Here is a 288,358-nt window from a genome sequence, read left to right as displayed (position 1 = left end):
ATAATTGCTAAGTCATGGAAAAAGCCCAAGCCGAATAGATTAATAGATTGCAGTATATGTACATCATGGAATATTATGCAGCCTTAAAGAAAGATGGAGACTTCACCTCTTTCATGTTTACATGGATGGAGCTGGAACATATTCTTCTTAGTAAAATATCTCAAGAATGGAAGAAAAAGTATCCAATGTACTCAGCCCTACTATGAAACTAAATTTATGGCTTTCACATGAAAGCAATAACCCAGTTATAACCTAAGAATAGGGGGAAGGGGGAAAGGGTGGGGAGGGATGGGGGAGGGGGGCAGAGGGAGGGTGATTGGTGGGATTACACCTGCGGTGCATCTTACAAGGGTACTTGTGAAACTTAGTAAATGTAGAATCTAAATGTCTTAACACAATAACTAAGAAAATGCCAGGAAGGCTATGTTAACCAGTGTGATGAAAATGTGTCAAACGGTCTATAAAACCAGTGTATGGTGCCCCATGATTGCATTAATGTACACAGCTATGATTTAATAATAAAAAAAAAATCAGGAGGGGGGAGGTGGGTAGAGGGAAGGGGATTGGTGGGATTACACTAGCGGTGCATCTTACAAGGGTATATGTGAAACTTGGTAAACAGTCTGTGAAGCTAGTGAATGATGCCCCTTGATTATATCAATGTACACAGCTATGATTTAATAAAAAAAAAAAAATCAATAGTCCCTGCAAATGAGGTCTTTAAATGACAGTGTTTTAAAGACCTTTTTAAAAACTGGGATTCATTCCTATTGGAGATAACATTGGAGGATAAATGAGCGAGTAGGAAAGAAGAAAGGAAGGTAAGAGAATTGTCTTCATTCGTCTAAAAAGTCAATTACCATTTGAAAATGCTAATCTGAATCTATGAAGACTCCCTTCTATGCCACTGAACACACACAAATGCTTGCTTGATAGTTATCATCAACCATGTAGGAGTCAACACTGAGAGCAAACAAGAGCATTTGTCTTCCTACATCAAATATGTATGCACGGGTTTTTGGTTATCAGAACTTATTAGGAGGAGCACGCTGTGATGCATCTCATTGCACAGAGAGGAAAATGCACAGTGACTGCCCTCCTGACTCTGGGGCCAATGTCAATGTCCTTGAATGTGTCTGACCTTGAGCAGATCCCACACCCTTTCTAAGCTGTAATTTATTCTGAATATGGGAAATGACCACGGCAGCAATCACAACTCACAGAGATATTGCACATGGATTTAAAATAGTACAATCTTAAACAAAGGCAATAAATTCTAGAGATTCCAAAAGCCACATCTTCACATCTTTGAGGAAATCCTATCTAGTCCCCCAGTCACTGTCAGTAAGGGACGGTGCTATGGTTGGAGTGTATGTGCACCTCCAAAGTGCGCAGTGGAACTTGAACCCCAAGGTGATTGTTAAGAGGGAGGCCTTTGACAGGTGAGTAGGCCATGCGGGTTCCACGCTCATGGATGGGATTAAAGCCCTCATAAAAGAGGCTTTCAAGAGCAGCCCAACCCTTCCAGCTCCCCTGCTACAGAACACAGAGCACCTGCCCCTTTCTGCGCTATCTCCAGGCAGGACTCAGAAAGAGGCGACATTTGTGAATCAGAGTGAGCCTTTACGAGATTCTGCGTCTGCTAGTGTCTTGATCTTCAACCTTCTAGGCTCCAGAACTGCAAGAAATAAACTTCTATTATTTGGAAATTACCATGTCTAAGGTAAAACAGATGGTCACACATGGTTGCTGTTGGGGTTTTGTGTGTGTAACGTCCTTCTTCGCTGCTCAACCTATATTCACGTCCACTAAGCAGGGTGCATAGTGCTATTTAAAATGTCTTCAAAAGATGACAGATGAATGGCCAGCAAACACATGAAAAAATGTTCATCGTCTCTAATCATCAGAGAAATGCACAGCAAAACCACTCTGAGATATCACCTAACTCCAGTAAGATAAGCCCATGTCACAAAGTCACAAATCTGCAGATGCTGGCATGGATGCGGAAAGAAGGGAACATCTCAACATTGCTGATGGGATTGCAAACCGATACATCCTCTATGGAAAGAGGCATGTAGAATTCTTAAAGAACTAGAAGTTGACCTTCCATTTGATCTGACAATCCTTTACTAGGTACCCCAAAGAACAAGAATCATTTGACCACAAACACATTTGCACTAGAATGTTTACTGCAGCTCAATTCACAATTGCCAAGTCATGGAATCAACCCAAATGCCCATCAACCCAGAAAAGGATTAACAAACTGTGGCATATGTACACCATGAAGCACTATTCAGCCACAAGAAAAGATGGAGACTTTACATCATTTGTGTTCACCTGAATGGAGTTGAAACATATTCTCCTTAGTAAAGTATCACAAGAATGGAAAAAAATATCCAACGTACTCAATACTAATATGAAATCAATACATGTATGAACAACTACACACCCACACAAATGATAAAACACAAATATATGCTAGCAAGGGGGAGAGAAGAGGCAGAAAGACCATACTTTCATCTCAGAGTTTCCTTTAAACTCTCTGGCTTTCAGTGATTTCAGATTGCAGATTTATTTTTTTCTATTTCTATGAATCTTCTTTGTTTTTCCAGTCAGCCTATAAATTTTCTTGAAGCATCTGGCCCTGAGTGGGCAGGCCCCAGTGGAGAATCTCCGTCCCGGCCATGTGCCTTCGCCGCCAGCACTGCCCCACATCCCACCTCGTATTTCACAGCTGCTGGCCAGTTTAATCATCCCTTCTGTCGGGGAAGTTTGGCTTTCAGATAAATCAAAGCAGTTTTGCAACAAAAGTCAGGGACAAACTAACATCCTGGGAAGGACTTGCTTTGCAGATATATTGCTTTCTTGATCATAAACAAGGTCACCAACATACCTTTCACCTTGATGAGAAATTCAAGATTTCAAAAGGAAAAATTGCCCCACAGGCAGAGGAAACCTTCGCTCATCTCACAGAGTCTTTTTTTTTTAAACATAATTTCTCCATCATAAATTTGTCCTGGTTAACCCAAGAAGACCTGTGGTTTATGATTTGTGCGACCAAACATCTTAAATCTCACTGCTAACTACAAGTCGCTAAATCTAACTGGTTTTGCTGACAAGAGTGGAAAATCTGGAAGGCCCAGGCTTCGTGGGCATTTTTCCTGGCTCTGGTATTCCCCCCAGTGATGCTGAGTTGATGTTGTCACCTTTGATCACTTTGTTTTTGTGTATGTGAGAATGGAATAAAGTACAGTTTGTGTCTGGTCCACCCCGGAGTCAGAGCCAGGAAGGAGCCAGGAGAGGTGAAACAGCCGGCCGTGCACAGGTGCAGGGAATCCTCGGGACCGTAAGTACGCATGGGGCAGAAAGCACTTCCCAAAAATGTCCACAGAATAAAAATCTCCCACAAGCTCTTCCAGAATCTTGTCCCTCCCTGTCAGAGGACCTTGAACCCAGAAAGGATTTTGCCTGGCTGGAAGGGTAAGATCTGGGGAAGTGATGTTGTGTGTCTTCCAGAGCCCAGCAATAAAGGCAATGTTCTCTCCCTTTTCAGCACAATTTGTATGTGCCCTTAGACCCCAATCTCCATATCATCCTAAAGGCCAGACCACATGGATAGTCTACTTGGAGTGTGTCCCATCCAGGAATCCCTGCCAAGGTTTCAGCCAACATCCTGCATCAACTACCAGATGGAACTAGCAAGGGAGCAGGTGAGGGAGCAAGTGAGGGGGCAGATGAAGGAGGGAGGGGGCAGATGAAGGAGGGAGGGAGCAAGGAAGGGTGGGAGAGAGGAAGCAAGGGAGTAAGGGAGTGTTGTGCGAGGGACCGCGGAGAGACTGGCGTCACAGGTGTAAAGCCTGCTCCTAAAATGGTATGAAAGCAAGAAACAGCTACAAGTCCATGATGGCAAGTAGCGATATTCTTTATTTCCAGCCAGCTTAAATAGCCAGCCGGTCATGTACACTGTTGATCTATAATCACACAATAGCTTTACAAAACATATGGTAAAATCTGATTAACTTTTTCTTGGTACCTGCTGATTAACTAATATACATTTTTCTAACCCAAAACAACTATCACATGAGTCATACAATAAGCCATGAGCCGATAAGCCACGAGACCACAATAAAGAAAGAGTAGATTGTTCCTTAAAATCTCTGGAAACCCATAACAACCTGAGGGGCAGAAACTTAGCAACTGGCTTACCCATGGTCCAGAGGCCCTACAGCGTATTGCTTACACGACTTGCATGCATCAGCCTCTGGGAGGTATCTCTGGGAGTGGAGTTTTGGCTCCAACGCCCCCAGGCTTACCAGCCACATTCTGAGGTCGCCAGGCCTACAAGGAAACCTAGGGCAGCGAGAAATCTAAACTGCTTTTCTTAGGCCGCTTGGGCACAGAGCATATAGGCTTTTATCCTATAGGGAGGAAGCAAGGAAGGGAGTGAGGGGGTGAGGGAGGAGAGGAGGGAGGAGGGAGGGAGGGAGGGAGCAAGGGAGGGGAGGAGGGAGGGAGGGAGGCTCTAGCCCTTTGACCTGAAGCTGCCCCAGCTGATGCAGAATAGAGTAAACACAACTACCCCCACCTAGTCCTGCACAAATTGTAGATTCATGAACAATGTAAGTGATCATGTTTTAAGCCACTAGGTTTTGGGGTGATCTGGTACATGACCACACTAAACAGAAACATGTGGAGGCTGCAGACCACGGCAGCTCAAAGGAAGGCAGTGGCTGGAACCCAGGGGCCACGCAGAGCACGCTGGCAGGCGAAGCCAGTTAGCGACAGGGCCGTGAGCCACCACTGATTTGGAAAGATCATGGGGCCAATAATCTTCCACTTCTCCAACTTCAGGAAAAGTCATTTTCACCCTGAAAACCTGTTTTCATAATCAATAATTATTTATACTGTGGGTTAAGAATGTAAGTGTCTAAAGTTAAATGATTAGATAGCCAAGTTATTACAGAGGCCAGGAGTATGTTACTGGTCCGTCACCATAACCCAGGTCTCTCTCCTGGGCTCCACATGACACCTGCATCTACTTGACCCATAGGAAGCTCAAATTTCACATAGAGCTCATCTTCTTACCTCTCCTGCAAACACTCCTCCTCCCAACTCCCTGTTCCAGTGAATGGCACCACCACATTCCTCCATGTCTTAAGCCAAAAACTAAGTGGCACCCTAATAACTTCCTTTCTCTCTGTTATCTCCAGTGTAGCCAGGGTTAAGTCCCCTGCATCTCTCTGGTCTGCACCCCCTCCCTGTCCACAGTGCCAGGATGGGGTTCGGGCATTCACTTCCCCCTGAGAGCTCTCATCCCCCTGGTCTTCCTGCCTCTACTCTTTCATCTTTTCAACCGTCTTTCATATGGGCAGTGTGAGCTCATTCTACATCAATCAGATAGTTCATTTTTTCAAAACTCCCTACAGATGCCCCATCAGCATCAGTGTAAGGCAGAAGGGTACCATGCACGACCTTGGACCTTGCTGAAGTGGGTCCCAGCTCCTTCCCGAGTCCTGCCTCTCACCTCTCCCAGCTCAGGCTGCACCCTCCAGAGGCAGAGCTGCGTGCCTCCCTCCAGCTCTGTCCTTTCCTGCCTCTGTGTTCAGGCTGTTCCCTGCAGGTGTCCTCCAGACAAACTTGGCCTCACACAGAGTCCCCTCCCAAATGCACCCTCTCCTCAGGCCCACCCTGACTCCCTTAGTTGAACTCAAGTGAGTTTTCCTTCCCACAATCCCACTGTAATTTGCACTTGCTTTTGTGACAGCCTGGGTACAGTTGTGTTTCGACTGTCTCCCTGCCCGCCTGTCTTCCTGCAAGGCTGAGAGCTTCTTGAGTTCAGGGATCCTATACGTGTTTTTATCTCTAGTACTTAACATATGATAAGTCCTTAAAAATACTTGATGCTTGAATGAAATAAAAAGAGAAAAATAAATCGTTGATGAAAATGGTGAATAAATGAATGAACAAATGACTTAAAAATAAATGATGCTCAAAAAACTCTTCTGCACACTGGATCTGCCTCAGGGTCACTTGACAATGCGGACAACTTGTTTCCTTCCCTAAGCCTCAAGTCCTTCATCTTACAGTGAGAAACTCGGGGTCCATTGTCCTCAACTTCCTTTCTAGTCCCCACTTCTTAGGAGCCAGCGAGAACAGCCTCAATTGGCCAGAAAGTGCAGTCTACCAAAGTGGTCCCCAAACTTAGCCAATCAGCAGAATCACCTGGGAGAGATTTTGAACCCTGGAGACCCCTGCACCCAGCTCAGACCCGCTGAATAGGGGGGTCTGGAAACAGAATGTGTGCATGTTGGAAAAGTTCCATGCTGGTTCTGAGAAGCTCCAGGCAGACAGAGCCATTGTTCAGACTTGGTCACTTGCAGATCCCAGAGAACAGACTTAATAAACACTGCCTTAAAAGATAAACACTTTCTGGTAAAATAACAAACAGGCCAACGGGACAGAAGAGAGAGTCTAGAAAAAGACCCACACATATCCTAATTTGTGAGCTAGCTTACAGCAAAGGTGCTCCGGGAAGCCCAGTCAACTGGACACCACACCTGGGGGGGGGACAATTAGCCTCACCTTCTGACTCAATACTGTATATAAACCTTAATTCAAGATGCATCATAGCCCTAACTGTGACAGGGAAAGCAGGAAAGTTTCTAGGAGAAAACACAGCAGAATATCCCCACGAGGGTGTCCAAGTCACTTCCATACACAACAAAACCTCTGAACATAAAATCCTGATGAATTGGACTGCACAGTAATTGAGAACATTTATTCACTAAAAGACACCACCGAGAGATGGCAAAGGTAAGCCACAGACTGGGAGAGACATAGACATTTGTTGTATATGACAAAGGACTTGCGCACAGAATATATGAAACTCCCGCAGATTATGAAGAAAAAAGCAGACAACTTATTTTGTAAGTGTGCGATGGATTTAAGCAGGCAGTTCACCAAAGAGGATATTCGAGTAGCCAAAAGCATATAAAAACTTGTCAGCATCGTCACTCATCAGAGAAATGCAGATTAAAACCACACTAAGGTGTCACACACACATACACTTGCGGCAATGGCTAAAACTCAAGGCTGACAAATCCAAGGGCTGACAAGGGCTTGGAGGGACTGCAGACACTCAACAGAAATGAGCACATATGCCTACCAGGCGATGTGTTCAAGAATGTGTTACAGCTGTACGTGTAATATCCCAAAACTAAAAACAATACAACGTACATTAAGAGCAGGCTCACACACCTGTAATCCCAGCACTTTGGGAGGCCAAGGTGGGAGCATCACTTGAGACTAGGAGTTCAAGACCAGCCTGAGAAACATAACAAGATTCAGCCTCTACAAAAACACAAAAACCAGCCGGGCGTGGAAGCACATACCTGTAGTCCAGCTAGTCAGGACGCTGAAGCAGGAGGATTTCCTGAGCCTGGAAGTCCAAGGCTGCAGTCGGCTGTGATGATGCCAGTGCATTCAGGCCTGGGTGACAGAGCAAGACCCTGTTTTAAGAAAAAGGGGAGTAGAATGGATTTACATTATAGAGGTAGACTTATGCAGTAGAACAGGAGACAGCAATGAAAAACGGACTATCCTCCACGTACAACGTGGTTGAATCTCCCAGACATAGTGACAAGAAAAAGATGGCGACACAAAATGTTACAATTTTTAGGACGCCAACAACAGGTAAAACTAACCAACGGTGGTGAGTGTGAGCAAGCTGTTTATCCACGGCTGGGTGCAGGGCGGGAAGATGTGTGCCAACCCCGGCGAAGAGCACTCGGGAGCTGTGGGTCTCTCTGTCGGGATGTCGGCATGGCCGCTACACGTGTGTGTGCACATATACACACGCGTGTCTCTGCTGGCTCCTGCTCACCAGGAGCACCTATTAGCAAATCCATGAGTCAGAGTCACCTTTGCACTCACTGTGGCATCAAAGCGTCTGCTGCTTACCTGAGAACTCCTAGGTCACCTCCTGTGTTCATTGAATTTACAAGAACATTTTTATGTTTTTCCAGATTTGTCGAAGTATGATTGACGAGTAAAAACTGCACATACGTATAGTGTACAACATGATGTTTTTTTTTGTTTGTTTGTTTGTTTTTATTGTTGGGGATTCATTGAGGGTACAATAAGCCAGTTACACTGATTACAATTGTTAGGTAAAGTCCCTCTTGCAATCGTGTCTTGCCCCCATAAAGTGTGACACACACTAAGGCCCCACCCCCCTCCCTCCATCCCTCTTTCTGCTTCCCCCCCCCCATAACCCTAATTGTCATTAATTGTCCTCATATAAAGATTGAGTACATAGGATTCATGCTTCTCCATTCTCGTGATGCTTTACTAAGAATAATGTCTTCCACTTCCATCCAGGTTAATACGAAGGATGTAAAGTCTCCATTTTTTTTAATGGCTGAATAGTATTCCATGGTATACATATACCACAGCTTGTTAATCCATTCCTGGGTTGGTGGGCATTTAGGCTCTTTCCACATTTTGGCGATTGTAAATTGAGCTGCAATAAACAGTCTAGTACAAGTGTCCTTATGATAAAAGGATTTCTTTCCTTCTGGGTAGATGCCCAGTAATGGGATTGCAGGATCGAATGGGAGGTCTAGGTTGAGTGCTTTGAGGTTTCTCCATACTTCCTTCCAGAAGGGTTGTACTAGTTTGCAGTCCCACCAGCAGTGTAAAAGTGTTCCCTTCTCTCCACATCCATGCCAGCATCTGCAGTTTTGAGATTTTGTGATGTGGGCCATTCTCACTGGGGTTAGATGATATCTCAGGGATGTTTTGATTTGCATTTCTCTAATATATAGAGATGATGAACATTTTTTCATGTGTTTGTTAGCCATTCGTCTGTCGTCTTTAGAGAAAGTTCTATTCATGTCTCTTGCCCAGAAAAAATGATTCTGCGTTTTGTATGCAACCAGAAAAAACCCCGTATAGCTAAGGCAGTTCTTAGTAACAAAAATAAAGCTGGGGGCATCAGCATACCAGATTTTAGTCTGTACTACAAAGCCATAGTGCTCAAGACAGCATGGTACTGGCACAAAAACAGAGACATAGACACTTGGAATTGAATTGAACACCAAGAAATGAAACTAACATCTTACAACCACCTAATCTTCGATAAACCAAACAAGAACTTACCTTGGGGGAAAGACTCCCTATTCAATAAATGGTGTTGGGAGAACTGGATGTCTACATGTAAAAGACTGAAACTGGACCCACACCTTTCCCCACTCACAAAAATTGACTCAAAATGGATAAAGGACTTAAATTTAAGGCATGAAACAATAAAAATCCTCCAAGAAAGCATAGGAAAAACACTGGAAGATATTGGCCTGGGGGGAGACTTCATGAAGAAGACTGCCATGGCAATGGCAACAACAACAAAAATAAACAAATGGGACTTCATTAAACTGAAAAGCTTCTGTACAGCTAAGGAGACAATAACCAAAGCAAAGAGACAACCCACACAATGGGAAAGGATATTTGCATATTTTCAATCAGACAAAAGCTTGATAACCATGATCTATAGAGAACTCAAATTAATCCACATGAAAAAAGCCAACAACATGATGTTTTGATACACGTATACATTGTGGGATGGGTGTCACAACCAAGCTAATTAGCATACCCAGCGCCTCACACGGTCACCTTCTGTATGTGTGTAATGAGCATAGCTAAGCTCTCTCCTCTTAGCAAATTTCAAGTACACAGTACAGTAGTTTTAACTACAGTCACCAGGCTGGACCTAGGTCCCAGAACTTGTTCTTCACATAGCAGAACCTGCACAGCAGCCTCTCCCCATTTCCTACAGGAGCTTTAAGAGACAAATCTCCTTGAGGAACTCAGCCATATACACTTTCACAAATTGACAGTCCAGGATATTCCTTAACACTTTGTGAAATGATCACAACTTGATAAGAAAGCTCTAAACAGAATGGATCGGTGCCACGCTGGGGCAGCTCTTACTCAAGAGCTAACTGGGCGGCATTTCTCCAGGCCACGAACAAATCAGCAGAGCAGGCGGCCACTCCCAGAAACTTCCCTGGTCTTCCCTGAGGCGACCACTCCCAGAAACCTCCCTGGCCTTCCCTGAGGCGGCAGTGAGCCAGGTTCTAGAACCCCACAGTCAAAGCACGAGGGGGTCTTTCTCTTCAGTCTTAGCTTAGGGACCCAAGGGTCTACAGTAGAGATTTTCAACCGATGTGCCATGAAAGAATCTTAAGTGTGATCCTTTAAAGACCGTTAATTAAATTATTTTCAAAAGAAGTTCAAAGCACAGTAAGTATATTCCTTTTTTGACTCTTTTTTTGGATCAACGTAATTTAAATGTGCCATGGAAGTTTAGCAATAGGTGACTGTGCTTTGAACTTCTTTTGAAAATAATTTAATTAACGGTCTTTAAAAGATCACACCTAAGATTCTTTCATGGCACATCGGTTCCATTGTTTCCCTCTAAGACAATGATTTTCAACTGGTATGCCATGAGAGGATCTTACTGAGCTGCAAAAATTTTTAAAGATCAGTAATTAAATTATTTTCTAAAAAAGTTCAAAGCATAGTAAGTATATTCTTTTTTTGACTCTTTTTTTGGATCAACATAATTTAAGTGTGCCATGGAAGTTTAGCAATAGGTGACTGTGCTTCGAACTTTTTTAGAAAATAATTTAATTACTGATCTTTAAAAACTTTTGCAGCTCAGTAAGATCCTCTCATGGCATACCAGTTGAAAATCATTGTCTTAGAGGGAAACAATGGAATATTTAGGAATAAGTAACTTCAGACGGCCTTAAATGCTTCTTCCTACTTTAGAAAATACACCAACCATCAGGAAACGCTGCCCAGTCTCTGAAAGAAAGAACTGTTCTCAGAGGCTTGATGGGAAGTAGGTTTGCTGGCTACATCAAGCACAAATTCAGGGACACCTGGCTTAGATTGCAGACTTCAGAAAGAAACAACCAAATGCTTATTTCTCAAGTTTATAGGCATCTGACCTCTGTGGTGGACACTTTTGCACATGTGGCGGGTCCCACTAATGAGAAGATGCCACAGAGCAGACAATTGTCACCCCTCTCTGCCTGCAACCACAGACCCTAGGCCACAGCTCACACTCAGCCAGGCTGACTGAGTACTTACTTACTGAGTAAAGGAACAAACAAATGTTCCATGAGTACTCTGCCTACGCTGCTGTCTTCTCACAGATTAAACTGGTATTCCAATAAGGACAATTTCATCCCCTTTTTTGCAATTTTCTTAATAAAACCTAAGAAGACTGACAACTTGAAGAGCAAGTCAGGTTAGAGTGTGAGTTTGGGAACACTTTTTTAGTTTTCTTCCACAACAGATCGTTGGTTGTTGACCATACGAAAGAACCAGTTGGAGATGATTATGAACAGCAAATTCATTGTGCCTGTAACCTTGGGAGATTCACTTAGGCCCCTTGCGTCTCAGTTCCCTCAGCTGCACAGAGTGATGGTGGCACCTTCCTCAATGGGCTGCGGCAGGGACAAAGGAGGTTGGCACAGGGGAGGTGCTCAGTGACGTCACCGGCCCCGGAGAACCTCAGTGCATGTCTGTTATGTTGTTATTATCAAAGAGCGCTGAGTTACTAAGCCACTCTTCTGCCTTCTGTACTTGCAGTTTTTACAAAATTCTTTCACTATTTCCTAGACCCTTCCACTGTTTCCCAGGAAAAAAATAACATGTTCAAAATTGCTATTATTATGCTTACAGTGTATCCGGATATTATTCTGAGTTACAAATCTTATTTTTAATCTTCACAGCAACCCTACAAGATAAGTCTCATTTCTATCCTTATTTTGCAGGGAAGGACACCTGAGTACAGAGAGATTAAGAAATTTGCCCAAGGTCACATAGCCCCAAGGTCACATAGCTGATAAGGAGCGAGACTCAAAACCAGGCCGTCTGGCCCCAGAGTCTGGGCTCTAGACCTCAGTCTGTCTTACCTCCTCAGTGACTCGAGGTGATTGATTATCCCACACATTGAAAATGTGGAGATTTTATTTTTATTACACAGGAGAAAAAGAAAGGGCATATTATTTCCAGACCACAGTCAGACCATTAGAAAAACCTCCAACTGTCTGTGCTTCAATCAGTCAGAAAATAACAGAAACAAATTCAAGAAAGGGGAGAAAAGCACTTAAAGCATTTGATTGCTAAGAATTCTACATGCCTTGAGAAGGCCTCCAGCTAAAAATAATCTTTGGCTCTAATCTTCAATTACAAAGAGATAAATTAATTCCCTCTAGACTGCAGTAAAACTTAAAAGTATCATCACTTCTCTCATTATTTTTCAATCTATTCAACTGAAACCAAACTAAAAACCAATAAGAAAATAATTTTAAATGTCTTACTGTTATGAAATCTATCTGTATCAAGGGAGAGGAGCAGGTCGCCAGACTCCTGGGGTCCAGGTCAGGCCTTGTGCAGCCCTGGGCATGGAGCAAGGCCAGGCATTGGGTGAGGAAGCTCACGCCCAGAAATTCTGAGGATGGGGACATCGGCCCAGAGTCATGGGGCACACTCAGCACAAGACCAGGTGGAAGAGCAGGCAGGAACCAAGTGTCCTTAGCCCAAGCCCTAAGTGCAGTGTTCAGAGATTCTATAAAAGTCAGGTTGGAACACGCAGTCAGGAGAATTTCACTCAGTACATTGAAAATTATTCTTGTAAAATAACCTCTATGTTCTAGGCATAGAGCTAGAATATGGTTCACGTCAACAAGGAAAATTGAAATCCCAGAAAGTAATTTAAAAATCAGTCATCAAGAGAAACAGGTTTCTTGAAACACTGGAGTATGAGGCAAGACAGGCAGTTACTGGGAAGTGGAGGTGCACAAGCTTGTGCTAGTCTGCCGTTGTCACACCCCTAGGTGGTTATCCTGACACCTTCTCCCCCTAGACTACATCCCTTTGCTCATAAGGAGGAGAGAAGAGAAGCCCCCGATCGTGAAACTGCAGAGAGCAGGGAACTGGTCCACGCTCACAGGGCTGAGCCAAAGCCAGGCGCTTGGTGTTCTGTGCCTGTCAGGTATTGGGATCATCATCACCACCATCTTACCAGTAAAGCTACCCAGAGAGATGATTGGCACGAGCATTCCGTACATAACCGATGAGCAATCCAATGCAGGATGACTAAATGATGTCCCCCAAATGACCCGAAAAGTAAGTGGCAGTGTCGGCAGGAAATCGAGCTGTCCCGCTCCCTGCCCAGGGCTCTTCCTGCTCACATTTTGCCTTGTGCCGTCTCTAACTGTTGACATGGCTCCCAAGACTCTACCTGGATGACGGACCCAGCTGGTCAGCTTGCTGTCGCTGTTTGGGAATGTAGAATACTGTGATCAGATTACCTGATTCCAAGAAAACCCAGACACACAAAATGTTACGATAGCCTCTGACATTTAAATGTTGGAACTAATTTCTTTTATAAGTCTTAGACACTTTAAAATGTGTATGCCAAACAGACAGAGTTGGCTGGAAGAGTTTTCCAATAATTACATCTACTTAACTAACCAGACTTCACTCCAGCATGCGTCCCTTTTTACTTGATTTGTGAGATTCAAATGATACCCCATCAATAATCAATAAATATACCATAAATACCATTTTTATCGTTTCTATTGTGTTTTCTTTTCACATTCCCCCACTCATTCCACCATTTTGCTTTCCAAATCTAAACCAGAAAAGAAGGCTTAGTAACTCAGAAATGTCCCCCAACTACCAAAGCACAGAGACATTACCTTGTGTGGGCAACCGTTACCCTACTAGAAAGGCCACGTTTGCCTTAAAGAAAGAGCATGTCTAGCAAATACAATAATCAGCTACCAATGTCTGTGTTTTTAAAGCATAATCATTCTCGCCCTAAGGAAATAAAAAAGTATCAAACTCCTGGGGACAAGGCAATCTTGTCTGGACGTTCATCCTCATTCACTAATGAACTGGGTGCCTGATGGTGCCTATAACACTGATAGACTGGAGGGGCAAAAAAAAAAATCCTAGGCTCATGTCAAGCCCCAACAGAAACTATTTTTTGAAGTAAAAAGGGAATGTATTAGATAGGATGCTAAGAGGTTATTATACACACGGGGGGAAATTTTCTTATAAATGGATTATATACATATGACACCACAAAGACCATTGAAACTCAGGGGAAAAAAAGCTTAGTCACTTTGTTGGAGAGCTGAGTTGAATCTTTGACTTCAGATTCAGATCAAAGCCAAATCATCTGGTTCTCAAGTGAAATTTCCCTGCATCAGTAACCAGGCTCCTACATGCTCAGCTCTGAAACTTTCCTTACCCAGAACTGAGTAGGAAAATCTAGCTCCTTGCTACAAATGGAGTACAGAAAATCTAGTGACATGAAATGCCAGGGTCATGAGACGTCGGGAGAAGCCGTACAGCCAGCACAAGCCATCCAGGAGATGGAGATGTAGCTTCAAAATCCAAAGGGGTCTTCCTCTGAGCTACAATTTGGTGTCCTAATAGGCAGTGTTCTGTTGAGATGAAATATTAATAACAGTTTTGGTTCCCATGGCTGGCTAAGCCTTCCAGGAACCGTACCCTCCCCATTTTATCTGCCAAATCCATAGAAAATAGGTCCAAGAAATAGTAGGGACGTTAAGGACTCACCCTTCATCTCTCCACTTCCCAATAATAATATTCTGTATCACCCCCTCGATCAAAGCAAAAATTGCTCCTGACCAGCCGGGCACGGTGGCTCACACCTGTAATCCACTCTGGGAGGCCCACTCTGGGAGGTCAAAGCAGGTGGATTGCCTGAGCTCACAAATTTGAGACCAGCCTGAGCCAGAGCAAGACTTTGTCTCTAAAAAAAGTAGCTGGGCATTGTGGAGAGCACCTGTAGTCCCAGCTACTTGGGAGGCTGAGGCAAGAGAATTGCTTGAGTTTGAGGTTGCTATGATTGCCAAAGCACTCTACTGAGGGCAACAAAATGAGATTCTGTCTCAAAAAAAAAAAAAAAAAATTGCACCTGACAAAGTCAGACAGGCAAGGAAGACTTCATTCAAGACCATTGCAAGAAGGGAGAGAAGTCGGTGCTAAGCCTGAACCCAACTCTGGTGAAACTAAGGGCATGAGCATTTCTAAGAGTTGGGGCAAGAGATAGATCATGTGTTTGCTAGTTGCCTTTACCCAGAGGGAAAGGAAATTTCTTGTGTCTTCATGACAAGTGACAGTTTACAACTTAGAGCAAGGTACTTATGGAAGTTAGGCTCCCACCTTCCCAGGTAAACCAAAAAGAGGAATGTCATCTTCTCTGATGATTTCAAAGGGGTGGCTCCTAAGTCATTAAGAAAGGTATTTCTGGGTTGTAAATTGGCAAGAGGCTTGTTAATAAATTTGCATCTCAAAGGACAGAGAAAAGATGTGTATGTACAAGTTTTCTAAAATAAGTTCTCTAAAAAAAGAAAGTCAGGGGCAAAAGTAGTAAACAGCCTGTCCAAAGTTCAGCCCAGCTGTGGTTACCTCTGCTCTTCCAAACTTTAGTCCACCCATGGAGAGAAGGAGGGCAGGGCAGAGGATGAGAGTGACCTCCAGTATATCCCAATGTGTGCCACCGTGAGGACATCTGATATTTGTCAGCAGAGCTGATCTAATGAGAAAAGGTTTGGAGGCAACGATTCTCCCCAGGTATTTTTTCTCTGAGGTACTGACCTGCATCAGGCCTGGTGGGTGAGACTATCACCCATTCATGACAGTGCCTCGGTGCCTCCAGGAGGACCTGAGTCCTTCCTCCCAGGGAATACTCCAATTGCAATTTCTATGCCACTTTATTTTTCTCTGAATTTAAGCAACTGTGATATGGAGGGTCTTTTAATCACTTTCCCATGGTTATTTCCCTGTACCTTTGTTTGTCATATGCCCACCCATTCCCCAACCAACCCTTCCCTAAAATGCTTCTCCCCTGTTTGCTTTAGCTGATGCTCCAAGACCCACTCCAGGTCTGCCACACTCTGGGAGCCTTCCACGATACTATCCATCCATAATCAGGTCCAGTCTCTCTTGCAAAATGAACCCAACCTCCACCTCTGTACCTCTGGAAATGGGTGTTCTATAGGTAAGAGGAGGGAGACAGGCTGAGGTAAAGGATAGAAACAAAATTGTGAAAAGAAACAAGCAGGCGAAAGCACTGAGGCAGGAAAAAGAGATGAGGTCAGATGGGCAGAGAGCAGTGATGGTAACAGCCCGTTTTGGAGCCCCATGTCAGGCTGTGCAACCGGGGGACAGGTCTACCTTCCCCCTGAGCCACACTCATCAGGGCTTGTCCAGCCCCAGATTTAGTCCTTCCTATTTCATGATCAGACACCCAAACTTTGCTCCTTGCAGCAGGAATGAAGGAAGGGCCTCAGAGTGCCAGGACATCTCCCCAGAGCTCCCTGCAGGGCAGCTCAAGAGGATCCTGAAACAAAACCAGAGGGAGAAAATTCTCAGGGCACAGTTTGAGCACAGCATGCCTGAGAAGGGGGTCGGAGCAAGAGCCAGCAAGCCAAGGGGAGTGTATGTGCATGTGTGTGCATGTGCGTGTCCTTTGGTAGGATGTGTACATGGCCATGGGTGTAATCATATGACTGTGTATGTGAGGGAGCTGGTTATAGGCATGTGTGTGCATGTCTGCCTATGAGAGGTATGTGCACACTTGCAGGCATGCTTGGGTGTGGGCTTATGTGTGTGTGCTTACACACGCATGTTTGTGGTAAGAAAAAAAGAAGAGGCCGACATTTAAGAGCACTTAGTTTGACTGGAAAGCAATTGTCTGAAAACAATTTGACTAAAAGAAAATTGGTCAACATGATAATTTTTTTCAAAAATTAGTATTCCCAGTCTCAGTTTTTCTAAGAGCCTTTGCCTTCATTCTTCCAAAAAGAGACCAAGATAAAACTTGCACGCTGTCAGTTTATTTATGAAGTGACCTCAAGGTGCAGGCATGGAGATTTAGGAAAGAGGGCAGTACTGGGGCTGCTGTGGAGCTGAGCGACACTGTGACTCCTGCTACCCCATCCTGCCGTGGGCCCCACCCTGCTGTGGACCCATCCTGCTGTGAGCCCCACCCTGCTGTGGACCCATCCTGCTGTGAGCCCCACCCTGCCGTGGACCCACCCTGCCGTGGGCCCCACCCTGCCGTGGGCCCCATCCTGCCGTGGGCCCCACCCTGCCGTGGGCCCCATCCTGCCGTGGGCCCCATCCTCCCGTGGGCCCCATCCTGCCGTGGGCCCCATCCTGCCGTGGGCCCCACCCTGCCGTGGGCCCCATCCTGCCGTGGGCCCCATCCTCCCGTGGGCCCCATCCTGCCGTGGGCCCCATCCTCCCGTGGGCCCCATCCTGCCGTGGGCCCCACCCTGCCGTGGGCCCCATCCTGCCGTGGGCCCCACCCTGCTGTGGACCCATCCTGCTGTGAGCCCCACCCTGCCGTGGGCCCCATCCTGCCGTGGGCCCCACCCTGCCGTGGGCCCCATCCTGCCGTGGGCCCCACCCTCCCGTGGGCCCCATCCTGCTGTGAGCCCCACCCTGCCGTGGACCCATCCTGCCGTGGGCCCCACCCTGCCATGGGCCCCATCCTGCCATGGGCCCCACCCTGCCGTGGGCCCCATCCTGCCGTGGGCCCCATCCTCCCGTGGGCCCCATCCTCCCGTGGGCCCCATCCTGCCGTGGGCTTCTCAGGAGGCAACATGAAGTTGCCCACCTAAGAGGCAAGGATGAAAACTAAAATAAAATTCTAAGCCCCTCTGCTGACTAAACAGATCCCCCCTTGGTCAAGGGAACCCCAGAGAAACCTTAATTGAGTTCCCACGCGTGGTGGGACAGCAGGTCAGACACGCCTCCTTATACCCCCTCCTTTGCTAACAGCCATCAGATTTTCCCCCTTAAGGATTAACAAAAACCAACCTGTGATCACTCCCTGCTTTCTGCGATTTCTGTATGATAACCAGCCTTCTTTTCTAATAAAAGAACAGCAACCACAGAGTGGTTCTAACTAGACTGCAGAGGCTGCACAGAAAGGGTTTTCAGGTCCTCTTCACCTTTTGACATCACATGACCTATGATTCCCCCCACAGATCATGCTAAGGCCACCATCGTCTGAACATGGGTCCCATGAAGGAGCATGAAACTCAGCTGTGTGTAGCAGGTTTCTCCTTTCATAAATATTCACGTCTCCTCCCGTACCTTACTACATACCTATATTCAGTCACCCTGTTTAGCATAAATTCCTGTTCCCTGTACCGTTTCCTTGAAGTATGTGTTTCTGGCTTCTGACTGGAGGCTCTGCTTCCCAGCCTATCAGAATAGCCACCTCCAGGCTGCAACCCTTGATGAGAAGCAAAGGTCTCTTTTCTAAATGCATAAACCTCATGGTTTCTTCAGTTGATAGAAGAAGCACTTACCCCTGAGCTCCCATTTTCCATGGCGAGGATTGGATTTCTATGGCCACAGGGTGTGAACTCCCCTCTCCCAGTTGCACAGATAGGAGTGGTAAGGGATAGGGGCAGGAAGCCAGGGCCGCAGAGGTCAGGCACTGTCAGGACAAGGCAGGAAAACCTGTTTGCGGCGGCCACTTGCCATAGCCAGGTGTGAGCTCAGAGGTCAGGCCTGGGGGACGTAAGGTGGACGGGCAGATGTCTGATACAGCAGATGATGAATCTTGCAATCCTTCACATGCAAGGAAGGGCCAGATGAAGCAAAGCTGAACATAGCAAATCGAATGGGAGCTTAGGCAGATTCGGGGAGTGTCTGGAGACAGTGCAGGAAGAGGAAGCGTGTGTCTTGCCCTGAGCCGAGTCTTGCTAGCGCAAGATGCTACCATGCCTCCCCGGACGGTTTGGCGCATTTCCCTGGGTTGTGGGGGAGGGGAGGCTTTGTGGAGCTGGCTCTGAGGGCTTCACTCCCTCGTCTATCTGAATAGATAGCCTGTAAGTAGGGGACACACTAGGGAAATGGAAATTACCCTAGAAAATGGCACAGGGTGGGGTAGGAAGACACAACACACACACATATTTTGCCCAAGAAATCGTATGAAGGACAAGATCAGGATGCTTTGCAAGTTAGACAAACGTTGGCCTCTTCGTGCTTGGGAAGAGGAAATGGCTATTACGAGCGTTTTTTTCTATTAATTCTTCTACATGAAATAATTGATAGCATGTCAAGCTTTTCCTTTAAAGCATTCATCTTACCCATGTGCTTAACAGTAAGATATTCTCAGCCTGTACAACTGCTGCCCACAGCAAAGTGATTATTTATTTTAACATTTGCATTTAAACCAAACGGTATTAAAATTCATCAAGGCGAGATCACTAATATCGCAGAAGTGAGGGCAATGCTATCTCAGCCTCGCTCTCTGAAGCAATCTGTCCTCCAAATAACGAGACAGTCCATGGTCAACACAAATTAGAGCTGACTTCATTGTATTTTCCATTAGATATGATTGTAAGCCCATTAATGAGAAAAATATCCAGTCATTTTTTTGATGGACTTCATTTGCTGATGCTTTCTATCAGCAATGAAGTCAACCTCAAGCAACTGTGAGCCGAGAAAATTCCTTTTGCTATAAGGACACTGTGTCCATTTTATCAGATCAAATGGTCTGCTGGAATTCTAAATCAAGCAGCAATGTGCAATTTTGACAATGTTGCTTACAAAACACAACGTGTGCAGGGCCTGTAGTGCCGGACAGCTCCAGCTGCAAGAGGTCCTCCTCACTTCTAGCAAAGCAACTGTTTCTTGAATCTGCCAGAGTCCAAGAGCTCTTTATATTCAAGGGAACATTCCCTGGGTGAACTTTAATTAGTGGTAAAATATAATCCCAGATAAGTCAAAGAGGATGACAATTTATTCTTGTAGGACTTGAATCAATACCCCTGGAGCTCCCAAAGAGCCAGTAATTCGTATTTATTGTTTAATTGCTTCTATTTCATTTCAACCCCTGAAGCGCCCTTGGGAGGAGGGGAGGCAACCACAGCCCCTGCTGTGCAGAAGCGGTTGGAAAATCACTAAGTGGGTGTGTTACTTTGTCAGATAATTGTCCCCCTGGCCCTGCTTCTACCAGAGCCACTTGGGCTGTGAGTGCAGAAAGTGTCGGTAGCTGGAGCTCATTATTGCCTTTAGGCTACATGCTAGCTTCAACAACTTTTGCTTGTGCTCCAGCACACTTGGAATAGACCAGGGAGAGCAAGATAAAGGTATTTCATTAAGACCACTAATGTTTTTAATCGGGGGGTGGGGGGAACACACCCAAAATGAGGACTTGCACTTGGGCAAATCACGCCCCTAGATCAGGCTCAGACTGGGCTTAGCCAATCTGGGGGAGCAGGTGCTTTGCACTCCTGCTTAATGGAAGATCCCTTCTGACCCATTCCCACATAAACTCAGACCCACAAAATAGTTCAGTGATCATCAGACCACCTCCACGTAGAATTAGAAAACTGCCCAGATCCAGACACAACTAGCAGAAGCCAAATGTTCTGAGTTCCCATCCTGGGCTCCTTTTCCTCAGGCCAGAGTTGGAAAATTAAGCCCTCATTTCTTAGACCCTAATCATTCCAAATGGGTATCCATTGACATAAGGTCTGGGCTGCCCACATCCTAAAATTAAATTTTAAATTCAATATAAAACTTAGGTCTGAGTTTTATGAGAGTTATAAATACAGTAGAAATGTTTGCTAATAAATTGTTTGAACAAGATTTGCAGGATGCATGTTTAACTGAATTTAATAGAACAAATTATTTTTGAATAAATAGAAGGGTGTATTAACATTTCATAAGCCAAAATCAAATGCAAATCATTGCTAATGATCCATTCATTCATTAAAGCAAAGCCTTGGAGTTTGCATGAAGAATACACAACACCCTGCTGATCTCACACTGTTCTTGGTAAACTTGGAGGTGCTCCAGCTGCTCAGATGGACACCGTGCCACAGACTCTGCACAGATGCCTCTGGCCTCACCCCAGTTTGTGTGAGTAATGAGTCTCAGCTGCATGTCACACCCATCTATCTGTAATCACCGTCCAGGATGGTGACACGTCCTCCAGGAATTCATGTTAGCTCAGAAACGTGTACACTTTGAAAAGCTGAACACAGCAGCAAAGCCTGTACCAAGTTCAAGAAACCAAAGCTATCTCATAACCGTAAGTGCCGTGGGATCAATGACCAGGGCGGAGAGGAAGGGTTTTAGGGCTGAGAGGCAGGGACAAGTTGCTCAGGCATGGTAGCAGGGGAAATCTCCACAGGGCATGGAGAATTTAGGAAAATGGGAGAGCTTTAACATCACAGAAGAAAGAAGAGAGGAGGCCAGACAGGGGTGAAGAGATTTGCCTATTTGGGCAATGACAGAGCAATTTGGCTGGATCAGAACCTTCATGTTAACATCTACACCAAAAAGAGTTTGTGGTGCCTTTTAACAAAAGACATGAGCATGATGACAATCATTAAAATAAGGATGAAAAGGCCAATCTACCCAACGAAGGAGGAAGAAAAAGAAATGTACCAGGAAACTAGGCTTAAGAACGCTAGTAAAATTGTGATGATAATAACGTGAGTGTATACGTGTGGTAAACCCACCAAACTGTATACACTAATTATACCTCAATAAAGCTGAGAGCAGAGGGAAAACACCTATAGAAACTCAGATTTATCAAGATAAATTAGAGAGAAAGTAGCAACTTTACAAAAGGTTTAATTCCTTTTCAGCTGACAAATTAAAATTGTAGACACTGTGGGTCTACTCTACAATAACACTCTTTGATCCATGGAGGGATGGGTAAATCCAGCTACCACATGCAAGACTTCACGTACGTATCATCTTTTTGTGGTGAGAACAATTTAAAATCTATTCTTTTAGCAATTTTCAAGTACATGATATATTATGATTAACTAGAGTTACCATGTTGTACAATGAATCTCCTGAGCTGTTATTCTTCCTAATGGAAATGTTGTGTCCTTACAAGAGGTTTAAATGTAAAAGCCCTTCAAACACACACAAAAAAAATTAAAATTAAAAACAAAAATCATATGTAGATGTCTAATTAATTGACATAAAATATGCAACAGTATCTGCAAAGAGCAGTTTACAAATCATTCCAACAGTGTAATCTGTGTGCTTTAACGATTATCAGAAAAAAATTGCTCAACTCTGCAGAGTGAAATGTCAAGAACTTTTCACTTTCTTTAAATCACTTGTGTAAGAGTTCAGAAATTCTGTGCAACTATTAGTTCCCTAATCAGCAAAAATAAACCTAATTTTATTTTTTTAATTAAATAACAATGAAATGCAAAGCTTAGCTCTGAGTTTCTTGACACACCACAAGCCGGGCAGGTAGTTTGAGGCCTTGCCAAGCCTGAGCTCCCTGATTTGGGTGCCACCTGCCCTGTTTCCCACTTCCCAGTTGAAGGTCATCAGGGAAGATGACCAACTCGGTTGACATCTGGTCAACATGTCTGTAATCTGACAAGCTAAACGTCAAGCTGCAGAGTATGAACTGGACGGGTATGACTGTCCTCCCTCTGCCCAGAGGAAGTCCACTTTCCTCTGGCTTTCACTTCAATTTGGGGGCTCTGGTACCACCACATGTGACCAGAAAGTTACTACTGTCTCCCCCAAGTTCTACTCCCTGAGCCCAGGGTTAGCACCCGAGAAGCAGAAGGGGGGCCCTTCCAAGGAAGACCCCGATGCCCTGCTCAGCCTTCCATAGGAAGCAGCTGCTGCCCAGGGGGTTGAGAGGGCAGCTCCCAAGCCCTGTGTTGAAGACCACAGAATTACCACTCTGGTGATGTCACAAACCAGAGCTGTTTGTTACAGGGCATTGCTTGGGAATTGTTGCAATATATATTTTGCTGCTTTAGTCTTCAAAAACTCATGTAGGTTGTCTATCAATTAAAATAATTTTCTCCGTGGGTTGGTCTCATCTGAGACTGTGCAGCGAGCCTTCAGCATTCTGGAATTCCTCCTACTGGGCACGCATTCAGGACTCCACGATTCTGGTCCTGGGGAGCAGATCTTTCTCCCTGACTGCCTCTGACTTCTTGACTAAGCTTTAAGGGGAGTTGGAAATGTACAAAAAGATACACACGCGTGCACATGTGTGCGTACACACACAGTGTGCAGGCCTGGCAGTGCCATCCCGTCAGGGCACCGTGGATGAGTTGCTGTGGTGAATTATTACCCTGCGTCTCTCCCATGAGGCTCCTCCCAGTCATCGACCATAGGGAAGGAGCCAGATGACAAAGGGGTACTAGGATTCCTCATCCCCTGCGTGCCCACGACTGGGAAGGGTAAAAATTCAAAATAACCCCAGCATGAAAGGCCAGCACACAGCCCCGGCTCCGCAGGAGAGGAAGCCCAGACAGCAAAACTCCTGCCCACAGTCAGACAGCAGAGCGGAAGCCTGAGGCCCTGGGGCTGGCGGCCCAGGAGTGGCTGCCCAGGCTGCTTTGTGGGATTCGGGCTCTCAGTGTCCATGAATGTGTAGACCTGGCCAAGGCCATTTGTGAAAGGCAGGTACCCACCCAGGTGACATGCTGGCAGACACCAGAACAGGTTCCATGCTACTTCCCCCAGAGCACTGGAACATAAAGTACTCTCTGGAAAACCTTAGCATCTGCCTGACTCTGTACAGGGAGCAGCAGTCTTCCCACATCCCTGTGGTTTACTCTACTAAGAGCTATTCTGCTCCAAACTTAATAGTCCCAAAGCTCTAAAACCAGAGTCTCTAACAGTGCCCAGAGCAGCACTTCAGTTTAGTACCCTTCTCCCGTGCCAGTGACAGCCATGAAACAGGAGGTCAACTTGGGGGTTGCCAGATGGTGATTTACAAGCCCATGACTTGAGGGTGGGGAGATAGGCAGGTGGCAGCCCTATGAGACCTTTGTAGACATTGCTGCCCCAGGAGCACCGGGTGTGGCAGCAAGGGGAGGATGGCAGGCAATAGCCTGAGTCCTAGCTCCCAGCTGTCACCTCCTGTCCATCTCCTCGGTAAAATACATCTGATTCACATTGAGTCACTCGTGGCTTCCTTGAATCCATTTCCCGAGACAGATGCAGGGAAGGCTGGTGTCAGCCGAGGAGAGAATATACTGGATCAATAATGCAGGACTCACTGCGTGTAAGGAACGGCTCTAATTTATACCCTCTGTGCAGGGGGGAGGCAGCCGGTCACAGTGCCCCATGAGGGAACTTTCAGCCACCATTCTCCCCGGGTGACCTGATTATTTGAAATTGCATGGAGCAGAGAGAGGAGTAGGGTTTGCTAAATTGTGCTTTCTGGAAATTCATTTTGCAGAATGTCGATAGTAACGGGGTGGGGAGAGTTTCATGATTTGAGACATTGAGACATGCTGGGTCAAACCAAACGTGGGGGGAGGGGGTTTCGCATGTGAATGAGGAAAGGCATTCCTAACACCCCTCCCAGCTCTGCAGCTGCTGTGTCTCCCACCTGCACTGAGGGTGGCCTCTCCCTCCAGCAGCCTGTGGCCTGCCCCCTGCAGGCTCGGCCCCAGCCCATCAGAAGTGTGGTAAGCTCACTCCTCTGTTCAAAACCCTCCAGGAGCTTCTTGAGCCACTGGAAATAAAACTAAAACCTTTTGCTTGGCCTGATACCTGCTCCCTCTGCCCTCCCTTTTCTTCCTGCTGTTTCTCACATTCCCAGGCCAAGTCTCCCGCCAGGCCCTCGGTCACACCGTGCCCCTCGCCCTGGATCCTGATGCTCAGCCCTCGCCTGCACGGGGCATCCCTGACACCTCCCTGTGCGAGTCTCCCCACACTCTCTCCCACCAGCCTTTGTTTTTTTTTCCCAACGCTTACTCCTAATTCACATCTCTCTCCACGAGGTGAGCCCAACCAGGGCAAGGCCTTTGTCTTCTCCACAGCTGTATTTCCAGCACCTAACAGCGTGTGCATTAAGGACTCAAAGATACATGTTTTAATCTGTACCACAGACTCTTTTGCAAGACTCGCATTCTGTTTCTCTACTCTTCCTAGAAGTCAAGAAAATCTTCATTCTGGCCCCTGCCATGATAATGCCTGTGTGGCCAGGGGTAAGTCACTTCACCTCCCCATAAAGCTGGAGGGTTGGGCTCAGTGAGAAGCCACAAGCTGTCCACAGGGGCCAGACAGGAATTACACTGGGTGGAGTGGGCAAGGTGCAAAGCGGAAGGGATATCCCAGAGGGGGCTGGGATAAACTGGAAAGCCCCCACTCCACCCCCGAGCCCCTAAGAACATTTAAAACCATTAGAATGTGGCCTACGGGAAATGCTCTGTCGGGCCCCAGGCCAGCAATGCAGGGGCTGAATGGTCTCTAACACCCACCTCACACAAGCTTCTCAGTTCCAAGTTCTCGACGAGTTGGGGCAGATCAATGCTCCAAGAAGCCTGTTTTCATCAAGATATATTTGGTTGTCTGGGATATAATTTATTTTCAATCATTTCAAGGGTCCCCAAAATAGCTGAAGAAATGGGGACAAGAAAACTTTGAGAGACCTCAGCCAGTGACCACCTGCCAATGCCAAGAAGGACCCGGTCAGGGGTCCAGGGGGTGAGCACACTTCCTCACTAGATAGTGGATGGGGGTGAGCCACAGAATTTCCCAGCACAAGATCAAAATGAAAAGTATCCATTTTCCCAATTGTGTTTTCTCCTGAACATTTCCCATATTTCCAACCATCTGATGGCAGTCTCGGAGCTGTGGGGGCCACCTTCCTCCTCCTCCTAGCTCATGGATGAAACCTGCCCTGGTCTCTTCCTGTGAGCTGTGTTTTCCTGCAGCACTCCAGGAGGCTGGGTGCCCTGACCTGCCCCGGCATCTGTCTGCTGGGAGGGAAAGGTGCTTTCACAGGTGAGCGCATAACTGTGGTGTTCTCCTGTGACCGCCAGCTCGTCCTCCTTGTCATTCATTCTCAGCACATATGAGGTGTCATGCAACTTGATGAGTGCTAAATCAGTTTTATTGGCCATATTATTTGATTGATCTTGTTAGACCTGACAAGAAATCAATTGGAAAAATATATATGTACCTTCCCGGAATGTGCTCTCCACCTTAAGGTAAAAGAACAATCTAACAAGCACTGAGGAAGGTCCAAGAAGTAGCCTTGATAAAATATCACCAAGCCCATGTCCCTGGGAAAAGGCTACTTTCTGACCTCCAAAAGCCAGAAGGAAATGGGGAGGGAGACAAAAGAAGGGACCCCATAAATTCAGGGGTATCACCAACAGAGGCTCCTCGGAGATTCAGGAAAGACAAGCTGAGTGTGCCCAGGTGTTCTCTTGTCTCCTACCACAAACTCCGTGGAGACAATGGCATAACCACGGAAGTCACAGGAGAGGCAGCATCAGTGGCTCATGAGGATACCGGGGAAGGTTGGTGATGGCAGTGTCCCCTGGCTGCCCTGTGTAACCAAAGAGGGAGGTTGTCCCGGCCATGAGCCACCTTGACTCTGCCGTTCTTTAACTGCAATTTCAAGGCAGTAATTTCCTTCTCTGGCTCTCCATGTGCTCACTGAACACACTGTCCAACAGGAACACACAGCCCACTGCACCAGACAACATGAAGGACCGCGTGAGGCTGATGGTGCAGAGCGCCCACACACCTGAGGCACACCCAGGCATCGTGTGCACGCCTCACTCCCTTGGATTGCCACCTACAAAGGCAAGGCCAGGGGTCACTTCAACAGAAGGGCAGAATGACCTGGTGGAAGGAACCATGGTATGGAACCAAACAGACCAAGGTACAAATACTGATTGTGACTGTTAGCTGTGACTCCTTAGGCACTTTATTTTATCTTTCTTTGTCCATAATGACCTGCATCAGAATCACCCATGTCGCTTGTTAAAAGTACAGATCCCTGCTGCCCAGCTCTGACCCACCCAACCAGAGTCTGTGGGAGTGATGCCTATCAGCTAAATTAACGGGCCTCCTTTCACCACATCCACTGCAGGTGGCTTGTTGCAGGTGGGTTTTGAGAACAACAGGGCATGTTGTAGGCAGGCAGGCCACCCTGTCACATGCTCTTCAGAGGAACTTCTCATAAGAGGGACTGAATTACCAGCCACATATACATGCAGGGGCTGCAGTTGCTCCCACCCTCTTACCAATCATCTACCAATCTGCCAGGGAAACCTCTGTGTGCTTGAAAAGGAAGTCCAGCAGCTTAGAAGAGAAAGACTGAAAGAACCTGAAAAGCGAGAGGGGACAGACGCCTTCCACCCCCACCACTGCCAAGATTCCGCTCTCTGTGTTCCATTTTTTCTCTCTTTTAATCATTTTGTCAGATGAGACTTTAGAAATTCATCCTCAGAGTCCAATAAGAGCATTTTACAAATGTGGAAACAGAGATTACAAGATCTGGAATTCTGGTTTGAACTTAATTTCGGTCATTCAGCTCTAGAAAGAAATGAGCTATCACAATTCACAAAAAAACTTAAATGCATATTGCCAAGTGAAAGAAGCCAAATTTAAAAGGTTACCTACTGTATGATTCCAACTATACAGCAGTCTGGAAAAGACAAAACTATGGAAACAGTGAAAAGATCAGTGACTACCAAGGGTCAGTGAGGAGGGAACAATCCAGGGAAGAAATGGAGCACCTGGGATTTATAGGGTGAAAATATTTCATGTGAGACTCTCGTGGTGGACCCATGTCATTACACATTCATCCAAACCTGTAGAATGTACGTCGAGTGAATCAAATGTAAACTGCAGACTTTAGTTAATAATAGTGGATCAACGCTGGCCCACCAATTATAACAATGCACCTCACTAATGCAAGATGTTAATAGGAGATGGTGATGACGATGATAATGGTGTTGACAGTGCTGGTGATAGTAACAATGATGATTGTCACAGCACAGGAGGGAGCCACAATTTGGGGGACTGAGAATTCCCCAAGCTGGGACTTTCCTGACCACCTGGGGTCCAGAGAGGAAAGTAGAAAAAGAGAAATTCACACACAGAGTTTCCATGAGAAAATATGCTGAGACCCAGAAAGACAGACACCGTATCAGCCTGTAGCCAGGTAGACAAGTGCCACCCTGAACTAAATTCTCAAGAGTTTTTATTGAGATTTTAGAGGCAGGGTGCAGTGGGTCACACCTGTAATCCCACCACTTGGGAGGTCCAGGCAGGTGGATTGCCTGAGCTCACAAGATCAAGACCAGCCTGATTAGGAGTAAGACCCTGTCTCTAAAAAATAGCTGGGTGTTGTGATGGGTGCCTATAATGTCAGCTACTTGGGAGGCTGAGGCAAGAGGATCACCTGAACCTAAGAGTTTGAGGTTGATGTGAACTAACTCCATGGCAGTCTACCAAGGGTGACCAAATGAGACTCTGTCTCAAAAAAAAAAAAAAAAAATTAGGGTGTGGGTCTACAGAATGAAGAAGAGTTAATCTCATGACTCAATCATGCAGGTTGTCTTTTGATTAGGAAAAAGGTCATCAAGGTAGAGGCACTAAATCATAAAATAATTCTCAAGGGCAGAACTAAGTAACAAAGTTGCCTTAGGGGATGGGAGAGGACTGGTTATGGTTATACCCTTCAGGCTACATTGTCTCCACTGCAGGATAATTTTTAATCCCTTTCTAACTCTGCTGATATCCTATCTCTGCTAAGCCACTGAATTTTATTCAGATGTCCCCAAATTAGTTTTCTGTCTATGCAGGTGAACATTCTGAACTCCCTTACCACTGTAGACGTGCTGAGAAGCTGGAGACTGGGGCCATTCCCAGTGTGAGTCCTCTGGGATGTCCACCTGCATTATCTATCTAGCCATGGATGCTGATGATGGAGATGACAGTGATGGTGATAATGATGGTGGTGATAATGGTGATGATGGTGGTGATGATGGTGGTGATGGTGATAATGGTGGTGGTGATGGTGGTGATGGTGATAATGATGGTGATGATGGTGATGATGATGATGGTGATGGTGATAATGATAGTAATGAAAGTGATGATGGTGATAGTGATGGTGGTAATGATGGTGATATGGTGGTGGTGATGGTGATAATGATGGTGGTGATGGTGGTGATGGTGGTGATGGTGATGATAGTAATGGTGATAATGATGATAATGATAGTAATGAAAGTGATGATGGTGATAGTGATGGTGGTAATGATGGTGATGGTGATAATGAAGGTAATGAAGGTGATGATGGTGATAATGATTGTGATGATGGTGATGGTGGCAACGATGGCAATGGTGGTGATGATGATGACGGTGGTGGGGTTGATGGTGATGATGATGTGATGGTGATAAAGGTGATAATGATGGTGATGGTGATGATAGTGATGGTGGTAATGGGGCTGATGGTGATGATGGTGATTATAGTGTTGAGAGTGATAGTGGTGGTGATGAAGGTGATGGTGCTAAAATCTAAAAGCTGTTTCCACTCCCCAGTTCTCTGCATATTGCTCTCTTTTTGCTACTATAAGACATAACCTTCTCACATAGCTCTCTCTTCATTTGGAGCAGTCTCATTTCCTTTTATTTGCTCACTCCTGATCTTGAGTATTCTCCAGAAGCACCTCACGGTGTGTTGTCCTCCACCCCCCCCCACTTTGGATGCAGTCATCAGCCTCCTTGTCTCCTGTCATCCGTGAGTAACTGTAGACTGGCACTACCGGGTCAGGAAGCGGTCTTTGTGTGTGGAGTTACTCCTGCTGCCTCCTTGGCCCACAGAAGTGCTTCTCTGATGCTTCCCAACTTGGCTCCAAGTGCTACCCATTATTTATCCTCAACTCCCCACAACCAAAGGCAGAGTTCCTGGATGTGGGTGCTCAAGTCTAATAACGGTGGGAGTGGTGGGAGCAGAAAGTACCAGAAACCACAGATCTCCTCCCCCTTTCTGTACATAATGGTAACGACACACAGTGCTATACAAAAACTGTGAAAATAACTTTGAAGTTTGCATTCCTCAATGACCTCCTTTCATCAGTCACATCTCAAATTCCAAGTGACAAAGCCTGGAATTAAATACAGCTCTCGGCTCAGGTGTCTGCTGTCCAGCACCCACTGCTGCAGCTGCGAGGCTCACTGTCTCCTCCCTCCCAAAGGCTCCAGTGATATCCCCTGGAGATCGTCTCTCCACTGGGTGAGAATCAGGACAGCTTGCTCCTCCACATATGAGCAGGACCATGGCCAAGTCACTGCTCTCTTTAGAACGCAGTAAGGTAAGCTGTCAAACAAGAGGCCCCTTAACTCCAATCTCTAGCTCCATCATCTCTGCATCCCACAACTCCTAGCTCAGGTTCAGTGGTCTGTGCAGACCTGCAGCCACTCTCACACACACACACACCAGACACGTATACACTACTACCATCACCCACACACTGACCACACACTAACTGCACGCACACACACAGACCACATACACACTGACCACACACAAACCGCACACTAACTACACACACTAACCACATACACACACTGACCACACACTAACTGCACACACAGACCACATACACACTGACCACACACACAAACCGTACACTAACTACACACACTAACCACATACACACACTGACCACACACTAACTGCACACAGACCACACACACACTGACCACACACACACTGACCACACACACAAACCATACACTAACTACACACACTAACCACATACACACACTGACCACACACAAACCGCACACTAACTACACACACTAACCACATACACACACTGACCACACACTAACTGCACACAGACCACACACACACTGACCACACACACACTGACCACACACACAAACCATACACTAACTACACACACTAACCACATACACACACTGACCACACACACAAACCGTACACTAACTACACACACTAACCACATACACACACTGACCACACACTAACTGCACACACAGACCACACACACACTGACCACACACACAAACCGCACACTAACTACACACACTAACCACATACACACACTGACCACACACTAACTGCACACACAGACCACATACACACTGACCACACACAAACCGCACACTAACTACACACACTAACCACATACACACACTGACCACACACACAAACCGTACACTAACTACACACACTAACCACATACACACACTGACCACACACTAACTGCACACACAGACCACACACACACTGACCACACACACAAACCGCACACTAACTACACACACTAACCACATACACACACTGACCACACACTAACTGCACACACAGACCACATACACACTGACCACACACAAACCGCACACTAACTACACACACTAACCACATACACACACTGACCACACACACAAACCGTACACTAACTACACACACTAACCACATACACACACTGACCACACACTAACTGCACACACACACAACCACACACACAAACTGTACACTAACTACACACTAACCACATACACACACTGACCACACACTAACTGCACACACACACAACCACACACACAAACTGTACACTAACTACACACTAACCACATACACACACTGACCACACACTAACTGCACACACACACAGACCACACACACCCTGACCACACACACAAACCGTACACTAACTACACACACTAACCACATACACACACTGACCACACACAGACCACACACACACACTGACCACACACAAACCGTACACTAACTACACACACTAACCACATACACACACTGACCACACGCTAACTGCACACACACAACCACACACACACATTGACCACACACAAACCGTACACTAACTACACACACTAACCACATACGCACACAGACCACACACACCACACACACACTAACACAATTCCCACTCTAGGAGGTGAGGGGTGGCCCAGGGTGGTCTGGGGGGAGGACGACTTTGAAGGATCCTTGAGAAGCGCAGGGAAAGGCACAGAAAGCGGTGTCTGGAGATTAAAGAGAAGGGACAACAGAGGCTGGGTGGCACACAGGATAGGAGGCAACACCTGCTCCCTGCTGCAGCGGCCTCCAGCCTCGCCCATGCCCAGCAGGTGGGCAGCCTCTGGGGTCTCACCCAGCTCCCAGGAGACGCTTCTGCAGGGAGCTGTGCTCAGTTCACACTGGGCCACCAGGCTGCCCGGACTACCACCTGGGGGCTGCCTCCCCTCACCACGGCCACAGCCTCGGCTCTTCCAGGCAGCCTCACTAGGCTGGACGCCCTGGGCAGAAGAGCCTGTTTTCAGTCGGGGTCTCTGTCACAAAAGTATTTTTCACCATGTGACAACATATTTCGGTCAAGGTGGCCGCTGATTGAGCGCATTAGTGCCCTTGATGTGAATCAGCTGTCGGTGTGCGGCGAGGCCCAGCGCTCTCCGGTTGGGTCAGGTGCGTGGTGGACGAGCCGGGTTGGTGGATCCCCTGTAGCAGGTCATCCATTTCTGTGTCTCCAGTAATTACGCTTTAATGCTGATTTATCCTTGGGGGGACGCGTGTTAAACCCCTGGTAAGCGCCTATTTACTGTGCGTGGCCATTAATACAGATCCCGCGCGTCCAGCATCCCTTAACGCGCCATGTATCCTGACGCTTTCTCCAGTTCAGCACCGGACGGCACCTCATAAAATGCCACTTCATTAAGAATCTACAGGAATAACCCAACCAGAAAAATTTTTTATCGATTAAGGTTGAATAGAGAAATCTCAAGTTCCCTTCCCTCTTCTCACAGCCGAAGGAGCGGATGAAATCTTCCCTGGGAAATTCCGCGCTGTGGGAGCGTGCTTGGTCATGTCCAGGCAGCGCAGCCAGGGAGGTGCGGCCTGAGCGGGTCGCGCAGGCTCTGCACTGTCCAGGGCTCTGCGCCACGTAGCCTCGGGTTCTCGTTCCTCAGGGGCTCTTTATTCAGTCCCTCTGGACCCTGCGAGTTCTGCTCTGCTGCCCACGTGGGCCAGAGTCTAGGTGAGGGGTGGCTGCTGGGCACAGCATGGGGGGAGGGAGGGAATGGCAGGTGGGAACGTGGCCCCACAAGGGGTGCAAGCCAGCCACCCAGAAGGGCCGTCAGCAAGTTGCCCTTAACGCAGGAGGAGGCGCCTGTTGAAGCCTGAGGGTCCATCCCTGCCCCTCTGAAGACTCAGGGCGGCCCATCTCCACACACCCCCATCCCTGCCCCTGTGGGGACTCAGGGCAGCCCATCTCCACACACCCCCTATAAAATACAGGTCATTGCCACCACTCGCTCTAACAAGGCTCTTGCCAGTTTTCCAACAATTCCCACTGTGCTTGACCTCCATAATTTGCACAAAGAACACTGTGGATACACTCCCAGGGTGGGGATTAGGCTGAGGTCAACAATGAGGTAGGCTGCCTGCACCCCAATTTTCCCTTTCTGTGCTTTCTGTCCCCCCAGTCCCATGCACCCCTGGTCCTGCCTGTTGCCAAGGAAAGATGTAACAGTCAGCCCCCTGGGGGAGTGAAAGGCTGGCCCCTGTAAGGGCGAGCACGGTCCCTGCGAATAGATGGGAGGACTCTGGGGCTGGGAGGAGCAGGCCACTCAAGTGGGTCACCTGGGCCTTGGTGTTTCCTCGGAGTTCTTGGATTTTAATGTTCCAAGGTGGCCAGCTACCTGGGCAGAAATACCCTGCTGGTCTTACAAAGCCATAACTCCAGAAGAAACCAAAACTAAAACCCTTTCTTCTCATCCGTTGGGCCAGGGCACCTCCACAGCGCCCGTTGGAGGTCCAGCCTGTCTGGCCTCTACCCACCAGATGCCCTAGCACAGTCAAAACTGTCCCCAGACATGGGCAAATGTCCCTGGTTGAGACCATTGCCTTAGTTAGACTAATTATATCCTTATAGAACATAACTAAAAACTGATGAAAAATAAAAATGGTTAATTATGGAAACTGTGAACATAGAAATCCTTGATCTTAAAGTCCAAGTTTACTTTCTAAGAACCTCTTTCAAATCCTCACAGAATGTGATGACCACAAACACCTCATGTGAGCCAGCTGGGCTGGCACAAACTGACCAGCCTCCTCCCGGCATCTCTTCCGACAGGTGCGGCCTCCCCATCCCCAGTTTCTTCAAAGGAAATTTTTTTTTAAAAGATAAGAAGAAAAAAAGAGGAGGAGAAAAAGAAACAGGTAGAGGAAATGATTATAATTATTTCCAAGATACCAAAGACATTTCAAAGGCAAAACTGTTTTCCTTTTAATAACTCCAAATTCTCATCACATTAACCCAAGTATTATCATTTGTATATTTTCCTATCCAGCTTGGATCCAAGTGCATGGTATTTTTATATAACTATAAATCAACTCCAAGTGATTTTAGAACCTGATTTTTTTTTCACTTTACTCTGTATTATAAGCATTTTCCCATGATGATATGTAATTCTTAGGATTATAATTTATAATATTTGAGCAATATCTTAACAATAGCAAACCAATTAGGCAAAGCTGGGTTTTGCTGTGATAACATATCATGAATGGTCCCGAGGCGTTCACTCTGTGCTGCTCACAGCTGTCTGGGCATCTGGGAGAGCAGAGGGCAGCACCCTCACATGAGGGCACCTGGGGCAAACTGAGTCTCAAAAACCCTCAGAGTGTCCCTTGGGGGTCGCTGCAGTGGGGAAGGGAACATAAAGGATCGCACATTAGGTCTGCCTGCTCCCCTGGGAAACACAGGTCACTTCCACTTCCAACACATAGGCCAGGATTTGTCACCTCCGTGGAACCGGGAAATAGTCCTCCACATATCCAGGAAAAGGGACAATGGCCTGGAGATGCCGTGACCCTGATGGTGTCTGAAGTATTTGGGCTTTACCATGATTGAATTGTTCGCTCCTGATGCTACCCTTTGTTTTAAAAGCCAAATTTGTATGACTCAAACTTTCAGTCCCCATAGGGCACGCTGGGTTACTTAATTCATTGATCTCAAACATGGTTGAGCCCCAGAAGCCACTGTGGTGAAACAGAAGATACAGGGTGAGTTATCACTTTTAAAGGGCTCAGAAGCTTCTGTTAACCAGCCAGGTTGGGGACCATGACTTAAGTCCTAAGTATTGATAATCTCCAGGGCAATGGCAGTTGGTTCTGCTTCACCCTGATCCCTAGTGACCTATGACATGGTCCCCGGCTGAGGGCATATCCTACGATACGCAGCCTTCATCCTCAGAGAATTTATCCTCAACCTTAAGTCTACATTAAGTCAAGACCCCTGCCATGTCTGTGATAGGAAATTGTATGTATTGGGATGTGTCTGTTACAGAACATTGTTCTCTTAGGGTTATGAATGTTTGCCACAGAAAACCGAATTTATTGGTTAACCTTGTTATACTTAACTCAGTAACTTTGGCCTAACTGAGCTCTTATGAATGAAATTTCCTTTATATAACTGAATAAATACTCCTACAAGATATCTTAGATGATGGATCTAGATATTTCTTTTTGTCAGCTAAGCAAGTAGTTTAAATGGAAGTTTCAGTATTTATTTCAGAAAACATGAGATCTCATGCTCTCACAGTACAAACCTCGCAAATAGGAACACACGAAGAGCCCTGATCCCAGGGCAACCTCAGACCTCTCTCTGGGAGGTCCTCCCTGAAGCTGTGGAACGTTCTGAGCCCCCAGCATGCGGGTGGCCCACAGGACGGTGCAGTGAGAGGCAGCCACCCGGCCGCTGGGGACACGTCCTCTTCTTTCAGTCTCCCGGGCACCACGGGCTCTGTCTGTACTGTGTGGTAGCGCTGGCTTCTTCCTGTCACAGTGTTGGCCTCAGAAGTCAGAAATCTTCAAGAAGCTCTGGTGCCAAGGAACCATCAAAGTTCCTGCCCTTTGCCATTAGGTTTGATGTCATAAAGAGATGAGCAAGGAGACAGGCGAGGAGATGGGGCAGGCTTCACTAGCCTGGGAGGGCAAGGGAGCTGCCTGAGGAGAAGGCCTGTCCCCACTGTCATTCTGGGGACATCAGATCTGAGCTTCGGGAAGTGGCAGCACCGCCTGCTTCTCCAGCACTGTTGCCTTGACGATGTCATCGTAGGCTATCGTGATGTCATGCTGACGTCGTGAGGGCCCTTCTGCTTCTATTCCTCCTTCCTCTCTCTGCACCTTTTTCCTTCATCCACAACCAGTCAGCACCCCCTTTTCACCCTGGCCATTTATGTCTTTCCAGCAAGACTGACAGGCCTATAAAGCGAAAGGAAGCTGCGGGCTTGTTTTTTCACACCTTTCATTTTGGAGGGAACATCTTAAACTAAAAGTTACTGAGCAGTTCACTTCTTTGGGAGTAGGCCGATAGTTTCAAGGTCTGTCACAAATGCTATGAGCATCTCCACTGACGCCAGGACCTCCCAGAGCCCCGAGACAGCAGCATGCTGTGTGGAGTGGCAGCCAGGTCATGTGTGAGGACGAACCTGCCCCAGGGGCCACAGCTCGTCCTCACAGATCCGCTTCTAAATAAACCGCCATGAGCGACGGCTTGAAATCAAAACACCATGTGCAGCTCTGAACTAGAAAGTGTAGACAGGTAATTTAATGTGTAAAAACAGTCCACATAGCACTGCCAGATGGTTTCCAGACTACAGAAAGAAAATTTGCAAACACATCCCTAAAGCCACACAGCCTCTGCCCCGTTCACCCCAGAAGTCCGTCCCCACAGGGAGAACTGTCTGGAAAGAAGCTGAGACCTCACGCGGCTCCTGTAGGGGCCCACCTGGCCAGCACTTGGGGCGACGTGGTCTGACTGAATCTCACCCCGTGAGGGTTAGAATTGCAAAGGTCAGCTGTGTTTTACATTCACCTCCACCCCCCGCCCGGAAGGGAAGTTATTAACTCCAAGCCTGACTGAGAAGGTTTTCAGTTTAGGAACAGACCTGGGGGCCCTGAGGGTTCTAACTGAGAGCCTGGAGGTCCGCGGCTGGGCACGGCTTTCCCACTCTGGCCATCTACGAGCCAAGGAAAGGAAGCTCAGAAGGAAGCAACACTGTGGGCACGGGGCTATCTCCCTTCTGACGGTGACAAGGCTGAGGCAGGCAGGTGTTTGTGGGTCAGAGCCACACGTCACATAGAGGTGCCAGCTCACACCCTGCTCCATCCCCTCTCCCAGGCATGTCGTTTCACAACACTGAGCTGCTTATGTGAGTGAAATCCAGTCACTCGCGTGGGCTCGGGGAATGTGCTGTCGCTCGTTACAGATTACATGGATATAGACATAAATATAAACACGGACATAAATACACACAGATAGATATATAGACACACAGATATAAAAAGAGGCACTGCGCGTGCACACACACACACACACACACACACACACACACACACACACAGAAAGGGGACAGGACTTCGGCCCTTGCCATTGTGGCAGGTTGAATCATGTCCCTCAAAATTCACATTTTGAAAGCCTAACCTCCAATATCTCAGAACATGGCCTTCTTTGGAGACAGGGTCTTTGTAGAGGTGATCAGGTTGAGATGGGGTCAGCAGCGTGGGCCTTGTCCACTATGACCAGTGGCTTGATAACGGGGGATTCTGGATGCTGACATGCACAGAGGGAGGTGCCTCACAAAGATGACGACGGCCATCTCCAAGTCAAACAGGGACCTTAGAGGGAACCAGCCTTGTAAGACCACAGAGCAGGGCTATGTACAGGGCTGCGCCTACTGAATGCACAGAGCCTGGAAGAGCTAAGGGAGGAAAAACATGCCAGCAAGGAGATGGGGGCGAGGTTTACCTGAAAGGCCCACTTAAACAGGCAGAGAGGGGAAACTGAGGCTTCCATCCCCTAGCTCATGGACTGCACCGGCCAGATAGTCTTTCTCATGTAAAATGATGCTCATCTTCCTCCTCTGCTTAAAGTCCTCCATGTCCCCCACTGGCTACAGGACAAAACCGCCACTCCAGAGCAATGCTATGGCTGCCGATAACCTCTCCCCAAAGCCCACCTCCTGCCCTCTGCCCTTCCCCCACCACCATCCCTCTCTGGCCACAGTGCTCAGCTGCCTCTGCCTTTGCCTCTTCATAGGAGGCCATCTGGGGATCACTTGCTCCTTAGAAGTCCTTAAAGCTTCCACGCAGCCATGACTCCAGACTGGAGCCTTCAGTGCCCCTGGAAGCTCCTCTATTCCCCTGGACTGCAGGTACACACCCCTCTGGGCTCTCAGCCATGCCGCCATCACATGGCCACATGTCTGCCCCCCCCCCATGTCAGCAAAGTTCTAGGGAGCTGACTTTGAGACGGCCATGAGCTTGCAGGGGGTGGGATTGGGGCTGCTCGGACGATCTGCACCCACCTGTGGAAGGGTAGAGAAGGGTAGAGAAGGAGGTGACTCTGGGCAAGGGAGAAGTTGTGCTGTGATGCTATGATGTAGTCCAAATGGAGAGCCAGCTGACCATGGGGCATCCTGGGCAGGGGCGACCCTCTAGAATTGTCCCAAGTTGAGGCAAGAGGGTGGTGACTTAGTTCTTCCTTCTCCCCACACTTCTTTGACTCTGTGGTGGGGAAGACAGAGAGGACCAAGGAGGTGGGTGTGGCCCTGGGAGGCTCTCTGCAGCCCAGGCTGGCCCAGAGGGGACGGGCAGCTGAGAGCTGTCTGCTTGGGGGAACATCTGGACGGTACCTGGCAGCACCCATCATTCTCTCTAAGGGCAGAGTCTTACTTAGACAAAATATCTTTAAAAATAGAATATAACAAATTTTTGTGGGTTTTTTTCTTATTTCTTTTTTTAGTTTGGGGTTAATATGAGGGTACATATATTTAGGTTACATAATTTACATTTGCAAAGTAAAGTCCCAAGTCCAAGTTGTAATCGAGTCCTTCAGCCAGGAAGTGTGCTATGAACCTCTACGTTGTACCCCAGAGGTGGGAACTTACCGAGCCCTCAAGCCCCCCTTCTTGAATTTAATTGTGTCTTTCGCTCATGTGAGCCTATACTTATTGATCAACTAGTTTCAGATGGGCCAAAGGGCTAATAGCCAGAATCTACACAGAACTCAAGCAAATCAAGAAAAGAGCAGCGACCCCATCAATCACTGGGCAAGCAACATGAACAGAAACTTTTTGTTGTCTTGAATTAAACACCCTACAAGGAAGGAAACAGGACTTTCCTCTGCCAGCTCAGGTGTCCTCTGTGACAACAGACCAGCTCCCCAGACCTCTAACCGCCAAGTGCAGAGACTCAAAGGAAGAGCAGGGTCCACCACCACCCACTGGAGAACCGGCTGGTGATGAAGAACATTCGAATTTCCAGATCTCCAAGGAAGAGATCACAAATCCCAGAGGCAGGAGGCAGGAAGTCACGTATATTTCAGAGAGTCACAGCTCTGTGCCTAAGACATGCAAGTGACATAAAAGTAAAAAGGACGTGCCCCATCAAATATTTTGGCGTTAGTGTTTAAAACCAGACTGATGCCGATTATATGCTATGTTGAAAAGAACTTCAGTTAAATCTCCTGGTCAATTTTACCCTCCTGTGGAGGTGAAGTAAAAAAGATGTCCACTCTCTACAGATGCTAGATGCACTAACCCTGGGGTTGCAAAGCTCTGAATCACTTTCAGGAAGTGACAAGTTAGTGCTGGGGGCAGTGCTGGCCCAGGGACAGGATACAGCCAGCCTGAAGGACAGCAGTATCTAAACATGACTGTGCTCCACCAGTGACGCTCTGCTCCTGTCATGCTGGGCCTTAATGTGACCTGCAGTGACCCCTCAGCAAGAGCCCCACAGTCCCCAGAGCAGCTGTCTCCTCAGAGCCCCAACCTCCTCTCCCCCATAACACATGCTCGTGCAGGTGCGTGCACCTGTCCACCTCCAGAAGGAAGGGCCTAGTTTTCTTCTGGGCTCTCCCACAGGATGAAAAGTAGCCTTATGTCAAATGGGTCCTTCCTCTGCATCATCACAGCAGTGATGCACCACCCCTTCCTCCCCAGCCCCTTAAACTGAGAACCATGCTGGGTGGGCTTAGTGCCAGGTAAAGCCTCCAAAAACTTTTCCCAGATACTCCAGGCCCAGCAACACACCCCCTTTTCACTCTCATTTCTCTGAAATTCTACAGCATTTACAGCTAGACCTGATCCTTTAACCTTGATTACATATTTTGGAGTTTCCTTTTCATAAGCGATTTCCTTAAGACTAGAAAACTTCCAGAAGAGAGAACCTCAGACTCGCACAATGCTGGCACAACTGGGCATTTGGACACTCGCAAAGCGGCCATCAGCTTCCATTGTCTGGTCAGCAGGTGGGAAACTGCGCGGCAGATCCACCCCATTGCGGAGTGGTGGAGCACCTTGCATAGCACCTGGCGAAGCACAGAGTTCCCATAATCGAGGTTTGCACATCCCAATGGAAAACCAGTGTTAGAAACAAGGGCGGGGAAGGGACTCCCCGGATGTGCACAGCTGAGCCTTCCGCAGTCCTCCCCCAGCCTCCCCTGCTGCAGCCCCTGGGGCAACCCCAGAGACCCACTCAGCTGGGAAGAGTCAGGGGCCCCCCACCTCCTCTCAGACCCTTCCTCAGCTGCTCGGATGGGCTGCGCCGCAGAACAGTCCATCCCTCACCTCACACCCGTGGGCAGAGCTTCCCGCAGGGGCGCTGGGTGGTCCTGAACTCCGTCGTCTGCTCCGTCAGCCCCTAAGCCTGGGCCCCTCCTCCCCTGCTGCTGGGAACCTGGGCGTGGACACAGCCCCCACCGCCTGGCAACCAGGGTCACTGCTGTCCCCACCCACAGCGCACGCGCACGTGCCCCTCACCAATAACCAGAAGGCGTTGGGGAAATAGTTTCCAAAGTCTTTACCACTCCATTTGCTCTGCCACCCGCATGGGAAATCGTTAGGAGAACCCAACTGTTACAAATCAACACGCACGTTCCCTCTCCTGAGGGCACCGTCTGTAAATATCACCCTAACTAGCATCTCCAGGGGGCTAAATTAGCGCCATGTGTTCATTCGCCACAACCTCACTCTAAGGTGAAATCTTCCCAAGATGCACGACGCGCCTTGGTTCAGTCTTAACCAGCGAGTGCGGACGCACTTCCTCTCCGCACAGCGTCCCTGTGATACTCACGGCCCAGCAACACAGCCCCTTGCAACACACCGTCGCGACGTCCTGTGGGAGGTGGCAGCCGCGCGCCCCCTCGTGAGCTGGCTCTGACGCTCTGGACGTGTGTGTGAGCAAGAGCTCGCAGGCGCTGAGCAGGGCGGCCAGCAGGGACGTGTCTCCGATAGCTGTGAACGGTACCCGCCCGCGCCTGCGTTTGGCTCTGAGCTCCTTTCCAACCAGCGGGGAGGGTTGGTTCATGGGCACATTCACTCATGGTTTGCTCGCTCTCACCCAGTCACAGGTGGTTCGTCACTACTCTGCGCAATGAAGATTTTAACATACCCCGAGAGGGCTCGTGCCGGTCGTTTTTCCTCCATTCCTTCCAATTGCAACTCAAACCGACGTCTGGGAGCTGTGAGGGGCTGGGGCCCTCCAGCCGCGAAGCGCGCGCTCTGCAGGTGGAGCGGCAGCCTGGGCGCCGCGGGAGGCGGTGGCGCGCGCCCTCTGGTGGCCGGCTGGGGGACGGCGGGGTCACCCGACACCTGGCAGGGCAGGGAGGACGCACCCTGGAGGTGCAGCTCAGCTCGCGTCTCTTCCTTTCCCCGCCACCAGCCTGTAGAGACAGGGAAACTGGGTTAAGAAATGTGCCGAGGTTCACATGACGGTCCCGGGCTCTGGTTCTCCTGGCAGGGTTTTTAACACAGTTAGAAACCATCAACAATTAATGGAGGACCGCAGGTGGAGGGGCCGAGGGGGCGCGGCCAGAGGGAAGCTGCCCGGGGCTAAGGGGCGGATCTCGGGACGCGCCTTGGGTCTTGTACGCTCTTTCATGGAAGGGAGAGGCGTGCTCACACTCACGGCACTGCAAACAGTGGTGTCACCATTTATATTTTCCTTACTACTAATAAGATAAGTGATTGCATTGTTAAATTACAAACCTAAGATTGACTCGCTCAACTCATACAATTCCACAACACACACACACACACCTTTCTTCCAAGAAATTACTTAAAACTACCAAAATGGTCTACCCTTTGCAAGTAAGTTTGCCAGATTTGGCAAATAAGAAGGACACCCACATAAATTTAAACTTCAGATAAACAACAAATAATTTTTTAGCTTAAGTATGTCCTGTAAATACTGCATGAGACGTTTTTTATACTAAAATATTTTGCAGTTCATCAGATAACTAATTGAGTGTCCTACTTGGGAGCTGACTGGGACAATCGTCAGGATCTCACAAACGGCTGAAGGGGGCTGGGTATGTGAGATAGGGTTGAGGACACTGGGTATGAGTGGGAAGTGTCCAGGTAGGTGCCAGGGAACACCCACAAACAGGCCAGGGAGATGAGAGCCCTCCAGGAGTTAATAACACGGTGCCCTTGAGTCTTTAAATATTTGTGTGAATTTAGGGAGGCTGGGAAGAAATGACTTTTCCATTAATACACATTGAATACCTTTTTATATGCAAAATAAAACATTCATTAAATTCCATGAATGTAATATAACATTTTACTATAGTTGGAATTGCTGGTGATGAATTATGTTACAGACATGCTCTGGCCTGAATGGGGCTATTGTTTTGTTCATTACGTACAAATGTGAGCAAATCAGAGTTAACTGGGACTGTGTTTCTGGGTTATTCAAATATTGTCTAAATACATATTAGTATTTACCTATCAAATATTGTCTAGTGTTTACCTACAAGTAAATTTCTGGCAAGCTCATCCCTTAATCCAACCATGAATAATAGCTCATTACATACTAAGTACCTTGTACCTCTGCTGGGATAAGGTATTGAAGAATATAAACATGGTGGACCACTTGAGTTGGCTCGACCAAGTTCCTCACTGATTGGTCTTCAGCCAGCTCACTTCTAGCCCCATCACTAATTTAAAAATAAATAAGTCAGATGGTTTCATGCTTTACATGCATCTTCTGTTGGGTCCCCAGAGGAGCCTTTGTGTTCATGGGGACCTGGTGTATTTAAATCCTGCCTCCTGCACTCGCTTGCAGCTTGGCAATGTTTCAGTCAACCTCATTGTTTCCTCACTTATAAAAGGAGATGAAGAATACTACACTCTCAAGTAGATCTGAGGATTATACAATCAAACCTCCACAAAGCAACCAGTTCAGTGCCTGGCACACAACAAACATACAAGGGATGCAAGGTCAGTGATCTGGGCAATTGAAGAACTGCACTTCTGCCCATGGGTGATGAATAACTGAGAATCTGCCTGCCATGTACTGAGTGCCTCTCCCCATGATTCATATCTGGAACTTCCAACCCCCAATTTGATGGTATTTGAAGGTGGAGCCTTTGGGAGGTGATAGGGTTAGATGAAGTCATGAGGGTGGGCCCCTCCTGATGTGATTAGTGTCCTTCTAGAACAAAAAGAAACATAAGAGATCAATCTCCCTCCAACTCCCTGTGTACATCCCCCCAAGGAAAGGCTACATTAGGACATAAGGAGAAGACAGCCTTCTGCAGCCCAGGAAGAGGACCCTCGCCAACCACCAAGTGTGCCCAATCTGTGCCACTCTGCCCCACAGCCTAAGCCAAGACACAACCTTTATAATGCAGTTTCCATAACTTGGTGGTTCTCAACTTTGATTCACATTAGAATCACTCCAGTAGTTTTCTTAGAAGTCAGTGCCCAAGCCTCAAAAAAAGACATATAGACCAATACAAGAAACCAGAAATAAATCTACACATTCACTGATAGCTGGTCTTTGGCAAGGATATCAAGAACACGCAATGGGGAGAGAACAGACTGTTCAATAAATGGTGTTGAGAAAACCGATGTCCATGTGCAAAAGTATGAACCGGGCCTTTATCTCATGCCATACATAGAAATCAACTCAAAAGGGATTGAAAACTTAAATGTAAGACCCAAAACTATTTATACACTAGAGTGAAACATAGGGGTAAATCCCCATGACATTGGTGTAGGCCAGGATTTATTGACTATGACTCCAAAAGCAATGCAACAAAAGCAAAAATACACAAATGGCACTTCATCAAACTAAAAAGCCTCTGCCCAGCAAAGGGAAACTACAAAATGAAAAGACAAGCTAGAGATTGGGAGAAACTATTTGGAGACCATACATCTGATAAGGGGTTAACATTCAAAACACATAAGGAATTCAAACAACCCAATAGCAAGAAAATAAATAACCTGATTAAAATATGTGCAAAATACCCGGAGACATTTCTCAAAAGAAATACGAATGGCCAACAGGTATATGAAGAAATGCCCAACATCACTAATCATTGTAGAAACACAAATCAAAACCACCATGAAATATCACCTCGCTCCAGTAAGAAGGGCTATTGTCAGAAATGCCAAAGGTACATGTTGGCGAGGATGTGGAGAAAAGGGAACCCGTCCACTACTGGCGGGAATGTAAATTCATATAGAATTTTAGGAAATAATATAGAGGGTCCTCCAAAATTAAAAGTGGAACTACCACATGATCCAAAGGGGATATAGCTAAAGGAAATAAAATCAGTATGTCAAAGAGACGTCTGCACTCCTATGTTTACTGCAGCGCTATTCACAGTGGCAAGACTAAACTCAACTTAAACATCCATCAGTGGATAAATGGATACGAAAATGTGGTGTATACGCAATGGGTTCATCCTTAAAAAGGGAGGAAATACTGTCATTTGCAACAACATGGATGAACCCAGAGGACAATGTGCCAAATGAAATAAGCCAGAAACAGAAAGACGAATACTGTATGATCTTTACTTATGTGTAGAATCTAAAAAAGTCAAACTCTTGGAAGCAGAGGGTGGAAGGAACAGTGGTTGCCAGAGGTAAAGGAGTAGGGGAGTGGGGGGGGAGACGTTGGTCAAAAAAAACAAGTTTAAGTTACAAGAGATAAGTTCAAGAGATCTACTGTACATCATGGTGACTGTAGTATATAATAACTATTGTATACTTGAAAACTGCTAAGAAAGTATATTTTAAATATTCTCACCACAAAAAATAATAAATAGGTTTGGTAACAGATATATTAATTAGTCCGAGTTAATTATCACATGATGTATATACAAAGGGTGCCAAAATATGTATACACATGTCAAGAAAGGAAAAGCTGTATTAAAATTATGATACTCAATATATGCTAATAACAAAAGATGAATACCTTTGACTTCTGCAATTACGACAGGTGCTCAAAGTGGTCACTATCAGCGTCCAGACACTTCTGATTATGGGGAACAACTGCTTGAGCAGCGTTGACCGAGGTGTCCACTTGTTTCGCTGCGTGTGCTGTTCAGTTTCTTCCCAAAGTTCCACCAGAGTAGCTGGTTTTCTATGGTGCTTCACATCCTGTTAGGTCCCCTGTGGGTAGAAGTCGAGGACGTGAAGTCAGGAGAGTGTGTTTGTCCTGTCACATCCCGTCTCAAGTGCACGCTGCTTGGTAGACGTGTGGCGAGCCTGTCAACTGTTCCCACACCACAGCAGAAGCCACAGACTTGCCGCACTGGGCCTCCCAGACCTTCCCTGTGCACATCACACAGAGCACCACGCGTCTCACACTTACCACGCACGTGAGAAACTGTTAGGTGTGGTGGGGCTTCTGGCGCACACTGATTCCTCCATTGTCATTGCACTTCCAGAACATTCTCAGATTTCAGATACCTCTTCAAAATGGTCTTGTGCTCCTCCAAACAACCAGGTTTCTGCCGTTTTGACTGTCCTGCCTTGCCTGGGGACACTAGCGTTCATTTGATTCACACCATCTTTCCAGTGAATGTCCTACTACACGTTGCTACCGCAATTCCATTCAACTTCAAGAAGTGGTATGTAGATAACATCTCTTAAAATACGTACACGTTTTTGGCACCCCCAGTATATTTCAAAACATCTTTTTCTATACCATATATACAATTTTTATTTCTCAATTAAAAATTAATTATTTTTAAAAAATAAAATATCTGGTCCCCAGATCTTTACCCTTCTGGCTCTACCCTGGGCCTCGCCTTTACATATTTCAACTAAATTATGTGGGAGTGCAGGGGTCCAACATTCTTAATAGCTCTGTAGGAGATTCTTACATAGAGACACGGCTAAGACCCACTGGAGGGACAATACTTGTATAAGGTTTGCCATCCTGTTCTGAGTACCTCAACTAAGACAAATGAAGAGTAAAAATCACCCTCATGGACTCAACCCCAGGCAAATGAAGCCAGAGGCAATAAAACTTGGCAAGCAAGAATACTTAACTCAGTAGGAATACTTGATAGCTTGAAAACCATTCTGCACAGCCCTTCATTCATTCAACAGGTATTGAGGAGCTATGATGCAGCAGGCCCTGACCTTGGAACTGGAAACATAATAAGTGAAACAGAATCACCTGCACAGAATTTATAGGCTGAAGGGCCCATCCCTCTATGTCTCCAGCAAATAAGGACTATGGGGAGATGTTGGGAATCAGAACACAAAACAAAATTCATTCTTCTGATCCATTGGTAGTTTTTAATCTCTGCATTCTATATTTATTTACTGAGCCCTTTGCTATGTGACATTTCATGCTGCTCTTAAAGCAGGAAGGCAGCATCTGCTGTGGCCTATGGGAGCCAGCCCATGTCCCGCACATTCTGCTCAGTCCCGTCCATGCTGTGTGACCATGCATAAATCTCTTAACCACTCTGTGCTTCTATTTCCTCATCTGGAAAATGGGAATGCTGGCTTGTAGCGAGGATTAAATGGATTCACGTATGTACCTGGTACGTGGTAAATGCTGTATAAATGTTACCTACAATGATAACTACTATCATTACTGGATTTTGAAAAATAAAATACAGGACAATTGCAACCCTCAAAGCATTTAATATGGCTGGGGAGTCAGGCAATAAACACACAAAAAGGTAAATCAGGATTTGGTGGCAGGTGGCATGAGGCAGTGTACGGTGTCATAGTCAGCGTCTGTGTTCAGAAGCTGATGTGGGATTGGGCTGAGGAGGAAGGGATTTGGGCTGACGGCCTCAGGAAGCTGAGACCACAGTCAATGGCCCATGCGCAGTGGCCTGTGTGTTTAAACAAATAGAGAAAAGCAGGAATGTTCGTGGGTGGCGCTCTAGCCCACACGAGCTACTGACCAACAACCGCAAAGTCCCTGATGCATGAGGTGTGTGCACCCGAGGCCGCTGGCCACTCTTTCCAACTTCCAGGCCCCTCAGTCCTCTGCTGCAGACCGCTTCCTTTGCTGCTCTCCTGCTTCCCCACAGTCACAGGCCACTGTCCACGCGGACAGGCACATCCCAGGAGCACTGGATTCCATGCAGCCCCAGACCTGACCACACACCCCGACACCCCACCAGAGCAGGTGGCAGGGTGAACAGGGGTGGAGGTGGAGTGGACAGACCGGGGACCCGACCAGCAGTGCCCACCTCGGCCGCGAAGGCCACAGACAGTGCTGCCACCTTGCCTTTCCCAGCTCGTTCTCTGAGGTATTTCAAAGAGACGACTAGGGTTCAGCAGGCAGACCTGCCAAGTCCCTTAACGTCGCAGGCACGGCTGAGCCTGCTGATGTACATTCGCTGCAGCCCTGCCAAGAATTCTCTCATCTGCCCTTGGCAATAGCTGCGCGCGAGGTCTTCATTACTTCCTAATTGTCGGAATTTATTTGCTTCATTTTTCTTGTTAAGAAACATTTTAAAAATTAATCTCCAGTCTTGGGTTGCTGTTAATTTTAAAGCTCTTCCTCATTTATTAATGTCAGTGGGTGTTATTTCAATCACACCCACAACCACCACATGGCCGGTGTGCGCACGTGTGACACAGATTTCAAAGGCCTTACTTTGCTCTCTGGTTAAAAATTCAATTCTTTCATCCATCCAATGACCACTGTCACTGTAATATCAACTTGACTTTAAAACTCATTTTATGAGTCCTAACACTAAAAACTGGACGATGGCCGTGCCCCCTTGTCCCCAGAACTCCAGGCTACTCCAGATCAAGTTCACAGGGGGACTGCGTGATCCCCGCCCCAAGGGAGCGAGACCTGTCCTCACCCCTGCCTATCTCCACAGTTTATCACATGCAGGAAATGACGGCGAGGTCGTGGGAGAAGGGGTGGGGCCCCGGCCCTGCCCTCCGTGGGCTCCGGTGAGGGCACAGGGAGCAAACGCTCAGCCCTGATCTCTTTGCTGCTGTGTCTCACCTCCCATCATTACAGCCCCGTAATGCTAAACGCAGCACTTTGGGATCAGAAGCCCACAAATATTTGTAGAAAAATTAATTAGATGGTACTTAATATGAGAACATCGATTCGTTTTATTAGCTAACATCCACAAAGAATATCCCCTAGAATTAGAACAGCAAACAGGTTTCCTCCCAAGTGCTGACTCCAAATAATCACGGTCGCTGACTCTTCCAGATGATTCTGAAGCTGCATCTGGGCTCAGAAGGAAAGAGCATCAGCAGCAGCCGTAATTGGTCTGGGCCTGAGAGGGAGGTTTGGGGTCACGGCGGTGCCCCAGTCACAGCTCCCCAGAGAAACAGCATCGACAGGAAAGAGAGATGGAGGATGGATGGATGGATGGACAGATGAGAGGGATGATAGGCAGGAAGATATAGATAGATAGAGAATGGGTGGACAGATGGATACATGAGAGAGATGATCTATAAGAAGATATAGGCAGAGCATGGATGGATGGATGGAGGATGGATGAGGATGGATGGATGGAGGATGGATGAGGATGGATGGATGGAGGATGGATGGATGGATGGATGGATGGATGGATGGATGGATGGATGGAGGATGGATGGATGGATGGAGGATGGATGGAGAATGGATGGAGGATGGATGGAGGATGGATGAGGATGGATGGATGGAGGATGGATGGATGGATGGATGGAGGATGGATGGATGGATGGATGGAGGATGGATGGAGGATGGATGGATGGATGGATGGAGGATGGATGAGGATGGATGGATGGAGGATGGATGGATGGATGGATGGAGGATGGATGGATGGATGGATGGATGGAGGATGGATGGAGGATGGATGGATGGATGGATGGAGGATGGATGAGGATGGATGGATGGAGGATGGATGGAGGATGGATGGATGGAGGATGGATGGATGGAGGATGGATGGATGGATGGAGGATGGATGAAGGATGGATGGATGATGGATGGATGGATGGATGATAGATGGATGGATGGATGGATGGATGGAGGATGGATGGAGGATGGATGAGGATGGATGGATGGATGGAGGATGGATGGAGGATGGATGGATGGAGGATGGATGGAGGATGGATGGAGGATGGATGGATGGATGGATGGATGGATGGAGGATGGATGGATGGATGGGAAAAAGATAGGAAGATATAAATAGAAGATGGATGAATACATAGATGGATAGATAGGTAGATGGATAGATAAATATAGAGATGGGGAGAGAGAGACTTTAAGGAATTGGGTCATGGCATAAAGGGGGCTGGCAAGTCCAGACACTCACAGGACAGGCCGGTGTCTGGAAACTCAGCTAAGAGGGGAGTCCTGAGTCCAAACTTTGTGGGGCGGTGGGCAAGCAGGCAACTCTGCAGACTGCTATGTCACACATGAGAAGCAGCAGGCTTTCTCCAGAAGCCCCCAGCTTCGGCTCATGCAGCCTTCTGCTGCCTGGGTGAGGTCCCCCTGCATCATGGAGGGGGCCCTACTTTACTTAAAGTCAGCTGAATGTGAGTGTTAATCACATCTACGCAGTACCTCCTCAGCAACTTCAACATTTGACCAAATTACCGCTCAAGCTAGCCCAGCCAGGGTGACACCTGAAATTAGTCGCCACCAGTACCAGGAATCTCCCTACTTTGGAAGTGCTACTCACCCAGAAGGCCATACCTTACGTGACCCTTGAAACAATGTTTATGACACTTGGCCAGCAGGTTCTCAATGGGATATGGAATTAACAAAGTTGATGCTTGGTCAGAGACTTTAAAGACTTGAAGAATTTCCTAATTTAATCAGAAATTTCCTGGAGAACCAAGGAAACATCCAGTGAATTTAGTCCCCTGAGCCCTGGGAGGGAACTCACAGCTTTTAAAATCAAGAATTTCCTCCCCAGCCACAGAGAAAGGGGAAGTGGGAGAGAAACCTAAAGAAAAAGTAGAAGTTAATATCCAATGGGCATTAATGGTTTAATATGCTGAAATAAATTGATTTTCCATTAGAAGCCAAAAGGCAACAGTTAGACTAAATACACCTCCTCTTGTTAAGGCCTGAGTAAGCGGTAATGTATAGATGCAGTAAGAGTTAATTGGTTTTGTTGGGACTGTGCAGAAGAAAAAAATTACAGAATTCGATAGCTACCACTAATTAGAATTTCTGAGAACACCATTGTAAAAACCGATTACCCACTTCCTCAGTCATTTTCCAATCTCCTTGATCAAATTTACGCACCCAGCCTCTTTAGTTAGTCCCCTAATATGCCCTCCCATCAAATCGGTATAATTAGTTCACCCTGTAGCTATCCGAAAATTTTCGGCCCCAGCTGACTACCAGTTGGGAGTCAGGGAGTGTGGGGCACCTCTGATGCACCTTTTCCAACCTAGAAAAGTTGCCTCAAGTCTCTGATTTCCCGACCACTGGAGACCACACGGTCTCACGGCATTTGGGCTCTTGGGCCCCATCTACGGCATCAGTCAGCATGTATATGTCACGTTATTTAGCATGCTGTGACACATGTCTTGTCTCTGCATCAGACTGCCCATTTTTAGAAAAGCGACCGTATCTTGTATCCCATTTATTTTGGTCAAAAAGTGCTCGGAGAACGATGCTCCTTCCTAGGGACGTCTGCCAAATTCTGAAACTCACCAACACAATAGTAATTCTGCAGACACCTGCAAAGCACTTTTATGTATTCAAATGTCTCAACAGCATTATAAGGGGAATAAGTAGATTTCTCATCTTCTCAATGGGAAAAATGAGGGCCCAGCATCTGCTTACACAAACACTTGACCTTCAGCTCTAACCTTCAGATCCAAACCCACACCCTTTCACATGCTGTGGGGAGGACTCTGGTCCCCTCCAAGCTCTGTGTGTGTTGAGGGGGGCTGTCAGCCTCAAGCCTCCCAAGACGCAGCTTTTATTACATTTTGTAGAATCAGAAGTAACCAGACATTGGCCAAGAGGTGCCCTGGCGTCCTCAGACTCTCCGTTCTCCGCCTTTCTGAGGCCCACGTGGGGCACCTGTGCCCTGTCTGGCCCCCCTTACCCTTCTAGAGAAGGGACATTGTCGTTTGTCACTTTACTACACTACTTCAGTCAGCTTATTGCCTCAACTAGACATTTGCATTCTAAATAAATTATTTGTAATTATAAATTTTGAAACTTTGATCTATTAAAAATTCAGTCACTCTAAAGGAAGTAGGAAAATTTTGAGGGGGTGTCAGGTGGAGAGCAGGGGACAGAGAATAGGAAATCAGTGCCCAGCACTCCTCCAGGGCTTCTCCTGGGCCTCCCAGGGCCTCACACATTGTCCACAAATGTCCCCTGCCCTGCTCCTCCCAGCTGGAAGTGGACTCAGAGGTGAAGGTGTTCCTACAGTGACATCGGCCTCTCTCTGCAGATCTTTAAACCACCACGTCTGCTCAGACCAGGGGAGCACACAGCTCTGTCCCTCACCCCCACCCCAGTCAGCCCTTCTGCCAGTGTGTTCCCAGTGACAGCACCTCAGACATTAGACGGACAGCCTCTCTGGATCTAACTAGGGATCAGATTCTGCTAGAATTATCAAAGTGTTTTGTATCAAGCCCAGGGGACCCAGGCACTCTCTCGTCCTTCCTCTAGCCCAGTGTTTGTAGAGACAGAGTTTCACTTTATCGCCCTCGGTAGAGTGCCGTGGCGTCACACAGCTCACAGCAACCTCCAACTCCTGGGCCTAGGCGATTCTCCTGCCTCAGCCTCCCGAGCAGCTGGGACTACAGGTGCCCGCCACAACGCCCGGCTATTTTTTTGTTGCAGTTTGGCCGGGGCTGGGTCCGAACCCGCCACCCTCGGTATATGGGGCCGGCGCCCTACTCACTGAGCCACAGGCGCCGCCCGTTTCTCAAGTCTTGATAGTCACACAAATCACCCTGGAGGCTGTCACAGTAAGGGCTTCAGTTCAGCAGGACTGAGGACATGAGATTTCCTCATTTCCAGCAAGGTATCAGGTGATGTGGAAGTTGCAGTCTGCAAAGTGCACCCTGAGCAGCAAGGATCCAGTCTTCCACAGACAACCGTGTTGAGCTCTGGGAAAACTTGGGTCTTTTTCTTTCTTTTCCACCAATATTTCAAGCTCCTGTGCTTCTGGAACCAGTAGAAAAGTTAACAAATCAAGCACGTGTGCGGTGACACCAACATGACACAGACACGCGTCGAACAGAGCAGGTGCCATCTGAAGCCAGTGACACCGACAGTGGAGGACGGCGTGACACCAGCCTCAGCACTGGTTTGTGCTGGTGGGGGGCGAATTGGGTCCCTGAAAAGAGTATGTTGAAGTCCTAACCCCTGTCCCTGAGGATGTGACCTTACTAGGAAATAAGGCCTTTGCAGATGTAATTAATGTACAAATTAAGAAGAAGTTGTACTGAGTAACGCGGGTGTTAATCCAATGTGACAGGTGTCCTTAGATGAAGGGAAGAATCGCAGAGGGAGGACAGCCAGCCATGTGACCATAGAGGCAGGGGAGGGGCAGTGTACAGCTGCCACCAAGGGACTGAGGACGTGGAGGGAATGCAGCCCTGTCAGCACCTTGACCTTGGACTTCGGGCCTCCAGGCCTGTGAGGGGATAAATTTCCAGTGTTTTGAGCCCCCTTCCCTCCCCCGCCTATGGCAGTTTATTACAACAACTGCTCTAGGATCTGAGGACTAACCTAAAGTCCTAACCCCTCCAACCAACTAACAGAGCAAACTTCTCTAAATCTTAGAGCTCCCGGCCTCAGCAGGTTGGGAAGACAGTCATGTCTCCTTACTGATCACTGCTAGGCTTATCACAGGCCAGCCTGAGAGGACAAACGGCGGGAGACCCCTTCCTGACGTCATATGACCACCAGGGGCCTCCTCCTGAGCTTATGGTTCCAACAGGCCGACCTCTCTGAGCCACCAGGACATGTTGGTGGATGACCACAGCTGGCTTTGGCCACGCTCCTGAGAAGGTGCAGTTAATGGACTCACACCCTACATGTCATCTTTTTGCACAAAGGACCTTAGAATGAATTTAACTGTTAAAGCTCCTCCCCAACGTGAATGTGGGTTGTATGTTTCTGCGTGTTACACACATGTACATGTGATGAGCATGCATGCAGGATTCCTCTGTTCATGAACTTCTCCTGTACCCCATGGGAGGGGATGTCCTGCCACCCCGTCTGGCTTACACACCCCTGCAAACCTGGCACTGGCGTCTGATCCCCAGCGTTGGAGGTGGGGCCTGGAGAGAGGTGTCGGCAGTGGGGATGTGAATCCCTCAAGAATGGCTGTGGTGCCCTCCTCACTTTGTTGGTTCACACAAGAGCTGGTTCTTTAAAGGAGCCTGTGGTATATGTACACCATGGAATACCGTGCAGCCATAAAAAAAGATGGAGACTTTACATCTTTTATGTTTACCTGGATGGAGCTGGAACATATTCTTCTTTGTAAAGTATCTCAAGAATGGAAGAAAAAGTATCCAATATGCTCACTACTACTATGAAACCAATATATCATCACCTACACATTCATAGGAATGATAAAACACAACTATAGTCCTTAAACAAGGAGGGAAGAGGGGGGAGAGAGGAAGAGAGGGGGGAGGAGGGAGGGCCTTCGGTGGGACCCCAACTAATGGGTACAATGCCATGGCACATTTCAAAACTATTAAGAGTAGAGTATAAATGTCTTAACACAACAAATAAGTGAGGTGATGGTTATGTTAACCAGTTTGATGTAAGCATTCTCCATTGTATATGAAAACAGTACATTGTACCCCATAAATGCATAAATGTACACAGTTGTGATTTAATAAAAATAAATAAATAACCACTGCAGTCCATAAAAACCTAAAAGGACATGGTTCGGCAAGCTTCCGCATGGCAGATCCTGTTCCTAAAAAAGTAAATAAATGAGGTTGAGATAAATAAATAAATAAATAAAAGCACCTGGCCCCACCTCCTCCCTCTGGGTCCTGCCCCGCCAGGTGACACACCTGCCTCCCCTTTACCGTCTGCCTTGACTGGAAGATCCCTAAAGCTCTCACCAGGAGCAGGAGCTGGCGCCACACTCCTTGTACAGTCTGCAGGACCACATGCTGAATAAACCTCTTTTCTTTATAAATCACTCAGCGTCAGGTATTTTTTTTATAGCAACACAAAACGGACAGACACTTACCTCCTTCTTTCCTTTGAAGTGTGGCTTTGCGGTTTGGGCTGGAGGCTCTCTTCCCACGGGCAAGACATACTATTCCCTTAGAAACCAAGGGCATCTTTTGTTAAGCCCACTAACTTGGTGACTCATTTTCAGTTGGCAAAACTAATACAGGTGCTTTGTTTTTTTGTTGTTGTTGTTTGCTTTTTGTTTTTATTAAGTCATTTGTACATAGATCATAAATACATTTATGTCATTATGGGATTCAATGTGTTGATTATTTGTACAAATTGGAGTGCTTACATCCTACTAATCAACATAGCTCTGTTTTGTTTTAAATAGTGGCCATAGGAAGAGCAGTGGGGAAGGAGACCAGTGCTGCGCACATCATCTGGGAAGTGTTCTGTTTCCTTTGGTTAAGATCAAAGAAAAGAAACACAGAAGCTGCCCGAGGGGCAGTCCCAGGAAAAGGAGTTTGGGGACGGTGTGTGAGAAGTCCAGGAGGGGAGGTCCAGCCCTCCAGCACATATTTGGATTCTTCAGTTCAGTTGGGCTGTGGCAGAGGCTGCTTTATTCTGCCCAACAGCCACTGTTCTCTTCTTTACTAAACACCGGTTCTCAGCTAGACTCACTGCCACCCAGCTCAGCGACTCCCTTTACCACTGTCCCTTGCAGCCCGTTGTTGCCAGGTGACCAGGTTCCAGAAAGGGTTGGGTGGCGCTTCAGTCAAGTATCTGAAAGAAGAGGAGGCGGAGGACAACCTTTTGTCACTTCTTCATCCTGCTGGATGGAAAGCAGACATGTGGCCGGAGCTCCAACTGCTACCTGGGGCTACAAAGAGTAGGGCCACAGTCCAAGGCTGGTGGGCCAAAGGAACACAGGAAGGAACATGGAAGGAACAAGCGTCTCTGAGGTTTCACAGGAACTGCGATGCCTTCCCTTGGTAGCCCACTGATGAGACAAAAATTAAACCTATATCTTGAAACTACTACTGATACAGCCTCGTCCTGACCGACAGTCTACGGTCAGTGCACAGGTCAGTCCACACGACAAAGCCCTGCGTTCTTCTGGGGAAAATGCTCAGAGGGGCGCTGACAAGAAGCAGAAGAGAAGATGTTCTGAAGACCAGACGGCCCCAGACGTGCCTCCCAAGGGAACTCAAGTTTGGGCACGCTGACTGGTAACCCTCCCGGCCCTGTTCCACACTGTCTGGTTTCAAATGCCTGTGCGGCCTCCTGCTGTTTGTGTAACTCTGAATAGACATTAACTTCTCTGAGCCTTGGTCCCCTCTGTTGTAAAATGGGGTGCAGCAGTTGTGAGAATTAGGGGTTCTTCATGTATACCACCTATGTGTGCTTGCTTATGATCATCCAGCCTGTGTTAGGACTTCCTGGAGTTGCGCTGTTCTCCTAGATAAGGGAGAGAATGGTCAGAGGCAAAAACGGAAAAGTGGACAAGCAGTTGGACCTTGCAGCAGGGTTGCCTTGAACTGCCTATTCCTCCGTTTCCCTAAGGTGAAATGCCATAGAGTAAATTACATAGCATGTGTCTGACATATAATAAGTGTAATTTTTTTTAAAGTATTTGCTGTGATTTTTAGAGTTTGCTCTGGGCCTAACCATCCTGCATCTGATGCTTTAGGAAATTGGGGTCATAGGTATTGGGAAAGCAACCTGATAAAGGGTAAGAGGGATTTAGGAAAAGGACAAATAGTGAAGCCCCGGTCAGAGAAAACTGTGTGAACTCAGGTGGGAGCTGGACAGGTAGAGGGGAGGAGTTAGGTGACAGCCCAGACCCAGGCCAGTCGGCAGGGCCAGTGTGGTGGAGGCCAGGGGCTCCCGGTCCTTCTCCCTCTCCAGGCCCACCTACCACCTCAGCCCCCAACTGTCTCAATTATGCAGGGTTGATGACAGCAGCCTCTGAACCTCCTCAAGCACATCGCTGAGATCACTGCCGTTGCTAATGTGAATGCAAAGACAGTCAAAACAAATTCTTTTATTCACGTACAAAACTGTACTCTTACATCAGCCCAATAAATATGTGGGGGGGAGGGAATTAGGCCTCTATGCCCAGTATTTCTAACAAACCTCTTCTAGCTCTGAAAAACTTGTTTATAGATAATTAGATTCATGAAATGGGAATATTTTCTTACTTGTTTGGCAGAAATCATTACTCATCCTTAAGGAGAGGTTACAGAGCTACTGTAACAAGGGCAATTTATTTCTTTTTGGTTTTTCACTGCCTAAATCCTTGGATACATCTCACATTTTAATCCAATAGTAAAGTTGAGCTTCTGTATTTAGTTGACCTGAATAGTTTCAGCTGCTGATTCTTAGTCACTGAATCACATTTTGATCTCTAAAACTGTTAAAAGAATTTGATCCTATAACGAATACAATTTAACCAAATCGGAACTAGAGTTTATATCTCCGTTTATCTCCTGACAAAGGAGACAGGTGGGCCCAGCTATTTTCTTCCCACACAACCCTTTTTCCTTTCCTTTCAGTTCTCCTGTCTCTTTACACATTATTCAGACTTTCCTTGCGTTCAGCCTCCTTCCTGCCTGTTCTTCTTCCTGGAGGAGCCTGATTTGTTTTTAACTGCTTTAAAGACATGTTCAAGTCTTTAAAATGAACATAGGAAACAAAGCAGCATATTTAGAATCAGAGCAGTGACATAGGAAGAAAAAGAGCTCCAGTCTAAGGCATCCTAAAGTGAGTTGGGCATTTCAATTGCCCTCTCCAAGAGGCAGCAGCAAGGGCCACCTACCAAGAGGACATCAGCTACCCAAGAGAACACCATCTACCCAAGAGGACAACAGCTACCCAAGAGAACACCAGCTACCCAAGAGGGCACCATCTACCCAAGAGAACACCAGCTACCCAAGAGGGCACCATCTACCCAAGAGAACACCAGCTACCCAAGAGGGCACCATCTAACAAGAGGACATCAGCTACCCAAGAGGACACCATCTAACCGAGAGGACACCATATACCCAAGAGGACACCATCTAACCGAGAGGACATCAGCTACCCAAGAGGACAACAGCTACCCAAGAGGATACCACCTACCCAAGAGGGCACCATCTACCCAAGAGAACACCAGCTACCCAAGAGGGCACCATCTACCCAAGAGAACACCAGCTACCCAAGAGGGCACCATCTACCCAAGAGAACACCAGCTACCCAAGAGGGCACCATCTAACAAGAGGACATCAGCTACCCAAGAGAGCACCATCTACCCAAGAGGACAACAGCTACCCAAGAGGACACCAGCTACCCAAGAGAACACCAGCTACCCAAGAGGGCACCATCTACCCAAGAGGGCACCATCTACCCAAGAGAACACCAGCTACCCAAGAGGGCACCATCTACCCAAGAGGACATCAGCTACCCAAGAGGACACCATCTACCCAAGAGGGCACCATCTACCCAAGAGAACACCAGCTACCCAAGAGGGCACCATCTACCCAAGAGGACAACAGCTACCCAAGAGAACACCATCTACCCAAGAGGGCACCATCTACCCAAGAGAACACCAGCTACCCAAGAGGGCACCATCTACCCAAGAGAACACCAGCTACCCAAGAGGGCACCATCTAACAAGAGGACATCAGCTACCCAAGAGGACACCATCTAACTGAGAGGACACCATATACCCAAGAGGACACCATCTAACCGAGAGGACATCAGCTACCCAAGAGGGCACCATCTACCCAAGAGAACATCAGCTACCCAAGAGGGCACCATCTACCCAAGAGAACACCAGCTACCCAAGAGGGCACCATCTACCCAAGAGAACACCAGCTACCCAAGAGGGCACCATCTAACAAGAGGACATCAGCTACCCAAGAGGGCACCATCTACCCAAGAGAACACCACCTACCCAAGAGGGCACCATCTACCCAAGAGAACACCACCTACCCAAGAGGGCACCATCTACCCAAGAGAACATCAGCTACCCAAGAGGGCACCATCTACCCAAGAGAACACCAGCTACCCAAGAGGGCACCATCTACCCAAGAGAACACCAGCTACCCAAGAGGGCACCATCTACCCAAGAGGACATCAGCTACCCAAGAGGCCACCATCTACCCAAGAGGGCACCATCTACCCAAGAGAACACCAGCTACCCAAGAGGGCACCATCTACCCAAGAGGACAACAGCTACCCAAGAGAACACCATCTACCCAAGAGGGCACCATCTACCCAAGAGAACACCAGCTACCCAAGAGGGCACCATCTACCCAAGAGAACACCAGCTACCCAAGAGGGCACCATCTAACAAGAGGACATCAGCTACCCAAGAGGACACCATCTAACCGAGAGGACACCATATACCCAAGAGGACACCATCTAACCGAGAGGACATCAGCTACCCAAGAGGACACCATCTACCCAAGAGGACAACAGCTACCCAAGAGGACACCACCTACCCAAGAGGGCACCATCTACCCAAGAGAACATCAGCTACCCAAGAGGGCACCATCTACCCAAGAGAACACCAGCTACCCAAGAGGGCACCATCTACCCAAGAGAACACCAGCTACCCAAGAGGGCACCATCTAACAAGAGGACATCAGCTACCCAAGAGGGCACCATCTACCCAAGAGGACAACAGCTACCCAAGAGGACACCAGCTACCCAAGAGAACACCAGCTACCCAAGAGGGCACCATCTACCCAAGAGGACACCATCTACCCAAGAGGGCACCATCTACCCAAGAGAACACCAGCTACCCAAGAGGGCACCATCTACCCAAGAGGACATCAGCTACCCAAGAGGACACCATCTAACCAAGAGGACACCATCTACCCAAGAGGACACCATCTAACCGAGAGGACACCATCTACCCAAGAGGACACTATCTAACCGAGAGGACATCAGCTACCCAAGAGGACACCATCTAACCGAGAGGGCACCATCTACCCAAGAGGGCACCATCTAACAAGAGGACATCAGCTACCCAAGAGGGCACCATCTACCCAAGAGGACAACAGCTACCCAAGAGGACACCAGCTACCCAAGAGGGCACCATCTACCCAAGAGAACACCAGCTACCCAAGAGGGCACCATCTACCCAAGAGGGCACCATCTACCCAAGAGAACACCAGCTACCCAAGAGGGCACCATCTACCCAAGAGAACACCAGCTACCCAAGAGGGCACCATCTAACAAGAGGACATCAGCTACCCAAGAGGACACCATCTAACCGAGAGGACATCAGCTACCCAAGAGGACACCATCTACCCAAGAGGGCACCATCTACCTAAGAAGACATCATCTATGCATGTGGACACCACCTACTCAAGAGGACACATCTACCCCAAAGGGCACCATTTACCTAGGAAGGCAGCACCTACTGAGAAGGGGAGGTGGAGGAAGCATCTTCCTGACATGTTCATAACCTCTGGCTGACACTAAAGATCAGCTCCAAACCACAACTAAAAACTCTTAACATTATTACAACAGAATTATAAGGAGATTGAAAATTGTCTTTACCAGAATTCTAATAAGCATTTACTCACAAGAGAATTATTTGGGTATAAGATTGCCCTTCCCAGGGGCTGCGTGCTGAGCAGGGAGCCCCACGTCTCTGCAGTGGAAGGAGGTGGGGGTGGAAGTTGTTGCGTGTGGCATGCTCAACTCCCAGCCCAAGCACATCCCTGTGGTTCCTGTACAACACAATGGGAAAGCCAAAGATCCACTTCCCATATGGCTAGCACTCCACATGTGACCAGGGTCCACCAGGGAGAAGTCAGCAGCAGGAAGCGGCAGCCTCACAGTGGGAAGTAGAGTCTCCTGGCAGGCACAGGTGGAAGGAGCTCCTCTCAGGAGCTGTGTGTCCTTCCCATCCTGGCTCTGGCAGCAGGAGGTGGGAAGCACCATCAGGGGTGAGCCAATGGCTCTGAGTTTCCAGCAGGATATTTCTCTCGACGATTTTGCTCCTGGGTGGGCAGCATATGTGCACTGTTTCTGGCCCTTCCAGGTATTCTAAAGCTTTCTACCACTATTCTTCCTTAAAAACTGACTTGTAGGCTCGGTGCCCATAGCACAGTGGTTACAGTGCTGACCACATGCACTGAGGCTGGCAGGTTCGAACCCAGCCCAGGCCTGCTAAACAACAATGACAACTGCAACAAAAAATAGGCAGGCATTGTGGCGGGCACCTGTATTCCCAGCTACATGGGAGGCTGAGGCAAGAGAATCACTTAAGCCCAAGAGTTTGAGGTTGCTGTGAGCTGTGACACCACAGCACTCTACTGAGGGTGACATAATGAGACTCTGTCTCAAAAAAAAAAAAAGAAAAGAAAAACTGACTTGTATTACGCAGTCTGTAACTAAGCCCCTAATACAACAGGGAAGTGAGACATTTATGATGCTATATTCTGTATGCAAACCCCTGCCTTAGTCATTCAGGAATTATATACTAAAATCTCTGTATTCAGCATTTCTGGAGTTGGATTTATTTAAACTTAGAAGATCAAGGACAGAAACAAGACTCAATGCAGGTGTTTCATAAAATAGCCTTCCACTCTAACTCTGCTGAATTAACATATTGTGTCTTTGATGTATTCTGTCTGCAGGAAAGACGAAATAGATTACAAATGGAAAATGAGAGTGCTGATAAATCCTGTAGGACAACCTCAGTCTTTGCCATAGCACTGGTGAAACTCTAAGTTATTAATAGAAGAATCTTTGGAGAAAATAACAGAACCTATAAAAGTAGATAAATGTTGTTTGAATTTATGAATAGTTTTAAAAAATCAGGCTAATGCAGCTGCAGCTGCCACCAGCTGAGGAGGGACAGGGGAGCCCAAGGTCCTCCACACAGCTGCACACACCCAGGACAGCTCCCACCACTCAGCTGCAGGCTGCTGTGAGTTGACAGTGAGGCCAACCACAGCCCCCACAGTCCCACAAATTTTTGCGCAAGACACTCACCTGAGAGAGGCCCCACCTACTCTGACTGCAGACCCACAGCCAGTGCCATTTTGAGAGTTTAGCATCGGGCCACGCCCTACCCTCAGGCCAAGTTGGAAGTGACCTGGCTGCAGCTACCACCCAGCTGGGGAGGAATAAGGACACCAAGCTCTCTTAAGCACATGTAGGATGACGCCCACTGCTTTGTTATGGGGTGTGGAAAAGGGGATGGGCCTGCCCAATCCATTGCAGCTACTGGTAACACCCACACAGACCACTTGGATCCCCTTCCATGGCTCCTCCACCATGACTGCCACCTCCCACATCATACCAGCCACTGAGGGGACCAAGAACCCACACACACGTGGCCCACTGCTCACACTACTAACTTCTGAGCAAGCCAGCTGGAGGCCCCCAAATTGCCCCTACAGGACACTAGCACCGCTGTCATCATAAGCTGCTCTGGGACCAAAACTCTGGCATACTCAGCCTACTGCTTCCAGCACTAGGGCCCAAAGACTGGATCAGCTGGCGTTCAAGTTCCTGGCAAAACTTCACCAAAGCCTCAACTAATAACTATTCCCTAAGCCAGCACAGAAATTGTACCTGTCACTAACCCTGTGTACTGTCCAAGAAAATCATGCTACTGCAAGCACCCAAAATCAAAGCCCAAGAGTCCTACTCAACTAACAACATACATACATCTTCAAGAAAAAATTTTCCCCTATGAAGGCAATTTCAAAAACTGGAACAAGTGACAGCTAGAGTGGACATGCAGGTATCAACAGAAAGACACAGGAAACACAAAAAAGTAAGGAAATATGACACCAAAAGGACCACAATAGTCTAGCAAATGATCCCAATCAAAAAGAATTCCTTGAAATGCCAAGTAAAGAATTCAAAATATTGGCCGAGGGCAGTGGCTCATGCAGGTAATCCTAGCACTCTGGGAGGCTAAGGAGGGAGGGTCCCTTGAGCTCAGGAGTTGGAGACCAGCCTAAGCAAGAGTGAGATCCCATCTCTACCAAAAATAGAAAAATTAGTAGAGTGTTGTGGCAGGCACCTTTAGTCCCAGCTATTTGGGAAGCTGAGGCAGGAGGATCGCTTGAACCCAGGAGTTTGAGGTTACTGTGAGCTAGGCTGATGCCATAGCATTCCAGCTGGATCGACAGAGTGAGACTCTGTCTCAGAAAAGAGAGAGAGAGAGAGAATTCAAAATATTGATTTTAAAGAAGCTCAATAAAACACAAGAGAGATAACTAATACAAAGAAATTAGAAAATCAATTCAAGATATACATAAAATTTACCAAAAAGATATCTTTAAAAGAAAACCAAGCTAGAACTGTAAAGTTCAGTAAAGGAAATACACCATACATTTGAAAGCTTCAATAAGAGACTAGACCAAGCTAAAGAAAGAGTCTCAGAACTTGTTGAAAAAAGGTCTTTGGCAATAATCCAGTCAGACAAAAATTAGGGAAAAAAGAATGGACAAAGCCTTCATGATAGCTGGACCACAAAAAGCAAGCAAACCTATGAATTACCAGGATCCCCAAGGCAGGAGACAGATCAAAGTTTAGAAAACTTATTTAAGGAAGTAATGAAAACTTCCCAAGTATGACAAAATTAGACAACCAATTACAAGAGGCCCCGCAACCCTCAGGCAAATACATTGCAAAAAGAACCTTGCCATGTTATATTATAATCAAAATGTCTAAAGTCAGAGTGAAAGAAAGAATTTTAAAATTAGCAAAAGAAAAGTATCTAGTCACCTATAGTGGAAATCCCATCACACAAACAGCATACTTCTCAGCAGAAACCTTATAGGCCAGAAGAGAATGGAATGGCATTTTCAAAGTGCTGAAAGAAAAAAACTGTCAGCCAAGAATTTTATAACCTACCAGAATAAGCTTCATAAATTAAGGAGAACTAAAATCTTTCCTAAACAATAAAATGCTGAGAGAATTCATCACCACTAGACCAGCCCTACAAGGAATGTTTAACATGGTCTTAACATGAAAAGGAAAGGTTGATATTCACTATCACAAAAACACATGAAATTTCAAAACTTATAGATTTTAAGGGTACATTTCCAAACAACTAAGAGTAAATCTATCATAAATGTCTTACCACAAAAATAAGTAAGTGAGGTGATGGTTATGTTAATTAGTTTGATTTAAGCATTACACATTGTATATCAAATCATCATATTGTACTCCACAAATGTATACAGTTATGATTTAATAAAAATTAAGTAAAGAAAAACTCACAGATGTTATAAAACAATCACACAAATTAGTAAGAAAAAAGAATTAAATGTCAATATGACAATTTCATCCAACTACAAAGCCAAAAAGATAGAAAAAAAAGAAAGAATTTTTTCAAAGAAAAACAGAAACAAAGCCTTGCATATCAGTATTAACTGTCAAAGTAAATGGATTAAATGCTGCACTTAAAAATATAGGGATTTTTTGTTGCTATTTTTTGATTTAAAGTCTGTTTTGTTTGTTTTTGTTTGTTTTGTCATCTCAGCTCACTGCAACCTCACACCCCTGGACTCAAGTGATCCTCCTGCCTCAGCCTCAGGATGTTTTTTTAAATATAAGGATTTTTAAAAAAATAAACATGAACCAACTCCAAGTGCTTACACAGAAGCTCACCTTACCGGTAAAGACACATACAACTTGAAAGTAAAAGGGTGAGAAGAGATATTCCATGCAAACAGAAACCAAAGCCAGCAGATAAAAACAGACTTTATGGGCAGGTGCAGTGGCTCATACCTGTAATTCTAGCACTTTGGGAATATTGCTTGAGGACAATAGTTCAAGACCAGCCTGAGTAAAATCAAGACCTCATCTTTACAAAAAAAATAGACAGATGATAGATAGATAATACCTGTAGTCCCACTACTTGGGAGGCTGAGGCAGGAGGATCATTTGAGTCCAGGAGTGTGAGGTTGCAGTGAGCTGAGATGATGCCACTGCACTCTAGACTGGGTAACAGAACAAGACCTTGTCTCAAAACACAAAACAAACAAAAACAAAACAGAGTTTAAATCAAAAACAAAGAAGGTCATTATATAATGATTAAGGGATCAATTCAGCAAGAGAATATTATGATCCTTAAAATATATACATATATGTACATCCAACATTGAAGCAACCAGATTTATAAAACAAATATTACTAGACCTAAAGAAAGAGGCAGGCAATACAATCATAGTGGGGGACTTTTAACACCCCACTCACAGTACTGGACAGATCATTGAGATAGAAAATCAACAATAACAACAAATATATATATGTATATATATATTGGATTTGAACTGGACTTTAGCCCAAATGGACTTAACAGACGTTTACAGAACATTCTACCCAACAACATACAATCTTTTCATCAGCACATGGAACATTCTCCAAGATAAATCACATTGGGCCACAAAAAAAAAAAACAAAAATCTTAATAATTTTTTAAAAGTTAAAATTATATCAAGTATCTTCTCAGCCCACAATGAAATAAAACTAGAAACCAAAGCAAAGAACTTCAAAAACAATACAAGTACATGTGAATAAAACAACGTATTCCTAAATCATCACTGTCAAAAAGAAATTAAGATAGAAATTAAAAAATATTTTGAAATGAATTAAAATGAAAACAAAACATATGGGATACAGCAATGCTATAAGGGGAATTTATAGTATTAAATGCTTACATCAAAAAGTAGGAAGAGCACATTGTACCCCTTGATTGTACTAATGTACACAGCTATGACTTAACAATAAATAAATAAATAAAATGTAAGCATGCTATGAAAAAAAAGTAGGAAGACCATAAATTAAAATATTGACATCACGCTTCAAGAAACTGGAAAAATAAGAACAAACCAGAGCTAAAGTTAGCAAAAGAAACAACAAAGATCAGATCAGAACTAAATGAAATAGAAACAAACAACAACAAAGGATCAATGAAGCAAAATGTTGTTTCTTCAAAAAAGTAAACAAAATTGATAAACCACTAGCTCTAGACTAACCAGTAAAAGAAGAGAAAAAACAAACAAACAAACTTTGATGTAAAGGAGGAGACATTACAACTGATAGCACCGAAGTACAAAAGGTCACCAGAGACTCACAAACTGGAAAACCCAGAGGAAATGGGCACATTCCGGGAAACAGACAACCTCCCAGGACTGAATAAAGAAGAAATAGAACTCCTGATCAGATTAATAACAAGCAGTGAGATTGAGTCAGTAATAAAAAAAAAAAAACCTCCAAACAGATAAAAACACAGGACCAGATGGATTCACAGCTGACTTCTACCAAACACACAAAGAAAAACCAATTTCAATCTTCTTAAAACTATTCCATGTTCTCACTCATAAGTGGGAGCCAAATAACATTATACATGGAAGCCGAGTGGGAAGGAGCGTGGGGGACAGAGTGGGGGACAGGGACAACATAGACTCAGAGTGTGGGGGACGGGAGGCCGCCTAGTGGCACAATGTGCATAGCTCCGGCAACATGTGCGCTTAAGGTGCAGACTTCAACACAGTGCAGCATATCAAAGCAATAAAATTAGATTTGTGCTCCATGAATGCGTACAAATAAAACAAATTAAAAAAGAAGAAGGGAGCATTAAAATATTTTGCACAATGAAATCTTTCTAAAAAGATTTTTTAAAAGTAATCGTAGCACTCTGGAAGACTGAGGCAGGCAGATTGCTTGATCTCAGGAGATCAAGACCAACCTGAGCAAGAGTGAGACCCCGCCTTACTAGAAACAGAAAAACTAGCCAGGCATTACGGTCAGTGCCTGAAAGTCCCAGCTACTCAGGAGGCCTAGGCAAGAGGAGTGATTGCTCAAGCCCCAGAGTATGAGGCTGTTGTGAGCTAGGCTGACTCCAGGACACTCTAGCCAGGGAACAGAGTGAGAGTCTGTCTCAAAAAGAAAAAGAAAAAAACATTCTTGCCTAAAATCTGCAGCCACAGTTCTTGAAATCCCTTTCTTCATTTCGTGGGGACACTGCACGGCCACTGGGTACGCTGCCAATAACACTGTCATACAGACTCACTTAAGGTGTGGCTCCACAAATTTTTTAATTCTTTGCTCTTTCTTACTTTTCTGACACAACCACAAGTTGAAACTGGATAATGGATTTAGCCAGAAGGCAAATGAAATTAAGTGAAGTACCAGACTGGGCCCCTCAGCAGGAGGTGACTCTGCTCCAGGGGCACAGCCTCTGTCCTGGGGTTTGACACAATCAGTGGGTCATGAGCCTCATGCATAGTCAGCCTGCACTCCAGGCTCCACCTGGGTTAAGAATTCTGATTCTGAGATTAGAGACTGTGCATTACATCTCTCACAGCCCACAGTGATTTGTACGTCCAGCACATACTGAAAACCTTTTAATAAATGAATGAATGACTCCAGGGAAAAAAGAGCCCTGCTGGTAACTGTCATTTTCATTTAAAAAAAAAAAAAAGAACAGGTTCTTGACATGTCTCATGGTCTGCCTAGAACCATGAGGAAATTATGACAAAAGTCACTTCAGTGCTTAGGTTTGACACATGTACCAGTGTATGAGCCTAGGTAGGGCCTACAGGGAACCCTGCCTAAGTGTGGTAAGTCAAAGAGAAACTTCTTACCAGTTAAACGTACACACAAAGCCTCTTTATAAGTAGCAGCTTCATTTAGTTGAAAATAAAACTGAGCCCCTAGTTCCCAGCATGAACAGTGTGAAGCCTCAATGGACTTTAGAGGAAACAGGCCAACACCACAGCCACAGGGGCAGGGCCTACAGGGCTCAGACCCTGGCTCTGGTAACTGGTTCAGTGCTGGTCCTTTTAGAACACAGGTAATTTCTGGGGCATCTGGGAAGAAGCCTGGCTGTGCTTCTACACCAATGAGAAGATGGCCACCCTCCCAAATGATGCAATGTAAGGCCTAGAGTTGTGGCAGCCACTTTGTGCCTTGAGGGAGTCTGGGCTAATTCTTAGAAAGCAGAGCCCGGAGGCCCAGTGCTGGCCACGGTATAGAAAGTTTGGAGAGGCTGCTGGTTGTTCTTCTCCCTCCCTCCTTCTGCTTGGGTCAGAAGTGGCAACAGCAGCAGTGGAAATTACAGAGCTGGCATTATACTGGGCTCTACTCAGTGACATGCCTGAACTCTAGCGGCTCACAGGACTCCTTCACCAGGGAGGGGGCAGGTAGGCTGTGTGTAAGCCAAAGGGGACAACACCCCTAGGGTCAGGGGCTGAAGTGAGCCTACCCAGAGTGGGAGAGTCACACACGACACCTATCCCATCTGCTTCCTCTGTCCCATCCGAGAAGCTCAGCGTAGAAAGTGTATGCTGAGTCTGTGCCCCCCACCACTTGAGTAGCTGCACATTAACCTGGGGAAATCAGGGTGAGAGCTGGAAAGCAAGGCCGGGATGAAGGGTCTGGGCAGAGCTGGTGTCCTCGGGTCTCAGGGGCCTGTCATCACAGAAGGATGACAGAGTCTGGCCTTCCCCAGAACGCATAGAGCACAGGCTTTCCTCCCTCCTGCTGCAAAGCGACTCTGGCTGAGTCACTCTCCTCTGCTTGGGCTTTGCTCCACAAGAGATTTTCATTACTTCTTCCTCCACCCACTACTCCCAGAGCACATCCAGCCTGGCTGTGGACGGAAGCTAAGGAAGAAGTCGTTCTCCAATAGCACCACCAGAAAAGCAGGGGTGCCCAAGACCCTCTCGCCTCTGACACCAGTTACAAGTTCAGGGGTCTCCAAGACCACTCTCAGGTTTGAAAAATTTCTAGGACTCAAGGAACTCATAGAAAGCTGTTAAAGTCACAGTTATAGTTTGTTAATTGGAGGACACTGATTAGAATGGGCAGGGAAAGGGCCAGGTAGGCAGCTCCAGGAGGGCTCTAAGTGTACAATTTCCAAGTGTCCCTCCCGGTGGTCTCGGAAAGCACTGACACATGACAGTACACATAGACTATAGCCCACCAAGGACGCTGACCCCACCTGCATGTCCAGAGTCTTTACTGGGCTCTGGTTTGGCGGACACCTCCCGTCTCCAGCCCTGGCATTGTTAGCATGGACTATTTGGAGTGGCCCCTAGCCCCTGGTAACAAAGACACTCCTATCAGACACTCCTAGAGGTCACCCCTGGGAGCCCAGAGTAAGGCCAGACTACTCTTTGGGCAGGAGAAACGAGTGACCCTGGTGCAGACTGCTAACTGCTACATTAGAAGAGGGGAAGAGCACTCCTCACCCCGAACTTGAGGGCCCTGAGCAGGGCAGCAGGAGATGCAAAAGGCCGTTCCAGGCAGCCCCACCTCGCTGTAATCTACTGTTCAAGTGCAGAAGTTTAATGGAGCCACTTAAAAAATTAAAATGTGTTTTTCAGTACATAATTGTTTCTCTGTCCTCCCTTGCTTTATAGGAAGACTCGAGAATCAACAAATACCACGGCCCAGACTCGTGGCTTATTTTTCTACAAGCCTTTTGTCTCCTTGGCTACTCTGAGAGGAACATGGCACTTTAATAATAGGCGTCATTAAGAAAGGAACGGAGGAGGGCGGCGCCTGTGGCTCAGTGAGTAGGGCGCCAGCCCCATATACCAAGGGTGGAGGGTTCAAACCCAACCCCAGCCAAACTGCAACAACAACAATAAAAAGAAAGGAACAGAGGGGCTTTGCAGCAAAGTCATCTTCCTCTGGGCCAGAAGCCCCTGCAGGGTGGGAGGTCTGGGCAGGCAGCTCCACCAGGCGTCTTCTTACTGCAGCAGTTTGCCTGCATCCGGGGATGGCAGTACCATTTGAAACAATGTTTGCTTCAGGGAGACTCTGGCCTTGGTGACATAGCCAGGGGCAGCATCACAGCTGTCCAACCTGGGCAAACACATGGGGTTCCACACTCATGTTGAACAGCCTGTTCTGACACCTTGAAATTCTGAATAATAAGGGCCCCATGTTTCCATTTTGCACACTAAGTAAGTGCCCGTCCTGCCACCCGTCAGCAAAGAGTGGCTGAGAGGCCTTGCCACAGAGCGCAGGGTGCTGAGTGTAGGGGAGACGTTCACTACAAGGCCCAGTCTCCTGGGTGGGCGGGGAGGCAAGAACTTGGGTGTGGGGGACAGAAGCAGGAAGATGACAGCGCATGCCCATGTCCTGACCACTGCTGCCACTAGGCGGGACCCCTGGGGAGGAGGGGCCCCAGCCGCACCTTCCACACCTGCAAACTTCCCAGAGGCCAAGAGGAATAGGCTGGCTCTCCCTAGAGACCAGTGGGAAAGGACATTTTCCTCAGAACCAAGATGCCCAAATCCCGAGTGAGAGTAAGAGAAATGCCTGAGAGTTCCGCTTCCCCACGTTCTTCCACCAAGCCCTGCAGATGACGGCATTCTGGGCACACGGCTAAGGCCACCAACAAGGGCCACAATGCTCCAGAACAGGGCCAGGTCCGTTCCACACGTTTCCTTTTTTAATCCTCCCAACCACAATAGTGCCCATCGTCCCTTGGCTCTGCCAGATGAGGAAGCAGAGTCAGAGAGATGATTTGCCCGGAATGGCCAGTAGAGGTCTGAGTCTACCCCTGGAGCACTACAGCCATCGGTCCCAAGGACCCCAAGGGGACTTGTGTGGTTGACATCGACAGCGTGTCTTCAAGGCCTTGTTAGGGGTTGACACGTATCCCCCAGAATTCAGATACTGAAGCCCTCATCCCAGGACCTTACTTAGAAATAGGAGCATTGCAGGTGGAATTAGTGAAGATGAAGCCGCACTGGAGTAGCGTGGGCCCCGATCCCACGTGGCCCCTATTCTTACAAAAGGGAAATTTGGGCACCGAGACAGGCACACAGAGGATGCCACATACAGATGAAAGTGGAGCTGCCACAAGCCCAGGACTAGCAGAAGCTGGCCGGGAGGCCTGGGGCAGACCCTCCCTCACACCCCGGTGAGCGTGTCCTGCTAACACCTTCACTCAGACTTTCCGCCTCCAACTGTGGGAAAATAAGTCTGTTCTTTCAGCCTCCTTGTGTGTGTAGTTTGTATTGACAGACCCAGCAAACTAATATAGGTCTCCTCAACTATTTTCAACATTTGTGTTGTATCATCACGACGTTCCAGAGAGGGTTACGGGAGCAGACCTCCTCCCATCCATTTAAAAGTGACCTTAGGCCCGGAAGGAACAGAGGGGCTTTGCAGCAAAGTCATCTTCCTCTGGGCCAGAAGCCCCTGCAGGGTGGGAGGTCTGGGCAGGCAACTCCACCAGGCTGGGCTCTGGTTTGGCGGACACCAAGACCGCCAAACAAGCAGCGGCTCACCCAGACCATGCACGTGAGGGGCAGTCAGAACCGCCTGGCTCAGCCAGAAGCCCTTCGATCCCGTAAGGCAGAGTTGAGAACATAAAATATTTCAAAGGAAAAATGTGTGATGTAGGAGAAATGTTTTTAAGGCTTTATTTAAATAAACTAGAATAAAGTAACAGCAGTTAAGTAACAGCAGTACACAGCATGGATTCAGGATTGGCACAGTTGACTGCTGGATGAGGAACAGTCAACTTTTGCATTTCAAGTAATGGAAAAATGTAGAGTGGACCATTCACAAATCATTCAAAATTTCATTTTTCCAGTTGAGAAACTAAATATACAAATGCCCCACAGCAGACCATGTGGAAAAATAGAATTCGGACCCCGATCTGCAGCCCCAGAGGCAGGACAATGCCCTCCACAGTGATCTGCCCAGATGACCTCCACTTGGTCACATATTCTTTCTTCTCCGCTCTTTGCCTTCACAGCCAATTTTTCCAATTTGGGGCCAATGAGAGGAAGCCAAATGTGCTCTCCTGGCCAAGGCACAGGCATCTGACTCTAGTTCACGCATCCCCATGTCCCCTGTGCCAGGGCCTCCCTTGGGGTGCCTGGAGCCCCCTTCTCCCCATGTGGGGCTCTCCCACTCCTCCACCAGCCGCGGAGTCTCCGCCAAGCCCTCGGGCTGGGGGCCTGTCAGGATTGGGAGCGCACTAGAAAGAGAAAGAATTCTCACTCAAAGATTAAGATAGAAGTAAAAGGTTCTACTCCATTTTACGAGAGAGAGAGGAAAAGGAGGGGAAAGATGCACGGCCCCAAAGAAAGAAGGGAAGTTCTGGCCGAGCAGAAAAGGCTCGGGTATTCACGGGGAATTATTGCAGGTGAATGAAGGGTCAATGCTGCAAGTTGATAGCAGAAGTCACTTAGGGCTCCTCAAGGCTTGAAACAAACTGTGAGACACCAGTTGAGCTTACAGACAAGTTGAGCCCAGGTGTTTGATCAAACAAAAGGGCAGTTGTGCAGTGAGTTTTCTCTGTAAAGGGACATTAGTGCTGCCCGGCTGTCCCTCTGACTTTCTGTGTGACAGCTTATGTTTCTCTGCCGGGAGTCCTACCAGGGCCCACTTGCTGGCCAGAATGAGCTCTGACTCCATCGCCTCTGCCTGCTCTAGGTGGGTTGGCTTTCCTTTAGTTCCACACAGCTCTATTGCAAATTACTTATCCCAAAACTAAAAGGAAAACAGTTTTATTTTTGCTCCTCCTCTGCGTTCTCCATTAGAGGTGCAGCCGTGTAGTGAGAGTGCCGGGCAGCAGCAAGGCCCTCTAAAGGCCAGGAATCCGGAGCCCTGGTAACCCGGAGCCAGCCAAGAACACGTCTAGATGTCGATGACATTAGAAACTTTTCATCTAAACCACAAACACAATGCCCGCTAAAACCGCTAAAACGAACAGAAGTTATTTTCCTTGTTTAGAATATTCCCCATAGCATACAACACTAACTGAACATTAAAATAAAGAAATCGAGGGTTCTCCCTCGAGAACAAGAGGTGAGTCAGGACAGCTCTCCTATTTATATTGTACACGTGAAAGGAGTTTGTTTTCCCAAAGAAATTGAAATCTGATGTCACAATGGTCACCACTGCCACACTCACCAACTCCCCACAGTTAACACCGTGAAGTCAGCGTCTGTAACTCCTCTCCCTTCAGTTTTGTTTATATTTGAAATAGAACCTCAAAAGATGGAAATTATATCCCTTTTTTAAAGAGAGTAATAGACTGAATTTTCCACTATCTTAGATGAGTATGAACATAAAAAAGAAATGAAAAATAGCAAAGAAATGCCAAATAGTACATTTTGTTAATTATGATCTTTCTGCAAAGTACCAAAACACCCTCTGTAACTTTAATTTTCCTTAATTATTTATCACTAATGACTATCAAAAGCACCATTATCATTTCTCTTCAGTTCATAGTAAGATAAAATATTTTAAGTAAAAAAAAGAATCCTTATTTAGAAAACATAACTTCTCTCTCACATAATAGTCTACCGAGAGCAATAACGCAGAATTTCCTCTGCAGACAACCTCCTCTGGGGGTAGCTTTTCAAGGGGGAATCCCACGAAGATGGGTTCCCAGTCTCTGACGGCTGGTTTGAAGGGTGGGGTGCACAAACACCCTGGGGCAGAGCACTTGGGAAAGGCTGCAGGCCACACTACTGTGGCTTTGGCTCAAGACACAATGTGCCCAGTGTACTGAAAGCTCTCAGCCCCTGAGTGTTTCCTAAACACATTTGACCTTGGAACTTGCTTTCCATATCTCTGCTGTACCAAGTACACTCAGGAACAGTTGCTTAGTAGGAAGCCACAGTTCACTTGGGCTGTTCCTCCCTGGGGATCCCTGGCCTGACTCCTGTGTAATCCTGCGAATTTGACTCTGTCCCAGGGACTGATCACATCAGTCATTCCTCAATCAATGTCATTGATTTTCTCCCTGAGAAGTGGGGTGGGCAGGATTGTTGAATGGGTCAATCTCACAGTCTATAACTTGGTCATCCCCACAATTCATCTCTAATATTGGGGAACAGATACCACATCCACTTCCTGATCTATTCAAACTGGCCACAGGCATCGCCTGGCGTAGGAACCTAACAGGTGTAATTCCAGTGTTCACAGCCCAAGGCTTCCCAGAACAATCCACTGTGGTGGTGGAGTTTAAATTAAATATATACACAAAATCTCATGAATGTATACCCCTTCACGTGAATATATCAACCATTTCATTGTTAAGAGAAGAAAAGAGAAAAAAACCTGAAAACTTGTCCCAGGTATGGTTACTGAGCCCGATCAACATAATTGTTATTCCATTTCCACATGAAATTAAGTACCTACTTTATATGTCATGAAAATAACTTCTCAGAGCACTGACATGATGAACTTGGTGCACACATCATTATGACTGGATTAATGATTGGCACTAAATTACACAGGACACGCCCCCCGGAAACAGCACTGTGCACACAGTCTCAGCACAACGGCCGGCAGCTCTTTAAAAGTTACCCAACTGCAAATCAGCCCGGACGTGAACTGCACATTACCAGAAAGTTTATAATGGTATTAATCTTTGTCATTAGGGGACATTTAAGTTACGTAGAGTATAGCAATAACGTTCTTAAACTCTAATTCAGAGAGCTGTAATTATATTGTGTAATAATGTTTTGATTACCTATAAAGTTTAATTTATCATGGACATAAGTCCTAATGAATAAATATGCTAAAACATGCTAATTCAGCTCAAGAAAATGATTGCATAATCAGAAATGCAAGTTTAGTATACCATCCTAATTAAGACAAAAGATGATGGGTGAAAAACACCAATTAGTCATTTGTGCCTTTATAGCTCACAAACCTACTTCTCTAGCCAGCTCCTTTCTAATTATTATTTACGTGTCTAGCTCCTTTTCTACACTGTGCTATATCATACATTCTTTTTTAATTGTTCTTAAATACCACTGATCCTGGACAAATCCCAGTAGCTTTTTTCCTACAAAGGAAAGCACAGTGGGAGGAAAAAAAAAACCACTTCTAAATTTAGAAGAGAAATTATCTTATTAGTACTCAACTTTAAAAACTAGCTGCATTCATTAGCTATATAATTTATTACAGTAAACTTCAAAAAGTCCAATCCCTTCCTTCAGCTAAAGGTAGCAGTTTCTGGCTGGGCTGACGTCCATCCCTTCCCCCCAGGTATTCCTCTGCCCACTGACTTACAGCCAGTTTCTGCACCTGCCAAGCGAGTCTGACTTGCACTGTTCTTGTTTCCAGCTCCCATCCGAGGCAGCGCCCACCCCCAGCCAGGTTCACCTCCACTTCCAGGTCTGCTTCGGGCCTCTGAAGAAAGATCCCTCCTCCCGGGGTCACAACTTGTAGGTGTGTCTGCTTTTGCTGTAGCACAAACCTGGACACCCACCCTTCTGTTTAGAAACCTTCTGCGTCTCTAAGGACTTTGTGGTCAAGATGGAGACCGAAGTTCCCAGCCCTGCCTCAGGACTGCGCGGCTCTCCTGAACCCCCACAGCCCCACACTTCCTCCTGCCCCAGGCAGTGTATCAGTGAATCACTTGACGTTACTGACATCGGGCTAGTTTGACCCACAGAACAGTCATTTTGACCCAACATGTGCTTTATCTACCTCCCGAGCGGCTCCCCGCACTGGTGCCTCAGGGCGCTCACAGTGCCCAGCCGCTGGACTCTGCATCCAGCCGCACTCCTTCCTCCTGTGGCCCCTCACCCAACGTGACTACTTGGGGTGGCTGAGATCCACGCCCATGTCTTCTGCCTGGACAGTACTTAATAAATAAGCACCCAGCTTAAATAAGAGCCCAGCAAGCATTCAAAACAACAAAACAAAACTTCGGGCAGGAAGGACTGCGGTGCAAGCCCACTGCCCTGAGGGGCAGGCCCAGGGCTGGCAGGGCGCACAGTTCCACATGCTGGCGCACAGGGCCGGGGTTCCTCAGCCGCCCTGTGTACCTCCTCTCTCTACCAAACTTATCCTCCAAGTTGTTCGGTAGCTCGGGGTCCTGTGGCCCCCAACTCCAGTGGGGGAAGGAAAGCAGGCACCAAGGACAAGAGAAGAGCCACAACGAAGTCTAAACTCAGGGTCCGGATGGCCAGCTCTCAACTCCACGCCACACCCGGGGCCCCGTTAGGACAGGACAGGAAGCACCTCAGCAGAAACCCTTCATGAGATGGGCACTATGGCCCATCACAAAGGAGAAGCACAAGAAAGTCTGCTCAAGGCCAGAGTCCATCTGACCCCTAAATACTGGACATGAGATGGACACTATGGCCTACCACAAGGGAGAAGCACAAGAAAGTCTGCTCAACGGCCAGAGTCCGTCTGACCCCTAAATACTGGACATGAGATGGACACTACGGCCCACTACAAGGGAGAAGCAGAAGGAAGTCTGCTCAAGGCCAGAGTCCGTCTGACCCCTAAATATTGGAAAGACAGCCAGTGGTGTACCACTCACATTTTACTTGACATCATAAACTCTTAATGTTTATAATTAATTTTTTTAATAATTTAAAGTCATATTCCTCTCTTACCAACTAAAAACTCCTGAAATTATTCATAAAAATATACTATTAACAAATATATGTATATATACATATGATTATACATGCATATAATGTATGATGACGCACACAGAAATCATCTATGGCACCCCAAAACACACAAAAAATAAGACCTAGGGTCAACATAAGATGATAAACAGCTGCCCACTGTTGAGAAATACAGGGTAAAAAGAGCTAATATCTAACACTAAAAGACTTTCCATAAAGATGCCAAGATCAAGCTATAGTATCTTTTCCTCTTTTTGAAAGGATTTTTTCCATATAAGTAAAATTGATGTAATTGCCGATTAGAGCCTCACACAATTATTTTGCCAATTTATATTTCTATCTAAAAAGGCTGACAGTTACTTTTAAAAGAAATATTATGAAATATTCTTCAATTAAGTAAAGAATTATTTAACAGATAAAGATTCTTAATGGGACTCTTGCAATTTTACATAAGTGGTGCACTTGATTAACCTCATAAGCTTGTTTGGCACAATCATAATTTTCACAGATGAGACAGAAAGGACAGATCTCAGTGAATTGATCATTAACAGCCTGTACTTCAGTCACACGGGGCTCATCACTCACCTCAGTAAAGCTGTAGGATGAACTGCCAACGACCACACCTGTCCTCAAGGTCTCCGTGGGGTAACCTCCCCAGTGGCAGGCGCTCGCCAGAATGGAGGGAGGGCCAGAGCACAGGCTTGAGCACCTGCCCAGATGCATGAAACACCTACTGAACTCCAGACTCAAGAGGCAGAATTGATGGTAGCATTAAAACTTTTTTTTTTTTTTTTTGCAGAGACAGAGTCTCACTTTATGGCCCTCGGTAGAGTGCCATGGCATCACACAGCTCACAGCAACCTCCAACTCCTGGGCTTAAGCGATCCTCTTGCCTCAGCCTCCCGAGTAGCTGGGACTACAGGCGCCCGCCACAATGCCCGACTATTTTTTGGTTGCAGTTTGGCCGGGGCCGGGTTTGAACCCGTCACCCTCGGTATATGGGGCCGGCGCCCTGCTCACTGAGCCACAGGCGCCGCCCGCATTAAAACTCTTAACATCCCAGACACTCACCATCAGCTGCTAAAGTTATCCAGACGTGTGCTGCTTCTCTGTATCAGAGTACCCGCAGCCTAGAAAAACCAGTGAGGGTTCCTTTTCAGTAGGGATTTCACTGGGTAAGTATTTACTGGGCACCTACCATGTGCCAAGGCCCCAGGGGATAAAGATAAGCCACATATGGCCCCTGTTTTCCAGGAAGTCATCTGAGGAGAGATGCGAGGGACTGCTACACGCACAGATTGACTCTCTCCACTGACAAGAGATGTGAGTGAACACTCCAGGCAGGTGGGGACCCTCAGGGAAGGGGGATGTCTCTGGGGACACTTACTTCAGGATGCAGTCCACCATGTTGCCACCTAAGAACGTGTCCATGGAACAGGGATAACCAAAAACAAAGACATCCTCGAGTGGCTATCAAAGGAAGACTCCCAGCATGAGGCTGGGTACGGTGGTCCATGCCTGTAATACCAGCACTTGGGAGGCCCAGGTGGGTGGATTGCTTGAGCTCACAAGTTTGAGATCAGCCTGAGCAAGAGTGACACCCGGTCTCTAAAGAATAGCCAGCTGTTGTGGCAGGCAACTGTAGTCCCAGCTACTTGGGAGGCTAAGGCAAAAGAATCGCTTAAGCCCAAGAGTTTGAGGTTTCTGTGAGCTGTGACGCCACAGCACTTTACCAAGGGAAACAAAGTGAGACTCTGTCTCAAAAAAAAAAAAAAGAAAAACAGAAAACTCCCAGCATGAAGCTGTGTGGGGGACAGCCACTGCTCCAGCACCTTACTTTTTATTAAATGAAGAGTGGTTCGGGTGGCGCCTGTGGCTCAGTGAGTAGGGTGCCGGCCCCATATGCTGAGGGTGGCGGGTTCAAGCCCAGCCCCTGCCAAACTGCAACAAAAAAACAGCCGGGCGTTGTGGCGGGCGCCTGTAGTCCCAGCTGCTCGGGAGGCTGAGGCAAGAGAATTGCGTAAGCCCAAGAGTTAGAGGTTGCTGTCAGCTGTGTGACGCCACGGCACTCTACCAAGGGCGGTACAGTGAGACTCTGTCTCTACCAAAAAAAAAAATGAAGAGTGATTCGATTATGTCAGCGGCAGTGATAAGGAAAGGCCCAGTGATGTTTAGACACTACAACTGTATACTACTAGCTTTCTTCGAACCCTTTCTTACTGAAATTGTCCAAGGCAATATAGTTCACAAATGTAAAGTTCCCTTTTCCTCCACTGAAAGGGTTTCTTTAACCCTGTTTTTATGATCAGAGCTCTGAAGACACAACTGCTTTGTTACAGAAAACTATTAACAGCTGAAAGGTATTGAACACTTATTGGGGATAATTATGGTTCTTTTTTTTTTTTTATTGTTGGGGATTCATTGAGGGTACAATGAACCAGGTTACACTGATTGCATTTGGTAGGTAAAGTCCCTCTTGCAATCATGTCTTGCCCCCAGAAGGTGTGGCACACATCAAGGCCCCACCCCCGCCCTCCTTCCCTCTCTCTGCTTTTCCTTCCCCCCCATGACCTTAATTGTCACTAATTGTCCTCATATCAAAATTGAGTACATAGGATTCATGCTTCTCCATTCTTGTGATGCTTTACTAAGAATAATGTAAACCACTTCCATCCAGGTTAATACGAAGGATGTAAAGTCTCCATTTTTTTTAATGGCTGAATAGTATTCCATGGTGTACATATACCACAGCTTGTTAATCCATTCCTGGGTTGGTGGGCATTTAGGCTGTTTCCACATTTTGGCGATTGTAAATTGAGCTGCAATAAACAGTCTAGTACAAGTGTCCTTATGATAAAAGGATTTTTTCCTTCTGGGTAGATGCCCAGTAATGGGATTGCAGGATCAAATGGGAGGTCTAGCTTGAGTGCTTTGAGGTTTCTCCATACTTCCTTCCAGAAAGGTTGTACTAGTTTGCAGTCCCACCAGCAGTCTAAAAGTGTTCCCTTCTCTCCACATCCACGCCAGCATCTGCAGTTTTGAGATTTTGTGATGTGGGCCATTCTCACTGAGGTTAGATGGTATCTCAGGGTGGTTTTGATTTGCATTTCTCTAATATATAGGGATGATGAACATTTTTTCATATGTTTGTTAGCCATTCGTCTGTCTTCTTTAGAGAAGGTTCTATTCATGTCTCTTGCCCATTGATATATGGGATTGTTGGCTTTCTTCATGTGGATTAACTTCAGTTCTCTATAGATTCTAGTTATCAAGCTTTTGTCTGATTGAAAATATGCAAATATCCTTTCCCATTGCGTAGGTTGTCTCTTTGCTTTGGTTATTGTCTCCTTAGCTGTACAGAAGCTTTTCAGTTTAATGAAGTCCCATTTGTTTATTTTTGTTGCTGTTGCAATTGCCCTGGCAGTCTTCTTCATGAAGTCTTTCCCCAGGCCAATATCTTCCAGTGTTTTTCCTATGCTTTCCTTGAGGATTTTTATTGTTTCATGCCTTAAAGTCCTTTATCCATCTTGAATCAATTTTTGTGAGTGGGGAAAGGTGTGGGTCCAGTTTCAGTCTTTTACATGTAGACATCCAGTTCTCCCAACACCATTTATTGAATAGGGAGTCTTTCCCCCAAGGTATGTTCTTGTTCGGTTTATCGAAGATTAGGTGGTTGTAAGATGTTAGTTTCATTTCTTGGTTTTCTATTCTATTCCAGGTGTCTATGTCTCTATTTTTGTGCCAGTACCATGCTGTCTTGACCACTATGGCTTTGTAGAACAGACTAAAATCTAGTATGCTGATGCCCCCAGCTTTATTTTTATTACTAAGAACTGCCTTAGCTATATGGGGTTTTTTCTGGTTCCATACAAAACGCAGAATCATTTTTCCAAATCTTGAAAGTACGATGTTGGTATTTTGATAGGAATGGCATTGAATAGGTAGATTGCTTTGGGAAGTATAGACATTTTAACAATGTTGATTCCGCCCATCCATGAGCATGGTGTGTTTTTCCATTTCTTAAAATCCTCCGCTATTTCCTTTCTGAGGATTTCATAATTTTCTTTATAGAGGTCCTTCACCTCCTTCGTTAGGTATATTCCTAGGTATTTCCTCTTCTTTGAAACTATGGTGAAGGGAGTTGTGTCCTTAATTAGCTTCTCATCTTCACTGTTATTGGCTACTGACTGGTGGATATTGATTTTATATCCTGAAACATTACTGTATTTTTTGATGACTTCCAGGAGTCTTGTGGTTGAGTCTTTGGGATTCTCTAAGTATAAGATCATGTCATCAGCAAAGAGGGAGAGTTTGACCTCTTTTGCTCCCACTTGGGATTCCCTTTATTTCCTTGTTTTGCCTAATTGTACTGGCTAGAACTTCCAACACTATGTTGAATAGTAAAGGTGACAGAGGACGACCTTGTCTGGTTCCAGTTATAAGAGGAAAAGCTTTCAGTTTTACTCCATTCAGTAAAATATTAGCTGTGCGTTTGTCATAGATAGCTTCAATCAGTTTTATAAATGTGCCACCTATGCCTATACTCTTCAGTGTTCTAATTGGAAAAGGATGCTGGATTTTATCAAATGCTTTTTCTTCATCTATTGAGAGGATCATATGATCTTTATTTTTGCCTCTGTTAATATGGTGGATAACGGTAATGGATTTGCGTATGTTAAACCAGCCTTGCATCCCTGGGATGAAGCCTACTTGATCATGATGTTGACTTTTTGATGATAAGCTGTAATCTATTGGCTAGGATTTTGGTTGAGAATTTCTGCATCTATATTCATGAGTGAGATTGGTCTGAAATTCTCCTTTTTGTTTGGGTCTTTTCCTGGTTTTGGTATCAGGGTGATGTTTGCTTCATAGAATCTGTTGGGGAAGATTCCTTCTTCCTCAATTTTTTGGAATAATTTCTGCAGTACAGGAATAAGCTCTTCCTTGAAGGTTTGATAGAATTCTGGTGTGAAACCATCTGGACCAGGGTATTTTTAGGTTGGAAGATTTTTTTATTTTTTTTAATCTCAATGCTTGAAATTGGTCTGTTCAGGAGCTCTATTTCTTCCTGGCTAAGTCTAGGGAGAGGGTGTGATTCCAAATATTGATCCATTTCCTTCACATTGTCAAATTTCTGGGCATAGAGTTTCTGGTAGTATTCAGAGATGATCTCTTGTATCTCTGCGGGATCAGTTGTTATTTCCCCTTTATCATTTCTGATTGAGGTTACTAGAGATTTTACTTTTCTATTTCTAGTTAGTCTGGCCAATGGTTTATCTATTTTATTAATTTTTTCAAAAAACCAACTCCTTGTTTCATAAATTTTCTGAATGATTCTTTTGTTTTCAATTTCATTGATCTCTGATATGATTTTGGAGATTTCTTTTCTTCTACTGACATTAGGCTTAGATTGTTCTTCTTTTTCCAACTCCATAAGATGGCTTGTGAGTTTGTTGATGCGCTCTCTGCTTTTCGAATGTAGGCATCTAAAGCAATAAATTTTCCTCTCAAAACTGCTTTTGCAGTATCCCACAGGTTTTGGTAGCTTGTGTCTTCATTGTTGTTATGCTCAAAGAAGTTAATAATTTCCCATTTTATTTCTTCCTGCACCCATCTGTTATTCAACAGAAGATTGTTTAATTTCCATGTCTTTGTGTGGGGTCGAACGTTTTTGTTAGAGTTGAGTTCCACCCTTAGTGACTTATGGTCTGAGAAGATACAAGGTAAATTTTCAATTCTTTTGATTCTGTTGATATTTGTTTTGTGTCCCAGGATATGATTAATTTTGGAGAATGTTCCATGAGGTGATGAGAAGTATGTGTATTCTTTATCTTTGGGATGGAGTGTTCTATATGTGTCTATCAAGCACAGTTGTTCTAGGGTCTCATTTAAATCTCTTATATCTTTGTTTAATTTCTGTTTAGAGGATCTGTCCAGCTCTCTAAGAGGAGTGCTGAAGTCCCCTGTTATTATAGTATTATCAGATATCATATTGCTCAGACTGAGTAAGGTCTGTTTCAAGAATCTGGGAGCATTTAAATTGGGTGCATAAATATTTACAATTGAAACGTCTTCTTGTTGTATTTTTCCCTTGACCAATATAAAGTGACCATCTTTGTCTTTTTTGACTTTAGTTGCTTTAAATCCACAAGTATCTGAAAATAAGATTGCAACTCCTCTTTTCTTCTGAATTCCATTTGCCTGAAAAATTGTCTTCCCTTGACTCGGAGCTTTAATTTGTCTTTTGAAGCCAGGTGTGTTTTCTTTCAGAGAGCAAATGGACGGCTTGTGTTTTTTAATCCAGTCAGCCAATCTATGTCTCTTCAGTGGGGAATTCAAGCCATTAACATTTATTGAGATAATTGATAAGTGTGGTAGTGTTCTATTCATCTTATTTTGTGAGAGTCCATTGCTTAGTTTTATCTTTTGCATCAGTGTGGAGGTTAGGTTCTGTCCTTTAATTTCTGAGTTCTTACTTTGCTGCTGATCCATTGTGATGGTCAGTGTGTAGAACAGGTTGCAGTATTTCCTATACAGCTGGTCTTGTTGTGGCGAACTTCCTCAATGTTTATATATCCGTAAATTTGATTTCTCCATCAATTTTAAAGCTTAGCTTAGCAGGGTACAAAATTCTGGGCTGGAAATTGTTCTGTTTAAGTAGATTAAAGGTAGATGACCATTGTCTTCTTGGCAAGTTTCATTAGAGAAGTCTGTGGTCACTCTGATGGATTTGGCCCTGTAGGTCAACTGGCGCTTACTTCTGGCAGTTTGCAGAATCTTTTCTTTTGTCTTGACTTTGGACAGGTTCATCACAATGTGTCTTGAAGAAGCTCAATTAGAGTTGAGGCGACCTGGGGTCCGATATCCCTCTGAAAGCAGTGTGTCAGAATCTTTGGTGATATTTGGGAAATTTTCTTTTATAATATGCTCTAGTATGGCTTCCATTCCTCTGGAGCATTCTTCTTCCCCTTCTGGGATTCCTATAACTCGTATGTTGGAACGCTTCATAAGGTCCCATAATTCTGACAGTGAACCTTCTGCTTTCTCTCTCTTCTTTTCTGCCTCTTTTACGATCTGAGTTATCTCAAGAACTTTATCTTCTACCTCTGAAATTCTTTCCTCTGCATGGTCTAACCTGTTGCTGATACTTTCCATTGCATCTTTAAGTTCCCTAATTGACTGCTTCAGTTCCTTCAGCTCTGCTATATCCTTTCTATATTCTTCATATCGTTCATCTCGTTTGATTCTGTTTTTGGATTTCCTTTTGGTTATTTTCCACTTTATTAGCAGTTTCCTTCATTGTTTCCATCATTTCCTTCATTGTTTTCATCATGTGTATTCTAAATTCCCTTTCTGTCATTCCTAACATTTCTTTATTGGTGGAATCCTCTGCAGTAGCTACCTCATGGTCCCTTGGAGGGGTTGTTCTGGACTGGTTCTTCTTGTTGCCTGGAGTTTTCTGCTGATTCTTCCTCATGAGTGATTTCTTTCATATGTTTCCTTGCCCTAATTTTCCTTTCACTTCCTCTTGCTCTTTAAGTTCCCGTGCCTGTGGACTAAGGTTTCAATGAGTCCTTTTAGTATAGGACCAGAAGGATGAGAAGGTTGAAAAGCAAGAAGGGATGAAAGAAAGAAGGAAAGAACGAAAAGAAAATAGAGAAAGGAGAGGGAGTGGGTAAAAGGAATATTGACAAAAAGAAGAGAGGCACAGAAAGAGGGAGACAGAGCAATATAGGTGTACATTAGGGTACTTTGACACAATCTTAAAAAAACCCCAACCTCTGGGGTTGCCCGGTTGGGTGGTTCCCTTGAGGTCAGCAACTCTTTGCTAACCTGATCAGATACAGTACCCCACCTCCACCAAGTAGAGAGGAAAGACAAAGATGCTATAAATCAAACCAAAACAGGCAAACAGAAAACTTTACGGGATAAAACTGGGTGAAAAACCAAATAATAGGTTTGGTTTTTAATAATAGAAACACTAGCAAAAATGAAGTTCTAGTTATTGAAAAAGCAGCAATGGGAAATTGTATTTATACTAGAAAACTGGAGAAAGAAAAGGAAAAATCTGTATGGAAAAGGTTGAAATTAAAAAACAAAACAACATCAAAATAAACAAAAAAACAAACAAAACAAACAAAAAAGACAAAGCAGTATATATATCTTGTTGAATATTGTCTGGGCAACAGGTGGTCTTCTGAGGTATGAGATGTTAATTACAATACTGATACAACAGGAGGCCTCCGCTGATTTCTCAAACCCCACAGGGTAGACACCCTAAGTCTCTCTTCAGCCCTCTTTTTTTTTTTTTTTATAGAGACAGAGTCTCACTGTACTGCCCTCAGGTAGAGTGCCGTGGTGTCACACGGCTCACAGCAACCTCTAACTCTTGGGTTTTCGCGATTCTCTTGCCTCAGCCTCCCAAGCAGCCGGGACTACAGGCGCCCGCCACAACGCCCGGCTATTTTTTTGTTGCAGTTTGGCCGGGGCTGGGTTTGAACCCACCACCCTCGGCATATGGGGCCGGCGCCCTACTCACTGAGCCACAGGTGCCGCCCTCTTCAGCCCTCTTAAAAGGCACTTTTAGCTTCTAAACTTGCTAAGCAGAAGCTTTCCCAGGAAAGTGCTTGTCGCTGGAATCACTGGTGAAGTGGCTATACACTTACCCAGTGTGCCAAAACGGGTCTCACTCTGCCCCAAGGGTTAGGGCTGTAAGGCGGCTCAGACCCCGCCTTTAGGCTGCTCAATCACTAGGTTACTAGGTCCCGCCCGATCCTTGCTCTGCAACCCCTAGTGCAGACCTTGTTGGGTCAGTTCTCTCGCAATGGCTCCCTGCAGCCCACAGCCAAACACTATTAGCTCCGTCCATCCGGCTCAGCGGCTCAGTCTGGGGTCCCAGACAATGCCCAAAGTTCTCCACACTCCCGCTCAAGCTCTCCCCAAGGCAGTGCCAAGTCCAAAAACACCAAAACAGTTCACAGGTAAGGCCTTTCCAGTTTGCAGTCCACTGCTACTGCACTTACAGCTGTCGGCAGGATTAGACCAATCAAACACACGCGATTACTTGCCAGTTTTCCACTGTTTTTTGTCCTCCTCTTGGAGTCCAGAAGTCTCTCGCTGACTCCCTGTATCCTCAAAGGGATGATTATAGGCAGATCCCACCAGCCAGAGATGCCTGAAGTCTTATCTCCCCAGACTCACGGTGCCCAGATGCAAGGAAGCTGTTACTCGGCTGCCATCTTGCTCTCCACCCTTGATAATTATGGTTCTAAGTGCTCAGATGAACAACTGTCTTTTAATTGCTTTATGACACAGAAAAAGTCAATGCACATAACAAAACATGCAACAAAACATTGTGAACAAAAATGAAAATAATCCTTCCTCTAAACATCCTGCATCAGCAGCTTCCTTTTTACCAGCTCCCCATGCCATTTCCAAACTCTTCCTACTCTCTGTCTTATGAAATCATTCCCCGTTAGTACGGTAAGCCAAAAATAAATACCAAACAAGAAATGTCACTGGGTTTTACCATCCGCTTTCCCACTTGGCTGCTGTTACCAACCTACGTCTATAGGAATGGCTACAACAGTGACCAGGAGCACTCTGCTTCTCAGCTGCATGGTCCAGGCATGTTAGTGGACTTCATCCAGCACAGCTTTCTGTGGAAAATGGAGGTAACAATACCCACTTCACAGGGTGCTGAGACTCAGTAAGACTGTGCAGAGTCGACCCTCACCTTCTGGCCATTTCCCAGACCCACAGGACAGGTCCTGCTCTCCTTTCCAACTCCCCACACCCACAAGTATGATGCTAGCACCCACTGGACAACCCATTCAATGCTCTTCTCTCAAAATTCACTAAATTCGGAGGGAGACAAGATGGCGGACTGAAGCCAGCTTTCAACAGAGGCTCCCGTCCAGAAGGAGAGTTAAGGGACAGGAATTTAGTAGGTGTCCTGGTGGACTTGAGCCTCACCAAGAGAGAAGGTTGAAGAACGTACATCAACACCGCTGAGGCAAGCTGTGATCACAAGGACGCAAACAAAAGGTACAAAATCCACCACCAGGCGGACGGGAGTCCCCCTCCCCCATGAGACCAGCTCAAGAGCCCCACAATTGAACAAGCGGGCAGAAATTAAAGGCCCTCCCACTACACTCCAGGGAGAGACCTTCTAAAAACTGGACCTACCTCCCCTACTGGGGTGCCGTGGCGTTCTCCTGCCGGACATAGGGCTGAATAAAACTTTGGGAATCCTTTGCCGGCAACCCTGAATCCCCGGCGCTCCCCTCCCGCCCACTGAGGTCTAGAGGCCTGTCCCCCAGGAATTCGGATCCTTGGGTGATTTCTCAAGGGGAGTGGACAGTCCCCGAGTTGCGACTGGTCAGCATTGACTCTGAGGCACGCGAGTGAGGAGAGGGCACCGGGCTGAAGGGGAGTCACGCCTTGGCGGCACTTCCCTGCAGTGCAGTGCAGCAACCCTCCCCGGGCAACATTACGGGGCCCAAGACTGAATAAGACTAGCTTCCCCACTGAGAGCTGAGAGCCCCTACTCTCACTCGGGGTCTGAGGGCCTATCCCCCCGGAGTTCGGATCCTTGGGTGATTTCTCAAGGGGAGTGCACAGTACCTGAGCTGCGTCAGGTCAGCGCTGACTCTGGGACACGTGAGTGAGGAGAGGGCACTCTGCTGAGGGGAAATCAAGCCTTGGCGGCACTTCCCTGCGGTGCAGTGCAGGAGCCCTCCCCGGCCGTAGTGTTGCGTAAAACTGAATGAAACGCTAGCTTCCCCCCCCCACACTCCAAATCGGGGTCTGGGGGCCCATCCCCCAACAGTTCTGATTCTTGGGGGATCTCTTGAGGGGTGTGGACCCAGCACAAACTGCGGCCGCTCAGTGCTGACTCTGGGGCACGGGACAGAGGAGGAAAGGGTCGCCTGAGTGCCCACACCAGAGCAGCAGTTCCCTGGAGGTAGATCAACAGCCGTTTTTTCTTTAACGGCAGAACGCTCACTTCTGGATATTCTGAGGCCACACCCCCTGTCTCCCTGGGCAACCAGAGGAGGCCACTGGTGAGCGGGGGATTTCCTGACACGGCTCACAAACCCGGGAAACATCCAGGGCGGGGCCGACCCAGAGAGGTGTTCGAACGCAAATCTCCAGCAGCAAAGACGTTTGAACTCAAAACAGCCCGTCTTCTGTAGGCGATTTCGACAGGAACAGAGACAGAACCCCGCAAAGTTGTCTGTTCTGTTCTGTTCTGTTAGCAGCATCCATCAGGGACGGGGCTAAGCCTGAGTGAACACCTCCTTCCCATCACCTGCATCAAACACTCAAAGATGTCAGGCCCCATCTCCTCCTGCTAGATAGCGGCAGTCTGCGGGGGCCTGGCAGACTTCCTTGTGATTCAGGCAGGTGCAAACCCCTGGAGTGTCTGTTCACTGCAGGCAACTGGGTTAGCCATCTGCAGAGATACCAGTGACTGGGTCCGACGGAGGGGCAAAGTGGGGAAGGAGACGTCAACCTTCCTAGACTGCTCTGTTTGCTGGGTGGCTCCTCCTGACTCCACGCTGCACTGGGGTGAGCCGTGTCAGAGGAGTCACCAGGCCCCTGTGATCCAGTTCCCAGAGACCTCTTGAACTCTCCCACCCGAGACAAGTGCCGATTGAGACAGCGGATTTGGACCTTTTGAACTGGGCTAATAGACTGAGGACTTTTCAGGTGGTGCCCTGGGTGTGCGATTGTAGGAAGGTTTGATTCTCCTTTTCCAACTGGGGCCAGAGGTGGGCAGGCGGGGTGACTTAATTGCTGATTTTTCCACACAGCTGAGACTTCAAGCCAGAGTAGAAGTTGCAATAGGCTCGAACAGAAACCAGCTGAAAGCAAGACAGAACCACTTTGCTCCACCACACCAGACAGGGCCCCAGTTTCTCAGGCCACAACACTGTACAGGCCCTCGATAAAACCCCAGGGGAAAAACCAAAGGGAGTAAACCATGGGGCGGAATCAGCGGAAAAACTCTGGTAACATGAATAACCATAATAGATCAACCCCCCCAAGAAAAGATACGGCAGATGTGATTGAAGATCCCATTCATAAACAACTGGCTGAGCAATGTCAGAAATCCAATTCAGAATTTGGATTGCAGACAAGATTAATAAAATGGAATTAGGAATTCGAGGAGAAATTCAAAAATTGTCTCAAGAATTTAACGAATTTAAAGACAAAACCACCAAAGACTTAGACACACTGAAGCAAGAACTTACAGCCCTCAAAGATATGAAAAATACAGTAGAATCCCTCAGTAACAGAATGGAGCAAGCAGAAGAAAGGATTTCTGACATTGAAGATAAAGTCTTCGAACGCTCCCAATCTCTCAAAGAGGAAGAGAAATGGAGAGTAAAAACGGATCACTCACTCAGAGAACTCTCAGATAATTCGAAAAAAAGCAACATAAGGATTATAGGAATTTCTGAGAATGATGAAGTCACCTCCAAGGGCACAGAGGCCCTTCTGCATGAAATTATGAAAGAAAATTTTCCAGACATGCCTAGAGAATCTGAAATTCAGATAGCAGACAGCTTCAGAACCCCAGCATGATTCAACCCCAATAAGTCATCCCCCAGACATATCATAATTAGCTTCACTAAAGTTAACATGAAAGAGAAGATTCTCAAAGCAGCCTGGCGAAAGAAAACTATAACGTACAAAGGTAAGAATATTAGAATAACTGCAGATCTCTCTGCTGAAACTTTTCAAGCAAGAAGAGGCTGGTCATCAACTTTTAATCTCCTAAAGCAAAAAAACTTTCAACCCAGGATCTTGTATCCAGCTAAACTGAGTTTCATCTATGATGGAGAAATTAAATACTTCAATGACATTCATATGTTGAAAAAATTTGTCATAAGTAAACCAGCTCTTCAGGATGTTCTCAGACCTATCCTCCACAATGACCAACCCAATCCTATACCACAAAAGTAAACTCACTCAGAAACTTCGGATCAAACTCCAACTTCCACACTGGCGAAAGGATTAAAAATGTCCACTGGACCTTTGAAAAACTCGATACCCAAAATTCCACCAGACTTATCAATACTCTCCATCAATGTGAATGGCTTAAACTGTCCTCTAAAGAGACATAGGTTAGCTGACTGGATACAAAAACTCAGGCCAGATATTTCTTGCATACAAGAGTCACATCTTAACATAAAAGACAAATACAGACTCAGGGTGAAAGGATGGTCATCCATATTTCAGGCAAATGGTAATCAGAAAAAAGCAGGTGTTGCAATTTTATTTGCAGATACAGTAGGCTTTAAACCATCAAAAGTAAGGAAGGACAAGAATGGTCACTTCATATTTGTTAAGGGTAATACTCAATATGATGAGATCTCAATTATTAATATCTATGCACCCAACCAGAATGCACCTCAATTTATAAGAGAAACTCTAACAGACATGAGTAACTTGATTTCCTCCAGCTCCATAATCGTCGGAGATTTCAACACTCCCTTGGCAGTGTTGGATCGATCCTCCAGAAAGAAGCTGAGCAAAGAAATCTTAGATTTAAACCTAACCATCCAATATTTAGATTTAGCAGACATCTACAGAACATTTCATCCCAACAAAACTGAATACACATACTTCTCATCAGCCCACGGAACTTACTCCAAAATTGACCACATTTTAGGTCACAAGTCTAACCTCAGTAAATTTAAAGGAATAGAAATTATTCCATGCATCTTCTTGGATCATCATGGAATAAAACTTGAATTGAGTAACAACAGGAATCTGCATACAAAAACATGGAAGTTAAATAACCTTATGCTGAATCATAGCTGGGTCAGAGATGAGATTAAGAAAGAAATCGCCAATTTTTTGGAACACAACGACAATGAAGACACAAACTATCAGAACCTCTGGGACACTGCAAAGGCAGTTCTAAGAGGGAAATTTATAGCACTGCAAGCCTTCCTCAAAAGAACGGAAAGAGAGGAAGTTAACAACTTAAGGGACATCTCACGCAACTGGAAAAGGAAGAACATTCCAACCCCAAACCCAGTAGAAGAAAAGAAATAACCAAAATTAGAGCAGAATTAAATGAAATTGAAAACAAAAGAATAATACAACAGATCAATAAATCAAAAAGCTGGTTTTTTGAAAAGGCCAATAAAATAGATAAACCTCTGGCCAACCTAATCAGGAAAAAAAGAGTAAAATCTCTACTATCATCAATCAGAAACAACAAAGACGAAATAACCACAGACTCATCAGAAATCCAAAAAATCCTTAATGAATATTACAAGAAACTTTATTCTCAGAAATATGAAAATCTGAAGGAAATAGACCGATACTTGGAAGCGCGCCACCTTCCAAGACTTAACCAGAATCAAGTGGAAATGTTGAACAGACCCATATCAAGTTCAGAAATAGCATCAACTATACAAAACCTCCCTAAAAAGAAAAGCCCGGGACCAGATGGTTTCACGTCAGAATTCTACCAAACCTTTAAAGAGGAATTAGTACCTATATTACTCAACCTGTTCCAAAATGTAGAAAAAGAAGGAAGACTACCCAACACGTTCTATGAAGCAAACATCACCCTGATCCCCAAACCAGGAAAAGACCCAACAAGAAAAGAAAATTATAGACCAATATCACTAATGAATATAGATGCAAAAATATTCAACAAGATCCTAACAAACAGAATCCAGCAACACATCAAACAAATTATACATCATGACCAAGTTGGTTTTATCCCAGGGTCTCAAGGCTGGTTCAATATACGTAAATCTATAAATGTAATTCAGCACATAAACAAATTAAAAAACAAAGACCATATGTTTCTCTCAATTGATGCAGAAAAAGCTTTTGATAATATCCAGCATCCCTTCATGATCAGAACACTCAAGAAAATTGGTCTAGAAGGGACTTTTCTTAAACTGATAGAGCCTATCTACAGCAAACCCACAGCCAATATCATATTGAATGGAGTTAAATTGGAATCATTTCCACTCAGATCAGGAACCAGACAAGGCTGCCCATTGTCTCCATTGCTTTTCAACATTGTAATGGAAGTTTTAGCCACCACAATTAGGGAAGAAAAGGCGATCAAGGGTATCCATATAGGGTCAGAAGAGATCAAACTCTCGCTCTTCGCAGATGATATGATTGTGTATCTGGAAAACACTAGGGACTCTACTACAAAACTCCTAGAAGTGATCAAGGAATACAGCAGCGTCTCAGGTTACAAAATCAACATTTGTAAATCGGTAGCCTTTATATACACCAACAACAGTCAAATTGAAAAAGCAGTTAAGGACTCTATCCCATTCACAGTAGTGCCAAAGAAGATGAAATATTTGGGAATTTACCTAACAAAAGACGTGAAAGATCTCTATAAAGAGAACTATGAAACTCTAAGAAAAGAAATAGCTGAAAATGTTAACAAATGGAAAAACATACCATGCTCATGGCTGGGAAGAATCAACATTATCAAAATGTCCATACTACCCAAAGCAATATATAATTTCAACGCACTCCCTATTAAAGCTCCACTGTCATATTTTAAAGATCTTGAAAAAACATTACTTCGTTTTATATGGAATCAGAAACAACCTCGAATAGCCAAGACATTACTCAGAAATAAAAACAAAACAGGAGGAATCACACTACCAGACCTCAGACTTTACCACAAATCGATAGTGATCAAAACAGCATGGTATTGGCACAAAAACAGAGAAGTAGATATCTGGAACAGAATAGAGAACCAAGAGATGAATCCAGCTACTTACCACTATTTGATTTTTGACAAGCCAATTAAAAACATTCAGTGGGGAAAAGATTCCCTATTTAACAAATGGTGCTGGGTGAACTGGCTGGCAACCTGCAGAAGACTGAAAGTGGACCCACACCTTTCACCATTAACTAAGATAGACTCTCATTGGATTAAAGATTTAAACTTAAAACATGAAACTATAAAAATACTAGAGGAGAATGCAGGGAAAACCCTTGAAGAAATTGGTCTGGGTGAGTATTTCATGAGGAGAACCCCCCAGGCAATTGAAGCAGCTTCAAAAATACACTACTGGGACTTGATCAAACTAAAAAGCTTCTGCACAGCTAAGAACACAGTAAGCAGAGCAAGCAGACAGCCCTCAGAATGGGAGAAGATATTTGCAGGATATCAAGATTGTCAAGATATTTATATCTCTGACAAAGGTTTAATAACCAGAATCCACAGAGAACTCAAACGCATCAGCAAGAAAAAAACAAGGGATCCCATCGCAGGCTGGGCAAGGGATTTGAAGAGAAACTTCTCTGAAGAAGACAGGCGCAAGGCCTTCAGACATATGAAAAAATGCTCATCATCTTTAATCATCAGAGAAATGCAAATCAAAACTACTTTGAGATATCATCTAACTCCAATGAGACTAGCCTATATCACAAAATCTCAAGACCAGAGATGTTGGCGTGGATGCGGAGAAAAGGGAACACTTCTGCACTGCTGGTGGGAATGCAAATTAATACATTCCTTTTGGAAAGATATAGGGAGAACACTCAGAGATCTAAAAATAGATCTGCCATTCAATCCTGTAATTCCTCTGCTGGGCATATACCCAGAAGACCAAAAATCACAACATAACAAAGATATTTGTACCAGAATGTTTATTGCAGCCCAATTCGTAATAGCTAAGTCATGGAAAAAGCCCAAGTGCTCATCGATCCACGAATGGATTAATAAATTGTGGTATATGTATACCATGGAATACTATGCAGCCTTAAAGAAAGATGGAGACTTTACCTCTTTCATGTTTACATGGATGGAGCTGGAACATATTCTTCTTAGTAAAGTATCCCAAGAATGGAAGAAAAAGTACCCAATGTACACAGCCCTGCTATGAAACTAATTTGGGACTCTCACATGAAAGCTATAACCCAGCTACAACTTAACAATAGGGGGAAGTGGGAAGGGGGGGTGGGTAGAGGGAGGGGGATCGGTGGGATCACACCTGTGGTGCATCTTACAGGGGTATTTGCGAAACTTGGTAAATGTAGAATGTAAATGTTTTGGCACAGTAACTGAGATAACGCCAGAAAGGCTATGTTAACCACTGTGATAAAAATGTGTCAAATGGTTTATGAAGCGAGTGTATGATGCCCCATGATCGTATCAATGTATACAGTTATGGTTTAATAAAAAATAATAATAATAAAAAAATTCACTAAATTCTTCAATTTCCAGTGAATTCAACCTCCCCATAATAACCACTTTGATGTCTCCGTATGACTGAAAAATGTTTCAGCTCTGAACTCTTAAGAACGAATATTCTTCTTTGACCACAACCTCCTAACCTTAATATGCCCAGAATCCTCCGTTCTTCCCCATCTTTCATGGCCTTGCACTCTCCCTCCTCCCTGGACTTTGTGGTCCATAACATTAGCAACAGAGAAGCCCTTATCTACACTTGCCCTGGACAACTGCACCTGTCCCTAGGATACCTGCCTGGAGACCCCAACTCTAGGGCCAACCCTCAGTCTTCTTCCCTCCTCCACCTGGGCTACATGGAAACCTGACTGGGGAGAGCCCCGTAACCCATGACTTGTGCCAGTATAAACACCTAGGGATTTTTGGGTTACTCTCCCCCTCACCCTAGATGGTGTCACCTCTCATATCCCCAGACCCTGACTGGGCCATTTTCTACCCCTCCATTTTCAGTAGCTTCCATCTCTCTCCTATTTTGCTCCCCCACTCTCAGCTTACATGGAAACAAACTCATGAGCCTCATGTTCTTTAATCCAGTCTTGGCTAGAAAATTAATAAAACCAGAAGCTATAGCTCTCAGAAGCAGTTGATGAACATCCCCATTTGAAGAAACGGGAGGCTGTTCCCACAGGTACACTGCAAAGAGCAGCTCTGCACTAGCCATTGTGTCTTATCAGGAAGACAATGCTCGTTAAAGTCATTCATGTAATATTATCATCATCATCATAAAGTTGAGTTCATGTCTAAACCGTGCAAAGCAACTTCCTGCACTATGAAAAGATGTGTTCTAATCATCCTACAGTCAACTTATTATTTTAGAATATGTTAAAGAGCGTGTTTATTGAAATTTTTTATAGAAAACTATTCACAAAGAAAAAAAAAACTATTCACTTGGAGTCGTAATTTTGTCATAGGCCAATTTTGCCCATCAACTCTAGGAATACTTAACTCATTACTATATTTTGATCTAAAGATAATTAATTCAACCCGAATAAAAAGTATGCGTAGATTTTTGTAAAATTAGTAACATAAACTCTAAGCATAATGCTCAACAGAGAATCACAGTTCATTTTGAATACAGCATCTTGCAGGCTTATTGTATAAATAAAAAAATAGTAACTAAAAACCGTTAGCAGCAGTAAGACCATCACAGTTGTCACACAGATAAGGCAACAGAGGGTAAGATGTCATCTGCTTGAGGAACAGCCAGAATTCATACTCAGATCTGAGTCAATGCCCTTCTTTCGGCTCATTAGGGTTTTCAGACCCAGCTGCAGATTGGTATCACCCAAGGAGGTGAAAGCAAACCCAAAAGCTGGTGGCGTCCCTGTTCCTGCACACAGTCCCCCGTTCTGACTGACTTTATGTAGGAGAAGTCTCAGCCAGGGTTGAGCACCTCAGCACTACACCAGTCACTTTCTAATAGATGGTTCTGTCCTATCAATTTATGGAAGATTTTTTCAAAGTTTTTGCTGCAACATACATGATTTAATACAACAAAGAACATTTAATCAAGTGAAATGTAACAAACTGAATAAACAAACATTCAAAATATTTCCCACTGGAAACATGGTAAGATGAATACGGGGTTTTGTTACCATCTTACTGCAATTTTCTCATGTGTCACTGGCCTACATACCCCATGTCTTCTGTGATCATGCAGATGTGAATGATTAAATGTTTGAATGATTAAATAAATGAGAAGTCCATCCAGTGCAGAGAATCATCTCCCAAGGCAGCCACACTAGGTTTAGAGAACAGAATTATTTAAGAAATTCTCCACATATTTACGTTCATTTCAGAATCCATGAACCTTAAGCCATTCCAACCTCCAAGAGAAACTAGAGAATATTTTTTCTTTGGTCACATTGAAGCTGAATGACCTCTTGGTATTCATGATATTCAATCATGGTACCATTACAGGGTAATTACCATTTCTTTTTGAAAGCTTTTACAAGTTTGTCATAATCATCTGCAATGCCCTGAACAGTAGTCAGTGTCTTTCTGTCCTTCCGTTGCTAGATTCTCATACAAATGTAATCCTCAGCCCCTGCCAGGAATAAGTCCTAACCCTTAGTTACATCAGCAAAGGAGTCAAAAGATTGGAGGCTCTAGATAGTAGACATGCGATATATATGGCTCCTTTCAACACTTTTACTGATGCAACTAAGCGTTACAACTTACTCCTGGCAGGGACTGAGGAGTAAGTCGTAACCCTGGCAGGGACTCCAGGTGGCTCACTCTTGCCTGGATAGAGCAAGGAGGATTTGTTGTGGCGGCAATACTGCCAGTGTGAGGCCAGAGAGGGGATAAAATTTCCTGCAGGGCCTGCCCAGATCACCATGTCAGCAAGCTGTAGTCGCAAGAAAACAGAAATAGGGAAATGCTTTGCCCTAGGGCTGGAATTTGACTCCTATCAACTTATGTTGATAAAATGCTCTCTAATGATCCTGCAAACGTAAAGATTATCCTCTCCCAAACAAGGAAAATGGCAGTTTTAGATGTCCTATGGCCTAAGAACAGGTTATATCACTAGCTTAGCTAGTGTGGGTACCAGTGCTGCAGTACAAGGGTAGTATCATTCCAGGAGTTTGGAGAAAACACCTGCCAATGCACAAATGCAGAGCAGAGGCAGAAATGAAAGCATCTGCTATAAGAAATGAAGCATACTGCCTGGGCAAGAGCTCAACAGAGGACACGACCGAGACAGGTAGTGAGACTGGGCAAAAGTACCAGGCAGCACCAGAGTCCCTGCACAGCAGAGCCGGATGAAACAGTGCTACAGGAAATTATTCTTGCTACCCTGTTTAGGATGCAGGGGTGTGACTGAAGCAGATAACTGGGAACTGGTTACAAGGAAATGGCCGGGAGATCCTTAGAAGGCCAGACAATCCGGTGATCCCAAGAAGCAGCGGCCACTGAGGAGTGCAAAGCAGTGTGTCTGGATGAGAGAAGAGCCAGGTGGCTCAGACTCTTGCTGGGGAGTCTGAGAAGGATCTATCGTGGTGACAATACTGCCATCCCAGCCTTGGTAAAGTCAGATTTTACCATACTGACTTTATTATCCTTAAACTTATTTCTAAACTCAAATAATAAAACCATGTTTCTTTATAAAGGCAAATTTTCTGAGGATAATTCTGAGAGGTAACTCAGAGGGAATACCATAAATAAGTTCTAAAAGTGACATAATTATAAAGATCATATGAAGAATACAACAAACCCAAATCTACTAATTTAGCAAATTACTGTTTAAGCCAGCAATCTACGCAGCAAATGCCAGCGTAGTTACTATAAGTGAAAGTCATGAATCTCAAATTTCGAGGAACGGACCCTGGAAATCCTTAGGAACATCCTCCCACTATCCCCAGCCCCACAGCACTCTACATGGCTCTCCACACCCACAACACTGCGAACTCAGACACAGGAACAGAGTGGTCACTGCACAACAGGTAGTCCACAGCATTTTAAAAAATTTCCTCCCACAAACTTGGTATTAATCAAACCCTCCACTGAAGTGAAACCAATTTCAATTTTTTGTTTTCCCTGATTTCAATATTTTTTTTTTTAAATCACAGCTGTATACATTAATGCATTTATGGGGTACAATGTGCTGAGCTGATTTCATATACAATTTGGAATGCTTACATCAAACAGTTAACATAGCCTTCACCTCACTTTAATTATTGTGTTAAGACATTTATACTCTGCACTTAATAGATTTGACATGTACCCTTGCAAAATGCACCACAGGTGCGGTCTCACTGATTACCCTTCCTCCATCCAATCTCCCCCCTCCCCTCCCCCTCCTTTCCACCTTTCATCCTGGGCTATAGTTGTGTTTTATCTTTCATATGGAAATGTGGGTAATTATATATTGGTTTCATAATAGTACTGAGTAAATTGAGATAATTTACTAAGAAGAATATGTTCCAGCTCCATTCATGTAAACATAAAAGAGGTAAAGTCTCCATCCTTTTTAAGGCTGCGTAATATTCCCTGGTATACATAAACCACAATTTATTATATAGCGACAAGGGGAAAAAACCAAAAGACCACCACACTATAGCAGAAAAGTATTTATAAAGATTGTAACAGCTTTTATTACAATGGTGCAAGGTAGTATTTCATCCAACACTCACCAACAACAAACCATCATCTTCTATAAAATAGTTCCAGAAAGTTCAAACAAAAAAACTAAAAGATATAATATCTGTAATAATTCTCTTACAACACTGGTCAATGTTCAAACTTCATGTCAACTCCCATAAAGTATAATCATTTTCTAGCAAACGTGGCAAAAAAAGTTTGCTGTTTTGTTTGCCTATAAACATATCAGAACATGCCTCACAATTAAAAACTTTTTATTACAGCACTCCATGACATCAATATCTATTCGTGCTTAGAATCAGCCAGTTGTACCAAATACCATAAAATACAAAATGATAGGAAATATAAACATCGATTTGTATTTCAAGTTTATAACATTTTATTTACAAAAATAGGCTGAGAGGAAAAGGGTTTACACCCACACATTCTTTTGGAGGGAGGGACTATTTTGCGTTGTTTTCTTACTTTTTTTCCTCTAACAATTTTTAAAGTCACATTTGAATTCCTTCAGAATTGTATTTGTCAACTAGAAGCTCAAGCGAAGAGGAAGAAGGGAAAGGAGTAAGAGAGAGGGCACGAGGGGGTGGGTTACAACAGTCAGCACATGGATAAATGGCTGTTACTGAGAACTTGCTGTGCGTCATGCGCTCGGGATGCAAGCACGCTGCTGGGACATCAACACTAGACGTCATTATTTACAGGACCTGCAGTCTCCCTGGGTTCTGAAGGGCACTTGTTCCCCAGCATGACGCTGCTGAACAACGATGTCAAGGCGGATACTAAGACATGACTCCAAAGACGGGGTTGTGGCGGCAGATGCTGGGGCCGTACTCTTCATAGTCCTTCTTGGTGTGACACACCTGAAAGAACTCCGGCTGCAAGAGGTACCAGAGGAAGGAAAATATGAAGACTTAAAGAAGAAAATAAAATTCAATGAAGTACTAGGCAAATGAGAAACTCCCCTTATCTAAACCTGCACACTCCTGCAGACCCCTGTTGTAAGATTTGGACCTCTGTGACGTACTCAACTACTAAACTAGGGTTTATTTCATTTTTGAAATATTAGACTATTTTTTTAGGACCACTTATGTGCCAGCCATACATTAACAATGTATTAGCTATTAAGGAATTTGAGGGGGAAAAGCTATAATTATTTGGAAAAGTAATTGGAACTAACAAATAATGTAAGATTTTTTTAGGTTATTTTTGGATTTCACTTATTCGTATTATCTATAACCCCTAATTATCAAGGATACTTTCAAATAAATTGTACAATCTAATGATCATTAAAATACATTTTCTATCTTAAAGATCTGAATGTCTGTTTAAAGCTACACAATTAGTTCCAGAAAGTTCAAACAAAAAAACTAAAAGATATAATATCTGTAATAATTCTCTTACAATACCAGTCAATGTTCAACACACTACTTAACACACTACTTGACCTTCTTAGGCAATACCTACCCAAATTCAACAGAGAGCAGATTAATAAAAATATAGGACAATCTAAAAAGGACTTACAGTTGAGGCCAGCATTGAGCCTCCAAACCACACGGCATAGCGCTGCATGTGATGTGTGATTACCTGAACCTCCACAGGCTTGGGCTGGAAAATACGGGAACAGAGGTTTAGTCCAAACATACAAATAAAAAAATATTTATAGATTTAAAGATGCTTTCTGATGTTTTGCTATTTGTGCAAATTTATGGGATACATGAAAAATTTTTACATGTATATAATGTGTAGTATTTAGGGCATTTTAGTACAGTCATACTATTCTGCTATCAAACACTGGATTTATTCCTTCTGTCCTACTGTGCATTTGTACCCTTTAATCCTCTTCTCTTCATCCTTCCCCCACCCCCCGCACACTCTTCTCAGTCTCTGTTATCTATTTTTCTCGTCTCTACTTTCATGTGTTCAAATTTTTGAGCTTCCACATGTAAGAGAAAATGTGCCATTTGTACCTAGCTTACTTCACTAAACATACTGACCTCCAGGCTCTGTCCATGTTGCTGTAATTAACAGGATTTCATTCTTTTCTTGGTGGAGTAGTATTGCACTATACATATACACTTTCCCTTTATCCTTTCACCTGCTGATGGACACTCAGGTTGATTCCATCTTTGCTATAGTGAATGGTGCTGCAATAAACCTACGAGTGCAGGCAGCCTTTTTTTTTTTTAATCACAGCTGTGTACATTAATGCAATTATGGGGTACAATGTGCTGGTTTTATATACAATTTGAAATGTTTTCATCAAACTGGTTAACATAGCCTTCACGGCATTTTCTTAGTTATTGTGTTCAGACATTTATATTCTACACCTAGTAAATTTCCTATGTACCCTTGTAAGATGCACAGTAGGTGTGGTCCCACCAAATTTTTTTGATATCCGGTTCTTTTCCTTTGGGTAATATCCAGTAGTACGACTGCTACACTGAAAGGTAATTCTAGGGGCAGCGCCTATGGCTCAGTGGGTAGGGCGCCAGCCCCATATAACAAAGGTGGCAGGTTCAAATCTGGCCCCAGCCAAACTGCAACCAAAAAATAGCCGGGCATTGTGACGGGCGCCTATAGTCCCAGCTACTCGGGAGGCTGAGGCAAGAGAATCGCCTAAGCCCAGAAGTTGGAGGTTGCTGTGAGCTGTGATGCACAGCACTCTACCAAGGGCAATAAAGTAAGACTGTGTCTCTAAAAAGAGAAAAATAAATAAATAGAAAGGTAATTCTACATTTAGTTATCTGAGAAATATCCATACTGCTCTCCAGAGTGGCTGTACTAATTTACATTCCCACCAACAATGTGTAAGAGTTCTCTTATCTGTTATTTTTTGTCCTTTTAATAACACCCATTCTGATTAGGGTTAGATGATAATCTCATTGTGGTTTTAATCTGCACTTCTCTGCTGATTAGTGATGCTGAGCATTTTTTCACACAACAGAGGGCTATTTGTATGTCTTCTTTTGAGACAGGTATGTGCATGGCCTTTGCCCACTTTTTAATGGGGTTGTTTTATTCCTGCTGAGCAGGTGAGCTCCTTCTATATTCTGAATGTTAGTGTACCCTTTTAGAGGAAGAGTTTGTCAAATATTTTCTCTCATCCCACAGGTTTCCCCTTCACTCTATTTCTTCTCCTGTGCAGAAGCTTTTTAGTTTAATCAAGTCCTGTTTGTCTATCTTCGTTTTTCGTGCCTTTGCTTTTCAGGTCTTAGTCATAAATTCTTTGCCTAGACCAATGTCCAGAGGAATTTTCCCTAGATTTTCTTCTAGTAGTTTTATAGTTTCAGATCTTACATGTTTAGGTCCTTAATCCATTTTGAGTTGACTTTTGTATATGGTGAGACATAAGGGTCCAGTTTCATTCTTCTGCACATGGTTATCCAATTTTCCCAGCACCATTTATTGAAGAAGATGTCATTTTTCCAATGTTAAGTTGTCAGCTTTGTCAAAGATAAATTGGCTATAAATATGTGGCTTTACTTCTGGGTTCTCTATTCTGTTCCATTGATCTATGTGTCTATTTTTATACTAGTATCATCCTAGTTTGGTTACTAAAGCCTTATACTTTGAAGTTAAGTAATAAGATGCCCGCAGCTTTGTTCTTTTTGCTTAAGATTGCTTTGACTATTTGGCCTCTTTTTTGGTTCCACATGAATTTTAGGATTATTTCTTCAACCTGCTAAGAATGATGTTGGTATTCTGCTGGGAATTGCTTTGGGCAATACGGTCATTTTATTTTATTTGCTTTGATAATTACCTTTATGGTCTTGGGAGCTCAACAGTATTACAGCAATATATTATTTCCAGCAAAAATCAAAGCACACCCACCCCATGCATAAATTCATACTAAATGTCTTCCCTAATTGCTCTGGGAATTCTCGCTGCTTGAAGAATGGATAAATTTCTAGATTATTCACCAGAGAGACAGAAATTAATCCCCAGATGGAAATTTCAGATTTTTCTACTTTACACTATACAGACTAACAAATGCAAACCTGTGCACTGTGGTCTTACAGCAAGGATGGAAAGCCTGCTGCTCTATGATACCTTTATAAGATGACAAAGTAAAGGCATTTGTGGTTATCCCCATCCCTTCCAGGGCAACTTCCTTTTGATCATCTCAGTCTCTCTTTATCCTTTGATCTTCACCTATCTCTCTTTCTCCTGTTAACTTTCTCTTCACAAATGATACAGAAAAGTTGTTTCCTAACCGTTTTTCATGGTCCTTGAATTTTGTTTTGTCATCGCTTTTTGGTTTTGGAAAAAAAAAAAAAAAAAAAGGGCAGCTCCCCACTCAGTCTACTACATGTCCCAAATTTCAGCCCAGATCCCCTAGCCACTCTTCAGGAGAGCTCAGGCCACATGTGTAATTAAAGAAAATATAATGACCACTAGGAAAATGGCACAGAGGTTCTCAGTGCTTCACAGAGCCCTTCCATCTGTGGTACTGTGTGGCTAAGAAGTACACCTCTGATGATTCTTTCCTACTGGCTTCAGGTTTTATAATTCTTATGTTCTGAAATTCCTCTGTCAATCTCTTCTGTGATAGATGGCTTTGACTTCCAGCCCAGGTTTTACAAAGGAATGTCCCCCCTGGGTGCAAGATGTCTGGAGCCATGTCCAGAAGGGACAGGCACAGGTTGATAAGCCTGTCATGATCAAGGTCTCGGATCCCTGTAGCATTGGGTGCCATATCACTCAGAATCACATCCGCCCTCCCACCAGGAAGCAGTTCAAGTACTCTTTGAAAAGTTCTTGGGTCAGTCACATCAGCAGGGCACAGAAAAGTTGCTCCTTCCAGGGGAAATATGTAAAGAAGATCTATTCCAAGTACAAAGCCAATAGGAGAACTGAGATCCAAAACAAGACTTCCAGCATCCAGCTGCACTTAGCCTCCCCTTCCCTCTTCTCACTACTCACATCTGAGCCTCTATTCACAAGCCCAGAACAATCTTTCATCACCCCTATGCTGAGGAGAGCCGTGGCTCTGATGATAAACATCAGGTTGATAGGATATAGTCAAGACACTTCTCCTGTGCCTGCAGAATTGACTCTCTGAACCGCCACCTGAGTCCATGCCCCAGGAGCTGCCCCACAGTCTAACACCCAAAGGCCAGGCTGCAGAATCTGGTGCTTCTCATTCACCTCCAAAAGCTTGAAGGCACTTCGACACTGGTAACTCTACCTTCGCAGCCTTCACAAATGAGTCCCTTAAATGCCGCGTCAGCCACAGGTGCTCAGCATCTGTCCGACCCTTGTAGTGACTCGCAGCAGAGTGGAACCTTTGATACTGAAAGGAAGCTCGCACTAGCTTTAAGTACCCTGCCATGGGCACCCACTGCGCGGCAATACGGCCATTTTAAACAATATTAATTCTTCCAATTCATGAGCATACAGTATCTTTCCATTCATTATATTATCTATAATTTCTTTCATCAGTGTTTTACAGTTTTCCTTACACAGATCTTTCACCTCCTTGGTTAAATTTATTCTTAGGTACTTTATTTTTCTGTGGCTATTGTAAATAGGGTTGTCCTCTTGATTTCTCTCTTGGCTAGATGATTATTAGTGTATAGAAATGCTACTGATTTTGTATCCTGCAACTCACTGAATTCATTTATCAAATCTAAGAGATTTTTGTGAAATCTTTAGGGTTTTCTAGATATAGCAATGCATCCTCAACAAAGAGAAAGAGCTTGACTTCCTCTTTTCTTTGAATGCCCTCTATATTTTTCTTCTTTCCTGATTATTCTGGCTAAGATTTCTGGTACTATGCTAAATAGGAGTGGTGAAAGTGGACATCCTTGTCTTATTCCAGTTCTTAGAGAAAATGCTTTCAACTCTTCCACATTCAATATGATGTTAGCTGTGGGATTTTTGCATATGGCTTTTGTTATTTTGAGATGCTATGCCTAGTTTGTTAACAGATGTTATCATAAAGGATGCTGCATTTTATCAAACACTTCTTCTGCCTCTACTGGTATGATCATCCTGCCAACGTGATGTACCACATTTATGGATTTGCAATATCAATAATGAACCATCCTTGTACCCTTGGTAAAAATTCCACCTGATCATGCTGTATTACCTTTTTGATGTGCTGTTGGATTCGGTCTACTAGTATTTTGTTGAAGATTTTTAGAGATGGGGTCTCACTATGTTGCTCAGTTGATCTTGAGCTCTTGGCTTCAAGTGATCCTCTTGCCTCAGCCTCCCAAGGTGTTAGGATTACATGCAATTTGCCACCATGCCCAACACCTTCTCTCTTTTTTTTTTGGCCGGGGTTAGGTTTAAACCCGCCACCTCCAGCATATGGGGCTGGCGCCCTACTCCTTTGAGCTACAGATACCGCCCTCTCTTATTTAGTCAATTTTGTTTACCTTGTCAAAAAACCAACTTTTCATTTCATTGATCCTTTATATCTTCAGCCTCTCTTTCACTTAGTTCTCCTCTAATCTTTATTATTTTTCTTCGGCTAATTTTAGTTTGATTTGTTCTTGCTTTTCTAGTTCCTTGAGGACTAAACATTGTTAGATTATTCATTTGTAATCCACTTTTAAATTTACTTGTTGACAGAGACTCCCCTCTTAGCTCTGCTCTTGCTGTGTCCCACAAGCTTTGGTATGCTGTGTTTCTATTTTCATTTTTTTCAAGGAAATTGTTCTTATTTCTATCTTAATTCCTTCACTGACCCAGTGGTCACTCAGGAGCATGCTGTTTAATTTTTCTGTATTTGTACAGTTTCCAGAGTGTTGTAGTCTAAGAAGATATTTGATACAATTTTGGTTTTTCAGAATTAGTTGAATTTGGTTTGGGCCTAAGATATGTTCTATCCTGGAGAATGTTCCATATGCTGATGATAAGAATGTATACTCTGGCATTGTTGGATAGAATATTTGATAAATGTCTGTTAGGTCCATTTAATCTAAAGACCAGCTTCAATCCCCTGTGTCATGTTGAATTTCTGTCCAAATGATCTGTCTACTGCTGAGAGTGGTATGTTGAAGTTCCCTACTATTACTGTATTGAAGTCCAGCTCTTTCTTTAGATCTTGTAATATTTATCTTATGAATCTGGGTGTTCCAGTGTTGGCTACATATGTATTCAGAATTGCTATACGTGCTAGTGGGACTGATCCCTTAATCATCACATGATGACCTTCTTTGTCTCTTTCTCCCATTGTTGACTTAAAGTCTATTGTGTCTAATATGAATAGAGCTGCTCCTGCTCATGTTTAGTTTCTATTGTCCTGGATTACCTTTGTCCATCCCTTTACTTTCAGTTTCTATGTCTCTGTTGATAGAGTCTCTTGTAAGCAACATACAGCTGGATCATGTTTTTATAATCCATTCAATATCTTTTTTTTGGAGATGGAGTTTCACTCTATTGCCTGGGTTAGAGTGCAAGGGTGTGTCATCATAGTTCATTGCAACCTCAAATTCCTGGGCTCAAGGAATTCTCCTGCCTCAGTCTCCTGATTAGCTAGAACCACAGGACTGCACCATCATACCTGGCTAATTTTTTCTAATTTTTCTAGAGATGGGGGCTTTCTCTTGTTTAGACTGATCTTAAACTCCTGGCCTCAATGATCCTCCCACCTTGGCCTCCCAGAGTGCTAGGATTACAGCCCTGAACCATCAGGCCCAGTCCTATTCTGTATCTTTGAAGAGGAGAATTTAATCCATTTATATTCAAGGTTATTATCAATACATGAAGCTTTCTTCATATCCTACTGTTAATTATTTTCCGTTGTATAAATTCTTTGTTCCTTTCTTTTTCTCTTACAGTTTAATATGGATTGGTGGCTTTCAGTAGTGATTCCATTTGAGTCCTTTCTCTTCCTCCTTTGCAAGGTTACTTTACCAGTGACTTGTATACTTTTGTGTGTTTTCTTTTTTTTTTTTCTTTTTGTGGAGACAGAGTGTCACTGTACCACCCTCGGGTAGAGTGCCGTGGTGTCACACGGCTCACAGCAACCTCTAACTCTTGGGCTTAGGCGATTCTCTTGCCTCAGCCTCCCGAGCAGCTGGGACTACAGGCGCCCGCCACAACGCCCGGCTATTTTTTTGTTGCAGTTGGCCGGGGTTGGGTTTGAACCCGCCACCCTCGGCATATGGGGCCGGCGCCCTACTCACTGAGCCACAGGCACCGCCCACTTTTGTGTGTTTTCATGATAATAAAAATCATCTTTTCAGGGTGGCGCCTGTGGCTCAGTGAGTAGGGCCCCATATGCTGAGGGTGGCGGGTTCAAACCCAGCCCCGGACAAACTGCAACAAAAAAATAGCCGGGCGTTGTGTCGGGCACCTGTAGTCCCAGCTGCTCGGGAGGCTGAGGCAAGAGAATCGCGTAAGCCCAAGACTTAGAGGTTGCTGTGAGCTGTGTGACGTCATGGCACTCTACCCAAGGGCGGTACAGTGAGACTCTGTCTCTACAAAAAAAAAAAAAAAAAAATCATCTTTTCAGTTCCAGGTTTAGGATGCCCTTGAAAATTTCTTTAAGACTGATTTGTGGCAATAAATTCCCTCAGCATTTTTTTGTCTGGGGCTAGTTCTCCTTCATTTATGAAGGACAATTTTATTGGATATAGTATTCTTGGGTGGAAAGTTTTTTTCCCCCCTTTCCATATTTTGAATACATCATCCCAGTATTTTTAGCCTATTTAAAGTTTCTGCTGAGAAATCCTCTGTTATTCTGATGGTGACTAGACACTTTTCTCTTGCTGTTCTCAGCATTTGCTCTTTAACTTTGATATTACATAGTCCAATTATAATGTGTCATAGGAAAGACCTTTTTGTGTTATATCTGCCTAGGGATCATTGGACCTCCTATGTCTGAATGTCTACATCTCTTGCTAGACCTGGGAAATTTTCATTTTATTATTTTTTAAATAGGTTTTCTAATCCTTTGTTTTTTCACCCTTAAGCATACCAGTAATTCATACATTTGATCACTTTATATTGTCTCACATGTCACAAAGACTTATTCTTATGTTTGTCTAACCGGAATGTTTCAAAAGAATCATCTTCAAGTTTCTGAGATTTTTCCCTCTGGCTGATCTAGTCAAAGATTTCAAATGTATTTTGTATTTCCTTCAATGCATTCATTTCCAGAATTTATACTTGTTTCTTTTTTAAACTATCTCTTTGATAAATTCCTCATTCACATCCTTAATTGTGTTCCTGATTCCTTCATACTATTTTTCAGAATTCTCTTATATTTCATTAAGCTTCTTTAAAAATCGATACTCTGAATTCTTTATCCAGAATTTCAAAGATTTCCCTTTGATTAAGATTTATTGCTAAAGAATTACTGTGTTCTTTTGGAGGTGTCACATCTCCTTGTTTTTTCATGTTATCTGTGTCCTTATGCAGATATCCGCATATCTGGAGTAACAGTTGCTTCTTTCTATTTTTTAATTTAATTTCATAGGACAGAACTTTTTCCTAAAGATGTATCTATCATGTTGGTTGAACAGGTTTTGGCTTTGATTCCAGGTGCATTCAGTACTAAAGTCTTTGTATGATTTCCAGTACTAAAGTCTTTGTATGATTTCTTAGGTTGTAAATAACGTTAGTGCTATCTGTGATTTCCTTGCTAGGTTAGGGTGTAGTTATTAGAGGAGGCTGTGGTAAAGTTGTGCTGGGGACTGGGTTGCCAGATGAACTAGTCTTCAGGCCCCAGTGGTGGCAGCAGTGGGTTGATCATGCCTATTATTATGCCCTATGGCCGTGCACACTAGCACTTTTATTGGCATTCATCCGTGGGTCAAGTCCTGGGCCTGTGGGTGGCTTGCTCAAGATGCTAGCAGTGGCAGTGGTAAACAGGGGGAGTAGACAAGGTTCTCAAGCCCCTTAGCAGCTGGCACAGTGTGAATGATTAGAGGAGCAACAACAGGATGATTGTCTGGGTCCCAAGCAGGGTATGTTGATATTGGCAGTGGCTGCAATGGGCTGGACACAACAGTGTCTAGGTCACAGGTGTCAGCTGAGGTGGCACCAGCCAGGAGTTTAAGCCTAACCTCGGCCCTCTGAGAGGAATGCTCAGGTGTCCAAGGTAATAGAGTGGGTTGGGCAATCCCCAAGACCCCAGGCTATATGCTCTACCTTAAGGGAGGAGGGGCACAAAGCTACGTTGAGCAGCCTTATGCTCAGTCCCCTCAATGATGAGACTAGGCCCAGGCAGGGTGATCCTCAGGTCCCAGGCAGGCTGTTTGGGTAAAGGGCAGTAGATGCTATGCTAAGGCCCCACCACTAAAGAGGGTGAAGCCTCCCTCAGTGGTCACAGCCTGAGCCAATGGGTGGGAAACACATGTTCCCTACATGCCCCCATCCAGGTAAGGCTCATGGCTCATCAACCCCCTGCCCAAGCTATAAGAGCCCACGCCCAGCTCCTAACAAAGTCCTAGCGGCAACCTGCACCCCATTAGCATAGCACCCTGGCAGCACAGCACTTGCTTCCCAGTTGGTTGCTTCCACCAACACTGCCACCCACACTTTACTCACTTCTTAGCCTGGCTGTGGGAACTAGTTTGATCCCCTGTTCAACAACCTAAGTTTCCATAGCACCCCAGGCTCAGCACTGCTGGGTCCCAGGACATAATGCAGTTTGCTGGAGGTTTACTTTGAAAATGTCTCCTTATTGTAGCCACTTAGGTCTCAGAAAGTACATAGGACCCGCCACAAGCTCACTCCCCAAAGCAGTTCCATCCATGGTCTACTGGCAGGTTCCGATGTTAATCTCAGGCATTGGGAAAAACAAGGGGTTCTCCCACTGCCAGACTGCACGATTCCACAGTGGGGACGTGGGCTACTGGAAGTCTCTTACCCCCTCCCTGAGTTGGGAAGTTACTCCTGGCTTCCAGGCAATCCCAGCCCGGGAGACTACCTCTCCACTTTCTCCACCACTTTTGGTGTCCCCCGTCACTTCTCTGTCAAACTCTGTCATTCCCTCCTGCATGATGTACTCCAAGTGTGACCATCTATACCAGTGGTTCTCAATCTTCCAGATGCTGTGACCCTTTCATACAGTTCCTGTAGGTCACAACCCGCAGGTTGAGAACCGCTGGTCTATACACTACTGTTGTTCTTCTAAGTGGAGGAGACAGGCATGAAATGCTCCTAGTCAGCACCCTGAACCCCACACACATAGGAATCTGACTCTTAATCATCTTCACCTGATGAGACAAGGGTTCACTCTGGGCTTCCTTCTTTCTTAATGGCACAGGCCCTTCCCTCACAGGCATGTCCTCCTGTGGCAGCACTCAGTGACATGCTGTCCCTGTGAGGAACATCTCAACCACTGTCACATCCCCCTGGTCTCAGCCCTGGGGGCTTCAGAGGAACAAGGCATGCCTGTCAAGCAGAGGTTCCCTCTCACAACACAAAAAGCATTTTAAAAGGTAAAAAATGCAAGCAACTAGCCTAAATGATATTTTTGACCAAACAAATCAGATGTTTAGCACTGAAGAGACAATTCCAAACAAGACTGTCTCAAAAATACTAAGGGAAACTGCACTTTCCCCCCAGTGGACTCCACCTGGACTCTTTCCCTTGCTCTTTCTCTACTGAAGCTCACTCTTGGTTAAATAAAATCACCAGCTAGTTAAGAATTACTATCTTAGAGGAACACACACTAACTCCCTGCTAATATTAGTCATTTTAGTTTAATGAGAACATTTCCAAAGGGCACTAAAGATCCTCACCATAAATTAATCCCACCTCCTTGGAACCCTGGCCCCTACACTACATGCCTGGTCCCTCACAACACAGAGGAACCTGCAGGGGAATGTGAGTCAGTGAGGGCAGGAACCGCTGCTGCTGCATCACCAGATGGTACCAGTCTTACCCACACGCTTGGAGTAACTTCAGGCAATAAACTCTATTGTAGTTTCACAGTGTGGCTAAGAAAATGGCTCAAACTTTTTTTTTCTTCAGACAAGCTCCTTCAGCTCTATGTTTAGAAGAGGGAGCCAAGTCAGCCCCAGCACAGAAGCCCACTGCCTCAGCCTGGAGAGGGCAGGTCTCCTACCTTTATTCTCCCACCGCTGAGCTCCTCGCTGAGCTTTAATCTGGCATCCACCACTCTTTTCAAATCTCTCTGCAGGCGACGCCCAAAATCCCTGAACATCGTGGAGCCTCCTGAAAGAACAACATTCTACAAGACACAAAGCACAGGGTTGCCTTGGATGAAATCGTGGTCCACAATGCTCTAGTAATTGCCCCAAAACAGAATTCCCCCATGCCTGGCAAATGACACACTGACCCTATATGAAAAGATAGCAACTGATGAAAAGTTAATGCCATCACAAAGCACAGCTTGTATTTGTTTCCTGTGACAACACTGTCACAAATTGTTCCTCTTAGACTTTCCTTCAACTATAAGCCAGTGAAAGCATAAAGCGATTCTGCTCCCTTTACATGGATCAAGAAACTATAGACCAGGCGTCCTCAAACTTTTTAAATAGGTGTCCAATTCACTGTCCCTCAGACCGATGGAGGGCCAGACTATAGTTTAAAAAAAAAAAACTATGAACAAATTCCTATGTACACTGCACATATCTTATTTTGCAGTAAAAAACAAAATGAGAACAAATACAATTCACACCGCTTCATGTGGCCCGCGGGCCGCAGTTTGAGGACCCCTGCTTTAGACTCTGACAAACTGACTCAGGACAAAGTAACATCAGATCTTTAGCTGTTTCTCCTTAATAATCACTGTGGGGGGATATTTCCCAATTAATACTGGGACCTTTTCAGAAGGCTGATATTGGGAAGAAAGCATATCCAAATTACCTGAAGAAGTGTTTTCAAATGAGCCATCCTTGCTGCCCATTTCCCTCCAATGTCCTGAGACTCTACCAAGTGGCCACACGAAGCTTGCATGTGGAGGGTGAGGAAGGGGGAAGGCATCATTAAAGTACCTATCCCGCTCTGCCTCACCCAGAACCTCAATGAGCCCTGTCCAGCTATCCACGCTGCCTACTCTAGCCACCCGTCAGCCACCATCCTCTGTCCCTAACATCTAATAACTGCCATCTCCATGGCTCAGGACCCAGGACCCCCCAAAGTTGGCGGCCTTCCTGATGCACTATCAGAGGTCAGCAGCGGTCAGCAGCGGCCTAACACTGTGTCCCGCTGCCCAATCTATCATCTCTTTATCTCACCTCTAACAATTTATCAGCTCGATTACAAAAGTATAGGAAGATATTTTAAGAGAGAGAAAAATCACATTCCTATAACTTTTATTACAGTATATTGTTATAATTATTCTATTACTATTGTTAATTGCTTGCTGTGCCTCGCTTATAAATCAAACTTTATCATAGGTACCTATGTACAAGAAAAACCACAGCTTACCACAGTAAGCTGAGGTTTGGTACTATCTGTGGTTTCAGGCATTCACTGGGGTCTTGGAGTATCCCTACTGACAAGATGGGACTGCTGTACATCCTGAGTTAACTTTCTTACAGAAAATACCACTAAGAAAACTACATAAGGAAAACAATCCTTCAAGGAGTCAAAAAGCCCTACGTCAAGACTCTCTAAATACAGTCAAACCTCCATGGCTGACCAACTCCCTCCAGTGACCGCCTCCTTCAGTTGACCTGATGTTCACAGACCAGACATACACCTCACTGTGTATCGGTACAGCAGGCCCAGTTCCTTATGGGGACCACTCCATCTGTGGACCAGTTTTTGATACACCCCTTGGGCAGTCGCCTTACAGAGGGTCTCTGCATTCAGGTGTTACTGAGCTCCAGTGCCTGGCGCTCCCCTAGTCAGCTCTGCATACCTGAGGAGTTCACCCTCGCCAGGTTTACAGGCTTCTTCTGCCAAGAAGCCAAAGGAACCAGGATGGGGAAAATACACTTTCCAGTCCCTAGTAAAACCTAGGTTTTAAATTATACGAAAGGCGAGCAGTTCTCTACTATAACTGCTGTCATTAGAAAAGACAGCCAGTACTAAGCAGAAAAAGATCATTTTCTCTCCTGTGATCTCCTAGGACAGCTGGGACAGTACCCAGCATCAGACAGATGAAATCAGAGAGGAGGAGGGGGAAGGGGCCATGGGACGCCACCACTGACCTGGCCTTTTAGGTAGGGATGATACCAGTGACCTGGCCTTCTACCTGGGGATGCCACCAGTGAACTGGCCTTCTACCTGGGGACACCACCACTGAACTGGCCTTCTACCTAGGATGCCACCAGTGACCTGGCCTACGATTAGCTCTAATCCTACTTCAAGTGTCTGCAGAAAGAGATTTCACCTCTGATTACCTACCTACAGACTTCTGAAAACCTAAAACACCACTCTAACTGCTTTAGCTGCTGGGTTAAAAAGGACACTCGGAAGCTAAAGCTTTCATAATGCCTTGGCCAGGGGAAATGCTGTGGGAACCATCAACAACCAGCTACCTGTGTTCTCACCAAATTAGGCTACCATTTTCTATGTTTTTACCAACTTCAAGAATCTCAAGCCTAGGGCGGCCCCTGTGGCTCAACGAGTTAGGGTGCCGGCCCCATATACCAAGAATGGCAGGTTCAAAGCCAGCCCCAGCCAAACTGCAACGAAAAAATAGCCAAGCGTTGCAGTGGGCACCTGTAGTCCCAGCTGCTTGGGAGGCTGAGGCAAGAGAATCACCTAAACCCAAGAGCTGGAGGTTGCTGTGAGCTGTGATGCCACAGCACTCAACCAAGGGAGATAAAGTAAGACTCTGTTTCAAGAAAAAAAAAAAAAAATGAATCTCAAGTCTACTTATAAGGGAGGATCTGGGCTTGACCTTTAGAGACAGAAGGAGGGTGGTTTTGAGATAAACCTTCCCATGGCTCTTTCCAGAGGGAGAAATTCCCTGGAAGCCTAACACCCTGACCACTGCCTTGGCACTCGCCCCCACTTTCTAGTCCAAGGAAAGCAGCACTGAACATGGTAGACCGTCTCACTGGGCAGCTCCTCCTCACAGAGACTATCAAACAACACACACACCGGATAAAATACCTGGGGAGGGCTTTCTGCAACCAGCACTGTACAGTATACCTTCATCCAGTGGTTTCGATGCTGCAAACATGTTGCTCTCTTAAAACTCTGTGGGTATAGTCCACAGAAAGAATCAGGCTGCTATCAGTTCTAGCTGATGAGTGGCAATCCCTGACTCCTTCCTCACACAGAGACCAGCAGGTTACTGGGTAACCAGGTCTTTTCCTTGACAAACTTTACATCTAGACTTTTCTAGCCAATATCCCGTCCTAGGATCAATCCCACTGCTGTCCTCTGTCATGCTGTTCTCAGAAACAACAGGAGATTGCTTGGTTCCTAACAGGAGTCAAGGGACCATGGACCACAACTGCAGTTATGGACACAGAATTCAGGGGTGACCCTGGTTCTGAATGCTCATGTAAGGATGTCACCAAAAGGGGAGGAACAGTAGGAACAAGTGCCCGACAGATCAGAAAGCAATTTTAAATAACAGAGAAGAGGGCTACAATCCAATCCCTCTCCTCCTTTAGGCCTTGACCTGGCAATACTTGAAGTACACCACATACCTATTTACTATAAAGAAGCATACTTTACAGCAGCGCCTGAGGCTCAGTAAGTAGGGCGCAGGCCCCATATACCGAGGGTGGCGGGTTCGAACCCAGCCCCAGTCAAACTGCAACAAAAATAGCCAGCATTGTGGTGGGCGCCTGTAGTCCCAGCTACTTGGGAGGCTGAGGCAAGAGAATTGCCTAAGCCCAAGAGCTAGACGTTGCTGTGAGCAGTGATGCCACGCACTCCATTGAGGGCAACAAACTGAGAGTCTGTCTCTTAAAAAAAAAAACAAAAAAACTAAGAAGCTAACTTTAAAAGCATTCCTGATATTTTGATCATGGTGTCTTAGAATAAACCTCAAGTAGCCCCTCATCCCACTTCCTAATTTATGGCCCTACTGGCTAATTACTTTCTAGAAAGATAGGCCCAGGTTTCTACCCAATTAAGAATTAAAAGGGGGGGGCGGCGCCTGTGGCTCAGTCGGTAAGGCGCCGGCCCCATATACCGAGGGTGGCGGGTTCAAACCCAGCCCTGGATGAACTGCAAACCAAAAAATAGCTGGGTGTTGTGGCGGGCGCCTGTAGTCCCAGCTACTTGGGAGGCTGAGGCAAGAGAATCGCTTAGGCCCAGGAGTTGGAGGTTGCTGTGAGCTGTGTGATGCCACGGCACTCTACCAAGGGCCATAAAGTGAGACTCTGTCTCTAAAAAAAAAAAAAAAGAATTAAAAGGGGGGCCGGGTGTAGTGGCTCACACCTCCTGTAATCCTAGCACTCTGGGAGGCCAAGGTGAGTGGATTGCTTGAGCTCACAAGTTCAAGACCAGCCTCAGCAAGAGCGAGACTCCATCTCTAAAAAAGTAACCAGCCTCACTTTGTCGCCCTTGGTGGAGTGCCGTGGCATCACAGCTCACAGAACCTCAATCTCTTGGGCTTAAGGGATTCTCTTGCCTCTGCCTCCCAAGTAGCTGGGACTATATAGGCATTCATCACAACACCTAGCTATTCTTTGGTTGTAGTTGTCGTTGTTGTTCGGCATGCCTGGGCTGGATTCGAACCTGCCAGCTCACGTATATGTGGCTGGCGCATTAGATGCTTGAGCCACAGGTGCCAAGCCTTATTATTGAGTTTTTTGGGGTTTTTTTGCTTTTAATTTGTGCTTTGTTCTTTTATTAATACAAAATGTTTACATTGAAGGCAAATTGTCTCAAAATCTTTTGCTTCTTGATAAAAACTTTGACTTCAAAACTGGAGTTTATAATATCTTATTATTGAGTTTTAAGAGTTCTTAGGAGGTGGAGCAAGATGGCGGCCGAGTAACAGCTTTCATGCACCTGGGCACGGTGAGTCTTAGGATATAAGACTCCAGGCATCTCTGGCTAGTGCGATCTGCATATAATCATCCCCTTAAGGATACAGGGAGTCAGCAAGGGACTTCTGGACCCCAAGAGAAGGACAAAAACACTGGAAAACCAGCAAGTGGTTGCGTGTGTTCAATCGACCTCATTCCACTGGCAACCATAAGTATAAGCAACACTGAGACTGCAAACCGGAAAGGCCTTACCTGTGAACTGTTTTGGTGTTTTTGGACTTGGCACTCAGTTGAACTGCCTTGGGGAGAGCTTGAGCAGGAGTGCGGACAACTTTGGGCATTGTCTAGGGCCCCAGACTGAGCCACTGAGCAGGACGGAGCTAATAGTGTTCAGCTGTGGGCTGCAGGGAGCCATTGTGAGAGAACTGCCCTGGCAAGCTCTGCCCTCAGGGTCGCAGAGCAAGGATCAGGCGGGAGCTAGTAACCTAGTGGACTGAGCAGCCTAAAGGTGGGGACTGAGCTGCCGTACAGCCTTAACCCTCAGGGCAGAGTGAGACCGGTTTTGGCAAACTAAAGCCTCAGGCTGTTGCCCTGGTTAGAGTGCCATGGAGTTACAGCTCACAGCAATCTCAAACTCCTGGGCTTGGTGCCGCCCGGACCTCCATAAGAGCTGCACCATGACCCCCGACCCACAACCTGTGCCCAGTGGGCCTCCGCATGCCCTGATCACGAACTGCGGGAGCTGAGCAACCCTGCGTCCTCTCTCGTGTAACCTCTCTGCCTCCACAATGACCCGCTCATCTGGCCAGGGACTCTGGTAGCTGTGTGCCCTCCAGAGCCCTCCCTGCCTCTGCGCAGAGCCCTTCTCCTGGCCACAGACTGCTGGAGCCTTGGGCTCTCTGTGCGAAAGTCACTGGGCACCAGGCACTCCCAGAACCATGCACACCACCTCCCGCCCTGTTGCTGGATCTGGGTGTGTCACATGCCGGAGCTGCTTCTACAACCAGAACTCCCTGGCTGGGGCAGCCTCAGAGGAACTACACAGGGTCACACCCTACAAAGATCCAGTAACAATAGAGTGATCCTGCTGGGGTCTAATCTTGGAGAGAAAACTCCCCAACTCTGAGGACGGCCAGAGGCAACAGTGAAAAACAATCATGAGGAGAAATCAATACAAAAACTCTGGCAATATGAATAATCAGAGTAGATCAACTCCCCCAAGAATCAATGGGGCAGACACAGTACAAGATCCCATGCACAAATAGCTGATATGTCAGAAATCGAATTCAAAAGGAAACTCACTCAGAAACTTCGGATCAAACTCCAACTTCCACACTGGCGAAAGGATTAAAAACGTCCACTGGACCTTTGAAAAACTCAATACCCAAAATTCCACCAGACTTATCAATATTCTCCATTAATGTGAACGGCTTAAACTGTCCTCTAAAGAGGCACAGGTTAGCTGACTGGATACAAAAACTCAGGCCAGATATTTCTTGCATACAAGAGTCACATCTTAACATAAAAGACAAATACAGACTCAGGGTGAAAGGATGGTCATCCATATTTCAGGCAAATGGTAATCAGAAAAAAGCAGGTGTTGCAATTTTATTTGCAGATACAATAGGCTTTAAACCTACAAAAGTAAGGAAGGACAAGAATGGTCACTTCATATTTGTTAAGGGTAATACTCAATATGATGAGATTTCAATTATTAATATTTATGCACCTAACCAGAATGCACCTCAATTTATAAGAGAAACTCTGACATGAGCAACTTGATTTCTAGCAGCTCCATAATAGTCGGAGATTTCAACATTCCTTTGGCAGTGTTGGATCGATCCTCCAGCAAGAAGCTGAGCAAAGACATTTTAGATTTAAACCTAAAGATCCAATATTTAGATTTAGCAGACATCTACAAAACATTTCATCCCAACAAAACTGAATACACATACTTCTCATCATCCCAGACAACTTAGTCCAAAATCGACCACATCTTAGGTCACAAGTCTAACCTCAGTAAATTTAAAGAAAAAGAAATTATTCCTTGCATCTTCTCGGACCACCATGGAATAAAACTTGAGATGAGTAACAACAGGAATCTGATACTCATACAAAAACATGGAAGTTGGGGCAGCACCTGTGGCTCAGTCGGTAAGGCGCCGGCCCCATATACCAAGGGTGGCGGGTTCAAACCCGGCCCCGGCCAAACCGCAACCAAAAAAATAGCTGGGCGTTGTGGCGGGCGCCTGTAGTCCCAGAACTGGGAGGCTGAGGCAAGAGAATCACTTAAGCCAGGAGTTGGAGGTTGCTGTGAGCACTCTACCGAGGGCCATAAAGTGAGACTCTGTCTCTACCAAAAAAAAAAAACATGGAAGTTAAATAACCTTATGCTGAATGATAGCTGGATCAGAGATGAGATTAACTAAGAAATTGCCAATAATTTTGAACAAAACGACAATGAAGGCACAAACTATCAGAAGCTCTAGGACACCGCAAAGGCAGTTCTAAGAGGGAAATTTATAGCACTGCAAGCCTTCCTCAAGAGAATGGAAAGAGAGGAAATTAACAACTTAATGGGACATCTCAAGCAACTGGAGAAGGAAGAACATTCCAATCCTAAACCCAGTAGAAGAAAAGAAATAACCAAAATTAGGGCAGAATTAAATGAAATTGAAAACAAAAGAATAATACAACAGATCAATAAATCAAAAAGCTGGTTTTTTGAAAAGTTCAATAAAATAGATGAACCTCTGGCCAACCTAATCAGAAAAAAAAAAAAGAGTAAAATCTCTAATCCCATCAATCAGAAATGACAAAGACAAAATAACAACAGACTCCTCAGAAATCCAAAAAATCCTTAATGAATATTACAAGAAAATTTATTCTCAGAAATATGATGATCTGAAGGAAACTGACCAATACTTGGAAGCACGTCACCTTCCAAGACTTAGCCAGAATCAAGTGAAAATACTGAACAGTCCCATTTATCAAGTTCGGAAATAGCATCAACTATACAAAACCTCCCTAAAAAGAAAAGCCTGGAACCAGATGGTTTCACGTCAGAATTCTACCAAACCTTTAGAGAGCAATTAGTACCTATATCACTCAACCTGTTCCAAAAGGTAGAAAAAGAAGAAAGACTACCCAACACGTTCTATGAAGCAAACATCACCCTGATCCCCAAACCAGGAAAAGACCCAACAAGAAAAGAAAATTATAGACCAGTATCACTAATGAATATAGATGCAAAAATATTCAACAAGATCCTAACAAAGAGAATCCAACAACACATCAACAAATTATACATCATGACCACGTCAGTTTATCCCAGGGTCTCAAGGCTGGTTCAATATATGTAAATCTGTAAATGTAATTCACCACATAAACAAATGAAAAAACAAAGACCATGTGATTCTCTCAATCGATGCAGAAAAAGCTTTTGATAATATCCAGCATCCCTTTATGATCAGAACACTTAAGAAAATTGGTACAGGGCGGGGCCTGTGGCTCAGTGAGTGGGGCGCCAGCCCCATATGATGAGGGTGGCGGGTTCAAACCCAGCCCCGGCCAAACTGCAACAAAAAATAGCCGGGAGTTGTGGCGGGCGCCTGTAGTCCCAGCTGCTTGGGAGCTGAGGCAAGAGAATCGCGTAAGCCCAAGATTTAGAGGTTGCTGTGAGCCGTGTGATGCCACGGCACTCTACCCGAGGATGGTACAGTGAGACTCTGTCTCTACAAAAAAAAGAAAATTGGTACAGAAGGGACATTACTCAAACTGATAGACGCCATCTACAGAAAACCCACAGCCAATATCATATTGAATGGAGTTAAATTGGAATCATTTCCACTCAGATCAGGAACCAGACAAGGCTGCCCATTGTCTTCACTGTTCTTTAACATTGTAATGGAAGTTTTAGCCACTGCAATTAGGGAAGAAAAGGCAATCAAGGGTATCCATATAGGGTCAGAAGAGATCAACCTTTCCCTCTTCGCAGATGATATGATTCTGTATCTGGAAAACACTAGGGACTCTACTATAAAACTCCTAGAAGTCATTACGGAATACAGCAGCGTCTCAGGTTACAAAATCAACATTCATAAATCGGTAGTCTTTATATACATCAACAATAGTCAAGTTGAAAAAGCAGTTAAGGACTCTATCCCATTTACAGTAGTGCCAAAGAAGATGAATTTACCTAACAAAGGACGTGAAAGATATCTATAAAGAGAACTATGAAACTCTAAGAAAAGAAATAGCTGAAGATGTTAACAAATGGAAAAACATACCATGTTCATGGCTGGGAAGAATCAACATTGTTAAAATGTCCATACTACCCAAAGCAATATATAATTTTAATGCAATCTCTATTAAAGCTCCACTGTCATACTTTAAAGATCTTGAAAAAATAATACTTCGTTTTATATGGAATCAGAAAAAACCTCGAATAGCCAAGACATTACTCAGAAATAAAAACAAAACAGGAGGAATCACGCTACCAGACCTCAGACTTTACTACAAATCGACAGTGATCAAAACAGCATGGTATTGGCACAAAAACAGAGAAGTAGATGTCTGGAACAGAATAGAGAACCAAGAGATGGATCCAGCTACTTACTGTTATTTGATCTTTGACAAGCCAATTAAAAACATTCAGTGGGGAAAAGATTCCCTATTTAACAAATGGTGCTGGGTGAACTGGCTGGCAACCTGCAGAAGACTGAAACTGGACCCACACCTTTCACCATAGACTCTCATTGCATTAAAGATTTAAACTTAAGACATGAAACTATAAAAATACTAGAAGAGAGTGCAGGGAAAACCCTTCAAGAAATTGGTCTGGACGAGTATTTTACGAGGAGGACCCCCCGGGCAATTGAAGCAGCTTCAAAAATACACTACTGGGACTTGATCAAACTAAAAAGCTTCTGCACAGCCAAGAACACAGTAAGTAAAGCAAGCAAACAGCCCTCAGAATGGGAGAAGATATTTGCAGGTTATGTCTCTGACAAAGGTCTAATAACCAGAATCCACAGAGAACTCAAACACATTAGCAAGAATAGAACAAGGGATCCCATTTCAGGCTGGGCAAGGGATTTGAAGAAAAACTTCTCTGAAGAAGACAGGCGCACGGCCTTCAGACATATGAAAAACTGCTCATCATCTTTAATCATCAGAGAAATGCAAATCAAAACTACTTTGAGATATCATCTAACTCCAGTGAGACTAGCCTATTCACAAAATCTCAAGACCAGAGATGTTGCCGTGGATGTGGAGAAAAGGGAACACTTCTGCACTGCTGGTGAGAATGCAAATTAATACATTCCTTTTGGAAAGATATATGGAGAATACTTAGAGATCTAAAAATAGATCTGCCATTCAATCCTGTAATTCCTCTGCTGGGCATATACCCAAAAGACCAAAAATTACATCATAACAAAGATATCTGTACCAGAATGTTTATTGCAGCCCTATTCATAATTGCTAAGTCATGGAAGAAGCCCAAGTGCCCATCGATCCACAAATGGATTAATAAATTGTGGTATATGTACACCATGGAATATTATGCACCCTTAAAGAAAGATGGAGACTTTACCTCTTTCATGTTTACATGGATGGAGCTGTAACATATTCTTCTTAGTAAAGTATCTCAAGAATGGAAGAAAAAGTACCCAATGTACTCAGCCCTACTATGAAACTAATTTGGGGCTTTCACATGAAAACTATAACCCAGTTACAACCTACGAATAGGGGGAAGAGGGAAAGGAAGGTGAGGGGGTGTGGTGGGTAGAGGGAGGGAGATCGGTGGGATTACACCTGTGGTGCATCTTACAGGGGTATATGCGAAACTTGGTAAATGTGGAATGTAAACATCTTGGCACAGTAACTGAGAAAATGCCAGGAAGGCTAGGTTAACCACTGTGATGAAAATGTGTCAAACGGTCTATGAAGCTAGTGTATGATGCCCCATGATCATATCAATGTACACAGCTATGATTTAATAAAAAAAAAAGAAAAGAAAAGAAATCGAATTCAGAATCTGGATAGCAAATAAGATCGAATTAGAATTCCAAGCAGTAACCCAAAAGATATCTCAAGAATTCAATAAATACAAAGACCAAATGACCAAAGATTTTGACACATTGAGACAAGAAGTTGCAGCCCTCAAAGATCTGAGAAACACAGTAGAATCCCTCAGTAACAGAATGGAGCAAACAGAAGAAAGGATTTCTGACATTGAAGACAAAGCTTTCGAACGCCCCCAAACTCTCAAAGAGGAAGAAAAATGGAGGGCAAAAACAGATCACTCTCTCAAACAGCTCTGGAATAATTAAAAAAAAATATATATATATTTGTCTTATATGGATCCCCAAAAGTGACAAAGTGGCTTCACATGGCACAGAGTCTCTTCTCCATGACATTATGAAGGAGAACTTTCCAGACATGCCAAGATTCTGAAATTCAGATAGCAGACAGTTTCAGAACTCCAGCACAACTCAACCAAAATAAGACATCCCCCACATACATCATAATCAATTTCACTAAAGTTAATATGAAGGAGAAAATTCTGAAAGCAGCCAGATGGAAGAAAACCATCACCTACAAGGTGAAGAATATTAGAATAACTGCAGATCTCTCTCTCTGCTAAAACATTTCAAGCTAGAAGAGGATGGTCATCGACTTTTAATCTCCTAAAACAAAATAACTTTCAACCCAGGATCCTGTACCCAGCTAAAGTGAGTTTCATTTATGACGGAGAAATTAAATACTTCAATGACATTCACGTGTTGAAGAAATTTGCCATAACTAAACCAGCTCTCCAGGATATTCTCAGACCTATCCTCCATAAAGACCAGCGTAATCCTCCACCATAAAAGTAAACCCACCCAGGAAATTTTGATCAAATTCCAACTTCCACAGTCGCAATAGGATTAAAAATGTCCACCGGACTCTCAAAAGGCTTATCAATATTCTCAATTAATGTGAATGGTTTAAACTGTCCTCTAAAGAGGCACAGATTGGCTGACTGGATACAAAAACTCAAGCCAGATATCAGCTACATACAAGAATCGCCTCTTACATGAAAAGACAAATATAGACTTAAGGTGAAGGGATGGTCATCTATACTCCAGGCAGATGGAAAGCAGAAAAAAGTAGGCGTTGCAATCCTATTCGCAGATGCAACAGGCTTTAAACCAACGGAAATAAGGAAGGATAAGGATGGACACTTCATATTTGTTAAAGGTAATACTCAAGATGATGAGATTTCAATTATTAATATTTACGCACCCAACCAGAACGCATCTCAATTTATAAGAGAAACTCGAACAGACATGAGCAACTTGATTTCCTCCAGTTCCATAGTAGTTAAAGATTTTAACACCCCTTTAGCAGTGCTGGATAGATCCTCCAAAAAGAAGCTAAGCAAAGAAATTTTAGATTTAAACTTAACCATTCAACATCTGGACTTAACAGACATCTACAGAACATTTCATCCCAACAAAACTGAATACACGTTCTTCTCATCAGCCCACGGAACATATTCGAAAATCAACCAGATCCTAGGCCACAAATCTAACCTCAGCAAATTTTAAAAAATAGAAATTATTTCTTCCATCTTCTCAGACCATCATGGAATAAAAGTTGAACTCAATAAAAACAGGAACCTGCATACCCATACAAAAACATGGAAGCTAAACAACCTTATGCTGAAGGATAGATGGGTTATAGACAAGATTAAGAAGGAAATCACCAAATTTTTGGAACAAAACAACAATGAAGACACGAATTATCAGAACCTCTGGGATACTGCAAAGGCAGTCCTATGGGGGAAATTTATAGCACTGCAAGCCTTCCTCAAGAAAACGGAAAGAGAGGAAGTTAATAACTTAATGGGATATCTCAAGCAACTGGAGAAGGAAGAACATTCCAACCCCAAACCCAGTAGAGGAAAGAAATAACCAAAATCAGAGCAGAATTAAACGAAATTGAAAACAAAAGAATTATACAACAGATCAATAAATCCAAAAGTTTGTTTTTTGAAAAGATCAATAAAATAGATAAACCTTGGCCAACCTAACCAGGAAAAAAGAGTAAAATCTCTAATCTCACCAATCAGAAATGGTAATGAGGAAATAACAACAGACCCCTCAGAAATTCAAAAAATCCTTAACGAATACTATAAGAAACTACTCTCAGAAATATGAAAATTTGAAAGAAATCGAAATACCTGGAAGTACACCACCTACCAAGACTTAGCCAGAACGAAGTGGAAATGTTGAACAGGCCTGTATCAAGTTCTGAAATAGCATCAACTATACAAAATCTCCCTCAAAAGAAAAGCCCAGGACCAGATGGCTTTACGTCAGAATTCTACCAAACCTTTAAAGAAGAACTAGTACCTATACTACTAAACCTCTTCCAAAATAAAGAAAAAGAAGGAATATTACCCAACACATTCTACGAAGCAAACATCACCTTGATCCCCAAACCAGGGAAAGACCCAACAAGAAAAGAAAATTATACGCCAATATCACTAATGAATATTGATGCTAAAATACTCAATAAGATCCTAACAGAATCCAACAACACATCAAAAAAATTATACACCATGACCAAGTCGGATTTAGCCCAGGGTCGCAAGGCTGGTTCAATATACGTAAATCTATAAATGTAATTCAACACATAAACAAACTAAAAAAGAAGGACCATATGATTCTTTCAATTGATGCAGAAAAAGCTTTTGATAATATCCAGCATCCCTTCATGATCAGAACACTTAAGAAAATTGGTATAGAAGGGACATTTCTTAAACTAATAGAGGCCATCTACAGCAAACCCACAGCCAATATCGTATTGAATAGAATTAAATTGAAATCATTTCCACTTAGATCAGGAACCAGGCAAGGTTGCCCATTGTCTCCATTGCTCTTTAATATTGTAATGGAAGTTTTAGCCATTGCAATTAGGAAAGAAAAGGTGATCAAGGGTATCCACATAGGGTCAGAAGAGATCAAACTTTCACTCTTCGCAGATGATATGATCGTATATGCGTAAAACACTAGGGATTCTACTACAAAACTTTTAGAAGTGATCAAGGAATACAGCAATGTCTCAGGCTACAAAATCAACACCCATAAATCTGTACCCTTTATATATACCAACAATAACCAAGCCAAGAAAACAGTTAAGGACTCTATTCCTTTCACAGTAGTGCCAAAGAAGATGAAATATTTGGGAGTATACCTAAGAAAGGATGTGAAAGATCTCTACAAAGAGAACCATGAAACTTTAAGAAAAGAAATAGCTGAAGATGTTAAAAAATGGAAAAATATACCATGCTCATGGTGGGGAAGAATCAACTTTGTTAAAATGTCTATACTACCCAAAGCAATATAAAATTTTAATGCAATTCATATTAAAGTTCCATTGTCATATTTTAAAGATCTTGAAAAAATGATACTTCGTTTTATATGGAATCAGAAAAAACCTCAAATACCCAAAACATTACTCAGCAATAAAAACACAGGAGGAGGAATCATGCTACCAGACCTGAGACTGTACTATAAATCGATAGTGATCAAAACAGCATGGTATTGGCACAAAAACAGAGAAGTAGATGTCTGGAACACAATAGAGAACCAAGAGATGAATCCAGCTACTTACCTTTATTTGATCTTTGACAAGCCAATTAAAAACATTCAGTGGGGAAAAGATTCCCTATTTAACAAATGGTGCTGGGTGAACTGGCTGGCAACCTGTAGAAGATTGAAACTGGACCCACACCTTTCACCATTAACTAAGATAGACTCTCACTGGATAAAAGATTTAAACTTAAGACATGAAACTATAAAAATACTTGAAGAAAGTGCAGGGAAAACTCTTGAAGGAATTGGCCTGAGTGAATATTTTATTAGGAGAACTCCCCAGGCAATTGAAGCAGCTTCAAAAATATACTACTGGGACATGATCAAACTAAAAAGCTTCTGCACAGCCAAGAACATAGTAAGTAAAGCAAGCAGACAGCCCTCAGAATGGGAGAAAATATTTGTAGGTTATACCTCCAATAAAGGTCTAATAACCAGAATCCACAGAGAACTCAAATGTATGAGCAAGAAAAGAACACGTGACCCAATCTCAGGGTGGGCAAGTGACTTGAAGAGAAACTTCTCTAAAGAAGACAGACGCATAATCTACAAACACATGAAAAAAAGCTCATCATCCTTATTCATCAGAGAAATGCAAATCAAAACTACTTTGAGGCTACTCGGGAGGCTGAGGCAAGAGAATCGTTTAAGCCCAGGAGTTGGAGGTTGCTGTGAGCTGTGTGAGGCCATGGCACTCTACTGAGGGCCATAAAGTAAGACTCTGTCTCTACGAAGAAAAAAAAAAAACTACTTTGTGATATCACCTAACCCCAGTAAGAATAGCCCACATAGGACGGTGCCTGTGGCTCAAGGAGTAGGGCGCCAGTCCCATATGCCGGCGGTGGCGGCTTCAAACCCAGCCCCGGCAAAAAAACCACACACACACAAAAAAAAGAATAGCCCACATAACAAAATCCCAAAACCAGAGATGTTGGCGTCAATGTGGAGAAAAGGGCACACTTCTCCACGGCTGGTGGGAATGCACAATAATACGTTCCTTCTGGAAGGGTGTTTGGAGAAACTTAGAGACCTAAAAATAGACCTGCCATTTGATCCTATAATTCCTTTACTAGGTTTATACCCAGAACCAAAAATCACAAGATAACAAAGACATCTGTACCAGAATGTTTATCGCAGCCCAATTCATAATTGCTAAGTCATGGAAGAAGCCCAAGTACCCATCGACCTACGAATGGACTAGCAAATTGTGGTACATGTATACCATGGAATATGATGCAGCCTTAAAGAAAGATGGAGACTTTACCTCTTTCATGTTTACATGGACGGAGCTGTAACATATTCTTCTTAGCAAAGTTATCTCAGGAACGGAAGAAAAAGTATCCAATGTACTCAGCCCTACTATGAAGCTAAATTATAGCTTTCACATAAAGGCTATCACCCAACTATAGCACAAGACTATGAGGAAAGGACCAAGGAAGGGGAAGAGAGAAGGAAAGGTTAGGTTGGAGGGAGAGTAATGGGTGGGGCCACACCTATGGTGCATCTTAGAATGGGTACAGGCGAAACTTTACTAAAGGCACAATATAAATGTCTACATACAATAACTAAGAAAAGGCCATGAAGGCTACGTTGAACAGTTTGATAAGAATATTTCAGATTGTATATGAAACCAGCACACTGTACCCCTTGATTGCACTAATGTACACAGCTATGATTTAACAATAAAATATAAATAAATAAATAAATAAAAAGTAGCCAGGCATTGTGATGTGCACCTGTAGTCCCAGCTACTTGGGAGGCTGAAGCAAGAGAATCGCTTAAGCCTGAGAGGCTTTTTTTTTTTTTTTTTTTTTTTGAGACAGTCTCACTATGTCACCCTCAATAGAGTGCTGTGCTGTCACAGCTCAAAGCAACCTCAAACTCTTAGGCTTAAGCAATTCTCTTGCCTCAGCCTCCCAAGTAGTTAGGATTACAGGCACCTACAACAATGCCCATCTATTTTTTTGTTGCAGTTGTCACTGTTGTTTTTAGCTAGCCCAGGCTAGGTTCCAGCCTCGGTGTACATGGACAGCCCCCTAACCACTGAGCTATAGGTGGAGATTCTTAAAGGGGCCTTTTACCTCAAAAAAGTTAGGAAATATGAAACTTTAAAACACATACTTCTGCCAATCTCAAGATTGACATTTCAAAAACAGTATTTTGAATCTTCTAACAGCATTCATTTCAGATTTTTCTCTAAAAGGAAATTGCATTTGTTTCCTACATTGAAAAAAAAATAAAAATCATTCCATCACTGAATCCTTCTTTCACTTGAAAAGACATGAGAAAAATGGCAAATGCCCTTGACAGTGACTGTAAGTGGAATCTATGAATATGCCAAATTCTCGGTAACTGGGCTTCAAAGTCAGGCAGGGTCCTGCCTCACTGGCAGGACCAAACCTTGGGTACCCATGCTCACCACCTCCCATGAGAACGTGTGACAGCTGCACATATGGCCCCGCCAGCTGGCCCCTAAAAAGGAAGCAAGTCATTTCAGGGATGGCGTCCATCTCAAAAGAATCTGCAAGCAAAGTCACAATCCAGTAATCAGTGGGGGCCAAGCTGCCCTTTCTCTGTTGCTAGCCTGTTATCTGCAACTATCACTTGTTCACTAAGAACTGCAGCATGAGCCTCAAACGTTCAACTCGGCACAGCCTAGAGCTCCCCATGGTCACCACATTGGGTATCAGCACAGTTAATGTGGTCAAAGACAGTGGCCTTTACAACTATAAAACATGATAAAACCTGAGGAAAATACCAGCATGAACATCAGCAAGATTCAGAACAGCCCTTGTCAAGGAGAAGGCGCTAAAGTTAGAAAATTCAGATAGTAGTACCATGAGCTCAGCAGTACTCAGTAAATGGTAATAATGTGGAACAGGAGAGACAGTCAAGGCAAAAAATAAAAATACCAATTCAGGGGTGGTCTGAGTCAGGTTACAGTGAGATTTCCTCACACAGAATATCCGGAGTATAGATGTAAAAACTTCACGGCAATCACTAGAGATAAAAAAAAAAAAAAAAAAAAAAAAAAAAACACAAGTCCCTGAAACAAGTCAGTTAAGACGATCAAAGTGGCAAATGTTCCAATGAGACAGCAATGCATCCCACTTAATCATCATAAATACACAAGATGACTCTTGCTGACCGTGACAAGTGGGAAAAATAGCTCTGATTGACCACTGCAAATAGACAAGATGGTCTTACTGACCATGGTAGACAAGATACTCTCACTGACTGTGGCTGGTGGACAAGATGGTCTCACACTGACAGTGGTTGGTGGACAAGATGATCTCTCTCATCATGGTTGGTGGACAGGGTAGTCTCACTGACCATGGCAAGTGGACGAGATAGTCTCACTGACCATGGCAGGTGGACGAGATGGTCTCACTGACCATGGCACATGGACAGGATGGTCTTGCTGACCATGGTAGGCGAACGGGATGGTCTCACTCACCATGGTAGGTGGAAAAGACAGTCTCACTGAGCATGGCAGGTGGATAAGATGGTCTCTCTGACCCTGGCAGGTGGACAAGATGGTCTCACTAACCATGGTGAGTGGACAAAATGGTCTCACTCACCATGGTAGGTGGACAAGATGGTCTCACACACTATACTAGGTGGACAAGACAGTCTCACTGACCATGGCAGGTGGAAAAGAAGGTCTCACTGACCATGGTTGGTGGACAAGAAGGTCTCACTGAGCATGGTACGTGGACAAGATGGTCTCACTGATCATAGCAGGTGGACAAGATGGTCTCACTGAGCATGGATGGTGGACAAGATGGTCTCATTGAGCATGGTAGGTGGACAAGAAGGTCTCACTGAGCATGGCAGGTGGACAAGATGGTCTCACTGAGCATGGCAGGTGGACAAGATGGCCTCATGTAGACAAGATGGTCTCACTGAGCATGGTAGGTGGACAGATGGTCTCACTGATCATGGCAGGTAGACAAGATGGTCTCACTGAGCATGACAGGTGGACAAGATAGTCTCACTCACCATGGTTGGTGGACGAGATGGTCTCACTGACATAACAGGTGGACAAGATGGTCTCACTGAGCATGGCAGGTGGACAAGATAGTCTCACTCACCATGGTTGGTGGACGAGATGGTCTCACTGACCATGGCAGGTGGACGACATGGTCTCACTGACCATGGCACGTGGACAGGATGGTCTCGCTGACCATGGTAGGTGAACAGGATGGTCTCACTCACCATGGTAGGTGGAAAAGATAGTCTCACTGAGCATGGCAGGTGGATAAGATGGTCTCTCTGACCATGGCAGGTGGACAAGATGGTCTCACTGACCATGGTGAGTGGACAAAATGGTCTCACTAACCATAATAGGTGGACAAGATGGTCTCACACACAATACTAGGTGGACAAGACGGTCTCACTGAGCATGGCAGGTGGATAAGATGGTCTCTCTGACCATGGCAGGTGGACAAGATGGTCTCACTGACCATGGTAAGTGGACAAAATGGTCTCACTAACCATGGTAGGTGGACAAGATGGTCTCACACACTATAGTACGTGGACAAGACGGTCTCACTGACCATGGCAGGTGGAAAAGAAGGTCTCACTGACCATGGTTGGTGGACAAGATGACTGAGCATGGTACATGGACAAGATGATCTCACTGAGCATGGCAGGTGCACAAGAAGGTCTCACTGACCATGGCAGGTGGACAAGATGGTCTCACTGAGCATGGTTAGTGGACAAGATGGTCTCACTGAGCATGGTACATGGACAAGATGGTCTCACTGAGCATGGTAGGTGGACAAGATGGTCTCACATAGCATGGATGGTGGACAAGATGGTCTCATTGAGCATGGTAGGTGGACAGGAAGGTCTCACTGACCATGGCAGGTGGACAAGATGGTCTCACTGACCATGGTTGGTGGACAAGTTAGTCTCACTGAGCATGGCAAGTGGACAAGATGGTCTCACTGAGCATGGCAGGTAGACTAGATGGCCGCATGTGGACAAGAAGGTCTCTCTGAGCATGGTACATGGACAAGATGGTCTCACTGAGCATGGTAGGTAGACAAGAAGGTCTCACTGAGCATGGCAGGTGGACAAGATTGTCTCACATAGCATGGATGGTGGACAAGATGGTCTCATTGAGCATGGTAGGTGGACAAGAAGGTCTCACTGAGCATGGCAGGTGGACAAGATGGTCTCACTGAGCATGGCAGGTGGACAAGATGGTCTCACTGAGCATGGCAGGTGGACAAGATGGCCTCATGTAGACAAGATGGTCTCACTGAGCATGGTAGGTGGACAGATGGTCTCACTGATCATGGCAGGTAGACAAGATGGTCTCACTGAGCATGACAGGTGGACAAGATAGTCTCACTCACCATGGTTGGTGGACGAGATGGTCTCACTGACATAACAGGTGGACAAGATGGTCTCACTGAGCATGGCAGGTGGACAAGATAGTCTCACTCACCATGGTTGGTGGACGAGATGGTCTCACTGACCATGGCACGTGGACAGGATGGTCTCGCTGACCATGGTAGGTGAACAGGATGGTCTCACTCACCATGGTAGGTGGAAAAGATAGTCTCACTGAGCATGGCAGGTGAATAAGATGGTCTCTCTGACCATGGCAAGTGGACAAGATGGTCTCACTGACCATGGTGAGTGGACAAAATGGTCTCACTAACCATAATAGGTGGACAAGATGGTCTCACACACAATACTAGGTGGACAAGAAGGTCTCACTGAGCATGGCAGGTGGACAAGATGGTCTCACTGAGCATGGCAGGTGGACAAGAAGGTCTCACTGAGCATGGCAGGTGGACAAGATGGTCTCACTGAGCATGGCAGGTGGACAAGATGGTCTCACTGAGCATGGATGGTGGACAAGATGGTCTCACTGAGCATGGATGGTGGACAAGATGGTCTCACTGAGCATGGATGGTGGACAAGATGGTCTCAATGAGCATGGATGGTGCACAAGAAGGTCTCACTGAGCATGGCAGGTGGACAGGATAGTCTCACTGAACATGGTAGGTGGACAAGATGCTCTCACTGAGCATGGTAGGTGGACAAGATGGTCTCACTGAGCATGGTAGGTGGAGAAGATGGTCTCACTGAGCATGGTAGGTGGACAAGTGGTGTCACTGAGCATGGCAGGTAGACAAGATGGTCTCACTGAGCATGGTAGGTGGACAAGATGGTCTCACTCACTATAGTAGGTGGACAAAATGGTCTCACTGACCGTGGCAGGTGGACAAGATGGTCTCACTGACCATGGCAGGTGGACAAATGGTCTCACTCACTGTAGTAGGTGGACAAGATGGTCTCACTGACCATGGCAGGTGGACAAGATGGTCTCACTGGGCATGGCTGGTGGACAAGATGGTGTCACTGACCATGGTAGGTGGACACGATGGTCTCTCTAACCGTGGAAGGTGGAAAACATGGTCTCTCTGACCATGGCAGGTGGACGAGATGGTCTCACTGACCATGGCAGGTGGACGAGATGGTCTCACTGAGCATGGTAGGTGGACAAGATGGTCTCACTGAGCATGGATGGTGGACAAGATGGTCTCACTCACTAGAGTAGGTGGACAAGATGGTCTCACTGACTGTGGCAGGTGGACAAGATGGTCTCATTGACCATGGCAGGTGGACAAGATGGTCTCACGGGGCATGGCTGGTGGACAAGATGGTGTCACTGAGCATGGTAGGTGGACACAATGGTCTCTCTGACCATGGCAGGTCGAAAACATGGGTGTCTCTGACCATGGCAGGTGGACGAGATGGTCTCACTGACCATGGCAGGTGGACAAGATGGTCTCACTGAGCATGGTAGGTGGACAAGATAGTCTCACTGACCATGGTAGGTGGTCACGATGGTCTCTCTGACCATGGCAGGTGAAAAATATGGTCTCTCTGACCATGGCAGGTGGATGATATCGTCTCACTGACCATGGCAGGTGGACGAGATGGTCTCACTGACCATGATAGGTGGACGAGATTATCTTACTGACCATGGTAGGTGGATGAGATGGTCTCACTGACCATGGTAGGCGGACGAGATGGTCTCACTCACTATAGTAGGTGGACAAGATGGTCTTACTGACCACGGTAGACAAGACAACTCTCATTGACCAGATCAGCTAAGCACCACTTTATGAAAACTTACTACTTATACTAATTTCTCTAAGTCCCCTCAGATTACTGTTCTAAAAGTAGATCATCTATACCTGGCAGCATTACAGACTTTTTCTAATGACTTTGTTGTGGCAGAAAATAGACCAAATGCAAAGTAGGAATTGAAATAGAACTGGGTTGACATGAAATCCTCAAGTGATCCCTGAACTTAATAGTGATTCCATCTTCTTGGCTAAGACACATACAGTTCTTCTGCATAGGATTCTGAATGTAATCTGTATATATTAAGCCATTGGTATCCACCAAACTAGATATTTAATAAGATATCGAGGAGGTAAAATTTATCATCAGAAAACTTCAAATAAAAAAAAAAAGAAAGACGGTAAGGCGCCGGCCCCATATACCTAGGGTGGCGGGTTCAAACCCGGCCCCGGCCAAACTGCAACCAAAAAATAGCCAGGTGTTGTGGCAGGAGCCTGAGGCAAGGGAATCGCTTAAGCCCAGGAGTTGGAGGTTGCTGTGAGCTGTGTGAGGCCACGGTACTCTACCGAGGGCCATAAAGTAAGACTCTGCCTCTACAAAAAAAAAAAAAAAGAAAGAAAGAAAAAACAAAACTTCAAATAGGCCAATTTACACAATAATACTGAAAGCTGGACTTGTAATACAAGACATCGCACAATATTTTTTAAAATGACAAGTTATGTCATCGCTTCTCGGCCTTTTGGCTAAGATCAAGTGTAAAATGACAAGTTATGTCTAGAATGGCCATTTATTTTTCAGATAAACTTCCATTTTATATTGCAAACAAGCATAAATTCAGCAATCTAGATTTTTTAAATCACTGTTGATGGCTACTTTAACACATTTAAAATGCTACTTTTATGGAAAAGGTAAATATTAAGCCAATGAGCTAATATAATGGATTTTTTTAAACATTTTATTTAAAAAAGACGTTTTCATTTATAAATAATTTCAACCTTGGTAAAAGATATATAGCCTTTATTCAGGTTTGCCTATTGTGAACACTTATGGTAAAATGTTATTTGCTTTATCATTTGCATTCATTCGTTCTGCCCCACACTCATTTTCCTTTTAATCATCTGACAATGAATTAGATACATCATAACCTTTAATCCTAAACACTCACCTGTGTATTTAACTAAAAATAGGACTAGTCTCTTACATTGCCACAGTACAGTTGTTAACTTCATAAACTTATGTTAATACAAAACTTCAATCTACTCCTCCTATTCCAATTTTGTCACTTGATCTATTAATACTCTTTACAGCATTTTTTTCTCTGAAGTCCAGGGTCCACTGTAGGGTCAAGTTTTCCAATTACTTGTCATGTCTCTGTAATAGATTTTTTAATTAAAAGATAATTCACTAAGGTATAAAAATAAATATTCATGATGATACTTCAGAAGCACTGTAAGATCTTAGGTTGCCTTGAAGGGTCTAATACACAAATTCACTCTTTTACTATACAACTACAAAAACAATGCTATGCATATGTGGTCAAATGATTTTAGACAAAGCTGCTAAGGACTTCACTAGGGACAGAATTATTAACAGATAATGCTGGAACAACAATAATGGGCATCTCTGCAGGGGAAAATGAATATTTACTTACTGCCTCACTTCACATACATAAAGTAACTAAAATGGAACATGGATTTCAATATAAGGGCTAAAACTATAGAATTTCTAAAACAAAATATTTTTTTAAAACTTCATGACTTTGGGATAGGTAAAATTTTCTTTGGACATAAAAAGCTTGAACCATACAAGTGATAAATTGGACTTAATAAATATTACTGTTTTTCAAAAGATATCAATAAGAAAATAAAACAACAAGCTACAGATTAGAAAAATAATTTTTACAGTATATGTATCTGACAAAGGACTTGTATCCAGAATACAATAAAAACTCTTTTGACTTGATAAATAAACAGATCAATAAAAAATAGGCAATATAATCAAACAAACATTTCACAAAGAAGATAAATGACCAATAAGTACAGAAAAAAATAGTCAATAAGATTTTCAAACAGGCAGAGAAAAGATGGCTGACTGAAGCCAGCTTTCCACAGAGGCTCCCATCCAGAAGGAGAGTTAAAGGACAGAAATTTAGCAAGTAACCTGGTGGATTAGAGCTGCACCAACAGAGAAGATTGAAAAATGCACAAGAATCCCGCTGAGGCGAGCTGCGACCCCAAGGATGCAAACAAAAGGGCCTACACTGCAGCTGGTCGGTGATGATTCTGTGGCACGGGATTGAGGAGAGGACAGTCGGCTGAGAGGGAACCACACCTGAGCGGCAGTGCACCAAGGCACAGAGCAGAAGCCATTTTTGGCAACAATAGGGCTCACTCCTGGATATTCTGAAGCCACACCCCCTGTCTCCCTGGGGAACCTGAGGACACTGGGCATCTTCTCAGGTGGCAACCACTGCAGAACAGATCTGGGACAGAAACGCAGGCCCCGTGAGTAAAGGGTTTGCCTGAGGCAGTACTGGCCTGGGTGGAGCACGGGGACTAGAAAACACATGTACAGAGCCGGAAAATTCCCAGGGCGGGGCTGACTCAGAGGACCGCTTTACTGAGCCTAAGATGCACCCAGCCCTCGGGATCTTCAGCCTATAGACAAAGGAAGACAGGAGGCTAGAACTGACAGCTAAATGAATACAAACCTGTAGGAGCAGAGAAAGGGCCTGAGGCGCAGGCTCTGGGAACTCAAAACAACTTCTCTTCTGCAGGGGAATTTAGCAGGAACCGAAATAAATTCCCACAAAGTTGTTCTGCTCTGTTCTGTCAGTAACATCAATCAGGGGTGGGGCTGGAACTGAGTGAACACCCCCCAGCCTCCATCTAGCGCCTGAGATTGTCAGGCCTCAGGTCCCCCTGCTGGATAGAGGCAGAGCGCAGCAGCCTGGCTGAGCAGAAATAGATTTCCTTGTGATTTGGGCAGGTGAAAACCCCTGGAGTATCTGTTCACTAGAGGCAACTGGATCACAGCCCTGTGGTGACAGAGGTGCAAGGTGGGGAAGGAGGAATCAACCTTTCCAGAATAATCTATTTGCTGGGTGGGTCCTCCTGACTTCATGGAGCACTGGAGCAAGTCATATCTTAGTTGTCACCAGACCTCTGTGATCCAGTTGCCAGAGACCTTTTAAACTCTCCCACCTGACCCAGGTGCTGACTGAGAAAATTGATTTGGACCTTTTGAACTGAGCCAATCGCCAGAGACTACTGAAGTGGTGCCCTGGGTGTGTGGTGTTTGGACCTTTTGAACTGAGCCAATCGCCAGAGACTACTGAAGTGGTGCCCTGGGTGTGTGGTTGTAGGAAGGTTTGATTTTCCTTTCCCAATTGTTGCCTGTGGAGGGCAGGGTGACTTAATTGCTGGTATTTCTCCACAGCTGAGACTTCAACCCAGAGCAACTGTTTCACTAGGGTCAGACAGAGACCAGCTGAAAACAAGACAGAACCACTTAGCCCCACCACACCAAACAGGTCCCAGGTTCTCAGGCCATAGCACTGCACAGGTCCTCAACAAAGCTGCAGGGGAAAAATCAAACGGTTTAAAACAATCATGGGGCAGAATCAGTGGAAAACTCTGGTAACATGAATAACCAGAATAGATCACCCCCCCCAAAGAAAGATATGGCAGATGTAACTGAAGATCCCATTCATAAACAGCTGGCCGAGATGTCAGAAATCGAATTCAGAATTTGGATTGCAAACAAGATTAATGGAATGGAGGAAAATTTGAAATTACAAATTAGAGGAGCAATTCAAAAGTCGGAATTAGAAATTCGACGAGAAATTCAAAAGTTGTCTCAAGAATTTAACAAATTTAAAGACAAAACCACCAAAGATTTTGATGCACTGAAGCAAGAATTGCAGCCCTGAAAGATCTGAAAAATACAGAAGGCCTCAGTAACAGAGTGGAGCAAGCAGAAGAAAGGATTTCTGACATTGAAGACAAAGCCTTTGAACGCTCCCAAACTCTCAAAGAGGAAGAAAAATGTAGAGCAAAAACGGATCATTCTCTCAGAGAGCTCTGGGATAATTCGAAGAAGGCTAATATCCGCCGCATTGGAATCACTGAAAGTGATGAAGTGGCCTCACAAGGCACAGAGGCCCTTATCCATGAAATTATGAAAGAGAAATTTCCAGACATGCCAAGAGATTCTGAAATTCACATAGGAGACAGTTTCAGAACCCCAGCGCAACTCAATCAGAATAAGACATCCCCTGGGCATACCATAATTAACTTCACTAAAGTAAATATAAAGAAGAAAATTCTGAAAGCAGCCAGACGTAAGAAATCCATTACCTACAAAGGGAAGAATATTAGAATGACTGCAGATTTCTCTGCTGAAACTTTTCAAGCCAGAAGAGGGTGGTCATCAACATTTAATCTCCTAAAGCAAAATAACTTTCAAACCCGAATCCTGTATCCAGCTAAACTGAGTTTCATTTATGATGGAGAAATTAAATACTTTAATGACATTCCTATGTTGAAGAAATTTGCCATAACCAAGCCAGCTCTTCAGGATATTCTCAGACCTATCCTCAATAATGACCAGCCCAATCCTCTACCACAAAAGGAAACTCACTCAGAAACTTTTGATCAAACTCCAACTTCCACAGTGGCGAAAGGATTGAAAATGTCCACTGGACTTTCGAAAAACTCGATACCCAAAATTTTACCAGACTTACCAATATTCTCCATTAATGTGAATGGCTTAAACTGTCCTCTAAAGAGGCACAGTTTAGCTGACTGGATACGAAAACTCAGGCCAGCTATTTGCTGCATACAAGAGTCACATCTTACCTTAAAAGATAAATATAGACTCAGGGTGAAAGGATGGTCGTCCGTATTTCAGGCAAATGGTAATCAGAAAAAAGCAGGTGTTGCAATTCTATTTGCAGATACAATAAACCAATAAAAGTAAGGAAGGATAAGAATGGTCACTTCATATTTGTTAAGGGTAATACTCAATATGATGAGACTTCAATTATTAATATTTATGCACCCAACCAGAATGCACCTCAATTTATAAGAAAAACTCTAATAGACATGAGCAACTTGACTTCCTCCAGCTCCATAATACTCGGAGATTCCAACACTCCTTTGGCAGTGTTGGATCAATCCTCCAACAAGAAGCTGAGCAAAGAATTTTAGATTTAAACCTAACCATCCAACATTTGGATTTAGCAGACATCTACAGAACATTTCATCCCAACAAAACTGAATATACATACTTCTCATCAGCCCACGGAACTTACTCCAAAATCGATCACATCTTAGGTCACAAGTCTAACCTCAGTAAATTTAAAGGAATAGAAATTATTCCTTGCATCTTCGCGGACCACCATGGAATAAAAGTTAAACTCAGTAACAACAAGAATCTGCATACTCATACAAAAATATGTAAGTTAAATAACCTTATGCTGAATGTAGCTGGGTCAGAGATGAGATTAAGAAGGAAATTGCCAAATTTTTGGAACAAAACAACAATGAAGACACAAATTATCAGAACCGCTGGGATACCTCAAAAGCAGTCCTAAGAGGGAAATTTATAGCACTGCGAGCCTTCCTCAAGAGAATGGAAAGAGAGGAAGTTAACAACCTAATGCAACATCTCAAGCAACTGGAAAAGGAAGAACATTCCAACCCCAAACCCAGTAGAAGACAAGAAATAACCAAAATTAGGGCAGAATTAAATGAAATTGAAAACAAAACAATTATACAACAGATCAATAAATCAAAAAGTTGGTTTTTTGAAAAGGTCAATAAAATACATAAACCTTTGGCTAACCTAACCAGGAAAAAAAGAGCAAAATCTCTAATCTCATCAAGCAGAAATGACAAAGACGAAATAACAACAGGCTCCTCAGAATTAAAAAAATCCTTAATGAATATTACAAGAAACTTTATTCTCAGAAATATAAAAATCTGAAGGAAATTGACCAATACTTGGAAGCACATTAGCTTTCAAGACTTAGCCAGAATCAAGTGGAAATGTTGAACAGGCCAATATCAAGTTCTGAAATAGCATCAACCATACAAAATCTCCCTAAAAAGAAAAGCCCGGGACCAGATGGTTTCACGTCAGAATTCTACCAAACCTTTAAAGAGGAACTAGTACCTATATTACTCAACCTGTTCCAAAATATAGAAAAAGAAGGAACACATTCTATGAAGCAAACATCACCCTGATCCCCAAACCAGGAAAAGACCCAACAAGAAAAGTAAAGTATAGACCAATATCACTAATGAATATAGATGCAAAAATATTCAACAAGATCCTAACAAACAGAATCCAACAACACAGCAAACAAATTATACATCATGACCAAATTGGTTTTATCCCAGGGTCTCAAGGCTGGTTCAATATACGTAAATCTATAAGTATAATTCAGCACATAAACAAATTAAAAAACAAAGACCATATGATTCTCTCAATTGATGCAGAAAAAGCTTTTGATAATATCCAGCATCGCTTCATGATCAGAACTCTTAAGAAAACTGGTATAGAAGGGACATTTCTCAAACTGATAGAGGCCATCTACAGCAAACCCACAGCCAATATCGTATTGAATGTAGTTAAATTAAAATCATTTCCACTCAGATCAGGAACCAGACAAGGCTGCCCATTGTCTCCACTATTCTTTAACACTGTAATGGAAGTTTTAGCCACCGCAATTAGGGAAGAAAAGGCGATCAAGGGTATCCATATAAGGTCAGAAGAGATCAAACTTTCACTCTTCGCAGATAATATGATTGTGTAGCTGGAAAACACCAGGGATTCTACTACAAAACTCTTAGAAGTGATCAAGGAATATAGCAGCGTCTCAGGTTACAAAATCAACATTCATAAATCGGTAGCCTTTATATACATCAACAATAGTCAAGCTGTAAAAACAGTTAAGGACTCTATTCCATTCACAGTAGTGCCAAAGAAGATGAAGTATTTGGGAGTTATCCAACAAAGGACATGAAAGATCTCTATAAAGAGAACTATGAAACTCTAAGAAAAGAAATAGCTGAAGATGTTAACAAATGGAAAAACATACCACGCTCATGGCTGAGAAGAATCAACATTGTTAAAATGTCCATACTACCCAAAGCAATATACAATTTTAATGCAATCTCTATTAAAGCTCCACTGTCATACTTTAAAGATCTTGAAAAAATAATACTTCGTTTTATATGGAATCAGAAAAAACCTCAAATAGCCAAGACATTACTCAGAAATAAAAACAAAACAGGAGGAATCACGCTACCAGACCTCAGACTATACTATAAATCCGTAGTGATCAAAACAGCATGGTATTGGCACAAAAACAGAGAAGTAGATGTCTGGAACAGAATAGAGAACCAAGAGATGAATCCAGCTACTTACCGTTATTTGATCTTTGACAAGCCAATTAAAAACATTCAGTGGGGAAAAGATTCCCTAGTTAACAAATGGTGCTGGGTGAACTGCCTGGCATCCTGTAGAAGACTGAAACTAGACCCACACCTTTCACCATTAACTAAGATAGACTCTCATTGGATTAACGATTTAAACTTAAGACATGAAACTATAAAAATACTAGAATAGAGTGCAGGGAAAACCCTTGAAGAAATTGATCTGGGTGAGTATTTTATGAGAAGCCCCCCCCCCCCGGGCAATTGAAGCAGCTTCAAAAATATACTACTGGGACCTGATCAAACTAAAAAGCTTCTGCACAGCCAAGAACACAGTAAGTAAACCAAGCAAACAGCCCTCAGAATGGGAGAAAATATTTGCAGGTTATGTCTCCGACAAAGGTTTAATAACCAGAATCCACAGAGAACTCAAACGTATAAGCAAGAAAAGAACAAGTGCCCATCGCAGGCTGGGCAAGGGACTTGAAGAGAAACTTCTCTGAAGAAGACAGGCGCATGGCCTACAGACATATGAAAAAATGCTCATCATCTTTAATCATCAGAGAAATGCAAATCAAAACTACTTTGAGATATCATATAACTCCAGTAAGATTAGCCCATATCACAAAATCCCAAGATCAGAGACGTTGGCGTGGATGTGGAGAAAAGGGAACACTTCTACACTGCTGGTGGGAATGCAAATTAATACATTCCTTTTGGAAAGATGTTTGGAGAACACTTAGAGATCTAAAAATAGATCAGCCACTCCATCCTATAATTCCTCTACTAGGTATATACCCAGAAGACCAAAAATCACATTGCAACAAAGATATTTGTACCAGAATGTTTATTGCAGCCCTATTCATAATTGCTAAGTCATAGAAAAAGCCCAAGTGCACATCGATTCACGAATGGATTAATAAATTGTGGTATATGTACACCATGGAATATTATGCAGCCGTAAATAAAGATGGAGACTTTACCTCTTTCGTGTTTACATGAATGGAGCTGGCTGGCAACCTGTAAAGTATCTCAAGAATGGAAGAAAAAGTATCCAATGTACTCAGCCTACTATGAAACTAATTTATGGCTATCACATGAAAGCTATAACCCAGTTATAACCTAAGAATAGGGGGAAGTGGGAGAGGGACGGGAAGGAGGGGGGGAAGGGAGGAGGATGGGCGGAGAGAGGGTGATTGGTGGGATTACACCTGCGGTGCATCTTACAAGGGTACATGTGAAAGTTAGTAAATGTAGAATATAAATGTCTTTTCACAATAACTAAGAAAATGCCAGGAAGGCTATGTTAACCAGTGTATGGTGCCCCATGATCGCATTAATGTACACAGCTATGATATAAAAATAAAGATTTGCAAACAGTATCATATAAATTAAATCCACCACACACCATGTTTGAGTTAAGATATGGACAAGCAGAACTCTTAGTGGGGAGTGGTAGCTCACACCTGTAATCCCAGCACTCTGGGAGGCTGAGGCAGGAGCATTGACCTCAGGAGTTCAATACCAGCCTGAGAAAGAGCAAGACCCCCATCTCTACTAAAAACAGAAAAACTAGCTGGGTGTTGTAGCAGGCACCTGTAGCTTCAGCTACAAGGGAGACTGAGGCAAGAGGATCACTTGAGTCTGAAGTTGCTGTAAGCTATGACACCACAGCACTCTACCCAGGGTGACAGAGTGAGACTTTGTCTAAAAAAAAAAAAAAGCAAAAATGGAGCTCTTGTACATTGTTGGTCAGTGTGTATATGACATAAAAACTTCAGAAAAACTCTGGTAGTTTCTATAAAGTTAACCATATGACAAAGCAACTGCACTCCCAGGTGTTTATTTACTCAAGGGAAATAAAACAGATCCACACAGACTTTGGATATACATCCAAATGTTCACAGCAGGGTTCTTTGTAATAGCCAAAACCCACAAACACCTCAAATTTCCATTGGCAGGGGAATGGATAAACTGTGGCATATCCATACCTCGGAATCCTGCTCTGTGGTAAAAAGGGGCAAATCACACATGCAACTCAAAAGCATGACTGAAAGAATCCAGAACAAGAGGACTGCACAATCCCATTTACAGCAGCCCCCCCTTAGCCGTGTTTTCCTCTCCACAGCTTCAGTCTCCAACATTCAACTGCAGTCTAAAACTGTTAAATGTAAAATTCCAGAGATAAACGATTTATAAGTGTTAAACTCTATGCTGCTCTGAGTAGCGTGGTGAATTCTCATGCTGTCCTGCTCCATCCCACTCAGGACACCAGTCACCCTTTGTCCAGAGTATGCACACCTCATAGGCTGCCCACCCTAGTCTTCAGTAGCCATCCTGGTTATCAGATCCACTGTCGCAGCACCACAGTGCCTATACTCAAGTCACCCTTACTACCTCCAGTTTCAGGCATGCGCTACGGGTCTGGGAACACATCCCCTGTGAAAAAGAAGGGACAACTGTACATGAAACTCCAGCAAGTCCAATCCCCTCTGTAGTGACAGGAAGCAGACAACACTTTCCCAGAGCTAGAGCTGAGCAGCAGAGGCTGCCTGGGAAGAGCGCAGGGAGCTTGTATAGGTGATGGTCCATTCTGTACCCTAACCGGGCAGTGACTACACAGGTCTATAAATTTGTCAAATCTCTTCAAATGCAATAATTAAAATAGGTTCATTTTACTGTATGTAAATTATACCTCAAAGATGAACTTCTAAACACAGAGCAGTGTAAGAGGAAGTGCTATAGGGCATGGTGGCTCAGCTTATAATCCTAGCACCCTGGGAGGCTGAGGCGGGTGGATTGCCTGAGTTCACAGGTTTGAGACCAGCCTGAGAAAGAGCGAGTTCCCGCCTCTAAAAATAGCCAGGCACTGTGGCAGGTGCCTATAGTCCCAGCTACTGGGGAGGCTGAAGTCAGAGAATCCTATAAGCCCAGGAGTTTGAGGTTGCTGTGAGCCATGATGATGGCATTCTACGGAGGACGACAAAGTGAGACTCTGTCTCAATAAAAAAAAGAGGAAGGGCTAGTGGAGGGTGCACTTGAGAGGACAGCAAAGACCTCACTGAAGAGGTGACAGCTGGACTGAGACCTGCATGACAAGAAGGAAGCCATCAAGAAGGCACACACTTAGCCAACAGCATGCAGTCTCTAACTCTGTTCTCCTAACTTGCTGAGGACGTAAGATTACAGCCACATCACCCAAATTTATTTTAACATTTAACCCTCCATTGTTGCTATCAACGACAGAAACAACAGGCCCTACACTCTGTTTCCTAAAAGCAAACTCCAGCTCTCACCCTACTGCCAAGCCTTGCTTTGTGTTCAGAATTCTCATGTAAGGATTAGTACAGTGGCTCATGCCTATAATCTTAGTACTCTGGGAGGTGGAGGAGGGTGGATCACTTGAGCTCAGGAGTTCAAGACCAGCCTGAGCAAGAATGAGACCCCATCTCTACTAAACATAGAAAAACTAGCCAGGCAAGGTGGCAGGCACCTGCAATCCCAGTTACTCGGGAGACTGAGATAAGAGGATTCATTGAGCCCAGGAATTTGAGGCTGCTGTGAGCCATGACTCCGCAAGCATTCTAGCCTGTGGCAACATTCTAACCTAAAAAAAAAAAAAGTAAGTCTCATATAAACCAGTAAAATCAAGAGACCCTTAAGTATTTAAGCGGTTGCAACCCCTTGATCTCAATCCACTCATTCCTACAAAACTATCCACCCTGATTCTTCTGCCCTCTGTCCTAACCCGTCCCTACCAATACACACTCTCTTTCACATAGACACACACTGCAGGGAACCTCCAGAGAAAGGCGAGGGTTTCCATGCGTCAGGCCAGGAACAGGTCTGTATCTCATGTTTTGCACCTGGCTGGGCTTCTTGAACACTGCAGCTATCAGCAGACACACCTCCATGTCCCCTGTCCACAGATGAGCACACACAGGTGCTCCAGGACCTGGTAACAGGACACAGTTGGTCACATCCCCTACGTGTTTACTAGGTAAGCTGCCAACCAAAACATCACGCTAGCTCTGCTTAGACATGGCTTCAAATGAGTGCTTCCAAGTACTCTCATTTGTATCACGTTGAGCTTCAACCAGTCAATTCTTGAACTGGACTTAAGCTCTCAGGAGAACTACAGCCTCCACGTTAGAACAGTCCCTCCATGGCACCTGCTGAGAGACGACTGGTCAGAGCAGAGCTGTGGCCAGCACTTCCACAGATGAGGCCCTAGGAGCCAGTAGGCTGCACCTGAATGTCCTTGTGCCTATGCCTGTCCCACATGCTCACTTATGGCAGCAACTCTGACCCTGCTCCTACTACCTGAATTCAAATGTTACCTGAACTTGTATTTTTCAACCCAACTATTGAGAGTTCTCTGATGGTTTGAATCAGCTTACGGGCACCCTTTGCTTTGTCTTATTGCCACCTAGGCTTCTTTCACCTTCAAAGTTGGGAGGGGTGGGGGAGGAACCAGGAACAAAGAAAGGGAAATAAGTGAAATTACCAATAAATGTACTCTTCCCATCTCATTTCAGAGTAAAGCAACAATGCTTTCTTCCTAATTCTGAGCCTCAGAACTATGCACATTTGGCCTAAGAGTATTCTTAATCAACTTCTACATGGAAGAGTAAAGAAGTCTTTGGAGGAAGATGTCATAAATAATAAAACTTTAATATTCTGGGAGGGGGAGGGGGCCTTGGTGTGTGCCACACCTTTGGGGGGCAAATCACGATTACAAGAAGGACTTTACCTAACAAATGCAATCAGTGTAACCTGGCTTATTGTACCCTCAATGAACCCCCAACAATAAAAATAAATAAATAATTAAAATATTTTTAAAAATAAAAACAACTTTAATATTCTAAAACTAAAGCCCTCTCCTAATGGAGAAGCAGCAGACTCACAAGCAGATAACCCCACAGCAGTCTGTGGAGAGTTCTCGGCACACTCAGTCGGGCATGGATACATCGTTTTTCCATGCCCTATTTATCTAACGTTGTTCCCAAAGTAAGGAGAAAAATAAAGCATACCACAACTTTACCCACAGGTCAACACAACTGCTTAAAATAAGATTTTAAACTCAACATTTACTTTATCAGTTTAATAACTATTTACTGAGTCCACCTTTTGAAATAACTTCTTCCACTAAGGGTATAGCCTTGGTCTTCATATCTAAAGCCCCAACCACTCGGATGGCGCTAAGGCCCCTCAAGTCCCACTCCAGCCTGTGTCCGTTCTCCTGATCGCCACACCTCCATGGTCTCAAAGACTCTGTACATTGCTGGGGACGTCCCCACCTCTCGAGCCTGGCAACTGCTCCTTCCCTGACCTCTCTCAGAGGGAAGACACTGGCCACGGGCCAGGAATGTTCCAGGCACTGCTGGTCAACAATGAATTTAACATATCAGAATAGTTGCCCTCTTGAGACCCATTTCTGATGGGGAGACGCAGAATCATAAATATTAATAAGTAAAATACGTAGCACATTAGAAGTGCTATGGAGAAAAAACAAAGGCAAGGAAGGCCAAAACACAGTGGGGAAGAGGGCTGAGGAGCAGTCTCAAACAGGCAGCTGGTCCTCACCAGACAACGGCATTTGGGGACAAGTCACACCTGGAAACATTTTTTGGGCAGAAGCAGCGTTTGGCATATTTAAAAACCAGCAAGGAAGAGATGGGGGAGGCAGAGGGAAGTGAGACAGACAGGAGCAGGAGGCAGGCTCAGCAAAGTCATGGGCCAGGGAGCCCCCGAAGGACTGGCTTGAACCCGGGGTAAGCTGGAAGGCTCTGGAAGTTCTTCATGATACGATCTGACTTAAGACGGGAACAGTATTGCTGCTAATGAGAGACAAGGTGGAAGCGGGGAGACCAGTAAGGAGGCTATGTCCGTGACACTAGACATGGGAGCAGCTGGAGCCAGGACGGCAATGGACTTGGTCACGGAAAAGGGTTAGCGTCTAGGGATGGGGATGGTGTTGCTGGAACTCGCTGGAACAGGGTTGATGGGCACTATGAGGGGGAAAGGCAGTCAGGAAGGCAAATCCAAGCTCTTTGGCCTAAATAATTAACAGAAAAGTTGGATCTACTGTAACTAGAGTGGAAGAAGCTTGCAGAGTGGTTCAGCTTAGACATCTGAGGCTCTATCCGATACCCAGTGGACATGTGAAGACTGCTGTTAGAACTAGAGAGGTTTTGAAGTTGTCAGAGGATAAGCGATATTTAATCAGAATAGATAACATCAGCAAGGGAATGGATGCAGATGTGGATGAGGAGAGGGCCAGGGCTGAGTTCGGAGCCACTGCACGGGACAGGGAGGGCACAGGAGACCCACGCAGCGTGCAGTGAGGTGCAGCAACGCTGGCAAGGGATGTCCTCTCGGCCTGATGCAGGGGGCACTTCAGGGAGCAGGAGGAACCAGCCAGGTCACACATGCCCACAGGGTAAGAAGCAGAGGCCTGAGAAGTGAGGGTGAGCCAGGAACAGGAGACACTCATCAGGAAGAAGTGGCACCTGGTACATGCTGACAAAGGGCACACGGAAAGGAGTGTGGACCAAGCTTCCCTATGAGTGGTTTGCTATACTGGAAAGCAAAGAAAAGCAGGGCTAGGTGGAACAGGAAGTTCCAAGATGTTCTTGAGGCCTACTGGAAAGATCTAGAGGTGAAGCAGTGAAATAAATGCTGGGGAGGTAACAACTACGGGAGCATTGTGCAGAGGAGGGATACCCTCGGACAGTCTCAGGGGAATGACCCCACTGGCCTTCCAGAAGGACATGGGGAGTAACCCAGGGCAGAGGTTGGACCTTTGTCATACTGTGGCCCCTTTGGACAGTAGTGAGGTCTGTAAACCCCATTTCAGAATGTCTTTAAATGCCTAAAATATACAGGATTACAAAGGAAACTAATTATGCTAAAACATAATTATCAAAAATCACAAGTACCAGCCAGGCACAGTGGCTCAGACACCTGTAATCCCAGCACTTTGGGAGGCTGAGGCAGGAGGATCACTTGAGACCAAGAGCTCAAGACCAGCATAGGCAACATAACCAGACCCCATCTCTACAAAAACTAAATAAAAATAAACCAAAAATGAAATTTTTCTAATGTGTGACAATAATTTACGTGGTTTACATTAAGCAACGAGACCCAGCAACAGGTCTTCGTAAGAAGCATGGACGCTTCCAGGTATCTGCACTGCAGCTGCAACACAGCAAGAGCCTATGTGGGGTTTCCACCTGGCAACAAAGAGCAGGCACTATGCCCGGCTCACGATGGCACGTCCTCCAGCTGCTTCAGGCCACATTCACTCTTCTCTGCCCTCTCACTGTCATCTAGACAAAGTCCTGCTGCTCTGTTTGTAAGTAGAACCAAAAGCTGACCATTTCTCACACCCTCCAGATGATGACTTCCCAAATTACTAAAATAACCTAACCAGTTCCCTACTTTTGTCCTGTCCCTTACGATCTGCTTCCAAGACAATCTCTGTAGCACAGAGCATGGCACATCGCTCCCACCCTGGCACCCTCTAGTGCCTCTTCCTCTCACTCAGACACATGCCATAGCTCTTCCAGCAGCACCTGGGGCTTAGGGCCACAACTGGTTGACAATCCAGGATGCCTAGCACTATGCCCAATTGGTTCAGCTGAGGGGGAAGGAGAAATTCTGTTCTGTGATTATGTAAATCAGTAAACAGATTTGATTTGACTTTTGGCAGATCGGTACATTTTGTAGAGTTTTAACTTTTTATTAATTACAAAGATTATGTATTATTAAAATAAAGGGGAGAGACAGTCCCCCTTCAGTTGGAGTTGGGTTTATGGAGGAGCCAGAATAGAAGTCTTGGGGATCCTGGCGTGGCAGGCTGGAGGAAGCCACGGAGGCAACAGCGAGCAGGTGTCTGCTCTGGCCCTCCAAGATCAATTTACTCATTTATTCACTGAGCAGTGTTTGTGAGGGACCTGCCATCTGCTGGTCATGGATCACTGTGACCCAAACAGGAGAAGAGTCCCTACTATCATGGAAAGCACACCCTTGAGGGAGGCAGAGACTGAAAAGATGAGTGAATGTGTGAGTGAAATGTACAGTGTCAGTGTCAAGAAGTAAAGCAGGAGAGGAGGAAGGACATTCAGTTCCCCCCCAGGTGCTGAGGGAAGGCCTCTAGGAGTGGGCTTGGAGGGAGCCTGACAGCATCCGGGGAAAGAGCCCCTGAGGGAGCCTTGCAGGGAAGCCTCGGCAGGTGGAAAGGGGAGGAGGGAGGCAGGCGGGCGTCCGTCAGAGCCCCTGGAGAACTGTTGTAGGCTTCATGACCCCTACATTCTGTCACAAGGCTTCAACTCTGCTATCTTGGCACAGAAGCAGACTTCGGTAATTGAGCAGGGCTGTCTTCAGCATTTTTTTTTTTTCCGAGACAGAGTCTCAAGTGTTGCCCTGGGTAGAGTGCCGTGACATCAGAGCTCACAGCAACCTCCAACTCTTGGGCTTAAGCCCAAGTAGCTGGGACTACAGGCACCTGCCACAATGCCTGGCTATTTTTCTTTTGTTGTTGTAGTTGTCGTTGTTGTTTAACTGGCCTGGGCCGGGTTCAAACCCGCCAGTCTTGGTGTATGTGGCCAGCCCCCTACCCACTGAGCTATGGGGTGCCACCTTCAAGTGAAACTTTTTTTTTTTTTTTTTTTTGGAGAGACAGAGTCTCACTTTACTGCCCTTGGTAGAGTGCCATGGCGTCACACAGCTCATAGCAACCTCCAACTCCTGGGCTTAGGTGATTCTCTTGCCTCAGCCTCCCAAGTAGTTCGGACTATAGGCACCCGCCACAACACCCGGCTATTTTTTTTGTTGTTGCAGTTTGGCGGAGGCTGGGTTTGAACCCACCACCCTCGGTATATGGGACCGGCACCCTACCACTGAGCCACAGCACCTCCCTCAAGTAAAACTTTATTATGCATGCCGAAATGTGAATTTATTTCATATAATTTCCATGTATCATGAAATATTATTCTGTTGATTCTTGCCCAAACCTTTTAGAAATTTAAGTCATTCTTAGCTCATTTATTATACTAAGATAGGTAGCAGTCCAGATTGGCCCCTGGGCCAATTCAATAAGAAAAATGCATTTCATACAACTACACTGGACTAAAATAAAACTGTCATTTTTCTCCAAGCTGAATCTAAATTGATACTATGTCATTTCGAATTTCCAGTGTGTCCCATCCAATCATGTGTTTGCTCACATACTACCTATCACTTAATATTAGTAATAACTATATTTACTTAGTAAATACAGGCACACCTCATTTCATTACACTCTGCTTTACTGCACTTCATATTGTGCTTTCATGTGGGTCACTATGAAAGTTTTGAGACAGGCTGTGATATGGTCCATTATTTCACTTCTAAGAAATACAGCCCACAGCATCCTTTCGATTCACCTGTGCATGTTTCAACTTGCTCAGTTCATCAGTATTGCTGAAAGGGCTTCATTTGTTTTCATCCATGCAGGTTTTACATTTCTTGATTTTTGTGTGCCTCAAAACTTTCATAATGACCCATGTGTAAACTGAGACCAGGAGTGGTGGCTCATCCCTCTAATCCCAAGACTATAAAGACTACAGGAGACCGAAGTGGGAGGCTAGGCATTCAAAACCAGCCTGAGTAACCCAGCCAGACCTGGTCTCTATAAAAAAATAAAATAAAACAAATTAACTGGGCCTGGTGGTATGCGCCTATAGTCCTCGGTACTTGGGAGGCTGAGGTGAGATCAGCCGAGCCCAGGAAATCAAGGCTGCAGTGAGCTGTGAGCATACCACTGTACTCCAGCCTGGGCAAAAGAACAAACGCCTATCTCCTTAAAAAATAAAATAAAATAATAAATAAATAAATAAATAAATAAATATTTTTCGAAAGTAAAAAAAACAAATTCAAAGTTTGTGGCAACCCAGTGTCAAGTATTTCCCAACAGCATGTGCTCTGTATCAATATTTTTTAGCAATAATGTATTTTTTACTTAAGGTATATACATTGAGTTTTTTAGACATAATTAGTATTACACACTTTAATATAATGTAAACATAACTTTTATATGTACTGGGAAGCCAAAAAATTTGTGTGACTTGCTTTATTGCAATCCTCACTTTATCGGCACAGTCTGGACCCCCACTCTCAGCATCTCCTGACATGCCTGTAATGACACTTACCACACACCAAACACTGCGCTTCGTCCTTTGTGCAGATTATCTCACAATCCTCTGAGACAGTCGCGTTTGTTATGCCCATCTTGCCCCGGAGGAAGCAGAGGCTCTGAGAAGCTAAGGAATTAGTGCGTGGGCATGATGCTGATAAGTGGCTGTGAAAACCCAGGCAGCTTGACTCTGGAGCCTGTGCTCTTAACCATGAGGACATAAAAACAAAATGCCTCAAAACACTTTTAACAAAAGCCAAAACTCAATGTGATTCATTCTAAAAACAGCTTAATTTAGGTAACAAAATGATTCCTTATCACACAAAACGTGAACAATCAGTAAACTTCATGGTTTATAGTTTTAGCTACCAGTAATCTGGAAAGACATGTTCCTGATAACCATTAATTATCTCCCACAAGTCCACTTAAAACTGTTCCCTAACTGGAAATCCAAATGTATTCAAGGGCCTGTTAAGCCAGGTACTCATTTTATCCAGAAAGTATCTAGCTTCACTGCAGTCAGTAGATTCTCAAGTCAGAATCTTTCGACTTAAAAGGCATCATCAATTAAGGACTCCTGTGTATGTCAGATTATACCAGGAAAAAAATATACATGTCCTGATAAAGAAATAAATCTTGGGGCGGCGCCTATGGCTCAGTCGGTAAGGCGCCAGCCCCATATACAGAGGGTGGCGGGTTCAAACCCGGCCCCGGCTGAACTGCAACCAAAAAATAGCTGGGCGTTGTGGTGGGCACCTGTAGTCCCAGCTACTCGGGAGGCTGAGGCAGGAGAATCGCTTAAGCCCAGGAGTTGGAGGTTGCTGTGAGCTGTGTGATGCCATGGCACTCTACCGAGGGCCATAAAGTGAGACTCTGTCTCTACAAAAAAAAAAAAAAAGAAAAGAAATCTTGACCTAAACTAGAAAAATATCAAAAATCTAAACATAAAAAAGAGTTATTATAATAGACATAGCACAGGGGCGCCAGTGGCTCAAGGAGTAGGGCGCCAGCCCCATATACAGGAGGTGGCGGGTTCAATCCTGGCCTGGGCCAAAAACGGCAAAAAATAAATAAATAAAAAATAAATAGACATAGCGGCTCGGCACCTGTACTTAGTGTTAGGGCACCAGCCACATATACCAGAGCTCCTGGGTTTGAACCCGGCCCTGGCCTGCTAAACAATAACAACAAAAAATAGCTGGGCGTTGTGGCAGGCACCTATAGTCCCAGCTACTTGAGAGACTGAGGCAAGAGGATTGCTTAAGCCCAAGAGTTTGGGATTGCTGTGAGCTGTGACGCCACAGCACTCTACCGAGGGCGACATAACTCTGTCTCAGAAAAATAAAATGAAATAAAAGACAGCATGGAGCATCAGACATCATTAAAAAAGTTTTTGAAGAAGCTCGGTACCTGTGGCTCAAGCAGCTAAGGCGCCAGCCACATACACCTGAGCTGGCAGGTTTGAATCCAGCCTGGGCCCGCCAAACAACGATGGCTGCAACAAAAAATAGCCGGGTGTTGTGGCAGGTGCCTGTAGTCCCAGCTACTTGGGAGGTGGAGGCAGGAGAATCGCTTGAGCCCAGGAGTTGGAGGTTGCTGTGAGCTGTGATACCACGGCACTCTACCCAGGGCGACGGCTTTAGGCTCTGTCTCAAAAAAAATAACAATAATAATAATAAGTTTTTAAAGAATTTTAACGACTTAATACTCACAACATAATGCTAATAGTGTGCAACCTCCCAGCCTTGCTGCACACCACCTATGGCGCCTGCGTTACTTGGAGCCACACATGTGGTCGTTAATAATGACAGTTGTTAGGACCAGGTAAAATACTTTTCCTTTCTAGATGCCATAAAACAGCGCTTCAGTAGTGCTTCATAACTAGCCGGGAAGTCCAACAAGCTGGGGGCAGCATTCAGGACATACAGTGTGAGAGGTGCAATCCACTGCCTCTGGCCCTCTCGCTGGAGGGCAAGTTCATCACCAGAGGATGCCCAGTGCCTGGATGTACAATAGCAGGTGCAGGTTTCCAGGGTTTCAAGGTTTGAGAACAGTGCTTCCTTTTTGTCCAACATCTGAGCAAGGCAGTGGTCTGAGTAGCTCCTCTCTAAGCTTCAAGATGCCACCCAAGGACAAGAAGAAAGATGCCAGATGGTCAGTCAAGAAAAGACCCAGTGAACAAATATGGGGACAAGACCAGAAAGAAGAAGTGGTCCAAAGGCAAAGTCCGGGACAAGCTCAACAAAGTGTGACGATCTCTGTAAGGAAGTTCCAACTATAAGCTTATAACCCCAGCTGTGGTCTCTGAGAGACTGAAGATTCCAGATTCTCTGGCCAGGGGAGCCCTTCAGGAATCCATAGTAAAGGGCTTATCAAGCTGGTTTCCAAGCACAGAGCTCAAGTAATTTACACCAGAAATACCAAAGGCTGAGATGCCCAGCTGCTGGTGGAAATGCATGAACAGGTCCAACCAACTGTGTATTTGGAAAAATAAAACTTTATTGAATCAAAAATAAATAGCATACAAAACATAAATAGAACATATCTACCTATTTTTATTTTGTGAAAATAGAAGGGAAAGACAATCAAAGTAATAACTGATAAACAGTGATTACCGAGGAATAATTTGTACTTTCTTTACAAAAGGTTTTGGTACGTTTCAAATTTTCTAAATTGAATATGTATTTTAAATTAGAAATAATAACTGTTGTTCATCTGCGGAGTCTAAGTTTGCTACGTCAATACCGTGTCTCTGCAGTCTTCTGACCACTCTCCTCCTGCTCAACAGCTGAGTCCTTGTTCATCCTGCTTTTCACACTGCATGAAGAAGGAGCTATTATTAAGCTCACTATGTTTAGGGAGGGGGTGGTGGTGCGGGTGCTGCTATGGAGGTGGTTTTAGAAGGTTTTGTTGTAGTTATTGATGATGATGAGATGGTCTCATTCTGTTGCCCTGACGAGAGCACAGTGTCAACACAGCTCATAGCAACCTCAAACTCCTTGGCTCAAGCGAGCCACCTACCTCAGCCCCCAAATAGCTGGGACTACAGGCTCACGCCACCGTGCCCTGCTAGTTTTTCTATGTTTTTGTAGAGACAGGGTCTCACTATTACCAAGGCTGTTTTCAACTCCTGGCCTCAAGTGATCCTCCTGCCATGGCCTCCCAAAGTGCTAGGATTACAGGCCTGAGCATCACACCTGGCCAGGTTCATTGTGTTAACTGGATTTTTCTACAGCCTTCAACAATAGCAATGGTACTTTATCTTGCTGTATAAATGTATATTTCATGATATAAAATAAAAGTCTGAATTTTAAATTACCTCTGCAAATGTAAAGGTCTTGTCTTCATGCTGATAAAAGAATGTCACAGCCATACCATTATAAAAAGCACATATAACTTGTTATTCTCCAGAAATTGAAACCAGAAAGATTTAAAATAAAATCTCTATTAACAGCAATTTCAGTTCATGAATATCTAATATGGTATAAAAAATAACAACTCCCATTCCTGCGATGCTAAGGGACACTGTGCCAGCGACTCTATTAATATAGCTAGACGAGCACACAGTGCCACCTACCCACCATCCTGCGTGACTGCAGATGCAGCATAAAGAAACCTGCTCACAGACACTTCCCTCCTCCCTCTCTCTCCTCACCTCTCCCTGATCAGATGCCCAGGATCACTACAGGTTAAGATCACAACTATCAGAAGCCCATTTTTCCTATAATGTCTTCCTGAAAGGTTTTCCTTCCTTGGGAACTATAGCTTTTTACTGTTGAACTGAACCCAGAGACTGCAATCCCAGCAAAGTCTGGACAAACCTGTATCTAAAATACGGACTCTGATACCTAACAGTGTCCTAGAGGAAATCCAAGCAATCTCCGGGGCTGGCTCTAAACAGCTGTCTGATGGAGGGGACATAACATCTAAGGGAAACTTCTCACCAGAATTATCTACGCGTCTCTCCCCCTTACACGCCTCCTTTTTCCTTCAATTTGTATAATCTGGCCTCTGCCCAGCTCCCCTCACAAGGCTGGTCCCTTCCTCGTCACTCCCATGGTCACTTCTCGACCTCTCAGTGTCCCCTGACAAGGCAAATGATAGCTGCCTTCCCCTGGCTTCCAGAGTTTTCTTTCTCTTCCCTCTTAGACTCCTTCTTGGCTTCTGTGATGGTTAACTCTGTGTGTTGACCCAGCCAGGAAATAGCACCCAGTGATTCAACCAAGCATGAAGCCACGTGTCACCATCAGGGTATCCTGCAAATACGGTTAACATAAGGAAAGGTGGTCACCCTCCACCCACAGGTGGCCTCATGTAATCAACTGGAGGCTTTAAGAGTAAAACCTGAGGCTCGGCGCCTATGGCTCAAGCAGCTAAGCACAAGCCACGTATGCCTGAGCTGGGCCTGCCAAACGACAGCCACAACCAAAACATAGCCAGGTGTTCTGGCAGGCACCTGTAGTCCCAGCTACCTGGGAGGCAGAGGCAGGAGAATCACTTGAGCCCAGGAGTTGGAGGTTGCTGTGAGCTGTGATGCCACAGCACTCTACCCAGGGTGACAGCTCGAGGCTCTGTCTCCAAAAAAAAAAAAAAAAAGAAGAGTAAAACCTGCGGAATTCTGCCTCCAGACCCAACGTCAGTTTCTGCCTGAGTTTCCAGCCTGCTCTACAGATTCTGGGCTTGCCAGGCTAAAAGTAAGTCAATTCCTTAGAGTAAATCTTACAGTCATAGATATAATTACAGACGCAGATGAAGAGAAAGACAGAGAGAGGCGGAGAAAGAGCCTATGGTTCTGTTTCTCTGAAGAACCAAGACTGGTCTCTCTTCTCTTCCCGTCCTTAGTAAACTGACCTTCCTGTGGGCTCAGCCTAAGGCTTCTAATCTTCTCACCTGCTACTGCCCCTTTTGTTTCTGCCTGCACACTAATGATCCCTGAATGTCTGTATCTGGTCCAGGTCTTCTTCCTAAGCTTCTAACCTATATGTGGAAGTCAACTTCTCTCCCACACTAGGTCTCACCTCCCAACTGCTCAGATGGGCTCCCTTGCTCCTGTACCTACTATCTTAGCAAATGACATCCCCGTCCTTCTAGATGTGTAAGCAAGAAACCTAATGTATTTCTCCGGTCTTACACTCTAAGCAGGGATGTCCAACCTTCTTTTTTCTCTGCCACACATCGGAAGAATTGTCTTGCACCACACTTTAAATACACAAACACAGCTGAACAGCAAATAAAAGTTCCATACATACCTTTCATAATATCCAACACCACAGATACGCAAAAAAGTCCTCACAAAATCAGCATGCAGTCCAGGGGCCAAGGTTGGAGACCCTGCTCAGTCTAAAGCCTCTCTTATTTCTCTCTGTCCACTCAGCTTCCTTCACCTGCCTCCTGCTGACACTTCCTGTGGGAAGCACTGCCCTAACACACCCAACGTACATCTAAGCCATGTCCCGTGGTGCAACGCAAGCACTTTTCTAAAATCTAAGGTCACACCACATGCCTGCATAAACATATCCTCAGTGTTAGCCAGCCATTGTGGCGGGTGCCTATAGTCCCAGCTACTTCGAAGGTTGAGGCAAGAGAATCACTTAAGCCCAAAAGTTTTGAGCTTGCTGTGAGCTGTGACACCACCAAACTGTACCACGGGCGACACAGTGAGACTCTGTCTCCGAAATATATATATATATATATATATACACACACACACACACACCCTCAGTGCCCTCAGGATGAAATCCAACCCTGCGTAAGGCCCCTCCATGGGGATATATGCCCGTTTGTCCCTGGAACCCCAGTTAACACACAGTGGCTCGCTCCTCTAGGCTCTGAGTAATCTGGCCCCACAACATCGCAGGCACCAAGCCTACCAAACCTATATTCAAATATTAGGTCCAGGAATGCTGAACTTTCAGATCCACAAACAACCTCCACTCTCCTGCACCCCTGGCCCTGAGAGCAGATTTTTCCACTGACCCTCACCCCTACCTGTGCTGCATTCCCTGCTTTGACCAGGAGGTCACAACAGCCTTCAGGGCTCAGGTTTAAGCTGTCCCATTGGGTAGACACATTAGCCACACACAGCTATTTAAACTGACATCAATTAAAACTAAATTTAAAATGCTGTTCCTCAGTCGCACTAGTCAGGGCTCAAAAGCCCCATGTGGCTGGGGCTAACAGTACTAGGTGACATCATGGCAGAACTCCATGCGGGAAAGCACCAACCCCAGGACCTGCCTCACATGCCAGTCTAGAAAGCTACGCTCAGCCCAGCAGAGCCTGACACGCATCAGTCCTCTGTGCTGCGAATAAGCTTGTTCAAGTTCTCCTTACTGACCAGTCAACGTCCAGTTGTTAACATTGGTCTTCTCTAACATCAGTGGAACAAAAGTCTTGCAATTTGGGGATGTATTCGCAGGAAGTATTGATTAAAAGTTATGAGAGGATCAGAAAAGCAGAGCTCTGGAACTTTCCTGCCCATTACCCTACTCAAACCAAAGCTGCTATCTTTTTATCTGTTCAAATATTAGACTTCAGGATTTCATCTGAATAAAAGACCTACTTGAAAGTGAATGAAAAAAAAACAATGATATGTATCTTTTCTGATTTTCTCTTAAATGTTAAAGATACCTGGGCCAGGCGCAGTGCCTCACACCTATAATTCTAGCACTCTGGTAGGCTGAGGTAGGTGGATTGCCTGAGCTCAGGAGTTCAAGACCAGTCTGAGCCAAGAACAAGACCCCATCTCTAAAAAATAGCCGGGCATTGTGGCGGGCACCTGTGGTCCCAGCTACTTGGGAGGCTGAACAAAGAGAATTACTTGAGCCCAGGAGTTTGAGGTTGCTGTGAGCTGTGATGCCACAGTGCTCTACCAAATGTCACGGCACTCTACCAAGAGCGACAAAGTTAGACTCCGTCTCCAAAAATAAAAGAATTAAAGATATTTGAACTCTTCAACATGAAGAATAAAAACTACATACAAGGTGGCCATAAAGTTCATGTATAATTTAGACAATTTAAAATAAGACTATGTTAAATTGCACACAAACTTTATGTCCACCCTGTATAACTCATTTACCTCGCATTTTACTTTTCCGACTAAAAAGCTATTAAATAATTGTAACATATATACCCAATTCAAGTAATCTGTTACAGAAAAATCAATCACTGTACCATATCAAGATGTGCTTATATCTGCTTCACAAACATAGTGAACAGAAATCTTCACCACTCCCAACCCACTGCTAAGAGAGGTATAAAGATATTTTATTCTGCCCCCAACCCCAGATTTGTCTCCCACTGCCTTCTATACCTCGGGCTGCAGCCAGAGCAAATTTCTCAAACACGGCTCTGGCTGAGCTGCCTTTGCTCCCACCCCACCTCTGCCTGACTTGCCCCCCTCCCACTCTCTACCCCCACAGGCCAAGCCCTCAGACTTAGCTCAAATGACAGCTTCTCACAGCTTTTCTGGATCCCTCTAATTAAATGCAATCTGCCCCTTCTCTCAATTACCATAATTTGCATGATTCACTTTAATGACATTTAGCTTGCAATGATTCCCGTTAGAGTTATTTTTATATTTTTAGCTTTTTCTAAGCTCTTGAAGACAAGAACCATATCCCATACATACTTAAATCCTCTAATTTAACAACAACAGTGTCTTGTACCTAGCAGGCACTCAAAATACCTCCAGAACACAACCGAGAAACAGAAAGCCAGCCAGTTACATTACAAAGCAGCTCAAACTGGCTCACCCTCAAGTAAAGCATGCAAGTTACTAAACACAGGCCAATGTAGTTGCGGACAGCGGGTCTCCCTTTAGCTGTACCTGAGTCACCTGAGGAGCTCCTAAAACTCCAAGTGCCCAGATTCCACCTGGCCCAAGCCCAGTTACCCAGCATCTCAGGGCTGGGTGAGCCCATGGGCAGCAAAGCGGAGGCTTGTCCCACGCAGCACCTGCTCTCACAGCGATGGTTCCCCCACCCCTCCCCATTCGTGGAGGCTGACCAGAGATAGCAGGTGTGTAAATACCCCTCTTATCTACAAATCAGACTGAAATAAAGCTTTGGCAGCTGATGACTACTTTCACCTAAAAAAAACTGTTGTGCTTTTTTAAGGGGCCTTCATTTTTTATCAAACTCATAGAAGCAGAAAGTAGATTACCAGGCACTGGAGGCTGGGGAGATGTTGATCAAAGGGCACAAACTCGCAGTTAACAGATGAACAGTCCTGGAGTCCTCATGTGTAACATGCTAACTACAATCAATAATCCTGTATAATGGAAATTTGCTAAGAGAGTAGATCCTAAGAATTCTCACCAGACACATTTCTTTTAAAAAAAGCTAACTGTGAGGTGACAGATGTGTGCATTAGCTTGACTGTGATAATCACAAAGTGCATGCATGTGATATATCACATCATCATGTTTTATACTTCAAACACAAAGAACTTCAGGGCGGCGCCCGTGGCTCAGTCGGTAAGGCGCCGGCCCCATATACCGAGGGTGGCGGGTTCAAACCCGGCCCCGGCTGACCTGCAAACCAAAAAATAGCCGGGCGTTGTGGCAGGCACCTGTAGTCCCAGCTGCTCGGGAGGCTGAGGCAAGAGAATCGCTTAAGCCCAGGAGTTGGAGGTTGCTGTGAGCTGTGTGAGGCCACGGCACTCTACCGATGGCAGTAAAGTGAAACTCTGTCTCTACAAAAAAAAAAAAATACAAAGAACTTCTACTAATCGATTATACCTCAGTATAGCTAGTGGGGTGGATTCTAAGCCCCTTTCATCCCACTGTTGACTGTCTTCACTTTCCCTTCGTGTCTGTTAGCCCGAGTAACACCTTACTTACACCTTACATAACCGGGGTTCTCAGATGTTTCTGTAGAGCGTAAGTCAAATGCCTCCTACTTGCTTCATTTCAATAAATCCACTGAGGTCATCGTGACAGTGAATCCAGAAAATGTAAAAAGCCTCAGCTCTACCGATCTAGACAAGCGCCTTGAGAAACAGGCATGGCAGACAACTGCAAACAAACAAAAGGTCCTCAGACACCAAGGAGTTTATTCAAAACTTTCCCACTGGGTTTGTGTGGATCCACTCTGTTTGATAAAGCCACAGCAGCTGCCAGAATAAGGCTGTGAACTAGAGTAAGGACACACAGGTAGCAGGGTCAGGAACTGGGATCTCATTCCGAGAGAGAGGACGTCTTAACTGTCCTTGTAATCCATGAGGTTTCACCAAGTGTATCATTTCCCCTGTTAAACCAGGAGTTTCTCTGGGCCTGGACCATGTCTTCTACTTCTTTTCTGGTCTAGTGAATACATTTCAAGGCCATGGAGGTGTCAGGGCCCCCGGCAGGCCCAGCAGGTAGGAAGCAGCATCACTGACAGAGAAGAGAAGAGCCGGCTGACTGAGAAGGGAGTAACCAGTAACAAGGCAGAGAGGACGGCGGCACCACCTGAAGACGGGCACCTGGCTGTCTAGAGAAGAGACAGCCGCATGTTCAACAGAAGCAGGTTCAGTGTATCTTCTAACCAGAAGAGTGTTTCGCAGCAACTTTTTTAACCCACAAACCTATATATCAGTGCATTTGCTAACAGCGGCGGAGGCAGAAGGGTGTCTTGTAGGAAGCGCTCACTCCCACACTCACGAAAGGAGGAGGCAGACGGGGAGGCCAGAATACCAGGGGTGCCTCACTGGCCTGAGATGCTGCTCCCAGAAGGACTCTTCTCCCAGGCCACACAGCCAGAGTCCATCTGGGAGAAGGGCTGACAACTTCCAGAAATTGAGTCAGCAGAAGCACTGACCCAGCACTACCTCCTTATGGCTGTTCCCAAAGGCAGCGCTGACTTGGTGATTGGCAAATCACATCACAGAATGATCTGGAAAGCGTTAAAATGAGGCTTTTATAAGTAATTACTCAAATGTCTACAACAGGCAGTCTGCCTTTCTTTGTAAATAAAGTTTTATAGGAACCCACCCTCTCCTAGTCATTCACTTATTGTCTTTGGCTGCTTTGGCAGAGTTGAGCAAATGCAACACAGACCATATGGTCTGCAAAGCCAAAAACATTTACCATCTGGCCCTCTACAGAAAAAGTTGGCCAACTCCTGGTCAGATAGCACCATGGCGGAGAGAAAACACTGTAACAACTGTTACCTGGCAAGATAACACACACAGTTAGGCCTCAATATTAAATTTCAATTTATTCATCAAGCCCCTTGCTTTGAGAAGTCATCCCTTTCTTGGTGGCTGTGGCAAAGACAGTGCCCAACAAATATTTCACCACCTTTCCCACCCTCTGACACGTGGGGTGAGGCTGGACCATATGAACAGAGATGGCCCAAAGAAGAAGAGTTACAGCAACATGCCAGCCGTCTCCTCCCTTGCCACAGGGACCGATGCGATGATGTATGCCAAAAGGAGCAGCCACAGATGGTGGCAGGACCCCTTGCTAACTACAACAGATATGAACATGAGCAAAGAAAGAAACCTTTGCTACTTAACACTAAGATCTCAGGGTTAATTTTCCCATAACATGCTCTGGACTCCTCTGACTGTGTCTTAGGAACGTAGCAGGGGAAGTCTCGTCTGCACCTCCCCTTGCCCTACAGGGTACAAGGCTGGCTGCTGACAAGGGAGAAAGGCATGGCAGCTCCACCTTGTTTATCCTCCCACCTCTCAACCTGTCTCAGTTTCATCTGTGAAATGGGGCTAGAAATGGTAGCTTACCACACTGGGTCACTGTGAGCAAAATGCTAAATCTAGTTCCTGACACACAAATACTCATAAATTATAGCTATTTATTAAATGATCTTTTAAAAGTCTATGATTAATGATTTCAAGTAAAATATAGAAGGAAGAGCCTTAGGTTGTTTCCTAACAACTCAAAACTATGTAACAGAGGATAGCTTCCAGGAGTGGGGGGGAGGGCTGGGTGAGGGGAAAGGAAGGGAATAAAAATGTTTTCTGGCCTGGCATGGCGGCTCACACCTATAATCCCAGCACTCTGAGAGGCTGAGGAGGGTGGATTGCCTGAGCTCAGGAGTTCCAGACCAGCCAGAGCAAGGCTCTGTCTCTACACAAATAACTAGGTGTTGTGGCAGGCACTTATAATCCCGGCTACTCAGGAGGCTGAGGGAAGAGGATTGCTTGAGCCCAAGAGTCTGAGGTTGCTGTAAGCTATAGGCCATTGGGTAGGGCACCAGCCCCATATATGGAGGGTGGCAAGTTTGAACCCGGCCCCGGCCAAACTGCAACAAAAAATAGCCAGGCATTGTGGCAGGAGCCTGTAATCCCGGCTACTAGGGAGACTGAGGCAAGAGAATCACCTAAGCCCAGGAGTTGGAGGTTGCTGCGAACTGTGACCCAAAAAAAAATATATAAAACTCTGTGCTGTTCAGAAGAAGGATGCTGGTATTTTTGAGATAGTAATCTGCCAGCCTCCTCATTTGCCAGCAAAGTAATAAACTTTCCTTTCCTTCTTAAACTGCTTGTCCCCGTTTTTCTGATGCAGCTTCCGGGGACAAGTGCCAAATTTTCAGTAACATCACAAGTGATCTGTAACTACCAGCAGATTTTTGTTTCTTTTGTGATGAGATTAAGACTAAACAGTCAGGAATGGTGGCTCCTCTCTATAATCCCAGCATTTGGGGAGGCCTAGCCAGGACTTCAAGACCAGCCTGAGAAAGAGCAAGGTAACAAAAAATAAGAAAAATTAGCCAGGCATGGTGGCCCACATCTATAGTTCTGGCTACTAGAAGGCTAAGGCAGGAGGATCCTTTAAGCCCAGAAGCTTGAGGCTATAGTAAGTCATCATCATGCCACTGCACTCCAGCCTGGGAGACAGAGCAAACCTCTGTCTCAAAAAATAAAAACAACAAACAAAAAAGAAATTAAGACACCTATTGCCTGCCTTCACCAACAAGATACAACTAATACTGGATGCAATTTAAGAAGCAGGAAGGACAAGATACCATCACTTAATTTCCTTACTGCAGTCTCTCATTAGTTTCCCTTCTTGGTACTTTTTATTAGAAGACAGAGGTTTAACTGAAGATATGTAACAAATAAAAATAAAATTATAACCTGTTTTCCATCAATTTGTCTAAACAAAAAAAAATATTTTCCAAATAAAACTAATATTTGTTAACTATAAAATTTCAAACAATAAAAAAAAAGAAAAGGGTCTTTGCTCTTTTGTCCAGGCTGGAGTACAGTGGCCCAATCACAGCTCACTGTAAACTTGAACTCCTTGGCTCAAGGAATTGTCCTGGCTCACCCTCCTGAGTAGCTAGAACTACAGACAGGCATGTAAAATATGCCACTCCCAGCTAATATTTTTTATTTTTTGTTGAGACAGGTTCTCACTAGATTACTACTCTTGAACTTCTGGCCTCAAACAATGCTCCTGCCTCAGCCTCCCAAAGTGCAGGGATTACAGGTGTGAGTTGCCATACATGACCTTCAAACAATTTTAAAACACAAATAAAGGATGAAATAAAAGTTATCTACATCCCATCCCCAAAGATATTTTATTTTTAAAAGTTTAATATATGTTTCTCGGGAGGGGGAGCAAGATGGCAGCCGAGTAACAGCTTCCTTGCATCTGGGCACCGTGAGTCTGGGGAGATAGGACTCCAGGCATCTCTGGCTGGTGGGATCTGCCTATCATCACCCCTGAGAGGATACAGGGAGTCAGCGAGAGACTTCTGGACCCCAAGAGGAGGACTAAAACAGTGGAAAACCAGCAAGTGGTCGCGTGTGTTCAATCCGTCTAAACCCGCCCGCAACTGTAAGTTCAGTAGCAGCGAGACTGCAAACCAGAAAGGCCTTACCTGTGATCTGTTTTGGTGTCTTTGGACTTGGCACTCAGCTAAACTGCCTTGGGGAGAGCCTGAGCGGGAGTGCGGAGAACTTTGGCCTTTGTCTAGGGCCCCAGTCTGAGCCGCTGAGCCAGACGGAGCTAATAGTGTGGCTCTGGGTCACAGGCAGCCATTGTGAGGGATCTGCCCCAGCAAGCTCCGCCCTCAGGGTCGCAGAGCTGGAATTGGGTGGGAGTGGTAACCCAGCGACCAAGTAGCCTAAGGGCGGGGTCTGAGCTGCCTTGCAGCCCTAACCCTCGGGGACAGAGGGAGACCAGTTTGGGCACACAGGGTAAGTGGATAGCCACTTCAGCAGTGATTCCAGCGACAAGCACTTCCCTGGGAACACTTCTGCTCAGCAAGTGAACAAGCGCAAAGTGCCTTTTAAGTGGGCTGAAGAGAGATTTAGGGTGTCTACCTGCTGGGGTTTGAGAAACTAGCAGCCTCCAGTCGTACCATAACTGTGATTAACATCTCATACCCCAGAAGACCACGTGTTGCCCAGACAATATTCAATAACATATACATACTGCTTTGTTTTTGGTTGTGTTTTTTTTTTTTTTTTTGGTTTGGTTGGTTTTTTTATTTTGATGTTGTGGATTGTTGTTTTGTTTTTTAATTTCAACCTTTTCCGTACAGATCCTTTTTCTTTCTCAATTTCTCTAGTTTAATTATAATTTCCCATTGCTGCCTATTTCAATAGTTAGAACTTCATTTTTGTTAGTGTTTCTACAGCTATTATTTGGTTTTTCCAGCCAATTTTATCCCGTAAAGTTTTCTGCTTGCTTGTTTTGGTTTGATTTATAGCATTTTTGTCTTTCCTCTCTACTTGGTGGAGGTGGGGTACTGTGTCTGATCAGGTTAGCAAAGAGCTGCTGACCTCAAGGGAACCACCCAACTGGGTACCCCCAGAAGGTGGTTTTTTTTTAAGGTTGTATCAAAGTACCCTACTGTACACCTATATTGCTCTGTCTCCCTCTTTCTGTGCCTCTCTTCTTTTTGTCAATATTCCTTTTACCCACCCCCTCTCCTTTCTCTATTTTTCTTTTTTCTTTTTTCTTATCACTCGGTCCTCCTTTCTTTCATCCCTTTTTTGCTCTTCAACCTTCTCACCCTTCTGGTCCTGTAACCCTTAGTCCACAGTCACGAGAACTTAAAGAGCAAGAGGAAGTGAAAGGAAAATTAGGGCAAGGAAACAGACTAAAGAAATCACTCATGAGGAAGAATCAGCAGAAAACTCCAGGCAACATGAAGAACCAGTCTAGAACAACCCCACCAAGGGACCATGAGGTAGCTACTGCAGAGGATTCCACCTATACAGAAATGTTAGGAATGACAGAAAGGGAATTTAGAATACACATGTTGAAAACAATGAAAGAAATGATGGAAACAATGAAGGAAACTGCTAATAAAGTGGAAAATAACCAAAAGGAAATCCAAAAACAGAATCAAATCAGAGATGAACGATATGAAGAATATAAAAAGGATATAGCAGAGCTGAAGGAAATGAAACAGTCAATCAGGGAACTTAAAGATGCAATGGAAAGTATCAGCAACAGGTTAGACCATGCACAAGAAAGAATTTCAGAGGTAGAAGACAAAGTTTTTGAGATAACTCAGATAGTAAAAGAGGCAGAAAAGAAGAGAGAGAAAGCAGAACGTTCACTGTCAGAATTATGGGACTTTATGAAGCGTTCCAACATACGAGTTATAGGAATTCCAGAAGGGGAAGAAGAATGCCCCAGAGGAATGGAAGCCATACTAGAGAATATTATAAAAGAAAATTTCCCAAATATCACCAAAGATTCTGACACACTGCTTTCAGAGGGCTATCGGACCCCAGGTCGCCTCAACTCTAACCGAGCTTCTCCAAGACACATTGTGATGAACCTGTCCAAAGTCAAGACAAAAGAAAAGATTCTGCAAGCTGCCAGGAGTAAGCACCAGTTGACCTACAGGGGCAAATCCATCAGAGTGACCACAGACTTCTCTAATGAAACTTTCCAAGCAAGAAGACAATGGTCATCTACCTTTAATCTACTTAAACAGAACAATTTCCAGCCCAGAATTCTGTACCCTGCTAAGCTAAGCTTCAAAATTGACGGAGAAATCAAATCATTTACGGATATACAAACATTGAGGAAATTCGCCACAACAAGACCAGCTCTACAGGAAATACTTCAACCTGTTCGGCACACTGACCACCACAATGGATCAGCAGCAAAGTAAGAACTCAGAAATTAAAGGACAGACCTAACCTCCACACTGATGCAAAAGATAAAACTAAGCAATGGACTCTCACAAAATAAGATGAATAGAATACTACCACACTTATCAATTATCTCAATAAATGTTAATGGCTTGAATTCCCCACTGAAGAGACATAGATTGGCTGACTGGATTAAAAAACACAAGCCGTCCATTTGCTGTCTGCAAGAAACACACCTGGCTTCAAAAGACATATTAAAGCTCCGAGTCAAGGGTTGGAAGACAATTTTTCAGGCAAATGGAATTCAGAAGAAAAGAGGAGTTGCAATCTTATTTTCAGATACATGTGGATTTAAAGCAACTAAAGTCAAAAAAGACAAAGATGGTCACTTTATATTGGTCAAGGGAAAAATACAACAAGAAGACATTTCAATTCTAAATATCTATGCACCCAATTTAAATGCTCCCAGATTCTTGAAACAGACCTTACTCAGTCTGAACAATATGATATCTGATAATACCATAATAACAGGGGACCTTAACACTCCTCTTACAGAGCTGGACAGATCCTCTAAACAGAAATTAAACAAGGATATGAGATTTAAATGAGACCCTAGAACAACTGTGCTTGATAGACGCATATAGAACACTCCATCCCAAAGATAAAGAATATACATTCTTCTCATCATCCCATGGAACATTCTCCAAAATTGATCATATCCTGGGACACAAAACAAATATCAACAGAATCAAAAGAATTGAAATTTTACCTTGTATCTTCTCAGACCATAAGGCACTAACGGTGGAACTCAACTTTAACAAAAATGCTCGACCCCACCCAAAGGCATGGAAACTAAACAATCTTCTGTTGAATAACAGATGGGTGCAGGAAGAAATAAAACAGGAAATCATTAACTTCCTTGAGCATAACAACAATGAAGACACAAGCTACCAAAACCTGTGGGATACTGCAAAAGCAGTTTTGAGAGGAAAATTCATCGCTTTAGATGCCTACATTCGAAAAACAGAAAGAGAGCACATCAACAATCTCACAAGAGATCTTATGGAATTGGAAAAAGAAGAACAATCTAAGCCTAAACTCAGTAGAAGAAAAGAAATATCCAAAATCAAATCAGAGATCAATGAAATTGAAAACAAAAGAATCATTCAGAAAATTAATGAAACAAGGAGTTGGTTTTTGGAAAAATAAATAAAATAGATAAACCATTGGCCAGACTGACGAGGAATAGAAAAGTAAAATCTCTAGTAACCTCAATCAGAAATGATAAAGGGGAAATAACAACTGATCCCACAGAGATACAAGAGATCATCTCTGAATACTACCAGAAACTCTATGCCCAGAAATTTGACAATGTGAAAGAAATGGATCAATATTTGGAATCACACCCTCTCCCTAGACTCAGCCAGGAAGAAATAGAGCTCCTGAACAGACCAATTTCAAGCACTGAGATCAAAGAAACAATAAAAAATCTTCCAACCAAAAAATGCCCTGGTCCAGATGGCTTCACACCAGAATTCTAGCAAACCTTCAAGGAAGAGCTTATTCCTGTACTGCAGAAATTATTCCAAAAAATTGAGGAAGAAGGAATCTTCCCCAACAGATTCTATGAAGCAAACATCACCCTGATACCAAAACCAGGAAAAGACCCAAACAAAAAGAAGAATTTCAGACCAATCTCACTCACAAATATAGACGCAAAAATTCTCAACAAAATCCTAGCCAATAGATTACAGCTTATCATCAAAAAAGTCATTCATCATGATCAAGCAGGCTTCATCCCAGGGATGCAAGGCTGGTTTAACATACGCAAGTCTATAAACGTTATCCACCATATTAACAGAGGCAAAAATAAAGATCACATGATCCTCTCAATAGATGCAGAAAAAGCATTTGATAAAATCCAGCATCCTTTTCTAATTAGAACACTGAAGAGTATAGGCATAGGTGGCACATTTCTAAAACTGATTGAAGCTATCTATGACAAACCCACAGCCAATATTTTACTGAATGGAGTAAAACTGAAAGCTTTTCCTCTTAGAACTGGAACCACACAAGGTTGTCCTCTGTCACCTTTACTATTCAACGTAGTGCTGGAAGTTCTAGCCAATACAATTAGGCAAGACAAGGAAATAAAGGGAATCCAAATGGGAGCAGAGGAGGTCAAAATCTCCCTCTTTGCTGACGACATGATCTTATACTTAGAGAACCCCAAAGACTCAACCACAAGACTCCTAGAAGTCATCAAAAAATACAGTAATGTTTCAGGATATAAAATCAATGTCCACAAGTCAGTAGCCTTTGTGTACACCAATAACAGTCAAGATGAGAAGCTAATTAAGGACACAACTCCCTTCACCATAGTTTCAAAGAAAATGAAATACCTAGGAGTATACCTAACGAAGGAGGTGAAGGACCTCTATAAAGAAAATTATGAAATCCTCAGAAAGGAAATAGCAGAGGATATTAACAAATGGAAGAACATACCATGCTCATGGACGGGAAGAATCAACATTGTTAAAATGTCTATACTTCCCGGGCGGCGCCTGTGGCTCAGTGAGTAGGGCGCCGGCCCCATATGCCGAGGGTGGCGGGTTCAAACCCAGCCCCGGCCAAACTGCAACAAAAAAATAGCCGGGCGTTGTGGCGGGCGCCTGTAGTCCCAGCTGCTCGGGAGGCTGAGGCAAGAGAATCGCGTAAGCCCAAGAGTTAGAGGTTGCTGTGAGCCGTGTGACGCCACGGCACTCTACCCAAGGGCAGTACAGTGAGACTCTGTCTCTACAAAAAAAAAAAAAAATGTCTATACTTCCCAAAGCAATCTACCTATTCAATGCCATTCCTATCAAAATACCAACATCGTACTTTCAAGATTTGGAAAAAATGATTCTGCATTTTGTATGGAACCGGAAAAAACCCCGTATAGCTAAGGCAGTTCTCTGTAACAAAAATAAAGCTGGGGGCATCAGTATACCAGATTTTAGTCTGTACTACAAAGCCACGGTGCTCAAGACAGCATGGTACTGGCACAAAAACAGAGACATAGACACTTGGAATCGAATTGAAAACCAAGAAATGAAACTAACATCTTACAACCACCTAATCTTTGATAAACCAAACAAGAACGTACCTGGGGGGAAAGACTCCCTATTCAATAAATGGTGTTGGGAGAACTGGATGTCTACATGTAAAAGACTGAAACTGGACCTACACCTTTCCCCACTCACAAAAATTGATTCAAGATGGATAAAGGACTTAAATTTAAGGCATGAAACAATAAAAATCCTCAAGGAAAGCATAGGAAAAACACTGAAAGATATTGGCCTGGGGAAAGACTTCATGAAGAAGACTGCCATGGCAATTGCAACAACAAAAATAAACAAATGGGACTTCATTAAACTGAAAAGCTTCTGTACAGCTGAGGAGACAATAACCAAAGCAAAGAGACAACCTACACCATGGGAAAGGATATTTGCATATTTTCCATCAGACAAAAGCTTGATAACTAGGATCTATAGAGAACTCAAATTAATCCACATGAAAAAAGCCAACAATCCCATATATCAATGGGCAAGAGACATGAATAGAACTTTCTCTAAAGACGACAGACGAATGGCTAACAAACACATGAAAAAATGTTCATCATCTCTATATATTAGAGAAATGCAAATCAAAACAACCCTGAGATACCATCTAACCCCAGTGAGAATGGCCCACAAAATCTCAAAACTGCAGATGCTGGCGTGGATGTGGAGAGAAGGGAACACTTTTACACTGCTGGTGGGACTGCAAACTAGTACAACTTTTCTGGAAGGAAGTATGGAGAAACCTCAAAGCACTCAAGCTAGACCTCCCATTTGATCCTGCAATCCCATTACTGGGCATCTACCCAGAAGGAAAGAAATCCTTTTATCATAAGGACACTTGTACTAGACTGTTTATTGCAGCTCAATTTACAATCGCCAAAATGTGGAAACAGCCTAAATGCCCACCAACCCAGGAATGGATTAACAAGCTGTGGTATATGTATACCATGGAATACTATTCAGCCATTAAAAAAAATGGAGACTTTACATCCTTCGTATTAACCTGGATGGACGTGGAAGACATTATTCTTAGTAAAGCATCACAAGAATGGAGAAGCATGAATCCTATGTACTCAATTTTGATATGAGGACAATTAATGACAATTATGGTTATGGGGGGGCGAACAGAAAGAGGGAAGGAGGGAGGGGGTTGGGGCCTTGGTGTGTGTTACACTTTATGGGGGGAAGACATGATTGCAAGAGGGACTTTACCTAACAATTGCAATCAGTGTAACCTGGCTTATTGTACCCTCAATGAATCCCCAACAATAAAAAGAAAAAAAAAAAAAAAATTCAGCTACCTAAGTATGAATAAGGTAAGATAAAGTCATGAGCCTGGGAACTGACAGCTCTGAATTAAAAATGAAGGCAGGCCACTAATCATCACTTCCTCCTTTCAGTATGTGGCCATAAACAACCTTTTGGGGATGGGGGGGCAGTGCCCGTGGCTCAGTTGGTAGGGCACCACCCATGTACAACAAGGCTGGCAGGTTCGAACTGCAACAACAACAAAAATAATTAGCTGGGCGTTGTGGCAGGCGCCTGTAGTCCCAGTTACTTGGGATGCTGAGGCAAGAGAATTGCTTGAGCCCAGGAGTTGGAGGTTGCTGTGAGCTGTGACACCACAGCACTCTATCCAGGGCAACAGCTTGAGACTCTGTCTCAAAAAAAAAAACAGAAACAATTTCTTTGTATTCAGTAGTTACATAAACCAGATTTTTCTCATTCCAAGTTTCAAAATTCCCAACAATCAAAGAATTTTTAAATTAAAACTACATGAACATGTTCTTTTTTTTTTTTGAGACAGAATCTCATTTTGTCACCCTTCGTAGAGTGCCATGGCATCGTAGTTCACAGCAACCTCAAGCTCTAGGGCTCAAGCGATTCTCTTGCCTCAGTCTCCCGAGTAGCTGGGACTACAAGCGCCCACCATTATGCCTGGCTATTTTTAGAGATGAGGTCTCACTCTGGCTCAGGCTGATGTCGAACCTGTGAGCTCAGACGATCTACCCGCCTCGGCCTCCTATATTGCAGGGATTACAGGCATGAGCCACCAGGGGCACCGGCCCTACATGAGCATATTCTATGCGACTGTTCCATTTTAGGCTCTAATTCCTATCTGACAATAGCACATCGGCATTGAAACAAAAAGTTAGGGGCAGATCACTTTTGTCTTTCAATCAATACATATGGTTTAAATTGTCCAACTTAATATAGCTTGCCAGATAAGAATAAAAGATACTTAACAATATTTAAATACTTCCAGCTAACTTAGTCCTATTTCTGAACATTTAAGTCATTTCCTGTTCTAGAAAATTCCTTTATAATTGTACTTTAAGAAATCCTATAACACAGAAGTAAAATAGGAATGTCTGCTTACTGATATTAATAACCTATTCTAAGAATGATGGGCCTTTAATTTTAGAATGAAATCAAAGTACCTTACCCAAGCAGCTTATACCTTATACAGCGGACGACGCACATCGATGGGACAATTCTGTATTACTTCATCGACAACATCTGAGATGGATTCCATAAAGTCTGGGTTGGCAAACTGAATTGTATATAAATATAAAAGAGATGTTACATATTTCTTTCAAATAGAACAAAACAAAAACTCTTTGTAAAAAGTAACTAACAAATATACAGTTTACTATAACTTAAAACACTTCACGTGGGAATGAAGGAGATATCAAATGAATCCCACATGACTATGTGTGTGGGGAGTGGTGAGGACATATTTCTCAGGTGAAAAGCACGGTTTAATACAGGAAAAATATACAACAGTACAAAGACAGACCAGCCCCACAGCACGAGTACACAGCAACTCATGCTACTGCCAGAAAGTAGGAAGCACATGCACAATCTGTGGGGTGTGCAGTGAAAGAACTATGTGTATTTAACTTGTGAATATTAAGAAAAAATCAGCCAGGATGTAAGTGGGAAAAAAACATGTTCAAGAAAGTATTAAACTTGGTGTAGATGATGGGGGAGGGTGGTTTATTTGATGGTGGATGCTTTAAAATGAAACAATCCACATGATAATCATATTGAGTAAAGAGCCTTAGATTTAATTCCATACGGTAAAATAAGCTACTAAGTATAAATAATTCAACTCAATTACAATACATTTGAAATACATTTTTAAAATCAAGAAAAGCTTTAATGAGCAGCAGTCTCAAAGGAAGACAAATAACCTACCTACTGAACATAAACTGAATTAGGCTGAAAAATATGCGGATACAAATAAAATGTACTGTACGTAAATCTTAAAACATTACCTATTAATTATGCAAAAGTAGAACCTCCATAGCTGACCACCTCCTTCAATTGACCTTTCATAGACAGGACATGTGCCAGCCCAGCAGGTCTGGTTCCTCATGTGGACCACCTCTGTGTGTTCAACAGTTTGCTACAATGTCTTGGGTGGTCACCTTACAGAGGTTCTACTATAAACTACCAGTTAAAATAACCTGGGGTTCGTTAAGACGGCCTACACAATACAAACAGTAGTCCTTGGGCAGGAGCTCTGCCTAACTGGCAGCAGAGAACACAGCAGGACCAACCATCCAGGTTAACCCTGGAAATCAGGGGGCACAGTCACAAAATGGAAGGTTACAAACGGTCCCACTGCTGTACAGAGATCCTTGTATTATTAGCAAGTGCCCTGCCTACTCCTTTGAGATAACTTTCGATTCTGTTATCTTCTAGTGTTCCTAAAATTCCTCCCTAACCCATGATCGCATTAATGTACACAACTATGATTTAATAATAAAATAAAATAAAAATTCCTCCCTAGTCATTTATGGTAAATCCATCCCTAACTATTAAAGCAGATAACGAAATCTACGGAGAGGCAAACCCAACAATCCACCCAGCAAACAAACTGCACAGAGCACATCACAGTGCACAGAGGCGTCGGTGCTGGCGGCCAGCGCGGGCCAGGCCGTCACAGAGAACTGCTGCTCCTGCCACCGGGTGGCAGCACCGCTCCACATACACACACTCTCGAACACACTCAGAAGAGAAACCTCTTACCTCAGGGTGGAAGAATATTTCAGGACCCAGGAACCTTTCGTAACCAACGTCTATAATGAACTTCTTCTGGTTGATGGCATTGATACCCGTATACTGTTTGATCCATTTCCGGGGATCCACGTCATACTTAGCAAATTCCTTGACTATATCAGGGCAAATGTAACAGTATTTCTCCTGCATGCACACACAAAGACGTCACCAGGCATTAACAGCTGCCCGGTGTCTCTGCCCTCTGACAAATAACCAGGAACCCCATGCATGAGACACACCCCGAGATCAGATGCACCCACAGTAACTCCAGTGTGGATGTGCTATGAAGCCTCGTATTCCACCGTCTTTGTATTAGACATGACTACACCTGGACTCTGGGCAGGATCTCAGCCTTGCTCTATCAAATTTTGTTGCCATATTATCTGAAATAAAAGTATAGCTATCTTGTCTCCATCTGGACCTTCTCTGCTCCTCCCAGGTCCTGCATGTGGGGCCCGCCCCGCCAGCTCGCTGCTATCCACCTCTGGACCAGCAGACATGCACCTCCCTGTAGCCTCACCTACTGGACTCTGCACTGCCTGCACCCCATGCCTTACTGCAATGGCTTCCAGGGGCACCTGGTCACTATCAACCTGCTGGTCATTAACAGTCGCATACCCATGGAGGAGGGGAATCAGGACTGCCTGCACTGATGTTTTATTTTTGTATGTTCTACTGTCCCACATAAACCAATATATAACAAAAACCATCAGTGGGTTCAGTCCCTGGTACCCCCACTTTGGGATGTGACTTAACCTGGGCTATAGTCTGACACAGCACTGTCATTGGGCTCTACCAGTTTGCCCAGATACTGTATACCCTGTTGATGAGATATCCCATGTGAGTTGAGATGCCATAAGGCACAAGTTTCCATGGGTGTCCAACCTTCTTTGTCCTCTGCTTCATGCTGGAAGACTAAGCATTGTCTTGGGCCACACATAAAATACACAAACACTAACATAAGCTGATAAGCTAAAAAAAAAAAAAAAGAAGAAGAAGAAGAAGAAAGAAAAAAGAAAAAAGATCCATGTATACTTTTTGGTGATATCCAATACCACAGATAAGCAAAAACAGTCCTTACAAAATCAATATACAGCCCACAGGCCACAGTTTGGACACCTCTGGCTGGTCACTTGGGATACGCAAGTGAATGAAACACACAAATCCCTACCAAGATTGCCCTCTAGTTAAGAGTCAAATAATAAACAACCGTAATAAATAACTGAATGACACTGTGTTATAAGGTAATAGGTTCCCTGGGTAAAGAAAAGGCAAAGTTGGGTGGGAGGGCTAGAGTCACCAGCATATTTCTGCTGCCAGGGAGCTTGCTAACAGTTTCCACCTGGCACTAACCGTGCAGCATGTTCTCCAGCATATCTGGGGATCGTGACGTTCTCGGGGATCTATGTGCTGATCATCTGTCCTGAGAGCTGACTTCAGCTAGCACCTGGGTACTAGCTCTTGAACTCAGCACCCAGCACAACACCACCACCCAGCTGGTGCTCACTACACTTTCTGGAAGGAACAGCTCTCTCAAGGCCCTCTGAAAACGCTCTCGTGATGTTAAGTTTAAAGTTTCTTATACTCCCTGAAACATGTTCTAATACCATCTTATGGGTATCCTTGATATACTCTAGCTGCTGGGTGCCCAACCCACAGCCTGCGGGCCATATCTGCATTATGTGAGGACTTTTTTGCTTATCTGTGGTGTCAAATATCATAAAAATTATGCAGATCTTCTTTCTTTTTTTTTTTTTGGCTCATCAGCTTTTACTGCTGTGTATTTAATATGTGGCCTAAGACAACTCTTTTTCTTCCAATGTGGTATAGAGAAGCCAAAAGGTTGTAGGTTGTACACCTCTGCCTGAGTAGAACTATAAGACTGATAGGCAAGAATGGTTACACAACCCTGTCACCACTGGTGCTTAAAGATGAGAGAGAGAGAGAACAGGTCAGTTCATAACCTTTAAATCTACCAAGACTGGAGGCAAAACATTCAGTCGTCCTCAGAGGCCTAGTCAATGTCCTATGGCATCTTGACTTACTAAAATAGCATCAGGAAACGCTCCCATAAAGTTGGGTGCAGAGGACCCGTGTTGATCTCAAGGTCCTGGGGTCTTGAGATCAGGACCTTGAGGATCCGGTGAGGATGGCAAGTTCACGTCTGACACCCCTCAGGCCTGCTCTTGACCACAGGAGATTGCGGCAACAAGAGATGGGGTAACTCTAAACCACCCCTTCTATGGTCTCCTTTAAAGAAAGAAATGAGGCGAGAACTAACAGGGCCACACCCTGCAAAAGGGCCAGGGCAGCTGGGGTGGAGACTACAAAGGAGTCTCCTTCACTCTGACCTTCACAACTGAGTGATACACTGTCATGAGTGATCATGCCAGCTCAGACTTCAGGGTCAGACGAGGAACCAGACAGCCAGCAAACAAAGTAAATGCCCAGCGTGAACCTCATCGGTCATGCACTCAGGAATCCTGACTGAAAAAGGGAAGACCGGGACTCACCAACTTCAAGGCATTAATAACAAGATGTTTGATTCTGATTTTTAACAGATCTGGGGTAGGCAAGTGAGCTTAGATCAAATATTCAAATTTTTTTTCTAATGAAAATGGGCAGGCTCAGCACCTGTAGCTCAGCAGCTAGCGTGCCAGCCACATACACCAGAGCTGGCGGGTTCGAATCCATCCCAGGCCTGCCAAACAACAATGACAACTAAAACCAAAAAACAGCTGGGTGGTGTGACACGAGCCTATAGTCTCAGCTACTTGGGAGGCTCAGGCCAGAGAATCGCTTAAGCCCAAGAGTCTGAGGTTGCTGTGAGCTATGATGCCATGGCACTCTACCGAGGGTGACATAATAAACTCTTGTCTCAAAAAAAAGGGGGTTGGGGGGGCAAAGAGGGCAGGGCCTGGTGGCACAATGTAATCCCAGCACTTGGAAGGCTGAGGCAGGTGGATCGCCTGAGCCCACAGGTTCGAGATCAGCCTGAGCGAGAGCAAGACCCCATGTCTAAAAAATAGCTGAGCATTGTAGCAGGTGCCTGTAGTCCCAGCTACTTGAGAGACTGAGGCAAGAGAATCACTTGAACCCAAGAGGAGTTTGAGGTGCCTGTGTGCTGTGACACCATGGCACTCTATCTACCGAGGGTGAAAAAATGAGACTCTGTCTCAAAAAGGGGGGGGGGGGGGGTAAAGAAAGGAGAAGGGAAAACCTTGAGAAATATTTTAGTCTAAAAACAAAAACAAGCTGGGCCCGGTGGCTCATGCCTGTAATCCCAGCACTTTGGGAGGCCGAGGTGGGAGGATCGCCTGAGCTCACAAGTTCGAGACTGGTCTGAGCTAGAGCGAGACACTATCTCTTAAAAAAAAAATCTGTGTGTGTGTGTGTGTGTAGCTGGGCACAAGCCTGTAGTCCCAGCTACTCGGGAAGCTAAAGCAAGAGAATCGCTTGAGCCCAAGAGTTAGAGGTTGCTGTGAGCTATGACACCAGGGCACTCTACCAGGGGCAACAAAGTGAGACTCTGTCTAAAAAAAATAAATAAATAAATAATTAAATAAAAACAAAAACAAGGGCTGGGCGCAGTGGCTCTTGCCTGTAATCCTTGCACTCTAGGAGGCTAAGGTGGGTAGCCTGAGCTCACAAGACGAGCCTGAGCAAGAGCAAGACACTGTCTCCAAAAATAGCCCTGCATTGCAGCGAGCACCTGTAGTCCCAACTACTTGGGAGGCTGAATCAAGACAATCACTTAAGCCCAAGAGTTTGAGGTTGCTATGAGTTCTGACCCCACGGCACTCTACCAAGGCTGACAAAGTAAGATTCTGTCTCAAAAAAATAAAATAACAAAAACAAAAAAGTCTTATGACACCTCTGGAAAAATCCCAGAGGGAAGGGATAACTCTGCCCAACTTTACCATTTTAGCACTGAGAGTCCCCTGTCCTTGGATCCTCTAGTCCCCAGGTTAATCAGGACAGGTGGAATCCTTCTTGTGGAATACGCCCCATCCTTATGCCCAACCTAAAAATGCCTCTGTTTTTGTTTTTCTTTTTTTTTTTTATTAGAAACAAAAATCTTATAAAGGACGAACTCTGTTTTTCTTTTTTTTTTGGTAGATACAGAGTCTCACTTTGTCACCCTCGGTAGAGTGCTGTGGAATCACAGCTCACAGCAACCTCCATCCAGCTCTTGGGCTTAGGTGATTCTCTTGTCTCAGCCTCCCGAGTAGCTGGGACTACAGGCGCCCGCCACAACGCTCAGGTATTTTTTTTATTGTTGCAGTTTGGCCTGGGCCAGGTTCGAACCCGCCACCCTTAGTATATGGGGCCAGCGCCCTACTCACTGAGCACAGGCACCGCCCAAGGCCTCTGTTTTTCAAAGAGTGTCATGCAAAACTTGAGGATCCCTCTGGGTGCTTCCTTTGCTTCAGTCAGCCTCAGTTATGAGGTACTCAGAAGGCAGGGAAGCAGTAAGAAGGGGGGTGTCAGCCTCACCCTCAAACTTCTCTACATCAAAAGCAGAGTAGTGTGGCCAGGACAGGTTCAAGCCCACATGTCACACCCCACACTTAAACTCTCCTCCAAAAACAAAATCCTTCCCTCTTCATCTATATAATTATCATCCTTAGTAATCTTACATTTTGACTAACAAAGTTTTCCTAATTTTGCAACCTGAAAAGAAAAAAGTACTTTAAATGAGGCCTGCCAACTGCCATGGACAGAGTGATACAAAGACTAAACTGATGGACCACACTTAGTAGGCATTTTAAACAACCAATGAACCGGGCAGGACTTACTACAAGAGCGCCTCTACCTAACAAATGCAAATATTGTGACCTAGTTGTTTGTACTCTATACATTAACCTGAAATTTTAAAAAACAGTCCAATAAGCCATTTGTCTTCTAATCTTATTGATTAAATTTTAAATTTTCCTGTAATTGTCTAGCATAGTAACTGGAGTCTAGAAGATACACGTGAATTTTGTTGAAGAATTTCAGATCCTAGAACGGCGTGTCTCTGCTGTAGTTTGCCTCCTGATTCTAAATGAAGCATGGAGAGAGATGTGCAAGTTTCTATTCATGATGATCTACTGCAGACCGTGGTGCTCAACCCTGGTTATCAAGCCGCTCTTATCCATAGATGGAAGCTCAATAGAGTGCCTATATTACCAGCAGCAGTTAAGCTTGCAGACAGTGTCTAGCCCACTTAACTCAAGTGGTAAACACACCAAGACCCAGGCTCACAGGAAGGGGATAAAAAGGGGACAGGAAGGGGACAGGAAGGGAGGGAGGAGCAGGGACGATGGCACCAAGGGCAAACATCCAGAACACCACTTCTCTTTCACCCCCAAACCGGCCAGTTTCCCTTCTGTTTTTACCTTAATGGCTTTTGCGGTCTCCAGTGACTGCTCAGGAGGGATTCCCACCTCCCTCTCCCTTAGCAGCTGTTGAATGAAATACGTAATATCTCTACCTGCAATCGGGATGTGTTTGATGCAGCTTCCAATTACATAACCTTCGGCCTAGGGAAGAAGAGGAGGCAGATCAGCCCTCGTAAGCCATTCCACGGTTACGAGCAGCCTGGACTCAGGAGGCTTCCTGCCTCATCCTCCCTGTCTGCCCCTTCCTAGCACTAAAGAGCTGCTGTATCCCGGCTCTGAGCAGGCTCAGCCCAGGAGGTCTTCTAAAACAGTTGCATATGCAATTCCATTAATATTTAAAATGCTAAATTATTCAAATAACCTGAGACTTTCCAAAAGCAACTCAAATGATGTTTTCATTAGGAATGTTAAAGAAAAACCATATAGGAATAGTTCAATTCCAAAGGAAAAACTGCCTATGATAAAAGTTAATCCATAGGTTGCTTTGAACCCCTAACAAAAAGGAAAAGGGTTTATCTGTAAGTTGTCAAGCCAACAATAAATCTGCTTATGTTTAAAAGTCAGCAATTTGGTTACATACACAGGACTTAGATACTAACAACCTGGATTCTGAGGGGCTGTGGACAAGTTTAACATGTTTCATTCTCACCATCTTTGTCCATACTGTGGGGCAAATACCCCAAGGGGTTTACAATACAGCTGAAGTGAAATAAGTCAAGCACATAGCACTGTTTGGGGCACGTAAGAAGTACTGAAATCTGGACTTACTAGGAATGATTCTTAGGAGTCATTCCAAGAACCGCCCTGACAAGAGGCTGAGTTCTCTCACTAACTGCCCTCCTAAGCCCTTCTGTGGGGTGCGGGGAGGAGCTGACAATGACTCTGCAGTTCAAGCCCCACATCCGGGCTCCATGTGCCCATGGTCACAATGGGCCCTGGGCTCCCTCATCAACCCTCCTGTGGGCACGAACTTGCCACAGAAGCCACAGGCTTGGATGCCCGTCCTGCCGATGGTCAGAGTGGACAACGCTGCTGCAGTACCATCAGATGAAGAGACGCACGCAGGTCTCTGCAGCACATTACAGCCCCTGGGCTACCCAAGGGACACAGAGGGGAATGGAGGTGAAATGCTGACTCCACTTTACAGACATATTCATTCTAACGATTACATGCACTAGATACAGTCACCAGTTCAGTTACAGTAACAACTTACTCAATTCTCCTCTGGTATTTTTCTTCATGTACCTAACTTTCAGAAGCAAAAGAAGATTTGGCCTTTCTGCAAAGTGGTCATATATTTTAAGATGGAGATAAAAGTTTGTTTATATTATTAAAATAGTAAAGATCACCTTAAACTCATAAAATAATATTAGCTTTCTAACACAAACTGTTCACATTATATCTTTGCATTATATATAATATTCCCTAAAATCAACTCAATAATCAATGTTAAATAAGTATCAGGTCATTACAGCACTAAAAACATTAAACAAGCTGCATGGCCGACAGGAAAATGAGTAAGTAAATCATGCTGTTCCTATATAACAGGCTACTATGTACTTATTAAATATTTGTTCACAGACTAACCATAACAGAAAAAATTAGGATTAAATAACAAGCAAAATACAACTTTAGGGTCACATAGTTAGAATCCAAAATCAGTCAAGGAAGATTCCAGTTGTATTTGTTTGTTTGTTGGAGACAGTGTCTCACTCCGTCACCTGGGCTACAGTGCCATGGTGTACCCTACAACAGCCTCTAAATCCTGGGCTCAAGTGATCCTCCTGCCTCAGCCTCCCAAGTCGCTGGGACTACAGGTGCCTGCTGCAACGCCTGGCTAATTTTTGTACTTTTAGGAGAGATGGAGAGTCTTACTCTTACTCAGGCTGGTCTCAAACTCCTGAATTTAAGTGATCCTCCTGGCCCAGCCTCCCAGAGTGCTGGGATTACACCGTGAGTCACTATGCCCAGCCACAGCTAAAAACTTGCTCTGTGGACTTGGACTTCATGTAAAATATGTTTTCTTTACTTTTCCTAAATCAGATACATAAAATAGGCAAAGAACCAAAGGGAAGCGACCCCGGGTGCCCATGACACTTTATCTTTGAGACAGCCAAGAGGCCTCAATCTCAGTAAGTATCACACACATCAAGGGCGTTAACACTTCTCAGTGACCCATGAAAAGATGCATTATGAGGCTGGCTTGAAGGGGGTCAGAGCCCAGAACACACTGCACAAGGAGAGACACCCACTCCTCCTCCCACAGATGGCACACTGGCAGGAGCAGAGGGGGTAGGGAATGTGGTTTTTTTCCTCCCCAGCTACAGGCACCATCAATCATTAAGCCTTCCCACTGCAGTGATTTCTGACCTTTAAGGAACTAAAGGTTTTAGTATATTAATATTATTTCTTTTTTTTTTTTTTTTTTTGTAGTTTTTGGCCGGGCTGTGTTTGAACCTGCCACCTCCAGCATATGTGGCCGGCACCCTATTCCTTTGAGCCACATACACTGCCCAATATATCATTTAACTTCTTGAAACAAAATGTTGTCTATTCTTTTCAATTAATGATTTTTTTAATTCTAATTTGCATTTTTAAAAGGTGTTTTGGGGTATACACACACACCCATGCATGCTGCGAACATACTTGTACCATACATAAATAGCTGGTCCCCGTGGTTACGGAGGAAGATGAGGAGGAGTCTAACCTTCCCCCAGAAGTCCCCTCTAGAGAGTTATAGTTAATTTTCAAAACTAAATTTTAAATAATTCCTTGAAATAGTCCATTGGTCCAAAAGAAAAATACAGCTATCTATTGAATTAGAAATCATTTCTCTAATACTTTGAATATTAAAACCAAAAAAAGTGATATTACAGAGCCTTCTGTAAGCCAAAATGTATGATCTCTTCTTGGCTTTTAAATAAATTTTAAAGCAGCAATTTCTCTAAAGGATTTTAATAAAAATAAATTGTATAGGAATGCTTACATCACACTGGTTAATATATACCTCATCTCATTTACTTAATTATTGTGTTAAGACATTTATACCCCATAAATGCATTAATGTATACATGATCTATGTGTATTTGATTTAATAAAAAAAATAAGCAGCAATTTCTCTAAAGCATGAGCTGGTTAAAGCCATTCACATTTTTTCACAGAACACAGACACAGCCCTTCTAACAGTCATGCCCTGCACCTACAGATCAGTCATCCAGAATGCTGTCTAACTCCCAGTAATCACAAGCCAGGGAGGCCTTCCTATTGGGGTTACACCCACAGCAACCAAGGAGAAGCCTTGGAGATCCCAAACAGCCACTGACGTTCTGACTGTAGAAATACACTACTATGAATTTAAAATTACCAAAGTCACAAATACTGGCCATCTTTTTTACTCTTTCTCATATGCCTGGGTTTTAAAAGCTCTTGTTACATTTTCTAAAGTACAATGATAACTTAAAAAGTCGTATTCTAATTAGAAAAGGGTGATTTTTTTAATTTTTTCTTTATCTCAAACCAAGTGTTAAATAGTGAACAGTTAAATATTAACTATTCTGCTTACCACTGGGATCACGTGGGTGACTCCATCTCCACTATCAATGACTATCCCTGTTAACGTACGTTCACCAACTTGTCTTGATGTCCATGATGCTGCTAAGGCCAGCACTGCCTGAGAAAAGACAGGTTAACCTCTCACACTCGGGGATACACATTCTCAGGTTCAATCAACAGACTCTCTGACTTAATAAGCCTAACTCTTCCCTTTCCCTATCCTTTGTCACTTTTACCCCCAAAATTTCAAGTCCAACTTAGAAAATATGAAAATTTCACATACTTAGTCAAGGAGTCAAGTTTTCAATAAACAAACATAAACTTTTTTTTTTTTTGAGACAGAGTCTCACTTTTTCGCCCCTAGTAGAGTGCTGTAACATCACAGCTCACAGCAACCTCAAACTCCTGGGCTCAAGCAATTATCTTGCCTCAACCTCCTGAGCAGCTGGGACTACAGATGCCCGCCATAATGCCCAATTATTTTAGAGACAAAGTCTCACTCTTGCTCAGGCTGGTCTCAAACCTGTGAGATCAGGTAAACCACCCACCTTGGCCTCCCAAAGTGCTACCCTGTTTCCCCGAAAATAAGACCTACTTACAGGAAAGATAAGACGTCCCCTGAAAATAAGACCTAGCACATCTTTGGGAGCACACCTTAAAATAAGATACTGTCTTATTTTCAGGGAAACAGGGTAGGATTACAGGCATGAGCCACCATGCCTGGCCAAGAAACCTAGAAAGAAACCTTTTCTTTTACAAAGAAAAGCCAATGAGAAAGGAATTTCATTCTAGAAGCTGAAGACTTTATCTTCTAATTCCCTGGTTTCCAACATGGGGCCACAGACTGGCTGAGGTACAATCATTTGTGGAGTTTCAAAAATACACATTACTAGGACTCATACCCAGCCAGATATGCGAATCTGGTAGGTAGAGGAGAATTTTTCAATCAGGGCAATTTTGTCCCCAGGGTACATTTGTCAACATCTGGTGCCATTTTTCACTGTCGGGGGAGGGGCTCTGGACTTGGTGGCGTAGAGGCCAGAGTGCTGCTCAATGCCCTGCAATGCCCAGGACAGCCCCATGACGAAGCACTATTCAACCTGGAGCACTGAGGTTGGACACTTGGGAAACACCCATCTCATTTATTCCCCAAGCTTTCAATTTCCTTATACAAGATGACAAGGAAATAACGAAAAGCAACCAAAAAACCTTACATGAAGACCAAGTAGCTTCAGAAGTTCTGCAAGCTCATGGAACGACAGGGTCCCTCATAACCAAGATAGTACACGGGGACTAGTAAGAGCCCAAAACGAAGAAGGGGGGCCCTCTAAAGGTATTCATTTTGTGTTTCTGTTTAGAAGTAGAAAATGCCAGTAAGAGAGAACCATATCTATGCCTGTGGCTTGTCACCAAGGGAAAAATACATTAGACTTTAATGCAAGTAAAAAGAGCCAGACCAGACAAAATCTCTGAAATAATACAAACATAAAACCCTAAGTCATGGTACATGTCCTCTACAGCCTTTTAGTTCTAACTGCAATGGCACATGGATGATGAGGGATCAGAACAAGGAGGGACATGCAGCACAATCTTACAAAGTAGAACCTCTACAATTACCATTTATGCCACTACCAGACAGCAGAATTTCTTTGGGAATCATAAAAAAACAACAACAAAAAAAGCTTTGTCTTTACCTGAACTGCAATGTAGAGTCCTGGTACATTGAACGATTCAAACATAATTTCCGCAAGATATTCTCTATTTTCTGGTGTATTCAGTGGAGGTTCTGTCTGTAAGAAAACATTCACTACATTTAGTGTTTACCCAAATTTCATGTAATTAAATCAGAACCATAAAAACTTGAGCCTAGGGAAGCGCCTGTGGCTCAGTCCGTAAGGCGCCGGCCCCATATACCGAGGGTGGCAGGTTCAAACCCGGCCCCGGACGAACTGCAACTAAAAAATAGCTGGGTGTTGTGGCGGGCGCCTGTAGTCCCAGCTGCTTGGGAGGCTGAGGCAAGAGAATCGCTTAAGCCCAGAAGTTGGAGGTTACTGTGAGCTGTGTGAGGCCACGGCACTCTACCAAGGGCCATAAAGTGAGACTCTGTCTCTACAAAAAAAAAAAAAAAAAAAAAAAAAAAACTTGAGCCTAATAGTATGTTGAGCCAGGATATCATACAACTCCTAATTCTACAGATAGAAGATGATTAAAGAGAGCAGCGCCTGTGGCTCCAGGAGTAGGTGCTGGCCCCATACACCGGGGGTGGCAGGTTCAAGCCCGGCCCTGGCCAAAACTGCAAAAAAAAAAAAAAGAAAGAAAGAAAATGATTAAAGAAATATGGCTGTGGGTCATAGTTACCTTTAGGATGGCAAAGTAAAGACCTCTGAAGGACTCTGCCTTTATTACCTACCCAAAACAAGAACAACTTATAGAAAGGAACTTGCTATCTTGGATAACTTAACACCTCGACACCCTGAAACCAAACATCTCTGAAGCAAGTTATCAAGGGCAATGAAAATGTGACCAAGATGAGTAAAGACACCAAAGTGACTGCAGGTCTCAGGCAAATGAGAGTTCCCCAAGGTGGGGAGGGGGGCAAAGGAGTAGCAAGCCCTTGCTTGGAGCAGGCTCGGTTTGAGCGGGAAAGCTGCCAAAATCTTCTAAGCCACCTGGCAGCAGAGAGGCAGAGGAGGCCACACATCTTCACAATCCAGATGCCAGGCAGGAAAGCCCAGGGACAAAGCCTGGTTTCTCCAAGACACTGCCCTGGACCTCCCAACCCTCCCTGGACTCACATACATCACCAGTCCAGGAAAAGCTCCCCTCATTCAAAAGGGAGCAAAAAGCACACAAAAAAATCCAGCCAGCAATCATTTCAATGCTAAATGAAAAAGAGAAGAGAGCAGTGGGAAAACAAACAGCAGACAAAAAACACATTCCAAGAAAAATAGAAAAACAAAGCAGGTGAAAATTTCCAAGACTTTGCAAAGACATTTCTGAGACTCCAAGTATCTATTTTTAGAAAATAATCATTATCAAATAGAAGGAAATAACAGAACATAGAAACACAAATAAATAAACCTACTTTCTATCATTCAGCAATGATGGATCGTTTTTCCATGTCAGTAAGCGTGGAGCTATGCTTCACATTTAAAGTTGTTAAAAATAAAAAAGAAGAAAAATTTTCTTTGGACATTCTGGCAAAAAGTTCACCAAAAGCTTCATTACAGACTGAATGGTACCTACCACCACCAAAACTCACATATTGAAGTTTTACTCCCTAATGTGACTTATTTGGAGACAGGGCCTGTAAAGAGGTAATTACGGAGGCCTTATAAGAGAAAAAGACACAGGAACCCAATCTCCTCTCTCTAGCCAAACACATCTGCCACACAGGCCAGTTAAGGGTCAGGGTCAAATCCCAGCCTTCCCTGTTACTAAATTTGGTAAATTACTGTTGGTAATTAGCATCTAGCTCAGAGAGCTGGAAAGATTAAAGGTAGACTAAATACTGTGCTTAGAGCAGCACCTAGCACAGACATGCTCAGTGGAAGCGAGGGATTATTACTCAAGTTATCGGGAAGTATAATTGAGAAATTCACTTAGGAATAAAAAAGTTTCTCAGTTAAAACAGAAAAACACCGGGTGGCGCCTGTGGCTCAAGGAGTAGGGCGCCGGTCCCATATGCCGGAGGTGGTGGGTTCAAACCCAGCCCCGGCCAAAAACCACAAAAAAAAAAAAAAAAAAAAGAAAAACACCATCAAATTACATTCTGGAATAAGAGATCCATCTAAAAGGAAATGGCTCAGGCTTGGCACCTGTAGCGCAGCAGCTAGAGCACCAGCCACATACACCCTAGCTGGCGGATTTAAACCCAGACCAGGCCTGCCAAACAACAATGACGACTACGACCAAAAAATAGCCAGACATTGTGGTGGGTGTCTGTAGTCCCAGCTACTTGGGAGGCTGAAGCAAGAGAATTGCTTAAGCCCAAGCGTTTGAGGTTGTTGTGAGCTGTGACACCACGGCATTCTACCTAGGGTGACATAGTGAAACTGTCTCAAAAAAAAACCTAAATATCCATTCTTAAATATTCTTTTGTATCAATAATTTATAAAGAAAACTACTTTAAAGAAACAAAATGTGAGGGTAGTTCCTGTGGCTTAATGGGTAGGGTGCCAGCCCCATATACTGAGGGTGGCGGGTTCAAACATGGCCCCGGCCAAACTGCAAAAATAACAAAAATAGCCAGGCGTTGGCGCAGCTGTAGTACCAGCTACTCTGGAGGCTGAGGCAAGAGAATCGCCTAAGCCCAGGAGTTGGAGGTTGCTATGAGCTGTGATGCCACAGCACTCTTCCGAGGGTGACATAATGAGACTCTGCTCCCCCCCACCCAAAAAATGTGGTAGCAGGGCATGCTGGAACATCTGTACTCCCAACTACTCAGGAAGCGAAGGCAGGAAGATTACTTGAGCCTTGGCAACATGAGACCCTGTCTCTTTAGAAAAAAAAGAGGGGTAAAGGCGGGTAGGACGCCGGCCCCATATACGGAGGGTGGCAGGATCGAATTTGCCCCGGCCAAACTGCAACGAAAAAACTACAGGCATTCTGGCGGGTGCCTGTAGTCTCAGTGACTCAGGAGGCTGAGGCAGGAGAATCGCCTAAGTCTAGGAATTGGAGGTTGCTGTGAGCTGTGACACCACAGCACTCTACCGAGGGCGATAAAATCAAAACTACTTTGAGATATCACCTAACCCCAGTAAGAGTAGCCCACATAACAAAATCCCAAAACCAGAGATGTTGGCATCAATGTGGAGGAAAGGGCACACTTCTACACTGCTGGTGGGAATGCCCACTAATACATTCCTTCTGGAAGGATGTTTGGAGAATACTTAGAGACCTAAAAATAGACCTGCCATTCGATCCTATAATTCCTTTACTAGGTTTATACCCAGAAGACCAAAAATCATAACATAACAAAGACATCTGTACCAGAATGTTTATTGCAGCCCAATTCATAATTGCTAAGTCATGGAAGAAGCCCAAGTACCCACTGACCCATGAATGGACTAGCAAATTGTGGTACATGTATACCATGGAATATTATGCAGCCTTAAAGAAAGATGGAGACTTTACCTCTTTTATGTTTACATGGACGGAGCTGGAACATATTCTTCTTAGCAAAGTATCTCAGGAATGGAAGAAAAAGTATCCAATGTACTCAGCCCTACTATGAAGCTAATTTATAGCTTTCACATGAAGGCTATAACCCAACTATAGCACAAGACTATGGGGAAACGGCCAAGGAAGGGGAAGGGGGGGTTAGCATGGAGGGAGGATAATGGGCGGGGCCACACCTAAGGTGCATCTTAGAATGGGTACAGGCAAAACTTACTAAATGCAGAATACAAATGCCTACATACAGTAACTAAGAAAATGCCATGAAGGCTACATTGAACAGTTTGATGAGAATATTTCAGATTGTATATGAAACCAGCACATTGTACCCCTTGATTGCACTAATGTACACAGCTATGATTTAATAATTAAAAATAAATAAATAAAGGGGGGGTGTGGAAGGAGGCGCCCTTAGTCCAATGGTTAGAGCTGCTACCCCGTGCACCAGGGGTAGCAGGTTCAAACCTGCCCAGGACGGCTTAACAAAAAAAAAAAAAGGAGGTGTGGGGGAGGGGAAAATGGGAAGTATATACATAGGGTTTCAATTTTATAAGATGAAAAAGTTCTACAGTATATATTTAACATTACTGTACACTTAAAAATGGCTAAGGCAGGTAGAACACAGCAGCTCACACCTGTAATCCCAGCACTTGCAGAGGCCCAAGTGGGAGGATCAACTGAGCCCACAAGTTCAGGGCTGCTGTGAGTTATGACCCTGCCATTGCTCCCCAGCCTGCACAACTGAGTAAAACTGTCTCACAAAAATAAATAAGTAAATAAATATAATATAAAATTAAAACAGCTATGACAGTACATTTTATATTAGGATTTTTTCACAATTTAAAAAAATAGTAATTTTAAAAAAACAAGGTGTAGGAGAGTATGTATATTTTGTTACCATCTCTGTAAAACATGAGGATATGTATGACCCATGTGCCTCCACACAGTCACCTCTGGAAGATGACGGATTAGGGTAGGAATGGGTAAAGGTGACTTCCTCTAGGAGAGAGAGTCAGAAAAGAGAAAATCTTTTGGCATCTTCTCAGTTCTGTGCTGTGTGTGCATCACCTCTCCAACAAATCAACCTTCCTATAGAATGGTCTGGCTCTTTAGGTTAAACTCTTTTGCAAGTGACAGGGCCAGGCATGGTGGCTCACGCCTGCAATCTAGCACTCTGGGAGGCTAAGGCAGGTGGATCACGTCAGCACGGAAGTTCAAGACTGGCCTGAGTAAGACAGAGACTCTGTCTCTAATAAAAATGGAAAACAGTAGCCAAGCGTTGTGGCAGGTCCCAGTTATTCAGGAGGCTGAGGCAGAAAGATTACTCAAACCCAGGAGTTTAAGGTTGCTGTGAGCTATGATGACACCACTGTACTCAACCCAAGGCGACAGAGCAAGACTCTGTCTCAAAAAAGTTCTTTCATAGGGTCGTAACCTGAACTTGACCTAGAGATTTCAAGACAATCATGGATTTATACATTCATCTCTAAAATTCCAAAGAATGATATATTTTATTTTTGGTAATCAATACCAATCAATAATCAACATGTAAATACTCCTGATTCCTAAATCAGTACCTGCAACCCTGAACTGATTCCTTTCAGGCGTAACTGTGAGGCTCAAGTACCCGTGGACTTCTGCACAAATTAACCTCTCCCTCTCCAGCCTTCCCAATGTTTCCTATCCAGCCAATCACACTACCATCTATGCACTGCCCCACATAAAAACGAGTCATGCTACATTTCTCTTTTAAGTGCCACCAATTCCAATCACTAAGACCTATTAATTCTACCTCCTCTTATACCTCTGCTACCTATATGTAACTTACCCTAAACGACCAAACATGCTTTAAAAAATGGCAGCCTGTTATGGTACGAGCAAGAACAATGAGGCCAATTACAACTGCGTGAATAATACAAAAATTCTGCCCCCATTCTACTCACTTGATACTGGCTCCGTGAGTCTGATTTCTTTCAGGTGGCCTCGACTTCAACATACTCTTACGGTGTGAGCCTAGTGCTGGCCTGAGGGTAATTCTCATAAGTGCGGTGTGCTCTTTATATACTATATTGTGTACCCCCAATCCAAGTCAACTACCTCAGCTACTGCAGAAGAAAATTCCTCACACTGAAGGAAAATTCATGTTCTTTTTCTTATGCAGGCCCTTCCTGAGAGACTATCATGGCTAGTTCTGACTATAAATTTCCCCTTACACAAGTTTAAGAACCTTACAAAAGACTTTACCCCCCTTTTATCCACTCTCCCATATCCATTCCACAGCCTTTGTGGAGGCCCTCTTCCTCTCAGCCAGACCACCATGAAGACTCTGTGTTCTCTCTGAAACATGAGCCTGCTCAAATGGTTCCACTGCCAATGCCATGCAGTGGCTAGCAGGCATCTCCCTCTCTTCCCCCTTGCACTCAGCCCTCTGCTCGTGCTGAGCTAGTCAGCTCCTGAAAGCCCCCTTGCCTTCCTTCCCATTGCGGGTCGTTGGCATATGCTGCTTCCTTGTTCTCAAATGATTTATATTTGAAGAGCTTAGAAACTGCTTTGAAATTGAATTGTAATTCAATTTCCACTAACAGCACTAAATCTCTTTAAAATATACACAGTAGCATCTCTGTAAGTTGACCACCCAAGGGAATGTAACAAACCAGTCAAAATACAGAGGTGGCCGACATAAGGAACTTCCATTGAGTACATGCTGTCTATGAAAATTAGATCAACTTAAGGAGGTGGTCAATGTAGGGAGGTGGCCAACTATAGAGATTCTATTATAATTCTGTTTTGAACTCTGGACAATTCAGTACTGAAGAAGACTTGTATGATCCCCACCTGCTACCTGCTCAATGCACATGACCTGTATGAGTCTCTGCACCTCCTCGAAAAACTCATTCTCACAGTGTATGTTGAGATGACTGGGGAGAACTGTCAGAAAGGACAATTCTGTGAGCTCCTCAGGAACCCATAATTGGGCTTCTCAGATTCTCTAAGCCAGCGGTTCTCAACCTTCCTAATGCCATGACCCTTTAATACAGTTCCTCATGTTGTAGTGACCCCCAACAATAAAATTATTTTCATTGCTACTTCATAACTATAATTGTGCTAGTGTTATGAATCATAATATAAATATCTGATACACAGGATGTATTTTCATTGTTACAAAGGGGTTGCAACCCACAAGTTGAGAACTGCTACTCTAAACCAAGAAACTTTGACCTGATGTGGCAATTCAATAAATGTCTTCGATTTACTTCTATAGCTTGGCCATAAATCTCTATACCTGCTTTGCTCCCTTTACTCCATCAACAAGATCACTGAGGGTGTGAACAAGAAAGAAGGTGACCATTCTCATCACTTCCTCAACCATCTCATGCAACAAACTCACTTGCAGAATTCAAAGCACAATCTGCACGATAACAGTAGTTTCTTATCTTTCTAATAATAAACTTGATTATTTTTTAACATTCATTGCAGGTACACATTTTTAATAAATGTTCTTTTCCATGTTTACACCAGACATCTCCAATTCCTTCATGGCAAGTGGTTATATTTTACCTCCTTATATATGCCAGCTAAATCAGAAAAAAAATTCTTTTAGTAAAAACTTCCTGTGAACACTTTTCCCAGTGGCCGGCAGTTGCTCCACAGCCCTAAGATTAGATAGATGTCCCTTGGAGTGAAGCAAGAACTCCTGGCACAGTGAGCTGAAGTAGAAAGAAGGAAGCAGCTGGGCACAGTGCCTGGTCCTAAAATCCTGTCCAACAGGTAGCTATATGATATGCTGGGGAAGGAAAACTGCCAAATCTGACAGGTGGAAATCCATGATTTGTTTTGGCTGGAAAGACAAAGCCACTCAGATACACTGTCAGTTTCTTGGCTCCACTGATTTCACTTGTACCACTGCGGGCGTCCAGGGCAGAAAACACACAGAATGGTCTGCAGCACACAGAAGCCACACTTCGCAATTCCAGCTGTGACAACAGAACCAGAGAAAAAGACGGTAGCACTTTCAAGGTAGCACTTTTATAACTGCTTTATAAAAGTTAACATATAGATTCCATTATCTGTTGGCCCTATAGTTAACACATTTCTTGCACCAGATAATTCCAAAAATCACTTCATATTCTAACACGACAAAGAATTATATATTTGGATAGGGCACCATTTAACAATACACTTGCATGGAATAAAATCCAAAGCTAAATTACAAAGATTTTAATATGCACCTTATGTTACATGAAATTGTTCTCTGTGAAGTAAGCATTTTATACATGCTATTAATTTTAACTTAAAAAGAACATTTCATGGGTGGTGCCTGTGGCCCAACGGGTAGGGTGCCGGCCCCATATATCAAGGGTGGTGGGTTCAAACCTGGCCCCAGCCAAACTGCAACAGGAAAATAGCTGAGCGTTGAGGCGGGCGCCTGTAGTCCCAACTACTAGGGAGGCTGAGGCAAGAGAATCGCTTAAGCCCACGAGCTGGAAGTTGCTGTGAGCTGTGATGTCACAGCATTCTACCAAGGGCGACAAAGTGAGACTCTGTCTCTTTAAAAAAAAAAAAAACATTTCATGGAAGAAAACAAATAAAGCGGGAGGCTGAGGCAAGAGAATTGCTTAAGCCAGTTCTCAACCTCCCTAACGCCGCAAATCTTTAATACAGTTCCTCATGTTGCGGTGACCCCCCCAACCATAAAATTATTTTTGTCCTGAAATAATATTATATTATTATTGACCTAGAGATTTCAAGACAATCTGGATTTATACATTCCAGAAAATTTTTGTCCCCAAAATAATTTTATGGTTGGGGGTCACCACAACATGAGGAACTATATTAAAGAGTTGCAGCATTAGGAAGGTTGAGAACCACAGTAACATTTAAACCCTAGAAAAAAATAATATTTGGACCCAATTTCCTCTGCTCTTTAGCACAGTTATCTAGCTAGTTTTTAAGAATTCTGAAGTATATAGTTGGTTTCCTACCCAAATCCATTCCTCCTTCCACTGACCTTACTGTTGGAGACCTATTTAAGTACTTACCCTCTCCGAGGGTCCAGTTGATCAGACATAGTCTCCTCCTCAGCCCCAGGGAAAGAATCTTGACCTAAACCAGTCAAGGTAATTCCATTCCTTTTGCTAGTGTTAAATTAGGTATGGGCAGGCAGGGTCAATCTGCTGGGAAGATTTCTGGGAAAGGGTTTCTAAATACTTAAAACTGGTATGTAAGGAAAACCTTCCCTTCTACCTCTATATGGAAATATCCAAAGAGGTCATCAGGAACTTTGACAGTAACTTTGGGGCCCAAAGGGAACCAAGAGAAAAGGTCAAGTTGACAATGGGGCTGCATCCCCACAGTTCCACCACTGAGCTGCTAAAGTAACCAGCCCTGGAACCACCTAACCTTGGCATTCCCGTTTGTACGATAATAAGCCCCTTTCGTGCTGGACATTTTACTGGGTTTTCTGTTGTTTGCAAAAAAGTAGCCTGATTCATGCTAATATCTTTAAAAGGAATTAAAAATTCCTTTGGGAAGAATATCTTGAGTTAAAAATCTAAACAAACTGGAGAGAGCCCAGTTCACAGCAGATACTTTGTGGGCTGTGCTTTTTTTTTTTTTTTCTTTTTTGTGTTGCAGTTTGACTGGGGCCGGGTTCAAACCTACCACCCTTGGTATATGGGGCCAGCGCCCTACTCACTGAGCTACAGGTGCCACCCATGTGGGCTGTGCTTTTCCCAGACACATCCTTAGATCTTGCTTTAATAAACCTCAATTAAGTACAGAAAATACATATATATATATACAAACAAACATAAAATCTAACCAATTTGGAATTTATAGGATTATATTCCTCTTAGTTCCAGTTACTCACCATTAAAAAATAATGGTCCTCAGGTTCGGCTCGAAGATATTTAAAAACTACCTGCTCCATAAACCTTTCCATAAGATCCCAGTCTTCAATGATTCCATGTCGTATGGGCCACTGCAGCAAGAGAAACCAAACCGAGTCGAGTTTCAGTTCATGACGGTAAGACCAAGAGCTGAACAGCAGAGGCACAGGGGAAACTGCTACTAGAGAACAAGGCCTCCTCCCCACTGAAGCCACTGTCAGTTCATGTAAACAAACAACAGACACTGAAAAGAAAGATTAAGTTATATTACTGTTTATATTCCACTCACCCATTTCTACTGACAATCACCTTAACAGGTGGGGACAATGGGAAAGTGCAGCCAATCTACCATACAATTGCATCTGGAGTTTTGTTTTGTTTTTCAAGAATAAATGTCTACTTAGGCTGGGTGTGGTGGCTCACGCCCTGTAGTCCCAGCGCTGTGGTAGGCCGAGGCGGGTGGACTGCCTGAGCTCAGAGGTTCAAGATCCATATGAGCAGCAGTGAGCCGGAGTAAGACCCCATTTCTACTAACAACATCAAAAACAGCCAGCACCGCAGGAGAAAGAAGAAAATCAACAAAAAAGGAGTACTTCAAACAAAGAAGAATGAAAAAGCACACTGAAATTAAAAATTAAAAATAATTTAAAAAAAAAGAAATGTCTACTTAAATAATTTTAGTTTTTTTTTTAATTAATCAATCTGCAATTTTCCATATCTGACAGCTTACTTGGTTAACCTGCAAGTTTTCCAGAGGAACAGATTATGCTTTCATGTGTAACCCAGTGTTACCTAAGTCAGTTCTGCATCCAGAATTGGGACCTTGTTAACTCACTCAATTCTCTACACAAAAATACCTCTCTCTGCTCAAATACAGTAACCACCACCACCTCCATTCAAACATAAAAATAAAAACATATTCCACAACTCACAAACACAAATTCCAGATGATCTGCCACTTGGCATTATTCATTTTACTGCTCTGTTCCTGGCTCACCAGGTAAAGAAGGAAATTTCTGTCCAAAGTTTACCTTTGTAGCATACGTAGGTTTATCAATAGCTTCATCCCCTATGAAAAAGTCAAGGTCATCAACTCCCCTCAACACTCTTCGTTGCGCTTGGTCAACTACTTTTGCTGACTCTCTGATGGCAATACCTTAAAAAAAAAGCACAAAGCTTTCCATCACTATCCACATTTATTTAAATGATCAAGAAAAAATTGTATCTCTATACATGTAGAAGTTAATTTTTATTATCAGGATTCTATTAAGAATGCTCACAGAAAAGACACTGTCAATTCATACATAAAATAATGCAGAAAGAAGTTATTGTATTCTAGTATTATTTCCAGTACAGTGCAAAAGAACTTAGCTAGACAAAAGCTCCTTTACAAATTTTCTCAGTTTCATCTGTAAAATCTTTCAAGCTAGTACATGAAATGCCTATGGATTATACATTAGTAAGCTCCAAATTTTAAAATACAGTGTAGAAAGGGACAAAATTCTACACGATAGAGAAAAGAGAATAAAATGAAAAGTAATATTTATATGCTCTTAGGTCATTTTATTCTTTTTTTTTTTTGCAGTTTTTGGCTGGGGCTGGATTTGAATCCGCCACCTCCAGCATATGGGGCTGGCGCCCTACTCCTTTGAGCCATAGGCGCCACCCTCTTAGGTCATTTTAATGAAACTCTATATTAGATAGTTTTTACATATATTTTTAGTTTAGTTACAAGGAGGAAAAAGCTATGATTTTCCATTAAAAGAATAAACTGGAAAGCTGTTGGCTAATATCTGTTGCCAAAAAAGGAAAATAATCAAGCAATAGTATTATATAAAAATCTGAGGCTCAGCACCTGTGGCTTAAGTGGCTAAGTTACCAGCCATGCACACCAGAGCTGGCGGGTTGGAATCCAGCCCGGGCCTGCCAAACAACAATGACGGCTGCAACCAAAAAATAGCCGGGCCTTGTGGCAGGTGCCTGTAGTCCCAGCTACTTGGGAGGCAGAGGCAGGAAAATCACGTAAGCCCAGGAGTTTGAAGTTGCTGTGAGCTGTGATGCCATAGCATTCTATCCAGGGTGACAGCTTGAGGCTCTGTCTCAAAAAAAAAAAAAAAAAAAAATCTGAAATATTAATGGCTTATTATTTTAATAAGATCTTAATCATATGGTTTGGCACCCACAGCACAGTGGTTATAGAGCCAGCCACATACACCAAGGGTGGTGGGTTCAAACCCCACCCAGGCCAGCTAAACAACGACAACTGCAACAAAAAACAGCTGGGCATTGTGGCAGGTACCTGTAGTCCCGGCTACTTGGGAGGCTGAGGCAAGAGAATGCTTAAGCCCAAGAGTCTGAGGTTGCTGTGAGCTGTGATGCGATAGCACTCTATCAAGGGCAACATAACTGAGACTCTGTCTCAAAAAAAAAAAAAAGACCTTAATCATAAACATTTGGGAATATACCTGGTAGTAAATAGTCCTATCAGACTTTACTCCAGAATTAAACATCTAATAAAACACAGAAAGCCTCATAAAGATTCCATTTGCTATTTAAATTTCTGACTCCTGGTCATTCACTGACTTTGTATTCATGTATCAGGCTCCCATGCGAATGCTATCTCCTCCTCTGAACCCTCCCTTGACAACCTGGGAGTTCTGGACATATTTCTGATGCTTTCACTGGCCCTTCTACATTTCCATTAATGCATTTGTCACAATGAATTATAACTGTTTACAATCCATCTATCAACTAGACTGTAGACGTCTTGAAGTCAGATAAAAAATCTTTATAGTTTATAACAGCAGGTAAGATGTCAATAACTATTAATAATAAGTTATTTTTATCAAGCATTCTGCTAAGTATTATTTTTTGTATACTATTTCACTATACCCTCACAACAGCTTATGAGGTAGGTACTATTATTTGCATCTGACAGAGGGGAAAGCTTGACAAATTATCAAAGTCACACAGCTTCTAAGATAGAACGAGAATTTGCACCTAAGCAGGCTGCTATTATTAGAAAAATATTTGGTAAACTAATACTCTACTGCACTAAAATACTTATTGTAGTTTTGAAAAATATTCAAACTCTACCTAAATAATTCTAACATAAATTTAATTTCATAAATATATTAATGGAATCTCATTACCCTTAAAACATATCTGATGAAATTATAGCTCTCTGGCCCCAAACAAATATAAGTGCTAGAAATAATTTCTCTGAATTAAAACATCAAATTCCTTGTGATTTACTACCCAATGTGATCTACAGATTCAATGTAATTCCTATAAAAATAACTAATGACATTCTTCATAGAAACAGGGGGAAACATCCTAAAATTCATATGGAACCACTAAATACCACTTTGGCTATTTCCACAAAGCAATCTTGAGCAAAGAGAACAAAGCCAGCAGTTATGACACTACCTGACCCCATGGCAAATAAAGCTACTGTAATCCAAACAGCACGGTGCTGGCATAAAAACAGACACATGAACCAATGGAACAGAACAGGCTGGGGTGGAAAGATAGGGAAATGTTGGTCAAAGACACATAATCACAGATAGGAGGAATACATTTCAAGATATCTACCATACAGCAAAAAATTCCTTCAAATAGTGCAGCAAACTTAATTTTTCTGCATGGCTGCTTTATGAAGTGGGCAGAGTACACAGACTTTGAAGTACACAAACTCAGCTCTGAACAGTGGGCTCAGCACTCCCTAGTTGCTAACCTGAGGAAAGTGATCACTGAGCTGCAGTACTCTCACCTCTAAAACACACATATTGCTACCTACCCGGCAGGGTCAGTAGGATTAAATGGGATTAAATGGCAAAATGTTTACAAAGTGCTTACAAGAGAGCCTGCTACATTCTGGTATTATATATACTAAACTGGAGGCCAAAAATGTGACTGGCTGAACACTTAAAGGATACCAAGATAAGAACATTCTGGAGAGGAACGGGGAAATATTATAAAAATGTATTTATCCAGAAATTCATTCTAAAGAAATAATCAGAACGTACTAACACTACCTCCAACCCTAGCCCTACAAGATAGTCTTTATAGAACTAACTATAAGAGCAACAAATGAGAGGTGGGGGAATTAACTGACCTGAAATCAGAAATCAGGTAAGTATTCAATAAATTATATCCAATCCTTAAAAAGAGCTACTAAGTCTACTTTCAGAATAATAAGCACACAGGCCCAGTGCCTGTAGCTTAAGCGGCTAAGGCGCCAGCCACACACACCAGAGCTGGCAGATTTAAATCCAGCCCAGCTTGCCAAACAACGACAAATGCAACCAAAAAATAGCCCGGCATTGTGGCGGGCACCTGTGTCCCAGCTACTTGGGAGGCTGAGGCAAGAGAATCACTTAAGCCCAGGAATTGGAGGTTGCTGTGAGCTGTGACGCCACAGCACTCTACCCAGGGCGACAGCTTGAGGCTCTGTCTCAAAAAAAAAAAAAAGAAGAAGCACAGTATGACTCCACTTTGATAAATTTACAGAGTTACATATTTGTGCAAATTCATAGAAATAAGATAGCTAACCAAAAGATTAACACTGGTTAACCCTGTCTGGTAGAATTACAGGGAGAATGTTTGCATTCTTCTACTAACCATATTGGTTTCTCAATTATGAATAAAAAAGCCAAAGAAACAAAATTAAATTAAATTTCTCTCTGGTACTTCTCAAATTCCTATACCCTTAAAACATCATTTTCAAATAAAAGCTTTGAAGTTAAGTCAGGTTGATGAATTTTCTCAAATAGAAGCTATTAACTTAGCTATAAATATATCTTAAATTTAATTCTAAAACAAATTAATAAACAGACACGATTACTTTTAAAAACAAATTATCTACAATCTCCAACTTCTTACAAATGAAGAGTAAAGGCAAGGTTGTAAGAGTGAGTTTGAGGCCTTTTTCTCACAAAGGCATCTTGAAGTAACACGCTGAAAGGAAAAAGGAAAAAGACAGAATAGAAATCACTTCGCCCCTTTCTTTTCTTACTCCAACTCGTTGCCACATACAGTCTAGAAGCTTCCAGTTATAAAAGGTGGCACAACCAAAAGGACAAACTTCTGCAGACCTGAAGAAAGCAAGAGTGAGGTGGAAATGGTGGTGATGGAGCTAGGGAGAGCCCAAAATGAGAGCTGGTGAGCGTGTGGGGCGTGGGCTTACAATGAGCTGGTAAATCTGCTGATTTTCTCACAACTGAGGTGATCTGCAGATATAAATAAAACCCCTCTCTGAAAACTGACCGTGCCAAGCCATGGCAAAGACTGACGCTGCTTCAAACCATCTGCTGCACAAGTCAGGTGTTCACAGGGCCACTGTCAAGATGCCTTGCGGCAGACCTCAGAAATCCTCACACAATTTGCAAGGGCAAGTGACGGATTCAATCCTCTGGACAAGATCAAACTTAATGGAATTAAACTATCAAAGGCAAAAGATTCTGCAATTCATGACATAATTCAAGCTTACCAAGAATTTGAGAGCAATATAGTTAACAAAAGAAGAAAAAAAAACACCACCTTAAAGAAAAATGCTGAAGTTAATGAGAATGAATCTATGACACTCAAAAATTTAAACAGCGGTGGCTCACGCCTGTAATCCCAGCACTGTGGGAGGCTAAGGAAGGATAATTACTTAAGCTCAGGAGTTCCAGGCTTATCTGAGTGAGAATGAGACCCCCAACTCCTATTAAAAAAAAAAAAAAAAAAACCAGCAGAGCTCCACGGCCATTGCCAGTAATCCCAGTGGCTTCCAGAGGCTGAGGCAGCGGGATGCCCATAGCCAGAGTCTGAGTGAGCTATGACGCCACTGCACTGTGCTCAGGGAACAGGGTGGACTCTCTCAACAAAACAAAACAAAACAAAAGGCAAGGAAATACAAATAAAAAACAAATAAGAAAAAAATTTTTTTTTAATTTAAATGGCAACAAAGTAAATCTTATCCCTCCCCAGAAAGAAAAGAAAATCAAAGCAATCTGATCCCAAATCACAGATTTGTTTTAATGGCCCTTAAAAATTAAAATTTTAAAAAAACTGTTATACAGGAAGCAAGTGAACCTAAGACAGTGAACAGATATAGAGCTTATATTCACAATCTTTTGTCTATACCCACAGAAACCAACATGTTGCCCAAACAGTTCTTAGGAACACAATGAAGAAATGTATCTGAAAGAAGATATCATTGTCTATTGCAGAAAAATGGTCTGTGTCATCCCAGCTATCTCCAGCACAGCATAGCATAATACACACCTTGGCTTCCACCCCACCTGCAGTTCCTCCCCAAGTGAGCGTCAACAAATGCCAAAACCAGAACCTAAAACTTTTCATCCCAAACTGGCAATAAAAAGGGGATATCCCGGGCGGCGCCTGTGGCTCAGTGAGTAGGGCGCCGGCCTCATATGCCGAGGGTGGCGGGTTCAAACCCAGCCCCGGCCAAACTGCAACAACAACAAAAAAAAATAGCCGGGCGTTGTAGCGGGCGCCTGTAGTCCCAGCTGCTTGGGAGGCTAAGGCAAGAGAATCGCTTAAGCCCAAGAGTTAGAGGTTGCTGTGAGCCGTGTGACGCCACGGCACTCTACCCGAGGGCGGTACAGTGAGACTCTGTCTCTACAAAAAAAAAAAAAGGGGATATCCCTCCTTTCCTGCTAGAGCATTATCAGAAAAGACATGCTAAAACAAAGTTAAAGTAAGATCCATAAAATGGCCAGGTTTCAATAAAAAACTCACCATAGCAAGAACCAGGAACATCTCAACTAAACTGAGAAAATAACAATCAACAGACAATACAGAGATGACACAGATAATATACTTATTAAAAAAAAAAAACTTTCTAAAAACTAAACATAAAGAATTCTGAAAAAAATAAAAAAAATAAAAATGAAAATGAAAATAAGAATTCTGAAAGCCTCCAAGGAAATTTCCCACCAGAAGTCATAGTCATACAGCATAAAGGAAGGGATAAAATATTTTCAAGTGCTAAAAGAACTGCCCACCCAGACTTTTATATTCAGCAAAAATATCCCTAAAGAATGAAGAGCCAGAGACTGAGGAGGGAGACCCAGGAGGCTGGTGGAGACAAAGCATGGAGGACACAAGAACGGGAAGAAAGAAGGACTTTCTGGAAGTTCCTTTTTCACGTGGTTCATGGTCATCGTGTTGCTGGGAGTATGGACATAAGTAGCAGTTGTTTGGGTTGAGCTTGTTGATTATGAGGAAGTTCAAGGAAAACTAGGAATCTATGATGCTGATGGTGATTTTTTTTTTTTTTTTGCAGTTTTTGGCCGGGGCTGGGTTTGAACCCGCCACCTCCGGCATATGGGGTCGGCACCCTACTCCGTTGAGCCACAGGTGCCACCCCAGGTGATGGAGATTTTAATGTAGATGATGCCAAAGTTTTATTAGGACTTAAGGAAAGATCTGTTTCAGAACCCACAGTCCCACCAGAAGCGGAGCCAGACGCTGAGCTGAGGAGCAGGCTCCTGTGGGGGCAGAACCCAAGAATATTGAAGACAAAATAAACAAACAAATTCAGCCCCTTCTCCATGAAACGGTACACAGAGAACATGTTGAAGGAGAAGACCTGCAGCAAGAAGACGGTGACCCGGTGGGGGAACCACACCTGGAGGATGACGGCTTCCTCACAGCCACTGATGTACACGATAAATCTGAACCCTGGAACCTGAAACATTTCATGAAGATTCACAGGACTACCATCAGGATTTGCAAGAGAAGACATACGAACAGGAAGCTCCAGATTCCAGTGAACCAGTAGTAGTTGATGAAAGACTGCAGCATGATGAAGATGGTGTAACATACCAAGACTATGATGAAAAAGTATACAGACCTGTGGAAAATGAACCTTCAGAAAACAATCCTGTGGAAAATGAACTTTCAGAAAATGAAAGGATAGAAATCTCAGGTGAGTTTATTCTGTAAATGGATGTTCCCTACAAGTTAATACCTTCCTATATTTGTTAAAACTCTTATGCCGCCTTGTGGAACAAAAAAAATCAATGCAATGAGAATAAAAGACACTTTAAAGTCAAAAAAAAAAAAAAAAAGAATGAAGAGCAGGCTCACCGCCTGTGGCTCAAGCAGCTAAGGCACCAGCTACATACACCTGAGCTGGCGGGTTCAAATCCAGCCCGGGCCCGCCAAACAACAATGACGGCTGCAACCAAAAAATAGCCGGGCGTTGTGGCAGGCACCTGTAGTCCCAGCTACTTGGGAGGTGGAGGCAGGAGAATCGCTTGAGCCCAGGAGTTGAAGGTTGAAGGTTGCTGTGAGCTGTGATGCAATGGCACCCAGGGCAACAGCTTGAGGCTCTGTCTCCAAAAAAAAAAAAAGAATGAAGAGCAAATCAAGACATTTTTCAAATGAAGCCAAAACTAATAAAATTTGTCACCAGCATACCTACTTCAAAAAAATGGCTAAAGGGGCTCAGTGCCTGTAGCTCAGCGGCTAGCATGCTGGCCACATACACCAGAGCTGATGGTTTTGAACCCAACCCAGGCCTACAAAACAACAATAACAACTACAACTACAACAAAAAAAAATAGCCAGGGCGGCGCCTGTGGCTCAGTGAGTAGGGCGCCAGCCCCATATGCCAAGGGTGGCAGGTTCGGACCCAGCCCCGGCCAAACTGCAACAAAAAAATAGCCGGGCGTTGTGGCGGGCGCCTGTAGTCCCGGCTGCTCAGGAGGCTGAGGCAAGAGAATCGCGTAAGCCCAGGAGTTGGAGGTTGCTGTGAGCCGTGTGACGCCACAGCACTCTACCAGAGGGCGGTACAGTGAGACTCTGTCTCTACAAAAAAAAAAAAATAGCCAGGTGTTATGATGGGCACCTGTAATCCCAGCTACTTGGGAGGCTGAGGCAAGAGAATCTCGGAAGCCTAAGAGTTTGAGGTTGCTGTGAGCTATGATGCCCCGGCACTCTACCCAGGGTAACATAGTGAGACTCTGTCTCCAAACAGTAAAATAATGACTACAGGAAGTTCTCCAAAGAAAAGGGAAATAAGGAAGAAATCTGCGAACAACAGGAAGAAAGAACAAACAATGCAAAGAGCAAAAATCTGGATAATAACAACTACTTTCTTTTATTTATTTTTTTTTTTTTGAACCCGCCAGCTCAGGTGTATGTGGCTGGCACCTTAGCCTCTTGAGCCATGGGCACCAAGTCAATAATTACTTTCTTTTCCTCTTAAGCTTTATAAATTATGTTTGGAGAAAAAAAAAGAAAAGAAAATTATGTTTGGCCATTAAAGAAAAAATTCTAACACTAATGTGAATGTCATGAAATTGAATGTACATAGAAGAAAGATTTAGGACAGTTATATTAGTATGGGGGTGGTAAAGGGACATAAAGGGAGGTAAGGTTTATACATCTCACTCTAACTGATAAAATATTGATACTAGTAGACTATATATATATATATACAGCAGCCCATATAGCCTATGGCTAGGAGGAGTGAGGGTTATAAGAAATACCTGTATAGCTCAATGGACACCTTGGTGAAAGGGCATGGAGAGAGAGATTGAGAGCTCGCGAGATGAGAGCAGTGGTGAATTGGCAGTCTCTACACCTATGGTGTTGAGAGGTACGAGATCAGCCGTGTATTAGGCTGGAGGAGAAGGCAGTCGGGAGCATGCGCACTCTATCACGGACCCGCTTACTCTGACTCTGGCTGCAGAACGCCAGCACAACATCTCTCTGCTGAAGATTACCAAGCTCTACTAAAGACAAAGATCTATCTATTCTAAGACTGCTTTACTCTCTGAAAGACTCTCTCTCTCTCTCCTGCTAAAGTAGATAGCCCTCAGGCAACTAAGAAAAATTGTTCCTGAACAAGGTAGCTTAGCAATCTGCATCTGGAACCTAGTTAAGCCAGGCCCAAGACCTGGCCAGTCCCAGGCCCTGACAATACAATCTACTATATATATATCTGTGTGTGTGTGCATATATTTGTGAATATACACACACAAATATAATAGCCAGGACAAAGCTATACAAAGAGATGCACTCAAAAATATTACATACAGACAAATCAATGAAATTTTTTAAAATGCTTAAGTAACCCACAGGATTACTATTAAGCAAAACAAAACAGAGATATAAGAAACAAAAAGAATAAATAGAAAAAGCACTAATAATTATAATAAATGTAAATGGCCTAAATATACCTAGGTATATTAAAAGATACTGGTAGAGCATATTTAAAAATTTGCATAAATTCTGCTATCCACAAGAAACTCTTCAAATTTAACAATATACGTAAGTTGAAAATAGAATGAAAGAAAAAGATATTCCATGCAAACAGTAATAAAAAGAAAACAGAGGGCAGAGCCTGTGGCTCAAAGGGGTGGGGCGCCAGCCCCATGTGCTGGAGATGGCAGGTTCAAACCCAGCCCCGGCCAAAAACCGGAAAAAAAAAAAAAAAAGAAAGTAAGCAGAGTGACTACACTATCAGAAAAAGTAGGCTTTAGGGCAAGGAAAATGAACCACTGGTAAATAGGGACAAAACATGATAACCAAAAGTTAATTCATCAAGCAGACAACAATCTTAAAAGCAAATGCACCAAAGAACAAAGCCGCAAAATATCTGAAGCAAAAACTGATGAGAGAAATACACAAATCCACGATTTTAACTATGGACTTCAATATTCTCTCTCATAACAAATCTCTAAAATGTTCAAGCTTCAATAAAAAAAACTTACCATGTAAGAACCAGTAATACCTCAACTGAATTGAGAAAAGATAATCAACAGACAACACAGAGATGATACAGATTAATACACCTATTTAAAAAAAAAACAACTTCTGGCTTGACGCCCGTAGTACAATGATTACAGTGCCAACCACATACACTGAGGCTGGCAGGTTCAAACCTGGCCAGGGCCAACTGCAACCAAAAAATAGCCAGGCATTGCAGCGGGCACCTAAAGTCCCAGCTACTGGGAGGCTGAGGCAAGAGAATTGCTTAAGCCAAAAAGTTTGAGGTTGCTGTGAGCTATGATGCTACCGCACTCTACTGAGAGCAACATAGTAAGACTGTCTCAAAAAAAAAATTGTGCATTCTGACTCAAATAAAATTAACCCATAAACCAGTAACAGAAAGGTAACAAGAAAATCTTCTGAATGCCATACACTTGGAAATGAACACAGTTCTAAATAACCAACAGGCCAAAGAAAAAGTCTCAGACAAACTAAAAAGACATGAACAGTTTGAAATGAAAATATAACATATGTAAACATATGGGGCACAACTAAAGCAGTGTTAAGAGGGAAAATTTTAGCGCTAACTTCTTACATCAATAATGTAAGTTCCCAACTTAAGAACTATGAACTAAAATAAAATCTTGACCCACTTCTTGGCCAAGAGGACCCCAAAGAAACCTTAAAACAGAATTCTCAGCCATGATGAAAGGGCAAATCAGATACACTTCATCATACACCACTCACTAAAATTAGCTTGGAAGAAACCACCAGGCTTTCTTCACTAAGGGCTGAACAGAAAGCAATCTCATAGGCCGGTGCGGTGGCTCACGCCTGTAATCCTAACACTCTGGGAGGCCAACGCAGGTGGACTGCTTGAGCTCACGAGTTTGAGACCAGCCTGAGCAAAAGCAAGACTCTGTCTCTGCTAAAAATAGAAAAACTAAGGCAAAAGGATCACTTGAGCCTAAGCTGGAGGTTGCTGTGAGCTATGACACCATGGCACTCTAACCAGAGAGACAGCTTGAGACTCTGCCTCAAAAAAAAAGCAATCTCATGATTATTCCCCTCTTTTGATGGTTTCAAAATGACAACTGACCAGCGTTCTTTCCTAATAAGAAAACACCAATTATGGAGCTGGTGTACAGAGGCTGGAGTTGGTGTACAGAGGCTGTGCAAAGAGGTTTTGTGTCCTCTGCTTCACCTTTTGACATCAGATCATGGTGAGGCTGCCATTTTCTGAACATGGATCCCATGAAGGGGCAAGAAGCTCACCTGTGTATGTGCATGTTTCTCCTTTCATAAATGTTCATATTCAGCCGCCCTGCTCAGCATAAATTCCTGTTCCCTAGACCATTCCCTCCAAGCACATGCTCTTGGCTTCTGCCTGAAGCTACTGCTTCCCAGCCTGCAAACTGCAACCCTTTAGGAGAAATGATACTCTCCAACCAGATGCAGTGGCTCATGCTCATAATGCCAGCACTTTAGGAGGCTGAGGCAGAAAGATCTCTGAGTTTGGGAGTTTAAGACCAGCCTGGGCATGTAGGGAGACCCCATCTCTACAATAAATTTAGCAGTAGTATGCACCTGTAGTTCTAGTTACTTGGGAAGATGAGGCCAAAGAATTGATTGAACCTAAGAGTTCAAGTTGCAGCCATCAGCCACTACACTCTAGCCTAGGCAACAAAGCAAGACTCAATCTCTTGGAAAAAAAAAAAAAAAAACTAACAAGATTAAACTTTATAAAGTACAAATGTAAAGTCTGCAGTTTAAAAAAAAGAATTTGTATGTGTATAGAATGTGGTGGGTAGCCAGAAGAAACAGACTATTTTCCCAAATGCTAAAATGTCATGTGAAGCTAAAAAATCATCTGAGGACAATCTCTGAAAGATTATCAGGAAGAGTGTATCTAAGGAAGAATACATCTAAGGATTTAAATATAGACATTTAAGAACACTTGCTACAGCAGTTGAGAGAGACACAACAATATTAATTTTTAAAATAAAAGTATCTAGTATATTTCTCAAAATATATTGGATATTTTTTTCTAAAGCTTAAAAGAATAATTCCTATCTTATGCAAACTGTTCAGAGAATTTTAAAAAGCTAACGATTTTATGAAGCTAGTATATAAGCCAGATAAAAACAGTACAAGAAATGTACTGACAAATTTTACTTTTGATATTGATGCAAAGATCTCAAATAAATGTTTACAAATATAGCTCAGCATATACTTCATTTTTCATAACAAGTAAAGTATCGGGTGGTGCCTATGGCGGCTCAGTGAGTAGGGCGCCGGTCTCATATACCAGAGGTAGTGGGTTCCAACCCAACCTGGGCCAAAAACTGCAAAAAAAAAAAAAAAAGTCCACATAAAAAAAATAAATAAAAAATAACTTAAAAAATGAAAAAAAAAAACAAGTAAAGTATCCCCAAAATTATATAACTGCTCAATATCTGAAAACATGATAATGTAATTCATTCTATTATGAGCGAATGTCCAAAACTGCATGATCATCAAAATAGATAAAGTCTTAAATGCCAACACCGTTCTTGATTTAGAGGAGAAAAACCTATCATTAAGAATAGAAGGCTCAGCGCCTGTGGCTCAAGTGGCTAAGGCACCAGCCACATACACCTGAGCTGGCGGGTTCGAATCCAGCCTGGGCCCACCAAACAGCAATGACGACTGCAACCAAACAATAGGTGGACACTGTGGCAGGCACCTGTAGTCCCAGGTAATTGGGAGGCGGGGACAGGAGAATCGCTTGAACCCAGGAGCTGGAGGTTGCTGTGAGCTGTGATGTCACAGCACTCTACCCAGGGTGACAGCTTGAGGCTCTGTCTCAAAAAAAAAAAAAAAAGAATAGCAAAGCACTATTTTCATCTGAAAAAGCATTTCAACAAAAACTTACAGCAATCACTAAACACTAAAATCTCAATCTCCTTTTTTTTTCTTTTTTTTTCTTTTTTTTTGAGACAGAGCCTCAAGCTGTCGCCCTGGGTAGAGTGCCGTGGCGTCACAGCTCACAGAAACCTCCAGCTCCTGGGCTTAAGCGATTCTCTTCCCTTCGCCTCCCAAGTAGCTGGGACTACAGGTACCCGCAACAACGCCCGGCTATTTTTTGGTTAGAGATGTCACTGTTGTTTGGCAGGCCTGGGCTGGATTCGAACCTGTCAGCTCTACTGTATGTGGCTGGCACCTTAGCCACTTGAGCTATAGGTGCTGAGCCTCAATCTCCTTTTTTTTTCTTCTTTGAGATAGAGTCTCATTCTGTTGCCCTGTGTAAAGTGCCATGGCAGCATCAAGCTCATAGCAACCTCAAACTCTTGGGCTCAAGTGATCCTTGTGCCTCAGCCTCCCAAGTAGCTAGGACTAAAGTTGCCCACCACAACACCCGGCTATTTTTAGAGATGGGGCCTCACTCTGGCTCAGGCTGGTCTCCAACTCCTAAGCTCAGGCAATCCACCTGCCTCAGCTTCCCAGAGTGCTAGGATTACAGGCATGAGCCACCGCCCCCAACCTAAAATCTCATCTCTCAAAAAATCAGAAAGAAAAGAGTACTCACTATCTCTAGTTCTAGTCACTATTTTAGAAGAAATTCCAGGGAGGCACCTGTGGCTCAGTCGGTAAGGTGCCTGAGGGTGGCGGGTTCAAACCTGGCCCCGGCCAAACTGCCAACAAAAAAAATAGCCGGGTGTTGTGGTGGGCGCCTGTAGTCCCAGCTACTTGGGAGGCTGAGGCAAGAGAATCGCTTAAGCCCAGGAGTTGGAGGTTGCTGTGAGCTGTGTGATGCCATGGCACTCTACTGAGGGCCATAAAGTGAAACTCTATCTCTACAAAAAAAAAAGAAATTCCAGCCAGCAGCCAAGAAAAAATAAAAACAAATAATAAGTATTAAGATTGGGAAGCGCCTGTGGCTCAAAGGAGTAGGGCGCCGGCTCCATATACCGGAGGTGGTGGGGTCAAACCCAGCCACTGCCAAAAACTGCAAAAAAAAAGAAGTATTAAGATTGAAAGTAACAAAATAACCATTATTTGCAGGCCATACAATGGTCTGCACAGAAAACTTGAAATGATTTACAGACTATTAGAACAAATAAGAAAGATCAGAAAGGTTGCTGAATTCAAAAACAACTTATAAACTCCAGCACCATTCCTATATGCATAATTAGACATGCAATTCAAAAACAAAATTTGACAACAGCAACAAAAACATAAAAGGTACCTAAAAATAAAGTTACTAAAAGCCGTATAAGAGCTTTTTAAAGATTATGGGCCAGGCACAGTGGATGACACTTGTAACCAGCACTTTGGGAAGCTGGGCTGGGAGTATCACTAGAGCCCAGGAGTTTGCAGTTACAGTGCCATGCAACTAGCCTGGGCAACACAGTGAGACCTTGTCTCAAAATAAAAAAAAATTAAAAAAATAAAACAGAAAAGAAAGAGAAAGAAAATTATAAAACATTTCTGAGAAACACAGAGGCACTAATAAACAATAGAACACATATATACTAGATTCACAGATAAGAGTATTCGATCATGGATATTCAAGGATAAGAACGTGCTGAGCGGCGCCTGTAGCTCAAAGGAGTAGGGCGCCAGTCCCATATCCCGGAGGTGGTGGGTTCAAACCCGGCCCTGGCCAAAAACTGCAAAAAAAAAGGAAAAAAACTGAGGCAAGAGGATCGCTTGAGCCTGGAGGCTGCTATGAACTAGGATGCCAGAGCACTCTACCCCGGGCTACAGCTTGAGACTGTCTCAAAAAAAAAGGATAAGAATACGCAATTCTGTCCATGAATGTCAAATTTGATATCAAATTTTTCCCAAATTAATCCATAAACAATGTACTTGTAATCAAAATTCCATTATAATTTTTCATGGAACTTAAACTGATTCTAAAATTTATAGTAGAGTAAGGCCAGAGCTTTTCTGAGGGAAAAAAAAATGAAGAGGTCCTGGACATACAAAGATAAAGACATATGATAAAGTAACCGTATTTATTTTTTTTTCTTTTAAAGTAACCGTATTTAACACTACAAATTTGGAGCAGAGATAAATACATCAATAAAACGAAATAAAGATACTAAAAAGATTACCAAGCACATATGATACCTCAATATGATCAAAACAGGTCAAATTGGAATATATTCTTCAATGCAACTGGTCTTCCACTCAGAAAACAAATAAAATTAGCTATCTCTTTCACATCATATTCAACAAAATAACTTAAAATTTTCTCAGAAGGCAATACAGAAATTGTTTATATCTTTGGAACAGAAAGGGATTTTTTAAAATACAAACAAATTATAAAAGGAAAAGTAAAAAAAAATTACTGGATCAAAATTTTAAATTCCTAGAAGATAAAAAAAAAAAAAAAATCTCTTGGGGCAGCGCCTGTGGCTCAGTAGGTAAGGTGCCGCCAGCCCCATATACCAAGGGTGGCAGGTTCAAACCCGACCCTGGCTGAACTGCAACCAAAAAAAAAATAGCCGGGCGTTGTGACGGGCGCCTGTAGTCCCAGCTACTCGGGAGGCTGAGGCAAGAGAATCACTTAAGCCCAGGAGTTGGAGTTTGCTGTGAGCTGTGTAATGCCATGGCACTCTACTGAGGGCAATAAAGTGAGACTCTGTCTCTACAAAAAAAAAGAAAAATCTCTTAAAAATGTTATAGAGGCCAGGCATGGTGGCTCACGCCTGTAATCCCAGCATTCCGCAAGGCTGAGGCAGGTAGACGGCCTGAGCTCAGGAGTTCCACACTAGCCTGTGCAAGAGGGAGACCCTGTTTCTACTAAGAACAGAAAAATTAGCCAGGCATCATGGTGCATGCCTGTAGTCCCAGCTGCTCTGGAGGCTGAGGCAGGAGGATCACATGAACCCAGAACTTTGAGGTTGCTATAAACTAAGCACTTCTAGCCTGGGCAACAGAGTGAAACTCTGTCTCAAAAAAAAAAAAAAAAAAAGAAGGTATAGAATAATTAAAAAGAAGATATCTGCAAGAAATCAGTGTTCAGCATGTATAAATGCAAACTATCTATATAAATAGTTCCTACAATTCCATATAAGAGAGAAAAACACGGTAGAAAAAGGGGTAAAGATACAAACAGGCAATGAAAGGTCCTCCATCTTATAAGTAATCACAGAAATGTGAATTTAAAAAAATGAGCCCAGTCTGGCCAGGAGTGCAGCCTGTAATCCCATCATTTTGGATCTTGAGGCCAGGAGTTTAAGAGTGGCCTGGGCTGAACAGAGTGAAACCCCATCCCTGCAAAATATAGAAAAAATTAATCAGGCATGGTGGCACACAGAATGAGACCTTATCTCAAAAACAAACAACAAAAAAAGAAACCCTTGGAGTTGGGACAAAACCCATTTGCAAAATAATTTATCCATCAATTTACATTCATTAGACTGGCAAAAATTTAAGTTTCACAATAGTGATTGTTGTCAAGGACAAGCAGAAACACAAACTGTGACAGAGTGTTAACGACCACCTGGAAGAGCAATCTGTCAATACCTAGCGAGGACACAGAGGCACACACTGCATGATAACACAATCCCATTTCCAGCATTTCCTCAAGGGAAACCAGCACGTGTGCATAAGAAGATATTTACTGTACCACTCCACATAATAAAAAATCTGGAAAATATCCCAATTTTAAAAATTGTGTATTCACGTTAGAACTCTGATCTACATCAGCATATATCATCAGCATTGACAAAAGTTAAAAACATAATCTTGAAGGGTTTTTATAAGATATTGCAGAAAATTACCATTTTAGAAATTGTTTAAACTCACAAAACAATGCATTCTTGTATATATAATTTAAAGATAAAACATGGACTGAAAACGTACCAAAAAATCTTTATCAGAGGAGGGCGAGGGCAAGGAGGGAAAAAAGAAAGGGCTGGTCCTCAATCTAAAATTTGTCACTTACTTAGTTACTCTGACACAAAGATGACATTTCAGGTGGTGGGTCCTGGGTTCTCATTTTCTTTTGCTTTTTTCCCCCCTCTCTAGCCCCAGTCTAGGTCTCTTTCCTGAGTATTAAGCCTTTTACCCAGCTGCCTGCTGGACTCACACACCTGAACTCTTCAAACACAGAAAACATCTAAAAGCTACTTACTCTATTCTCCTGACCCCTCCTCCCTGCTCCTTCCCTATCCGCTTTCAACTAATGTGATCACCACACATTCCTCTGCCTGAAGCTATTAAATGACTCCCAATACTCTCCAACAACTGTAAAAATAACAACAACAAAAAAAAAAAAGGAAAAACTTTTTCTTTTTTTTTTTTTTATTAAATCATAGATGTGTACATTAATGTGATCATGGGGCACCATACCCTGGTTTCATAGACCGTTTGACACATTTTCATCACACTGGTTAACATAGCCTTCCTAACATTTTCTTAGTTATTGTGCTAAGACATTTACATTCCACATTTACTAACTTTCACATATACCCTTGTAAGATGCACGGCAGGTGTAATCCCACCAATCTCCCTCCCCTCCCTTTCCCCCTTCCCCCTATTCTTAGGTTGTAACTGGGTTATAGCTTTCATGTGAAAGCCATAAATTAGTTTCATAGTAGGGCTGAGTACATTGGATACTTTTTCTTCCATTCTTGAGATACTTTACTAAGAAGAATATGTTCCAGCTCCATCCACGTAAACATGAAAGAGGTAAAGTCTCCATCTTTCTTTAAGGCTGCATAATATTCCATGGTGTACATATACCACAATTTATTAATCCATTCGTGGATCGATGGGCACTTGGGCTTTTTCCATGAATTAGCAATTATGAATTGGGCTGCAATAAACATTCTGGTACAAATATCTTTGTTACAATGTGATTTTTGGTCTTCTGGGTATATGCCTAGTAGAGGAATTAGAGAATTGAATGGCAGATCTATTTTTAGATCTCTAAGTGTTCTCCAAACATCTTTCCAAAAGGAATGTATTAATTTGCATTCCCACCAGCAGTGTAGAAGTGTTCCTTTTTTCCACATCCACGCCAACATCTCTGGTCTTGGGATTTTGTGATATAGGCTAATCTTATTGGAGTTAGATGATATCTCAAAGTAGTTTTGATTTGCATTTCTCTGATGATTAAAGATGATGAGCATTTTTTCATATGTCTGTAGGCTGCACGCCTGTCTTCTTCAGAGAAGTTTCTCTTCAAGTCCCTTGCCCAGCCCGCGATGGGATCACTTGTTCTTTTCTTGCTTATACGTTTGAGTTCTCTATGGATTCTGGTTATTAAAACTTTGTCAGAGACATAACCTGCAAATATCTTCTCCCATCCTGAGGGCTGTTTGCTTGCTTTACTTACTATGTTCTTGGCTGTGCAGAAGCTTTTTAGTTTGATCAGGTCCCAGTAGTGTATTTTTGAAGCTGCTTCGATTGGCCGGGGGGTCCTCCTCATAAAATACTCGCCCAGACCGATTTCTTCAAGGGTTTTCCCTGCACTCTCTTCTAGTATTTTTATAGTTTCGTGTCTTAAGTTTAAATCGTTAATCCAGTGAGAGTCTATCTTAGTTAATGGTGAAAGGTGTGGGTCCAGTTTCAGTGTTCTGCAGGTTGACAGCCAGTTCACCCAGCACAATTTGTTAAATAGGGAAAAACTTTCTTCAATCTACCAACTTCTACCCAGAACTTCTACCCAGAAGCTCTCCCCATCAGACAGAGCCAGGCTGCCCCTGGAAAGCAGGGCCAGGGCTTGGCATCTCCCCAGTCCAGAGCCCAGACCCCTGAGACTGCAAAAATTCCTGGCATGTAACATAAATGTAAAATTCCCTAAGAGGATTCTTCAAAGTCCTTCACCATCCAGCCCTCCTCCACATTTCCAACCACACCTCTGGAGATGCTCCTGTTTCTCCAGGTCCGTAGTGTTCCATCTCGGGGCCAGCAGAGTCAGAAAGTGGCTCTGCCAGGAAGGCCACTTTAGCACACAGTGGTGAACTGGGACTTGCTACCTCTTGCAACAAATTTGTTTTTTCACTCCCACTTCTTTAACATTTTATTATCTTTCTAGTTTCTGCCACTGCAAAGGTTCCCGACAGCACCAGCCTGAGAGTTCTCCTGCCTTTGACAGTGAATGAAATCCTGCTAATAACTGTCTTTAATTCCCCTCTCTATTGATGATGACAGGTTAAATGGAGCATCCAAATGAAAGCTATGACAGTTTTAAATGGCAGCATATTAAAGCAAAAGGTGCAAGGTCAGTCTTTTATAGTTGTTGCACTTAACAAGGTTATAATCCAATTCTCTAATTTAAAAAGTTAGAAAATTCATTTATCAACTCAGCATGGAATGAACAAGTTCCTGGGCATTCACATGAATAAAACTCACAAAACACCATTTCATCTTATAGAATGCCAACTGTTATAGACTGAACCATGTCCCTACAAAATTCACACATTGAAGCCTTTACCTTCAATGTGACCGTCCTCACAGGTAGGTGGGACTTAAGGTTAGCTGTGGGGTCCTAATCTGGTAAGAGTTGGGGCCTTATAAAAAGAGACACCAGAGAGTTCCCTTCCCCAAAGCCACATGCTCACACAGATAAGACTCCATGAGAACACACAGAGGAGGTCCTTGGAAAGCCAGAAGAGAGACCTCGCCAACCCTGATAGCACTCTGACCTTGGATTTCCAGCCTTCCAAACTGTGATAAAATTAATTTCTGTTACTGAAGCCACCCAGTCAGTGGCATTTTGTAACAGCAACCTGAGCAGACTAAGACACCCATTTATGAATTTAAAATGAAGACAGAGGGCAGCGCCCATAGCTCATGGCTAGGGCACAGGCCACATACACCCAGGCTGGCAGGTTCGAACCCAGCCAGAGCCAGCTAGACAACAATGACAACTGCAAAGAAAAAATAGCCGGGCATTGTGGTGAGCGCCTGTGGGTCCCAGCTACTTGGGAAGCCGAGGCAGGAGAATCACTTAAGCCCAAGAGTTTGAGGTTGCTGTGAGCTGTGACACCACAGCACTCTACCAACGGTGACACAGTGAAACTCTGTCTCAAAAAAATAAAATGAAGACACAGCACACCAGTCACACCTATTATGGAGGACAACACACTCACAGCAAAAGGGTGTTGCAGGGGTGTCCAATCTTTTTTTTCCTCTGCCATATATTTAAGAGGAGTTGTCTTAAGTCACACATCAAAGACAAGCTAAATAAGTCCTCACAAAATCAGCTGTGGCCCACAGTCCGCAGGTTGGACACCTCTGACTAAAAAAATCAAATCTGGGCAGTGCCTATGGCTCAGTGGGTAGGGCACCGGCCCCATATACCAAGGGTGGTGGGCTCGAACCCAGTCCCAGCCAAACTGCAACAAAAAAATAGCTGGGTGTTGTGGCAGGGGCCTGCAGTCCCAGCTACTTGGGAGGCTGAGGCAAGAGAACAGCCTAAGCCCAGGAGTTGAAGGTTGCTGTGAGCTGTGACACCACAGCACTCTACTGAGGGCGATAAAGTGAGACTGTATTTCAAAATAAATAAATAAAAAATAAAAAATCACATCTGGCTCAGCGCCTGTGGCTCAAGCAGCTAAGGCGCCAGCCACATACACCTGAGCTGGCGGGTTCGAATCCAGCCCAGGCCCGCCAAACAACAATGATGGATGCAACCAAAAAATAGCCAGCACTGTGTCGGGCACCTATAGTACCAGCTACTTGGGAGGCAGAGGCAGGAGACTTGCTAGAGCCCAGGGGTTGGAGGTTGCTGTCCACAGCACTCTACCCAGGGTGATAGCTTGAGGCTCTGTCTCAAAAAAAAAAAAAAAAATCACATCCATGGTCAGTTATCTAGCAGGCAAGGAATGGGAATGAGGTGATTTAAATGTTTTCAAGGAATGTGAAGGACACTTTCTAGTGATCTGAATACCCACATTCAGCAAATAAAATTTCAGCTTCCCTTGAATAAATAAATACTAATCAAGCTCCTTTCCCCCAGACATTACTCTACTGTCCCTATTCCATTCTGGTCACAAGAGGTTGTCATCACAGTATTACTGACCATTCAACAACTTACAATTCCTAAGCACACAACTAATTTTACATAGCTAGTAGGTACATGGAGGGAGCCCAGTTTCATTTTTACTCTTGACTGACACACCTTACTCCTTGGCAAACTGTTTCCAAAGAATAACCTGAAATTAAGATAGTTTTAGAGACTCCTACCCTGCAAACAATCGATCTGACCTTGAGGAGACTCTTGTGGGAAAATAAAGAGTGGGTAGGATGAACTCATCCAAAATGTGAGGACACTTCTTTTAAGCGTTATCATTCTCTACTGACTAAAAATAAAACAAAAACAAAATACTTCTGTCTGAACACAACAAAAAAAATCATCAGGCTTCTCATTTCCACACACACACAAAAAAAACTTTCAATAGAGTGAACGGTGCAATACAGCAGATAGGCAGTCCATGAGCTTGCTAAGCTAACACAACTGTATTACATAACTAAATTAATCTTAAAGAACCAGATATACTTTTTCTAGGCAGTTCAGACATTTATGATTGAACAGAAGACCCCTGCCACCACCCAAGCGACACTCCAATGACAATAAGAAAGGGCTGCCTCAGAAAGGAATCAAAGGACTAGAAAGGTGTGGGGTAACCATAATAATCTTCTGAAAGATGTTGATAAGTAAATATACGTTGAAAAACAGAGTTAGAATGTTTAGAACAATTCTGAGAAACACATTCCTTTACAAACCAAGGACAGAGCTTTACTTACATGAAGGGATAATGAACTGTGGCTCAGTGTTGCCTGCGTAGCCAAGCTTGGTGTACCTAAAAGCACAAAGTCATCAACACATGTTTAGACAATAATGCTCTCGTCTGTGTGCCATTAATCTCTAATCATAAGCTCTCCATATCCTAAAAAAATCAAGCCTCAGAATATCCCTTTAAAAAAAAGTGACCACTGAAAATCAAACACTAATTTCAAATAAGAAAGCAGTTACAAAATTTTTAAATATTATGCTTCTATGTTTCTACTGGAAAAAAAGAAACATATATACATAAGTTATATTTGTGTACCCCTACTAACTTTAAAAGTTTCCATACTCTTTTATCTTTACAAAAGTCCTGTGAAGAAAGTAGATATTACCCCTACTTTGCGTATGAGAAAACTGAGGCACCAAGAAGCACTTTAAGCTGCCCAAAGCCAGATAGTTAGTGAAGTACAGAAAAAGAGACCCAAACGCCTAGGCGATTCCAACGCTGGTTCTCTAGGAAGCGCACTTACTTCCCCAAACTTTTACATAAACTTCCTGAACTTTTGGTGGGGGGGTTAAAAAATGATGACATAATTTTCTTAAAATGTCATGGCATCTGTCTAGAAACAGCTACTGCCGTCTCCTGAGCATCATCTGACAGGAGCATCTCTTTATCATCTCATTTCAAAAGGAGCCCATTTTCTGTCAAGATACTCTCTAAGATAGATTCCAAAAGTCTTAACTGAAACAAATGCCAAAATACTACTATCTGTTCCAAAAGCATTTGCTAATCCCCTAAATATATTTTTAAAAATGGGGAGGGGGAGGTGAAAAAAATATCACTCAGAACCATCTGCTGGAAATGAAAACCTGACAGGAAATAAGTAAATTGAAAAGATTCATCAGCGTCTCTGTTAGGACTACCCTAATTAATAGTCAAGTCTGGACAACTAAGCCATCATCCTGTAACACCACTAAAAACAAATCAAAACACTTCCTAGCACTCCTAAAAGTAACTTTATCAATTCACTCTATCTTTAAATTATTTCAAGATACTTAATATTAAATTTTTGATGTGCTAATATTTCCAAATTCTGACGAATTAACTTTGTGATTTTTAAATGTATTTTACTACATGCTAATTTTATTATTTTTGAACACAGAGTGCACAGATATGGTTTGGAGACACAAAAAAAGCATGTTGACACCCCTTAAATCACACCTTACTGCTGAGTGTCCACAGGAAGCAGAGCAAGGCTCATCTGAAGCCCTGCCAAGTTCCACAGAGCTGGAAATAAGGGATATAACCAAACGGACCCACAGGAACCCCATTCCAGGGCTCCCAGACCGACCCCACCCAAGGGCTTTCCAGAATAGAGGCAACACTGACTGAACTTTAAAATTTCAAATCATGCCCAGTTTGATCATCATTCTGGATTTATACTCCAGACAATATAAACAAAATGAATCACTAACTCAAAACTAAAGAAGCCTAAAGAATACAACAAGCCAGAAATCACTAAAATCATCTAACTCTGTGTTTTTAACAAGTCACATCAGCCTCCACTACCCACCCACCCCCACCACCACCACCGGCCATGCTCAAAACACATTATGCACTTTGCACTTAAATAAATCCACTTTCCCTCTTTGTCAAATTGTGAGTTCCAGGATAATGAGAACTGGGTCCTTCTTCATCATGCTGTATCTACAGCCCCAGCATGGTATCCGGCACACGGCAAACTCCATGCATGCAGTATACATTGAATGATTTCCTACTAGATGTTTTTTTTTTTTAAAAAAAAGCTACCACTTTAAAACTACTGAGAGCAAGACCAATGTGAGAAATGGGGAAGACCACAGACATCATCTAATACAGTCTTCTACTTAAAAGATGAGAAAGCACTGTGGCTCAGCAAGTAGGGCACCGGCCCCATATACAGAGGGTGGCGGGCTCAAATCCAGCCCCAGCCAATCTGCAACAAAAAAATAGCCGGGCGTTGTGGCGGGCACCTGTAGTCCCAGCTACTCGGGAGGCTGAGGCAGGAGAATCGCGTAAGCCCAAGAGCTGGAGGTTGCTGTGAGCCGTGTGACGCCATGGCACTCTACCAAGGGCAGTAAAGTGAGACTCTGCCTCTACAAAAAAAAAAAAAGATGAGAAACCACCAGTATGTATATGTTTTTAAAGAAACCGGAAATAAAAAAAGAAAAAAATGAAATAAAAAGGAACCTAAAACTAATATGGTAAAATGTTAACATTTATAAAGATCGGGTGCTAGGTATCATTCATGGCTGTTATTTTTTGTATTTCAAGTACACTGGTTTGGTTAATTTTTTTTTTTTTTTTTTTGCCAGGGCCGGGTTTGAACCTGCCACCTCTGGTATATGGGGCCAGCACCCTAGTCCTTTGAGCCACAGGTGCCACCTCAATTTTTTTTAATTTTTTGAGACAGAGTCTTTGTTAACCTTTTGTTAGCCATGGGGTCTTAGCTCACAGCAACCTCAAACTCTTGGGCACAAGCAATCTCTTGCCTCGGCCTCCTGAGTAGCTGGGACTACAGGCGCCCGCCACAACACGTGGCTACACTGCTTTGGTTAAAATCATGCACTTTGGCTCATACTGCCTGAGTTCATGTTCCAACCCTACTGTTTGCCAAATGCATAACTTTGGGTAAGTCACTTTACCTATCTGTATGTCAGTCACCCCATCAGTAAAATTGGATAACAATACAACCTACCTCCCAGGGTTAGTATCATAATTGAGTGAGTTAATATACGTGAAAATATCAGAACAATGCTACCTATACAAGTTTTAATTATCTTTGCTATTATTTTTCTGTATGTTTAAAATACTTCCAAACTTAAAACTTTGAAAAGCAAAAAAGAAAAAACAATGTGTTGGCTCAGTGCCAGCCACATACACCAGGGCCGGGGTGGGTTTGAACCCAGGCCCGCCAAACAACAATGACAACTACAAAAAAAAAAAAAAAATAGCCAGGTGTTGTGGCAGGTGCCTGTAGACCCAGCTACTTGGGAGCTGAGGCAAGAGAATCACTTCAGCCCAAGAGTTTGAGGTTGCCGTGAGCTGTGATGCCACAACACTCTACCCAGGGCCACATAGTGAAACTCTTAAAAAAAAAAAAAAAAAAAATTATTCTTAGGTCTTAACAACTTACTGTGAGAGCTTACTCTCCTAAGCAGGACTGAAGCTATTCCAAAAAAAAAAAAAAAAACCTACTGACAAAAGTACAAACTATTCATATCACTTTACGGTAATTTCACATCCCTCAATTTTCCAGTGCTATTCCTTATATAGTATCAAATATATGTGAGGTTTTCCTACTTTGAATAATCACAATGCAACAAACATCTAACATGGTTTTTCAAGAAGAAACATTCAAATGTAAAATTGTAATGAAATCTCCTGGGCAGTCCCTGTGGCTCAAAGGAGTAGGGCGCCGGCCCCATATACCAGAGGTGGTGGGTTCAAACCCAGCCCCGGCAAAAAAAAAAGAAATCTCCACCAACACAGGCTCAACCAAACTTCACCAACAACCAATGAAATGTAACACTGTAAATGTAATCCAAAAGTTACATTATCATAAGGAAGAGGAAAAAAAAAAAGGTACATTATCTTCAACTTCTTTCCTAGGAGACAACTTAATGCTAGACTGGCATGTTCCATTAGAGATGATAACGTAACAGTTCAACTACATAAAGAACAAGACCAAAAATTAAAACAAATAAAACATAATTCTTTTTCTTTTTTTTTTTTAAATGAGGCAAGGTCTTGCTATGTTACCCAGGCTGGTCTCAAACTCCTCAAGAGATCCTCCCACATCAGCCTTCATAGTAGCTGGGATTACAGGCACACACCACACCACCTGGCTAAAACACAACTGTTAAATACGTAAAAGTATTCAAGATATCATTTATGAAAAATGAAGAAACATTCCTTTTTCAACCAGTTTACTATTTTTTATTTTATTTTTTATTTTTATTTTTTGTAGAGACAGAGTCTCACTTTACCGCCCTCAGTAGAGTGCCATGACGTCAGAGGACTCACAGCAACCTCCAGCTCTTGGGCTTGGGTGATTCTCCTGCCTCAGCCTCCCGAGCAGCTGGGACTACAGGCACCTGCCGCTACGCCCAGCTGTTTTTGTTGTTGTTGTTGCAGTTTGGCCAGGGCTGGGTTTGAACCCGCCACCCTCAGTATATGGGGCCGGTGCCCTACTCACTGAGGCACAGGCGCCGCCCCAATCAGTTTACTATTAATAGAAACTAATATTCAGAGACTGGGGTTGGGGGTTGGGGGGGTGAAAATGACATGGCCCAGGTCCTCAAAGTGCTCCTCAAAATGTTTACCTCTTAGATACACGACCAGGTCAGCTATAGTCTGGTTTCGGCCAACTAGAGTAGGCAGTGACTTCCCCTAGTTTTTCTGGCTTCCTTATCTGGTAGGCTCAGCTTTGAGAAAACAAGAAGTAGATTTGAAAACTGGACAAGTGAGTTCAATCCTCTCCAGTAGGAGACCTGAGGCAAGTGGAATTTGCTCCCTGTGGTGGACAGTTTCTAGAGTGTCAGACACTATAAATTCAAACCTAGAGAGTGTCTTGCTTCTAAGTCTCTACTGACATGGGCCTTTTATTTTATTTATTTATTTTTATTTTTCACATTGTTTTTTTATTTTTTATTTATTTATTTTTTGAGACAGAGCCTCAAGCTGTTGCCCTGGGTAGAGTGCTGTGGCATCACAGCTCACAGCAACCTCCAACTCCTGGGCTCAAGCGATTTTCCTGCCTCTGCCTCCCAAGTAGCTAGGACTACAGATGCCCGCCACAACACCCGGCTGTTTTTCGATTGCAGCCTCATTGTTGTTTGCTGGGCCCGGGCTGGATTCAAACCCGCCAGCTCAGGTATATGTGGCTGGTGCTATTTTTATTTTTTGAGACAGAGTCTGTTGCCCCCAGTAGAGGGCTGTGGTGTGACAGCTCACAGCAATCTCAAACTCTTGGGCTTAAGCAGTTCTTTTGCCTCAGCCTCCCAAGAAGCTGGGACTACAGGCGCCCACCACAGCACCTGGCTAATTTTTGGTTGTAGTTGTCATTTGGTGTTTGGCAGGCCTAGGCTGGATTTGAACCAGCCAACTCCGGTGTATGTGGCTGGCGCCCTAGCCACTGAGCTGCAGACACCGAGCCAACATAGGCCTTTTAAAAGGAATATGATTAGGCTGGGTGTGGTAGCTCACCTAGTACTCTGGGTGGCTAAGCCAGGCAGATCCCTTGAGGTCAGGAGTTTGAGACCAGCCTGAGCAAGAGTGAGTGAGACCCCATCTCTACTAATAATAGGAAAACAGCCAGGCATTGTGGCGAGTGCCTGTAGTCCAGTGGTTCTCAACCTTCCTGATGCTGTGGCCCTTTAACACAGTTCCTGTGGGTTGAGACCCACAGGTTGAGAACTGCTGCTCTAGCCCCAGCTATGTGGGAGGCTGAGGCAGGAGGATCACTTGAGCCCAGGATTTAAGCTTGTTTTAAGCTAGGCTGATGATGTACTCTAGCCTCAGAGTCCCACAAGAGACTCTGCCTCAATCAATGAATAAAGGAACATGATGGTGAAAAAAAAAAAAAAAAAAAGATACATGACTTCAAACTGAGTTTTTTTGTTGTAACATGGCTTACTTTACTAGCAGCCAAATTTAAGATCATCTGCGTAGGCATCAAAAAAGAATCAACTGCACCTCGCTAATCAAATCACCTTGGGAAGCTCCAAATACACAGATTTCCCATAGCCTGTGGGAAGAAACTTGGGCATAACATTTTAAACATTCTCCTGCCCCCCACCCCATCGTCCTGATGGTCAAACAGCTTAGGAATCACTGACCTGAACTATACCACATGAAATTACCTTTAATGTTTTTATAAAATCCAAGCTCCCTAACCTCATGTTCATATTCTAAAACAATCATCTTTTTTTTTTTTTAACTAAATAAGATATCTATATATAATGTTGAAGTTTAATACTGGTCAGAAGTTCAGAAGAAAGGACTCAAATGTACCAGTTTTGTCTTATTATTTAGAACATTGTTGAGGTACTCTATGGGAAAAGGTGTAAGAAATGCTTTTAAGAAGGCTCATTCGGGTGGCGCCTGTGGCTCAGTCGGTAAGGCACCGGCCCCATATACCAAGGGTGGCAGGTTCAAACCCGGCCCCGGCCAAACTGCAACCAAAAAATAGCCGGGCGTTGTGGCGGGCACCTGTAGTCCCAGCTACTCGAGAGGCTGAGGCAAGAGAATCGCTTAAGCCCAGGAGTTGGAGGTTGCTGTGAGCTGTGTGAGGCCACGGCACTCTACCGAGGGCCATAAAGTGAGACTCTGTCTCTACAAAAAAAAAAAGAAGGCTCAATCTAGCAGGGGAAAAAAAAACAGAAACAAGTTATCCTAGCAAAGAGATGACAGGGGGAAAAATCTCTCAGGCCAAATGAAAATAAAACACTTGAAGCATCCCTATTAAAGTCAGATTTACACCAAGGAGACTAATCTTACTATTCTGATTTAACATTGTTTCGGAAGAACCATATATTATAAATTATAAACAATAAATAAAAAGAATAAGTATTGGGGAGGAAGTAAAAACCTGGTTATTTACGGGCGGCAGTAGGGAGTAGGGCACCGGTCCCATATGCCGGAGGTGGCAGGTTCAAACCCAGCCCCAGCCAAAAACCACAAAAAAAAAAAAAACCTGGTTATTTACAAATAATAACTATATGCCTAGGATATCTAAGAAAGTTAAGTGAAATCTGAAATATTTCAGAAATTCAGTACGTTTATCAGTTACTAAATGAATAGACAAAACCAACAACTTTCCTATCTAATACTAACAAGAATATATACTGGATGGGATGGGCATGGTGGCTCACACCTATAATCCTAACACTCTGGGAGGGTGAGGCAGGAGGTTCAAGACCAGCCTGAGCCAGAGCAAGAGACCATCTTTAAAAACAGTCGGGCATTGGGCAGCGCCTGTGGCTCAGTAGGTAAGGCGCCGGCCCCATATACCGAGGGTGGCGGGTTCAAACCTGGCCCCGGCCAAACTGCAACCAAAAAATAGCCGGGCGCTGTGGCGGGCGCCTGTAGTCCCAGCTACTCGGGAGGCTGAGGCAAGAGAATTGCTTAAGCCCAGGAGCTGGAGGTTGCTGTGAGCTGTGTGAGGCCACGGCACTCTACCCAGGGCCATAAAGTGAGACTCTTGTCTCTACTAAAAAAAAAAAAAAAAAAAAAAGTCGGGCATTGTGGCAGGCACCTGTAGTCCCAGCTACTCCAGTGGCCAAGGCAAAAGAATCACTTGAGCCCAAGAATTTGAGCTGTTGTGCTACAACACCACAGCACTCTACTGAGGGGGACAAAGTAAGACTCTGTCTCAGAGAAAAAAAAAAAAAAAGTTTATTGCAGCTCAATTCATAATTGCCAGTGAATTATGGAGGCAACCTACCATCAACCCATGAATGGATCAACAAACTGTGGTATATGTATACCATGGAATATTATTCAGCCATTAAAAAAGATGGAGACTTTACATCTTTTACATTTACATGGATGGAGTTGCAATACATTGTTCTTAAAGTAGTAAAGTATCCCAAGGATGGAAAAATAAATATCCAATATACTCCATACTAATATGAAATTAATATATAAACAATTACATATTTATAAGAACAATAAAACACTATTATAGTCCAGTTCGGGGATAGAGGGAAGCAGGAGGAGGGAGGACGTATGGGAGAAGGAGGGAGGGCATCAGGCGGGATCTCACCTAATGTGCACATTTGAGAGTGTATAACATGCCCCCTGGGTGAGGGGCTCTTCTACAAATGGAACTTTACCCTAGAATTGAGAACAATTCCTAAACAGTAACCTAAATATTGTACCCTCATATTAATTGCAATAAAGTTAAAAAAAAGAATGACTATATGATATGACTCCATATACAAGCAAATAGACATACCTTAATCCTATACAGAATGTCAATATTTTTTAAAGAAACCTCAAGTAACACTAAATCTGCCTATAAATTTAATGAAAACCATTCACAGTCTGGGTCAATACTGCGGGTGGTAGTAAATTACACCTGGGTGGTAGTAACAGGTTGAGCAGCCATTACAAAGAGAAGTTTCACATGATCCATCAAAATTGTTATTGCAGGACAGGTGCACTGGCTTACACCTGTAAACCAGCACTCTGGGAGGCCAAGTCAGGTGGCTTGCTTGAGCTCAGGAGTTTGAGACCAGCCTGAGCAACAGGGAGACCCCATGGGGGTGGCACCTGTGGGTCAGTGGGTAGGGCACAGGCCCCATATACCGAGGGTTCAAACCCGGCCCTGGCCAAACTATACAAAAAAATAGCCAGGCGTTCTGACGGGTGCCTGTAGTCCCAGCTACTTGGGAGGCTGAGGCAAGAGAATCCTCTAAGACCAGGAGTTGGAGGTTGCTGTGAGCTAGGATGTCACCGTACTCTACAGAGGGCAACAAAGTGAGACTCTGTCTCTGGGGGAAAAAAAAAAAAAAGGAGACCCCCATCTCTACTAAAAACAGAAAAACTAGCCAGGCATAGTGGTAGGAGTCTGTAGTCCCAGCTACTCAGGAGGCTGAGACAGGAAGATCACTTGAGCCCAAGAGTTTGAGGTTGCTATGAGCTATGATTCCAACACAACCAAATGAGACTCTGTCTCAAAAAAAAAAATTTTTTTAATGAAAAACTCTATTGTCCATATAGTTGTCATTCCCATATGCTATTATCCAAATAGTATATTTCTAGGAATCTACTCCCACAGAGGTATTTTTACACATATGCAAAAACATGCACAAAAGTACTATAATAGCAAAACAAAAAAACTGGCAACACTCAAAATAGAGGACATATCAAATAAATTATATTAATCCATTCAGTAAAATGCCATACAACCGTCAAAAATGAAGATTTATATAGTGACTGCCATAAAAAGATGTATAATATAGTTGGAAAGTAGTTGCAAGCCGTATATAATTATGACACAAGGCAGTTTAATGGGGCTACAATGCTAAGTTAAAATCCCAGCAACAGCTATGTGATTTTAGGCAAGAAAATTAATCCCTCCATACCTTTTTCTTCATCTGTACAATGTCAATAATAATCTACACCTCAATGTTAAATGTTACCATTTTTGGAAAACATTTCCCAATTTAAAAAGTAAAAGTAGGATCTCATTGTTCAATGATTTATCTCGGACTGAGGCAAGACTATAAACATAAATAAAATTTTGGCTCCGCGCCTATAGCTCAGCAGCTAGGGCACCAGCCACATACACAGGAGCTGACAGGTTCAAATCCAGCCCTGGCCCACCAAACAACAATGACAACTACAACCAAAAAATAGCTAGGTGTTGTGACGGGTGCCTATAGTCCCAGCTACTTGGGAGGCTAAGGCAAAAAAAATCACATAAGCCCAAGAGTTTGAGTTTGCTATGAGCTGTGATGCCACAGCACTCTACCCAGGGCGACAGCTTGAGACTCTGTCTCAAAAAAGTAAATAAATAAAATTTTAAAAATAATATTAATTTTGGCTAGGTGTGGCAGCTCACACCTGTAATCCTAGCATTGTGGGAGGCTGAAGAGGGAGGATTGCTTGAGTCCAGAGGTTAGACCAACCTGAACAAGAATGAGATTCCATCTCTATCAAAAATAGAAAAATTAGCTGGGCATGGTGTTGCAAAGCTATAGTCTGAGCTACTTAGAGGCCGAGGCAGGTGGACTGCTTGAGCCTAGGAGTTCAAGGTTGCAATGAGCTATGATAAGGCCACGGCACCCAGGCCTGGGCAACAGAGCAAGACCCTATCTCAAAAGAATAAAAATAATTTTATTTATTTACTACTGAATATTACTTGATATGTACTAGTGGTCTCTATTTCTTCCATGAATTATCCTTAGATAACTTTTCTACTATAGTTTTATTCTCTTCTTAGTAATTTGTATAAATTTTTACATACTGAGGATACTAATGGTACCTCGTATATTGCTAATTTTTCTGTTTGTTGTTTGCCTTAAGTTATACAATTTCTGAAATGTCATTATTTAAACAGCCTAGGTGATTTGCTTTAGTAGTAATTGGTATTTTCAGAAAAATACCAATTATCGGAGAGCACCTGTGGCTCAGTGGATAGGGTGCCGGCCCCATATAGTGAGGGTGGTGGGTTCAAACCCAGCCCCGGCCAAACTGCAACAAAAAAAATAGCCAGGCATTGTGGCGGGCACCTGTAGTCCCAGCTACTCAGAAAGCTGAGACAAGAGAATTGCCTGAACCTAGGAGCTGGAGGTTGCTGTGAGCTGTAATGCCAAAGCACTCTACAGAGTGCAATAAAGTGAGACTGTCTCTAAAAAAAAAAAAAATTATTTTCCTGAAAAATTTCCTTCATATGTCTACTGTGAAAGTCTCTCATATACTAAAATTTCATATAGTTTCTCTTCTGATTTGTTGGTTTGTTTGAGACAGTCTCACTCTGTTGCCCAGGAGAGAGTGCTGTGGCCTTAGCCTACCTCACAACAACCTTTAAACTCTAAGGCTAAAGCAATCAGCCTCCCAAGGAGCTGGTACTATAGGAACCCGTCATGATGCCCAGTTAATTTTTCTATTTTTAGTAGAGATGGAGTCTCCCTCTTGCTCAGGCTGGTCTTAAGCTCTTGAGCTCAAGAGATACTCCTGCCTTGGCCTTCCAGAATACTAGGATTTTAGGCACAAGCCACCGCACCTAGCCTCTCTTCTGGTTTTATGTCTATCTTTCATCCCATTGAGAAGAACAACACTAATCAAATTTTCCCAAACGTGTGCATGAGCATGAGCATTCACAACCATCAACTCTTACATGAATCACCCTTAGTAACACTACCTTCCAAAAGACAGGCAGCATTATGGGGGCTAGCACCATTCTCAGAACTATTTAACTACAGACTGTCAGCTACTTTCTCAAATTCAATACCATCTCCCATTGTCCTCTAACTTGTGACTTTTTCTCATATGGTTATCAAGAAAGACAGAAGCGGCAGCACCTGTACCTCAGTGGGTAGGGCACCGGCCACATACACCACAGCAGGCAGGTTGGAACCTAGCCAAGGCCTGCTAAACAACAATGACAACTGCAACAAAAAAATAGCCAGGCATTGTGGCAGGTGCCTGTAGTCCCAGCTACTCGGGAGACTGAAGCAAGAGAATCTCTTAAGCCCAAGAGTTAGATTGCTGTGAGCTGTGACAACATGGCACTTTACTGAGGGTGACATAGTGAAACTCTGTCTCAAAAGAAAAAAAGGAAAGACAGAAGCAGAGGCTATGGAAATAAAATCAACAGCTGCATAAACAATGCCAATAATTATACCTCTGCCTTTTAAACAAATATATTCTCATAGTTCAAAATTCACAGCAATACAAAAAGGTCTCCATTAAGAAGTTTTGTTCCCACTCCTACACCCACTCACCCCATTTCTGCCTTCCATCTACCTGCTATTCTTGTAGATCTTTCTTTTTTTGTTTGTTTTTTTGCAGTTTTTGGCCGGGGCTGGGTTTGAACCCGCCACCTCCAGCATATGGGAGGGACCGGAGCCTCAAACATTTCTTTCTATAAATATTAATATATCTTTGGTGGCGCCTGTGGCTCAAAGGAGTAGGGCGCCGGCCCCATATGCCGGAGGTGGCGGGTTCAAACCCAGCCCCAGCCAAAAAAAAACTACAAAAAAAAAAAAAAAAATATATATATATATATATATTTATTTATCTTTATTTGCCCTAAACATTTCGAACAGACCTCATGCAAAGACTGCTTCACTCTTCTCGGTAAATGCCACTATCTTTCAACAGCACTAACATGTAAGCTTTTCAATTCTGCAACGTCAGGAAAATTAATCTATCTTTCACTCGACATATTTATGTATAATTGAAATTCCTCCTACAACCATGTGTCTTGAGCAGAAGGTGCCAATGTAAGCTCAATTAATTTATGTCCTAAAGTAGAAATGTTACATCTGAAAACAGTGTTTTACATCTTTATATTTTTTAAAGTATTCTCAAACTTTATCCTGCAGGGAACTACATTTGATGAAATCCCCTTGTGAGAGCCAGTCTCAAATCCCAAACTTCAATCATAATAGCTCTACTCCCTCCAAACTTTTTCTTTGTAGAGACAGAGTCTCACTTTATCTCCCTCAGTAGAGTGCCGTCGTGTCACACAGCTCACAGCAACCTCCAACTCTGGGCTTTGGTGATTCTCTTGCCTCAGCCTCACAAGTAGCTGGGACTACAGGCGCCCCCCATAATGCCTATTTTTTTGTTGCCATTTGGCTAGGGCTGGGTTTGAACCCACCATCCTTGGTATATGGGGCCGGTGCCCTACCCACTGAGCCACAAGTGTCGCCCCCTCCAAATATTTTTACAGTTTAAATATGATTTTGGGCAGGATGTGGTGGCTAACGCCTGTAAACCTAGCACTCTGGGAGGCCAATGCAGGTGGGTTGCCTGAGCTCATAAGTTCAAGACCAGCCTGAGCCAGAGCAAGACCCCATCTCTAAAAATAGCCAGGCATTGTGTCCAGTGCCTGTAGTCCCAGCTACTTGCAAGGCTGAGGCAAGAGACTCGCTTAAGGCTCAGCGCCCCGTAACACAGTGGTTACAGCGCCAGCCACATGCACCAAGGCTGGCGGGTTCCAGCCAGCCCAGGCCAGCTAAACAATGACAACTGCAACAAAAAAAATAACCGGCACTGTGGCGGGCACCTGTAGTCCCAGCTACTTGAGAGGCTGAGGCAAGAGAATCGCTTAAGCGATTAAGAATCCCTTAAAGCCCAAAAGTTTGAGGTTGCTGTGAGCTGTCACGCCATGACACTCTATCAAAGATGACACAGTGAGACTGTCTCAAAGAAAAAAAAAAAAGAGAATCACTTAAGTCCAAGAGTTTGAAGTTGCATGAGCTATGACGCCATGGCGCTCTACTGAGGGTGACAAAGTGAAACTCAGTCTCAAAAAAAAGAGATGATTTTGAAAAAAAGTAAAACTGGCTGGGTATAGTGGCTCATGCCTATAAACCTAGCACTCTAGGAGCCAAGGTGGGTGGTTCCCTTGAGCTAAGGAGTTCAAGACCGGCCTAAGCAAGAGTGAGACCCTGTCTCTACCAGAAGTAGAGAAATTAGCTGGGCGTCATGGCAAGTGCTTATAGTCCCAGCTACTCAGGAGGCTGAGGCAAGAGGTTCACTTGAGCCCAAGAGTCTGAGGTTGCTGTGAGCTATGATGCTCAGCTCTCTACCCAGAGTGACATAGTAAGACTGTCTCAAAAGAAAAAAAAAAAAAAAAGTAAAATTTTTCCCAGATCTTAATACACAGTCTCATACTGTGCACTGTACATTAATGTATGATCAGTTTTTAATGTTGCTTGGTTGTTATATAGAAAACTGTAATCTCGTCAGGGTACAATGGCTCATGCCTGTAATCCCAGCACTCTGGGATACCAAAGTGGGAAGATCACTTGAAGATCGATACCAGCCTGAATAACAGCAAAATCCTGTCTCTACTAAAAATAGAAAAATCGCCCAGGCACATTGTGGTAGGTGGCTATAGTCCCATCTACTTGGGCAGCTGAGGCAGAGGATCACTTGAGCTCAGAAGTTTAAGAGGTTGTTGTGAGCTAGGCTGATGCTATGTTATTCTAGTCTGGGCAACAGAGTAAGACTCTTGTCTCAAAAAAGGAAAAGAAAAAAGAAAGAAAAGTATAGTCTCCTTATAAAACACAGAATTCAATATATAAGTTCAGTAGTATTACTTTCTCTAAATCTAGTATCTTTTATTGTCTATTTGATCTTTCTTTAAATTTTATATTATTTAACATACTTATCTACTTTTCCTTCTAAATGCATTTTATTTGGCTCTATGTTATTTGGTAAATATAAGATCATGAGGTATTGGCTGGGGGTGGTGGCTCACGCCTGTGGTCCCAGCACTGTGGGAGGCCAAGGCGGGTGGATTGTCTGAGCTCAGAGGTTCGAGACCAGTATGAGCAGCAGTGAGCCAGAGTAAGACCCTGTCTCTACTAACAACATCGAAAACAGCCGAACGTTGTGGTGGGCGTCTGTAATCCCAGCTACTGGGGAGGCAATGGGAAAGAGCATCACCAGAGGAAGAAGAAAATGAACCAAAAAAAAAAAAAAAAAGGAATACTTCAAACGAAGAAGAATGAACAAGCCAGCTGAAATTAAAAATAAAAATTAAAAAAAAGATCATGAGGTATTGTCCGTTGGTGGATTTTGAACATTATAAAGTTAACTCTGACTTCCACTTAAAATGGTGTTTAGGTTGGGTGCTGTGGCTCACACCTGTAAACCGAGTGCTAAGGGAGGCCAACGAAGGAGGATCATTTGAGGCCAGGCATTCAAAATCAGCCTTGGCAACAAGGGAAACCCCATCTCTACCAAAAAGCAATAAAAATTGCTGGGTATGGTGGCATGTGCCTATAATCCCAGCTACTAAAGAGTTTTTTTGCTTTTTTTTTGTTTGTTTGTTTGTTTTTATTCTTGTCGGGGCCGGGTTTGAACACACCACCTCTGGTATACAGGGCCAGTGCTCTACTCCTTAGAGCCACAGGCACCACCCTACTCAAGAGTTTGAGGTGGGAGCTACACTTGAGCCCAGGCTGGGCAACAGAGTGAGACTCTGTCTCATTTAAAAAAAAAAAAATGTTCAAAAAATGTTTTAACTGTTTAAATGATGAGCTAAACATATGATCTCTTCTCACTTTTTCCTGAAGCCCCACTAAAACGAAACCAAAAGTCCTTTATTTTATTTTTTCTTTTTTTGAGACACAGTCCCACTATAACGCCCTTGATAGAGTGCCGTGGTGACACAGCTCACAGCAACCTCAAACTCTCGGGCTTAAAGATTCTCTTGCCTCAGCCTCCCGAGTAGCTGGGACTACAGGTACCCACTACAATGCCCGGCTATTTTTTTTTTACTGTTGTTGTCATCGCTGTTTAGTAGGCCCAGGCCAGGCTCGAACCCACCAGCTTCGGTGTATGTGGTGGGTGCCCTACTCACTGAGCTGTGGGTGCCAAGCCAGCAAAAATTTTTTAAAAGCAATATTAGGTCAAGCGCAGTGACTTATGCCTATAATCCTAGCATTTTGGGAGGCGGAGGCAGGTGAATTGCCTGAGCTCAGGAGTTGAAGACCAGCCTGAGCAAGAGCAAGACCCTGTATCTAAAAATAGCTGGACACTGTGGTGGGCACCTGTAGTCCCAGCTACTCGGGAGGCTGAGGCAAGAGGATCACTTAAGCCCAAGACTTTGAGATTGCTATAAGCTGTGACACCACAGCACTCTACACAGGGTGACAGAGTGAGACTCTGTCTCAAAAAAATAAAAAAACAAAAGTCAATAAAAGCAATATTAAATCACAGAACAGGAAGAAGACAATAGCCACATTCCCTACAAAGCTGACCATCAGTAGTAACTGACTTGCAGATTTAAGAAAGCCAGCAGAGGGTGGCGCCTGTAGCTCAGTGAGTAGGGCACCGGCCCCATATACCGAGGGTGGTGGGTTCACACCCAGCCCCGGCTGAACTGCAACCAAAAAATAGCCAGGCGTTATGGCGCGCGCCTGTAGTCGCAGCTGCTCAGGAGGCTGAGGCAAGAGAATCGCGTAAGCCCAAGAGCTAGAGGTTGCTGTGAGTCCTGTGACATCATGGCACTCTACTGAAGGCGGTAAAGTGAGACTCTGTCTCTAAAAAAAAAAAACAAAAGAAAGAAAAAAAGAAAGCCAGCAGAGGCAAGAGCTGACAACCAGCCCAACGTACACCCCAGACCCTGTGAGGCTCTGGAAATGGCTGGTGCACAGGTACCTGAAACACCAAGGCCAGGAGGAGATCCCTTCTCCTGCCCCACGCTGCAGAGACCTTGTTCCCCACTAGGAACATTCTGGCATTCTCTAGAAGTGGATTCTGTAGAATGTGTGCATCTTTGGACTCAAATCAATTGGCAAGGGTCAAAATGTCAGGGTAAAAATCAAGGCTTCTTAAACGAACAACAACAACAAAAAATACTAAATGTTTGTTTCATGTAAAGCTTTTAGTTTCCCATTCAAACAATAGTCCTGCTTTCTTTTACTTTGTTTTTTTTTTTTTTTTTTTTTTTTTTTTGTAGAGACAGAGTCTCACTGTACCCGCCCTCGGGTAGAGTGCCGTGGCGTCACACGGCTCACAGCAACCTCTAAGTCTTGGGCTTACGCGATTCTCTTGCCTCAGCCTCCCGAGCAGCTGGGACTACAGGCGCCCGCCACAACGCCCGGCTATTTTTCTGTTGCAGTTTGGCCGGGGCTGGGTTTGAACCCGCCACCCTCGGCATATGGGGCCGGCACCCTACTCACTGAGCCACAGGCGCCGCCCTACTTTGCTTTTGTTTTTGTGTTTTTTTTTTTTTTGTGGTTTTTGGCCGAGGCTGGGTTTGAACCCACCACCTCCAGCATATGGGACTGGTGCCCTATCCCTTTGAGCCACAGGCGCCGCCCTTTTTTTGAGACAGAGTCTCAAGCTGTCACCCTCACAGCAACCTCAAACCCTTGGGCTTAAGCGAATCTCTTGCCTCAGCCACCCAAGTAGCTGGGACTACAGGCACCCACCACAACGCCCAGCTATTTTTAGAGAAGAGGTCTCCCTCTGGCTCAGGCTGGTCTTGAACCTGTGAGCTCAGGTGATCTGCCCACCTTGGCCTCCCAGAATGCTAAGATTACAGGCAAGACCCACTAAGCCCGGCCTGTTTGGTATATTTTTGACCACCCTTTTACTTTTTGAATGACTTTAATTTACACATACCTAACATAGTTTTAGTTTAGTAAAGAATATGAATTCAGTTGAGTCAATACCAGATGAGTTCATCTCACAACAACAGACCTAAGTCTTACGCTTCTTTTAGCTATGTGGTTCTTTGCGGTTGCTTTGGTTTTCTACCTTTTATTCACTATCTGTTTTCTTTTTTTTTTTTTTTTTTTTTTGGCCGGGGCTGGGTATGAACCTGCCACCTCCGGCATATGGGACCGGCGCCCTACCCCTTGAGCCACAGGCGCCGCCCACTATCTGTTTTCTTATTAGTTGTTTTTCTTCCTCCCAGTTGTAAATTTTAAAGTCTCTTTTAGTACAAAAGCTTTCTCAATTTCTCAGCTTCCAAAATTAAACAGTATTCCTTAACTACAGGTTATGAAGATGAAGCATTAGCACAAAGTATCCCCTGCTCCCACCATCCTGCCCTAACCCTGCGCTAATTCCCCATTAGGCTGACTTTCAGGCATGTCATCGCTGTGATGATATTTTTATGGCTGAGTCAGCATTTATTCAATTATCAAAGCCAGCGTTTTCATACTTCAACCTCTTCACTGACTTATCCTCCATTTAGCTGAGTTTTACCCGCCAGTAGATCTTTTTCATTGAGATTTACCAATGCTGTTAACACCTGAGCTTTTGCACATTTGAAAATGTCATTATGTTGCATTTTAATAACACTTTAATCCAGTCACACTATCTCCCCTATACCTTGACTCCCCACATTCTTAGACATTGCTCCATAACCTTCTAGCAAATTACATCTCTGAAAAGTCTGAGACTGGGTTGATTTTATTTTTTCCATTATAGGCGGCCTGTTTGCTTTTTTTTTTTTTTTTTTTTGCTGTTTTTGGCTGGGGCTGGGTTTGAACCCACCACCTTCGGCATATGGGGCCAGCGCCCTACTCCTTTGAGCCACAGGTGCCACCCCATTTCCTTTTTTTTAATGCTTTAATATGTATAGGATTCTTTCTTTATCTTTCAGGCTCATTAAATTCACCAGGATGTCTCCATTTTAATGACTCTTCACTAAATTTTTCCCAGTTCACAATAACTCCTTGCATCTATAATTTTATGATCCTTTATTCTAGGAAAACTTTCTTGTCTTTCTTTTATGAAGGCTGCATCTTTTTCATCTACTGTCCCTTATTAAGGTAGATCTGATTCTCTTCCATGGTGCCCGTCTTCTCTCTAACCACTGTTATCTCTTTGCTCTTCCCCAGTGTGGTTACATCATTTCCTGAACTTTATCCTCCTGGTAACTAAGAAGTCAGAAGCACTGGTCCTACCTCTGACAACTTTCAACAGGGTTTTTCATTTCCGGAATGATTTTAGTTTCCTTTCTGTTTCTTTCCTTATGGATATCAGCTCACTTTCATATCCTCCTTCTATCTTCCTTTTAATCTTTTTTAATTAATTCTTTCCTCTTTTGTTTTACCAAACACATGTTGTCTAGATTTTGAGGGCAAGACGATTTTTATCTAAAATTCCATTGTAATTCCTGAAGTAGTCTTTCCCAAGTACTTTTTTCTTACTTTTCTTTCTTTCTTTCTTTTTTTTTTTTTTTTGAGACAGAATCTCACGTCTCACTTTGTTGCCCTGGGTAGAGTGCTGTGGTGTCACAGCTCACAGCAACCTCAAACTCCTGGGCTCAAGCAATTCTCTTGCCTGAGCCTCCCGAGTAGCTGGGACTACAGGTGCTCACAACGCCGGGCTACTTTTAGAGATAGGGTCCTGCTCTAGCTCAGACAGCTCTCGAACTCGTGAGCTCAGGCCATCTACACGCCTCGGCCTCCCAGAGTGCTGTAGGCGTTGAAAGAAAATATTACCATGAGAATGTGACCACTTCTCGCTCCCTACCATAGGAATGTGACCTTTTGTAACTGTTCCAGAAGATAGCCCCAGGAGCTTCAGCAAATGTTTACTATTAAGTAAATATTTGACTATTAGTCTTAAGACAGTTGAATAGTGAACTAGAGTTCTCCTTATCTAATTAGAATCCCAGGTGTGTTTATTCTCTCTTACTTTGTTAGAGTCCCTGGCATGTCTGCTATTCCCGCCTACTTTGTAGTTTTTGCCTTTATAAGCTTGTAAAAAACTGCTGTGGGGGACTTGATTTCTCGGCTCCTAAGAGTTGTGAATCAAGTCCCCGTATACAGGAATAAAAATCCTCTTGCGTTTTTGCATCAAGAGACGACTCTTGCGGTTGATTGGGGTGGTCAGAGCTCCGGGCTGAGTGGGGGGTTCTGCCGCAAGTCTTTCAGCGTGAGCCACCGCACCCGGCCCCAGGTACGTTTTTCATCTACTTTTTGCTTCCCATATTCCTTTCCCAGGATGGGTCATTTGTGCTTAATACTCAGCAGTTCTCTCCCAACCTGCTCTTTGCTCAACAATTTTCTTCCTGCTTACAGACATCAAATACAATGCCTTGAAAGCTCTGTGTAGTCCTTCGGGTGTTTAAGAAAAAAGAATTCACTGGAGTCCTTCGGGTGTTTAAGAAAAAAGAATTCACTGGAGTCCTTCCGGTGTTTAAGAAAAAAGAATTCACTGGAACAGTGAGCAATCAGAGCCTGAATTAAGATATACTTTCCTACTAATTCTACCAAAGCCTTTGTTCTGGAGATAGATCTAATTCCACAGTTCATTGTAAGGACAGGAGTTTTGGGGGGTTTTTTTGTTTTCAGTTTGCCTTAGGATGAATCAGAAGAGTACAAGAGGTTTATGGGGAAATGGCTCCTCTGAGATATCAGCAATTCCTGGCAGGCATAAGCTGGTCTTCCTCCTCAGTGTTCCCCTTTAGGATGCAAAGTCAAAGAACACAAAGACAGTATTTACCACACACTCCTCTTTCAGCCCAGCATGCTTTGCTGTTCTGTAGCACAGAAATGAACTGCTACCAGAAGATGCCTTCTCTGGCAATGGCCTATTTATCCCTGAACTCCCAGCCTGTCAGTAAGGACAGGGAGCGGTGCCCTCAGGACCTTATGCTTAGACACCTGCACCCAGCCACAGATGGACAGCACTGTCACATCTCACACCCTCGCACAAATGAGTCCACACTCCACTGTACACTTCTTAAAATGTGATATGAGTTTCAGCTATTTTCTTCTCTATTTTTGGTTAGTTTTGTTCATTTTGGGAAGTTCCACGAAGGAGTGCTAAATGAATGTATATTTATACCACTGTATGTCCAACAAAGTATGAAAGAATCTTTAGAGTAAGAAAAGGATATATTATCTACAGGAAAGTCAATGCTACTAATGCTTTAGAGAACTTTTCATAAACGAAGCTTTTATGAGAATGGTATGTAATGGAAAAAGTGTAGCAATGAATGGCTCTAGATTCTGTCAATATAAGTATAACACAAAAAGGGCATACATAAAAATAAAATAAATAGCTGGGCGTTGTGGCGGGCGCCTGTAGTCCCAGCTACTCGAGAGGCTGAGGCAAGAGAATCGCTTAAGCCCAGGAGTTGGAGGTTGCTGTGAGCTGTGTGATGCCATGGCACTCTATCGAGGGTGATAAAGTGAGACTCTGTCTCTACAAAAAAAATAAAATAGACTTGTTAACTAACTAATAGTTATTAATCAGAAAAGCCTTTCTTTTTTTTGGGCGGCGCCTGTGGCTCAGCGGGTAGGGCACCGGTCCCATATGCCGGAGGTGGCGGGTTCAAACCCAGCCCCGGCCAAATTAAAAAAAAAAGCCTTTCTTTTTTTTTTAAATCAGATCCTGGGGGCGGCGCCTGTGGCTCAGTGGGTAGGGCGCCGGCCCCATATACCGAGGGTGGCGGGTTCAAACCCGACCCCGGCCAAACTGCAACCAAAAAATAGCCGGGCGTTGTGGCGGGCGCCTGTAGTCCCAGCTACTCGGGAGGCTGAGGCAAGAGAATCGCTTAAGCCCAGGAGTTGGAGGTTGCTGTGAGCTGTGTGACGCCACGGAACTCTACCGAGGGCCATAAAGTGAGACTCTGTCTCTACAAAAAAAAAAAAAAAATCAGATCCTGGAAGAGAGAAAAAGAAGGGGAAGAAGAGATTAAAGGTAATTTCATTACTGCTCATAGTTGAAAGATAGTAGGAAATAGTCACCAATAAAAGGGTTACGTATAAAGGTAACCATTAGACAAAAATAAAATCTATCCTAAAAACCATCAAAAAATATATAGGGCGGCACCTGTGGCTCAAAGGAGTAGGGCGCCAGCCCCATATGCTGGGGGTGGTGGGTTCAAACCCAGCCCCGACCAGAAACTGCATAAAAAAAAGGGAAAAAAAAAAAAAATATATATATATATATATATACACATATAAATCAAGTAAAACTGACCAGATAGCAAAAGATTATACTTAGCCATAAGTGTATAAAAATAATGTAAATATGGCAAAACTGAGGTGAAAATCAATCATAATAAGTGTAACTTAGTAACTTACCCTTTAAAAGGCAGCCATTTCATATTGGCTAGAGAGCAGAATCTAACAATATGTTGAGTACAAACAATTCAAAAAAGGATAATATCAAAAGGATGGAAACATATATATATATATACATATATACCAGACAAACACACAGAGACGCAAGCAGAGATCACACAGCTTAATATCTAACAAACTAGAATTTAGGCAGAAAAAAAAAAAAAAAAGACTTGTTTTATAATGCTCAAGCAACCATTCAAGGGAAGACACACAGTACAAGTTATTTATATGTAGGTACCAAATGAGGCAGCAACAAATTTCATAAAGCAGAAACTACAGAGATGCAAGGAGAAATTAGAAACACACTAATAATAGGAGACTTCAACACACCATTCTCAGTCTAAGACAAAGTAAACAACAACAACAAAAATGGAAGACCTGAATAACATCAGTGAGGTAGTTCATGGAGACAGACATTCAACTCTGAACTCACTAATACCAATAATGCCTTCCTTCCAAGAACACAAAAAACATTCACAAACCATACCTTACACCTCAAATAAATGAAGTCCAAAGAATAGAAACAATACTAACAGCACTCTCTAGCCATGATGTATTAAGAGTGGAAATTAAAAAGCAAAAGGTTCTTCTACCTACACATTTTAAAACATGCTAGCATACAAATATTGCATCAAGAGGGAAATTCAAAACAAAAAAAAACAGAAACTTCCTTAAAATGATAATAAAAAATACATCCAATCGGGCGGCACCTGTGGCTCAGTGAGTAGGGCGCCGGCCCCATATGCCGAGGGTGGCGGGTTCAAACCCAGCCCCGGCCAAACTGCAACCAAAAAATAGCCGGGCGTTGTGGTGGGTGCCTGTAGTCCCAGCTGCTCGGGAGGCTGAGGCAGGAGAATCGCATAAGCCCAAGAGTTAGAGGTTGCTGTGAGCTGTGTGACGCCATGGCACTCTTCCCGAGGGCGGTACAGTGAGACTCTGTCTCTTAAAAAAAAAAAAAAAAAAATACATCTAATCTAAGAGAAAATTATAGACATCAGCCAAAATTTTGTAGAATACCTTTTCTTTTTTTTTTTTGTAGAGACAGAGTGTCACTTTATGGCCCTCAGTAGAGTGCCATGGCATCACACAGCTCACAGCAACCTCCAACTCCTGGGCTTAAGCGATTCTCTTACCTCAGCCTCCCGAGTAGCTGGGACTACAGGCGCCCACCACAACGCCTGGCTATTTTTTTTGGTTGCAGTTTGGCCGGGGCTGGGCTTGAACCCGCCACCCTCGGTATATGGGGCTGGCGCCTTACTGACTGAGCCACAGGCACCACTCCTAGAATACCTTTTCAATATAAAAGAAAAATTAAAATGAATTTATTTCCCCTAATCAAAACAAGAAAACAAAATTTTTTAAAAGCAGAAATAAATGACTCAAAAAACAGCAAAATAATTTGAATAATAAACCCCAAAGTTTGTACTTCAAAAAAAGATCCACAGAAATAGGTCACTAAACCATCAAGAAAAGGGGGTGAAAACAAAATATACAAATTTAAGTGACAAGAAAAATAACCATAAAATCAGAGATTTTTCAAATCAAAAGGCTACTATGTACATACATTTGAAAAATCTAGTGAAGTGGCTGTTTCTCAGACAAATGCAACACACCAGAAATGGATTCCACTAATGACAGAAAGTCTAACAGACACAGGAAAGAAGAAGGCCACACAAGCGGAAAGCACAAAGTCCAGGTTCACTGCCAAGACTTTAAACTTAGTCCCAATACTATTTAAACTATTCCAGAGCACAAAAAAATGAAAATTTATTTTACAAAGAGAATGTAATGCTGACCCTAAAACTTGATCAAGATCACCAAAACACAAAAGTATAAATTGGTTGCACTTATATCCATGTAAAAGTCTAAATAAAATATTAACAGAATCTACCTGCACATCAAAAAATAATTCACATTAATGTGGGGATGATTCCAGAACATGAGAGTGGTTCAATATCATAAAATCCATTAATATAGTTAACGTCTAAGAAAGAACACCACATGTTCCATTTATGGTAAAGATTTCTGCCAACATTCAACACGCATTTATTCTATAAACATTTCAAGAAAATAAGAATTGAGTTATTTCTTAACTGATACATATTCATCAACATATATACACATTTTATATGTATGCAGCCCAAAAAGCCAGCATCTTCTTGTTTTAGAAACACAAGAACTAATCCACTAAAGTCAACAATAAAATAATAGACAGGGCACAGTGGGTCATGCCTGTAATCCTAGCACTCCGGGAGGCTGAGGCAGGTGGACTGCTTGAGTTCAAGAGATCAAGACCAGCCTGAGTCAGGGCAAGACTCCGGCTCTAAAAAAATAGACACATGTTGTGGCAGGCACCTGTATTCCCCATCTACTTGGGTGGCTGAGGCAAGAGGACTGCTTGAGCCCAAGAGCTATGACACCATAGCACTCTATCAAGGGTGACCAAGGACACTGTCTCAAAAATAAATAAATAAATAAAACAATGCCCACTCGATGCCCATAGCTCAGTGGTTGGGGCGCCGGTCACATGGCCCAGGGCTGGTGGGTTCGAACCTGACCTGGACCTACTTAACAACAACACACACATACAAAAAATAGCTGGGCATCATGGCAGGCGCCTGTCGTCCCAGCTACTTGGGGGGCTGAGGCAAAAGAATTGCTTAAGCCCATGAGTTTGAGGTTGCTGTGAGTTATGATGATACAGCACTCTACCAAGGGTGACACAGTGAGACTCTGTCTCAAAAAAAAAATTTTTTACAGCTACTCGGGAGGCTGAGGCAAGAGAATCGCTTAAGCCCAGGTGTTGGAGGTTGCTGTGAGCTGTGTGAGGCCATGGCACTCTACCGAGGGCCATAAAGTGAGACTCTGTCTCTACAAAAAAAAAAATTTTTTTAAAGAATAATACCCACTAACTCCACTCCTATTTAACATTGTATTGAAGGTATTAGCCCCAGCAATGTGTCAATTAAAAAGCAACTAGTGTCTGAAGAAATGGAAAGGAAGAAGCAAAACAATCTCTATTTGCCAATGACAAGTTTTTATAACTGGAAAACCCTAAAGTCCGAGGGGAAAATTCATATAAATAATACAAGCATTTTATAAAGCAGCAAGATATAAAATTAGGTGGCGCCTGTAGCTCAGTGGGTAGGGCGCTGGCCACATACACCGAGGCTGGTGGGTTCGAACCTGGCCTGGGCCAGCTAGAAAACAACAATGACAACTGCAACAGCAACAACAAAAAAATAGCCAGGCATTGTGGCAGGCGCCTGTAGGCCCAACTACTTGGGAGGCTGAGGCAAGACAATCACTTAAGCCCAAGAGTTTAAGGTTGCTATGAGCTGGGACGCCACAGCACTCTACCCAGGGTGACACTTGAGACTCTATCTCAAAAAAATAATAAAGGTATAAAATTAACACACAAAAACTAAGAGCCTGAAAGAAAAAAAGTGTTTTCCTTTCCAAAGGAAAATTGAACACTCAGATATAAACTTAACAAGACATCTGCTAAGAAAACACCACAAAACAGACCGAACCTAATGGAAAGATATGCCATGCTCTTTGACAGAAGACTCATAAAGATGATGCTACTCATTAAATAAACTTATAAATCTACTACAATCCCAATAAAAATGCCATCAGGCTTTGCACCCTGGGAATAGGAATTGATCCAGAGTTCACTGGAGGAAGAGCAAGCAAGTATATATAGGAAAGGCCTACAGAAGAGGAATGGGCTAGGCAGGGAAAGGCAGCACCACTAGACACTAAATCACTTCAAACAGCCTCACTAATTAAAACTGCACTGCTATGGTTATAAATAGACCAACAGATGAACAGAATACAAAATCCAGAAATAAACACAATTGCATAGACAAATTTATACACAATAAAGGCAGCATCTACTGTTAATTCAGCTTTTTCCATAAATGATGTTGAGATAATCAAGACAGCCAAGAGGATAAAAAATTGGGATTCAGGGTGGCGCCTGTGGCTCAAGGAGTAGGGCGCCGGTCCCATATGCCGAAGGTGGCGGGTTCAAACCCAGCCCCGGCCAAAAAAGAAAAAAAAAAAAAAAAAAATTGGGATTCAACTGGGCCTATTCCTCATGCCATACATCCAAGAATAAATTCCAAAGAGATTAGAGGTGTAAATGAAATGATTTAAAAAATACCATATAATTTAGGAATAAAAAAAAAAAAAAAAACCCTGAGAGTCCAAATCCAGAAATAAGGCAAAGATGAATAAACACGATTGCCTAAAAAACAAATTTTGATGGCAAAAGAGAAATGATAACAGGGAAAATATATTTGCAATATATCATTATGGGTTAGTGCAGGGTAATGCAGTCATAGGCCTAAGACTGCTGCTATCCTTAGAAAGGCCTGCTTGTGGTGTTGGCCTCTGGGAGTCTGGATTTCAGGAAGGTTCCCACCATTCCCTAAATGAGAAAAGTGCGCCTAGACTGTGCAAACAATGTAGTTTACACCAAATCCTTACCTTGCTTCTGGGACTTTGACATTTTGGTATGTGTTATGCAAGGGGTGCCTACACAACCACCGCCAGTGAAAACCTTGGGCCCTGAGTCTCTGACAAGCCTCTCCAATGAATAGCATGGCACTTGTGTTGTCACAACTTGATACTGAAGGAATCAGGTGTGTAACATCCTGGAAGTTTGTACCCAGTTTCTTCCAGACACCACCCACATGTCTCTTCCCTTGGCAGTTTTTGCTCTGTACCTCTTCACTGAGAGTCCGCCTAGTAATCACTGAAGCAGGGGATGGTCTGAAGAACCCCTGACACTCTACCATATGAAGGAGGCTGGGCACAGTGGCTCATGCATGTAATCCTAGCACTCTAGGAGGCTGAGGCAGGTGGACAGCTTGAACTCACGAGTTGGAGACCAGTCTGAGCAAAAACAAGACCCCCCATCTCTACTAAAAACAGAAAAACTGAGGCAAGAGGATCATTTGACCCCAAAAGTTAGAGGTTGCTGTGAGCTATAATGCCACAGCACTCTACCCAAGGCAAGAACTTGAGACTCTGTCTCAAAAAAAAAAAAAAAAAAAGAAAGAAAGAAAGGAAAAGAAACACTAGCCAGGCGTTTGTGGTGCACACCTGTATTCCTAGCTACTCGGGAGGCTGAGGCAAGAGGATTGCTCAAAGCCAGTGGTTCTCAACCTTCCTAATGCCATGATGTATTTTCATTATTACAAAGGGGTCGCAACCCACAGGTTGAGAACTGCTGCAAAGCACAAGAGTTTGAGGCTGCTGTGAGTTCTGTCTCAAAAAAAAAAAAAAAAAGAATAAATAAAAATAAAGAAGCAGGGCGGCGCCTGTGGCTCAGTGAGTAGGGTTGCCGGCCCCATATGCCGAGGGTGGCGAGTTCAAACCCAGCCCCGGCCAAACTGCAACCAAAAAATAGCCGGGCGTGTGGCGGGCGCCTGTAGTCCCAGCTGCTTGGGAGGCTGAGGCAGGAGAATCGCATAAGCCCAAGAGTTAGAGATTGCTGTGAGCCGTGTGACGCCACGGCACTCTACCCGAGGGCGGTACATTGAGACTCTGTCTCTACAAAAAAAAAAATAAAAAAAAAGAAGCAAAAACCAAGAGAAAAACAGGTTACCAAAATGAAGAGACAGAAATAAAGAAAATGCAAAGGACTGTCAAACATATGTATAGATGGGCATCTTCCCACATAGTAACAAATCCAAATAAATCCTACACTGAGTGCTATGGTTTAAATGTTCCCTCCAAAACTCTTCTTCAAAATTGTTTGTTTGTTTGTTTTTATTAAATCATAGCTGTGTACATTAATGCAATCATGGGGTACAATGTGCTGGTTCTATATACAATTTGAAATATTTTCTTTTTTTTTTTTTTTTTTTTTGTAGAGACAGAGTCTCACTTTATGGCCCTCGGTAGAGTGCCGTGGCCTCACACAGCTCACAGCAACCTCCAACTCTTGGGCTTAAGCGATTCTCTTGCCGCAGCCTCCTGAGTAGCTGGGACTACAGGTGCCCACCACAACGCCCGGCTATTTTTTGGTTGCAGTTTGGCTGGGGCCGGGTTTGAACCCACCACCCTCGGTACATGGGGCCGGCGCCTTACCGACTGAGCCACAGGCGCCGCCCGACAATTTGAAATATTTTCATCAACACACTTCTTGAAATTTAACTACCATTTAGAAGTGGGACCATTAAGAGGTGCTACACTCTTAAAGAATGGATTATTCAATTAGTGAATAGGCTGTTACAGTGGCAAGGTTGGGCCTCTCCTCCTCTCAGTCTCACCCTCTCCTGCTCTTCCACCATCCACCTTGGGCTAATGCAGCACTAAGACCTTCCATGGATGCTGGCACCCTGCTCTTGAACTTCCCAGCCTCCAGAATCATGAGTCAAATAAACTTCTGTATAAATTATTCAGTGTGTGGTATTCTGCTACACAAACACAAAACACACACTTTCAGGGTGAAGCACTCAACTACAACTCAAACTTTCGGCTTTACCTTATAAATCCAAATAATTTAACCCAACTGCATGTACCCTCATATTAACACATAATAAAAAAATTTTTAAGAAAAAAAAAAGAAACAAACTTAAGACAGTAAGATGCCATTTGTTTTCTTCTAGGTTGGTAAAAATCAAAAGATTTGGCAACATATACTGTGTTGATGAGTCCTGGTGAGCTGCACCCTAAGAAGTGGAATTTCACACTGTAGAGAAAAATAACATAAGCATTTGCTCTTTGACCCAGAAATCACACTCTTAGGAATCTAACCCAGAAATACTCCGGCAAAAAATACAAAAAGATGTATGCATGCACAAAGCTCTCATTATCTTTTGATAATAACAGAATGCTCAAAAAATGATGGAGACATATCTAAAGAACATACACGCTCAAAAGAGTTTTAGGTGACCAAATCAGAGATAATGTAAGCATCAAAACAAACAATGGCAATAACAGATAATAACCCGGGCGGCGCCTGTGGCTCAGTGAGCAGGGCGCCGGCCCCATATACCGAGGGTGGCGGGTTCAAACCCGGCCCCGGCCAAACTGCAACAAAAAAATAGCCGGGCGTTGTGGCGGACATCTGTGGTCCCAGCTACTCGGGAGGCTGAGGCAGGAGAATCGCCTAAGCCCAGGAGTTGGAGGTTGCTGTGAGCTGTGTGACGCCACGGCACTCTACCGAGGGCAATAAAGTGAAACTCTGTCTCTACAAAAAAAAAAAAAAAAAACAGATAATAACCCACTGAATGTAACAGGTATTAATATGACGTAACAGATTACAATCCTTACAATAAAACTATCCACCCAGACTAAAACAAATAAATGGAGACTATGGAAAAACTTAGTCCTTATAGCAAAATGCTAACTAACAAATAGAAACAGAACACTACAGTTTAAAAATCACCATTTTGTACCCATCACTGTAATAATCCATTCAGGTAAGAATCACCAAGGGAGGGGCGGCGCCTGTGGCTCAAGGAGTAGGGCGCCAGTCCCATATGCTGGAGGTGGCGGGTTCAAACCTAGCCCCGGCCAAAAACCAAAAAAAAAAAAAAAAAGAATCACCAAGGGATACTAAAACTAATGAGTGGGCTTGGTGTCTGTGGCTCAAGCAGCTAAGGCGCCAGCCACATACACCTGAGCTGGCGGGTTTGAATCCAGCCCAGGCCCGCCAAACAACGATGCCTGCATCCAAAAATAAGCTGGGCGTTGTGGCAGGCACCTGTAGTCCCAGCTATCTGGGAGGAGAATCGCTTAAGACCCAGAGTTGGAGGTTGCTGTGAGCTGTGATACCACAGAACTCTACCCAGGGTGACAGCTTGAGGCTCTGTCTCAAAAAATAAATAAATAAAACTAGAAAGTTTAAGGAAGAACATAAAATATCTCCCCACAAGTGATTTATTAATTACACAGAGAAAAACAGTAACTAAACAGTGAAGTAACCCAACAGACATCACCTTATCAAAACGATCCAAATGGGCTGGGCGCCCATAGCTCAGTGGTTAGGGAACGGGCCACATGCACTGGGGCTGGCAGGTTCCAACCTGGCCCAGTCCTGCCAAACAACAACAACTACAACAACAACAAAAAATAGCCGGGCGTTGTGGCAGGCACCTGTAGTCCCAGCTACTTGGGAAGCTGAGGCAAGAGAATCGCTTAAGCCCAAGAGTTTGAGGTTGCCGTGAGCTATGATGCCACAGCACTCTACCAAGGGCGCCATAGCGTTACACTGTCTCAAAAATAAATAGAAATTACCCAGGCTTGGGCGGCACCTGTGGCTCAGTGGGTAGGGCGCCAGCCCCATATACCAAGGGGTGGGTTCGAACACGGCCCTGACCAAACTGCAACAACAACAACAACAAAATAATAATATATATATTAGAGAGAGAGAGAGCGCGCGCCAGGCATGTGGCAGGTGCCTGTAGCCCCAGCTACTCGGGAGGCTGAGGCAAGAGAATAACCTAAGCCCAGGAGTTGGAGGTTGCTGTGAGCTCTGACGCCACAGCACTCTACCGAGGGCGATAAGGTGAGACTCTGTCTCTCTAAAAAAAAAGAAAAATTACCCAGGCTTGGTTCAGCACCTGTAGCTCAGTGGCTAGGGCACCAGCCACGTTACACCAGAGCTGGCGGGTTCGAATCCCAACCAGGCCTGCCAAACAATGACAACTACAATCAAAAAATAGCTCGGTGTTGTGGCAGGCGCCTGTAGTCCCAGCTACTTGGGAGGCTGAGGTTGCTGTGAGCTGTGATGCCACAGCGCCCTACTGAGGGTAACATAGTCTCACTCATAGTCTCAAAGAAAAATAAATAAAAATAAATAAATAAAAATTACCCAGGCTTGGGGCGGCACCTGTGGCTCATGGAGTAGGGCGCCGGTCCCATATGCTGGAGGTGGCGGGTTCAAACCTAGCCCCAGCCAAAAACCAAAAAAAAAAAAAAAAATTACCCAGGCTTGGCTTGGCTCCTGTAGCTTGGCGGCCAGGGTGCCAGCCACAGACACTGGAGCTGAAAGGTTCAAATCTGACCCAGGTCTGCCAAACAATGACAACTACAACCAAAAAACAGCCAGGCGTTGTGGCAGGTGCCTGTAGACCCAGCTACTTGGGAGGCTGAGGCAAGAGAATCACTTAAGCCCAAGAGTTTGATGTTGCTGTGAGCTGTAATGCCACAGTACTCTACCCAGGGCAACATAGAGACTCTGTCTCAAAAAAGAAAAGAAAAAAATTACCCAGGCTTGGTGGTATGTACCTGTAGTCCTAGCTACTTCAGAGACTGAGGCAGAAGAAGCCCTTGAGCCCAAGAATTCAAGACTGCAGTTACCTAGGATGATGCCAATGCACTCAGCCTGGGTGACAAAGTGAGACCCCATCTCTTTAAAAAAAAAAAAAAAAAAAGGCGGCACCTGTAACTCAGTGGGTAGGGCGCCGGCCACATACACAGAGGGTGGCAGGTTTGAACCTGGCCTGGGCCAGCTAAAAAAAAAAAAACAACAAAGGGTGGTGCCTGTGGCTCAAAGGAGTATGCCGGAGGTGGAAGATTCAAACCCAGCCCCGCTCAAAAACTGCAAAAAAAAAAAAAAAACAATGGCAAATGCAACAAAAATAATGGCCAGGCATTGTGGTGGGTGCCTGTGGGTCCCAGCTACTTGGGAAGCTGAGGTAAGAAAATCACTTAAGCCCTAGAGTTTGAGGTTGCTGTGAGCTATGACGCTACAGCACTCTACCCAGGGTGACAGCTTGAGACTCTGTCTCAAAAGAAAAAAAAAAAAAAGAAGAAGGTAGCAAATCCCTATCTTAAACCTTTTGATAGGATGTACTGAGAAAGATGTCACTTCTGTGGTAGTCCTGACAAATATGCATAACCTTTACTATCAATAGCTGTACAAAATGTCAGTATCTTGGCCAGGCACAGTGGCTCATACTAGTAATCCTAGCACTCTGGAGGCCAAGGAGGGTAGATTGCTTGAGCTCAAGTGTTTAAGACCAGCCTGAGCAAAAATAAGACCCTGTCTCTACTAAAAATTGAAAAATCAGCCAGGCATTATGTTGGGCAACTGTAGGACCAGCTACTCAGGAGGCTGAGGCAAAGAGGATCACTTAAGCCCAAGAGTTTGAGGTTGCTCTGAGCTATGACACCATGGCACTCTAGCCTGCAGCAATAGATTTTGCCTCCAAAACAAAGAAAGAAAGAAAGAAAAACTGTCAATATCTTTTTTTTTTAGAAACAGAGTCTCACTTTATCGCCCTCAATAGAGTGCCATGGCATCACAGCTCACAGCAACCTCCAACTCCTGGCTTAGGCAATTCTCTTGCCTCAGCCTCCCAAGTAGCTGGGACTATAGGGACCCGCCACAACACCCGGTTATTTTTTGTTGCAGTTTGGCTTAGTGGTTCAAACCCGCCACCCTCGGTATATAGGGCCGGCGCCCTACCCACTGAGCCACAGGCACTGCCCCAAACTGTCAATATCTTAAAAGACAAGAAAAGGCTAAGGAACTGCTATAGATTAAATAAGACGCAAAAGTCTCACCAATGTATGGTGCTGGAGTGGACTGGAGAGGAGGTACAATTCCATAAAAGACATAAGGGAGACTATTCACTTGTATCCATATGACATATTGGATACTACTGTATAAATGTTAAAGTTTCGGGGGGGGGGTGGGAGGTATAGTAGCTTATGCCTGTAATTCTAGCACTTTGGGGGGCCGAAGCTGGAGGACTGCTTGAGCCTAGGAGTTCAAGACCAGCCTGGGCAGCATAGCAAGACCCCATCTCTACAAAAATAAATTTAAGGCTCCCACCTGTGGCTCAAGCGGCTAAGGCGCCAGCCACATACACCTGAGCTGGCGGGTTTGAATCCAGCCCAGGCCCGCCAAACAACAATGATGGCTGCAACCAAAAATAGCTGGGTGTTGTGGTGGGCGTCTGTAGTCCCAGCTACTTGGGAGGCGGAGGCAGGAGACTCGCTTGAGCCCAGCCGTCGGAGGTTGCTGTGAGCTGTGACATCACAGCACTCTACTGAGGGTGACAGCGTGGGGCTCTGTCTCAAAAATAAATAAATAAATAAATTTAAAAAATTAGTCAGGCATGGTGGCAAGCCCCTATGGTCCCAGCAACTTGGAAGGCTGAGCCAGGATTATCTGAGTTCACAAGTGCAGTGATCTCACCACTACATTCTAGTCCAGGAAACAGAATGAGACCATGTCTCTAAAATAAATAAATAGATAAATAAATAAATGTTAAATTTTCTGATTTCTGATCATTGTTTTGTGATTATATAAGAAGGTCCTTGTTCTCAGGAAGTATACACTGAAGTGTTTTGGTGTAAAGGGGTATGAGGTCTGCAACTTGTAACACATATAAATACACAAAGAGAATAACAAAGCTAATTAACAATTGGCAAAACTGAAAGAATATATAATTGTTTTTGCTTTTTTCAGACAGGGTCTTGCTCTGTTACCCGTGCTAGAGTGCAGTGGTGTCATCATAGCTCACAGCAACCTCAAACTGCTGAGCTCACAAGAACCTCCTATCTCAGCCTCCCAAGTAGCTGGAACTGCAGGTGCACATCACCACACCTCACTAATTTTTCTGTTTTCTGTAGAAACAAGGTCTTATTATGTTTACCAGGCAGGTCATGAACCTCAAGCAATCCTTCCACCTCAGCCTCCCAAAATGCTGAAATTACAGGCGTGAGCCACCATGCCTGGCCAATATTTTGTTCTCTTCCAGTTTTCAGACTTGAAAATATATCAAAATAGTTTTAAAATATAAAAATCTTCATATGCAGAAGTCATTCTTTAAATAGATGAAGCTTTATTTTTGGATCCAGTAGATCCCTTTGTCTATGATATCCTAGCCCCCAACACACCTGTGCTTATCCCGTTGGCCTCAGGGTTTATCAGAGAATTTGAGCTACTGGTATAAATTTTTTTTTTTTTTTTAAGACAGTCTCAAGCTGTTGCCCTGGGTAGAGTGCTGTGGTGGTACAGCTCACAGGAACCTCAAACTCTTGGACTGAAGTGATTCTCTTGCTTCAGCCTCCCAAGTAGCTGGGACGGCAGGTGCCCGCCAGAACACCTAGCTATTTGTTGTTGTTGTTGTTGTTGTTGTTATTGCAGTTGTCATGGTTGTTTTAGCTGGCCCAAGCTGGGATCAAACCCCCTAGCCTTGGTGTATGTGGCCAGTGCCCTACCCACTGAGGTACGACGCCACCCTGGTATAAAATTTACTTACTATAAAAAATAGTTCAGTAGATTGTCTATTAAATTATTAGTGTCCACTATGTATACCTCAACTGGTCTAAAGTTTAGGGTGACTTTCCAATTTCATTCTTTCCCTTAGTCCTGGTTATTTTTACCTGCATTTTACCATTTTTTTGGTCCTATTTTGAGGCAAAACTCAATCTAAAAATCATATTAGCTCTCTGGGAAATACAAGAACTACTAATGTGCTAAAGTACATAAGTGCAGGCTCTTTCAGGCTGCTCCTTCTGGCCATGCACTGGACACTGGGGATTCAAGACAACTACAGTAGTTTCCATGACAGAAAATGTTCACTGGGAACATTCCCTGCCACTGTTTCTAAGTCTTGACGCCAAAGCCTGAAGCATGACTTTGAGCCACAAACGAATGATTTACTTACATTTAGTCTCCAAGTGAGTAAAGTTACATTAATCACCTACCTGAAAAGGTCAAAACTGAGCATGACATTTTAGATATTTATAGCAAGAACGATGAGTAAGGTCCCCAGCTTACTAATATTGAAGGTACAGTAAATTCTATGAGCATTACTGTATTGCTACTACCAAGAGATGCTTTATATATCAATAGCTTTGCAGACCAAAAATACAAAGCAAAAATATCACAGCAAATATGGAAATGAAAAATACTTATATATGTTATTTTCACTTTTTTTGGGGGGGGGGGAAACAGACTCTCACTTTGTCACCCTCTGTAGAGTGCCATGGCGTCATAGCTCACAGCAACCTCAAACTCTTGGGCTCAAGAGATTCTCTTGTCTCAGCCTCCCAAAAAGTGGGACTACAGGAGTCTGCCAGAAAGCCTGCTTTTTTTGTTTGTTTGTTTAGCAGGCCCAGGATGGGTTCGAACCCACCAGCCCCAGTGCATGTGGCTGGCACCCTAAACACCAAGTTACAGGTGCCCAGCCTGTCGTTTTCACTCTTGACACAACCAGACCTGAGGGGCATGGAGTGAACAAGGAGATCCTGGGGAAGATGGCTTGAGAAAGGAAGCCAAAAACTGGTGAGAGCAGCTACTTTATCAGAAACTGATTTTGGCTTGTGTTTGTGCAGAAAAGCTATTTCTAAGATAAAAAGCTACAAAACTTCTGATACAAATATATATTTCAAAAACAATTCACACCAGCAAAAAGGCAGGTTTTCCAGCCTGTAACCACAACTGGTTGCTCCAGCAGCAAAAGGAAAGAACTATGAGTAGGAGATGGACTGTAGCAAATTAAAGACACTCCCACAGGTTGTCAAGGAAACCAACCCAAGTGCATTTTTTCTATAGAAAAGAATCAAGGGTAAGGTGAACGTGCCATTGAATATTTTGTGACAGAAATAATTAAAATCCTTTCTTGAAAAATCCTAAGAAACTAAATTTACTTCTAGGCTATTTTATTAAGCACTAATAGTACCTATAATGCAAGCACGCAAACTTGTATTCCCACACTACCAGACAGATGGATTCAGCTATCACCTTTCTAAAATCAGCTAAGCCAGCTTAGTTTGGGGTACTGACATTTCAGAACATGAAATGTCTCCTAAGGTCTTTTTTGAATATGTTAACATCAAAAAAAGCGATTTCACCCGAAATTTTTTTTTTTTTTTTAATGTACACAGTACCACAAACTTGCTTCCCAAATTTAGGCTGTTTTTCAAAATGGAGTCTTTTTAAACACATCATTTTTCGGTGAAAAGGCAAATCTACGCAAAGTCAATCAAGAGCTTGACTTGAGTGTTCAATTTCATCCTACTGGAAAAGCGCAGAGTGGACAGTAAGAAGGTGTCAAGTTCGTAGATCAATGTAAGTATCTCCACAAGCAGGTGGTAAAGAACCATCAGCCATGAGAAACGACACGCACACGAGGCCACAGAATGGGGGCCAGTTTTAAGAATGTTAGAAGGCAGGGACACGCTTAGTTAGAAGGTAAATGACGTTAGGAGAGGTGCAGTCGTCTGCGCCTCATAAGCCGGCATTCCCACTAGCTGAAGTCCGGCTGCCTCCCGGATTCCCGAAAAGGTATCCCTCCTAGCAGCGAAAGGGAGCGGGGCTGAGAGTCAAGGGAACCCCACGCCCAGCCACGTGAGGGGGCGAGAAGAATCGGGCACATTTATGACACTGGGTACCGCGTCCCTCCCTCTCAATTCTTTTCCTCCGGTGGCCCGTCCCGGAGAGGAAAGGGGGTTTTACAACGTGAAAGCGAAGCTTGGAGGGAAGCAGGTACCGGCGCTCCCACCTGCCCAGGTAGTCGAGGGACTGAGACCCGGGCGGCAGGCGCAGCTCGACCTCCAGATGAGGGCGGAACGCCAGGGGCCGGGAGCGGGGCCGCGGAGGAGCGGGGGTGGGCGCCGAGCGGCTCTTACCCGGTGCCACAGTCCACCACGCAGGGAGGCAGGGAGCCTGCCATGCTCGGGACGCCTGGCGCTCGGCCCCGCCGGCCGCCCGGGAGCGCCCCGCAGCTGTCCGCGCGGCTACCCACTCGCCCTGCGCGCCGCGTCTCGGGCGAGCAACCGCAGCGCCGCCGCCAGGAGCCCGGATGCTCCGCGACCGCCGAGTGACGTCACTCCCAGACTGGCCAATCAGAACGTGCGCGCGCGCCGCCCCGCTCACTCGCCATGTTTAGTGCTGGCACCGAGGCTTCTCGGACCACACATCCAACCTTGCTGCTGGGGAGACTGGGATTTATTTTTAACTGACTTACGTGAACTTGACCCCATTTCTGAGGCCTAGCTCTTTTGTCATTCCTTAAGTCTTGGCTAAAATGTCACCTTCCCAGGGAGGTTGTCCTTGATCACCTTGCCCAGTCCCCTCCCCCACTTTTATCCTCTGTCTCAACAATCTGTTGGTTTCATTCCTAACACTGGGAGCAGAATTTTTTATATCTACTTATTTGTAGTCTGTCGCCCCTACTGGACTATAGCATCTACTAGGATAGGGCTTGAACCTTTTCTGCTTACTGTTGATATGCTTTACACAGTATTTGGTGCACACATGGGAAGAACCCAAATGTTTGGAGAATTCATGAATAACCTACACTATATAGGAAAAAAATTGCTGTTGGAATTATTATACTTAACACTACAAAATTTATTCTAAGAAGAAAAATCCACAAAACAAATTTTTGGCCAGCCTTAGGAAATGAATAGCCTTACATTGAGTCAACATTGCATCAAGATCATTACTAGAAAATGTTTTCAAGTAACAAAGATGGGATAATCATCCAAAATTCTTAAAATTCTTGACATTGTATTTTAAGAGCTTTCTAGAAACATGTAGTTTCATGTAGTTTTTACCTAAAGTGTTGTGTTTTTTTCTCTGAAAGAAGTCATAGGTAACTCATTATCATTTATTTTTTACCTGTAGGGATCAAATAAGGCCCAGACCTATAAAATGTTAGTAGAAATAGAGAGAGAAGTAGAAGATGAGAGAAAAATGAAAGAAGTGTAGAGGAATACCAGTATAGGACCCCAAGGCTGGGGGCAAAGACTAACTTGCCTACTTTGCATTTTGCCAAACCTCTGCCAGTTCCCTTTTTTTCATGGCCCTGACCTAAACATGTTAGATAAATTCTAGATTAGGGACTGTTGGCACTGCTGTGTCTTTTCTTTTCATTTGTTCAATGCATATACCATGTATCTACTATCAATCAGGCTTTGTATTAAACTGAGCATGCAACAATAGTAAGCAGGATGTTCAGACTGCCCCCAAGAGTCTAGTGAGAGATAGACGCAGTAAACTATGAGTATGCTCTCACAGTTCTGGAGACCCGACGGCCAAGATCAGGGTATCTGCTGGGCTGCATTTTCTCTGAAGACCCAAGGGGATGATCTGTTCATGCTTTTTTCCTGCTTCTGGTGGTTTGCTGACAGTCTTTGGCATTCCTTGGCTTGCAGATGAGTCACTCCAATCTCTGCCTCCGTAGTCACACAGCATTCTCCCTGTGTCTCTCTGCATCTTCACATGGTGTTTCCTTCTTCACCTGTCATATTGGAGTAGGTCCCTCCCTAGTAGCATCACCTTAACTTAATTGCATCTGCAAACAAGATCAGATTCACAAGTAACATCATCTTAACTTAATTTTGTGTGTGTGTGTGTGTGGGTTTTTTTTTTTTTTTTTTGGCCGGGGCTAAGTTTGAACCCACCACCTCCGGCATATGGGACCGGCACCCTACTCATTGAGCCACAGGCGCCACCTTTTTTTTTTTTTTTTTTTTTGAGACAGAGCCTCAAGCTGTCGTCCTGGGTAGAGTACCATGGCATCCCTACTCACAGCAGCCTCAAACTCCTGGGCTTAAGCAATTCTCTTGCCTCAGCCTCCCAAGTAGCTGGGACCACAGGTGCCCGCCACAATGCCCGGCTATTTGTTCGGTTGCAGCCGTCATTGTTGTTTGGCAGGCCTGAGCTGGATTCGAACCCCCCAGCTCAGGTGTATGTGGCTGGCACCTTAGCCGCTTGAGCCACAGGCATTGAGCCCATCTTAACTTAATTATGTCATTTTAACTTAATTACATCTGCAAACAAGATCAGCTTCACAAGTACCAAAGGTTACAACTTCAACATGTTCTTTTATGGGGCAATTCAACCCGTAATACCAGCCCATGACAAAAGTGGTCATTGATAAAAGGAACCAATATACTGAGTTGACTTAATATATTGAAGATGACTCCCTTGGAAGAAGAGCCTCGTTGCCTCTGAAGTATTTGGCTACCAATACCTGGTGGAAAAGGGGTTTGATCAGCAAGAAGAGGAATGACCATTGTATGAGGACACAGTGTGAAGACACACTTTGTGAGAACACAACAAGAAAGTGGGCTTCTGCAAGCCAAAGGGAGAAGCCTCCCCAGAACCCAGCTATGCTGGACACTCATCTGGCATTTACAGCCTCCAGAACAATGAGGAAATAAGTTTCTGTTGTCTAAGCCTCCTAGTCTGTGGTATTTTGTCATGCCAGCCAAAAAGACAATTCTCTAACTCTTCTTCTCATTCTTCTCTGTTATTCTTTTTTTTTTTTTTTTGTAGAGACAGAGTCTCACTGTACCGCCCTCGGTAGAGTGCCGTGGCGTCACACGGCTCACAGCAACCTCTAACTCTTGGGCTTACGCGATTCTCTTGCCTCAGCCTCCTGAGCAGCTGGGACTACAGGCATCTTCTCTGTTATTCTTTAGGATTGTAAACTCCTGTAAGTTAGAAACTGATTGCATCTGTGAGAAACTCTTTGAGTGCAATTTGTTTTTTTTTTTCAGCTTTTGGCCAGGGCTGGGTTTGAACCCGCCACCTCCGGCATATGGGGCCGGCGCCCTACCCCTTTGAGCCACAGGTGCTGCCCCTGCCATTTTTATTTATTATGTTGCTAAGGAGGTTTGCTCCCTCCAATATACTTTGCAAAATTTCTGCTACTAGCCAGGCACAGTGGCTTACAACTATAATCCCCACACTCTGGTAGGCTGAGGCATGTGGATCGCTTGAGCTCACAGGTTCAAGACCAGCCCGAGCAAGTGAGAGACCCCATCTCTAAAATACAGCTGGGCATTGTGGTGGGCACCTGTAGTCCCAGCTACTCAGGAGGCTGAAACAAGAGAATCTCTTGAGCCCAAGAGTTTGAGGCTGCTGTGAGCTGTGACGCCACAGCACTCTACCGAGGGTGACATAGTGAGACTCTGTCTCAAAAAAAAAAAAATCCTGCTACTAAATGCATATTAACCTAGCATTTTTTTCCTTTTGAATAGCCCATCCTGCCTTTCTGACTTGGGTCTGGTGTTTCCCCTGTAAGGAGAAAGGTGTTTTAGTTGGCTTTCATTCGCAGAAAGAGGCATCTCTTCCCTGTGCTGCTTCTACCAACAGCCTCCTACTCCGCCTCTTCCCAACTGGCAGAAACATGGAAACCGTAACACTTCCTGCATAGAATTCAGTATCTCCTCCATGCGGGGGGTGATGTGACTGTTTCATGCCCACTCTCTGGAGTAATGCATCACCCCAGCACCACTCTCAGATGAACTTGTCATGAACACCTTCCCGTGCTGTCCATGACGTATACATGTGCTTATGAAGACAGCTCTAGAGTAAAATAATCAGGGCTTACCGATCGTCCATCTGATGGGATTTAACACATGAGTACTTGGACAATGTGATCTTAATTTCCTGCACTTAACTAGTTGTGCTGGGCCAAGAAGGAAAAAGAACACAAAAACTAAAGGCTCTCTTCAAAAACTGCCCACCTCACAGCTCTCCTTCTTAATCTCAGAGCTGTAGGCAGGAGCGATCGTTGCGTTCCTTGTTGCCAGGGGATTGAAACAGAGAAAGGAGTACCAAACATTAGAACCCCCTTCCTTTGAAAGCAGTTGGCACTCTCCTTTAAGAGGAGGGGCCTGTCACTGCACTCAGTGGGCCCTGGTGATGTCTTGGCAATAGTGAGAGAAAAAGTTCCAAGCAAGAGTTGATTGGCCGAAGTGTGTTGGGAGTGTCAGAGACTTAATAAACAGATCCAAAAACCACACGACTTAAGGAAATTCCCCAGATTACCAAATATATTCAACTTTGCCATGTTCCTATCTCCACCATGGCTATTTCTCAGACTGGAAAACAAGTCCACCACACCCCTTCTCTCCTCACTTTCCTGTTATCACTCAGCTGCCGCGTCCTGGTCATTCCATCCCACCACTTCCCTTGTGCCTCCACCCCCTGCTTTTTATTCCTACTGTCACTCGTGCTCAACTAATCAATAGCCTCCCACTAGCCACCCTGTCTCTAGGCTTTTGCCTCTACAAGACATCTTTTGGGAAAATTACACAACCATGAGGGGCACCATTACGAAATAACGAAAGTTGGGCCGGCGCCTGTGGCTCAGTGTGTAGGGTGCCGGCCCCATATGCCGAGGGTGGCGGGTTCAAACCCAGCCCCGGCCAAACTGCAACCAAAAAATAGCCGGGTGTTGTGGCGGGTGCCTGTAGTCCCAGCTGCTCGGGAGGCTGAGGCAAGAGAATCGCGTAAGCCCAGGAGTTGGAGGTTGCTGTGAGCCGTGTGATGCCACGACACTCTACCCGAGGGCGGTACAGTGAGACTCTGTCTCTACAAAAAAAAAAAAAAAGATGTTGGTCCAATCATAGGAATTTGGTTCATTAGTATAGCGTTCAAGGTCCTCTATGATCAGACCCTAAATTACCTTTGTAATCACATCTCATGTTATGCCACCTGAAACTGCGGACCACACACTGTACTGCAAACCCTCCGTACTGTCAGGTCTCCACACAGGCCCCTGAGTGTAGGACATTTTTCTTTACCTACGTCATCCTACTCATCCTTCAAGACTTTATTCAAAGCTCACTCACTCTTCCAGTTTCATTTCACAGCCACTTCACTTACTCATTCAACGAAACAGGCTGAGTGTTTCTGTATGCCTCTCATCAGAATCAGTCTCTAATTCTGTGCCTGCCAGTGAGAAACCAGAGATGAAATCTGGAATGTGTGTTTTAATAAGTTCCTCTGCTCTACCAAACAGTATTTTGGGTTTATTTATAACCGTTTCATATGGAGAACTGAACCACAATAATATCTTCATCTACAAAGCATTTTCAGTACACCATCACATTTAATCTTCATAAGATTCCCACGAGGTAGGTATTATAAATACCTCACTTAATCAAATAAGAAAACTGAGGTTCCTACTTTGAAAATTAGCATAGATTAAAATGTAATTTTGTTCTGAGCACCTTCTTTAGGCTCTCTTGAGAACACAGGAAAATGCTAGAGCATTGCAAAGCCAGCCTCTGGGAGGCACAGTGAATGTGTGTATCAGAGCCAGAAGGAACGGCAGAGGTCAGTCCTTCAGACTCACCCAATCCTTTTATAATCTCAAGGACATTTTTCTATTTTTGAGCTCTTTACCTTGAATGTTTTCTATTTCCAGTCACAAATGCCCATGAGCTCCCCATCAGGCAATCACTACATGTCCTAGAGACTGACTAGTACCCAATAAAAATTAAATTCTTTTGCCAATAGGGAGCAAAACTGCTGAGTAGTGTAAATTGGACTCCAAACAATCTGGACAGAGCGTCCTGCCAAAAGCTAGGTCCAAATGTGTCTCACCATTGTGCACTCTCACAAGCGGCGGGTTTTGAAGGAGCTTTCCAGGTCTCTCTTCTCTCCTTTCCTTACTGAGGTTCATTCTAGAGCATTTTCAGAAGCAACACAGCAGGACCCGTCACATAACTGCAGCGGAATGAATGAAGCAAGACTAGGGCATCAGAATAGCTTAGCCAGATACTGACATGGTTCCTTTCAGGCAGACAAGTTGTGCTGGGACCCTCAGAGAGGTCCCCGCTGGGCGGCGGCAGCCCCAGAGCCATAGCTGGTGGAGAGAAGTAAATAAGAGCCCACACTTGCGAGTGTGACTCTTTGTTCAGCCAAAACTCTAGTTGTGACAATATGTATCTGGAAACCAGGCGCAAAATTACAATATGCGTCCATGACTTGTCTTCCTAGCGCTTATGCTTGCCTTACTTACCAAGGAGCAAAATGAACTCTAAGCAAGAGCAGCCTGCAGATAAACATGCAGTCAGTGTGTTCCTGACAGCTAGAGCTGATAGCAGACACCCATCAGGTAAGGTAAAGAACACACTGTATTCTTAATCCCAGCATTTTTAATTACATGAATTTATACCAAGAAAAATGTATAACATGACGTGGCGCCCGCAGCACAGTGGTTACAGCGCCAGCCACATACACCGAGGGTGGCAGGTTCAAACCCAACCCAGGCCAGCTAAACAACTGCAACAAAAAAACAGCCAGGCGTTGTGGCAGGCACCTGTAGTCCCAGCTACTTGGGAGGCTGAGGCAAGAGAATCACTTAAGCCCAGGAGTTCGAGGTTGCTGTGAGCCGTGACGCCACGCCACTCTACTCAGGGTGACATAGTGAGACTCTGTTTCAAAAAGGAAAGGGGCGGCACCTGTGGCTCAGTGAGTAGGGCGCTGGCCCCACATACCGAGGGTGGTGAGTTCAAACCCAGCCCCGGCCAAACTGCAACAAAAAAATAGCCGGGCATTGTGGTGGGCGCCTGTAGTCCCAGCTGCTCGGGAGGCTGAGACAAGAGAATCGCGTGAGCCCAAGAGCTGGAGGTTGCTGTGAGCCATGTGACATCATGGCACTCTACCCCAGGGCAGTAAAGTGAGACTCTGTCTCTACAAAAAAAAAAAAAAAGAAAGAAAGAAAAGAAAAATGTATAACATTATACTTGTTTGCTGGGGTCTCTCAGACTGGTGTTCAAACCTCATCTCAGAATGTTTTTGTACAGGTGCAGTAGAAACTCCATAGCTGACCACCACCCTGCAACGTGGAAAGTGTTCAACGTCATTATTGCCCTAATCCAGAAAGTGGCTGCTTTCTGTTAGTAATTGTCTTAATTTTAGGTTTGTATGGCCAAAATCATAGGCCCTATATGGGAAAAAAAAAAAAAAAAGGGTTGAAAGAGACCTAGCCCTAGTATCACGAAGATCCAAGGAATTGGGTGGTGCTTGTGGCTCAAGGAGTAGGGCACTGGTCCCATATGCCAGAGGTGGCAGGTTCAAACCCAGCCCTGGCCAAAAAAAACACACACAAAAAAAAAGATCTGAGGAATTTTTTTCATTAATGAAGATAAGCTATGTTAAATTATTCATGTCCTCTAACCAGCTCTCCCTTGTGACCAAAGACACTTAATTGTCATGGTACTAAAGCTTTTGTAATTCATAGCTAAATAATCCACAGTGGTCAAAGGTACAGGCTCTTAAAAACTGACTGGATTAAATTTCAGCTGCAACTTTATGGGTTTGTGACCTTGGGCAAGTTACTTAACCTCTTGGTGCCTCAGTTTCCATCTTGTTAAAATGCAGGAATATAGTGGCTACTTCCCAGAGCTAGTGTGTGGAATAAAGAGGTAATTTAGGGCGGTGCCTGTGGCTCAAGGAGTAGGGTGCCGGTCCCATATGCCAGAGGTGGCAGGTTCAAACCCAGCCCTGGCCAAAATCCAAAAAAAAAAAAAGAGGTAATTTACCTAAAGCCCTTTCACTAGTACCTGGCAGATACCAAGTAAATAAATGATAACAATTATCATTGTTGGGTGGTGCCTGTGGCTCAAAGGAATAGGGCGCCAGCCCCATATGCTGAAGGTGGTGGGTTCAAACCCAGCCTCAGCCAAAACTGCAAAAAATAAATTAATTAATTAATTTAAAAAAATTACCATTGTTGTTACTGACATTATGATTTTATAATAATTGTTATTAATATGTGGGAGTCAAATGTTCCAGGTTGACCTCATTAACAATGATTTTTAACCCATTAAGCTATAGAAAAACTACTACTGAAATATATGGCAGTCATTTCAAGCTAGTTACCTTTTTTCTGCCTTGAAAAAGAAGATAAACTCAATTTAAAAGCAATTGGCACCCATGTCAAGCTGTGTTGCTTTGCCACATGCACAAAGTTGTGACCTTCCTAGTGAGCATTGATCAAACAGTCAAATTAATTTAAAGCACTCCAAGGCATCCTCCAAGCAGACGCTGAAAAGTGGTGGCTGGGGGTGAGTGTCCACACTGCCCCTGCCTGCAGACCCTGCCCCCCACTTCCTCAGCCTGCCTGCCCCACACTCATGCTCAGCCCACACCACCCCCTTCCTCTAGTCTATGCAATAGTTATTCTTTTTCTGGCTCTGTGCTTGTGGCTCAAGCGGCTAAAGCGCCAGCCACATACACCTGAGCTGGCTGGTTCGAATCCAGCCCGGGCCCACCAAACAACAATGACGGCCACAACCAAAAAAATAGGTGGGCATTGTGGCAGGCGCCTGTAATCCCAGTTACTTGGGAGGCAGAGGCAGGAGAATCGCTTGAACCCAGGAGTTGGAGGTTGCTGTGAGCTGTGATACCATAGCACTCTACCCAGGGCGACAGCTTGAGGCTATCTCAAAAAAAAAAAAAAAAAAAAAATTATTCTTTTTCCCTCCTCTTGTAACTCGGCTCTTTCAGAAAATGTCCATCTAGCTCTTGAGTTTCCCCTTCCTGCCCATCTCTCCTATTTTGATCTCACATCTTATTCCTAAGAAGGAATTTTTAGCTCAAACATTTCAGCTGAAATACTCCCCCAAACTCTTCTTCCTGGGCAAGGAAGAGATTGCTAATAATTTCCTTATTATTTAATTCCTATGTAAAAATGAATATTTATGTCATCATGATACAGATTTCTCTACCACTTTGGAGCTCGCACTACACATAAGTGTAGTTTCACACTTTTAAAGCGGATGAATTTTAATTTTTGCAAAGATACATTCTGGCTCTCATGGACCCACCCACCCCAGAGTTGGCAGCCTGCAGTGTGGTGAACATGAACCCTCACACTGCTATGGTTTAAACGATGGTGTCCCCTCTGAGATTCATGTTGAAACTTAATCTCCAAGGTGATGGTACTGAGACAGATGGCCTTGGGGAGGTGACTCAATCAGGAGAGCTTCGCGTGCCCAGTGGGTAGGATTAGTGTCCTTACAAAAGGGGCTCAAGGTTGGAGGGAGCGTGCTCGAGTCCTTCTGCCTCCTGGACCACGTGGGGACACAGCATTGGGCAGTCAGAGCAACAAGACAGCACTGGGAAGCAGAGAGCAGCCCTTACCAGACACCAACGCCAGCCCTTTGATCTTGGCCTCCAGAACTGGAAGAGTAAATTTCAGTTTATAAATTACCCAGTCTCAGGTGTTCTGTTACAGCGGCACAAATGGACCAAGACACACAGCCATCTTAACATCTCAATATGCATCTCCTTCCACAACTCAGTCAGCTCAAAGTCTGGCCGGCCAGTGTAGGAAAATGTAATCTTTAGTCCAGAATCAGCAGGACATAACTCTCTCCTGTCTTCTCCACACTGCTCCCTGCACGGAAGGGCTTCCCCTTCCCAGATATTCTCCTGACTCTGCTATCATGCTGAAAAACCAGAAAACAGTGTCCTCCCTACACAGAATGATAAAAACCTGGAATGATGACAGAGGGTCCTCAGATAAGATTCTGAAAATAGGCTCGGCACCATCACACAGTGGTTACGGTGTCAGCCACATACACAGGGGGTGGTGGGTTCGAACCCAGCCCAGGCCAGGTAAACAACAATAACAATAGCAACAAAAAATAGCCAGTCATTTTGGCAGACCCCTGTAGTCCCAGCTCCTTGGGAGGCTGAGGCAAGAGAATCGCTTTAGCCCAAGAGTTTGAGATTGCTGTGAGCTGTGATGCCAGAGCACACTACAAAAGGCAACATAGACTATGTCTCAAAAAAAAAAAAAAGATTCTCCGGTGGCGCCTGTGGCTCAGTGAGTAGGGCGCCGGCCCCATATGCCGAGGGTGGCAGGTTCAAACCCAGCCCCGGCCAAACTGCAACAAAAAAATAGCCGGGCGTTGTGGCGGGCGCCTGTAGTCCCAGCTGCTAGGGAGGCGGAGGCAAGAGAATCGCGTAAGCCCAAGAGTTAGAGGTTGCTGTGAGCCGTGTGACACCACGGCACTCTACCAAGGGCGGTACAGTGAGACTCTGTCTCTACAAAAAAAAAAAAAAGATTCTGAAAATAATCAGGGGATCAGAATACTTACTGTATGAAAACAGATTGGAAACAAATTCTTTTTTCTTTTTTTTAACTTTTTTTTTGGTGGGTTTTTTTTTTTTTTTTTTTGGCCGGGGCTGGGTTTGAACCCGCCACCTCTGGCATATGGGACCGGTGTCCTACTCCTTGAGCCACAGGCGCCACCCAGAAACAAATTCTTTAAGAATGAAAACAATGGGCCTTTTAAGAGTAGTTATTAACAAATGTGAGCCTCAAGGTTCAGAGATGGCGCCACCACCACCTTCTGCCTCCCCTCCTGCCCTCTTCCCTAGTCCTTCTGCTCAGGCCACTGGGCAGGGACTTGGTGCCTGGCAGGGCCAGCTTCAGGCTGAGACCTATGCAGATCGACAGGGCATTATGTTCAGTTTTGTTCTAATTTGTTCTTTAATTTTATTTTTAATTGAGAAATAATAACATATGTATTTATTTTATTTTTATTTTTTTGTAGAGACAGAGTCTCACTTTTTTATGGCCCTCGGTAGAGTGCCGTGGCATCACACAGCTCACAGCAACCTCCAACTCCTGGGCTTAAGCGATTCTCTTGCCTCAGCCTCCCGAGTAGCTGAGACTACAGGCACCCACCACAACGCCCGGCTATTTTTTGGTTGCAGTTTGGCCGGGGCCGGGTTTGAACCTGCCACCCTCGGTATATGGGGCCGGCGCCTTACCGACTGAGCCACAGGCGCCGCCCAATAACATATGTATTTGTGGGGTACAATGAGATGTTAGGATATCTGTAAACATTGTGGAACGGTTACATCAAGCTAATGAATATACCACCACTTATCATTTCTTGGTAGTAAGAGCATTTAAAATTACTCTTCAGCAAGGCCAGGCGCTGTAATTCCAGCACTCTGGAAGGCCGCGAGGCGAGTGGATTGCCTGAGCTCACAGGTTCAAGACCTGCCTGAGCAAGAGAGAGAGATTCCATTTTGAAAAACAGCTGGGTGTTGTGGCCGGTGCCTGTAGTCCTAGCTACTTGGAGGTTGAAGCAAGAGAATCACTTCAGCCCAAGGGTTGGAAGTTGCTGTGAGCTGTGATGCTACAGGACTCTACGGAGGGCAATAGCAACAAAGTGAGACTCTGTCTCAAAAAAAAATTACAATTCAGAAATATACAATACCTTCCTGTTAACTATTGTCATCGTGCCATGTAAATTGATCACTGTCACCTCAAGGCTCTGTGATTGCCATCTTGAAATTCTTACTAATCTTTTTAACAGAGGGCCCTGTATTTTTATTTTGCTCTGGATGCTGCCAATTACATACCTCGTCCTAGTGCTGGTCTCATAGTAGTGAAAGTCCAGAGCAGTGAGCGACGTCTGTGGCTCAGTGAGTAGGGCACCGGCCCCATGTACTGAGGATGGTGGGTTTAAACCCGGCCCCGGCCAAACTGCAAGAAAAAAATAGCTGGGCATTGTGGCAGGCACCTGTAGTCCCAGCTACTCGGGAGGCTGAGGCAAGAGAATCGCCTAAGCCCAGGAGTTGGAGGTTGCTGTGACGCTATGGCACTCTATGGAGGGCAATAGAGTGAGACTCTGTCTCTAAAAAAAAAAGAAAGAAAGTCCCGAACAGTGAGTCTGATTTACTCTCCCCAGCAGCAGGGGAGCAGTGACGGTGAGGCTGTCTAGCACAGGACTGTGGCCCCAGATCAGTCCTCAGCGCCCAGTGCTGGTAACATGCAGTTGTGATTCAGTGCCTGTGTGCAGGAGGAAGGAAAGGAGAGGCAATGTGGGGTGGTAAGGTGGCCTCAAGCAGGCTTTCGGCTGAACAACCCCCCCACAAAATAACCGTCCTTCCCCTGTGCCCTCTTTGTCAGGGGGAGAAATGTGCCTTCCCCCAAGGACCAATCCTTCAAACTAAAAGAACAGTTTGGGTGGCGCCTGTGGCTCAGTGAGTAGGGTGCCAGCCCCATATACCGAGGGTGGCAGTTTCGAACCCAGCCCTGGCTAAACTGCAACAAAAAAATAGCCAGGCATTGTGGCGGGCGCCTGTGGTCCCAGCTACTCAGGAGGCTGAAGCAAGAGAATTGACTAAGCCCTAGAGCTGGAGGTTGCTGTGAGCTGTGATGCTATGGCACTCAACTGAGGGTAACAAAGTGAGATGTTGTCTCTTTAAAAAAAAGAAAAGAATAGTTTGTACTTGACCTCATCTCACTTCCTCCTCAGCACAGAGTGAATCCTCCCTTAACAAGTCTTTTTATTTTTTTTGAGACAGAGTCTTATTTTGTCACCCTCAGTAGAGGGCTGTAGCATCATAGCTCATAGCAACCTCAAAATCTTGAGCTTAAGCAATTCTCTTGTCTCAGCCTCCAAAGTAGCTGAGACTACAGGCACCTGCCACAATGCCCAGCTATTTTTAGAGACAGGGTCTCGCTCTGGCTCAGGGTGGTCTGGAACCTGTGAGTTCAGGCAATCCACCCGCCTCAGCCTCCAACGGTGCTAAGACTATAGGCTTGAGCCACTGTGCCCAGCCCTGGTTTTTGTGTTTGTTTTTTGGGGGGGTGTTTTGTTATATTTTGTTTTGAGACAGAGTCTCACTCTTTCACCCTGGGTAAAGTGGAGTGATGTCATAGCTCACAGCAACCTCAAACTCTCCTGGGCTTGAGCAATCCTCTGCCTCAGCCTCCCAAGTAGCTGGGACTACAGGTGTCTGTCACTATGCCCATCTAGTTTTTTTAGTTTCAGTAGAGACAGGGTCTCACTTTTGCTGAGGCTGGTCTCAAACTCCTGAGCTCAAGAGATCCAGCAGCCTTGGCCCCCCAGAGTGCTGGGATTACAGATGTGAGCCCCTGTGCCTGGCCTTAGCAAGTGAATTTAAATGGGCAGCATCAGGCTGCCCAGCTTTGCACCCGGTGTGAAAGCAGCCACATAGAGGGCAGCCCCCTGCAGTCCTCCTTCTAGAGAAACCAACCTGGCAGGCCACACCCACCGAGCAGAACCTTCTCTCTGGTGCCACACCACGAGACACAGACTGAGCCCCTGCAAACACCCTTCCCCATGCCACCTGTGAGTCTCACTTTCCAAATGGGGCCTCCTGGGAGCCTCTCTGACCTTTGCCATACCTGCCTGTGACCCTTCCTCATGCCCTCTGTGTGGCTGCAGCTGTCTGCTCTGCTGGCCTGTGGCCTCCCCGGGGACAACTGAGTCTTACCTGTCCTTCTTGTCCTAGCACCGCTTTCTCCTCCCCTCTTTCCAAATATCTGGGTCCCAGCCTGGCTGGAGCACTCAAAATGTCCCCATTCTTTTTTTTTTTTTTTTTTTTGTAGAGACAGAGTCTCACTTTATGGCCCTCGGTAGAGTTCCGTGGCCTCACGCAGCTCACAGCAACCTCCAACTCCTGGGCTTAAGCGATTCTCTTGCCTCAGCCTCCCGAGTAGCTGGGACTACAGGCGCCCGCCACAGTGCCAGGCTATTTTTTGGTTGCAGTTTGGCCGGGGCTGGGTTTGAACCCGCCACCCTTGGTATATGGGGCCGGCGCCCTACCGACTAAGCTACAGGCGCCGCCCGTCCCCATTCTTTTAGATATAGTGAAGAGATGAGTTTTCGAGAGTCTATTTTTGTCCCATTGTCTTGGGACTGATGACACGTGAAATGTACTACCCACTGTAATGACTGAGTGGGAACCAGTGTGACATGAATGGCTGCTAAGAGTGAAGGGACACGGTGCAGAGAGGGGGACAAGGGGAGCAAGAGAAGCTGGAAGAGGGGACGCCACCCCGGGGGTGGCAGAAGGCATGGGGTGCACGTGTGGCACCTCCAGAGGCCAGAGATGAGGAATGGGGGAAATCTCGGAAGACAACATTCCTCTACCAGGTGGGAGGTGCGTAAGAAAATGTCCCCAAAATCCAGTTGCCCTCTGTCAAAGGATTTTAACACATTTTAGAAGCATTTATTATGAAGTAACTGCAGGTGCTGACACTGGGCAGGGTGCTGGGCTCTGATGGCAAATACCTGTGAGGACATGCAGAGGAGAAGTGCAGACACGCCCGGAGAGGGTGGGACGCTTTAGAGGCACCGAGGCAGGGACCATGACCTCAGATGAGAACAACCATGGCAAGCCCCACGCAGGGAGAAACATTATTAAAATACAACAGGGAAGGCTCAGCGCCCATACCTCAGTGAGTAGGGTGCTGGCCATATACACTGAGGCTAGTGGCAGGCTCGAGCCTGGTCCAGGCCTGCCAAACAACAAGGACAACTGCAACCAAAAAATAGCTGGGCATGTGGCAGGGCCTGTAGTCCCAGCTACTCGGGAGGCTCAGGCAAGAGAATCACTTGAACCCAAGAGTTTGAGGTTGCTGTGAGCTGTGATGCCACAGCACTCTACCCAGGGTGACATAGTGAGACTCTGTCTAAAAAATAATAATAATAGGGCAGCGCCTGTGGCTCAAGGAGTGGGGCGCCGGCCCCATATGTCGAAGGTGGTGGGTTCAAACCCAGCCCCGACCAAAAACTACAACAACAACAACAAAATAATAATAACAATAATAATAATGAAAAGAAAGAAAAGAAAAAAATGCAGTGGCGCCTGTGGCTCAGTGAGTAGGACGTCGGCCCCATATACCAAGGGTAGCGGGTTCGAACCTGGCCCTGGCCAAACTACAACAAAAAAAATAGCCGGGCATTTTGGCGGGCGCCTGTAGTCCCAGCTACTCGGGAGGCTGAGGCAAGAGAATCACGTAAGCCCAAGAGCTGGAGGTTGTTATGAGCCGTGTGACGTCATGGCACTCTACCAAGGGCGGTAAAGTGAGACTCTGTCTCTACAAAACAAAAAAGAAGAAAGAAAAGAAAAAAATGCAACAGGGAAAAGTGAGAGGACAGCAGAATTTGTGAAGACAGAGGCTTATTTTGGGAAATGTCTGGTAGCTCGGTGTGAGCTGAAATAGAGTGCATTGGCTGAGATGAGGTTAGAAAGAAAGGCTTGAAGTCAAATTGGGAACAGCCTTCGGTGCTGTACTTTAATAAACATGCAGAGATTTTTCAGGAAGGAAGCGTGCTGCATGTGTACCTTTGTGGGTGTCTGTGCCTGTGTGTGTGTTGTCAAGTGGGAGTGTGGAGGGTGAGGCTGGATACAAAGAAATGAATTAGGAAACTATTGAGGTAGCTCAAATAGAGGCTCATGTGGCAAGAGCAATTTAAGACATGTCAGAGGTAGAAATAAAAGGACTCAAGGAAGAAAGTGAGGTCAGGCATGGTGGTTCACTCCTGAAATCCTAGCACTCTGGGAGACTGAGGCAGGAGGTTACTCAAGGCCAGGAGTTTGAGACCAGCCTGTGCAAGAGCAAGACCTCGTCTCTACAAAAAAGAGAAAAAATGGTAGAGCATAGTGGCAGGCACCTATAGTCCCAGTTACTCAGGAGGCTGAGGCAGGAGGATCACTTGAGGCAGGAGAGTCACCTGAACCCAGGAGTTCAAGGCTGCTGTGAGCTGTAATGACATCACTGCACTGCAGCCTGGGTGACAGAGCAAGCTGATCTCAATTGCGTCTGGAAGGGGTGCAGTGAGTCACGGGTGATTTGTCTTTGTGTCCGTCTCTGACACAGGGATGTAGAAATGTCAGAACTCTCGTTCATCCCCTCCTCCCCATGCTCTGCCCAGCTCCATCAGCTATGCGACTTTGGCTTCCATCCTAGTTTCAATTATTCAGCCCCATTGTCCCCCTGAATTTATTTGTACTTTTCAGAATCTGCCCCAATTTGGGCTTGGACAACACTGTCACCTTAGTCATCAGTCATCCATAAACCACACATTCTGTCACTGGTTTGCACACACTCGTTGCATCCCTCCAAGACACAGCCAACCCTTGACTTAGCCTTCAGCAAGCCCAGACCCCATCAGTGGGCCCCATATACTCCCAGTTTTTGTCAGACTCCCTCTACCTTATAACTCTTTTCAGACACTCAGAAAAACTGGCTCAAGAAATGGAAGAAGGAAAGAAGAAGAAAAAGAGACCAGCTTAAGAGAGACCATCCCAGGTGAAATTCCAGCTATAGCTGGTCTGCCCTAAAGCACCTTCAGCAGCCAAAGTGTCATGTAAGAAAACAGATTGCGGAAGCAATTCATCTGTCTGAGGAGCACTTCGTTCTCACAACGTCGTCGCAGAAAGGCCTTATTAACATCCCACGTGCACATTCTGGAATGGCTCTGTGTCATTTCCAGGAATTCTCCATCCAGTTCCTTTAAAAATATAAACAACTCTGGGTAAGTTAAGAGGTACAGGGCATTTAGAAACCACCATAAATTGATAGTTGCCTTCCTGAACCAGCGACTGAGAAAGTGGGAGTTTTGATGCAGTCCACAGAGGGCAAGGGATTGTTTATTTTTTTTAAGGGTTGGACAATTGCCAGAGGCACTGAATATTTAATCACTACTGCAGGAAGAGGATAATTTTTGAAGCAGAAAGCCTCCCATAGAACAGAGGGTTTTAGGAAGCTTGCAGGGCTCTTTGGGCACCCCTAAAGTCCTGGGGGTGGCTGGATTCTGCCTTGTCCTACCCAGCGTTGGCTTCTAGGACCCACAGCCAGGCCACCAGTACCCAGTTAATAACATCATACTAGTTAGTATCTATGGCTGAACAAGTAAAATGTCTGATACCCTTTATGTGAATAGCTATGTTCGGAGTTCAAATGGCCAAATGTGAAATGAACTTTTAGAACTTTTTCCATGTTCAGGTTGGGAGCTGTCTGATACTAACAGTAGTCAACGTCTTTTTTTGTTTGTTTGTTTTTGTTTTGTTTTGTTTTGTTTTGGCCAGGGCTGGGTTTGAACCCGCCACCTCCGGCATATGGGGCTGGTGCCCTACCCCTTTGAGCCACAGGCACCGCCCAGTAGTCGACATCTTTTTTTTTTTTTTTTTTTTGTAGAGACAGAGTCTCACTTTTTACCGCCCTCGGTAGAGTGCCGTGGCGTCACACGGCTCACAGCAACCTCCAGCTCTTGGGCTTCCTCAATTCTCCTGCCTCAGCCTCCCAAGCAGCTGGGACTACAGGCGCCCGCCACAACACCCGGCTATTTTATTTTTTGTTGCGGTTTGGCCGGGGCTGGGTTTGAACCCGCCACCCTCGGCATATGGGGCCGGCGCCCTACTCACTGAGCCACAGGTGCCCTACTCACTGAGCCACAGGTGCCCTACTCACTGAGCCACAGGCGCCGCCTAGTAGTCAACATCTTAAACATTTATCACTGTGCTCAATGCTTTATTACTTGGGTAATTCCATTTAATTCCTGCCACACCTCTGTGATATTTGCACTGTTATTACGATTATTTTATAGACAGAGGAAGAAGGTTTAGAAACTAAATGGTAGATCAGCAGCCAGACTCCAAACAGCAGTCTCCTTGGGCAGGATTCTGATCAGTGGTGTTCCATGGTGGTCACTTGTTTTCATTCTGGAATGAAGCAAAAGCATCACTCAGCAAGGCAACCCTGGGTGCTATCCTTGCAGGAGACAGCGCCAGTGAGGACTAGGAGCAGGGGTCTTGAACCAAGTAGATAAGGACTCAAGTTCTGACCCTGCCACTATCAGCCAAGATACCGTGAGCAAGTTTCTTCTTCCCTCTGAAAACTAATATGTTCATCTCTAAAACAGGGGGAAATAATGGCAGGCTTATAGAAAGGGTGTGAAGGTTAAATAATGTGGACAGAGGAGGGCCTGGGACTCGATAAACATTTGAGAAGTGCCCCCCATCCCCACATCTGCCACCCCAGCTTTGGAGGCAGAAATAAAAGCCTCCAAATGGGAGGGAACGCTCAGAAACAATTCGCCAAAACAGTCGTCAGATAATGCCTTCTATTTGTTCTCTCTAAATCTCAGGAACTTTATCAAGAGATAGTGAATACGATTTCCCCCTAAGCAAAATACAGGTGGTCAGATCATCAAAAGTATTTCCAGGTTGGGTGCAGTGGCTCACTCCTGTAATCCTAGCCCCCTCTGAGGCTGAGGCAGGAGAATCCCTTTTGAGCTCAGGAGTTCAAGATCAGCCTGAGTAAGAGCAAGACCCTGTCTCTACTAAAAATAGAAAAAGTAGCCCAGCACCATGTTGGGCACCTATAATCACAGCTATTCAGGAGGCTGAGGCAGAAGGATCGCTTGAGTCCAGGAGTTTGAGGTCACTGTAAGCTATGATGCTATGACACTCTACCCAGGGCAACAGAGACTCTATCTCAAGAAAAAAGAAAAGTGGCTCAGTGCCTGTGGCTCAAGCAGCTAAGGTGCCAGCCATATACACCTGAGCTGGCAGGTTCAAATCCAGCCTGTGCCCGCCAAACAACAATGACAGTGGCAACCAAAAAATAGCCGGGCGTTGTGGTGGGCACCTGTAGGAAAGGCGGAGGGAGGAGAGTCGCTTGAGCCCAGGAGTTGGAAGTTGCTGTGAGCTGCGATGTCACCGCACTCTACCCAGGACAACAGCTTGAGGCTCTGTCTTAAAAAAAAAAAAAAAGAAAGAAAGAAAGAAAAGTGGGGCAGCACCTGTGGGTCAAAGTAGTAGAGCACCGGTTCCATATACCAGAGGTGGCGGGTTCAAACCCAGTCCTGGCCAAAAACTGCAAATAAAATAAAATAAAATAAAAAATAAAGTACCTTGGGCTTTTTCCATGACTTAGCTATTATGAATTGGGCTGCAATAAACATTCTGGTACAAATATCTTTGTTATGTTGTGATTTTTGGTCTTCTGGGTATATGCCCAGCAGAGGAATTACAGGATTAAATGGCAGATCTATTTTTAGATCTCTGAGTGTTCTCCATATATCTTTCCAAAAGGAATGTATTAATTTGCATTCCCACCAGCAGTGCAGAAGTGTTCCCTTTTCTCCGCATCCACGCCAGCATCTCTGGTCTTGAGATTTTGTGATATAGGCTAGTCTCATTGGAGTTAGATGATATCTCAAAGTAGTTTTGATTTGCATTTCTCTGATGATTAAAGATGATGAGCATTTTTTCATATGTCTGAAGGCCTTGCGCCTGTCTTCTTCAGAGAAGTTTCTCTTCAAATCCCTTGCCCAGTCCATCGATCCACGAATGGATTAATAAATTGTGGTATATGTATACCATGGAATACTATGCAGCCTTAAAGAAAGATGGAGACTTTACCTCTTTCATGTTTACATGGATGGAGCTGGAACATATTCTTCTTAGTAAAGTATCCCAAGAATGGAAGAAAAAATACCCAATGTACACAGCCCTACTATGAAACTAATTTGGGACTCTCACATGAAAGCTATAACCCAGCTACAACTTAACAATAGGGGGAAGTGGGAAAGGGGGGTGGGTGGGTAGAGGGAGGGGAATCGGTGGGATCACACCTGTGGTGCATATTATAGGGGTATTTGCGAAACTTGGTAAATGTAGAATGTAAATGTTTTGGCACAGTAACTGAGATAACGCCGGAAAGGCTATGTTAACCACTGTGATAAAAATGTGTCAAATGGTTTATGAAGTGAGTGTATGATGCCCCATAATCATATCATCGTATACAGTTATGATTTAATAAAAAAATTTAAAAAAATAAATAAATAAATAAAATAAAGTACCTCCACATGGCCCATAGCAGCACCAAGCTCACAGTAACTCAGTTGTGTTTATAGTCCTGACTGGGATTACCTACAGTGGACAAAACAGAAAAATGGTGAAAGTCCTCAAGTTGAATTGGGAGACTAATCACCAAGTTAAAAAAAAAAAAAAAAAAAAACAACCATTTTCTTTATTTGGCTTTCAATTTTGTCTATTGCATAAAAAGTACTAGAATATAAGGAGGAAACACAAAAGATACTATGATATTCTAGAAGTTATTTTAACTCTTGGGGAAGGATGCACTATTTTAAACATTTTCATAGATTTCAGTTGTACCAAAACTCCATTTCTAAGCACTTCTGCCACTAACAAGTTCTATTATCTTAGACAAGTTACATAACCTCTAGTTTTAGTTTCCTTACCTATAACTTTGGAATATAAAAGTACCATTTTGGCCGGGGCTAGCACTCTGGGAAGTCAAGGAAGATAGATAGCTTGAGCTCAGGAGTTTGAGGCCAGCCTGAGAAAGAGTGAGACCCCATCTCTACTAAGAATAGAAAAACTGAGGCAGGAGAATCGCTTGAGCCCAGAAATTAGCAGAGCTGGCTGGATGTGGTGGTTCATACCTATAATCCTAGCACTCTGGGAGACGGAGGCAGGTGGATGACCTCAGTTCAGGAGTTCAAGACCAGCCTGAGAAAGAGCAAGACCCTGTCTCTTCCAAAAATAGAAAAACTAGCTGGCCATTGTGGGAGGTACCTGTGGTCCCAGCTACTCAGAAGCTAAGGCAGGAAGATCACATAAGCCCAGGAGTTTGAGGCTGCTATGAGCTAGGTTGATGCCACAGCACTCTACTCAGGACATCAGAGTAAGACTCTGTCTCAAAAAAAAAAAAGAACTAGCAGAGCTTTGTTTCATTGTTTATTTAAAATAAAGATACCCCTTTACATACACCACGGCTGACGGGTTCGAACCCAGCCTGGGCCAGCTAAACGATGACTACAACAACAACAACAACAAAAAAAAAAGCCAGGCGTTGTGGCAGCCGCTTGTAGTCCCAGCTACTCGGGAGGCTGAGGCAAGAGAATCACTTACGCCCAAGAGTTTGAGGTTGCTGTGAGCTGTGATACCATGGCACTCTACCGAGGGTGACATAATGAAACTCTGCCTCAAAAATAAAATAAAATGAAGATACAAGCATTGTTGTGGTTTTCCTGACTGCCAGGGACTGGGAGATGGCCATCACTAGGTAGGCTGCAATGGTCCCAAGTGAACCAAGCATCAGGCAAAAAGCAAGCAGGATTCGGGTCCAGCGTCCCTCAAAAGGGGCCATTCTGTGGGCTGGCAAACCCACAGTAGCCAGATTCCAGGCATGAAGGCAACAATAGGAATTCCTCAGCCCACCCACAGGAATGAAGGGAATCTTATTTATTTATTTTCTTTTTTTGAGACAGAGTCTCAAGCTGCCACCCTGGGTAGAGTGCTGTGACGTCATAGCTCACAGCAACCTCAAATTCTCAGGCTCAAGAGATCCTCTTGCCTCAGCCTCCTGAGTAGCTGGGAATAAAGGTACCTACCACAACTGTAATAACCAACCCAGCAAAAAGACCCCTAAAGGCCCCTAACTGTCTCAGCCTAAATCCCCGCACGTCTCAACCCCCCACACCCCCCACCAGCAAAATCCGGGAACAGGTTTCAGAATAGAATAAGGAAGTTCCCTGAGTTCCCAAAGACTCCTAGCCACAGGTAAAACAATGGTAAAAGCTTACTCAAGCAGTTTCCCAAGCTACTGAGTCTCCCATGCTGTCCCTGTGCCAACCAGCACGCTGTAGACCCGTGACTGTAACCCCACCCTGAGCTAAGTGTCATGTTATCTTCTGTACTCTCTTGCTTTTGCCACGCAGCAAAAAAAGAATATAAAAGGCAAACTGCTCTTTTCTTCGGGGCTGCCTGCCCTTTTGGGTAGGTGTAATAAATCACCATCTGATTTATACCTGAAGTGGGGTCCGAGTTTTTCTTACAGGTGGCAACGGGTACAGCACAACTTGCAGCTATTTTTAGAGATGGGTTCCGCTCTTGTTCAGGCTGGTCTTGAACTCCTGAGCTCAAGCAATCCACCCACCTCAGCTTCCCAGAATGGTAGGATTATAGGTGTGAGACACTGTGCTGGGCCTAAATAATAATATTTCATGGTAGGTCAAGTGCAGTGGCTCCTGCCTATCTATAATCCTAGCACTCTGGGAGGCCAAGGTAGGAGAACATCTTAAGGCCTGGAGCTCAAGACCAGCCTGAGCAAGAGCAAGACCCCATCTCTACTATAAATAGAGGCTTGGTGCCCGTAGTACAGTGGTTGTGGAACCGGCCACACACACCAAGGCTGGTGGGTTTGAACCTGGCCCGGACCAGCTAAACAACAACTGCAACAACAACAACAAAAAAAATAGCCAGGCGTTGTGGCGGGCGCCTATAGTCCCAGGTACTTGGGAGGCTGAGGCAAGAGAATAGCTTAAGCCCAAGAGTTTGAGGTTGCTGTGAGCTGTGATGCCATTGCACTGTACTGAGGGTGACATAGTGAGACTCTGTCTCAAAGAAAATAAAAAATAGAAAAAATTAGCCAAGCATAGTGGTGGATGCCTGTAGTCCCAGCTACTCAGGAGGCTGAGGCAAGAGGATCTCTTGAGCCTAGGATTTGGAGTTGCTGTAAGCTAGGCTGATGGCTCTCTAGCCTAGGCAACACAGTATGACTCTGGCTCAAATAATAATGATAATAATGATATTTCACGGTATACATCAACCTAATATCAGTAACTTCAAAATATTTCACAATCTACTAGTAACTATTATTCAGAATATAAACACAAACATTTACTGGAATTGAATTCTCTCGTACCTGTTCCAAGCCCTCTTAGGAATTCATCACTTTATTATAGAAGGAAATAAGGATTGGTATGATAAAGCATGTCCTTTACAAAACCAACGTTTCAGATTTTTTTTTTTTTTCTTTCAGTTTTTGGCTGGGGCTGAGTTTGAACCCGCCACCTCCGGCATATGGGGCCAGCGCCTTACTCCTTTGAGCCACAGGTGCCGCCCAACGTTTCATATTTTTTAACATGGCTTTTTGAATATTTTCAAAACTGAAATTAAGTGGACTGGACTATAATCCCTGGCTCCGTCATTTCTCCTCCTTTCCTGACTATAACCAGTGCATTTATATGTTGGCACCAACACTTCCCCATTGTCGCCTCCATACCAATGATCCTTCAACATCTCAAGTTCTACTAGCTCCAGGCATGGAGTTTATGCCACCAGAAACAGCCTCTCAACAAGAAGTAGCACATCTTACTCTAACAGAGGAAAACCACCTAGAGAAAATGTGGACTAAGATCTTCCAGAATTATCCTGAAGGAGACCTTCCAAAGTTTCTGGAAGGTATATATGCCTGTATATAGTGAACAAGAAATTTCAAATTTCAAATTTCAAATCCCTTCTACCAGGAATACGTTTGTTCACATTTAACCTTACAGCTCACTTCGACTTATCAACTGAAATGGGGAAGAAACATTTATTTTAACTGACCATCTATCATAATTTATTCTCAGAAATATTTAAAAACAGCAAAATAAGCCAGGTTAATTTTTGATTTCTTTTCTCAGCTGACCTTCAGCTGAAAGCCCTAATTATAAAACATCATCCCACTGGCAGAAAAATAAGAAGCCTAATAATCCTCAGAATCAAGACGTATAACTATCAGCCAGCTGCCGTGGCTCACGCTTGTAATCCTAGCACTCTCAGAGGCCAAGGCAGGTGGATTGCTTGAGCTGAGGAGTTCGAGACCAGCCTGAGCAAGAGTGACACCCTGTCTCCACCAAAAATAGAAAAACTAGCTGGGTGTTGTAGTAGTAGCTGTAGTAGTAGTTGTAGCTGGGCACCTGTAGTCCCAGCTACTTGGGAGGCTAAGCCAAGAAGATGGCTCCAACCCAGGAGTTTGAGGTTGCCAGGAGCTGTGATAACATGGCACTCTACCCAGGGTGATAGAATGAGACTCTACCTGTAGTCTTTTTTTTTTTTTTTAAAGACAAATAGCCAGGCATTGTGGCGAGTGCCTATAGTTCCAGTTACTTGGGAGGCTGAGGTAAGAGAATAGCCTAAGCCCAAGAGTTGGAGGTTGCCGTGAGCTGTGACGCCACATCACTCTACCAAGGGTGATAAAGTGAGACTCTGTCTCTAAAACAAACAAAAAAAAAGACGTATAACTATCAAGGGACCATATACTCATTTTATCATGCCTAGAACAATGACATGTACCCTGAGGCATTGAATATTTTTAAACATATTTTAATTAACAGCTGTAACTGATTGTGTTACTCAAAATATGAAACTTCAATGCACAATTAAAGTCAAAATATTACACATCTTTTGCTTCATTCTATCTAGTAATCAAAATAATCACTCCATTGGAGAAGAAAATTTAAAAGGACTGACAAGCTTATTCTCATAATTTTACATTATAATTGACTGATCAATGTCAGTTATTGATGTCTTTCTAATGATCATCAGTGTCTGAGGTGGATAAATGGATAATTAGAAGATTGGATTAGTTCATGTAAATTCTTACCAGGATGTAAATAAAATTTGACTTGTAACTCTAATCTTCAAAACCAGCATATTCAAATCTGTCTCTGTTACACCTTCATATCGCCTTTTTCTGCGTGTCTGTTTATAAAATCTTCTTCTGTCTCCCTCCCCCTTGTAAAAACACACTCAGATGGGCGGCGCCTGTGGCTCAGTGAGTAGGGCGCCGGCCCCATATACCAAGGGTGGCGGGTTCGAACCCGGCCCCAGCCAAACTGCAACAAAAAAATAGCTGGGTGTTGTGGCGGGCGCCTGTAGTCCCAGCTACTCAGGAGGCTGAGGCAGGAGGATCACCTAAGCCCAAGAGCTGGAGGTTGCTATGAGCTGTGACATCATAGAACTCTACTGAGGGCAAAAAAACGAGACTAAGTCTCAAAAAAAAAAAAAAATCACACTCAGATAGTCTCCTCATCTCATGATCTTTAATGCAAACAATCACAGATGTGATTGGGTTTTGTTTGTTTGCTTGTTTTGTCATGGAAGGTAATAGGGATTAGAATGTGGATATCCTGGGAGAGCCGTTTTTCAGCCTACCTCCATCTTGGTATCCCCAGCATTGAACACGGTTAGATGAATGAACCAACGAACCAGGGAATGCTAAAGAAGTCCAGCCATGGATCAAGTGCTGAGGTGCAGGTGACACTAACACAGAAGCAGCAAGTCCTAGGAAACAAAGAATTCTGATACAGGGTGTTATCTTTTAAACCTGGCAAACCAGTTCACTAAGATTCTGTGGAAGGGCGGCGCCTGTGGCTCAGTCGGTAAGGCGCAGGTCCCATATACTGAGGGTGGTGGGTTCAAACCTGGCCCCGGCTGAACTGCAACCAAAAAATAGCAGGGCGTTGTGGCGGGCGCCTGTAATCCCAGCTACTCGGGAGGCTGAGGCAAGAGAATCGCTTAAGCCCAGGAGTTGGAGGTTGCTGTGAGCTGTGTGAGGCCACGGCACTCTACCGAGGGCGATAAAGTGAGACTCTGTCTCTACAAAAAAAAAAAAAAAGATTCTGTGGAAAAAAAGCTTGGTTAGATTCCCAGAGGATAGTTTGTAAAAATTTTGTAATAAATGCATATAATCATGTTTCTTAGTTCCTAAGAAGACATTACTTCTGAATTCCAAGCCTCTTCTTTCTCTCTTTAGTTAAGTTGTGAATCTATAGTTTACATCGTATAGTTGTGAATGGGTTCCAAATGTATGCTCAAGAACCACATAAGGGGCGGCAGGCATAACTCAGGATGTAGGGCTTTAGCCACGTACACCAAGGCTGGCAGGTTCAAATCCAGCCCAGGCCAGCTAAAGCAACAATGACAACTGCAACAGAAAAATACCCGGTGCGGTGGCAGGTGCCTGTAGTCCCAGCTACTTGGGAGGCTGAGGCAAGAGAATCGCTTGAGCCCAAGAGTTTGAGGTTGCTGTGAGCAGTGATGCCATAGCACTCTACTGAGGGCGACATAGTGTCTCAAAGAAAAAGAAAAAGAACCACATCAGGGGCCGGGTGTGGTGGCTCATGCCTGCAATCCTAGTACCCTGGGAAGCCGAAGAGGGTGGATTGCTTGAGCTTAGGAGTTTGAGACCAGCCTGAGCAAGAGTAAGACCACATCTCTAAAAAGTAGCTGGGCACTATGGTGGGCACTGTAGTCCCAGTTACTCAGGAGTTTGAGGCAAGAGGATTGCTTGAGCCTAAGAGTTTGAGGTTGCCGTGAGCTATAGCACTGTGGCACTCTACCAAGGGTAACAAAGTAACCCCAGGGTAACAAAGAGACTCCAAAAATAATAAAATAACAAAATTAAATTAAATTAAAATGAGCAATACCAAAGTATATTTGTTATTCATTGAGCAAATAGATAAAAAGTATGTGATATAAAAGGAAAGAAAATTAGGTTATGATCAAACATCTGGCAGTAACACTTCATACCAGAAAATTGAGCAGATTCTTGTGAGCCAAGTATATTATGTTCTGCAAAACTGACCCTGTACTATCAATGGCCAGGAATATTTCTGTCTTTAGTCCTTCCTAAGGAATCTGCTAGAGAAGGAATCCCAGACACCAAAATGTATGGAGAGATATGGACATAGGAGTAAATGGTGAACCTTGAGTATGTAATTAGTTGTAGAACTAAGATGAAATGTAAGTTACAAAGGAGAAATATGGGGGATATTGGCATGCTGTCATATTAGTCATAATATGGTGGTGGTTTATAAGGTATTACTGTTATATGGACAGTATTGTACATAGTTATAGGATTTTTTTTTTTTTTTGAGCAGAATCTCACTCTGTTGTCCAGGCTAGAGTGCTGTGGTGTCAGACTATCTTACAGCAACCTCAGACTCTTGGGTTCAAGTGATCCCACTGCCTGGGCCTCCCAAGTAGCAGAGACTACAGATATATTCCACAACGCATTTTTTTTCTACTTTTAGTAAAGACAGGGTATTGTTCTTTCTCACCTGTTCTTGAACTCCTGAGATCAAGCAATCCTCCAACCTCAGCCCTCCAGAGTGCTAGGATTATAGTCATGAGCCACTACATCCAGGTGATAGGTTTGGTAAAATTCAGGTGTAAAATTGTCTGGTCCAGGACTTTTGTTTGTTTGTTTGAAGATTTTTTATTGCTGCTTCAATTTTGGTCATTGCTATTGGTCTGCTGAGAAGTTCCATACCTTCCTGATTGACCCTAGGGAGGGTGTGTGCTACCAAAAACTTATCCCTTTCCTCCATGTTTTCAAGTTTATGAACATAGAGATTTTTATAGTATTCCAAGAAGATATTTGGGGTTTTTTAGTTTTTTTGTTTTTATTATTATTTTTTTTTAAACAGAGTCTCACTATGTCGCCCTCAGTAGAGTGCTGTGATGTCACAGCTCACAGCAACCTCAAACTCTTGGGCCTAAGCAATTCTCTTGCCTCAGCCTCCCAAGTAGCTGGAACTATAGGTGTCTGGTGTATATGGCTGGTGCCCTAGCCGCTGAGCTACAGTCACTGAGCCTCCAAGGTGATATTTTGTATTTCCATGTTATGGGTTGTAATTTCCCCTTTTTCATTTTTAATTGAGCTCGTTAGAGTCCTTTCTCATCTGTTTCGGATTAATCTATCTAGAGGCTTGTCAATTTTGTTTATTCTTTCAAAGAACCAATTCTTTGCTTCATTAATCCTCTACATAGCTCCTTTGTTCCTGATTGAATTTAGTTCTGCTCTGGTCTCAGTTACTTCTCTTTGGCTTCTGGGTTTGAGATTAGCCTGCTCTTCCCTCTCCAGTCTCTTACATTGTTGATTTGTGGTCTTTCTGTCTTTTGGATGTAGGCATTCAAGGCTATGAGTTTTCCTCTCAGGACTGCTTTTGCTGTATCCCACAGATTATACTTGTTTCCTCATTATCATTGAGTTCAAAGAATCTTGATTTTCATCTTTATCTCCCCATTGACACAACTATCAGTCAGCAATAGGTTGTTTAGTTTCCATGACTTTCTGTTAGGGATGTGTATTTCTGTTGGGATTGATTTCTAATTTTATTCCACTGTTATCCAAGAAAATACATAGTATAATTTCTATTTTTTTTAATTTGGTGAGACACATCTTGTGGCCTAGGATGTGATCAATCTTAGAGAATGTTCCATGAGCTGATGACAAGAAAATATATTCAGTAGTTTTGGGGTAGAATGTTTTGTAAATGTCTGTTAGGCTCATTTGTGCTAGGGCTCTGGGTAAGTCTTTTTTTTTGCTTGTTTTATGTTTAGAGCAGTAGTTCTCCACCTCCCTAATGCCACTATTTATTTTCATTGGTACAAAGGGGTCACAACCCGCAGGTTGAGACCCACTGGTTTAGAGGATCTGTCCTGTTCTGTCAATGGGGTATTGAGTCCTCAACAATTATGGTGCTGCTGTTTATCATGTTGTTTAAATCAACAACATGGTTTATGAATCTGGGTGTTCCTGTGTTAGATGCAAAAATAGTATGGTTAAGACTTCTAGTTGAGGGGGCGCCTGTGGCTCAGTCGGTAGGGCGCCGGCCCCATATACCGAGGGTGGCGGGTTCAAACCCGGCCCCGGCCAAACTGCAACCAAAAAATAGCCGGGCGTTGTGGCGGGCGCCTGTAGTTCCAGCTACTCGGGAGGCTGAGGCAGGAGAATCGCTTAAGCCCAGGAGTTGGAGGTTGCTGTGAGCTGTGTGAGGCCATGGCACTCTACCGAGGGCCATAAAGTGAGACTCTGTCTCTACAAAAAAAAAAAAAAAAAAAGACTTCTAGTTGAATTGCTCCCTACACCATTGTATAGTGAGCCTCTTTGCCTTTCTTTACTTTTGTTGGTTTAAAGTCAATGTTATCTGATATGAGAATGGCTACTGTGGCTTTCTTTTAGTTTCCCTTTGCTTAGAATATTATTTTCCATCACTTTACCTTGAGCCTAAATGAGTCCTTAGGGGTTAGATGTGTTAGACCCCTGGAGACATCATATATTTAGCTTGTACTTTTTTTTTTTTTTTTTTTTGTAGAGACAGAGTCTCACTATACGGCCCTCGGGTTGAGTGCCCTGGCGTCACACGGCTCACAGCAACCTCTAACTCTTGGGCTTATGCGATTCTCTTGCCTCAGCCTCCCAAGCAGCTACAGGCGCCCGCCACAGTGCCCGGCTATTTTTCTGTTGCAGTTTGGCCGGGGCTGGGTCCGAACCCGCCACCCTCGGCATATGGAGCCGGCGCCCTACTCACTGAGCCACAGGCGCCGCCAAGCTTGCACTTTTTTTTAATTCATTTAGCCAGCCTATTTCTTTTCTTTTTTTTTTGAGACAGAGCCTCAAGCTGTAGCCCTGGGTAGAGTGCTGCGGCATCACAGCTCACAGCAACCTCTAACTCCTGGGCTTAAACAATTCTCCTGCCTCAGCCTCCCAAGTAGCTGGGACTACGGGCACACACCACAATGCCACGCTATTTTTTTTTTTTTTTGTAGAGACAGAGTCTCACTGTACCACCCTCGGTAGAGTGCCATGGCCTCACACAGCTCACAGCAACCTCCAACTCTTGGGCTTAAGCGATTCTCTTGCCTCAGCCTCCCGAGCAGCTAGGACTACAGGCGCCCGCCACAACGCCCGGCTATTTTTTGGTTGCAGTTTAGCTGGGGCCGGGTTTGAACCCGCCACCCTCGGTTTATGGGGCCAGCGCCTTACCGACTGAGCCACAGGCGCTGCCCGCCAGGCTATTTTTTGGTTGCAGCCGTCATTGTTTTGGTGGGCCAGGGCTGGATTCAAACCCACCAGCTCAGGTGTATGTGGCTGGCGCCTTAGCCTCTTGAGCCACAGATGCTGGGCCAGCCTATTTCTTTTTTTAATCATTTCAGATTTACCCTGAAAATTTGTCTGTTAATTGGATTAAAGTTCTCTTATAGTTCACAGTTCATCTTACCTTTTGTATTGACTGAAACTCTTGATCAAGAGCCTGCAGGGCCAGGTATAGTGGCTCACGCCTATAATCCTAGCACTCTGGGAGGCTGAGCTCACAAGTTTGAGACCAGCCTGAGCGAGACCTCGTCTCTTAAAAATAGCCAGGCATTATTGTGGGCACCTGTAGTCCCAGCTACTTGGGAGGCTGAGAAAAGAGAATTGCTTGAGCCCAAGAGTTTGGGGTTGCTGTGAGCTGTGACACCATAGCACTCTACTGAGGGTGACAAAGTGAGACTCTGTTTCCAAAAAAAAGAGCCTACAGTTTCTTTCCCATCCCTCTTAGCTATAAAGATTCCATAACTAACAAAATAAAAACAAAGAAACAAACAAAAAAACACCCTTCTAGGTGAAGTGCCCACGCAGAGGAATTCAACAGAAATGATCATATGTTGGCAAATCTTGGTCATTAATGAGCCAAATCTTGTGTGCCTCTCTTTTTTTTTTTTTCCTTTTTGCAGTTTTTGGCCGGGGCTGGGCTTAAACCCACCACCTCTGGTATATGGGGCTGGCGCCCTACTCCTTGAGCCACTGGCTCCTTGTGTGTCTCTCTTTCTATACCCAAAGGAGAGGATCCAGGGGTCCTCAAACTATGGCCCACGGGCCACATGTGGCAGTGTGATTGTATTTGTTCCCGTTTTGTTTTTTTACTTCAAAATAAGGTATGTGCCGTGTGCATAGGAATTTGTTCATAGTTTCTTTTTTTAAACTATAGTCCAGCCCTCCAAGTGTCTGAGGGACAGTGGACTGGCCGCCTGTTTAAAAAGTTTGAGGACCCCTGCGTCAGCCTATCTCAGAGGTTATGATATTAAGTGGGAAGACAATTATGAGCACGATTTAGGAACCAAGGATGTACTTGTAAAATGTAAGCTTTTATTACTGGCACCTCTGATCGTGTAGAACACAAAATAAATGCTCGATAAACAGATGAGTATTGATTAATTACTTGCTAGACAGACAGCCAGGTTGCTTCAGGAAACCCTATAACAGGCGTCCTCAAACTGCAGTCTGCAGGCCACATGAAACGGTGTGAATTGTATTTGTTCCCGTTTTGTTTTTTACTTCAAAATAAGATATGTGCCATGTGCATAGGAATTTGTTCATAGTTTTTTTTTAAAAAAACTATAGTCCTGCCCTCCAGCCATCTGAGGGACAGTGAATTGGCCCCCTGTTTAAAAAGTTTGAGGACGCCTGCCCTATAAGGACACCTATTCAGTACATGTTATTTTTAAACATCTCACTGTCAACACCAATACCAAATCCTCAGTCTTGTTTCCAAAATCACCCCTAGAATGAGTTTTTACATAAGAGTCAAATACACGATAGATCTATTCAGCTGGGCCATGGACGAGGCTGCACATGATTAAGTCAAGCAGAGACGTCTTTGTCCCTGAGTTCAGTGCGAGCCTCGTGTTGAGCAGGCCTTCTTTTCTCATGTGCACACATTTGTCTCTCTGATTTCATAGCTCTGAACTTGTAAAATATCCCTACCATTCATATTTTAGCTGTTCCCTGTGATAATATTATAAAAACGTCCAGAAGTTGTCTGTAAAAAGAGGACACAATTTCTAACTACTAATGTCCCTTAGTTTTTTAAAACTGGCTGATGTATTTTTATTCAGGTTTAGAGAGTTGAAGTTTATTGTCCACTAGCAGAAATTTTTTCTCCTCCCTCCTTCTCTTCTTCCCTTTCCCCCCTCTATTCTTTCTCCTCTTAGCTCCTAAGTTTCGTCTATTTCCTGTTATCACCAGTCCACTTTTTAGAATTTTAAGGTATTATGAACCAATATTCAGATGTATTAGAATCATTCTTTCACTTAAAGAAACCCTAAGACTGGCATCCTGTGCTGCTCCCCAGCTAACTGACCCCAGCTTACCCTTGCAGTCCACAAAGGCAGCTAACACTGCCTTCCCCGTCTCCCTGAAGGTCAAAAGCGAGGCTAAATATGAAAGTGTTTTGACGACACGAGAAGAGCCATACACATGTCAGGTGTTATTATTGCTAATTCATGAGCTGAAACACAGGCTAATACTCTCTAGCCAGAGGAAACTGGTTCTTATATTTAGATTTTTTATTCTACTTAGTCTTATTAGAAGATAGCTTTTAACAAACAAACAAAAAAAAGAGGGGAAATGAAAGGGTGGCTCATTCTCAACAAGTTGTTTGCATGCAAGACACTAAACAATAAAGACTTAATATGTCAAGAGAGACAATTAACTCAAAGCTAAAACCTATTGTACAATACCAAAAAGAAAAAAATAGAACAAAAGGCTTTGAGGACTCTTCTCCGTTGAAGCTCTTGGGAAGGTGCGGATTGCCTGAGGAATCAGCAGTCATTTAACAGGATTCCATGACATCAGGCTGGATTGGGCTGGTGTAACACTAGCATGAGATCATTCTCAGCTAATCAAGTGGGCACTGGAGAAAAGTGCCATTCACCATTTATTACCTCAGCCAGCAACAAAAGGACTGGGTTTAGTTAATGGAAAGCAAGGGCTTAATGAATCAGACTAAATAAGGAGGGTGGTGGTAATTGTGTCATTAAGGCCCTATTACTGAGACCTGTCTACTTAAATTGGCCCTAAGGCAACTTTTCCGAAGGTGATTCTATGGTCATTTAAAAAGCATTGTGCCTTCAGTGGTTGGGCCTTTCTTATTGCAGTCACTGAAAAGTGGTTTCTGGGTTACTGGGGGTTTGTTCTGGGTCATTGGGAATGTTCATTATTGGGCTGCAAAAATGTTGGTAATGCCCCTTTATCATATGCCCTGCCAGTGGCAGGTGTCTAATCAGCGAGTCGATGTGACTATATATAAAACACACACACAAACTGAGGCTGAGTATATTGAATGCCTTCTGGAACCAGTCTCTCTTTACAGTGCCATCACATCAGGCAAGCATACAAATGATTCCAAGTCAAGGAAAGGGCTGTGGGGGAGGGGCAGCCAAAGGCCTGAACATGATTGCGTCTGATGGTGGGCTCCAGCAATGGTGGAGAGGGATGAATGAAAGAGATTTTTAAGGTTATGTACATGGAGTACGAAAAGAGAACTTTGGCTCTCAGCCTGGGTCTATGAAAGAGAAGTGAAATAATTAACCAGCCTCAAGGAGTCAGGGGCCAGGGCGTGTTTGAGGTGAAGTTTGGGATATGCTTGAAGACGTACAGGGGAGAAAGAAACAAAGAGAGAACCAAAAAGGCAGGGACCCAGACACAGGCTCCACTCTGCCCTCTGCAGTGGACAAATCCTGGCGGACCACGGGTGAAGGATGCATGATTCAACCGAGGGGACATCTAAGGATCCAAAATGCTGGTTGCCAATTCTGGGATGTAGCAAGAGGGGAAGGCAGGCAGGAGCAGCAGCGCAGTGCCCAACAGCAGCCCTCAGCCTTCAGCAGGCATGTCCGACACCTGGAGAGCTTGTTAAGACGCAGGGTGCTGGTCCCCACCTCTGCAGTTTCGGATGCAGTAGGTCTGGGTGGGGCCTGGAATTTGCTTCTTTTTGTCCCTCAGGCTAAAGTGCCATGGTATCAGCCTAGCTCACAGCAATCTCAAACTCCTGGGCTCAAGCGATCCTCCTGCCTTAGCCTCATTTTCTTTTTTTTTGTAGAGACAGAGTTTTACTTTATGGCCCTCGGCAGAGTGCCGTGGCATCACACAGCTCACAGCAACCTCCAACTCCTGGGCTTAGGCGATTCTCCTGCCTCAGCCTCCCGAGCAGCTGGGACTACAGGCGCCCGCCACAACGCCCGGCTATTTTTTTGTTGCAGTTTGGCCGGGGCTGGGTTTGAACCCGCCACCCTCGGCATATGGGGCTGGCGCCTTACCGACTGAGCCACAGGCGCTCCCCTCTTTTCTTTTTTTTTGAGACAGTAGAGTGCTGTGGCATCACAGCTCACAGCAACCTCTAATTCTTGGCCTTAAGTGATTCTCTTGCCTCAGTCTCCCAAGTAGCTGGGACTACAAGTGCCCACCACAGTGCTCCGCTATTTTTTGTTGCAGTTGTCATTGCTGTCTAGCAGACCCAGGCCAAGTTCAAACCCACCAGCCTCGTTGTATGTGGCTGGCGCTATAACCACTGTACTATGGGCGCTGAGCCTGGAAGTTGCATTTCTGACCAGTACTGTCTGGAAACCAGTTTGGGAACCACTAGTAGAGGAAGTATGGGCTTTAGATTCAGAAGAATCTGAGATCGATTTCCAGCTCAGTCAAGTTACCCAACTTCTGAGCTTTCTCGAAAATGTAGAAATAAACTACAAATTCTATCACCCGCAAGACCTGCTACCTAACTTGCAGGTCCCAGTGCAAAATGAAGATGTGGGCACCCTGGTTCAAGAAGCATTAAGAGGGCGGCGCCTGTGGCTCAGCGAGTAGGGCGCCGGCCCCATATACCGAGGGTGGTGGGTTCAAACCCAGCCCCGGCCAAAATGCAACCAAAAAATAGCCGGGCGTTGTGGCAGGCGCCTGTAGTCCCAGCTGCTCGGGAGGCTGAGGCAGGAGAATCACGTAAGCCCAAGAGCTGGAGGTTGCTGTGAGCCGTGTGAGGCCACGGCACTTTACCAGAGGGCAGTAAAGTGAGACTCTGCCTCTACAAAAAAAAAAAAAAAAAGAATCTAATAAAAAAAAAGAGAAGCATTAAGAATTTCCAACAGTGACTACAGTCTTGAAACAAGTGTGAGACCATTCTAACGGTGGGACCTGTTTGGTTAGAAAAGCATAGAATCCCCTATTCTGCCAGGGTACATACTGGGAAAAACAAATAGCCTGTTATTCGCAAACTCAGTAGCACACAATTCACTAGCTTTGGCAAGTTCACAGAACAAAAAGGAAGCTTCAAGAGAAAGAAGATCTCTTTCTCCCATTCTAAATCCTTTATGCTCTCTCTCTCTCTTTTTTTTTTTAGACACAGTCTCACTCTGTCACCCTGAGTAGAGTGCTGTAGCATCATAGCTCACAGCAACCTCAGACTCCTGGGCTTAAGCAATTCTCTTGCCTCAGCCTCCCAAGTAGTTGGGATTACAGGCACTTGTCACAATGCCCCGCTATTTTTCGTTAGCAGACCTGGGCCAGGCTTAAACCTGCCAGCCTCGGTGTGTGTGGCCAGCGCCCTACTCACTGAGCTACAGGCGCCGAGCCCCAGCTATTTTTAGAGAAGACAGGGTCTCACTCTGGCTCAGGCTAGTATTGAACCTATGAGCTCAGGCAATCCATCCATCTTGGCCTCCCAGAGTGCTAGGATTACAGGCGTGAGCCACCATGCCCATCCCCATTATATGATTAAACTTTTAAATCCCTAGTGTGTACTGGCCAGTAAATACATGCTCACATGTACTCCAAAACCTCCCTCTCCAACCCACCGCTGCTTCCCGGCCAGGTCTGTGAGGCAGTGTCTACATCAGACACAAGGAGGCAGTGTTGGCTAGCCATCGGTTTGCAAGGCCACTAGTCAAGGAATTTTTTTTCTTGGTGTCAGTCTCACTTGGTGAAGGTCTTTGAAGCCTTATTGTAAAAAGGTGGAGGGTTATTCGTAATGGTCCATATCACAGTACTTTAAATATATTAGCCTGATGAGGTAGCACTGTAAAAGAAAAACTCAAAGGTACTTTTGATTGCCAAGGTTAATTCAATTGCATAACCGCTCACCCTAAACCCACAGGGTTAAATTCTGGTTTCAAGACAGGCTGAAAGAGATTGTAATGAATAAGACTGTCCATGAACTGAACAAGAGCTCAAATTATCTTTTCCCAGGTAAGCTTGCTATGCAATGAAGCCCCAGGCACTGGCTTTGACTCGACAGAAGGGACGGTCCACTTAGTTTCTATGGCCTGAGGCTTATCGGTATTCCTTTGTTGGCAAAACAAAATAGAAGAGATGCTGAAAGAAGCTGGTCACCCTCTAGTTTCCAAGGCTGCCCACCTGAGCTCAGTGCAGGTCCAGGAGCACTTCCATCCCCATGGGGCTACAAATCCCTCCAGGTTCCAATCTGCATCTTCAGGAAATATTCATCCAGTTTCCAAGAAGGGGTATAGAAAGAGTTAGACATTGGTTTCTATCTTCTTTTTTTTTTGAGACAGAGTCTCACTATGTTGCCCTCAGTAGAGTGCTGTGGCATCACAGCTCACAGCAAGTCAAACTCTTGGGCTTAAGTGATTCTCTTGCCTCAGCCTCCCAAGTAGCTGAGACTACAGCACCCCCCCCCCCGCCACTCCCCACAACACCTGGCTATTTTTTTTGTTGCAGTTGTCATTGATGTTTAGCTGGCCTGGGCTAGGTTCGAACCCACCAGCCTGGGTATATGTGGCCGGTGCCCTACCCACTAAGCTATGGGCGCTGCCTAGTTTCTATATTCTTATAAGATATTAAAGGAGATAATTCTTTCTTTCTTCCTTTTTTTTTTTGAGACAGAGTCTCACTATGTCACTCTTGGTAGAGTGCTGTGGCATCACAGCTCACAGCACCCTCAAACCCTCAGGCATAAGCAATTCTCTTGCCTCAGCCTCCCAAGTAGCTGGGACTACAGGCGCCCACAATAACGCCCAGCTATTTTTTTGTTGTTGTTATTACAGTTGTCTTTGTTGTTTAGTGGATGCCGCCGTAAGGGGGATAATTCATACACACTAATTAACTATGCTCAATATCGTATTTAAGGAAATATGAATTTTACCATCCTTGCTTTAGGATTTTCAGATGGGGTAGGCAGAAATCCCTTATAATAGGAATTTCTGGAGACAATGGGTAGATCACTCTAGATCCGTCTAGAACAGTATTTTTCAACTGTTTTTTATTTCATGGCACACTTGAACCTACGGTTAAACTTTTATACACACTTAAATTATGTTAATAAAAAAATTATACTTACTATGCTTTGAACTTCTTTTGAAAATAATTAATTACGTTCATGGTACATCTACAATCCTCTTACGGTATGCCACTTGAAAATCATTGATCTTACGGGGGTCCTCAAACTGCAGCCTGCGGGCCACATGCGGCAGTGTGATTGTATTTGTTCCCGTTTTGTTTTTTTACTTCAAAATAAGATATGTGCCGTGTGCATAGGAATTTGTTCATAGTTGTTTTTTTTAACGATAGTCCGGCCCTCCAACGGTCTGAGGGACAGTGAATTGGCCCCCTGTTTAAAAAGTTTGAGGACGCCTGAAGGATGAGCTGAAGTACAATTATAAAAGATCTTCAAGTCCAGGTTAGAAAATGTGTGGTTGAACATATGCAAATCAAAATATGGAGCCGTGTGATGCCATGGCACGCTATCAAGGGCGATAAAGTGATAAAAAAAAAAAATGGCCAGGCTCAGTGTCTCACACCTGTAATCCTAGCACTCTGGGAGGCAAGGCAGGTAGATTGCTTGAGCTCAAGAGTTTGAGACCAGCCTGAGCAAGAGCCAGGACACCCCCTCAGCCCTACCCTCCGTTTCCCTCCTTGTCTCTACCAAAAATAGAAAAACTAGCCTTGTGCTGTGGTGGGCAACTATACTCCCAGCTACTCAGGAGGCTGGGGTAAAAGGATTGCTTAAGCCCAAGAGTTTGAGGTTGCTGTGAGCTATGATTATGCCATGGCACTCTACTCAGGGCAACAGAGTGAGTCTCTGTCTCAAAAAAAAAAAAAAAAAGAATATTTATTGAGAATTTACTATAGGTCAACCTCTATAGGAGGTACCTTTATAACCTTAACTCTTGCCTCAGCCTCCTGAGTAGCTGGGACTACAGTCGTCCACCACAACACCCAGCTAGTTTTTCTATTTTACTAGAGATGAGGGTCTCACTCTTAACTCAGGCTGGTCTTGAACTTCTGAGCTCAAGCAATCCACCTGCCTCAACCTCCCAGAGTGCTAGGATTACAGGCATGAGCCACCATGCCCCCCGCCCTTGATTCTTAAAGTTTACTTTTCCAACTTAAAAAATAAATTGCATGACTGTGTGTATAATGTAATGCAGGTGAAATTCAGATAATTCAGGTGCAGAAAGTCAACAGACCATAACCCAGTGCTGTCATAACAGAATACATACTTTGCAGTAGACAGAGATGCAAAAACAAGCAAGCCTTTCACCAAAAGTAATTAGCCTGTTTTATCTAACTCAGCAAGCTTACTACTGTGAATGCTTCTCTTTGGCAAGAAACAGATACAAAGATTTTAATGCCACAGGATAAATAGTTAAAGAAACTCAAAATATTTGGGCTGGCAAGGAATCATGTGGTAAAGGCGTGGCTGGAGGAGAGGTTAGCAATAGCCATCTTCACGTTCTTGCAGAACCATTGCTGCGTTCTTCTATGTGCAACTTATTCTCTGATGTTTTAGAAGCCAAAACAAGGACTCACCATTTGAATCCACAGGAATTCTAGTTCAATTTTAAGTACAACTTTCTGTCAATTACAGTGCTCAAAAATTGAATTTAATACAGAATTATGGGCCAGGTAAGGTGACTCAAACCCGTAATTCTAGCACTCTGGGAGGCCAAGGCAGGAGGATCACTTGAGCCCAGGAGTTTGAGGTTGCTGTGAGGTAGGCTGATGCGCCTGGGCAACAGAGTGCGACTCCAAAAAAAAAAAAAGAAATAGAATTATGTTGTCATTTTCTTTTAAGAGTATGTGTGTGTGTTCTGTGTGTGTCCTGTGTAAAAAACCCTTCTATAAAATCACACAGAAACCTAACGATGGGTACCACAGAGAGGAGAGACTGAAGAAGGATGAGCATGGCCTGTTCGGAGCACACTTTTGTTGTGCACGCATTTTTTTTTTTTGTAGAGACAGAGCCTCACTTTATCGCCCTTGGTAGAGTGCCATGGCCTCACACAGCTCACAGTAACCGCCAACTCCTGGGCTTAGGCGATTCTCCTGCCTCAGCCTCCCGAGTAGCTGGGACTACAGGCGCCTGCCACAACGCCCGGCTATTTTTTGGTTGCAGTTTGGCCGGGGGCCGGGTTTGAACCCGCCACCCTTGGTATATGGGGCCGGCGCCCTGCTCACTGAGCCACAGGCGTCGCCCGTTCTGCATGCATTTTAATGCGCAATCAAATGAAAATAAAAGGCTTGCCCTGACAATTTTTCTGACATTGATGGGCCTTAAGCAGTCCTGTCAACCAGTAGACACGAATGCTTTAAAAGGAATTCCTGCTTTGGACAGGATGAAATCATGACAGGTTCACTAAGTTCAAAATCCCTTTTAGTTTAGAGATGCCATTAACAGGTTACTACGTGGAAACAGATGAGGCAGGGGAGGCAGGGCAGGTGAGCTGGTCTTGTTCTGCTCCATTTTCTTACAAAAGTGGCGGCACAGGGGGCCCTGGCTCTCGGATGATGACGGTGTAGAATGAACAGTGGTTCTTAGAGAGAGGCAAGCAGGAAACTGACAATCCTGTCATGGTTTTTTCCTTGTGCTTTTTTGTTTGTGTATTTAATCCCTTTTTCAGTTTCAGATTAGCACAGTGGCAGATATTACAACAAGTGGTATCCCTGTCCTGAAATAGTTGTCAAACCAGGGAGAGAAATAGGATCAATTTTGGGAAAATACCACCCCAGCTTTGCTTCTAGAGGCTGCCAGTGCCTCTGGTAGGAGAGATATAAAATTCTGCTTCCATCTCTGCCCACAGAAACCGGAGTGAAATTCCCTTCCCTTGCTTTCCTCTAGGCCAGTCCCATCCAGAAAGCAACTGGCT

At 44.1% G+C, this 288,358-nt stretch overlaps 1 protein-coding gene and 3 pseudogenes across 4 annotated transcripts; 1 reads left to right on the top strand and 3 right to left on the bottom strand.

The window, feature by feature from the left end:
* Positions 1–94,727: 94,727 nt before the first annotated feature.
* On the bottom strand, positions 94,728–95,055 carry LOC128598734 (eukaryotic translation initiation factor 1b-like; annotated as a pseudogene).
* A 1,948-nt stretch (positions 95,056–97,003) lies between these two features.
* Positions 97,004–249,064, bottom strand: ACTR3B (actin related protein 3B). 4 transcript variants are annotated; one of them, XM_053609447.1, is made up of 12 exons: positions 248,890–249,064; positions 212,967–213,022; positions 191,519–191,643; positions 190,469–190,579; positions 181,116–181,211; positions 179,432–179,539; positions 175,867–176,010; positions 170,456–170,629; positions 168,879–168,971; positions 109,068–109,193; positions 98,558–98,641; positions 97,004–97,911 (listed from the first exon to the last, which is right to left on the bottom strand). In XM_053609447.1, exons 1-12 carry the CDS (start codon positions 248,931–248,933, stop codon positions 97,816–97,818), a joined length of 1,257 nt encoding a protein of 418 aa, XP_053465422.1. In that variant the 5' UTR covers positions 248,934–249,064; the 3' UTR covers positions 97,004–97,815. The 4 variants fall into 4 exon arrangements, with proteins under 4 accessions (XP_053465422.1, XP_053465423.1, XP_053465425.1 ...); XM_053609448.1 differs by lacking the exon at positions 109,068–109,193; XM_053609450.1 differs by lacking the exon at positions 212,967–213,022.
* LOC128598735 (rRNA methyltransferase 2, mitochondrial-like) lies at positions 98,637–102,735 on the bottom strand (annotated as a pseudogene).
* On the top strand, positions 195,767–210,359 carry LOC128560245 (aspartyl/asparaginyl beta-hydroxylase-like; annotated as a pseudogene).
* Positions 249,065–288,358: the final 39,294 nt, after the last annotated feature.

Source organism: Nycticebus coucang, chromosome 11 (assembly GCF_027406575.1).
Source record: "Nycticebus coucang isolate mNycCou1 chromosome 11, mNycCou1.pri, whole genome shotgun sequence".
Taxonomy (NCBI): domain Eukaryota; kingdom Metazoa; phylum Chordata; class Mammalia; order Primates; family Lorisidae; genus Nycticebus; species Nycticebus coucang.
Note: the sequence above shows the minus strand (reverse complement) of the source record. Positions and strands in the feature narration are given on the sequence as shown.

What these genes read in the sequence shown, in the direction of transcription:
- ACTR3B (XM_053609447.1), bottom strand. Translation starts at nt 248,933, where the DNA reads ATGGCAGGCTCCCTGCCTCCCTGCGTGGTGGACTGTGGCACCGG. An exon ending in AACCTACGTATGCTACAAAG is followed by an intron (nt 190,580 to 191,518) that starts GTAAACTTTGGA and finishes CTCTTGCTGCAG; the next exon opens with TGGCCCATACGACATGGAAT. An exon ending in TGCGTCGTCCGCTGTATAAG is followed by an intron (nt 109,194 to 168,878) that starts GTATAAGCTGCT and finishes TGTGTCTTGTAG; the next exon opens with AATGTTGTTCTTTCAGGAGG.